The sequence below is a fragment of the Musa acuminata genome, chromosome BXJ3-7 (genome assembly GCF_036884655.1).
Source record: "Musa acuminata AAA Group cultivar baxijiao chromosome BXJ3-7, Cavendish_Baxijiao_AAA, whole genome shotgun sequence".
Taxonomy (NCBI): domain Eukaryota; kingdom Viridiplantae; phylum Streptophyta; class Magnoliopsida; order Zingiberales; family Musaceae; genus Musa; species Musa acuminata.
The window spans coordinates 9,499,662-9,782,221 of NC_088355.1; the positions used below are offsets into that span (position 1 = coordinate 9,499,662).

Here is a 282,560-nt window from a genome sequence, read left to right on the forward strand (position 1 = left end):
GCAGAGAGCAGTAGTTATGAAGGAGATTTGCAGTAATGATAAAGTGCTCAAAATAAACGCAAACCAGAGATTTAGAGTGGTTCGGTCAGTCTTGACCTACTCCACTTTTGGCTTCCTCCACCAACGAGGTCACCGACGTCAACTAGAGGCCTTCCTTCAATAGGCGAAGGCCAACTGCCCTTTTACAGTTTCTCTCCTTTTGACAGGCTCAGGAGACAACCTTTACAGACCTTTCTCTCCTCACTTTACAACTCAAAAACTTGAAGAACAGAAGGAGGAGACTTAAAGGCTTTACAACACTTTTGAGCTCTTAGAATCACAGAAAAGATCAAGATTTCGGTGTAGGTCTGTATCTTTTCGGTGCTGAATGGGTGGGGTATTTATAGGCCCCAACCCAGTTCAAATTTGGAGCTCAAAACGATCAAATCCCGGAATTCCGGGATCAGGCGGTTGCACCTCTTGACTGGAGAGGTTGCACCGCCTGGCAGAGCTCGAAGACCGAGCTCAGGCGGTGCCACCTCTCTGTCAGGGAGGTTGCACCGCCCAGTCTTGCTCGAAGACTGAGCTCAGGCGGTGCCACCTCCCGGCTGGGGAGGTTGCGCCGCCCAATCTCGCTGGGAGGCTTAGCCCAGGCGGTGCCACCTCCTGGCCTAGGCGGTTGCACCTCCTGGTGCAATCAGGGTCCGAATGGTTAGCTCCATTCGGCCCAATTTCAGTCTTTCAGGGGCCCAATTGCCCCAAGATTAAGCTAATGGGATCACCTCCCATTTTCCAACTTAATCAACATGCTAAGTACGATTAGATCTAAGACAATTTCTGCAGCTTTGCTTCGGTGCGTCAATCGCTTCTTCCGGCGAGTTTCCAGCGAACTTCCGTCGATCATCCGATGAACCCTCGGTGATGCTCCTGCGGACTTCCGGCAAACTCTTGGACTTTGCGACGATCCACTTGGCAAGTTCCGACGAGCTTCGCTTGGCAAGCTTCTGGACTTCTCGGATCTGTTCTCGCAGAACCTCCGACGACCGTCCGAACTTCCGTCGAACTCTCGAACTTCCAACGTGATCATGAACTTGACTCCGGCGCAACTCCTGCTGCTTGTCTAACTTTCATCGTAGTTAATCCTGCACACTTATCTCAACACATAGATTAGACAACAAATGACAATTGACTTCATCATCAAAATCCGAGATTCAACAATCTCCCCCTTTTTGATGATGACAATCAATTGATAATGGAGTTATCCTTAACTCCCCCTGTCTATATGCCATAGTTGAGATAAGTCAACCTTGAATTCAAGACCTAAGAATTCAAGTGACGTATTGATAAGTTAGATCAGTTAAACTTATCAATACTCCCATCATGATACTCATCATGATGTATCTCTTCAAGGATGATGTCAAGGCTTGACATACATCATCAAGTTTGTATGATTGTGTTTGTAACTATTCATCATGTAGTTTGAACATTATCATATAAAGCTGTGAAGCACTATTACATGATGCACACATTTGAAATATTCTAGCAAGTTTTGCATTTTCTTCACATGATAAGATATCAACTCAAGGCATAATGCAAACTTTAGCACATGTTCATATATCTCTTGGTGATGCAAGGATGGCATAATCATAGCAGTGTGTTTATAGCATCACTCATAGTATTTCTAATCATGGCAGTGTTTATCAATTCATATATCTCCCCCTTTGTCATCAACAAAAAGCATAGTAATTATGATACCAGGAAAATAATAATAGCAAGCTTATAGAGGAATTTTACATAGATTGCTTTAAATACTTCTTCCCCTTTTTGTTATAATCCATTGTCTATGTAAAGATTTTGTAGGATGGAATACATACACATGAATCACTTCATCAAATTTATTTCAGAAACTTATTTTTCATGAAAGTGTACGAGAAAATCTTGTGTATAGCATTCGAATAAATAAGATGCATTCGGACAAGATTTTGTTGCAGATTTTCACATATAATCATGGAAACATGGCAATCAAGTGATTTGATCATTTAATAAAGTCCGAAAAATAATATTAACTAGTTTAAGTATTCGGACACAACAACATTCCTAATTCTCTTCGAATGAAATCAAATTGTTTTTCACTTAGAGGTTTTGTAAAGATATCAGCTAGTTGATGTTTAGTATCAATGAACTCTATGATTATATCATAATTCGCAACATGATCTCGTATAAAGTGATGTCTGATATCAATATGTTTTGTTCTTGAGTGTTGTATAGGATTCTTTGTTAAGCATATTGCACTCGTGTTATCACATTTAATGGGAATATCTTTAAGATTAATTTTGTAATCTTCTAAAGTGTTTTTCATCCATACAACTTGTGCACAGCATGCACTTGCTGCAATATATTCAGCTTCGGTTGTTGATAGAGCAACCGAGCTTTGTTTCTTAGATGACCAGGAAACAAGAGCATGTCCTAAAAATTGACATGTTCCTGATGTGCTTTTTCTATCTAATCTACAACCAGCAAAGTCCGCATCAGCATAAGCAATTAACTCAAGATTCTCTGATTTTGGGTACCATAATCCTAGATTTGTGGTACCATTAAGGTATCTGAGTATTCTTTTAACTGCTTTGAGATGAGATATCTTAGGGTTTGATTGAAATCTAGCACAAAGTCCTACACTGAACATGATGTCTGGTCTTGTTGCAGTGAGGTAAAGTAAACTTCCTATCATACCCCTATAAGTTTTTTGATCAAAGCTTTCTCCACTTTCATCAATTTCTAATTTAGTGGAGGTGCTCATAGGAGTGTTAATGGCTTTTGAGTTCTCCATATTAAACTTCTTGAGTAGATTCATGGCATATTTAGTTTGACTAATAAAGATGCCATTGCTTAGTTGTTTGATTTGTAAACCTAAGAAGAATGTTAACTCTCCCATTAAACTCATTTCGAATTCAAGACTCATAGTTTTAGCAAAAGATTCACAGAGAGATTCATTCGTAGAACCAAAGATAATATCATCAACATAAATTTGAACAATGAGAAAATTATTTTCAAAATTCTTGATGAATAATGTAGTATCAACCTTGCCTTTTATGAAATTATTTTCAATGAGAAAAGAACTAAGTCTCTCATACCAAGCCCTTGGAGCTTGTTTTAAACCATAGAGAGCTTTAGTTAATCTAAACACATGATTAGGGAGACTATTATTTTCAAATCCAGGAGGTTGTTCAACATAGACTTCTTCGGAAATAAAGCCATTTAGAAAAGCACTTTTAACATCCATTTGAAATAACTTAAAATTATTACAACTAGCGTAGGCAAGGAGCATCCTTATGGCTTCCAATCGAGCCACAGGTGCGAAGGTTTCTTCGTAATCGATACATTCTTCTTGGTTGAAACCTTTGGCCACTAATCTAGCCTTGTTTCTAACCACGATACCATTTTCATCTTGCTTGTTTCTAAAGACCCATTTAGTACCAATAACTAAATGGTCATTTGGCCTAGGAACAAGCATCCACACCTCATTTCTCTCAAATTGATTCAATTCATCTTGCATTGCGATAATCCATGAATCATCTTTTATGGCTTCGTCAACGCATTTGGGTTCAATTTGGGAGAGAAAGGCGGCGCTTGCACAAAAAGTTTTAAGAGAAGATCGTGTTTGAACCCCCTTTGACGTGTCTCCTAAGATTAGCTCCTTAGGATGAGCATCTACATACTTCCAATCCTTGGGTAAGGAAGTGGATGCATCCAAGTTGCTAGTTGGAGACGGGGTTTCGTTTAAATTCAAAGAATCAAAGTTAACATCATCATCAAGATCATTTTTCTTAATTTCGGAAATCTCATTGAAAACAACATGGATGGATTCTTCAATAATTAAAGTTCTTTTATTGAAAATACGAAAAGTTTTAGAAACCGAAGAATAACCAAGAAAGATTCCTTCATCAGATTTAGCATCGAATTTTCCTAAGTTATCCTTTTCATTCAAGATAAAACACTTACACCCAAAGACTTTAAAATATGAGACATTGGGTTTTTTGTTATTCCATAACTCATAAGGAGTTTTGGTGAGTAAGGGTCTTACTAGAACTCTATTCAAAATATAGCATGCAGTGTTTACAGCTTCGGCCCAAAAATATTTGGGTAGGCTATGTTCATTCAACATGGTTCTTGCCATTTCTTGTAGATTTCGATTTTTTCTTTCTACTACCCCATTTTGTTGAGGATTTCTTGGAGTAGAGAAATTATGGTTGTATCCATTGAGTTCACAGAATTCTTGGAAATCATGGTTTTGAAATTCTCCACCATGATCACTTCTAATTGACGAAATCATAGATCCCTTCTCATTTTGAACAAGTTTACAAAACTTGGTAAAATATCTAAAGCATTCATTTTTCTGTTTTAAGAAGTAGGTCCATGTATATCTGCTATAGTCATCAACAATGACAAATGCGTATTTGCTACCTCCTAGACTCGATGTAGAGATTGGTCCGAACAAGTCCATATGGATCAATTGTAAGGGCCTAGAGGTGCTTATTTGATTCTTAGCTTTGAAACTACCCTTAATTTGTTTACCTAATTGGCAAGCATCGCATACATTATCTTTGATGAACTTGATATGAGGAATTCCTCTTACAAGTTCTCTAGATGATACTTGAGTGATTAGTTTCATGCTAGCATGACCTAATCTTCTATGCCATAGCCAAGCATCCTCATTCATAACCGCAAAATATATTTCATCACATAAGTCATTGATGTCAATAGTGTATACGTTATTTTGTTTTAATGCAATCATAGACATATTTTTATGTGGTTTTTCAATGATGCAAGCATTAGATTCAAATTTGACAGTATATCATTTATCACATAATTGACTAATACTCAAGAGGTTATGTTTTAAACCATCAACTAACAGAACATCTTCAATAAAGAGGTTGGATTTGTTACCTATGGTTCCTTTGCCAATGATTTTACCCTTGTTGTTGTCTCCGAAGGTGACATAGCCTTCGTCTATGCTAGTGAGCTTAGAGAATTGAGATGGATCTCCGGTCATATGCCTTGAGCATCCACTATCAAGGTACCATCTCTTGCTCCTAGCTTGCGATGGTTTAGTTTTCTACAAGAAAGGATGATGTTTAGGTACCCATTTGCTTTTGGGTGCCTCACAAATAGATCTACATTTCTTATCATGTTGCATAGAATTTTTCATGGTTCCTTTAGGAACCCAAATCAATTTGTTTGGACTTATTTTCTTGAATGGACAACAATGTGTCTTGTGTCCAATTTTGCAACAAAAGTTGCATTTTGCTTGGTGTTGAACATGTAAGATGGAGCCTTTTATAAAAGTGGTTGGATTTAGGTGAGGACTTCTCACAAATCCAATTCCACTTCTTTTTGGAACGTGACCCTTGTTTGCAAGGATCATGTTCAATGACTTGCTACCAACCTCGAATTTCTTCAAGGTGTCCTTGAGTAGCAGGTTTTCTTTTTGGAGAGTTTCTAGATCATGACATTTTATGCATGGGCTTAAACTATCATGATGTTCAGCATTTAACTTATCGAAATTACAGATAAGACTATCATGCTCCTTTTTTAGCAATTTGTATTTACTATTGATAATCTTACACTCATCAAACAATTCATGGAAAGCATTTAATAATTCATCGAAAGATAAATCTGCATCTATTGAATTTGTTACCTCATCTTCGATGGCCATTAAGGCGTAATGAGCAACTTGCTCGGTGTTGGACTCCTCTTCTTCGGATGCGCTTGAGTCATCCCATGTTGCTTGAAGCGCCTTTTTCTTTGATGTTCTCTTCTTGACTTGGGGACAATCACTCTTGTAGTGTCCCGGCTTTTTGCATTCATAGCAGATTACTTGGTCCTTCTTGGGTTCAAGTTTATTTTTTGCATCATTCTTAAACTTGTTTCTTTTAAAGAACTTTTTAAACTTTCTTGTTAGAAGTGCCAAGTCATCATCACAGTCCCTCATCACTTGAGTTTTCTCTCAAGTGGCATTCAGAAGTTTTGAGTGCCATATCCTTCCTGTTCTTTGGAAGGATGTCTTCTTGCTCTTCATGAGCTTTACAAGTCATTTCGTAGGTCATTAATGACCCGATTAGTTCTTCAAGAGGGAAATTTCGCAGATCTTTTGCCTCTTGAATAGCAGTGACTTTAGGATCCCAACTCTTAGGAAGGGATCTTAGTATCTTGTTAACAAGCTCAAAATCCGAAAAGCTCTTTCCGAGTCCTTTTAGACAGTTGACGACATCCGTGAAACGGGTAAACATGTCGCCAATGGTTTCACTCGGTTTCATCCGAAAAAGTTCGAAAGAATGTAACAGCAAATTGATTTTTGACTCTTTTACTCTACTTGTGCCCTCATGGGTCACTTCGAGTGTGTGCCAAATATCAAATGCAGTTTCACAAGTTGAAACACGGTTAAACTCGTTTTTATCAAGTGCACAAAATAAGGCATTCATAGCCTTTGCATTAAGAGCGAAAGCCTTCTTCTCCAAATCATTCCAATCGATCATTGGAAGAGAAGACTTCGAAAATCCGTTTTCGACAAGATTCCACAGTTCAAAATCCATAGAAATAAGAAAGATCCTCATTCGGGTCTTCCAATAGGTGTAGTCCGTCCCACTGAACATGGGTGGACGCGTAATAGAATGCCCCTCTTGGTTTCCGGCGTATGCCATTTCTCTTTGGGTTTTAATCCGTTAGAGAGTTAACCTTGCTCTGATACCAATTGTTAGGATCGAGAGCACTAAGAGGGGGGGGGGGGGGGGGGGGTGAATTAGTGCAGCGGAAATTTTACAGCAATTAAAACCAAAAGCTGCGTTCGTTCAATAAAAACTATTATGATGCAAAAGCTAATTCTCAGTTTGTATCTAAGTGCAGTTTGCGTCTAAGCGCAGATTGCGTCTAAGCGCAGTTTGCGTCTAAGCGCAGTTTGCGTCTAAACACAGTTTGCGTCTAAGCGCAGATTGCGTCTAAGCGCAGTTTACGTCTAAACGCAGATTTATGTCTAAACGCAGTTTTACGTCTAAACGCAGATTTACGTCTAAACGCAATTTTACGTCTAAACGCTGATTTACGTCTAAACTCAGATTTACGTCTAAACGCAGTTTTACGTCTAAACGCAGATTTACGTCTAAACGTAGTTTTACGTCTAAACGCAGATTTACGTCTAAACTCAGTTTACGTCTAAAACGTCTTTACACAGTTTGAGCAGTTTTACGTCTAAACGTAATTTTACGTCTAGACGCAGTTTTAAAGGGATCTGAACTTTAGAAACTCATAAAAGCGCAGAAGACAGTTTTGTAGAATTAAGGCGTAAACGTAAACTGCGATGTAAATATCGTACGAAAACGCTGGTTTACGTCTGAAAGCAGATTCGGACAGATCAGCACTTAAAAACTTGTTCGTGAAGGCGTAGAAGACAGTTTTGCAGAATTAAAACGTAAACGTAAACTGTAATGTACGAAAACACCGATTTACGTCTGAATGCAGATTCAGAAAGAACAGCACTTAGAATTTGTTCGTAAAAGCGCAGAGAGCAGTAGTTATGAAGGAGATTTGCAGTAATGATAAAGTGCTCAAAATAAACGCAAACCAGAGATTTAGAGTGGTTCGATCAGTCTTGACCTACTCCACTTTTGGCTTCCTCCACCGACGAGGTCACCGACGTCAACTAGAGGCCTTCCTTCAATAGGCGAAGGCCAACTACCCTTTTACAGTTTCTCTCCTTTTGACAGGCTCAGGAGACAACCTTTACAGACCTTTCTCTCCTCACTTTACAACTCAAAAACTTGAAGAACAGAAGGAGGAGACTTAAAGGCTTTACAACACTTTTGAGCTCTTAGAATCACAGAAAAGATCAAGATTTCGGTGTAGGTCTGTATCTTTTCAGTGCTGAATGGGTGGGGTATTTATAGGCCCCAACCTAGTTCAAATTTGGAGCTCAAAACGATCAAATCCCGGAATTCCGGGATCAGGCGGTTGCACCTCTTGACTGGAGAGGTTGCACCGCCTGGCAGAGCTCGAAGACCGAGCTCAGGCGGTGCCACCTCTCTGTCAGGGAGGTTGCACCGCCCAGTCTTGCTCGAAGACTGAGCTCAGGCGGTGCCACCTCCCGGCTGGGGAGGTTGCACCGCCCAGTCTCGTTGGGAGGCTTAGCCCAGGCGGTGCCACCTCCTGGCCTAGGCGGTTGCACCTCCTGGTGCAATCAGGGTCCGAATGGTTAGCTCCATTCGGCCCAATTTCAGTCTTTCAGGGGCCCAATTGCCCCAAGATTAAGCTAATGGGATCACCTCCCATTTTCCAACTTAATCAACATGCTAACTACGATTAGATCTAAGACAATTTCTGCAGCTTTGCTTCGGTGCGTCAATCGCTTCTTCCGGCGAGTTTCCGGCGAACTTCCGTCGATCATCCGATGAACCCTCGGTGATGCTCCTGCGGACTTCCGGCAAACTCCTGGACTTTGCGACGATCCACTTGGCAAGTTCCGACGAGCTTCGCTTGGCAAGCTTATGGACTTCTCGGATCTGTTCTCGCAGAACCTCCGACGACCGTCCGAACTTCCGTCGAACTCTCGAACTTCCAACGTGATCATGAACTTGACTCCGGCGCAACTCCTGCTGCTTGTCTAACTTTCATCGTAGTTAATCCTGCACACTTATCTTAACACATAGATTAGACAACAAATGACAATTGACTTCATCATCAAAATCCGATATTCAACAAATTTCAGTTGGAGTGAGTGATTTTTTTTGTAATATAATATATGACTATTATATTCAAGATTGTATTTAGATATTCAAAATAATTATGTGCTTCCTCTAATATTAAGTATAATCATGTAATACTAATCTCAAGCAACATGGAGTAACAATTAATGAGTCAAATCTTATGAATCAATTTGAGAATCGATCATCATATCATTCACCTAATGTTAAGATATCAATTACATGATGATAATGTGTCAATAATCTGATAAAACTTTTCTAATGTTCAAGGTAGTTTGGGTTTGACAAATATATTAAGAGAATTTTAGTCTGAGTGAGTGATATTTTTATAATATAATCTATGATTATTATATTCAAGATTGTATTTAAATGTTCAAAATAATTATGTGCTTCCTCCTCCGATAGTAAGTATAATTATGTAGCACTGATCCCAAATAACATGGAGTAACGATTAATGAGTCGAATCTTATGAATCAATTTGAGAATCGATCATCATATCATTGATCCGATGTTAAGATATCAATCACATGATGACAATGTGTCAATAATACGATAATGAGATATCGATAGTCTTCCATAGTCTTTCAGTATCGTTATATCCATATCACTTATAAAATTTCAAGTGTTAATATGTACCTTCTAAATTATCTAGATTTTAATGTATATTTATTTTAGGCTCATATCCAATTTAACTGGCCTGCGATATAACCTCAGCTAACACGATAAAACAGTCACTCTGCCTTAGAAGTTTAAGATGACGTCCGAATCATTCATCAGTAATAGATAGAATGTGCTCTAAAGTTTGATCTCGGTTCTTGCTATGATCTAAACATCACACAAAAATGAACTCTGTTCTCGCTAAAGATCTAACACAGAGAAGTCCCACTCGAACAAGCTCAAGCCGATACACAGACTGATAGCAACAGGATAACCAGATCTCTGTGTTCGATGATCTCGTTGAATTGCTACAGAAAAAAGGATTTAGTGACCGTGGATGATATCAAAATTGCACACGTACATCTCTCGACCACAACAATTATACATGTTTTAATGTTCAGGTCAATGCCTACTACTAACAAGACCACCATTACAGCCAATTCTTAAGGATCAAGATGCTTGCATTGTCCCCATGCTCCCTACCGAGACAACAACCAATAGGCTCTCGAAGACACACGAGACACGGCGCAGCCTAACAAAGGCCAATAGGTCTTCGAGGGAGGCATCTTTGGTACCTCACTTGTCACTCGATTATCACATACGGACAACTCAGCTCAGCTAATCTTTCAGCGTTTCTGATGAGATCTTGTCGGCCTCTGTGGCCATAAACAAGTGACGTTTAATGGTGGGAGTAGCAGACAAGCTCGATTAGTAGCCACCGGGAGTTGTTTTTGGGATCATAGCTATATAGCTAAGTTAATGCAAATCCGACACTGTAAAGAGACGCATCTGCACAATATTACTCTTCTTCCTTGAAGTCATCGCCTACCATTCGTGCACCTAATCGTCGAGGGTCCGACATGCATTGCCCTGTGGCGATGGCCTGTGACACGCTGTTGCCTCACAGAAGGCTACTCAGCTCCTCGGAACCAACCTCATCTCATCTGCTCAACCATCACAAACAAACAAACGATCTGTGGAGGACAGCAGTGGTAATCGACGATTCAATTGCTTGGGCATCGAGTTTTCCAGTGGGGAAAGAACAGTCCGTGGCCCATTAGCAGATGTTTGCTGTAGCTTAACCAATGTTCGGCGAGAAGCGGCGCCGAGGCTCGTGCCCGCCTCGCAGGCAACAGCTGGCTCGCGCCCGCTGCCTCTTCTTCCAACCCCAACGCGCTCATCGCCCAAGACCAATGCGAGCAACACCAGCCTGTCCTCGCCTTCCAACTCCACTCACGATCCCCACCTATCCCTTTATTTCCCTCCTCCCTTTACACGCCTCGAGAGACGGGACACGCTTTCCCTTCCCTGCCCTTCCCCTCCGCTGGCCTTTAGCTTCCGCGGTTCAATTTCAAACGTTCTGGTGAGGGTATCTCGGGCATTTGCTTATGCTCTGCGTTGCAACGTTACAGCTGGGAACAATGCATCTAGGCCAGCTGTCTCTCAAGAGACTGTTCCCGTGCACACCCCCATCACCACCCTCGTCATTGGTCCCAAGGCATCCGATGTGGGCCCACAGATCTTGTCTCTTACTTCCTGTCGCTTCTCTCTATATAAGCCACCCCTCGCTGCTCTCTCAACTCACACAGTCGCCTCTCTCTCTCCTTCTCAAAGAGGAAAGCAGTGCACCCACTGAAGCTTCTTGACCTTCACCTTCTCCATCGATGGCTGTCGCTACTGCTACTACCGCACTAGTGTTCGCATTACTAGCCTCGGTTGTGTTTCGAGGTTCCTACGGCGGCAGAACTCTCAGTGCGTTGGTGGAGGAACAGCCCCTCGCCATGACCTACCACAAGGGAGCTCTGCTCGCCGGCAACGTCTCCGTCAATCTCATCTTTTATGGCAAGTTCACCGCCTCCCAAAGAGCCATCATTTCCGATTTCGTCACTTCTCTCTCGCCCCTCCCCCACCAGAAGGACTCCCTGGAGCCCTCCGTGGCCACCTGGTGGAAGACCCTCGCCAAATATTATGCTGCGTCGAGGACATCGTTCCCTAAGCTTGGCCTCGGCAAGCAGGTCGTCGACGAGAAGTACTCCCTCGGCAGGTCCCTCCGCGACACCGACCTCGCGAAACTGGCCGCCAGGGGGGCGCCGCGGGACGCCGTGAACGTGGTGCTCACGGCCGAGGACGTTGCTGTGGAGGGATTCTGCATGAGCCGGTGCGGCACCCACGGCGCGTCCCGACGGTCCCGCGCCGGCCGGTTCGCCTACGTCTGGGTGGGCAACTCGGCGACGCAGTGCCCCGGCCAGTGCGCCTGGCCCTTCCACCAGCCGATGTACGGGCCTCAGGCGCCGCCGCTGGTGGCTCCCAACGGAGACGTTGGTGTCGACGGAATGATCATCAACCTGGCAGGGCTGCTGGCCGGCACGGCGACCAACCCGTTCGGCAACGGGTACTTCCAGGGGCCGAAGGAAGCGCCGCTTGAGGCGGCGACGGCGTGCCCGGGGGTCTACGGGAAGGGGGCCTATCCGGGCTACGCGGGGTACCTGCTAGTGGACCCCGTGACGGGGGCCAGCTACAACGCTCACGGGGCACGCGGCAGGAAGTACCTTCTCCCCGCCCTCTTTGACCCGTCCACCTCATCCTGCTCCACCTTGGTGTAGTTGTGGGTGGGCTCGGAGAATGGAACACTAAGTGTTGGTGCTGGAACACTAATCTTGACGCATTCGCCATACAACCACGAGATTATGATGAAGAGAGGAGGACACATAGTCACGTAGCTATGTAGTTTGTAATAATTCTTTCATTTGTTCAATGAAATCTTTAGGTATTTATAATTTTTCAGTGTAAGATGATGATTCATGTCGCATTGACGTTGGAAATTAGACACTCAGACATCAACCATTTAGATCAACTGTTCGACCATTTTACATATCCTCCATCCACAAATAATACATTGTAATAATAGAGGTTGGAAAATTCTAAATGTTGTAAAATCCTTAAACGCTCATAAATAAATTAAATGAGAGGAGGAAGAACGATAGCGAAAAAATATATTTTCCATGATGGCAGGATGCATTGCATTATGCCATATTTATTAAGGGTCAAAACAGGAGTTTTCTACTTTATTAAAGGATTAACTTTTTCAAGTTATAGATAATAAATCTAATGTTAAAGCAACTTAATCACGATTTTGTTGATATTAAATCGAAGATGTTGAAGAAATCTGTGACAAAGACCTTGTCTGTCCAATTGAGTCACCACCCAAAATCCCATATTGGAAGTCCTAAGTAAATAGAACAAGGTATATATATATATATATAATTATAATTACAACAACACAAGTGTTATGTCACAAAACTTCATTCGCGTTATATACATAGATACGTAGTTATTTATGCAGATGGATGTGGTTATCATCGTCCCATAGTTAAACCAGCGTAGAGCAGGTGGACGTTGACGGGTCAAACAGCGCTGGGACCAGAAACTTCCTCCCGTGGACCCCATGGGCGTTGTAACTGGCCCCCGTCGCGGGGTCCATCAGAACGTCCCCAGCGTAGCCCGGATAGGCCCCCTTCGCGTACACGCCGGGGCACGCCGTCGCCGCCTCCAGCGCCGCCTCCCTCGGTCCCTGGAAGAAGCCGTCCCCGAACGGGTTGGTGGCGGCGCCGGCCAGCATGCTCGCCAGGTTGATCACCATGCCGTCGACCCCGACGTCGCCGTTGGGCGCCACCAGCGGTGGCGTCTGCGGCCCGTACAAGGGCTGGTGGAAGGGCCAGGCGCACTGGCCGGGGCACTGCGTCGCCGAGTTGCCCACCCAGATGTAGGCGAACCGGCCGCTGGCCCTGGACCGGGGCGACGCCCCGTGGGAGCCGCACCGGCTCATACAGAACCTCCCAACCGCCACGTCCTCCGCGGTGAGCACCACGTTGATGGCGTCTCGCGGCGCCCCCCTGGCGGCCAGCTTCGCAAGGTCGGAGTCGCGGAGGGACCTGCCGAGGGAGTACGTCTCGTCGAGGACCTGCTTGCCGAGGCGAAGCCTAGGCAACGGCGTCCTCGACGTGGCGTAGTACTTGGCGAGGGTCTTCCACCAGGTGGCCACCGACGGCTCGACGTACTGCTTCCGGCGGGGGAGGGGGGAGAGGGAGGCGACGAAGTCGGAGATGATGGCTCTTTGGTAAGCTGTGAATTTGCCGTAAAAGACGAGGTTAACGGAGACATTGCCAGTGAGTAGAGCACCCTTGTGGTAGGTCATGGCGAGTGGCTGTTCCTCCACCAAGGCACTGAGAGTTCTGCCACCAAAGGAGCGCTGGAACAGAGACGCAGCGAAGAGAAGTGTAAGAAGAACAAAACCATGAGTTCCGAGGGAAGAAGAAGCCATTGCAGCTCTCAGTGTTTACAGAAGAAACCAGAAGAGAAGGAAAGGTGTGAGTGATGGGTATGTACTACGAACCCAATGATGGGGTTCTTATACCAAGTAGGCAGAAGAGTCACGGTTCCTGAATGGTAGCATAAAAAATGAGCAGTTGTGGGAAGGTGACGCGAAGACTGGGAGTCAAGCGTAAAGGAGGCGCAACCAGGGGCTTGACGCGGACCATGCGTCGGGGTTTAGCTGGACTACGTGTGTCATCCATTTTGACGTACATACCACATAAAGTGCGCGCCGAGTGAACTCGCCTTGGAGGGCATTTCCGTCACTCGGCAATTTGGAGAAACGGTGTGCCTCCGGTCCACGAGAAATAGAGAGGAAGAAAGGCGAGCACAAAGCTCGAAGGAGAGAACGAGAGAGTTCGAAACCAAACGAAAGAAGGAAAGGGGGAGAGCAGCACAGAGGCAGGGAGAGCCTTATCTCTTCGTTGCACGGACTGGAATGGTGTGTATCTCCCTTATCTCTTCGTTGCACGGACTGGAATGGTGTGTCCAGTCCCTGTCATGGCGATCTCGTGATGGGAATCTAGTGACAGCTGCACGGCCGCACGTGACACCTGTCGCCAGCTCTTCCCTTCCCCCTCCTCTCGTCCCCCATTACAGAAAACCAAAGAACGAGAGAGAGAGAGAGAGAGAGAGAGAGAGAGAGGTTTCTAAGTGTCGCCTGGGCTCCTCCTAGCAGACAAAAGCAGACATTTGTCGAGTGCTGACCTTTTATTTCTTTGCACGCGTCGCTTCTGGACGACTGCAGCATCTTCTAGGACAGCTGCAACAAGGGATTAAAATGTTACTTAGCTCGGTTGAGTAAAGCTGTCACGTTGAATAATGCATGGGAATATCAATGGCGGGGCAGCGTGTCTAGTGGAGGCTGTAAACATGGTGTATTAACAACGCACAATGTTCTTTAGTGAGGCTACAATTATTGGTGCACATCATACTTAATGGCCATGGCATCAACTAGTGTGGGCTGACAGCTTTCTTATTTAATCCACCCTCTATATATGTAGCTACCCCCTATCTTAGTCCTAGGTACCTATGCCAAGTATGGCCATCTTTATATACTATCATTGCGTGTCATCGTTATCCATTCATCGTCCCCAAGAGAACAAGCATCATGTTGGACCACCGAGCCTTTTGAAGAGAGGATGCTATGGCTTGGTTCATTCATCTATCTCACTCGTACCTGATGGGAACCTTCCGCCATCACATGCAAATCTTAGCCACCCACCATAAATCGGCGGCGCAATCTACGTGACCGGCCTCCCCCTTTCAATTCCCTTTATAAGATTCCTCAGCTTTTAAAAACCTGTTTACTGCTTGCAAGCAGGCTCTGTGGATAGCAACAGGAGAGTTATATGCATGTCTCCCAGGTGTCCCATTCAAAAAATATTGCAGGAAGCTGAGATGAAGCTTCCTTGTGAGCGTGGAGCTGGTCTCTTTAGCCTATATAAATATGGTCCTTCTCTTGTGTCCTCCACTCATCACCAAGAAGTACTCTCATCTTCTTCGGAATGGCTTCTTTCCTAGTCTCTAAAACCACCGTTCTGCTACTGGTTCTGGTGAGCCTGGCACAAGTCAACATGGGCTCGAGAGTACTGTCGAGCTTGGTTGAACAGCCATCGGAACTCCTCACGTACCACAATGGTGCAGTGCTCCAAGGCGACATCGCCATCTCCATCATGTGGTACGGGGCATTCACCCCAACCCAGAAGTCCATCATCTCCGACTTCCTACTCTCCCTCACACCGAGCTCCCAAACTCGACCGCAGCCACTGACTCCTTCCGTCCCACAGTGGTGGGAGACCATCGACAAAGTTTACCTGGCCAAAGCCGGAAAGAAGACGAAGACGACCAACATTGTGTTGGCCGAACAAGTCTCGGACGAGGAGTGCTCCCTCGGGAAGTCCCTCAAGACGTCCCAGATCCCGGAGTTGGCCGCCAGGGCCGGTCCGAAGAAGGGTGGAATCGCGCTCGTGTTCACCGCCCAGGACGTGGCGGTCGAGGGCTTCTGCATGAGCCGCTGCGGCCTGCACGGTTCCGACCGGAACACCGGGTCCGCCTACATCTGGGTGGGCAACTCGGCGGAGCAGTGCCCGGGCCGGTGCGCGTGGCCCTTCCACCAGCCCATGTACGGGCCACAGACGCCGCCGCTGGTGGCGCCCAACGGCGACGTCGGAGTCGACGGCATGGTGATCAACCTGGCGACCCTGGTGGCCGGCACCGTCACCAACCCGTTCGGCGACGGATTCTTTCAGGGGGCGAGGGAGGCGCCACTGGAAGCGGCGACGGCGTGCCCGGGGGTGTACGGGAAGGGAGCCTACCCGGGCTACGCCGGCGACCTGCTCGTGGACGCCACCACCGGGGCCAGCTACAACGCGAACGGCGTCCGCGGGAGAAAGTACCTGGTGCCGGCGCTGTTTGATCCGTCGACGTCCACCTGCTCCACGCTGGTTTAGGAGGCTGATGACTACGTGTACTTAGAATAATGTGATTCTTTGATTCATTTACTGTTCCTACTGCTTTCAGTGGCGCTGTCGTGCCGACCTCTTAAAACTCTCCTTCAATTCCGACACCGCCATTGTTTTCATCTCATGTATGCATGCAGCTGCTTACCGGTCTCCCACACCGCGATGGAACCATATTAACTTAATCTTCATTAATCTTCTATAAGAATAGGAATAATTGTGAACCATAATAGATAATTAAAATCATTGAATTTGGGCAGAATGACATAATTAAAGGCCATGAAAACTTGTATCAGCATGTTATTGGCACAAGTGACATCAAGAACAGCTGTTTAAATAATCAGGATGGAAAGAAGAGTGTTTTCTATTGTTATGCATATTTTTTCAAGAAACATAACAAATGTAGTGCAAGCAAGGCCTGAATGTTATGCTTTATAAGCTAACACAGATAATGGATTAAGACTCAAAAGAATCAGAATATTTTCTTCAGAAAGATTCAGACATCATTTAAAAATATCCTTGCCATGTCATATCTTACCCCATGTCAAGCTAATGTCTTGGCAAATATCACAAGTAGGAAATGATGGAATGCAGAATATCACATAACTTGGGTCATTTTATGTCTGTGCCAAACCTAAGGCTGAATGATACTTTTGTGCCTTGAAACAATCGACGTAATATTTTCACTACATTAATACAAAAAAAGAACACATTGCATTTTTCTTTTGAGTCACTTGTTCAAGCAGGTTTAATTCTGTACAATCTAACTTGGGACGTCCCGCCTCAGAAAAAGAGGATTCACAAATTTCACAACCGTAACATATGCATAATTGCTGATCTCAAGCAAAATGATAACCCTTTAACTTTACGCCTCGGATTTGAACACTGGAATTCGCATAAATGTGATATAGATCAAGATACTTCTGTTGATATTTGACCAAGTATTGGTTCAAATCTTTGCAAGAAATCATTTTTAACTTTTCCAATGTCATGTTAAAAAAAATGTCTACCTGAAGCCTTGACATAAGAAAATCTCAGTGACTGGTACTTAGGCCCTCATTTGTGTGTCCCCAACATGTTTTTCTGATTCCAACTCTAGCTCTTTTGCTTCTTTCCTTTCAGGAACTGAGCTATTAGTTCCAGCTCTATCTTGTTCAAGCACGAAATCTTTCTTGCTATCTAATAATCTCCCGGCCTTCCCAATCGCAAGGATCAACTCAAGCTGCTTTTGTTGTTGTTCCTACATATAAAAGAGCTTAACATGAAAACACGTTGGAGCAAGACCAAAGTTTCTCTTACATTAGATATCCAATCATAAAGAAGTCACCAACTTATCCAGCCAAAAATTTTAGAAATTTGATTTTACATGCAATTATTACAGCACAGGACAAGTTCCCATCTGTTTATCCATTTATTCAGGGCTTACCCAGCTACGCTTTAAAATGAGGATTATCTACCAGGAAGACCCAGTGATCTAGGATTGCGAGAGAAACAGACCTATCAAATGCAAATAGCTTCATGTAAATACGTGAAATAATGTGTATGAGACAATGACCTTGATCCAGTTCTGTTTTTGATGTTCTTAATATGATAAGATGTGACTTGGTCTGTTTTAGATGTCCTTAATGATGTAGGAAATGCAGCAACACAAGGTGAACTCTCTAAAATGAGAAAGAAAAGAAGACTAGAAAACCAAATTTGATGCTGGTCTAATACATGACATTTGGTGTTCATGAATGATGACCATCAAACCTTATGCAAACTATCAGAAGTCAGTCAAACCTATAATTATCCTCGTGCTACATGCTCTCACGAAATTCCTAGACTCATCCAACGCTATATAACTCTTCCCTCCTTCCTAGTGCTCCCATAAGTAGCGAGCCGCTGGTTAGCAGGGACAAATATATTTTTTGTCATACATTGCCATCTAATTCTATTTGGTTTCCTGTATGAATTCCTGAGTTAGCACTAGTCTTGAGCTTTCTATAGCTTGCTCATCCATCAAGATTTGATTTGTTCTTTGAGTACATAACTACCACAGCATCTCATCTTTGTCACAATTATTTCATGTTTTTAACTGTCTATATTTGAAAAATTATGTCTTAGGAGACAATTAGGCTCAGTGCAGCCACCTCAGTGAATTAAATGTTCATGTCACAAAATATTCAAGAACACACATTGGATTCATCCACAGTTTTGAAATAGGATAAATGAAGGTGGTTTTAAGTTTTGACCCTCAAGAAGACCTCTTTCTCCATGCTAGCGACCAGGTACATGAGTTACAATTCATTGTCTACCATCATAGAACCAACTCACACGACCAACATAAGACGTTGCTGTGATTTTATTAGAACAAACACATTTCAGTGAACCTTATCATTGTAGTCTAAAGACAGGAAGCATAAATAGTGTTTTCTCCACTACAATTATAAAATATAAGAACTGCTTTTTAACAACAATTCACCACCTTTACATATAAGCATTGACATCACTTCTCAACTTATTTTCTTTTTTTTTTTCTTTTTCTTTTGATGAACATTATTGAGGCTGATTCACAGACTAAATCATAATAAAAGAGCATACTTCACAAAATTGGCATTGGGATCGACTAGGAATGCTATGATAGAGATTGACAAGATCAGCTGGATCAGATTAAGGGGACTGGGATCGAACAACCAAACAAAACTAGTTGCATACAGAATTACAGGCCAAAAAAGCAACTCATCCTGCAATACTACTTCCAGCATTTACAATTGGACTGCAATTGCATTTGCAGCATAAATTAGATGTGAGTGACTAAACAGCCCCTTCTAGTAAGAGATGCCAGTTTCATCTGAATCCACCAAAATGTTTGAAAAAGATTGTAAGTCACAAAGCAAAATATTTGATACCTTGTGATATGGTCAAATTGAATATCTGGACATACTGAAGACATCTCAAGGAGCAAAAATGGTGATATATTGAAGATATCATAGAAGACCAAAAATGCCAAAAGATGACCGCTAGAAAGCATGCATTTGCAGTTTCACATTATGATATACTTGGATAAGCACAATAGTACCATATTCAGTGCATATATGGCGACATTTGTGAATATCTGCGAATCTTACAAGTCATTGTTATTTCTTTCTTTCTTTTATTCTTCTTTATGATGGAACAAGTTATTACTCTTAATCTATAGCATAAAGTCAAAATGCATTAACTCACATCAAATATAATAACCATGAGACAGCGATGACACTTTTATGTTATATAATTACCAGAAAAAGGCACAATGGTTGGATGTCCTTGTTGGCTACAGGAAAGAGAAATTATGCAAATAGCACAATACCAAAACTGCAAGAAATTTATAATTGGGAGGATTTACCAGATTTTTTAATATTTCGAAAAATGGAAAATTAACAGACATCTGGTTCATACTTCAAAATTTAACAAAAGTTGGCTTATTAAGTAATCAATGTTAAAGTAATGCTCAAGGTCATGAGTGCCATGTAAATGGCTGCTGTAAATCCAACAGAACAAAATACTGGTAAATTATGTCTTGTAAAAAGAAGACTCACCTGCATTGCCAACAAGACTTTCTGAATTTCACCAAGCTCCTTCTCAAGAATATCCTCTTGCATTGCTAGTGCTCGAGTAGCCTCTGAGTTCTTTTGTGCCAAAGCTGCAGTCTGCAGCACACCACTTACACTTCAACACATATATAACAAAATGACAGGATTACTATAGAGAAAACAAGAATATGCTGAACTTCCAATAAATTCGGCTATTAGATGAAAATGATAGCTGATGAACTTATAATTAGAAAACTTTGAAGCTAATGATTTGAGATAATGAAAAATATATAGATGAAGAAAACTTTTAATAACTTAAAAAAGGTTACGATATAGTTTATATAGATTTACTATGATGGGTTTCAGAAAAGAAAAGGCTGTTCAAAAATTATTTTGATCGAAAAAAAATAAAATACTTGATAGAATAGTAGTATTAGGACCTTATAAAATGTAGCTAACGAATATCCTATAACCACAGGGTTACAGTAAGGATCAAATTTAAGTTCTTATATTTTCACATTCATAACAAACAAACTTACTAGTCATGTCTATGCTAGACTTTGTCGTATATATATTGTTTGTCAGTGATAGTCTAGTAGGAATTACTTTTAAACTTGAGTCCTAAAGACAAAATGTTCAAAGCTGAAGGGTTTCGACTAGGGAAGACTAATATCTAAAACATGAGATACTATTTTAGTAATACTAGAAGATTTGAATGTAAAGTTAAGACCGTTGGATAAGAAATTGCTGAGTAAAATTTTTTGGTATCTTAACTCTATTATTCAAGAAAAGAAGAGATTGAACTGAAATCAAGTTGTCTAAAGTAAGAGGGATATCAAGAGTTCTATGCAACTGTATTATGGCTCTTAGTTTGAAAAGAATTCATAAGACAATTTTAATGCCAACTGTCCTTTACGGATTGACATATAAGGCAAATATGAAAAATGTAGAAAAATATACTATAGCTAAGATGAGGATGTTGATATTGGTATTGAGATTAGTAATCAAAGTATATACTAAGAAATATTTTTATTTGTGAACAATTAGAAATACCTCAGCAGAACCTAAAGTAAGATACAGCTAGTCAAAATTGCACGGACATGTTTAAAGAAGACATTTATATGTCATAGTTAGACAAGATAAGCCTATAAGGATTAATTATACAAGGAGAGTTAGAGAGACATCAGAAAATTTTACCAGCAGCAATAAAATATATTTGACTGCTTTTAATTTAACTAGGACATTAGCTCAATGTAAAGATCAACGGTGAAAAAATATCCATAAAAACTGATCCAAATAGTTAGGACATTACAACTTGTTGCTGTTATTGTATGACAAACTAATAATGTCAGGAGTTCAACAAATAAGAAAAAAACTCCGGACTTCAGGAAAAAAAAAAAAAGAAAAGAATACAAGAAAAATGGGAAGTGCAGCTGAAATCCGAAAACGATTATTACCTCAGCAATTGGCTCCTTCAAGGCCTTCCTAGTGACCCTAAACCTAATCCCTAACTTCTCAAGCTGTTTGGACAGCACCCTAATTATTGTGGCTGAGCTCCGTAGCTCCTCCTCCATCTTTTCAATCCTCCTAATCAAATCAGCACCAGTACCGATGTCATTCAACATACAGATCTGCCTCCAACGAATCAAGCTTCCAACTGCCACCGCCCCAACCAATAAGAAGTATTGATAGACAAAGACTTTGTTACTCAGGTATATCTGGAATTGCTTGGATGCACCTGGAAGGACGGAACCTACGAGACATCCGATCGAAAATATAACAGAAGGTGCAATGCAGAGAACTTCAGTAACCAAAAGAATCTGATCCAAGATCAGATGATTCCGAACATCTCTAGACGGACTCCGACTAAAATCTTCACCTGTAAAAGATCAAATCTTTAAGCTTTCTCCGTTTTTATTTTGGGCGGGGAAACAGCTGGGACCAAAAAATTTCTGTAGTACCAGACAAGGACGCCCCAGTTCGCCACGGAGATGCCCCTGCTCCCGCAACAGTTGCCCAGTAGAGTGGCAACGAGTGCCTGGCCAGCAAGAAAGATGTCGGAGAAGTGGGATAAGAAGCGAACTTTACTCGATGGGCAAAATAAACTCGATGGTAACGAAGCACGGGCGATGGGCTTGGACGGCAAGCGGCGGCGGCACCAATCGTCATCACTTGCGGCAGAGATTTCGATCGATTGCGCTGCCTTCAGATTTGGCGAGAGTCCCGAAGGGCAGGCATCGAATCGGAGGAGGCAATGGAAGCTAAGCTAGGGTTTCGGTGAGGATGGGGTGATGGGGAGGAGCAAACCGGGGGTGGAAGCGAAGATAAATCCTCTTCCGTAAGATTCCAACCTGAGTTCTTGAGCGATCTGACGGATGGGGAAATGGACGCAGCCACAGCGTCCGTTCCACGATCCAACAGGTAGGTTGGCTTTAGCTCAAGATTGATCTCAGTGTTTGTTTAATCACCAGTGGATCAAATCATAGAGCAACACATTGTGGACACGAAGCCTGGAAATAACGTCTTCATTGCGCGTTTTGCATCCGACGCTAAATGACTCGTTGACTTGTTTGCTCGATAAGCTTTGTGAGTCGCGTACGGGTTTGGCAGTATAAAAGAAAATAAATCCGAATCCGATTTAGATTCGGATTCAGATACTAATTAGTTAAAGGGCACAATACATAGAGGATTTCATACATCAACCAGCAGTCCAAATATCAGGTTATTTTATAACATAAAAAAATATTATAATATTTCAAAAGCATATTTTGATCTTTCTAATACTTTCTAGTCAATTCACATATTTTTTTGATCTTTTATTATGTCTATTTCTGACGACATGAATTGACCAGAAACCATTAATTGAAGTTATGGAAAGCTAAATCATGATGATTAAACACCAACTGAAAGCAAATTTTGGCAATACCACTTTGAAGCATCTGTCGATCAATGAAAGATTCACTTCACCTCTCTGGCTATTAAAAGAGCATCATCAGAAAAGTGTCAACATTAGAGAAACAACTCAGGTGGCCTCCTTGGAAGTAACTGGAAACAAGGTATTGAAAAACTCAATCCAACAGAGGTAATGAGAAATCTGAGTTCTGTCGAAGTCTCACAAGAAATCTCTCAGCCTATTTCTTGGAAAAAAGGCTAATCCTATGCCAGTATCCTGAATGATTGGAAGAATGAGATTGACCAGCAATGCATACTGAGATTAACACCTTCAAATATGACTCATCACTTCAGTCAGTTAAAGAAATGGCACTCTTGAACCATTTCCCTGACAGAAAACTGAAGAAAACATGAGAAGAGACACAAGCTATTTCAGTCAAGCAACGTGAAAATGCAATACATCTATATCAATCACGTATTGACCCGCAGCTTTGGAGAAAAAGGCAAATAGATGCTTCATGGTGTGTGGTTTGAATAAGCCAGGAGCCATCACCGGGGCAGATGAAGGGAACTCAGCTCACCACTCCTAGTTACTTTCCTTCTGTATGTATTTAGTAAACTGTGTGTGTTTATTTTTAGGCTTATCTTATCCAGGCTGTTCCTCAAGGCAAAAAAGTGAGTTTTTGCTGTTGATCTTGACCTTCTCTGACTCCAAGGAATTGATTGAACCAAGAGGCTAGCTTGCCTCGATTCATCTCTCTCCTATAATTAACTATAGGCACTCAGGACAACCAATCATACTCCTGAACGTGTGACGAGAGATTCACATTAACGATGAGAGCCAGAATATACAGCTATAAGAGACTTATAGTGTTGAGAAATCTACGACGATATCAAGCGAAAGAACATAAAACAAAAATATCAAATTTATCAATATGTGTTCGTCATCGTGCACAGATTGATGCGCAAAACCAATGACACAAAAAATCACGAGTGAGATAGTTGTGTTACCTAGGGAGATCGTATATCCTTAAATTCATGCAGATATGTAGAAGTGGATAAAGGAGGTCAAACGTCATCTCTAGTGATGATCCACACAGCAAGACTATAACAACGCTCCTCAAATCTCCAGGCCTGTTATCTGAGGAGGAGATGAGGAGAAGAGAATAGGAGGTGGCAACTTTGAAGCCCCAGCCTATGGGCCTTTAGTTCCCTCCTATTTATAGAGGCCCCTAGTTAACCCTCATGGATCATATCCTATTGGGTATTGGATCTCCATCCAATTACCCAAGCCTCTTAGATTAGTGGGTCTCTACCCAATAATCTCTTATTAGTTCTTATTGGATCCCATCCATGAGATCCAATAATTCAAGAGCTTATTGGATATCCAATAAGATAAGGGCTCCAACAGATATCCCATATCCGAACCTCTACTCGTCGCAATACCCATCATATGTGCGTGCCCCTCTAGACCCCATATCGAGCTAACCGTGAGTCATATCTGTCAGAACTCTTTTTGGCTCAGTGAATTATTATCTCCATAATAATTCACTCGACTCATCGACTACGGACGTACTGGGTCACTACGTCGCAGTCCTCATATGATACAGGGGAATCCAATCATTTGGACCTATCTATCCTCAGATATCGTGTACCTATAGTCCCTCAACCATCTAATATCCCAAAGACCATATATCGGGCATGGTGTTGTTAGACCTAAACGATTTCTCCTCGAGTCTCGCTCTAATCGAATTCTCCCAGAGAACTATTTCTCTCTCAATCCGAATGACATTGGCCAAGGATTTGTCTAAGCAAGAACACACGAGATATTCATTTCATGATACCGAGAGTGGATGATTTTTATCAACACTCAATAGCTCTCGTAAGATTAACTGTCACTCCCAATTACCGATTGTACTAGATTTGGAACTTTTAAACCTACAAGTCTGGTATCAAAGAGTGGAGTATTCATACAGGACATCCTTGGTGTCTCAAGTCTAAGAACCAAATACACTACTAGAACTATGGAATCATTGTTTGACAATAAGATATCATTAACCATCCAATATTTCATAAACGAATCAATTAGTAAACTAATTCTCCAATAAGTACCTACACTGTATCCTTAATGTCCCCACACAAGCAGCTATGAGATGAGACTAGCTACCTCCATCATATGGACGAGTATACAGCACACCAGTTTATCTGGTTATCTCTGTTAGGATCGAGTCAGCATTAAGAGGAGGAGGGGTTTGGGGGTGGGGGGGTGTGGGTGGGGGTGAATTAGTGCAACGATAATATTACGTTGAGTCGGAAATCTTCGTACGATAAAATCGTTTCGACGATTTTTAACTTGAAAGCGTACGAAAGCGTAATGAATAAATAAGTAAAGCAGTTTGCAATGAAAGAAAGAACTTAAAGTAAATACAAACTGAGTTTTATAGTGGTTCGATCGTCGTGACCTACATCTACTCCCGAATCCTTTTTCGTCGAGGCCACCGACATCTACTAACGATCTTCCGGGTGAAGATCAACTACCCTTTTATACTCTTTCTCTATTTCATGAGTTTAGGAGACAACCCATACAAGCCTCTCTTTCTTAGACCTCACTTCTCCCTTTAGACGAACTTTTAAATACTAGGAAGAAATGATCATAAATCATAAGAGAGTTTTCCAATTTTTCTCAAATATTCTTTCCCCCTTTTTCAACTCAATTTTATGCTCAATTCTTGTTATCCCATGTAAGAATAGTTGGGGTATTTATAGACCCCAATTGACTTTAAAATTATAGCAAAAAAAGGTCTCATCATGGGTTTCCCGGGTCCTAGCGGTACCATCGCTTGTGCTAGGCGGTACTACCGCCTGCAGCATTGACACTGGACGGTACCGTCGCCTAGTCTAGCGATACCACCACTTGACATAGTCTGGAAGACCCTGGAAACCACCACTTGACTGAGTCCATGCGGTACCATCGCCTAAACTGGCGGAACCACCACCCAGATTGGCGGTACCACCGCTTGATACTGGGCAGTACTACCGTCTGACACAGTCTTGGAGACTGTGCCACGGTGATAAAGCCACTAGCGGTGCCACCGCTTGACCCAACTTTTGGGTCACTGAATGAGCCTTTCTCTTGGCCCAAAACAACCTCAATTCGGGCCAAGTTGGCCCCTAATTGAGTTGGCATTGTTTCATCCCAATACCGACTCAATTAGACCTAAACTAACTCGATCTAGACAATTATTACAAAACATTAATCATATGTTATTCGACATGTCATTGATTCATCGACGCTTTGTCTAATTCTTCGGCGCATCGTCCTCTTTTACGACATCTTACCTAATCGACATGTTGATCTCCGTAACTCCGATCTCTTTGAGGCAATATCCGCTCTTCTAGGCCCGATGCTCGAACTCATGGCACGAAGCCTTCTACCGACATATCGACCGATCCTCCGACTCGACGTCTAATCTTCTAACATATTCCACTCCAACACAACATTGATTCTTCTTGCTTTAATTATCTTTCTTAATCGAAGCTAGTCCTGTATCACTCAAAACATAGATTAGATCACAAACACATCAATTGATTTCATCATCAAAATCTAAGATTCAATAATTTCGATGTCCCTCTCGAGTAACCTATGACCAAGATTATTTATGGTATGTGTCGAATCAATCTCATTATCATGGTCTCATCACGATCTGATTCCTATTTTACAAATTCGATTCCTATTGTACAAATTCGGTTTGAATAAGCTAGCAGCCATCATTTATTATTCTTTCACCACTTAAAAAAAAAACAAAAATAGGTATCAGAGTTGCAATATAGTACTAAATTTATTTTTGCATTAGATTCCTTTAGTAGAAAATTACCTATGCTTTAACATATTGGATGACTTCTGGTGTCAAAGTTATCAAAGGTCTCTTGAAGCCTAGATGCGAGGCATGAGGCAGGATGTGTGCCTCATTGGAGGAAGACACCTTTAGAATGACAATACCCAATGGTATGTAATTCATTACAATGTAAATTTCAGCACATTCACTCAAACGAGAGTGCATTTTATTAGTTGCAAATAGCATGAACATGAAGATGAGATTCATATCCATGAAAAGAAAGGTTAGTGCAACAGTTAAATAGCAAAAACAAAACAAGCAGCAATACTACTAATGCAGGATAAGGAACAAAACTACGTATAAATCAGTAATGTTTCTGATAGCAACACTTGGTCTACTTGTAAAGATCAACAATTCAAAGCATGAAACATCTTATAACTAACGTACAATTGTTGTGAACATCTTTCACCACAGACCAGTCTCGATTGACATGCTGGTGTTCAATTTAATGATAGTAGACAATAAAATTTGAGCTGAAAATGTACATAAAGATTCTACGAGTGACCTCAGTGAACATATCAAATCTCTCAGCTTAAACAACAAAAGAATTCTATACTCAATCCCCTGTTCTATCTGCAGGTTGGTCTAAAAGAAAGGAAAAGGATAAAAAATAGAAACTTTTTAAAGGGCATACACAAATAAAAAGAGGGAGAGCCATAACAATTTATCATTATCCAAAATCAGCAATCGTTAATAGACTGATAAAAGAACGAGGAAAAGGGCGTGAGGCTGCATAACCTTTCATGGTGTCCTATAAATCCTGATGCTTCTTGGCCGAAGAGAGCGCCGGCAATCATCTCCAAGAGGCACCGGTGAGACTCCGTCAGCGATTCGGCCCTCGTCGTCTCCATCTCGAGAGCTTTCCTCCCGAAGTAATTAATGCTCGGGGTGTTGCTCATCTCGTCCTCCTCGTGGTGGTGTATCATCCTCTTCTCGTCGGTGGATGACACGGCGGAAGGCGTTGGCGAGGCCCGGACCGAGACGGAGAGGGCCCCCACTCCCTGCGGTCCATCCGGTTAAAGAATGGCCAGGACGCAATCGGAACGGTCGCGCTTACGGTGCTTCTCGACATTGCGGCGGCGAGGGGTGCCGGTCTTGGTTTTTTAATTAGACCGTCCCGGTTTGATTTGTCTGTATTGGACCGGTCCGATTTCAATTGTGTAACAGGTCAACCGCGTCAACGGTGGCTGTCGTCAAGGGACACTACAGGCCGAAGCATGCTTTTCCACTAGTGCTACGACCGCATGCTATGATGACGGTCTTTATTCCACGTTGTTTTCCTTGAGATGGACAAAATCCAAGCTACACTTCATTCTTTAGGATTACCAAGCATTCCATAAATCCCTCGTAACCAATCTGAATCCACACTAAAGGAGAGCCTATGAGGTTGGTCATGGCTCTCTCTCTCTCTCTCTCTATATATATATATATATATATATATATATAATTCTTGCATATATTTTGGTAGCTTTTCGATTTCGTGTTTCATAGTTGTTTTGGTTTCCCTTTTTTTCTGAAAGAAAAGTCTTCCTTTAGGTCAGTGGCCACTAGTGAGCCACAAGATAGGGTTCGTCTTTCTTGTTGGCAGTAGCGATTCTGTTCAATGGCTGCCTGGTATTATTCTTGTTCTGTCCCTTTCTTTACTTTCGTTTTCCGTAATAAGATAGAGAAGCTGTCACTTGTTATGTATGTTTGGAACTGCAGAAAATGTGCTACTACACCATCAGTATGCAGTCAGTCAATCAATATTGGGATGGTTGAATTTTCAACGTTTGCTAAGCATTTTTTCCAAACAACCATACAGTATCCTTGCGAACAATTTGGGACAGCCTAAAGGATACTGATCGTGTACTGCGGGATTGCTTGTTCTCTTCTTCTCTTTCTCTTCTTTATGATTCTTTCGTCTCTTTTAACTGATCTTGATTAATCATCCCATGGCTTCTTAAAAAGATATTCGAAGTGGTTTTTGGTTACTTGTGAGCTATTTTATGATTCTTATCTTTTAAAGCGAGCTGGATCACCAAGAGAGACGATGAGATACTTCATGTTACTGGTTTTATTGGCATCATCAGCAATTCTAGTTGATTGTCTGCATGGTATGCTTGCTGCTAACTTTATTCTCTTCCTTATTTTTCATATATATTATGAAATAACAGTTATTAGTGTGCAAGGATATTCTTTTGGATCAGTGGAGTTATATTGATATCACTGTACTACGACTGTCTTATATCTTTTGGTACTTGATGAAATGAACATGGTGTGTCCTCTGCCTTTCAAAAGCTTAATCCAATAATTTGCCATCATTTGGTTTGATGCAGAAGTGAGCATTGATTGTGGATTTTCTGGTGATTATGTATACTTTGACGACAGGACGCACAAAATCTATGCTCCTGATGCAGAGTACATAGACACTGGTGCAAACCATGAAATTGATGAATCCTACGTCACAGGTCAGCCAGAGCAGGCTCAAAACCTTCGTAGTTTTCCTGATGGTGTTCGTAATTGTTATACCATAAATGACGTGACTCAAGGTGACAAGTACCTCATAAGAGCTTCCTTTCTGTATGGATACTATGATGGTGGTCAACAGATGAGAGGTGGCCGCAGTCTCACATTTGATCTCTATTTTGGTGTTAATTTTTGGCAAACAATGAACATTACTGTTGCATCTCATCTCTACATTTCAGAGATAATAACCTTGGCATCCTCTGATTACTTTTCGATATGTCTGGTAAAAAGTGGTGATGGCATCCCGTTCATATCTGCTCTGGAGTTGAGGCAGCTCAACAGTGAACTTTACAAAGATGTGAATCAATCAGTCTCCTTCCGATTATCGGAAAGGAAGAGCATGGGATTGGATCAAACTATCAGGTAAAAGTTAATTTCTTGTTGTTGTCTACTTGTAACTTCAAACCAGTTGTCACATTCATGCATGAGGAATATCATGGCCTAAGTTGTTGGGAACTTTTCTCAGGTGATCAAGCCATAGGCAGTAATTATCCTGTAATAATTTGTTCATGCCTTTACTAACTATTTTACCTTTGCCATTTCTGTTGGTTTTTAAGGAAGCCTAAGCTCAAATTCAGGCTCGATACTACATACATGCCGTAAATAGATAATTGCTTAAGTCACCACCTCCTTGAGGAATCACACCCAGAACCTCTTCAAGATGAACAGGTAAATTCAACCACTAGACCAAGGCCTGATTGGTTATTAGATTCGACGGTTGATATCTAGCTTATAGTGAACATGTTCAGTTGATGCCAGAAATAGACAAATAATCTGATTGGTTATTGGATTTTAATGTTGTTGTATTCCTTGGTCAACATGTTTAGTTGATTCCAGAGATAGAAGACAAATCTTGAGCATCATTTTAAATTATATCGTGCCTATTCTTGGTTTATATCATATACCATAGATGTCAAGGTGAAGTTATTGAAGAAAGCAGATTAGGTTATTGGGTTATTAGGATCAATTGTGACATCTATTTCTGTCTCGTTTGATGTTGATTCTGTTTTTTAGGAAGATTTTTACTTCCGAAATACACTCTCTTTTACACTTTAAAATAAAAAGTTTAAGATGTACTTCCAAATTTCTCCAACTGTGAAATTGGACTATGATAAAGTCTTGCCACATCTACTGTTTTAGATTATGCTGCAACATTCCTAGAGGAATCATGTCTCTTACATTGCAAACTGGAAAAAAGATTCTTTTTTTTTTAATTCTAAACTCATAAGGGTTTTGAAACATGTTAAGAAACTTATGCTTTTATCACTAAGGATTATGTTCTATTGTTGAAAGATAGATGCATATATGCTTCCTGAAAGTTCTAGAAAACTATCCAAAATAATCTGTGGGTATTTGACTAGTTTATCTTTAAATGTTTGGATAATAGATTTCCAGACGATATCTACGATCGCATTTGGCAGCCAGGGTACACGTCTTGTGTAGCAACATACTACTGTCGTGATGTCAGGCAAAATTCGACTGTGTTAACCACTACTGCCTTGGTTGAGCTTGGTTCTGATGATGCTTATAAGGTGCCGTCGGCAATCATGCAGTCGGCTGCTGTTTCGTCAGATAACAACACTCTGATACTTAGCCTAAGCAATGGAGATGATGTGGTCATGGCTCCCATGTTTTATGTCTACTTGCACTTTGCTGAACTACGAGCTCCCAAAGGCACTGAGAGCAGTATATTTCAATTGAGAGTGCCCGGCAGCCGACCCAGATTGATCAACATCTCCCTAGAATACTTGGTGGCACGCCACATCCAACTCATTTATCAGGCTAACTCAGATCCAAGCACTTTTTATTTGAATCTGACCAGGGTACCAGGCTCCTTACCCCCATTGCTCAATGCCATGGAAGCTTATTACTATGTCAATGTCACAACATTTTCAACTGATCAGGGAGATGGTATGTACACCTCCTAATTTCTTATTTGACATTATAATCTGAATGGACAATACAACTAGCAAAAGACTTGGGGTTAGGATGGTCCAACTTTTCTCAAAATCAGCTGATCTGCTTGATTATGGTCAATTTCTGATATATACCCAATTTTCCAGGGGAATATTGGTTTACAATCACAATTTGGATCTAAATTTTTAATTTTGAACACAATTATACAAACAAAAAGAAATGTGTGCTTGTTGGAAACCTATTTCGTTTATATATAGGCACACTTCTGTATTATAGTGTTACACAGACATTGGCTTTAACGTTTGATACAATATTTTTCTTGTTTAAAGTGACCATGATTAATTTTTCTGAACAACAAAACAATAGTTGATGCTATGATGACGATAAAGAGGTTGTTGTATCACACCGAGTGGCAAGGTGATCCATGCGTTCCTGTGCAATTTGCTTGGAATGAAACCAAATGCTCTTTCCCTATCTCCACACCCCCAAGGGTCACCTCCTTGTAAGTATCTCTTTCACATGGACAATAAAGAACCTAGAAGAGGAATTTAGTCAATGTTCTTTGAGCAACAGGCACTAGTGGTTCACAGAAATTGCTGGCCAAAAATAGTTACACTATCCAATAATTTTGCAGAGACCTTTTTAATCGGGGACTTAAAGGTGATATCCCAGCTGCTATTGGCAACCTATCAGCCATCACATACTTGTAAGTATCGAGAATTATGAAATCAATAGACCTATATATATACCTTTAATTTTCATATTTGTTTGAGCATGCAATCTATATCCATTATGCTTTGACATGAGTGTAATGATGTGATTAACATCATTAAGATTCACATTTGGTGCTATGAATGATGGGATGTTTGTCCCCAGATTCTGTACGAGGGAGGAATTGAAACCATAAAGCAATACTAATTTTCTTTACCTCTATTGGTCTCAGGGACTTTTCAAGCGATATTATTCCCTATTTTCTCACAAATTAAATATTTTTTATACATAAGAATTCTATTTCAGTATTTCTTACACTTTTTTTGTCTCAGGAACTTATCAAGAAATACCTTCACTGGGCCTATTCCACCATTTCTTGCAAATTTGAACTCACTTCAAACTCTGTAGGAGTTTCCACAAATTCAATTGCCTACTGCTTAATTAATGAATCATTTGTTTGATTGATGGTTCTTTTATTGCAGGGATTTATCAGGCAACCAGCTTGATGGTTTGGTGCCAATTGTTTTATGCAACAGACAAGCAAATGGCTCACTCCGGTTGAGGTATCTTTCTCAATTTTCAGTCCATCTTCCAATACCCTAAATCTTTCTCAGTTTATTTATGAAGAAATAATCTAACATTTGATATGTCAGATTGGAGGACAACCCATGTTATTTTCAGGGTATATGTGTTTGTAGCAAGAGAAAGCAAAAGCACCATATTCATGTCCTTGCTATTTCCATTGTTGTAGCAGCAGTCACAGTGATAGTTCTGCTGTCAGTATTCTTCCTTAGAGGAAAAAGAGGAAAAAAGGAACCATGTAAGTATGCTCCTCTTGTGCTGCTAATCCACCAAATTGTCATTATCCTGCTTCCGAACTACAAAAATGCTTTGTTCACTTGCATTTGCAAACAGAGGGTCGATCACCCATCCTCTTTATCTGGTGAAAGATCCTTTTAACGACAATCAACCCATCCCCCTTTGATGTGCCACGGTTAATCCTTCTGAAATTCCTAATCTGCAAACCTCACTTGTGCACCATCTGCCTCTGTAGGAATATTACTTGAGTGTTCGATGATTGAAACCTAGAAAGATTTCTCCGAGGTCGGTGTCATTCATGCACTAGCATATCAGCATAGTGTTTCATTGTATCTTGTAAAATATTGGCAGCAATGGAAGCCTTGTTATGTCTTAAAGCTTTTCTTAGCCTCTTTGCCTGTTTGGACCATTCATCATGATCATGTGTGTTATTCAGCAAAGCGACAACCGAAATGGAGGGACACCATAGGCAGTTCCTTCCACACTGGGAGCCCTCATTTCACATACCAAGATCTGAGGACCATCACCAACAACTTTGAGCGGGTCATTGGCAAAGGAGGCTTTGGGACTGTCTACTATGGTCGTTTGCATGATGGCACAGAGGTTGCGGTGAAGATGCAGAAGCGATTTCTTGCAATCGAGGAAGGGATTTCAGAGGACTTTATGACAGAAGAACTTGGTTCTGATTCCCATGGGATAAAGGAGTTCCAGGTTGAGGTAGGCCATTAACACTATACAGAGACTTAATGAGGATTTTTAACTAGTAAATTATCAATACTGAAAGCAGATCATTAGCAAGTAAATTATCTTTCTGTAACATCAGTATTATTTGTAGGCTCAACTCTTATCGAGGGTGCATCATAGAAACTTGGTGGCTCTGGTTGGTTATTGTAAGGATGGTCATTCCCTCGGACTTGTTTTTGAATATGCAGCTCAAGGAAGTCTCAAAGACCATCTATCAGGTGCTAAAGATCTAAGAACATTTTCTATTCTATTTCTATTAGACTTTGGACTATATCAAATATGCCATTCTTCATAGAGGCTCACCATGCAAGCATTCCTCCTAATAGAGTGTAAATTTTTTAAATCCTGTTTACCATGGAAGCGTTAATTTCTACTGGAGTATTGACTACTAAATTCTATCTCATTTATAAACTTGAAATTTTAAGTGAAATGATACCGATTAATATTTACCATGATATCATAATGTGAGATCCTAAGTTTTGAGTCTCCATTCTGTCTCATTTACTCAAGTTAAGTAGGACTAAATTATTTCATCGGCCCACGCATCAATGGAATACTTGAATATATATATATGTAATATCTCATTAGTCCCACATCGGAAGTGGGCAATGTATATGATTGGTTTATATGAGCCTGATGAGTGTACTACATTAACTCTCGCTTAAGCATTTTGGTTCGTGGTTGAAGGACCAAAATGGAGTTATTGGCCAGTTGACTCATCAGGGTCGTGACAATATATATATATATATATATATATATATATATATATATATGTTTGTATGTGGACTAGTAGACTCCTTGCATCATGAGTTTTACTCTAGTTATAAAACCTTATCTTTATCGAACTCAACCTAACAAAAAGATCCGTAGAACCATTATAAAAGTTTTTGTCTTAGAAAATTTTCGAAACTAACTCTGATTTAGGTATAAAACCACTGTTAAACATTTTGTTTAAGTTTCATGCAATGATTTTTTTAATGAGAAATTAGATATAAAATGTTTAAAATACACTAATGAGGGGACCGTCTTTGATTGGAGAAAACTCTGCATTAGGAAGAAAAAAATTGTTGTAAAGTTCTACCGAACCTTCTTTGCCTGAAATGATACATTAGAGAGAAGAGTGATAGTATCCGAAACAATATATACATAATAGAAAAGTGATGTGTAGTGTTGTACAGAGTTAGTGAAATATTGTATATTTGGACTTCCTTCATGTGTGCTTGAACTTCATAAACTCATCAAGTTTTTTGCATCACTCTTGCAGATAAAAATAATACTGGCAGAGTCTTGAGTTGGAGAGAACGACTTCGTATTGCTGTTGATGCTGCACAAGGTTACACACAAACAACAGCTTAAATTATTTGACGAAGTTCTTAGAATCTAATAAACAATATAATGAGCAGGGTTAGAGTATCTACACAAGGGATGTAAGCCACCAATAATTCATAGAGATGTGAAGACCAGCAACATCCTCTTATCTCACAACTTTGAGGCCAAGATTGCAGATTTTGGACTGTCAAAGGCTTTCTTGACTGATGCTCAAACTCATGTGTCCACCCAAGCTGTCGTCGGAACACCTGGATATGTAGACCCCGAGTACGTATTTTTCTTCATCCCAAAGGCCTAAATCATCCAAAATACTTCCTCCCTAGGCAGCTACGTAACATCTCATTTTCCTTGCAGCTTATGTAGGTTGGGATTAAGGTAGAGTTATATTTTGGTCCCTATTATGTCAGCCACTTAGCGTACAACTTATGCGTGATACATTGCACTCACATTGAGAGGTAGCAAGAAATTGTCAGAAACAAGAGAAAGGTCATGTACCTAAGAAGAGAGAGAGAGAGAGAGAGAGAGAGAGAGAGAGAGAGAGAGTATTAACTAGAAGAAGAAATTTTAGCAGCATAATTTCATCTTGACCAAATTAAGGAGTAGAATTAACTACAATTTATCATGAGGATTTAATTTAATGTACAGCTTCATAATTTTCCTTCTTTAAAACAGGAAGCGAAAAAATTTAATAAGAGATAGACATACTGCAATTCCCAAGACATACCAAATTATGACATTTTCTGATATATCTACAACTGAAAATTATTATATGATCTCATCTAGTAGATTTTCACATCATCTTACTGTTATTTATCTTCAGATATTGTAAACGAGAATTCCATTCTAGAATTCGATACTGGCATATGCATTTTATACTTGATTAGGCTTATGTTCTCATCGACAAGGTGTTCATATCATCTTAGAGCTACACTTATATAAAGATACAGTAAATGCGCATGTCATTTCTAAGATGAGAATATGTTGGACTTGAAAACTAAATCATTCATTTTCTGATATATATCTATCTGCAATTGATAAGACCTATGATCTCATTCAGGAGGTGCTCACATCATCTTGGAGCAATAGTAAAGATGTTATAAATGAGCATGTCATTACATGATGTAAATTGCACTAAGATTAGGAACTATATATGTGACCGATGAGGGTTGCGATGTCATCCAGGAAATGCTCAAATAATTTTATAGAAATACGTATTACAGATGTTGTAAATAAGCATGGCATACTAGGATGAAAACTATGCTGGAATTGACAACTAACACATGGATGTTCTGCTATATGTCTGCAATTGATAAGTCTTGTGATCACATCTAGAAGGTGCTTAAATTGCTTGAGAGTCATACATCTCTAAAGAGATTGAAAATAAGCATGCATTATGTAGCAATCAGAAACTAATACATTACTCCACTCAGCTATCACAGCACATATCGGCTAACAGAAAAAAGCGATGTGTATAGCTTTGGGATTGTTCTTCTAGAGTTAGTCACAGGTCTCCCGGCTGTGCTAAAGTTTCTGGAAACCGGTCACATTATTCAGTGGGTTCGTCAAGGCCTTGCTCAAGGGACCGTAGCTGATGTTGTTGATCCAAGACTACAACAACAACAACAATGTGACATGTACTCTGTCAGAAGGGTCGTTGATTTAGCACTTCATTGCACTGCTCTAAACAGCAATGAGAGGCCTACCATGACTGAAGTGGTGATGCAATTGAAAGAGAGTCTGCAACTAGAAATTGTTAGTGAAAGCAGCACAAGGCCGTATGGTGGAGACGTCGATGTTAATCAAAGTGGCACAACTGCAACAACCAGCATCAACTTAACTGAGTTGAGTGACCCCAGCGCAAGATAGTAAGCATCACTTCTCTGCACACCATGGCTTCTTAAAGTTCCTTTGGCTTTTTTCTTTTCCTCTGTCTCTCTCTCTCTCTCTCTCTCTCTCTCTCTCTCTATTGTGTCTAGATTAATCTTCTGAAAATGAAAATATTGTAATTATGACAACACTGATATCCAATGAATGCCTAGGAAATACCATATCAAGTGTAATTATTAGATATCTTTGTTTGTTGCTTGTTTAGTTGTTTTAGTGAGTTCCTATCCTGTGCAAAAGTTCATTGTATTGTGGTTCATGATGCAATTTTTGGTTGATTGACTTACGATGGATGAGGATGGATCAATGGGTCATTCTAATAAGTTCCATGATGTCCTTTTTTTTGGTTTTTGGTGGATGGGAACGAGCCAGTGACTCTCATCCATCTACGAGTATTGAAGAAATGCAAATGTGATTAAAGAAGATAGACTTAAGTCGAGTGGGTGAAACATTGTTCGTATGGGTCGGTAGGACTTTGGAAATCTGATTGGTATCAAGTAACCTCACTAGTGCTTAGCATTGTCTATGCCTGGAGCCATTGGTTTAAATAATTTTTCTACCATGTTAGAGTGGAAGGAAGCAAAAAGAATCTTATATTTTATTATATTATATGATGTGTATATCAAATCAGTTTCATAAATTGAAGGATAAGGGATATCAAAATTTTCTTGTATGATAGAAATAAGGGAAAAATATGATTTTTTTTTAATGATGTCATGACTATATCAGAAAATATAAGATCCCTTTTACATAATTTTATGAATCCTCACCTCACTTCTAAAACTTTCCAATCCTTCTATAGTCAAAAAGAAGATTATAATCTTCTGAACAAGTATTAATTATAATTAGCTTGCCCTACTACTAGTGCCTCTTGAAAAAGTAGAACAATTTCAAGAAATCCTGTTACTCTTAATATGTTAAGTGAAATTAATTTTTGGACTCATGAATGCTATGCTTGCAGGTGTTGAGAAGGTACAAACTCTGCCGTATGGAATAGTGCTTGGTAGGACATATATACTATGATTGGTTCATATTTATGTACGGGCAGATGCCACCTGCACTCCAATTGTGCAGCTACCATGTGCTGCCCATTTCCCACCGAGCATGCTCTCTCTGAACAGTCACATTTCTAATGATTTGGGTAGTCGCATCACGAGAACGATGTCAGGGTTTTTCTCTGTTTTTATGCCAAAAGAAACCAAAAGAGAGAGAGAGAGAGAGAGAGAGAGAGAGAGAATTCACATTCTATCATGCGAACTTCGTGCATTTTAAGTGTTTGCCTTTTTGTTCATCGCCGACATGCTTTTCGCTTTCCATCGATTGTTGGAGATATTGGAACTAATTGGCCAATATGCTTTTGTTTGTGTGCCTCTCAAATATATTATATATTCCAATATGAGACATATTTGTGTAATAATAGTATAATAATCATTAGGATGTCTCTGGAGAAATTATAATTTACATCCGAGTCTCCTTATTAAATATTACTTGCATTGTGATTCGTGCGTCGGATCCCATCGTTCATCAACATCGGGCCCCATCACTACCATCACGACACCACCTGTTTCACGATGGAAACGTGGCCTAACTAGACGCCAAGATGGAAGGCCCCGCTGTCTACCACGACGGTGTTCGGTCAATCCGCACGTGGACTGCGCGTGTCCTCACCTACCGTAACTTCGCGAGGTCGGATCTGTTGGTTTACCTTCTACGAACCGACCTGTTCGCGACTTGCATACGGTGCGTCATGATACGAACTCGTGGGGCCCCTCGCACCATTTCGAAGTGGCCTTTCATGAATCGAGTGCGTACATTAATGCTGTGTAAAACGTTAGGTTTCTTTTTTATTTATTTATTCATTTTGGTGGGCGAGGGTTAGGTTGCCGAGAACGGGGTAAATTTGTCATATCAAGTTGAACGCAACGCTTTTCTCACTCGCTGCTCCGCTACCCAAATATAATATCTGCCCACGAAGCCGCGGGTCACGTGGGACCCAATTGTGTTTCCAATCATAAAGTAGGTGTGAAAGATCGTCTCGCAAACAAAACTGTCAATTAAACAGCAACGTTTTTCGTACCCCTAATAATGTTTTAATTTGAGCTACCCTTATGGTTGTTGGAGCATAAGAGTGGGGCCCCTATGCTACCTCTCAGTGCCTATGGGTTTCGCGGAAGGTAGGTAGAAAAATATTTATGTCTGCTTTTCTTTTTTAATTAAATAATAATAATTTCCGATGTGTTCTACCGCAATGCCCCTTCTGCATCTCATCTACCCCCTTACACCAACCCCGCACCTTGTGCGCTATAAATGAAACCCTCACCGTTCTCCTCTCTTCCTAGGAAGAGTTTCTCTCGCTTAGAGCTCTTCTCTTTGAAACCCCTTTAGGCATACTGTTCCCAGAAGGGACAGAGAAGAGTTCCAGAGATGGCCCTCGCCAGCGGCTCTTCCCTCCTCCCCCGCCATCATCCGCTCCCGTGTTCGTCCTCGGCCGGCGGCCAGGCTTACCTCCCATCCCTTGTTCGCGCCGGCCAGAGAAGGGCCCCTTCCCGCCCCATTTCCGCCGTCCACGCTGCGGAACCCGCCAAGAACCCGGTCAAGACCAAGGAACCGGCGCCGGTGACGGAGACGAAGCCGGGGAAATGGTCGGTGGACAGTTGGAAGGCCAAGAAGGCTATCCAACTGCCGGAGTATCCCGACAAGGCTGAGCTGGAGTCGGTTCTGCGAACGATCGAGAACTTCCCGCCGATCGTGTTCGCCGGAGAGGCCCGCCACCTGGAGGAGCGCCTCGCCGACGCTGCCCTCGGCAAGGCGTTCCTCCTCCAGGGGGGCGATTGCGCCGAGAGCTTCAAGGAGTTCAATGCCAACAACATCCGGGACACCTTCCGGATCCTCCTCCAGATGGGCGCCGTCCTCATGTTCGGTGGTCAGTTGCCTGTCGTCAAGGTACCGTTGATCGAAAAAAAAAAAAACCATGGGATCTAGATCGCTTGCGATCTCGCCAGATCTGGAGTCTGGATTGGTGATCTTAATTTGGAGTTTTGTTTTGATTGGTTTCTATAGGTGGGGAGAATGGCGGGACAATTCGCGAAGCCGAGGTCGGAGCCGTTCGAGGAGAAGGACGGGGTGAAGCTGCCCAGCTACAGAGGGGACAACATCAACGGCGACGCGTTCAACGAGAAGTCGAGGGTTCCCGACCCGCAGAGAATGATCCGGGCATACTGCCAGGCGGCGGCGACGCTCAATCTGCTCCGGGCGTTCGCCACCGGTGGCTACGCCGCCATGCAGCGCGTCACACAGTGGAACCTCGATTTCACTGAGCACAGCGAACAGGGAGACAGGTAGGCGAATATCAAACCCCTGCCGCCGTTACATCATTCTGTTGAAAAGATTCAATTTTTCAATGATGTATGATCATCTTTTTTCCCGAACAATTGCATCTTTCAGTTTATATCTGCTTTTTTCCTTGTCTCGTAGTTCTAATCTTTTTAAAGGATCAAAATTACCTAAACTTTTTTTAATTTGAACTTTTGGCAAATTGTAACAAAAGAACTCAGGATTTTTTTTGTCTATCATACAAAATTTCTTTTCATTTCTTCCACAAAAAATTGAATGACGAGACTGTCTATATGTAACTATTAATTTTTGCTATGTTTTTCTTTGTTATAAAGCATGATCTATTAATCATTTTAATGTAGCCTTGTACTTCCTGTTTCCCTAGTATACCTTGCAGATCTTTTTGGAAATTCTACAAAAGAGTTTCTCATGTCAAATTGTTCGACCGACATGGATTTACGAATGCCCTCATCTTTCTTTGTCAATCCTTATAACGACTTTTGGAAGAAGTTATTGGATCAGTCTACTGATTGGCCTATTATATAGCTTACACCGGCTCTGCTTGCTCTGAGCCTCACTATGTCGTCTGATTGGAGCTGATGTTGCCATGTTGTTCGTTGTTGTGCCACTAACAGGTATCAGGAGCTGGCTCACCGGGTGGATGAGGCCCTTGGGTTCATGGCTGCAGCTGGGCTCACTATGGACCATCCTATCATGACAACCACTGAGTTTTGGACCTCCCATGAGTGCCTGCTTCTCCCCTATGAGCAGTCCCTCACCCGTGAGGACTCCACCTCTGGTCTCTACTATGACTGCTCTGCTCACTTCCTCTGGGTCGGTGAGCGTACACGCCAACTCGATGGTGCCCATGTCGAGTTTCTCCGTGGCATTGCCAACCCTCTTGGGATCAAGGTAGGAACAATAATCATTATAGATGGGGAATTCATACTCTCTGCTATCTAACAGATGAATGATAACCGGACATAACATTCATATGTTATAAAGATAAATTCCATGATCTTGTGTGGTAACTTGGATGTTATGTTGCCAACAAAGTACACAAAAATTTTCTGATAATGCTAAAAAATTAAAAGGCGAGGATAATGAGAACATTTGTTGTTAGAACATTTGTTTTCGTTTCACTTGTGAATCATCAAGACTTTAATTCTTTTGTGAGATCTTTTCACCTTTCATATTTTCTAGGTTATGCAACATGCAGGATTTCTTTTACAGATTTAACTCAATGATCAATTGTTTAATTGTTGTAGGTAAGTGACAAGATGGACCCTAAGGAGCTTGTGAAGCTGGTTGAGATCTTGAACCCTCAGAACAAGCCGGGGAGGATCACTGTGATAGCAAGGATGGGGGCAGATAAAATGAGAGTGAAACTCCCTCATCTGATTCGGGCGGTCCGGGGGGCTGGACAGATTGTAACCTGGGTCAGTGACCCCATGCACGGGAACACCATCAAGGCCCCTTGTGGTCTCAAGACTCGACCTTTCGATTCAATTCTGGTATATTCACATGATCTACTTCTATGCCTTTTCCACTTATGATGCCAATTTCTTAACTAAGAATGTTCCTATGGTCCATTGACTACACATAAACATCGTATGAACCAAAATCTTTCAAGACAGATTGAATATAATAGATGAAAATCAGTAGTTTTACCATGTCCATCATCCCATATGTCCACCACTGTGAATCATGCTAGGAATCAGTTGACCAGATGGCATATAGCTTGTCGAGGGCTAACAAACGGTCATCAAATGCATTTGTTTGTTGTCTAAAATTAATTATTCTTTTTTAGCTTAGGAAACTGTTCTGTTTTTATAGGGTTTGATGAACAGGTTATATATGTGGTTGGATCGTGGCAAGGCAATAATTGGTGACTATCATTTCATGTTTTGTGTTGGATATTGATTGATTTGGTTATATGTGTGGCCGTGTTGATTGGTGAACCAACTTACTTAATATAAAAATGTCTAGTCTGGTCCACAAGTCATAATTTATTGTGATGTATACAGTGAGAGTCTGATATTATTTTCAACGGCTAGCTGCTATTTGTATGTATCAATATAATATAGCTTATAACTGTATGTATCAACAGCTAGCCACTAATTATGGTGACTATTGTTTCATGTTTTGTGTTGGATATTGATTGATTTGGCTATATTTGTGGCCGTATTGGTTGGCGAACCAACTTAATTAATATAAAAATGTCTAGTCCGGTCCACAAGTCATAATTTATTGTGATGTCTACAGTGAGAGTCTGATATTATTTTCAACAGCTTGCCACTATTTGTATGTATCAATATATAATAGCTTATAACTGCATTCTTTTAGATACTAATTGCTTCCAATAGCATTAACTGAAGTTTTACCCATTTATCAGGCTGAGGTTCGGGCATTCTTTGATGTCCATGAGCAAGAAGGAAGCCACCCTGGAGGTGTGCACCTGGAGATGACCGGGCAGAACGTGACTGAATGCATTGGTGGATCACGGAATGTCACCTTCGACGACTTGTCTTCGCGCTACCACACTCATTGTGACCCTAGGCTGAATGCCTCTCAGTCTCTTGAACTTGCCTTCATCATCGCTGAGCGACTAAGAAAGAGAAGGATTGCGTCAAGGCCCCTTAACCAGGTCAGCTCCTTGCCCTCCCTGGGTCTTTGAAGAAGAGTAGCGTGTACAAAAATGTCAAGAGGTCTAGCAATCCTTCTTTTGCCTGGATGTGTTGCTCTGGGTGGATGGATATGAGCTTCTAAATTATGTTATCTGGTGCTTTTTCTTTCTAATAATGGTGGAACTTATGTACCCCTAAGATAATTGTTTGTTTTTGGCGTGAGAGTTTAAGAATAAAATGCAAAGTTCTTTTTTGGCATTCGGAATGGAGATGGATAGTCGAGAGTATCGAGTGGTGGAAGAAAGTCCTCAATTCTGTTCTTACTAGTCATGCAAATATCACATGTGACATCGTTGGGAAATTATCCTGCATCCATCATCTTTTGGTTGATAGATGTTTTCTGCATCGTTCGTGAACCTAAAGTTAACAATCTTTTATGAGGATGGAACATAGTTTAGCATCAAAACAGGCTCTGATTACATGATCATCAAAACCCTGTTTAGGATCATCTTATTGGTGTTCAAGAACCATATAAAATCCATGATAACACTAAGGTAAAACTAAGAAACACTTATCTTCTGGTAGATTACAGAGGTGGCACAAGGCGCAGATAATTAATTAGGTTGGGTAAACAACGTTTAGCATCATTGATTCGGGCTTGGCTGCTCCATGATTGGAGTGCTTGAACCTTCACAAGCTCAGCTTCACCATGGGCTTAATGCTAAGCCCAAGAACAATAGTAAGATCACGAGATCAACCCATTATCAAATCCGAGCTCTCGGATAATGATTTCGTACTTTGAATCATACCTCCTCATCAAGATCAAAATGTTGAAGTTGATAATAATATACTCATCAGATCCTTAAACATCTACGATAATAATATTCTCATCAGATCTTTAAACATCTGCATCTTTCAAACATAACACATAAAACTCCCATGCGAGTGGTAGCATAAAAACCTTGTAATAAAAAAAATGTTAGTTGAAAGTAGAGGACTTGGAGACAAAGATCGAAAAGTTCAAAATGTAAAGGAATCAGACAAAGATCTCTCTATCGAAGAAGTCAAACTTAAGAATATGTTCTTGCGAGAGATCAACAGTAGGGACTTGGAGAAACGTTATGAGGAATGATCCTTTGCACGCAGAAGTGGAGACAAGAGTGCTTAGAAATGAGTTTGAGTTAGCCACGGAAGCATAAGAGAATAGCAAGATAACCATAGATGATTTAGCATTTGCCATCGAAGAACTGAGGGCGGAAACCAATGAGGTTAATGAAAGACTCACAGAAACCCAATATGAGCTTAAAAAAACAAAAACATAAGCTGAAAGCTTGAAGTCTTTATTAAAGATCAAGAGGAAAAGTTTCAAGCTGTAATACCCTACTAATTTAAGTTAGCCATGAAAGCAGAAGATAAGAGCAAGATCGTCATAGATGGTTTAGCATTTGCCCTCAAAAAACTGAGGGCGGAAACCAACCAGGTTAATGGAAGACTCACAATAACTCATTGGAAGCTTAAAAAAAGAAGCAGAAGTTGATAGCTTAAAGTCTTTACTAAAGATCACAGACGAAAATTTTCAAGCTGTAACACCCTACGCTTAGTTGAAGTTAGCCATTAAAGTAAAAGAGAAGAGCAAGATAGCCATGGATGATTTAACATTTGCCCTCAAAAAATTAAGAGCAGAAACCAACCAGCTTAATAGAGGACTCACGGCAACCCAATCTGAGCTTAGGAAAAAAAAGAGCAGAAGCTGAAAGCTTGAAGTCTTTATTAAAGATCACAGAGGAAATGTTTCAAGTTGTAACAACCTACTTCTAGTTTAAGTTAGCCATGGAAGCAGAAGAGAAGAGCAAGATAGCCATGGATGGTTTAGCATTTGCCCTCAAAGAACTGAAAGCAAAAACCAACCAGATTAATAGAAGACTCACTGAAACCCAATCTGAGCGTAAAAACACAAGAGTAGAAGCTGGAAGTTTAAAGTCTAATAAAATCATAGAGAAAAAGTTTCAAGATGTAAAGCCCTTTTCCTAGTTTCACATATATCCTATATGTTTGACTAAAATAGAATATCATCTTTCAGTTTAATTACTACTATTAATATGTAAAATATGTAATAGAGTTTTTTCTACCTAATAATTTTAACACTTATACAAAATTATAACATCAAATCTAAAAGAAAAACAAACACATGTAACATGTCTAAAATTTATATATATAAAAATACTTGTAAGTCATCATTTATATCTATGTTAGCATAGGCTCGTACTTGCTCACTTCTCTGCCCAATCACTTTGGGTAGAGTATTAGTATTCTTACATATAAAATAAGATTTATAATGAATAATCATTTAAAAAATATAAGTCTCTATAGATTTATTTAAGTGAGTATATATGATGTCATGTATATAATATTTTAAAATTATATATATATGATATTTAATGATAAATGTTTCATCTTATAATTTTTTAACAAATATATGTAGTGCCCGAATCTTATGCACATTGAATTATAACTAGCATACCAATATAAATAAAAATAATCTATATATGTTACCTTCACTTATTTATATGATTTATAATATTTATGCTTTATAAATATGATAAATAATATGTTCATATTTTTAGCTTTTAAAGTTAAAATACTTGTTTTTTAAAGTATATTATTCATAATATTCTATGGAATGTTGTTGAGTATGCATGTGTATCATTATCTACTTTAAGCATATTTTGTAGCAAAAAGGTATAGTCCTTCGACACAACAAGCTAAAGTGTGTTAACAGACTTGAATATAAGATGTAATTAAAAGATTAGTGTTATTGGTTACTGGTTATGGACCCTTATTTGAATTGATTGAAGTTTGAGATTGAACTAGGGAAGAGAAAAAAATTTCAAGTTAACGAAAGGTAATCATATTTCGGAATAAATTATGTGCACTAGAGAAACCTATCATGAAACAAAATATTTTAATAGAGGCATAATCATATTTATATTCCATGTACCCTAGAACAATCAAGATGTTTCGGATATGAAAGAGCACTATTGACTAAGAACGAAGAGAGATGTCATCCAATTTATTGAAAAGTATCGCACGTATCAATAAATCAAAATAAAATATCAGAGGTCACCAGATACCTTAAATTCATTATAAATACCCCAATGAAAATGGGAAGAAACCAGTTTTAATTTTGTCATAGGTTTGCCTAAGACTAGGGAGGGACATGATGAAATTTGAGTCATTGTAGATAGATTAATTAAGACAGCTCGTTTCTTGCTAATTCATGCTAACTATTCTTATCATATGGAGATTCCATATTCACATAAGTCTTCATAAGAAACTAAAGATAAAGATACCTTTTAACATTATTTTTCATCCTTAAACAAATGATTAATAAAAAAAATTATTTAGATATTAGAAAATATGCTAAGAGCTTATGTTATGGAATTTAAGATATTATAGAGCAAATATTTATCTTTAATAGTGTTTGTCTATAATAACAATTACCAAGTAACCATTATGATAGCACCATTTAAAATACTACACAATAGAAAGTGCATATCACTTATTCATTGGGATGAGATGAGTGAAAAAAATATTTGGAGCTAGATTTAATGAGAAAAACATCACAAGTAATAAAAAAAATTCACCAAAGGATGAAGGCAACACAAAACAAGCAAAAATATTATATTGATAATAGGATATTTTAAAGATAAATGTGATATAGTATTCTTAAAGGTGGCATCAATGAAAGAAATTATAAAATTTAGAAAGAAAGACAAGTTAAGTCCTCGATATATAGAACCATATGAAATTATTGATAAGGTTGATGATGTGATATATAAACTAGTCTTATCTCCTACATTAGCAAGAGTGCATAATGTATTCTATGTATAAATATTGAGAAAATATATATTAGTTCCTTCTCATATCCTAAATGAACAACTAATAGGATTGGATGAAAATTTTGATATATGAGGAATAGACTATACAAATTCTTGATATAAAAGAGAAAGAACTTCGTAATAAGAAGACCAATTTAGTTAAAGTGCTACGGAAGAATCACATAACGGAGGAAGCAAGTTAAAAAAGAGAATGAGAGAAATATTCGGAGCTATTCAAGTAAGAAATTTTAAGGACAAATTTTTTATTATGAGAGAAGGATTGTAATGCCCAAGTTTCATACACATTGAATTACAATTCGTATATCAATATAAACAAAAATAATATGTATATACCCTCGTTTAGTTATATGATTTATGATGTTTATACTTCATAAATATGATAAATGATACATTCATATTTTTAGCTTTTAAAGTTAAAGAATATACTTTTCAAAATATATTATTTATAATTATCTACGAAATATTAGTCGAGCATACATAAGTATCATTGTATACTTTATGTATATTTTACAATAAAAATGTATGGTTCTTCGATGCAATAAGCTGAAGTATATTAGCGAACTTGAATATAAAGTTAAGATATGATCATATATATATATATATATATATATATATATATATATATATATATATATATATATATATATATATATATATATATATATATATATATATATATATATTAGTGACTACATTTGAATTTTAATCGATTAAGTAAATCTCAAGGCTTGAATGAGTTTAACCATGATTAAGATATAAAAGTTTAAGTTTTAAACATTATGTATATAGAGGATTAGGCATGGATGGAGTAATAAAAAATTAAATAAAAATATAAATTATAGAGGAGTGTCATACTAAAGATGTTGAGATACATAACTGAGATTAAATGATAAGTTTAGACAAAAATATCATTTTTGTCCAACCAAATTAGACTCAATTGAAGTTGCTATAATCTTATAATTATATTATTAAAAAAAGTATAAAATAAAGTCTAATGGTATTGAACCATAGACCTAATGGTAACCTCTTAAACACATCTCCCTTATCTTCACTTTGTCTTTTTATCAATCTAATAACCCATGACCTTTTCTCTTTTTTTTCAACCATTGTCTTAGCTTTTCTCGTGAAAGTTAAGAAACTCTAAGTATAAGGAAGGTTGAGGTAAGAAAAACTTAATTATTCTCTTACTAGACCTATGATTTTGATTTTATAAATTATATACTAATATTTTTAGCTACTTTTGGGTAATCTAGACTTCAAATTAATATTTAATTTTTGGATATGTTTTATATGAATTCTAATGGTTCTAAAACCTTTGGTATGACTTTAATCTGAGATCGATTTGTAAAATTATGAGTATCTTAATTTGAGGTAATTAAAGTCTTATTTTTTTAGAAAGAGTCCTATTCGGCCCTCTTAGATATATGATTAGGCTTTATCCTTTTAATATATTTTAAAATATTTCATTAAAGATATGTGAGATTTGGAATTGAATTAATATAACCTACTAAGATATGAGATTTATAAATTTAAATTATCCTAACATAGTTTCAACAAAACATAATATATGTGGATAGTTGAATTTGAAGGATAATTTAGTCTCCAAATAATTCTATTTTAAGCTAAAAATTAGGAGGTAGTTAGTTTTTATGTGTCTTATAGTTTTTTTATTAAATTTCATGATAATTAAAAATCATTTAATTATATAAAATAATGAAGTAAATTTCTTCGTAAAGTTATACGATAGTTTGAACAATACTAACTAGTTTATTTGATTATATAAAGAATTATTGATAAATAGTCCATGGAATTTAAATAAATTTTTTATGTTGATTATAATATATTTTATTAGGGATTTTATCAAAAAAATAAATAAATTATTATAAATCAATAATTCAAGATGTAGGATTCTTAATTAAGGCATCTCATATCCCTATACTCCTAATTTGATAGGTATACCACTCCATAACATACTCGGTCATTAAAGAATATGATTTTTTACCAACATCTTTATTTTTGAGTTAAATAAGATAAATATAGGTTTAATTCATTGTAAAATAATGATCATATAAATTATCATATTCATAATGTATTTTCAAGAGTATGTTTTAAATGATATGATTGTCATAAACTAGGCATGAGCTAAATATGAATGTACATATTTTGTAAGCATAAAAATATATAAATTATGATAAAAAATATTATATATATATATATATATATTATAAGCATAAAAATATATAAATTATAATAAAATATATTATATGCATGCATACACTGTGGGAGTAAATGAATATATTACAATGTGTAATGCATGTGTTGTGACGTACGGTATGGAAGCACATATATATATTATGAATTACGGTGTGAGAATATACGTATATATTATAACATATAGCATGAGACTGTACGTATATATTATGATGATGTGTAATATGGGAATGCACGTTATGATATGGGGTATAGAAGTTTATAAATTTGTTATATTTCCTATATATACATATAAGCATTTTGAATTATTTTGATATAGAATTTTATTTTTTTTCTTTTGCATATACTATGGTATAGGGTTATGCTTACTAGAAAAGTAATAGGATGAGGTGTTTATCATTAAAAGTCTTATGTCAATGATTTTAAAATAAACCTAAATAAAATTATAAAGGCTTATACTTACCGAATGATTACTTGTCATAGGCCCTATTTTATAGGTAAAAATATTAGTACCCCACCTAAGTGATTGGGTCGGGAAGTAAACATATGCGAGCTTATGCTATTGCAGATATGAACGATAACCTATGGGCCTTTATCTATGTATAACTGTTGAATATATTATGTAAGTATTTTTCTTTTTGGTTAGCGGTTATAATCATGTACATATATCAAAATCATTGTATACAAGAGCACAATAAATTGATAAAATTTTATGTCAAAATAGCTCAAAATGCTTATATGCATATGTAAAAATTATAGCACATTTATGGATTTCTACATCACATATAATAAAATATATGTGCATTCTCATCTTGGATGTCATCATTATACATGTACTTTCACATGGTACATCATAGCATATATTCATGTACTCTCATACTGCATGCTATAGAAAATATATACACTTCACATCTCACGTCATAATATAGGTATGTATATAATATATTTTTTTATCATAATTTATATATTTTTATGTTTATGTAATATATACATTAACATTGAGCTTATGCTTAGCTCATAACAATCATACCATTCAAAATATGCTTTTCAAAATATATTATAAATATGATAATTTATATGACTATTATTTTTTAGTGAATTAAACTTATACATATCCAATTTAACTTAAAAATGAATATACTAATAAAAGATCATATTTCTAATGATCGAGTGTGTTAAGGAGTGATAAACCAATCAAATTGGGAGTATAACATCATGATATGCTTTAATTTAGAACCCTACCTTTTGAATTGCTAATTTATAATAATTCATATAAATAATTTATAAAAAATTAATGAAATCTCTTATAAAACAGACTATATTCAACCTAAAAATTCATATAAATTTTACTATCAATTTTTTTAATAATTTACTTTATAATCAAATATACTAGTTAGTATCAATTAAACCATAATATAATTCAATGTAATAATTTTTTTTCACTATTCTCGCTAACCAAATGATCTCGAATCATTATGAAATTTTATAAAGAAAAATAGGAGACATATAAAACTAAATGCACACTAAATTTTAATTTAAAATAAAATCATTTTGAGGCTAAACTATAATCCCAAATTAACTATCAACACCTATTCTATTATACTAAAACTAGGTTAAGCCTATTTGAACTTATAAACCTCATATCTTGATGCATAATAACTTAAGTCTAAGTTTTATATAATTAAAAGGAAACCTTTTAAAACATATCAAAAGAACATAAGCTAATTTATATTCTTAAGAGAGTCAATTTAGTTTTAATAAAACTATTTCTTAGAAAATAAGAGATTGAGATACTCATAATTATATGTACCAATCTCAAATTAAAGTCATACCAAAAGTTTTAGAATCACAAGAGATTCATATAAAAAAAATTAAAAAAAATTAAAGATTAATTTGAAGTTTAAGTTACTTAAGAGTAACTGAAAACATTAGTCTATAATCTATAAAACTAAAATCCTAGATAAAGCAAGGAAAAAATTTAGTTTTTCTTACCTTAATTTTCCTTACAACTAAGATCCTTAGCCTTGAACGAAGAAAGGGTTGAGATATGAGAGAAAAAAAGATAAAAATTAAGGAATTTGTTTACTCATAAAAAAGATAAGGTTAAAGTAAATAAGAGCTGATTTTGGTGAGTTTCTCAAGAGGTAGCTAAAAGGTAGGTTTAATCCCATTCGATCTCCTCTCAAGTTTTTCTTTTTCTTTCTTAACATAATTCTATTGTTATAATAACCCAATTTGAATCAAATTTGGCTTGATAAGAATGATATGTTTTAATAAATATTTTTAGTATAATACTCTTATTTAATTTTTTATTATTTTATCCATACTTGAGTAATTTATTATCCTCCATATATATGATGTTCAAAATTATATGATGTTTAAAATTTAAATTTTTTTATTTTTAATCATGGTAAACCTCATTTAAGCATTGTATGTTGATTACCATAACCTTATACTCGGATTCACTAGAATACTTAAAACTTTTTACACCAAAGAATCGTATTTCTTTACTGTAAAATATGTCTAAAGTAGAAATTAATGTTTACATATGTTCAACCAATATTTGGTACAATAAATATTATTTTTGAAATCATATATATTAATCTTAAAAGTTGAAAACTTGTGATTCCATGAGACTCAGACACTACATAACCAACATCAAAAGAATTTGAAGTATGGAGTTTCAGCTCTAGGAATCTGTTTCTGGATGGAATGAGAAAGAGAACCGCTTCGTGGATACTATTAACATACCTGAAGAGGAGATTACCAATACAAAAACAAAGAACGATAAGTTGTTGGAATCACAAAGAGCAGCCACGGAAGAGAATGCTAAGGGACATGCTAAAACAAGCCGTGAATGAAGCAAGCATTGTCAAAGAAAAAGAATCCTATAGATTGCCAGGAAAGAGACCGCTCAGCTAAAGGATCTGTTATCTGATACGGAAAATTACTTGCAGAGATTAAAGCAAGACCATGAAGGCCTCAAAGTCAGTGAAGCTGCGGCCACTGGCAGTGCGAGGGTGTTGAAGAGATTTCTTGCCGCAGCATCAACACTGGACTCGAGCAAAGTTGCGAATGAATCGATCTCAGATAGTATTGTCAGTGAAGCCGGTAAAGTGGTAACAAAGTTTTCTTTGGAACGTTGGAGTGCGCGAAGGCATTCAATAGGAGAACCAGGAAAGTTAAAGGGAGAGGGTCATCGCATATCTGCATCGCTTAGTAACATGTCTGAGATAAGGGCTGCTTCCTCCATCGTTGCAGGCGATGAGGAGACATTTAAATTCTGATGGTTCTGATCACATAGATGCAGCTTGTTTAGGTGACTTTGAACCTGATCACATAGATGCTGTGAAAAGAAGAAGCAAAAGAGAATTATTCGGAGATTTGGAGATATGCTGAGAGGAAAAAGCTTTCACAAGCAGAATTCATCATCTGCAGGTCTCCAATAATGTAAACTTATTATGTCCTTGTGGCATTGTCCCATAAAAGAAACAACAGCTCTGCCAGTACTCATGCTTAAGAAACTTACGTTTGTAATTGATACATCGAGCAGCAGAAATGAGCAGTTCTACAGTCGATGTGCAGCCCAAAACTATCTTCACCAAATTTTGATGCAGTTAGTGACACGGTTTAGAACAATTCACAACTATAGTTATTTGCATGATATGAGAGGAGATCCATACCAGTTCTTGGGATAAGTGGCAATCCGAAAGAACAAGTTCAAAGAGCAAATTGATTTCGACAACAAATACCACAGTATCAGCCATTCAAGAACAATTGTCGAAGCATGTTCAGATCATTATATTAGGTGATCACAAATGAATCACTTTAGAAGATGAAAAATCAACTCTTCATGGATCACTAGTTATACAATACAAAGAACCCTCGACCGTATGCAATGTTATAAGACAATAACAAGTGTGATGTTACACTGCCAAGAAGCTGACACATGCCAAACTATCTTACAACCTCTCTAAAGGTATCTAAAATGACCTGCAGCCTCATACATTTCCAGAAATTTTCTGGTTGATCCACTCAAATATGTAGTCCACATAGGAGTTTGTGATCCCGCGTATCAACACAAAATAATCAACAAATGGTTGGGTGCTGTCTACTATGGTTTTATCTACAGAAAATTATACATTATTCTTCTAGTTATCTGCTCAGGAGAGAATCCCTGATGGAATCTCGAAATTGGAAAAGGTTCGAGACACCTAATCTTTCTGCGAGGTGATGGATATAGATCTGTGTTACAGCAGACTCTGGAGAGAGGGACTCAGGAAGGTTAGGAAGGCATTCAGGTAGATGGCCAGCACTGTCCCCAGAAGAACAAAAGAGAGAAATCACAGCTCGGCAGAATATAAACCTGATCAGAAAATGAAAAGAGACCAAGATAAAATCTCCGCTAATAATCAATAGCAATACAAAAAATTATAATAAATATCACTATTTCTATGCACAATAGCAATAGTATTCTATAATTTTCTAAATTTTCTAAATTTTATGATGCAATTTTCTAAATATCACAAGCCAGGATCATTACAATTTTCTAAATTTTATGATGCAAGTGATCAACCGTGATATGGCTGAATCCTCACAAATTGTACTCTGTGCCATGCAACTACCAATCCCCTCCAGTTGTGCATGTTTCAAACTTTAAAGCCATTGGTCAAATGACAAAAAGAAGGTTGTCTTCTACAACTTTAGTGCTCCATATATTAAACGACCATATGAACAAAAGTATAGACAGAAGTTCTGCAACATACCCATCAAGAAAAATCATGCAGCAGCAAATTGATGACAGTAATATCTGATAGCGTTATGTTATCTAATAATGTTATGTCATTGTTAATTATAATTTCATGTCCTATCTTTCTTCGTTGCCATCACAGCTCAGGAGTAGCTGGTTAACAATTTAACAAGAAGGAAGATTACATTATATCACATATAACTCCACTATACCAGACGTTTAAGTTTTACTCAAGTTAACAAGTTTAACAGCCCCACTAAATCAGAAAGACACATTTTGCTACCTCAATTATTGTTTTCTTTGGTGGCAAAAGATTGTTAATTATTCAAATGTTGCTAGTAAGAGGTTCTTTATATCATGTTCAATGAAAAAGCTGTTAAAAATTTGACAAAAATATATTAAAAACAATTACCTTAGAATCAGTCGTCGTAGAAATGGATCACTTAAGACTTGAGCCCAAACCTGATCAAGAGAATAAGATGTACAGAGTGCAACTTCCCATTCAGCTAAAGCAGAAGAAAGCAGGCTCTCAGCATTGCTGTATGCATCCTGAAAATACATATAAAGACATTAGACAAGCTTCAAATGATGTACATCAAAAAGTGTCAAGGCAACTTACGTCTTCCACATCAGAAGAAAGGCCTACTAACTGGTAAAAGGCCTGTAATGGGGCAGTTAGGAAATAAGTAAACTGGCTTCCACTAGATGTCAGACCAGTATCAGATACTGATAACAGTTTCTCATGTGAAAGAAGCAATGCAGATGTTTCTCCTCTTTCTGCACCATGTATAGTCTACAAATTTGATAACAAGCATAAACAAGAGATGAGCCAGGAATAACATGAATGAATGATGACCTACTAAATAATATATTCTTTACCAAATTAGTAGGACTAGGCTTGTGTCTAAAAAGATGATTGACCCTATACACGAGACTCCCGCTAATGCAGGATTTTGAAATGGTCAATGTACATAGCCCTAAACTTGTAAGCAAGGATGCTGTTTTCGTGAATTGAACCTTGATACCCAGAAATCTGGATATTATGGCATTAAGGTTTGCTCTCACTTAAATTCTAAGGAATCACAAAGTAAAACAAAAAATCTTATTTCTGCTTGTGTTCATTATGATGCATTAATGATTAGAAAGTCCAGAACAAGTTATAACAAACCTGCCTTGAATGCTTGGCTATTTTCGCTGTCAATAATAAGGAAAAGTGGTTTTCTTGTAAATGGAACCAAATCTTCAGGATAGAGGTTTGAACCTGATATTAGAAAACACAGTTAAAAGCATACCCCGACACAAGAAAGAGGAACTTCTAATGCAAAGTTCCAATAATAGTGACTAAAATTTAATCTGATGTACAACAGAAAACACCTCCAGTTCCTTGAGAACCTAGGCATACATAACTCCTTAAATTTGTATTTGAATTTAGTGTATCATCAGCGGCAGGTTGAGACAGTGAGCTGTCCTTTTTCCGAGAAGCATGATTTGCTTTTGAGGAATTTGACGACTTTCCATGAAAATCATTTTGAGAAGCAACACTACAGTCTGTCTTTCCTGCATATATTTCACTTGAGATAAGATGGAATGGTCTAAGCACATGACATATAGTTAATATAATACCAGCAGCACAAAGGAGACCTGAAGCTGATATATAGACTAGCAAAATGCTGTCTGAAGACAATTCTTCACATATTGTAGCAGTTACCTGCAAATAAATCATATAAGCCACCAAAAAATTGGTCAGAATATGGAAGTACAGCATGATGTACACATATACCTAGCAGATACACACCAAGGATGTTATTAACTTATTGTATTTTAAAACTCAACAAATTAGCGAGCTGACGATAACAGTCAGACTACTAATTTAACCCCCTCCATTCTTCTCCCTGTCTTCATATAGAATATCCATCCATGCATATAAATCATATTTGTGTTCTGATTTAATTGACACTCTAGTTGTTCAACTATTGTAAGACGTACAAGGATAATTGGCTTTCTTTAGAGAATTTAACTGGAAAGGTTCCTGTATCACTCATTGGGTACTAGAGGTACCAGTCCTTTGCAATTGTAAATGCACACAAAGTTTTAATAGAATGGTTGCACATGCAACAATATAAAATAGTTACTGATCTTTCCTAAATATCCTGCAAACAGAGCACCAGATCCAGACCTTAGTTTTAGAAATGAACTACATTGTTATTATTGAGTTCTAATCAGTATGCAAGATCCAGCAATGCTTTTTAGCTCTGGTTTCAGATCCACTAGTGATAGATTGTGTAGCAATCCCATTCATTGGCTTCTTTGAAGGTCTAGATTCAATCCAATATTATTGTAACATGAATACCCATAAAATGAAACACCAAGCAATCTGAAGCGATTGTTTTAGGTCATACAAACAGTAATAACCAGAGATGATGACATTAGCAATAGCCTTAACCTGAAAATAGAACAACTGACTTCCCGAAGCAATTGTTCTGATACAAAAATGAATGCATTAAAGATGGAATGGAAATAACAATTCAAACTGGTAGCACCCTTAATACTCACCGCAAGCAAATGTGAGACGGAAGGGTGATAAATAACTGCTTTCCGTGGGTTTGGAGGCAAATCTGGATCCATCAGATCAGCAGCAAGATTTATATCAATCAATCCAGATGTTCCACTCTGATCGCTAAAAGCACCATTTTCACACGATTCTTTTTTAGGAAGTTGATAGGAGGATCCACTGGGTTCCCATTCCAAACATTGTAGCATTCTGAAAGTGTCCAGAGTAAGTTCTGCAAGCTTAATCTGAAAGCATGGACAAGGAATTTTACACTTTGTAAGTATCAATGCTCTATAATTAGATCCAAAAATAGTTTGCACTTTCCTCTAATGTAAGATGTAAATATCTAATGATCCAAGTAGGTAAGTTATTGACGAGCGAACACTTGTTCACTCTGCTGAATCATAAACACCAACAAACCTCATTTCGGCAATAGCTTGTCAGCAAAGCATCTTGCAGTCTCAACACTCTATTTGCATGAAATCTTGCAATATGCGGCACGGAAGATGGATGGGCATCAAACATGACATTGTACCTCAAAGGCCTGGAAATTTTTGAAGATGCATCAGCTTTCAGAAACCTGGATATTTCTTGTGCCACTTGCTTCCATTCTTTAAAGTTTGTCGCCTGGGAAGTAAAAAGGATATGAGAAAAACACATAAAAGGAAAGTGAATTATATCACTTAATAAACAAAAAGAATGACTCAAATCTCATTGATATAGCTAATATTATGTATATAGCTTAAATATTCAACAGAAGGTACATTTTTGGTACATAAAAAAGTTTAAAATATTATAAATGCATAAATGACATATGTACAATTTCTCTTATTAAATAAACTTCAAAGAAAATAAAGCTGTCAAAAAATCTACCATTTGGAAGAAAGAGAACTTTAAAGGAGTTTGGCACCAGGAACATGTAACTTCTTTAAGAAAATGAGTTTGTCAAATTCATTGGCATCAAGTTTGTCGCCAGACCATTTCTCTAGCATGTAAAGCTTAAGCATGCACTGTAAGAATCATGGATGATTTATGCATAAACATTCAGCCGAGTCGACAACCAAATGGCCATGTGCTCGTCAGGTTGACCTATATCAAGGCTTTTGGTTTCAAATTTCAGAACAGAGAGGTAATGAAGGGAATAGAATACTAGGCTGGAACTATTTCTCCCTGCCTCGAAATATGACGAACCACCTGACGAGAACGAAGATGCTTCAAGAATTAATTGAAAAATGCATGAAAAAGAACTTTTCCATCTCGAAAACAAAATCAAACACTATTTGGAAAAGCACCACGAAGAGGCAATTATCAGAGAGAGAGGAGACAGAGGCAACGAATTATGAGCTGATGTCTTGGATTAAATGAAAAATTCAGCGTAAGTAATTGGCTGTTTCTCTAGAAACAGTAAAGACTGTCTAAATGCTAAACCTTTTATTACTGGTCTATCAGAAAAAGGAAAAGAAGGTTTTTGTATATCTATAAACAACAAAATTGGAAGCAAAATTCAAAAGAGATACTATATAGAAAACAGAAGGAACATCACAAGAACCAATCTTTTAAATACCGGGAAGGCGGCCTTTGACTCCTCCACCAGAGCCCTAAACCGGTCGGCGAGCTGCCTGACCTCATCAGTCCGATTCAACAGCAACGCCACGATAAGGAACCGCACGTAGAACCTCAGCTCCTTGTACCTTAGCTTGAGATCGGGCGCCGAAGCCGCCCTCGCCGCCTCGAAGTACCCTCTGCTCACGATCGCCTCGTAGAAGACGTAGGCCTCTAGGAGGAAGCGGACCTCGCTGGTCCACTGATACTGGCCGTAGTAGAGCTGCCCAATCCGGGAGGCGATGTCGCCGATCTCCCATCGACGGAGGCCACCGGCGAGCAACTCGCGACGGCGCTGCTGCTGGAACTGCCAGAGTCGGGTATAGGCCTTGAAGGCCTTGCGGCAGTGAAGGACGTGTAGGGGCCCGCGGGCCCAGGGAGGCAGGTCGCGGACGCGGGCGAACTTCCGGTCCGCGGCATGCACCAGCGACCGGAACTGGGCGAGGTCATCCGAGGCCACGGCGCCTCTGTCGTCCTCCTCAGCCATGGCGGTGGCTCGGGCGCGGCGAAGCAACAGTAGTAGAAGGAGAAGAAGGCCTTCTCGTGCAGTCTTTTTTAGAGGCGTTATAAAAGAGAGGTGTCATAAAAAGACGGGAGATGACGGAAAAGAAATCCGGTTACGGTGCCCCGCGGTTCACTTCAAGGAAGGATGAATACTTACTTTCATGTGGAACCTTGCTCTTGGGGACCACTGCTTCCACCACTTGCTTTTAGAGTAGCATTGCTTTCGTAAGCCTCTTTATTTTGTGTTCGTTGAATAGAGTTGCGAGTCTTCCGCTGAACCCCCAAAAATATTTCTCACCTGTTTATCTCGCCAGTCTCTTCTACCAACTTCGTTGGAGGGTGGATAAACCGTGGGACCCTTCCAATTCCGAAGCCGGTACCCACGTGGGTGCGAAGAGATTGGTGGGAAAAGTAATGTTCTTTATTCAATCGGAAGCTTTGCGTGCTTCCTTTACTTTAATGGTGGATTAGAGTACCTACTCCTCAGAAAGAGCAACTTCGTGTTAATATTTTAATGGATGCTTGCATCCAAGTAATGGATCCCAAAACTATTCCAAAATTGAAATCATAGGATTCAGCTCATGGAATATGTGATAATTACCATGCAAATGCAATCATTAGAGTTCCGCTCTTGATTAAGTGCATAATATTGTAACCTACTTTTAATGTTATTGAGGGGGAAATCATTTATGAATCGATATATTAATAAACAAAAATATAAAAGCATATACTTTGAAGATTCGATTAGAGCATACAATGTTATAAATCGATGACGTAAATTCTGATTAATGTCACAATTCGCGTTGATGATTGCCCGAGAAAATGTCACATCATCATTTATTATGATGAAGAGATTTATATAATCCACCTCATATAACTGAGACTTCAATCGGACGAATGACACAAACAATTGTAACGAAGTTTACAATGGATTTGTCTGTTGACCTATAAACAATGATGGAAAAAAAAATTCAAATCAAAAGTTTTTATCTTTCCTCTTCCAATTTTAGTATGGTCAAGAAAACAGTATATTTAAATATTTAAAATGAGGGATTCTATAAATTAGAAAGGATTTTTTTTTTTTTTTTTGAGAAATCGTCTAACATAAAATATTTAAAATATTGCTGATATTTTCTTTAGGTTAAGAAAAAAACAAAGAGTAGGTGGAGAATGGCGATGGGTTGTAAGGTGGCAAGGCACGTGGGCGGTGGGATGAAGCGCTTGCAGAGTTGATGACACCTCCGTTGGAGTCTGTGATGATTTGGATTCTCCCTTGTCTTTATTTTATCTATTATTTTATTTTATTTGGTTTTTCCTTTGACTTTGGTCGCTGTCTCATGCCTCCTCTCTTTTTGTTCCCCCCGTGGGGCCCGAGGAGTTCATGTGAGACATCAGCCTCGGCGGGTGCGAAACACCCGTACACCTTTCCACGTGGTCTTGCCGTGCTTAGTTTCTTCTGATGTCGCCGAGAGAGCCACGTAGCGTGGGGCAGGGAGAGACGTGGCCGCGCAGTTATCGGGTCGAGATCTGTCGGGACCCGTAACCGAGTCCGATGGCGCAACGTAGGACGCAATAATTGACATGTCATCCGTAACTACCACACACCATGTACCAAATACATTAGATCTGTGTGCCACATTTTCCAATAGTGCGTTAAAATCGGGACACACAGCAGAGATCACGTCCATTTAACCGTTCCTATCAACCATGCACTTGTCTCAATTTGGTCCATCTGTCTCATCAATGTGGATGTCAATCTCAAAGCAACGCCCCATCCTTATGAATCGTCGACGGAACCTTTTCCAGATCAAGCGTCTCAAGCAACCACCCGAACTTTGATATGAATCATCAATAAATCGGTGGTTGGAGAGTATCTGTTATATCTCGTTGGGTCAACGTCGACATCAAGGTCAATGTCGATGGACTCGTGTCGTTGACCACAACGCCCAACTACTCTCAACTTATTTCCTTCATGCTTCCGACACGGACCAAAGTAGGTCTTCTTGCTTAGTCAAGAAACGCTGTTATAAGTCAATCTCACATCACAAACCTTACGATGATTCAGCATGATCATTTTGCCCGGTCCAAAAGCAAAAGCCACGTTGGCACGAGCTTGACTCGTGCCCCTCAATGTCACCGGTCAAAGTAGCTGCCGAAGGTCAACAGACACGGGGCAAATATTCAAACCGTAGGTCAGCTGACGTCAGGATGGATATGTATTCCCAGGAAGTCAACTCGAATGTTAAAGTTTTTTAATGTAGATATACTTACTTTAACATTCATCCAAATACTCACATCGATCACTTATAACCTTGATTAATATGAGCTAATTTGAATTGTTTTAAAAAATATAGAATAATATATTGACATTATAATAAAATTCGAAGGATATAAATATTAATCATAATGTTTTCAGAGGGGTATACGTGTGTTTGTGTGAATTAATCCCTCAAAACAAAATAGATAAAGTGATGGAGGGTCTGCCATATGATGAGGATCCGACGGCAGTGATGAAGGGAATAGAACACCTGACAGCTTTCACACCTGCCCCTTGTTCTTCGGTTGACTTGGCATTTCTGCTACGTGGCCGACGACGACGACGACGACGACGACGAAGACAGCCAAACACCATACGCCAAAAGCCACGCCTTCGTCGCATCCGTCCAACATCTTCTCGGGTGGCTTCTTAAGTGGTTCCAGCGGACCAACACAAACGCGATCATCACGGAGTCTCTCTCCAGGCTTGATCATGATCGAGTGGGTGTGTGATTGCTGTGCTTCTTACAGCCCAGAATGACGCGACGCCATGGTTTGGCTTGGAAAAAGGATTGGTGGGTCAGTGGAGTTAGTGGAAGGCACTGGGGTAGGAGAAGGTCTCTCCCACAAACGAAGCCAAAAGCAGACATGGCCAACCTAAAGGAGATGGGGGAGATGGTGGCACTTTGAGACCTTCATGTCTCTTTAACCTTTTTGCAGGTCAAAGAGAAGTGATGAAAGATGTTACAGCAGTTCAACCATTCATACTATATTATCATTTATTTTTTCTCCTCTCCACCTGAATTCAATGAAAAGAAGGAACTTTCGTGGGTTCATAACTTCAATGATACTCAAGGGGACACAGAGATGTCAACGACGATGTCAGTGGTGTTGTGGTGGCCACGACGATGGTGGTGGCAACCAACAAGGTGTATGAGTGTGATGGAGAGTAACGATTGCTTCTTCATGTCATCTTTTCTTTCTTCCCTCCTTTGTCTCGGTAATTTTATAATCATATCCTGTTCTTGTGCTCGTTGGTCCCTCTTCTCGATCGACGGTCATTATACCACCTGTTTTTCGCATGCGAGGCTTATCGCTGCTGCTGCTTAAGTTCACGATTGGCGTGACAACCTAATTCCCGGCACCATCTCTCTCTTCATTAATTCTCATCTCCAGTAATCGTGAGGTCACTCTCCCTCACCTTGTTATTGTTGGGTAGAAGAGCCCAGGTGAAGACTTAGCCCAATGCATTGCCTCTTATAATCTATCTAACTCTGTTCGATCATCGCATTCAGGATAAAGAATTACGGAATTAAGACAGTAAACATCATGATGTGAGCAAACATCACCCATACTAACATCGATCTGTCACGTGATTGTCAATTGAATCTCAAAATGATAAATAAAGCCATTTTAATTCTTCTATTATTTGTTTGATTTTTTTCTTCCTCCGTCTGGATCAACAATATCCTTAATCGGACTCTTTTTTATCGAAATAAAGAGAAAGATTCCCAAATGAAAGAAATTTGGGAATCGTTTGAGCTTGGACAAATTGGATCGTTTGAGCAAAAGAAATTAAAAAGAGGAGAGAGAAGGTGAGGAAAATAGATTGAGCGGGCAGTGGCGTGCGGCGGCGTGAAGAGAAAAGAGGAGAGAGAAATAGAGAGAGAAAGTAAGGTTTTTGAGTTTTTTGTTTGACGATCGGTGGACAAACGTTGTCAGTTTTGATCCAAATTTTATGTAGAGAATTCTTGTAGCAAACTCTACGATCTTAATGGTGTTGATCTACAGTTTACCCTCTCTAAGGTACTTTCCTGCGATATTTATTTTGTGAGATTTATAATTCTTTTTGAAGATCCATCCTATATGATGATATGCTAGAGCCCATATATATATGTTCTTGATGTTATTCTGATCCTCTAGCTATTCTAGAGAAGACCTACTGTAAACATGTTATCATTATTATTGATAGTGGAAGTTTGAGGTGAACTACGGTCCCGTGATTTTTTCCACGTTGGGTTTTTCACATTAAAAGATTTGGTCTCACTATGTGATTGATTATTTACTCTATTGTTTATGTTGTGCTGGTTGATATTTATATTTGGATATTAAGTTGGTATTTTGATGAGGAACCCATTGTGATACACAAAGAGGGAAAAGAATATTCTGCTTTAACAGGTTTTTTCCCAACAAGTGGTATCAGAGCAACAGGTTGTTTGGTACTAGTTTTTCTTGTGTGATTGAAATGGAACAATCATACGTATGATTAAATTGAACTCATCAAATTATTCCACTTGGAGGCATCTGATGGAAGATTTACTATATTGCAAAGATTTGTATAAGCCTATCAAGGTTAAAGATAAACCTTCTACTATGGATGATGAAGAATGAGAAGTTCAACATAGAAAAGCCATTGCCTATATTAGAAGATGGATGGACATAAACTTGCATGAGCATATTTCCGATGAAACCAAAGCTGATGTTGTTTGGCAAAGGTTAGAAAACCTCTTTGCGAAAAAGACAGTGGGAAATAGAATTTCTCTCCTTAGAAGGCTTGTAAATTTGAAGTATAAAGATGGTGGAAACATTGTTGAGCACATAAGCCTATTTCAGAGTCTTGCAAACAAGTTGATTGCTATGAAAATGAATATAGATGATGAGATGCAGGGATTATTACTTCTCAGCTTTTTACCAGAAAGTTAGAAAATGTATGTGGTAACTATTTGCAACTCCACGCCAGATGGAACTCTAACTATTGATATGGTTAAAGACAGTTTACTAAATGAAGATGCCAAAAGGAAATAACAGGGTGAATCTTCTTCTGGTGCATTTATTATTGAAAAATAAGAAAGACGTGGAAGAAGTCATAGCAGAAATCTATGTGGTTATAGAGGAAGATCCAAGTCTAGAAGAGATATCAAATGTTTTCACTGTAACAGGCCAGGTCACATGAAGAAAGAGTGTAGGTTTTGGAAGCGAGAACAGAATGAAATGAAGAAAAATGGGAAAGAGACCAATACAGTTGCTGCTGAAGGTAATATCACTATTGTTTGTGATGAAGGTAATATCACTACTGGGTAATTGACTCTGGTGCTTCATTTCATGTTACTTCTCATGGTGATTTCTTTAGATCTTACACTGTTGGTGATTTTGGTAATGTTAGAATGAGAAACAGTGGTACATCTAAGATTGTGGGTATTGGAGATATTTGATTGGAGATCAGTATTGGGAGCAAATTGATACTCAAAGATGTAAGGCATGTTCCAGATATTCATTTTAACTTGATATCTACAAGCAGACTTGATGATGAGGGCTTTGTACATTATTTTGGTGAAAGTAAATGGAAACTCACTAAAGGTTTGTAGCAAAAGGAAAGAAGATTAACTCTTTTTATGTCATGGAAGCTAAGCTACATAAAGGAGAGATTAATGCAATTTGAAAAAGTGAAAGTATAGATCTTTGGCATAAGAGGCTTGGACATATCAACGAGAAGGGACTTCAAACTCTTGCTAGAAAGCAGTTCTTACCAGAGTTGCAATGTACATCTCTTAAATCTTGTGATCATTGCTTAGCTGGAAAAACACATAGAGTTGTATTTCAGACATATCCATCATCTAGAAGATCAGATGTTATTGATTTAGTTCAATACTGATATTTGTATTATGCAAACTAGAACTCTTGGAGGTGCTCTTTATTTTGTTACTTTTATTGATAACCATTCTAGAAAAGTGTGAGCTTTTGCTTTGAAATCTAAAGACCAGGTACTTGATGTTTTCAAGGAGTTTCATGTCAGTGTTGAAAGAGAAACTGGTAGAAAACTAAAGTGTATTCGATCAGATAATAGTGGGAGTACAGAGGTCCTTTTGAGAATTATTGCAGGTTCCATGGTATCAGGCTTGAGAAAACAGTTCCTAAAACTTCTCAACAAAACGGTGTGGCAGAAAGGATGAACAGAACCATTGAAGAAAGGATTATGTGTATGCTTTCTCACGACAAGTAACCGAAGTCATTTTGGGGGAGACTATGAGAACTACAGTTGATCTGATAAATCTTTCTCCATCAGTTCCTCTGAGAGATGATGTTTCAGAGAGAGTATGGAGAGGAAAAGATATATCTTATAATCACTTAAGAGTCTTTGGGTGTAAAGCATTTGTTCATATTCCCAAAGATGAGAGGTCCAAGCTTGATAGTAAAGCAAAAGTATGTATCTTCTTGGGATATGGTCATGAAGAGTTTAGGTACAGATTATGGGATCCGGTAAATAAGAAGATTATTAGAAGCAGAGATATTATGTTTCTTGAGGACCAATTGTTTGATGATGATGATAATATTGAGAACCCAGAAACCTCTATTTATATTCCTTGGAGTTTGGGTCCAGTTCCTTCACCTATAGTTCATGATTATCATGGGGAAGATAAACAAGAAGATTGTGGAGAGAATACTAGTGATGATACACCTACAGTTGATTATGCTGAACCAACTGAACAGGCACCTCCACCACCAGTTGAGATTTCATTGAGAAGATCCACTAGAGAGCGACAACCCTCTACCAGATATCCTCCACATGAGTATGTTATGCTTACTGATGGGGGAGAGCCAGAAACTTACCAAGAAGCTATTCTACATGAGAATAAGAATGAGTGGGTTAAAGCTATGTAAGAAGAGATGAGATCCCCGCTTGAGAACCACACCTATGACTTGGTAAAATTGCATAAAGAGAAGAAAGCTCTCAAGAATACGTGGGTTTATAAATTGAAGACTGAAAATAATAGCTCACAACAGATATACAAGGCACGACTAGTTGTGAAAGGATTCAGTTAGAAGAAAGGTATTGACTTTGAAGAAATATTTTCTCCGGTTGTAAAAATGTCATCTATCCGAGTTGTTCTTGGTTTGGCTGCCCGTTTGAATTTAGAAGTTGAGCAACTTGATGTAAAAACAGCATTTCTTCATGGTGACTTAGAAGAAAAAATTACTGAAGCGTGCAAGGAAGCTTTATGAATGAAAAAGTTTCTATAGGAATCAGGCTTGAAACAGGAAGGATATATTGTTTACTGTGACAATCAGAGCGTCATTCACCTATCCAAGAATTCAACATACCATTCTAGATCCAAGCATATTGATGTGAGATATCACTGGATTTGTGATGTGCTTCAGATGAAAGAATTGCAATTGGAAAAAGTACATACCAATGATAATGGTTTAGATATGTTGACAAAGTCTTTGCCTAAGGAGAAGCTTGAAGCATGTAGGCGAAGAGCGAGCTTCGTACAGCCCATCATATGAACTGGAGGGGGAGAATTGTTGGGTCCAGTCCATATGTGGGCTTGGACAAATTGGGCCGTTTGAGCCCAAATGAAAGAAATTAAAAAGAGGAGAGAGAAGGTGAGGAAAATAGATCAGTGAACGCGCAGTGAACGTGTGCGGCAGCGTGCAGCGTGCGGCGACAGAGAAGAGGAGAAAGAAATAAAGAGAAAGTAAGGTTTCTGAGTTTTCTGTTTGACGATCGGTGGCCAAACGTTATCAGTTTTGGCCCAAATTTTATGTGAAGAATCCTTGCAGCAAACTCTACAATCCTAATGGTGTTGATCTGCAGTTTACCCTCTCTAAGGTACTTTCCTACGATATCCACTTTGTGAGACCTAGAATTCTTTTTTGAGGAGATACATCCTATATGATGATATGCTAGAGCCAAGATCTATGTTCTTGATATTATTCTAATCCTCTAGTTATTCTAGAGAAGACTTACTGTAAACCTGTTATCATTATTATTGATAGTGGAAGTTTGAGGTGGACTACGGTCCCGTGTTTTTTCCCACATTGGGTTTTCCACGTTAAAAGATTTGGTCTTACTGTGTGATTGATTATTTGCTCTATTGTTTATGCTGTGCTGGTTGATATTTATATTTGGATATCAAGTTGATATTTTGATACGTAAAAAGAGAAAAGAATATTCGGTTTTAACATATTTTTTTCAACACGCAAGTCTGGGTCTTTGTTCCTCTAAAGCAAGCTGTAGTTGTTTTATATATAATAAATTTCAAACTCTCTACATTCACAGCTTCTTCTGATAACAAATTTGAATGGTTAGACCCCATTTCACCATTGCAATCTCATGATTACCAGTGCAGTTTTTGACCTGACTCCCTGCAGCAAGCAAATTGCAATTATGAACACTATAGCAATCCAATTTGAAAATCTTTAGCAGACCCATCAAGTTTCTCATTTTATATAAGATGAATAATGGACACACTTCACACCACCTGTTTCATGACTTGCATCATTTCATTGATTATTTATAGGAAAACATTAGAAAAGAATTGTTAGCACTAAATTCTAAAGTATTTTTGGAACACTTCACTGTTGATTTACAAAAACCTGGCGCAAGTTCAGCTCCTTGAGATTAATAGAGTAGATTCTTCATAGTTTGCTTGCTACTTCATGGTCAGATGATGTTTTTTCTACAGAATTAAGTTCAGAAAGTTTTTGGTTTGGTAAATTCGTGGAGAAGGTGCATGTCTAATCACATCCATAGATCTTGTCTGTCTTAACGATCTAAGGGGATTGAAATCAGGTCAATTGTTGTTTGATTAAGATGAATGATTGACTCTGCTGGGACCCTGTCGGGGACTCCATTTTGACAAGAACGGGAAGCTCCTCATAGCTAATTGGGAATCAGTATCATGTTTCGGCTGCAGGGAGTATCCATTTCTCCTGTCATTATGTGTTTGTACCTTTTCTAAAGCAATTAGAAGACGAATTTGAAAGCTTTGAGGTACACTGGAATGATGCCAAAAGCCATGCATTATTACATAAGCTGCAATCTACATGCTCAATCTTGCTCTTGGATGCAATAGGCAAAACCACAGTGCGTTCCCTGAGACACCATGATTTCATCAAAGCAAGCAAGCAGGCAAGCACAAGAAGAAGCAGAAGAAGGCAACAGAGACGTGGCCTGGGGAGGGAGGCGCTTGGCGGAGACGAGGAGCTGTGCTACGTACGATGGCTCTCCTGTCCCATCCTCGCCGTGCGTGTCCCGTTGCTTTCCGCCAGCTTTCCCCCGCTTGTTAATATGCCAAGGGGATCCCACCCTGCTTTGTTCTCTCCCCTTGGTACGACGGGTGACGGTCTCGTGTCCATCGGCGATGTTTGGAGTCGGACAAGGTAAGCGGCGAAAGCCAACGACGCGTCCTTTGTGAGAGGAGGGCCCGGCCATGACCTGAGACAGTCCACCTACCGCGGACCAGAAAGCTCTTCTCTCTCATAAGAGCTGCTCGTAGGGGCGTCGGTGAGCCCGGCCGTCGTTGTCGTTGCTCTCTTGGCGTTGGTTGCGTGGCGCAAGACTAATAGATTGTAGCATATCGGGGTGGGGTGTTGGTGGTTCTCTTGCCACGAAAGCCATCGCTTTCTCTCTCCCTATTCTCGCTGCCTGTTGCTGACTTTTCTTTTCTCTTAAAGGATCATGTTTCCATGGCACAGAACTTACTGAGGAATTATTGCAGGGCGGGTTTCAATCAAGTTGGATTTGCATAAATCTTACGATTCTACAAAGATGTTGGTTCACTAGTAGAACTTCTGTTTGTGTCAAGTCCAGTGTTCCCAATATCTATGAATGGTGGACTTGTGGGGTTGGTTCTTTTAGCTAGAAGAGGAGATTTGAGACAAGGGATCCTTCTCTCTGTATCGTGCATCAGAAGACGGGTTGAATTGACAGCTGAAAGGAATCTTGATTTCAGCCGAAAAAGCAATCAGTGAGTAGTATTTAATATCTGCCAAACAAGTGGGATACAACTGCAGTTACCAAGGAAGGATCTGTGGCTTTTTTACATCAAATAAGAATCTGATTGGTGCAATGGGTCCATAAGAGTGTCAGTAGAAACAAACATTACTTTGGATCATGAGATTACCAAAGTAAAATCATCAAAATTGGATCTTTAATGAGCCTTACTGTCACCCAGGACCTCGAAGATCAAGAGAAAAGCTCCTAAATTAGTGTGGTCCGAGTACTGTACACCAAAGCAATGTCTTGTTCTATGGCTGGCCACTCGAAATTGACTTCTGACACAGGACAAATTTTGAGAAATACAAATGTTTTGTCACCGAAAAGTAAGACACGATTCTAAACTTACTTGCATTCTGATGTTAAGTATGTGAAAACATACGGAAGAAGTTGGGAGATTTGAAACGAGGGTTGTTGTGTTTGGCATGGAGAGCAGGAGATACCTTGGGGGTTGTGAGTATGCATGTTATGTTCGATGCTATAAATAAATCTCACCTACAGAGAGGAGTTACAGAATTTTCACAAACAAGTTGTACATCTGAAGCTTTGTTTTGTCAGGCCAAGTTTTCTTGGAAGACTGACCCTCAGAAGAGGGAGCTGCTTGAAGCATGAAATCCTCCTGTTAATTTTGTTCCTTAAGAACATGTGTTTGATTGTTTTTGAGCTGTAGATGGATGAAGTGACTTGTTTTGAGCCTGATATGTAAGCATTTTCTATGCAGTTCATGTACACACCAATTCAATTTGCAGCCCATGAGGATTTTCTCTTAGCATTGTATATTTTAGAAATCATTAAAGTATCTTTTTGTGGATTTTGTAATGGATACTCAGTGAGAGACCAAAGTAAATAAACTCATTTAGTTGCATAAATAAATGAGACTGTCTATAGTATTTATCATACTGATCCAAGATGATTTAATCATGTAGCCCAAAGTAAAATGTGACATCTAACATATTCTTCACGTAGTAGCAAATATGTCAATAGATTAACTCACAGATGGCTAAATTTCGATTAGAAAGTAAAAAGATTGCTCGCTTAATTTTTATTCAGATAGAAATAGATCAAACTCTTCTCTTCTTTTGGGTTCTAACAGTCGCCTCCCTCTCTCTTTCTTCGGTAGAACATTAGGAAACCTGCATACATGTTCTATATACAAACATTTTTCCATTAAACTCCCACCATTTCAATCTTATTATCATCCCCGTCCACCGTCGTCGCCACCTCAGGTCCAGTAGTACCAATTGGGGAATGGAGTTTGGTCGTAAGAGAAGAAGCTACTACTGCATGGCTCGTCCCCGCCAAGAAGCTCTTCCGTCTTCATGACATGGTTCTGATGATTAAGTCCTCCAACTGTTTTCATCGTCCTCGAGTCCAGGTTCAGCAGAGGTGGCGGAGAATCCGGGAAGGACGAGGAGCTTCCATGTCCGATGCCTGCAGCTGGCAGGATGTTGGAGACCGACGCCGACGACGACCGCCCTCGGGGGCTGTCCTGGTCGTTCAGCAGGACGGCGCTCGAGTCGCTGTCCGAAGACCCGTCCTTGGCCAGCGGCTCCTCCGGGGCCGCGGCCTTTTCCTCGGCCTTGGAGGTCATCGCTTCCTCCTTGTCGGAAGCGGTCAACTTGGTCTTCAGCTCCTTGATCTGCGCCACCATCAACATCATCAGAGAATTCAACCGATCGTTAGTTTGCCTGTAAGTGCTTAAAGATCCTTTGATCGGCCAGCTCACCTCTGCAATCAAGGACTCGTTGTCACGGCGGAGGGCGTCGTAGTCGAGGCGGAGCGCGTCGTAGCTGGCCTTGAGGGCGGCGTAGTCGTGCTCCAGCTGCTTGGTTTTCCACCGGGCGCGGCGGTTCTGGAACCAGACGGCGACCTGCCGGGGCTGGAGCACGAGCTCCTGCGCCAGCCTCACCTTCCGCTCCGGCTCCAATTTGTTGTCCACCTCAAAGTTCTTCTCCAGCGCTCTCACCTGCTCGACGCTCAGCCGGCGCTTCTTTGCCCCCCGCGCCCCGCCGTTGCACATCTCCTCCTGCTCCACGCCGTCGTCGTCCTCCAGCCCGTCCATGAACGACTGGAACATGCCCCGCTCTTCTCCTAGATCAATTCCACATCAGAAACAAGAAAACCAAGATGAACTTACATCTACAAGCAAGCACGCTTCCAGGTCCCACAACAAAGAATTGCGATCAGAAGAAACATGTCAAGTACCAGCGGGCATCGACGGATGATCCGAGTAACCGAGCGACCTCTTCATACTCGCTCACCGGTTGACGGTTCACAAGAAATTCTAGTCCTCAAGAAGCAAACACAATCACTTCACACTATTCACCTTGCGTTTGCGTTCTAAGGGAAGCGGAGAGGTAAGATTACACACAGCAGCAGCGGTGGGAGCAGCCGTGTGAAGAACCGACAAAGAGCAGAGGAGGGGGAGGAGGGTCTCTTCCATATCCCCTCTTCTTTCTCCTTCTGGCCCATCTCCTCTCCTTCAGAGCCCATCAGTGGAGATGCATCTCCCTGAGGTCCGAACTAATGGAAGTTGTCATAGATCAACCGGAGAGGAAGGAGTGGCAGGGAAGAGAGAGAGGAGATGAAGTTGACAGGGATAGCTGAGGAAGGTGGCAGAACAGAAAGCAATAGATTCCCTGCCACCATAAATAGAAGAGTAGCAACCTGGGGGGGTCTGACGGATGACTTGCGCTAGAGCTGAAAACAAAAATGAAATGAGCCGCGAAACGAAACGAGGCTCAAATGCATATTCCCTTTCTTTTTCTCTCCCCCCATCTCTTGCCTGCTGCTGCATCCAAGAAACCATGGCATGGGTCAGCTAGCTTTTTCGCTTGACCTGCTTGTCATGAAAAGCCTCTACTGTTAATCTTCGCAAAATGGTACTCTTTATGATCTTAAAACGTCATTTCCTCACGAACTTGCTGTGAATGATAATGGCATTCCAAGTCTCTTGCGTTTCTTCTTTGGGTGTGTCGATGAAGGCTTAAAGCTAGCAACTGCGGTAATCCCCTCATCACCGTCGTCGAAGCAGCAGCACGCGCAGAGCACCTCGCATTGAATTCGGTCTTTACGCCACTGGGTCCCGCCCCTCACCTAACGTGGGCCATCGAGGTGGATTCGTGCCTCTTCCTGATTGGGAAACACGCCTATCATCACCCATGCCGGCTCTTATCTTCTTCGCTCGGCCCCCATGCCGTGCACAGAGATAAGGAGGCCGGGCGAGGTGCATGCATGGCTACCTCCAAAGACTCCAACTCAATCATTGTCCATCGACTTATTGTACCGTCCAGCGGTGCAGAGGCTCCCAAGTCCTCACGGAGGTGAAATGGGAATGCATGCATGTGAATGTAATGTTGCATTAGAACTGAGAGACATGCAAACATCGAAGGTTTTTGAGTGTCATGGAGCAGACAAATGGTAATGGCCACATTGGCCCTATCTTTTGTTGGCCACTGATGTGGTGACACTTCCTTTCTGATCCTATCCGCCTGCGATGACTTTGGATCTTCAAAAGGAGAAAGTGAAAACGAAAGGAATAAAACTGTCTAAGCTTTTACTCCTTTCTCCTTTCACAAAAGATGAGTCAAAACACACAAGTAGAATACATGTTTCGGTCAGCAATAAATATTCACCAAAACAGAGGCCAGCATAGTCATCATCTGCGAGCAAATTGAGTTCCACATATTTCCTAGCATTAATAGTTTACTGTCCACTTTCTTCGTAAGAATGTGCCGTCTAATAAGTCAATAACATATGATGAGTTGTCGACATTGTCAATTATACATTGCTGAGAACTATATGAGCTATGAGTTAAAGAAACACTTGTAACACTACGAAGGTTGTCTATTTTGAGAACCGTAAGATTTCCTCTACTCAAATTAGAATAATCAAGCTGACTTAGAAATGTAGCCAATTCATTAATTCCCATGAAGATTCGGATGCCGTCAGCGTATCGAAGAAGAAGAAGAAGAAGAAGAAGCAGTCAGCAGTTTTGGATGGACGGTGGAAATTGTGATTAATTAAGAAAATTGTTTTATTATTTATTTATAATGTTAATATTCTGAAGGATAACGACATTGTGATGTCAAATTTGTTATCGATACTAATGTGAGGAAACAGAAAGAAAGATTATTTCTAGTGACATATTATTGATCTAATATCAAATCAAATAGAAAAAAAATCAAGATAGAAGTAAAAAAATATATATATTAAACTTAAAAAAAAATACTTACATGATCTTGAATTATTTTTTTGACTTAAACTGAATACTTAGACTTAGATGGATTGTATATGTCATCAATTTATAGATATAGAATAATAATTTAAATCAAGAGACTCTTATCTCTAAAATTGTATCTAATCAACAGCCACCCATGGCTGATGAGGTAGATTCATCTGGTCGGAGACAAGCCAATCATGTAGAGATGGCCAAGTTCTTCAAATGTAGTTTGTAGAACGCTATAATACGCCAAAGTTCATCATTTTATTGCCCCACCAGCTTTATCTATACTTCTTTTTCATAGCCCTACAAACTCTATCTATAGTTCGGTTTTCCGGACGGACATAAGTATCTCTAACTAGCGACCATCATCGAAGATAAAAATTTAAAACTTTCAAAAGATGATATTTTTAATCTTAATATTCCATTACTCTATACTCTTAGAGATAAGTCCCTATTTACTATGAAGATCTTTAAACAATTATTTTGAAAAATATTTGATAAAAATATATATGATATTATCTTTACTCTTGATCTCCATAATATATATGATAAATATATATATTTGATAAAAAGATAATATTTTTAATCTTTACTCATGATCTCCATAATCTCAATGACTCCTTGAAACACTTATTTTGGATAAGATGATGTTTAATTTCAATATGCTTAATTATTACATGACAAATTAGATTTGTGACCAATGTTAAGACACTTTGATTATCATATTATAAAATAATTAATTTGTAAATTTTATAATAAATATCATTGATCAAATGTATTAATCATATAAGCAGTAAGTGAGAAAATCTTATAATTTACTTTGGTTGTAAAAAAAAGGATCTCATGATGTTTTTTATTACATCATGAGATATACATAATATCATATAAAAACATATAGTTAAAATTGGATCCACAATTATTTAAATCACCTCCCACATCTTGATAAAATTCAAGATGTACATGTGATTTTCTTGGGGATTACATAAAATGACATATAAGACTAATTGACAATGTAATATTTGATCATATAATTACTAAGTAGATAAAATTCAAGATGTACATGTGATTGGCATCAAGTGGAGTCGAAACTTTTTTACTTTTGTTGATTTCAAACATTTCAATCATTTTTTTTACATAACTTGTTTGAGAGATAAATATATATTTTTTTTATTCAAGACCAAGAAAAATATTAAGTTCCTCCAAGACTTTCATAAGATGTTCATATCATCTATATATAGAAAAACGATAATTTGTATGCTTGTTTACATTTTAATAAACAAGTTAGAATTTGAATAATAAAAAAATATTAGCATTGATTAATTTTTCCATACCAGCTTTGAGAGCTTGTTTTAACCCATGGAAAATCTTTTTAGCTTATAAATATAATTTAGTTTGAAAATAGAATTGTACCCAAGTGGTTATTTCACATAAATATTCTTATTAATTTCACCATATAAGTTAGTTTTCTTCACATTAAGTTATCAAAGCTTCTATTTAAGATTAGCTACTAAAATAATCAACATCGTAGCAGATGTCACCTTGGTCATAGGATTAAAGGTTTTCTCAAAATCTTCTTCATAGTTTTTAGAAAACCCCTTGCAACAAGTAACTTATGTTTCATCTTATTGACATATTTGCAAGTAATTAGGTTTACATTTGTAGGCTTTGACACAAGATCTCAAATTTTATTTTTATGAAAAGCTTTTATTTCTTCATTCATGGCATTCTCTCAATCCTTAACACCTTTGTCTTTAAGAAAGTAGGTTTAAGATTATCAATTTGTTCAGAAAAGAAATAGCAATACATGCTTACATTGTCTTCATCTCTATAACGCATTGGTTTGAGAATTGTTTTTTCTTATTTTCTCAATGTTGAAAAATTTTTTTATGAAGATTATTATTTGATAAAAAAATAATAGAAGTAGATACATATGAGAAAGAAGATGAGCTAAAATTCATAAAAGCACCGGATAACAAAAGAAGCTCAACCATAGTTTTGATCATATATTACTTTTACTGTTATGATTGATATTTTTCAAAACAAAATTACTTACAAAAGATAATAAAAAAAACTTTATCAAGCACAACATCTCAAGTTACCACATACCTATATGTTTGTGTTGTGGATCCATATTTTTTAGCATTTTTTTCTTTTCATTGTAGCCAATAAAAATATATTTCTTAACTTAACATCCTTCTCTTTATATCTAAGAAAGAGAACTAAATACTCTAAAATATTTAATATTTAGTTTTTTTAATCAAAATATGTTCATATAGAGACTACAGATTGATTGGATTAAAAGAAGTTTGATTAATAATATAAATTACACATATCATATCTTGATAAATTCTTTACATAAAACCAATATTTATAAGTCTTCACGAGATATCAAAACTTTTATTTTCTCATATCATTTTGTTATGGTATATTTGTCTTTATGAGTTTCATTTTGATGTCATGCTCCTCGCAAAAGGAAAAGTACATATTAGAAGTGAACTTCCTACCATTATCAATGTGTAATTTTTTAATTTTTTTTTTAAGAACACTTTCAACTGTTAACCGGAACCTTTGAAGTTTTAAAAAAACTTTTGATTTTTAATTTATAAAGTAGACCCAAGTAAATCTTGTAAATCATCAATAAAGAGATATATATATAACAAGAACAATAAGATAGAGTTTGAGCATAGCCCATTAGAGCATGATGAATAAGCTATGAGAAAAACTTACACCTTGAAAGTGATATGTTAAAAGATTGTTTATATGCTTTGCTATATTGATAACCTTCACAACCTTTATTACTACCAAAAGTTAGTAAGATTGAAAAGTCTATTAATTAGACTTTTTCATATTATGATCTTTAATTTAAAAAAAAATTATAGGATCAAATCTACTAGATTGATGTATAATCATTTATACTCATCCTATCAATATAAGGGTTAGATGCTAATTATATATATAAATCTTTAACAATTTTACTAGTATATACTATATCTGTATTTAATTCTTTAATATTGTAAAGAAACTTAACCTCGTTAGGATTAAAAAGAACATAATCTCTAGCATTAACTATAAAGATTTTTCTTCATATTTAGAATATAATATACACTCTTCAATGTAATAGGATTATTATTTTTAATATTATGATGATGTCTTTCTTCTCCACTTGGTGAATAGTGTGTATTAGTAGCATGATAATTATATTATTATCTTCATATTATCAAAAATTGATAAATTTGATATCATCACTAATGAGATGATGATAACATCCTGAATCAACTAACTTATCATGCTTAAAATTGATAGATGTCATAGCCTTGGTAGTTTTAGTTTTAAAATATTTATCCCAATTTTTATATGTAACATTGGAATAATCTTTTTTATTTATAATATTTTCTTCTTTGATCTTAATATGATAATTTTTCTTGATGTGACCTAACTTGTCACGTCTATAACCTTTAATTTTTCTTTCGATTTATATCATTGTTCGAAGAAGACTCTAGCTTGCTGTTAATATATTTATTTTTTATTATATTTATTATTATATTTTTTATTTATAAAAAGGTTATCTCCATCTCTCATTTGAAACAAAAACTCCCTTGATGATCTAAGCATCTCTGAGAAGCAAAAAAATATTTCAACTTTATTAAGGGTGGTTATTGAACTCATCCTTGAATAATTGTAAGATATTTTTTTGAAGACTATGAATAATATAATATTTCATTAAGTATATCTAGATTTAAGAATGATATATCTAAATATAAATTTTTAATATTAAAAAATAACTAAAATTTTGATAGATCACCTTAGACTAAAAAATAACTAAATAATATAAATTTTTAATATTAAAAAATAACTAAAAAAATCAAACTGAACTATATTCTTTTTATTGATCAAGGCATCAAGAATGATTCAAATCTCTAAGCCTGATTTGCAACCAGTGTTTAAAGAGATTATGAGAAATATATCTCTTTAATATAAATTCAGTTTTTGTATTTAATATCCTCTATTTCTTTATGATGTCTCTATCTATAGCATCTATTGTATTGTCATCAACTACATCACATATATCTTCCCCTATGAGATAAGACTTTAAATAAGTCTTTCAAATATTGAAGTTAGACTTATTAAAAAGTTTCAGTACCAAATTTACCAACTCAACTATTGTAATCTCCAATAGAACAAGATTATCTTTCTTATTAAAGTGATCTTGAAATACAGATTATCACTTGTGTAATTTTGATATCAGAGAAAGATCACATGTAAATACAATCCTTTCTCAAATTATAATAACAAGGTATTACCATATGAAACTAAATAAGAAAGGAAGAAACTAAAACAAAAGTAAAAAAAAATTAGTTTAAACTTCTAAAAAAAATGTTGTTGAACTACTATTTCACTTTGAGCCTTATAGTCTAAACACTTAGATTTAGATAAATTTATAAATATAGATATCATTAGGTGTAGAATAATAATTTAAACTAAAAGGTCTTTATCTTTAGAATTTTATCTTATTTATTTATTTAACAAAATAAAAAAAAATAAAAATTTAAATCTTTCAAAAAATAATACTTTAATATTTTTAAATATTAATAGCTAATTCCACGTTTAAGAAGTTATGTCTTCAAATTAAGAAAAAAAAAGACATGGATTGATCCATGCACATTTAATTAACATAAGAAACCTGCCCTGGTCACATCTAGAGAAGGATCAAGTAGATCAAATCTTTATGTTTCCTTACCTTAGTGATGTTTAATTAGGAACATTAATAATTAATGACAAGCACAGCTATCAGATCAGAACCATTGCAGCCATTTCAGAAGCTTGCTTCAACCCTCAGTACAAGTTCTAATTAAATGCTCATGTCTTCTCTTTTTTTCCAAGCCAAAGAAGTTTATCATAGCATGTGACTGAGATTTCCCGTGTCTCTTTCTGCAAATATTGTGTTGAAGAGAGTTGAATCACTAGAGCAAGCTTTCCTACATGTTCTATCTCATACTTATTTCACATGTTGTACTTCAGAAGAAGTAGAAGTGAGAGGAATTGGATGACAGGATCATCTTGTGAAGTGTCTGTATCAAGGGTGACCACTAAAATATTCATGTTGACTTCCAAGATCAGATAGGTGGAGTCTAATTAAAGGCCACACTATGCATGAGTCATTGTGCTCAGTTTCCAGCATATAATATCATACGATGTTATATTATAATTCATGCATAGCATGCGCTTCATTTAATTATATAGTTATACCACTTATTTAAATATTTTATGGTGGTCATCAAAACCCAAGAACTGCAACCACAGGTGCAGCATCTCAAGGTGTTTGCATCTGTGCCTCGACACTCGCATGCATCTCCATGATCTACTTCCAGTGGAGCAGACTCTGTCTCATACGGGGTACCTATTCTTCTAAAGCTTTCCATTGGCCAAGTGAGACGTGATTAGAATCTACTAGTTGATCCCCGACCCACCCACAGTGTTTGTCCCTCAAAATGTTCTTTCTCTACAGCATCTCTAAATCTGTTCATCACTGCTGCTACCATACAGCAGTTCCTATATTGTAGCAGACCCACACCAGTTCACAATTTCCCCATGCCCTTAAAGTGAATTCATCAACACCAGATAATTTACCTATTATCTTGATAAATCTGAATCATCGTTCCAAAATATTGAAGTTTGCATCATTGTCGATGATGATAGATCCATTATAATCCTGTAAACAAACTTGATTGACCTCACACGTCTGATCTAGAACTAAATCTCGAGTGTCACAAGGCTAACCACATGACTGAGTTCATGAAGATGAAGAGTGTTGCATAAGCACTTGTAGTCATGACAAAGGATCATCGATTGTTCTCTTGGTAGCTTTAAACTTAAATCTTATATGCTCAGTTCTTAGTATAATAGTATAAAACACTTGATGTTTATTTCCATTACTGAAGCTTGACATTGAACACGACAAAATTCTCATCGATCAATGATCATTATGGAAGTTCATCTAAATACTACCGTGAATTCATTCATCGATTCAGGAGATCCTACAACTAATCTAAAAGAAATGTGTTCATGAAAGAGAAGAATCGAGAGGAAAGTAATGCACACTCATTTCATGTCCATACGTTTCCTAGGTGGGCAACCAACGGGACCAAAGCTCACATGTACCGGTCACCCACAAGCGATCATTCACAGTCGAGCTTTGGAGCCACGTACAAAAGCTTTCTCCCAAGGTCCAAAGCCATGGCTCTTTTCTGCTCACCTATTGATGGACCCCATGGGACCACCCTACCTAGCTAGTGGACTCCTGCACAATAGGAAGAGCCAGGCAAAGTAGAACGGAGAGGAAAGAAAGGAAAGGTGGGGATGTCAAATGGTGTTCCGAGTAATAGACTGGAAGATAAAAAAAGATATTACTTTCTTATCTCTCTTGAACCGGAAGAAAAGTTCCATCTAGCTATGTCTTCTTACACGCACAATTTCCTTGGAAAAGATATTACTTTCCTCGAACTATAAGGTTCTTCTGTAGCCTAGAAACTTTTGGCACTTAAGAACACAGTCCACACCAATTTTTCATGACACACAAAAACTTCTTGCAGTAAGAACTCCACTTTCTTCATTATTACTTTGATTTTCTTCATTAATTTGCAGCAGACAATTCACTGCACAGTGCATGAGAGAGTGTACAGAGACATGCTAGGCAGGAATATAAAGTAAAATAAGCATCAGGAGTCAAAAACAGAAAAGAAAAAGACCAAGTTAAAATCGACAACATTGTGCATGCAGTGTGACCAACCAAGTGTGGTTGGACCAATATTTTCCCATATGCTATCTCAAAATCACCAACTAGGGAAGACCATGTGACTCATTATCACCATGGCAATAACCAAATTAAGGGTCATTAGCATTCATTCTTGTCAAAGACATGATGAATAAGAGAGTTGTATGAATATAATATTGTTGTTTTCGTCAGGATCTGACCAGATTCAGGAACACTATGGTGTGGGCAGATTGTTCACCAGCCACTGCAATCTGCACTCATAACTAAGCTTTATTTTTTTATTCTTTTATTTTAATTGCCCACAGAAGATTTCTATCTTTTGGTTATGTTTTTTATGAATTCAAAAAATAAAAAAAAATATTTCTATGAATTCATTCTATCATTATTAGCAGATATTCTGGTAGTAGAAGACTTCTAGAATGCATTTCTGACTTAAAAATAAATTTTTTTTTGCCTTTCTCATATGTAATTTATAATTATTTTTTACATATTCTTTATGGCTTGACAGTTATTATTATTATTATTTTGAAAACTTAATTATTTATTTAAGAAATAAAAAAACCTATCGCGTGGAAATTGGAACCTTTTATTTTAGTGCAGATCATGATCCGGCGATAACTGCAAAAGATCATGATCCGAATCACACTGTGGTGGATTGCTACCGCATCGGACATATCATATACGTTGCCGCAATATGGGTCTTATGGGTCGGGCCCACCATCAGATAAGGTGACCCTCACAAACGTGGTCGAACTCACCGTGTTGTTAAGCCAGGAAAGGTTCGCGGGGCCCACTGATGCAACCTCTATGAGCTGTGATAGGTAATAATATATTAGGTAGAGGGAACGCGTGGGCCGTATGGACGGACTATATATATAGGTTATGAACTCTTGCCATTTTCGAACCCCGTGAAAGTTGCCGCCCTCTCTTACGAGCCGTGGGTTCTCGATCGCCACCGCCTCGCCGCCGGTTCTGCGATTGAGCCAGAGAGGCGAGGTGTACTTGGTAGGGATTCTTGTGATTGATGTATTTGGAAGCGTCCAAGATGGTTAGGTCTTTGATTTTTGGCGGTTTTGGTTCTGAGGTTTGATGGATGTTTGAAAGATATTGAACGGATTGTGGAGCTGAACGTTTAGATTTGGTTTTGCAGGAGGAGGAACGGGACAAACGCTTTAGGGAGCCGCTGGTCAAACGAGGTGACGCTCGGGAATGGCTTCTGTCGCTTCTTCTTCTTCTTCTTTCCTTGTCTTCTTTCGTCCACGGTAAGATCTGCTCCCGTCTCTCTCCGTCTCCCTCTCACATTTTCTCTTTTTTATGTTTATTATTGCATTTAATTCCAGAATCTTGTGAATTAGCAAGAAATCCCATGTTAATATCCTTTTTTGAACTTGTGGAGGGTTGTGTATGAAATTTGGTGACTATATTTAGTTATGCGTAATGATTTCTGTATTTTTGTGACCTATTAGAAGCTTAATTTATTATGTCATCCAAGATATTCTTGCATTGTGAAGTTTTAAGGCGTACATCTTGCATTGTTGAGGCCAATTTCCGTTGATACAAACAAACAGCGGAACAAGCATGAGAAAATGGCAAAAATAAGGTAGCTTGTAGCTTGTAGCATATACAGTCAAGTGCCAAATCAGTTAAGCCCATTGGTACCGGAAAACAAAGGGTCATTTGAATTCTTATCTTGTTATTCTTTTCTTTTTTTAAATGCATGCATGGACTCAAAACTTTTTTGATAGAACTCATGAAGCAAAACTGTGAGAAATTGTCCCCAGTGGTTCGCTGATTCATTATTTTCTTGTCCTCACCATAAACAGGGTGCATTGTATTTCAAGAGGATCCAGCTCTTTCAAAGAGTTTAGAGGGTTTTACTATAGTGAATTTGCAGTAAATCAAAGGACTTCAAATGGTTTCAGGAAAGCTGCATGCTTTGCTTTAAATGCAGCTGTACAAAGATCTAGTGAGGGCAACATGCTGCCAGGACAAAGTACCATTATTGAACAGGGTTGTTTAACTGTTAATGCCATGCTTCGAGGAGATGCAGTTGCCCATGGAACAATTGCTTCCGATATGACTCCAGCTGTTGATGAATTTTCAATTGGAAATGGTGAACTTGATTTAGATTGTCCTACTGAAGGGTTCTCCCCTATTTCAGAGGCCATCGAGGACATCCGTCAAGGCAAGGTTTGTCTTTATGATCATATTGTTGATCAAATATATTGTTTTCTTTCAATTTGGCTCCAGCTATTTGTTCTCCTTATGATTTATGGCTTATGTTTGTTTCTTTTTGCAGTTTGTGATTGTTGTCGATGATGAAAGCAGAGAAAATGAAGGAGATCTTATAATGGCTGCACCTTTGGTAACACCAGAGGCCATGGCTTTTATAGTCAAGCATGGGACTGGAATTGTATGTGTGAGCATGAAAACAGAAGACCTTGAGAGATTAGAGCTTCCTCTTATGGTTTCAAATAAAGAAAATGAGGAGAAGTTGTGCACTGCATTCACTGTCTCTGTGGTATGTTATTTTTTTCATTTGATGGTTGATGGTGCTTTTCATTAATAAGGATGAAATGCAGGTACTCATAGAAACTAATTATTCACTTAAGCCTGCTACAGTGACATCCTTTTGGATAATCATTACCTTCAATGTTAGTATCCTTTTAGAACTGATGACAGGAATGATTATAGACTGCCTCTGACTTTTATATTCAATTTAAGGAGTCAGATCTTCCTCTCCTTTTACATCTTGGGAAACACATTTCATGGCTTTTGAAGTTTCAACTATTCTATTATCTCTCTCTTTTAACTCTCTGGTTGCATAATCAATGCATCTGTCTAGTTGTCTTCTAGTTTTATTTAATGATTCCGAGGTGTATTTTTCTACTCTGTCAAGCAATTGGTTGTACGATCTCCATTAACTTGGGTTGTGTAGGTAAAAGTGTCTGATTTAAGTTTCTTAATCTGGGGTTGTTGAGTAGGTTATATTCACCTTTAAAGATGCTAATGCCTGCAGACAACTACTTGTGATTTACTTATAATAATTGATTCTTGAGTTATAAGTTCCAATTATTCATTATCATGCTTCGGTTTGTTACAATTTTACATTCTGGTGGAACTTGTTATTTTTAGGATGCTAAAGAAGGTACAACCACTGGTGTCTCTGCTAGAGATAGGGCAAAGACGGTTAAGATGCTTGCATCAGCTGATTCAAATCCTGAAGACTTTAATCGTCCTGGCCATATTTTTCCATTGAAATACAGGGAGGGTGGTGTCCTAAGAAGAGCTGGGCATACAGAAGCATCAGTTGATCTGGCTATGCTGGCTGAGTTACCCCCTGTTGGAGTTCTGTGTGAGATCGTTGATGAAGATGGTTCCATGGCTCGGTTACCAAAGCTACATGAATTTGCAAAGAAAGAGAATTTAAAGATAATCTCAATTGCAGATTTGATTAGGTACGCTATCTTTTTGTCACTTGCAAGATGTCATCATTATCACCATTGGCGTTGAACTTTGCTGGAACATAGCAATAATAAAGATTAATGCATTGCATCTTAGGTCCATGTTGGTAATGAACAGACACCGTGCAGGCAAAATGTTACTGATCCATGCTGCCTATTATGAGCTATCATGGCCTAACGTGCATGGAAGCAAACCCTGGTTACCAAAGTAGTTGTCCATTGAGCAGCATAAACATGTATGATCTTTACATGTCTCTAGCTGATGTTTTCTTTAATCTAAAATTTCAAAGTATTTTTAGTTAGGAATACTTTCCATAAGAAGTATCAGAAAACAGCTTTGAGCATTTATTGGAAATTCTTCTGTTAAATAATATCTCTAGCATCAGCTGTTTTTTTTAATTGCATATTAATGGATTATATTGAAGACTAAAATGCTTCTTGCCCTGTCTTGCTGTTTATTCACTAAATAATATATATTCTGCCGTTCCATCTTAGTAAATGCTAGGTCATTTGCTGAGTAAACAGCTGCTTTTGATGTGTGTCATGTTCTAGTGCTGTTTGGAATGACACACATCAATGGAGTTGTGAGGCTGGGATCTCGGGTAGAAACAACTGATATTTTAGCAGGTAAATTAATGCCTCATATAGCAAAGGAATCGTCGTATGCTCCAGAGGATAGATTATTACGAGCCATACTTGGAATTCAGGTATCCACTGTAAAAGAAACTTATCTAAAAGTATCTATAGGTAGAAGAGGTTGCCTTAATGTTGGAGGTGAAATGGATTAACATTAGAAGTTGGAATCTCATTCTTGATTACTCAAGAATGATCATAACTCCTACAGATATATTTCATTTGATGTTGGAACCCTCCATCTTTATAACTGAAAAATATTGTATACTTTAGTCAATAAAACTCTTTTTTGACTTATACCGAGTGGAGTATTAGGAACAATAATTGGACATACGTTGTCATGCTGGATTCATATTAACTGTTGATGATCTATGTGCCATGAATGTAGGTGCTTCAACACCCCTTTTTCAGTTTGTCATCTTTTTTTTCTTTTAATTAAAACCTGTGATAAATTTTAGTGTTCTGACCATATGGGATAATATGACAGATATAGGAGGAAAAGAGACAAGTTGGTCGAACGTGCTTCTGTTGCACGTTTACCCTTGAAGTGGGGCTCTGTTCAGGCCTATTGCTATCGATCTCTGCTTGATGGAATGGAGCATATTGCTATGGTGAAAGTAAGCATCCTTAATAATATAATCTTAGCACCAGTTATATTTGTTCTTATTGCTGCTTTGTGGAACATCAGAATGGAATACATTCGGAGCTGAACCTTTAAGTCCAAATAACACTGAACTGTCATCCTCTTATCATTATAGTGCTCATGTTTAGCTGCTTGTGCAAACTTACTAATATTTCCTATATTAATTGACATGTAAGCACTAGATTTTCAATTTAAACAGGGAGATATTGGAGATGGCCAAGATATCCTTGTAAGGGTGCATTCTGAGTGTCTTACTGGTGACATATTTGGATCAGCTAGATGTGACTGTGGCAATCAGCTTGAACTGGCCATGGCAATGATTGAAAAAGCTGGCAGAGGTGTGCTGGTATACCTTCGTGGGCATGAAGGAAGGGGCATTGGCCTTGGTCACAAGCTTCGTGCATACAACTTGCAGGATGATGGGCGTGACACTGTGGAAGCCAATGAGGAGTTACATTTGCCTGTAGATTCACGGGAATATGGCATTGGTGCACTGGTAAGACAGAAAATAGGCTAAGCTTTTTTATCGTGAAAACGTAGTAGTTTCATATTATGCCCTCTAGATTACTAAGTTACCACACAAGGACTTGTTCCACACTTTTGAAATTTATTCGACCTCTTGATTGTTATAGTTTCATATCTCTATGCCGAGAAATTTCACTATCTCATCAGTATTTTTAATTTATAAATTTGAAATTGAATTTTTATGTTCAATGAAAAAAGCTTTCATTTTTTTCACTTTGCCACATATATGGTGGTGCTAATCAGCATGGAGGAGTTCTACTGATTTGCATGGGCAATGTGCCAGCCAGCACATCTCCGTTGGATGCTCTCATACCATAATAGTGCTGTATCTGTCTCGTCACAGCATGGCCGGCATGAGGATTCCTTGCATTTATATTTTCTTACACTAAAAAAGATGTGTCTTTGTTGCTTGAATTTATGAGTCCCTTTGAACTTTTAGTGTCAACTATGTCTTTTGCCTTTTTTTTTTTTTCTTTTCTGAAGTATTGCATGCACCTGATTTGCTTACTAATATCCAGTGCCCTCCGGCATTCCTTATCTTTTACCTATACAATGATGTCAGTTTTAGCTGTATGACTAAAACCTAATGTTTTGTGTTAATTCTTTCTAGTTGTTCTGTAAATCTCTATAGCAGTTTTGTGGTAGAAACATATACATTTGAAATGGATGTTTCCCTGAGACCTGATTATGTTGACGACGATCTATTGTCGAGCTCTCACATTGATTTCCATGCGGACTTACTATCTATTGATCTCTTGTTCTATGGCTTTCGACTAGTGCTTTCCAAAAATTCATTCCTTTCTACAGATATTACGAGACCTAGGTGTTCGAACAATGATACTGATGACAAACAATCCTGCCAAGTATGGTGGGCTCAGTGGCTATGGATTCAGCATCTCTGGGAGGGTTCCCTTGCTAACTCCAATTACTAAAGAGAACAAAAGATATTTGGAGACCAAAAGAGAGAAGATGGGGCACATATATGGATATGAATTCAATGGTCAGCTCAGTAATTTCGTCGAAAGTAAACGAACAAACGAGATTGATATAACATAGCGTTTTGTGTTCCTTATTATTTTTTGCCATATTATGTTTAGCAATATGTTAGAGCATTTTGTCATTGATTGTTATTCATAACATATTGTTTTCCGGTATTAGTATGCTACGGATTCATCGTTTGGGATGTAATCATCCTTTGTAAAACATTTTTGGTGTACCAAGTATCATAATATCTCATATGATAGCTCGAATCATGTATATGCCCTTGCAAAATGTAATCATCCTTTGTAGAACATTTTTGGTATACCAAGTATCGTAATATCATATGGGTTCTTACACGAAGACTTTTGGTTGCGACGGATTGTCTAATCAATCAGTATTGTCTTATTTTGTAAATATAAATTAGTCCTTGTCAAAGCTAGCAATTGGTCTACGAGTGCGTAAAAATGTAGTTTTTAATGATTGAGAGGTGTGCATATATGACATTTGTATTATTACTACGATAAAGTATGTCTTGTGACATTTGCAACGGTGCAACAGAAATTTCTCCCTTGGATTATCTATCTTTGCTGCTCTAAAAGAATTTATGTTCTTAGAGAAAGAAGCATGGTGAAGGTAATTTTAACTAACTGGTAAGGTTCTCTCTTTATCAATATGCAAAATACTGAAATCAAATATCACCTTCTCTTGGATCCAAAAGAAACACAAACTCAGAATCTGGGAACCAACAAAACCATAGATTAATTTCTCAAAGGTGTTACAATATAAAGTTGATTTTGACTTAGCAACGATGCCAAGCGTTGGGCTATCGATGGCCCCTGGAACAATATGCACACAACTTCCTGGTTGTGCTTTTGTTTTCCTACTCGAGCAGCATACTTATACAAAACTGATGCTGCAGCCTAAAGAATCTTGGTGTGAGAGAAATAATGGAGATTAATGAATGTCTAATCTGTGTAAGAAACTAATCTCATCAGTCGGGCCTTGTATTATACTTTTGGCTAATCATGTCATGAAGTTATGGGAGCACAGCAGGTAGAGATGTCAACACCTGCAACCTCCATTGCATTGCATACCCACTCTGGGACATTACCTTTCGGAAACTGTAAAAAACAAAAAAAGAAGCAAGTTAGTGCCAAACCGCCTAAAGCAAGATCGTAGATATTACGCATGATTCATAATTTTTTTGTCATTGCCTTTTGATTGAGTGAAGTTTAATGAGGAATTTAAACACCACAAGACAAGGAAAAAAAGAGGGTTGATGGAGTATGTTTCATAGTGGAAGTAGGAAAAAGAACAGACCTGTGCATGTAAAAAACCTCGTACAAACCTGAAGAAGCGAGTATAAAAAAAAAGACAATTAAATTACAATGCTGTTTTATGTAAATATATATGACACTCCATTGGGAAAAAGAATTACAACATACTCTGGAAAATGGCCCTCCACTAATGATGTGTGAAGATCCTTACTAAGCTGCAGGAGGAGCATATTACCAGATATTAGTTGCAGGAAACTGATGTCAAAGAAGTACATGCACATAAACATTGTAATCTTGTCACATGCAATGATATATTTATATATGATCAGAAACATATCTCAGCTTCGAGACAAGCAGTGTCTTTACCCTCATCATATATGACAAATTATGATAGGACACTAGCTGGGAGCCCATTGCATCTTTTGTGACAAGACAATGTAAGTAAGCTCGTGTATAATTTCTACAGACCTGCAAAGAACAGTAACTGGTCAATTCCACCGTGTAATAGTTTTTGACATTATTCATCAAGGAAGGTCAGATGGAGCCTTACCATGCATGTACATGTTGAATCAATAGGTCGTTCATCGTTGGCCATGGCTTGGTTTTTCAACCTCAAGACCCCCTACATAAGGAAGAAACAAAAGCACAATCAGCTCCTTCATAAGACAAAAGTAAAAGATGATGGAATATTGCAATTTGCAAAATATCACACTGAGATACATAAAAAATAATTGCCAAAGTGATCTAGATGAACATGCTCCTGGTTAAAGATTTTTTGACAACATGGTAACTGGATCATCTGACCAGAGCTAATCCATATATTTTGGCTTCTGAGATGGCAAGGAAACACAAAACTACATTGACAGTGGCAGAAAAGTATTATCGCAACAATTACAAATGGAACACACAATGAGCTTGGACTAAAGGATAGCTTCATTTGACTAGATGCCACAGCTCATCCACATACCTTTCCAATTCAGTTGATCAATGTACAATACATCACACTATAGTGTGTATTTATTTACCCATCCTACCCTCTAAATAAGAAAAGGCAGCACATTTTCAGGATGCTCCTGCCAATGTGGAAATTTAGAGAAGGCCAATGCAAGAAACGTTGTCACTACAAACAGAGATTGATTTCATGAGCAGAATCCTGGTCACCGAAGTTACAAAGCAACCTTTCCATTGTTGTTTCATTCAGATTCATGTGGTAGAATATATGACTTAAACAAATGAATATGGCAAATGGAGAACAACAGACAAAAAATCAGTACCCTGAACAAAGTGAGCAATGCCCGATGTCTTGAATGTAATTTCCTAATTCCTATATGTTTGGTCCTTTCTAAGGAAATCAATTTCGCCTAGACCAGTCCATACCGATGGGTGTCTACTGGTCCATGCATGAACTAGTATGCAGACCGTCCTATTTCGGACGTTCCGGTCTAGTTTTTGTTTAAGCATTGTTTTCTTTTCTTTTAAATGACCCCTCGCCTGATGCTCTAGGGTTCGTGGCTCCTCACGAGCATCTTCTCTCTATTGCCCGCGTGCTAGCTGCCTGCACATCCGGCAGTTGCCGCATCCACCTTGTTTCCGATACAACTCCTCTCCTCTTCTTTCTCTTCCTTCATCCTACCCCCAGTAGACTGAAACCATGGTATGTTCTGGCATATCATAGGTCGATACACTGAAATGGACCAGACTCATACCGGACCGGCCATGGAACAGCTCTGATTCGGTAACTAAAATTGAAAACCTTGTGCCCAGCTTCTACTCTATTTATCTGATCTTTGAATCTTAAAGCAATTTTAGAACATAATATTAAAAAAATTCTAGTGTATGAGATTTTTGGCATGCTTGTGAGATAATAACCAATATTTACATGAATTGTAAAAAAAATTTAGCAGGCTAACCTCAGGAACAAGAGCTGTGCCAAAACGAGCAGTTCGTGTAGGATAAACACAGTCATACATGTCTGCACCTAAAGCACTGCAAACTACAATATCAAGTGGATAGCCAACACCCTGTGAATTATTTTCATGCCGAGGAGTAAAATATATAAGCATACAGATCTTAACTAATCGAAATGCATACAGACACATATCAAACATATGCAAATACAAAAAAAAAATACAGATCTTAATATATTTGAGCCTGCAAAGGTACTCTTATCAAGTATGTAGAAAGAGATGTCCATACACGTAATCTATGTTTCATGTGTATGTGGGGGGATGGATCCAACTTAGATCATCAAATACGAGATCCAATAAATGGACATCTAAATTGGTGATTAACTGTACAAATTGAGCACGCAGAGGTATTCTTATCAAGTATGGAGAAAGAGATGTCCATACACGTAATCTATGTTTCATGTGTGTGGGGGGGGATGGATCCAACTTAGATCATCAAATATGAGATCCAATAAATGGGCATCTAAATTGGTGATTAACTGTACAAATTGATCTATATCCTCCAAAATTCCAGATTTCACCAACTGAAAACACCTTAGGCATCAAGTCACTGAAAAAAGTGTGGTGCTTCAAACTAATTATTTAAATATATGACAAAATACCCGGAGTGCTGATCATGATATAAGCATCTTAATCTTCAACATGTTTGGTATCATTATATAGCCTTCAAATTTATGATGATTTGGTGACTATAAAAGGAGCTTCCAGAACTTGCCAGTCTTGTTCGCTCTAGAAGCTAAAGATCACTCGAAACAGTTCATCTCAACAATCTATATTTCAGTTTCATTGAACCTTGTGTTTAAGAATTCATCCACGAATCCACATATGCACAAAGCTGATCTTTATTGAAAGTGAGAAAATTTGATTTAAAAGCTATACCATCACATATCGGGGTTTATCTTCTGGTAATGCAGCAGTGCACTGTGCAACAACACGCCAAAAAGAATCTTTATCTTCACCGCCTGCAAGACCACCAATAGCATAGCTGTCACAGTAGGAAGCAAGATCAGCTGTTTGTTGTCAAATGGCTAATCTTCTACATATAGAAAAATAGGTTGTTGTATGATAAATAGAAGAATGAACCAATTCCAAGCCAGATATGTACGACAAAAGGCCCAGGTATCCAACACCAAAATCTTTACTTACATGGGATTGTTGTATTTTCTGAGACTGAACTTGGACATGCTTGGGTTTGTTTCTAGAAACTCAGAAAAACCTAAGTTTGAAAAACACAACCAGACTAAAACTCTTGACAAGTTCAAGTGTCAGGTCATATACCTAAAAGTCTAAAACTACCCCATTACACTATCCTTTCCCCTTTCATTACAATATTATTTCTTTCTTAGGAAACTTTGTCACACTGCACCTCTCACTCTCGAAAAGCTTGTTCTCTCCTCTCTGGCAAGCTTTGCAACAAAATTTGTGCTTCAACCAAACTACAAACAGATTTGAGAGCTAAACCGTGTCTCTTTCTAGTGAGTTCTATGGATTGACAATTATGATAAATTGGTCATACTGGGCAATAGGCAATATCTATGATAGCACAACCTAACTATGGCACAGACCACATGTATTGATGCTATAGCATTCAAGAACCATAAAGTTTTCTTGCATGACACAAGTAAAATATTCAAATTGATTCAGTGGTTTAAAGTTAGTTTTAAGGCTTCTTGAAAGATATGTTATAAACCAAGGTTTATTATATATTGGCTAAATTGCTAAAGGTTTACCAAGTTAAATATTTGCTAAATCCAAAGGTTAGCTAAACCAAAATTTTAAATGCCAATTGCACTGATTTGTACCTGTGAGGTACTGATCAGTCCAGTTAAGTACCAGTTTCAAAATTTATAGCTTGATACCAGTACACATACTGCCCATTTATAATTTTTTATTATTTGATCCTGGATGGTATGGGTCAGTGTATTGCCTGTCATACTGATCCAACAAGTCATGGAATTTGGTATCAGACCAGTACTAAACCTTGGGCTGAGCTCTCTATGTTAGTAGCTAGCATTAAAATGTTAAATTGTGATTAGGTTGGGAAATCTAGGGGCGAGATGTAAATTTTAATAAAGCAAGATACAAACTGAAATACCACAAAAAAAAGTGTTTGAAGTGAGAATTCCTCTTAAGTGAATGATTGCCTCAATTGAGACCCACATAAATTTAAGACTACACATTGAGAAGAATCCAAGGAGATGATCTGAAGATGGAGCATTCTAAGAATTTCAACTTCTCCAAATTTTCACAATGATTCAGAAACTTTCAATTAAAGAGTGAACAAGTATAGTAAATTAGTTATAAAGCAAAAAAATAGTCAAGTCATAACAACTTAAGAAGCAAGGCATGGAAAAAAAATGAACTCTGTTGTTTCAAACTTTCAGAACTATGGTATATGTAAAGAGTTTCAAATTTCCACATCTCTAGCTAACAAGACTGTCCTGATTCAAATTAGTGAAACACAACAATTCATGTTGCAGCTATTTGGGGTTATCTTAAGTTAATTTAAAGATTAAACACAGTAATAACAATCAGCAACAACTTAACATGGATGATGTTCAGCCTACCCTGGTAAATTGCGATCCACCAAACCTCTGACACATATATCTCTGGAAATACAAGCTTATTAGTATTGATTTAACTCTACAAGATACAAAAAGGACATACATTAAATTTGGTTGCATGCCATCTTTCAAATGCACCATACAGCTCACCTCAGAACTGGATCTAATCCTCCTTGAACAATTCCAAATAAGTTCTGTGCATCAGGTCTCTTATGAGCTGTTGTTAAATGTACCCAGCATATCACAGTAAAAAAATAACAAATTTACTATTAAAAAAAGAATTATCACAAAAACTTGTGTTATGCTTTTAACCAAAAATAAGTTTACTTGGTCCAAATGCAAGAATACATTAATACGTATAGCAAAATATACATGAGAAATACATACGAGATCATCAATTTGTGTAACTTATTTATGATATACTGAGATCAACAATATGTATGATCATTGAAATCAAAGTCTCCTGCTCTTCACTATTTTGTTTAATAAAAAGACAAGCTTTGTGTCCCAGTCAAAGAATAAACACGAGGAATTCAGGAGAACCAGTACAGCAACCAAAGAATTAGTATCTTCAACAGATAATATTGCAAGTCAGCTACGAGTATATACAATGTGATGATAGTTACACAAATCCTATGATTTGCTGAATGTAGTACGACCATTGTCCAACCAAAGATACTATTTGATTGGGAAGTACCAACTGACCTATGATCGAATCAATGGTGTGCTCTAGTGAAAAAAGAAATGTTATAATGAAATTAATGATTACAAAATAATACAAAAGCATTATTTTGTTGCAGTGACTTCACATAATCTGTTTCATGCATGATAGTTTTATATTTCAAAAAAGCAACATTTTGTTTGCATATTAAAAGTGTTGTGAACAAAAATTTGTCGATAATAGATGGCTAAATTCTTCTACAAGTTATGAATAATGCAGTTTCTCCAACTTCTTTAAGCCTATATTTGGTACTTCAAAAAAAGTTCAACAAGTAATGCGAAAGCAAATTTTTCTTGGTGCAGTGACTTCACATACTGTCTTTTGCATAACAGTGTAACATAAACTGTTTAAAAAGTTTATTGTTTCTAAAACAACTTGATATGTCTTGTTTGAGTGCTAAAAGTGTGAAAGATTGACAATAATATATGATATGTATTGGTCCGAGCATGCACCAAGATATGAAATGGGCTGGTTTTATCTGTTCTTTCTTTAATGGGTTTCTTATTCCTTTGAAGGCCCTGATGCCTTTAGGGCTTGTGTTTTGCAAGCCATCTCCCTCTCCATGTCACGCTCTCCTCATCATCTGCCGCCACCCATCCACCCGCCTCTTCTCTAATAGTACTTCTCCTCCTCGTTTCTCCCTTCCTTCTTCCTTCTCCTTTCTTCTTCCCTTTTCCTTCCCACCCTCCCAAGTCAAACAGTATTGTGGTACATGCCAGGATTCCATGTGTTGCAATGCCAGCATGGACCGTACCGACACTGGTGCAGTCAATGACCAGTATGAGTCCAGTACCCAAGATTGCATTCAATGGTTTTAGATGTTTATAATAAAGCAGAGATCTAAAGCTAGAACATTTCAACAATACGAGCAAGTAAATTGCTTGCTCACTCTTCTCCTATAGTTTATTCTTTTTCTTTCCTTTTGTGAAAGTATGTTGAATTTTACCTTTAAACATCATACAAATTCTAGTACATACCTTGCACTAGTGATGTTCTGAACAGGGTTTATTCAATAATTGTTGTGCAATTAATCTCACTAAAATGTTCATTAAAAACAACTATACTGACTCCTGCATGTTTGCAATAAATGGAAATAGGCTTTTAAATGAAAAATGGATGGGAATTGCATGTTTGCTTATACCCTCATTCTTTTTAGCTAAAGATTTCTGCATTTATGCTAACTTATCATGTTGATGTGATTTATGATCTTATGCTAACTTATACCCTCATTCTTTCAATAAATCCCTTCAAATAAATTACAATTTATGATCTTACTGCCTCTTATTACACTTGCTGTGGATGTAATCAAGTTTTTTTATCTTTTGTTATTATATCACAATCATATAGACCAACTTCGTTTGACCATTAGCTGTCACCTTTCATGTGTTATATGAACAAAATCAAAGCAATTAATACATCAATTTTTGTATGTTAGGTTTCTGTTATTATTTAACAATAACAAATGTTTGTGAAGCTATCAAGCATGTACTATATCCTTACTGCAAAGCACTTTACTAATATTGAACTATATTATTTTCTATCTTTTTACTTTCAATTTAATTTTCTGTTACCTTTCATGTAATATAGACCTAATCAAGTGTATATTTACAAATTATACCAAGCTTATGTAATTAGCAACAAATTTACACATAATTTTGCATAAACATAGTGATAGTACATGCCAATCTTGATGTTCTCCATTCTTTCTGTGTTTGTTACCTATGATTTTGCAAGGGCTAGGTGTTAGTTAATACTTCTGTTAAATACCACTACATATTAGTTCAATACATTACAAACGGCGAACATTGCTTTGATCTGTCCCATCAAACATAATAACATATTCAAAAAATAAATCATCTTGTAAGTTGAGCATACCAGCTATACATCTATCTATCCAACGAAGGGTACGGTACATAGCTTCTTCAATGCGCGGACCAGTAATGGTTGTCTTCACAACATCATCTAGTGCCATGATAATATCAGCTCCAATCTTATTCTGCAATTTTTTTTGCATAGTATAGATATATAGTCATATACACATATAAAGAAGTCATTAAATTAATAGGGTAGAAAGAATTAAGTATTCATGGACATGAACAAGCAAAGGTTATGAAGGGAACAATAACTGATTAATCACTCTTGCATTTTGTAAGATTGCCAAAGAGTTGAACGACCATTATTGGCAACCTTACATGCCGAGCAGCAACACTTGGTAATGATAACAGTAACCCTAACAATTTGTTGTTTAGTTACACATTCTCTCAAAAGAAACCTGTGAAACACCACCACCATCTCAAAAGAAACAAAGTATGGACACAAAATATATATCTATCATCCTTTGCTAGACTCAAAACCTGCTTGCATCATAAAATCCAAATGAACCAACCCTTCAAACCAAGAAAAAGGAACAAAAATTCAAGGAAAACTATAACCTAAAACTCAGAACTTGATCCAAGGTTGGGTTAACTATAAAATGTGCACAAATTGCTGGAATATTTGTTTACCACTCCAGCCCAACAATCCCAAAGTGACACCCATAAATGCCACCCAGTTGCTGAATTAAGTTATCAATCAAATGGAATTAATTAAATAAAACTTGGGTTACAAGTTACAACATTTATACTCTATCAAAAGGACAGTAGGGGGTATTCAATTTGTATAAGATCATTGATAAGCCTGTCAGTGCAAACAATCAAATAAGAAAAAATGGAATATAAATATTAAAAGTGATGCCACTTGTAGGACTAAAGCACAAAAAAAAAGTTTAGCTACTTGCAAAGGTTTACCTACTTGTATTTGTATCGACTCTTCAGGTGTTAGAAGCATAGGCTTTCCATCAACAGGAGACTGACATAGAGAAGCAATGGAAAACCATGTGATTTCAAAGAGAAATATAAAGCAGTTGAAAAAAAAAGATAAAAAAATAACTATGTTCATATTTATAACAATGATTATATATTTACTAAAGCCCATCTGGTACAGGAATTTGAAATTATGAGATTTCTGTAAAAGTTCCAAGTAGGAGTTTTTTCAAGTTACAATCAAGGATTAAATTGTGTTCAATAGTGGAATTCTAAGCATGCATAGGCACCTTTAGGATTAAAATCCTGAGACTAAGAGGGTGAAATATTGAGTTTTTGGCTCAAATCAAATCCCCACACCAGACAGTTTCAGAATTCAAATTGATTTGAGGGTAAGATATTCTGGCGATGGAACTTCTTAGGCAGGAGTTAGAGGTGTTCAGCTAAAAATTCTATAAAACCCTCACACCAACGGAGTTTCAGAATTCAAATCGATTTGAGGGTAAAATATTCTGAGGATGGAACTTCTTAGGCAGGAGTTAGAGGTGTTTGGCTAGAAACCTAGGGATTATAGGAAATACCTATGAGATAAACATACAAAACGGGCCCATATGTCTAAAAACTGTAGAAACAGAGCAACAAAAGAAGCCTGTCCAACTCTTTAATAAAGATTTGAGTGCACAATCAGTACCACTGCATCACTTTTTTATGCATTTTTCATAATAACTTACAATTTTTATATGCTTAATAATTACAATTTCTGTGATGCATTAATCATTACAATATTCTTATGCTGGAACAGTAATCGCTATCTGGATAAACATTGCATCACAAGAATCAATAATATGATTATTAAATGAATTTCAATTCTTACCTGAAATGTCACACCCTGCTCAGTAATGTCAGCCAAATGCAACAAGGAAACCTGCAAAAGCAATACAAGTAATTTGGTCAAATTTCAAATCTAAAAAATAATTAGCAATCAAGACCATGTTATCTTGTAAAACTAAAACCAAACTGCTTTCTATCACAAAGATATTTATCTAATAAGCACTAATCAAGTCAGAGTAAATTCTTCAATACAATATAATACCAATTCTACTGGAGAAAAATATACAATAATAGACAAGTATACACGATGATGAATCGAGCCAAAGACATGACATGTTGTGGCACATGCTTAATACAGAGAGATAAACTGGATATAGAACAACTTTCAATAACCCTTCTGTTTAAATTAGGATTAGCCTAATTGTTGTCTAAAGAAAAAAGACTCAACCTTCATTAGTCACCATATTGAGCACTGTATCAATCAAGACTTCTATTAAGTTCTTGAATACTAAGGTACACAACTAAAGAGGCCACAGGTTATCAATTAAATTTAATCCATAAGATAAAAGTATCCTAAGCTTCCTATCCATGGTCCATTGGGTCATGTGACACTTGCACAGGCACATGCAAATGCTATGTTAAACTACCAGACATTAATCCAGCAGGTGTCAGATTGGACAGACAAACATGTTAGGGATATATGCATAGAACACGTTATGTAAGGATACTCGGCACTAAGCCCAGTTTTGAATTGAACCAAGACATAATTCCCAGTTTGATCCTGATCAGACTGGTAAATTCCAATTGGCTTGGCCCAGTCAGACTGCTTTTTAATCATTGACTGCAACTTCAATATCTAGTAGATAGACAACTTTAACCAAAAGTTTGATCTTTTTGTTTATATAGCAACTAAAGTGACTCAGTGTTAGGAACTACAAATCTCTTTAAGATAACAGATCAACCCTTTAGATTCGTTCTTTTGCTACTGAAATATCAGTGCTTATATACATAATGGTGGCCATCATTTACTATTATATTTATCAGCTTCTCAAAATTTACAATGGAGAAATTCAATTGAATTTCAAGAAACCACATTCTAGAAAATATGCTATATTCTTGATTAATCAAGTGAAAAAGAAAAGGATTTTATAAGGAACAAAAAGTCTTCAAAATAACTCACAAGAAGATGCAACAAAAAAGGCATCTAATAGTGGAATTCAATGTACTTCTGCTGGTTCATCAGCACTAACTAACCAGTCTTATTAAAAGTTAAGTACTTTAGTCTCTTTACAAAAACTCACAAAAAAGAATTGGTTTTATTTAGCAAAAATTAACTATATTTAGGTTGTTCAGTAGTCATAATACAAAACAAAATTTTGGAAGAGGATATCCTCCAATAATAGTAGTATAGAGGATGCTAGTCATAGGTGCCGTGCAAGTCAATCACGTGAGTGATGGCACGTGTGACATGGTACACATTCTTTTTGTTTATTATATTATTTAGCATTTTATCACTCTATATTACTTGTTGCATATATATATATATATATATATATATATAGTATGATGTCCATAGATCTGTGCGATGAGAATCGGATTATAATAAGACGATGACAATGAGACCGATTCACCTTTAAACACAGACCCTAAATAATCCTGATCATAAGTTACTCGAGAGGGGCACCGAGATAACCAGATAGACTGGTATGTTGTATACCCGTCCATATGATGAAGGCAGTTGGTCTCATAGCTGCTCGTGTGGGGACACTAGGGCTATAGTGCAGGTGTTCATTGGAGAATGAGTTCACTGATTGATCCGCTCATGGAATGTTGGATGGTTAATGATACCTCATTGTTAGACAGTGATTTTGTTGTCCCAGTGGTGTACCTGGTCCTTAGACTTGAGACACCAAGGATGTCCTGTATGGGTACTCTACTCTTTGATATCGGATTTATAGGTTTGGAAGTTTCAGATCTAGCACGACCGATCATCGGGAGTGACAATCAACCTTACGAGGGCTATTGAGTATCGATAGAGAATCATCCGCTCTTGGTGTCATGAGAGAAACATCTCATGTGTTCTTGCTCAGACAAATCCCTGGCCATGGTCATTCGGATTGAGAGAGAAAGAGTTCTCCGAAAGAATCCGATTAGAACGAGACTCGAATAGAAACTGTATGAGACTGATAGCACCATACCCGGTATACGGTCTCTGGGATATTATATGGATTAGGGACTATAGGTACACGGTAACTGAGGACAAACAGACCTAAAGGATTGGATTCCCCTGTATCGTCTGAAGGCTGCAGCGTAGTGGCCTAATACGTCCGCAGTCGATGAGTCGAGTGAATTATTATGAAGATAATAATTCACTGAGTCAGAAGAAGTTCTGACAAGTATGACTCACGGCCAGCTCGATATTGGGCCTAGAGGGTCACACACATATGGTAGGCATTGCGACGAGTAGAGATATGAGATATCCGCCGAAGCCCCTATCTTATTAGATATCCAATAAGCCCATGAATTATTGGATCCTATGGATGAGATCCAATAAAAACAAATGAAAGATTATTAAATAGAGATCCACTAATCTAAGAGGCTTTGGTAGTTGGATGAAGATCCAATACCCAATAAGGTAGGATCCACTATGGTTAAGTAGACATTATACCTATATAAATAGAAGGGAACCAAAGACCCATAGGCTAGAGGCTTCTTGGTTGTCACCTCCTATTCTCCTCTCTCCTTCTCCTCCTCAGATAGTAGATATGAAGATTTAGGCAACGATTAGAGGAAAGTCGTTGCGGCTCTGCTGTGTGGATCACCGCTAGAGAGAATGACGCTTGACCTCCTTCATCTTCTTCTACAGATATATAGGGATTCAGGGATATACGATCGCCCTAGGTAAAACACATCTATCTCATACGTAGATTTAAGTTTCGTGGGTTTTTACGCATCAATCTTCGCATAACGATGAACACCTTTTTGAAAAATTTATGTTTTTCCGTTGCGCATGTGATATCACCCCTAGATTTTCCTACAAAACATATAAATATAACATTATGCAAAAAACATAAATAAATGAAATAAAAAGTGATGCAATAACTGATCCAGAGAACCAAATAGGGCATTTTAATATGTGAATATTGTTCCAGGAGATTGACAACCATTTGAAAACCACCCGAGTCAGTAAGAAGTGCTCTTTTCCAGTTCATGAATTTGTGAAGACCGCCCAAGTCATCGATCAACTCAGCACCAGGACGAAGAGCAAGGTGATAGGTATTTCCAAGTATGATTTGGCAGCCAATTTCCTCCAGTTGGTTATTAGTCAAACCCTTTATTGTACCTGCCAAACAAACAATAAAAGAGTTAGATGTATGATAGGAATCACAAAGAATTGCACATACCACACCATCATAACAGTGGCATGAGGCTCAATCTAATGATGCACCCTATGCAGTGCTCAGGGCTTGTCATAAAGTCAACATACACCCAATGGAATACAATTTCAGGTCATTAACAAGACACCACCCTGTGATATTATACTACAGTAGGAATGCTGACTGTTATGCTTTACTAGCACAAGATCAAGCCACATTAATTTTAAGTGAATAAACTTGCAGAGTTAAGAGTCAATTTTATTTTAAAAAGCTATTTGGGTATCAAGCGTGATATATTTTTGCATTCATCGCATATTTAAGTCATAAATTTAAAACAATCTGTGTGACTTTTCTTAAATTCAGTCAACCATGATATACGAGACAGCCATACTACATGAATTGACATAAGTGTATATAATTTATAGTTTTATACATTGTCATTCTTAAGTATATACATAAATGATAATTACCCCATCCTTTTCCTAAAAGAAAAAAGAGTAAATCATGCATTAAATATTTTTTCATTTGAACTGTCTGACAGAATGTGTGACTACATTCTTATCTGTTAACTTGTATTTTTTTCTAGTATTTTCTGTTAAAGAGTAGCTGGAGGTTTCCACATTTCTAGGAAAGTTAAAGGATTCTACAACTGTGGAGTGGTTGCAAAATTCCTCATTATTAGGAGTGTTCCTAAGGTAAGAATAAAATGAGACAGAAACTTGTCCATCACCAGAAATATGCAGCAAGGTTCCATATGATAACTTCATTCACTCCATTACCACACCAGCTTATGGAGCATGCACCCCAATAAACAGAATCTATTACAAATTTAGCAGAAATAAGATATCACAATGCAGTTGCATAAAAAGCACATAAAAGAGTATATGTCATTACAAGAACACTGTCATAAAATAAAAAAAATCATAACTGAACCTGGATGGTATTTCTTCATAATGTCATTACAACTTAAACAATTTGTACAATAAAACACTCTAAAGTAGAAAAAAAAAGTGAGCTACTTCATATAGAGCTGGAAAATGAGTATATGTTTAGAGCATCTACCATAAATTACAAATAGTGTTGCCGAAAAAGGATTTCCAATTTAAAATACAATGTCACAGAATTGTGAAAATCATACCTTGAGTTCCAACAGGCATAAAAAGTGGTGTTTGACAAATAAAGTGAGGGAGTGTTAATCGTGCTGCACGAGCTCGGTTAAATTTTCCTAGCACCTGGAAATATAGAAGATTTGGTGAAGGAAAGATACAGATAGCGAGGCAAAACTTGTAGGCAGCCCTAAACTCATTCACTAAAAAACAATAGGAAGGTGATAGAAGAGAATGTGTAATAAGTGCTTTGAAGAAGTCTGTGTTGATACTATTTATCTAGCGATGGTTGGTTAAACCAAGTTCTATCAACTTCAAACTTTTCCTGTCCACAAATAGTTATAAACATAACTTATTCCTAGTAAAATGTCACTAAGAAGAAAAAAACATTCCAGCACATAATTAATGTGGATTTATCCTGTTAAACCTACTACCACCAAGACGACAGTTAGAACTTCACCTGTCAGCTATAAAGACCACCAAAGGGTTGCAGAAATGAAAGAAAAGGATGCCTGTAGTTCAGTTTTGTTTAAATTTGGCTTAGTGCTACTCTTAACAATTGCTCATCAGCCCTAGTTAATCTACTCCTGACCCATAATCGATTGGTTAAATGGTCAACAAACAACCCAAAAAAGTCAGATCTGGTTCTATTCAACCTATTATTCTCAGATGAAAGGACAACATAACCTGACCTATTCCTTCCCTAGTTTAGGGTCACCTAGAACTACCTTTTAATCAATGAGTTAACTATTGCACAACTAAAAATTTTAGAATTTGAGTTTCACATTTGACCTTGAGGCCATCCCAATTAACAAGGCAGTTAGGTATGTGGATAAGCCAATAGCAAAGTTTTGTGAAAAATTAATTTAAAATTAGTTCTAAAGTTAACAAAATTGTAAAAAAAAATTATACTAAAATTTTTTAAAAATCCCTAATATTTTAAATTTTAGTTTCTAGGTTCTAAATATTTGTTTAGAATTATCTTTTACCAAAACGACATCAAATTTAAAAAAAAACTATTTTAAATTTTAAGAATATATGAAAATTTCCTTTATTTTAATAAAAAATTTAGTTGATTTTATCTCACTGATTTATAAAAAAATTCAGTTAATTTTAAGAATATATAAAAAATTTGGTTGATTTTATCTCACTGATTTAATTCAAATTATATGATAGGTCCTAATGTTATCACCCTTGGTTGATTTTGATCCTGTTCCAATTTTACAAACAAGTTAATTTTAAAGTCTACTATGTTTACCAAGGAATAATAAAAAAAATTATTATTAAGCATTAGATTTGACATAACATTATTTCCATGATGGATTAGTGTTTAACAAACCTGTTTAAGCACTTATAAGCATATTATGACACATAAAACTTTATATCCTTTCCAATAACTAACATAAAATTATAGTTCTCTGTTCCTTTTTCAGGACTATCGGCATCTGCTACATTTTATGGTGCTTCACAACATAGTTTCCCTGGTGGAAAAGCCGACCAATACCTACTCTTGTATAATATATATTTTTATTTTCATCAAACGTTTTTTTTAGTTTCAATCGTTTACAGGGACTCAGTCCTACAATATAGGGTCTGCATCAATTCACATATTTCTTATCGTTAACCTAAGAAGGGTCCTTTCAGAAGAAGAAAATGTATTTATTTAAGAACTTTGCTGCTCCTGGGGATTTTTTGCTACACCTATGGACAATGGAGCAGCAGAAGTTGATCACGTTTAGTTCAGCATTCAAGGATCTTCATCAATAAAAGAATAAAATATGTAAATAACAAGTATTTATAACCTATAATCATCAATAAGATTATTAAGAGGAGATTCGAACTCGCTCAATAAATTCATCTAGACCAATAGAGTAATATTACGCCCCAGTCACTTATCCATGTTAAAAAGAGGATAGCGGTAGAAGACCATAATGGAACAAAATGTAACACCGAAATCGACCCATTACCTCAAATTTAAGCGCCATCTTCAAGAAAATACACACAAATGGCTTCACTCTGCAAGCAGAAACCCACGTAGTTAGTTGTAAAGATGCATCCAGCGGAGAAGCTTGTAGTTTCGTATAAAACAAAACACAAACGGAAAATCGCATAAAGATATCTCTGCGCGTGTCCATGGAGAGGGACAAGAAAATAATACAAATAACCCCAACAACCCATAGTCAAAACAGAAGCAAATGAAACATGATATTAACATCATGAACGCCACAACAGTGACCAAAAAAGGCAAGAAACCTGAAGTCAAAAAGAAAAGAAGCATCTTTGCAACATTTTCTTGAAATTCTATCGAGGTGCCAAGCATCTGATGCAAGTTGAAGAGAGGATGGATGGAGAAGGGATCCAAACCTAGCGTGAAATCACAGCCCTTAATGTCGAAGAGGAAGTAGGAAGCGGGGACGCCCTGAACAACTCCCACTCTCTCGCTCTCCCCTTTCGCGGTGGGGCTTCGAAAGCTCTCGCGGCGGCTAAAGCCGAGGATGAACGATGGCGTTCGAGGTCGAGACAACGGCTCCATTATGTTTAGCGCGAGGAGGATGGACTGATCTTGGCCGTTCCAAGGGTACTCCCACTGACACCCTTGGTTTTGAGATGAACGGTTCTGATTGTTTAAACCGAAGACTCGTGGTGGGTCCCACCAAGTGGTGCCGACAGTCGTCGACCAATGGGTTCGCGATGCATTGTTCATGCGTTTGCTTGGATTATCTTTGGTGAAAGGGTTTATATATCTATTTTTGTAAGGTTTGAAAATAGTATATTTGTCCGTATAATTCTTATTAAAGAATGTACATCAATCTTTCAGATACACCCTTCCTTTTAATATTCATCCAAAGCTTTCATTATTAGTTAAGAAAAAATATTCTGAACATAAAATCTAAAAAAGATTTTTTTAATTGTTTATCATCATATCTGGCCTGTAAAGGGTATTAATGTCGCTTGAACAATCAAATGACAATCAACTCAGTATAAGGAAAAAAAACAAAGCAGCAAGATGCATTGCAAAGAGAGTATATGTGAACATAAAGACTTGCATCTAACAACGACGACAACCGAGCAATCATTTACCAACATATGCTATGTGATAATCCCTGCTGCAAAGGGCAAAAAAGAGTAGGGAGGATAGAAATTTTATGAGGTTGTAATTGTTTTCATGACTTCTGAACTCCGTCAAGATGACCCTGACCATGGTTCTTTTCAATATCTCGAGAAATATGATTTTTCATGGTGCAATAGATTCCTTTTGCTGTTCATTCTATGAGCCTCTTGTTTCCTTCAATATAGTTCATGGCTAGAAAGGGGAGCTATATCCACTCTTTTTTCTGCAAAGACACAAATACAATGTGTAAATGAATATATACAGATCTAACAAATTTCGTAATGATGAGCATAGGGCAAGAAAATTGTTGTAATCCATGAGCAACGTTGATTTTAGACCTTAAAGAGAAGGCAGCTAATTTTGGAGAAGTTTCATGAATTAGGCCAAAGCTGCTACTGAAAATTCTAAGCAGAAAAGACAGTAAATTCCTTAAGAACCATGAACAAGAACTCCAAATATGACATACGCTATTAATAGCAAAAACAGAAAGAACCAGATGAATGTTAAAAGAATGTCAATGATTAAGCAGTCACATGATTTCAAATCATTCTTTACAGAAAATAAGATAGAATCAAAGGCTCCTGAGACATGGTAACCTGGCTGATGAATGAAGTATGCCAATCTATGTACCTATGAAGCTGTCGGATGAAGGTACTGAAATGATAAAACATGGAATAAGATCCTAACACAGCCTTTAACCTATAATTTCTAGTCATCCTAACATTTTACTGAATTAGATCAGCCAGTAGGTGCAGTTTGGGGGAAATTCCATTGTGCTTTGTTAGCTATGAGGGAAACTGAGACATGATAGGCAAGCAAAGTCAAATGGTGACACTCGTTATTTGCTCCATATTTTCATGGTGATCCAAAACATATTCTTATTAGCATTGAAGTATTGTTTCAACAAACAAAATAACAAATTATGACAAAAGCTCCACTAAGTTGTTAGATCACCACAGACAGGGAACAAAATCCTGTTAATGCTGGATATGTTAATTGTTAATTCAATGCTATGTCAATCAAAAGCATCTGCAGTGTCCTCAATGAGGAAATGATTTGTCTAGTTGTGGTTCCAATGTTAAACAAGGGATTTCAAATCACAGCAGTGAAGTGTTTGTGCTGTCTTATGATAAAAAATATATATAGTGGACAAAACAGCTACTTACAACACACAAGCAATCATGAAGATGTTGCTGATGATATGGATCAAACAGTCATATGATTCTTTCAAGCAGGTTAGATCTTTCTTTACCTAAGTTCAAACAGACCTTCTAGTTTTACTTTCCAATAACTTGCAGTATTAAATTGTCATATAGAGCCACTTTAGCTAAACAAAATAACCAAAATAAACATTATATTGCAATTCACTCGTGCTTTATGAACCAGATGACATTAAATAATTTAAGATAACATGATAAAACTTAATTTGTAGGAACCTGCTATCTACATTGGTTGCTTTCTATAAAGAAATAAATGATGCACTTGCTTTTCCTTGCAAAAGATTCAGGAGTTTTTTTTTTGTTGAAATTAATGAAGAGAGAAATTTTCTACCTGAGAGTGAGAGCAAAATTTATGTAGCATTTTGAAATGGATTTGTTTCTTGATGTGATACTGAAAAATAGGATCATGGAAACTAACAGAAGTGGAGATTATACATCAGAGAAGGGAAACAAAGGTGGTTTTTGCATGAGGCACTCACAGAAGCATACTAAAGCTAGCTGGACAGGATGCAGCTTTCCAGTAACAACTCTAAACTTGGTGGTGGTGGTCATTGTAGATAATAGGCTGATCTCTGAACTATCTGCATAGCATTCATGTTGATTCGATGGTAATGCAAGGAATATGTGCAATCTTATGCCAATCCTCGCCTGTCTCTCTCTGACAACGGCCCTCTAACTGGGAACATCCCCTGATTTTGAGATTCTGCAACGGCAGGTACTGAATCCACTCTGGCAAAGCAGTCAAACTATGGCTTGCCTCTATTTCCAGATGGCAGAGGGAGGTGAAGAGAGAAGGAGGCTGCTGATCCCTTCCTTCACCAAGAGATTTCAAGTTACTGTTATTTATCAGTTTAAGTGATTGAAAAGATGGGATGTGATGCTGCATCAAACTCTCTGGCATACAAGTCAGTCCATCACAACTCCCAATTCTTAACAGCTCTAGAACAGTAAGGTTTTGCAGTCCATCAAATGCAGATGGCGATGCTACGTAACCACCAAAGTCCAATGACCGTAGCTTGGACAATCCCTGTAGGCTCCTCGCTGATAATAGATTCTCGCAATCCTCAATAACTAATGACTCAACCGAAGGTGGAAAGCATGGTTCTACTTCCAACTTTGGGCAGCCCCTTGCAGTCAACATTTTAAGACAAGGAAATAGCATCCTCGCATCAGTTGTTTCATTTGTTGGACTTGTAGACCATTTCTCCATATCTGGCATATCAGATATCTCAAGTTGAACTAAGGAGGGGAATGTGCCGCCATTTCCGTACAACTCAATGCCAATTCTCTTCACACCAGTAAGCTTAATCAAGCTTAGTTCCTTAAGAGATGGCAATAATCCAAGTGGTGGAAGGCATTCACATTTTTCAAAATCTTCCAACTTGATTTTCACCAGATAAGGAAAAAAGGAGGACGATGGTTCTGTGTGATTCGTCAACCAACCTGGGAACCTGATTCCTGGAAAAGTTTTCATAGTCAACACTCTTAGATTAGAACAAGGTTTAAGTTTCTCAAGTACATCATCTGCCGATAAGGATGGCGCTCTCCCATTAAATTTTACCATCCAACTCAACTTCAAAGATTGCAAGCTCGTCTTTGTGAATAAGTTTGCTTTCAGAGCTTCCATTGGATCATTCACATTATTGAGATTCTTGATCTTGAGCCGGCCTCTTATCAAGTTTAGTTGGTCAAGCTCATTGATCCTACGCCCATCCTCCATGCCAACAATGAACATTGGCAGAGTTTGCAGGTTGCTCAATTGTCCCATACCAAGCGGCATGTGAATCAAGCTGCTGCATCCTGAGATGTCAAGATGTCGGAGGTTAATCATGTGCCTCATGCTTGCAGGAAGCTTCTGAAGATGGTAGCAATCTTGCAGGTTCAATGTCTGCAAGTTGTAAAGCCTAACAATGTGGTTAGGTAATATTTTAATTCTGGTACTTGACAGGTCAAGGTACCTCAGATGTTTTAATTTGCTTATTCTACCAGGCCATACTTGAATTTTACTCCCACCAAGACCTAGTGCCCGTAGATTAGGTTGAGTTGATATCATATATGAGACAAAGTCCATACAGTTCTTATCATCTACATAAGCAAACCACTGTTTTCTTAATAATATGAATGATCTTAATTTTTTCATTTGATATGTAAGCTCAGAAGCCATTGGTAGCTTCTTCCGATAATCATAGACTAACAATGAGTAGTGACTACTGTTGGGGACAATACTTTTCTTACCCACTTCAATGACTGAAGACTCAACTTTTGTAACACTACACGCAAGATCATGCACTAAATCATGCATCTTACACTTAACTATGGTGTCGTACTCATCCTTCTCTGTCACCTCAAAAAGGGATCTCCAAACCAAATCATTGAAGTATTGGTTACCGACTGCTTCAGCAAGCATCGAACAATCATTTTTTTCAATGAATCCTTCAGCATTCCATAATTGAATTAAATTCATTCTCTCAATTTCATAGTCTTTTGGAAATATTGAACAATAAGCGAAGCATGATTTCAAATAAGATGGTAAATGATTGTAACTCAACATTAGAGCAGGTAATACTCCATTTTCATCTTCGGGCAATCTCCACAATTCACTTTCACTGATAGCTAACCACTGGTCGACTTCCTTTTTCTTGCTTCCCATCAGACTTCCAATAGTCTTTGCTGCTAGAGGCAATCCCCCACACTTTTCAACGATCTGCTTTCCTATTTCCACAAATCTAGGTTTCTCTTCTTCCCTAACCAACCTAAATGCCCTCTGCTCGAACAAAAGCCAGCAATGTTCAAAAGATAACATTGGCATTTTGTGCAGCGTGACTGTCCCCATGATTCTGGCAACTGTTTCACTTCGTGTTGTGGTAATTATTTTGCTTCCTTGCTTACCACATCTAAGCAAAACCTTCAGATCTTCCCAAATCATTTCGTTCTCATTCCACACATCATCTAGCACAAGTAAGTACCTCTTCCAACTCAGTAATGCTTGAAGTTGAAGCTTTAAGGCTTGCAAATCACTGTAATTTCTTGGAGATCTGACAATAGACCTTATAATTTCAATGATACTAAAATTTTCAGATACATAAACCCAAAATCTACCATCAAATTGTGAAATTACCCTCTCATCATTGTACACTAACTGCGCAAGCGTCGTCTTTCCAATTCCCCCCAGTCCGACTATGGGAAGAATCGATAAGTCCTTCTCATTGTCGACTTCAAGCAGAAAGTTTATTACCTTCTCTTTATCATTGTCTCTTCCGTATACCTCAGATTCGACAACAGCAGAACAAGTTTCCCTTTCATTAGCCCCGTGAGACACAGATCCCTCGTTCAAGTTGAATCTATTCCTCTCATCTGCGATTTCATCCAACCTCGCCCTTGTATCCTTTATCCTGTGAACCATCTTGTGTCGAAGCAGCATCGGATTTTTAGAAGAAAGGAAATCGCGTACCGTTCGACAGATGCGACTCCGGTCTTGCGCCCTTCGCCGGAGCGCTTCGGTCAGCAGGTCGTCCACCACATCATCGGCATCGAGGGCGGCGTCCTTGAGCTTGGTCAACCAGCCTCGCAAGGCTTTGTTGGTGATGGGTTGCTGCTCGGCGTCGTCGAGCACGTTCAGGATCGTCTCCAGCACGCTCTGCAGCCTCCTCGCGTCGGCCTGGACGCTTCTGCACAGCCCCCATTCCTCGAAGAGCTCAGCGCCCAGCTTGTTAACCACTACGCCGATGAATGGAGAGGCGACGAGCGAGGCCACTGCGATCCCGGCTACCATCGTCGAACAAAGACTGGGAGGACACCGCAAAGCTCAAAGCTAAAACCTTGTTGTCTCCTGAGGCTACCGGACGCAAATAAATGTTCGACCAAATGACGGTGGAGACTTTTGGCTTGGACTTTAAGCTACGACGTCACCAAGAGGAGATGCAAGTAGGGTAATTTATGACAAGGAAGCAAGAGACTGACCGAGTCAACCCGAACGCCAAACCACTCCGTCCTTTTCTTTTCTTTCTGTATAAGGTAATTTTTTTACATCTTTCATAACAAATGACAAATATATAACATAGAAAAGGCACATTCTTTAAAAAAAAATCTTAAACTTTCTTCTTCTTTTTTTATAGGGTACCCCTTGAATTACTATTTTGTAATCTTCTTTTTATTATTTATTTTTTTTAATATTTTTAAATTATATATTTGTAAATGAACTTAAATAACCTCTTTTCATTTTTTTTTTTTTCCTCTGAGCGCAACGTTGATAAGGAGCACGTGGAGGAGTGTTAGCGTCGACGATGAGCGCAACATCGATAGGGAGCATAAGGTTATGGAGAAAAGAAAAAGATAAAAACGATAATATTATGGTTATAAATAGTAAAAAATTATTATTTTTATAAAAAAATTATCAATAATATGAGAGTTATCAATAATAGAAAGGGACTCTAAATAATAAGCTTTTTTTTTGTCTAATATAGCATTCCGTATTTTTTAAAAAATAATATTACTCCTGACCTTTCTCTCGTTACCCTACCACCTGTCACCTCTATCCTTACTACCACACGACTGTCCTCATTTGCCTTTACCCTCGTGTGGTGCTCCCTTGTTTGCCCTCGCTATGATAGCCCCTACAATAATGACCTCCACAATGACATTCCTTCCCCAACTTTCTTTAATAGAAGCACAAAAGTTATCATAATAGGACGAAGGGAGGGAGGTCCCTGTTACGCTATGAAATCCATGGGCATCCACTGTACGATATATGTGATAACCTTGCTACTCCCTCATTTTCCCTAATCCTATTGCATAATCTTCAATTATCGACGACAACATTTATGACCTCGATGGTACTATTGTGTAATTTTATAAGAAATAAAAGTATCATTGTGAATGAGAGTCGAATGACGACAAAAGTGCCTAGGCATCGTGGTAGAGCGGAGATGACAAGGCCTCGCAATAGCTCGTCACAATGGGGTGGAAGTCAAGGGTAATTTCATCTTTTGAAAAATAAAAATATTTTGTGAAAATAAATCTAAAAGAGAGTACTCTATATGAAAAAAGTAAAATTTTAGAGTTTTCATTTTTAGGAATTTGCTTGCATAGAAAACATATTCTATTGTATTCTTAACTATACGTATTTAAATTTGCATTTATATTCATTCTCTCAATCAATTTTATACACCACCAGTCAATATATTTTAGACTAATTCAACTCATCTTCAGCTTAATTCAGCCTGGCTATATCAGGGTTGGAAAAATCCCAAACCATTGGTGAATCATATGGCACAGGTGCAGCATACGCGATCTGGCATTTGGCTGGGGGAATTCTTCCATATTATTATTAGAATTGATGCAAAATTCCTGCCACAGACTTGAGAAAAATAGATAGCTTATTTATCAGCATGAGGAGTTTGTGAACAGAAACTTAATATTATGTACAGAAAGCATAGGAACTATGATGATTGCACAAAGGAGTACTTCTGAACATTCAATGTTCATGAAGATTTTACAAACAGATAGCTCTTCATGTGGCTTTTGGTTGATCCACACCTGAATTGGTCGGGGTCTCCTGTTCTTGGATTTCTTTCTCTATCTCTTCTCCTTTCTCGATGATGGGCTCAACCATTGTGTCCACCTCTTCCTTTACATGATCAACCTGCTTTGGCCAGGGAAATAGAAGGCATAAATGCCATCAGCATCATTCATCAAAACATTAAGAACTCCTCTTTTAACTCTGTAGTCTATGTAAAATATGATATACCATCTTCCTGAGTGATAGAAAACCGAAACCCATATGATTGAAGTCAATGGTAAAGAACATGATCATGCAGATCTACAACTTAGCATAAATCTTCAACATTATCCTGTTACTATTTTCTCTCACATTCATATTGTCAACTAAAATACATAGCAGTGACCTCATTAAATCTGAACAGATACAAACAAACAAGAGTGATGTTCATTTGGGAAAGAATGAATTATGATCGCATAGTACCTTATGAATGAAGGCTTCAGCTTCTTCTGCAGCCTTCTCAACTTCTTCACAGATCTGTTCGACCTGCACGGCCTTGTCCTTGAGACGTCCACCGTCAGGGAGTTCATCGGCAACATCGGAAGCTATCTTCTCCGTCACCTCAGCGATCTTCTCCGCAGCTTCTGCAGCACTCTCAGCAGCCTTCTCTACGGCATCTAGAACACAGAATCCCTAATCTCCGAATTAACGATGCTAGTACAAACAGTGAAGGAAGGAAACATGGCTAAGATGTACTCTTATGAATCTAACTACTTGGATTCATTGTATGGTTTGAGCACCTTCTCTCCTTAAAATTCTCCTGTACAGGGGCACAGCAATGCCTACAACTGAGCCCAACACCCATCTAGTCCTTTAAGAATAATCACAAGAACCTCATGAGATTGTTGCAAACAAGGGAGTGCAAGTCGAAACTTGTCGCTTACCACGCTGAGATGCTGGTTAAAGGAGTTCGAGAATCAGATGATCCAGCGACATCGACATCAGTGTTCGTGCCTCTACGTTAATCATATTGCAACCATAAATATCGACTGAAAGAAGAATAGAAGAAGAAAACACAAAAGATGCCAAGTAGTTTCTACGGAACATCGTCTGATATACTTAGTTTCCACTTCAATCCATTCTTCGGTTTCGGTGCTGGAAGTCTGCATTGCTGGTTTCTCTATGAACTGATCAAGATCAGTGGGAGGTTTTGGATCATGGGGCTTTGTAGGTTAAGCCTTGTTGTTTGCTCCTCCTCTCGGATTGACCTCATCGAATGAGCCTTCGATCAATCAACATAGACAAGTTTTCGAGTCTGTAGGGCCCATATCTGTCGGTGAGGTTACTTTTGGGTTCCGGCACTCGAGTACGTGTGACATTTCTTATCGGGACACGCATGAGGTCAAGTGACTTATTGTCCATAGCGTAGGACGAGAAAATGGCTCAGCTGTTTCCTTCTGACAAGAGATCACTTGTACTCGAACATCATTGGATCAAAACATGGGACCCATAGAGGTGCTTTTGATTTGAACCAATGGACCGTCGTGTTCGATGTACAACTTGTCCATACAGATACAGCGTACTGGAAACACACCCAGCCACTCTAAACGTGCGTTGCGTGAGCAAACCAGCTACCCAGTGATGAAGCTGTACACACTCGGACGGGATACAGGTCAAATGACACAACTAGCTCGTCGAAACAGTGGGTCCCGAAATCAGATCGTGCACTTAGAAGTGATGACAGTGGTGGGAGTAGTATTGTGTCTTTGGATCAACGCACGAACTACGTCCAGTGTGAACGCTAGACAACATCGTCAAACACCCAATAATGCAAGAATAATGAAGATTGATGGGGATCACCAAACATCAAATAGGCTTGCTTTCCAGTGACCCACCAACACGTGGACGCTTATTTTCTCTCTTTCTTTTGATTTCTTAGATTTGATCACGATATTAGTAATTTAACTACATCAATTAATACCAAATACATAATTTTAGGCTATTAAGCGTCGTGATACATCCTACTTTAATAATATATTTTTCCACATAGATTTACTTACTGAAACAGCATATACTTTTTTTGTGCGTAGATATTCTAATATGTACACATTTGTTTTAAAGGGTGACGGATCAACATCCTCAAATCCTATGTTTTCTTTTATTTTCTCGAGCATGCAATATGGTACAGATAAAAATGAATCAATGAACGCCATGAAGGATGACACCTCGTAGGACAGAAGAAGTGGGAATAAGCAGTCGCACAACTCTAAGAGCCCCCTATCGATCTGCATTCCTCCTTTTAGGTTCCTTTTTTGGGCTCACAGGAACCCAACACTGTCCTCTGCCATCAACACGCCATGATAGCTTCCAATAAAATACAACTAGTTTCTTACAAGGTGACGTAAATTTCGTCCTCCTTGGGTGTGCACTCTTACCTTGAAGAAAGCTCTTAGAACAGGTACAGGAGCATTTTATCAATAGGAGTCTTCTTCTTGGATTTAGCTCATAGAAAGCTCACTGCTTACAAGCCTTATAATGGTCCTCACCAAGTTTTTGATGAAACAAAGCTGGGTTTTGGACTAAGGGCATTTCAGCAACCAGAAAACAGGATATTAGACGAGATTATGAGAGGCCATCATCACACAGTACAATCAAAGGCAGCATCCTGCTGAATCTTCGCAACCATTTGGTGGACTGCTGTTGCAATCTCATCCGCCGATGTCAATAGGCATTCATCTTCTACCTATACCAATCAACAACAAAAATAGCACAGAGTTCATCATCAGCTGGCAACTCATGATTCCGAAGGAAATAGCAGGGAGTGAAAGGGACCTAGGCCTCGCTGTACCTTGAGGCTGAAAGAGTAGAGGACCATGTCAGCAATGGTGGTGACGTTGAGGTGGAGAGTTGTCAGGTGGAGGCTTTGCAACCCCACCACCATGTTCTGTAGCTGCTTGGGCCGCCGCGTCGAGAGGACCTTGAGGTTGGCATGGGTCTCCACCATGGTCACCTCTACCTCTGCTACTACAGGCGAGTGGTTCTCCACTGCAGGTTCACCGGCGCTGTCATCGGCGGCAGACTTTGCGCAACAAGGGGAGTTCGATGAGTATTGTGGGAAGGAGAAGAAATCAGCAAAGGGGGAGGAACTGGATCGCTGCTTGACCCTCTTGTGAGCTTCGAGAGAGTGGACGAACTTCTCGAGTTGCTTGACGAAATCTATCGCGCCTCCAACTATTGACGCTTGATCACCCTGTTCGTGTCGAAATCAACATGATTTCAGAGTTGATGAGCGTAGTTCTAAAAAATAATCATCAGAAATGGAATTGGCATTGAATCTGAAAGCATGTGGAACGAGACTGCTCGTCTTTTTGTTCAATGTTGCAAGACAGATTCTTTGCCATCAGACAAACCACAAAGAACACAATTTACCACCGGTTGTCCTTGCCATAAGAACTATTGGATCGAACTGAAAACTAGCAGCAGAGGATTAAGTGCAACCTACGATGGAAGTAGTTCGTGATGCTTTAAGGTACAGAAGCCAGAAGAAGTAGAAGGGTTAAGGGAAACGGACCCTCTGAACATAAGAAGCTGGCATGAGTGACCGCAGCACAGCAAGGTACTCGTTTATCTGCTTCCTCCGGTTGCGCTCGACGGCGATGTGGGCCATCCTCTGATTCTCCACCTCCTCCTGGTTCTTGAAGCTCTTCAACCGCCGCTTCTTTCTCCGGCGTGCTGCCAATCCTGGGCTAACGTTGAAGGCGTCTTCGGTGCCCGTCTCCGGTGATGAGGAATTCACATGGCCATCAGCAGAAGCTTGCACGATGGAGGAGCTCGAGGTGTCCCACGGCCCACGCGTTACATCCTCCACCTTCCTTTCTTGCTTCAGTCCCCTCCCACCTTGATCGCCAGCACTACCACATACCTTCCCGGCCTCTGCTACACCACCAAAGTCATAGCGCCAAACCTCCCCTCCCTTCTTGTGCAACTCCCTCACGTCGCAACCAAAGAGGTCTTGCGGGAACACCACGGCTTCTAGTGCCATCTTTCTGCTGCCACGGCACTATCTATTGGTACAGAATTGAACGAAACCTTAGACAGAAGCACGGCGAGGCCAAACTAAGGACGGGGGAGGGGCGCTTTAAAGGCCTCGGTGGAAACAAGAACACAGCCCAAGGTTGCCAGTTGAGGTCAAGAAAGGAATGCACAGCATCGAGTAACGAGGACACCGTCGTTAGCTGGGTTTAGCTAAAATTAAAATTCAAAAAGCTGCAACTCCAAAAGTGGATGAGATCAGTCGCTTCTATTTTAATTTGGGAAGAAATAATAGTTTGGTTCGTAGTGAGGGAAGAAGAGAGGACAACAGGCTTCAGAGGCTCTTTCGGGCAGTGAGGCCAGTCCAGGCTGCATCTGTTGGTGCGGAGTGGGATCAGGAGAAGAGTCATGTGGCCACCGTCTCAACTTGGAGATGACAGCGCAGGAGCCCCTTCTCTCAAATTCTTATGCAAGGTCCTTTTCCCCTGGACGATTCCTTCCTTTCTCGGGTCATAGATATCTGCAAAGCTGCATGACATGACCCGTTGGTCTTTCTTCCATGCTCAATCAGTCAGACTACTGCATCTTTGAAAAGGAACCACAACACGAAGGTAAGGTCTCGAAGGAACAATAAAATATGAAAGTTTCCTCTGTATGTATTTTAACATCATAAAGTTACTGATTCCAGCTTTTTGGTGTCAGCTTGTTGTTTTCAGCAACGTAGATAAAATCTAAGCTTATCGAGCCTGTTCTTGGTTACTCTGAGCTTTCAGTTCTCAGAATGAGTAGCTGCAATTTGCATATTTGTTTAGCTTTCATATTTCGTTTCTTTTGTTTCCAGCGTATATCATCTTCTATGGAGCGGCCTCTAAACTTGAGTTGCCAGTGACAGGAACAAACCAGCAGCTTGCCTTAGAGGGAGTATACCTGTTCAGAGTTGCAAGTTGGAGTTGATGGCCTGTATCGATCCTCGTTTGTATGTTTATAGCGATAACTTTCTTTCTTTAAGCGATATGCAAATGGGAGGGCTCGCAAGCGGGCTGCCTCCTCTGTCCTCACCTCTCTCTCCTGCAAAGAATTCACCATGGCGGAGAAGTGCAACATAGATGCTTATTCTGATCACAACCTTTACGCCAATCACGAGTGCGATCATTTCTTTAAGCAATTCCTTCCGACAAGATTCCCGTCACGCAGCTGCACCAGATGGCGTATTACGTGGGCTTTTCTTGGGTGAAGCCGGCAATCATTCAAAGTTCGGTCGTTCAGCTCCACTGCTTGCATTAACAATGGCAGAAAGTTCAAGATCTTGGCTGTGACAGCAATTAACTATATACAAGGACATAATGTATACGACAATGAGGCTTAGTTATGTGGGTAGATCCTTGTATTCATGGCAGCAGGTTCAGTGGCTACACTGTGATCTCAATCTTCTACCTTCCTCTCCGCTTTGCTTCTTCTCGTGCTCAAAATTTTGGTTCCCACTCTCTCCGTTCCAAGTGTCGATCTAAACTACGCGAAATTATGCGGAGAGAAATCACACGTTTCCAGCATCTATGTTATGAGATAGCTAGCTCGTCAATTTAGATTTAGGTTCGAGCAAAGATGTGTCTGGTCAGCTGCCTTCTCATTTTCCCATCTCACGCCCAAACGTCTGATCTAATGGGGTCTTATCGATCATAATGTTCCACCAACCTCGATCGATCATGTCACCTCACGACATGAAGAGGTGGGACAGCAACCCAACAACTTTTAGATTGCTTGCGCTGCCGCCTCCACTTGCCCAGCCTTCAGCTCTTACTGCTTTGATCGACTTGCCCGATCCCAAACACGCATAGATACTATATTCTATTATTTAAATAATTAATTTAAAAATAAGACTTAAATTTACAAATATAGCCAATATAAAAATGACAGGAGATCGACTTTTCTTTTTGAATTTTCGTATTTGTCGTCCAACCAAGTTAAACTGATACATCCATCTTATCGGATTCGTATCCGTTGGTCCCGTCGATGGCGGCTCGTTTCGGAACCGCCCATCTTCGCCGTCGTTCCTCGTCGTATCAATGAGATACGCCAACCAAATTCATCACCCGGAGCTTCTCTCGCTGATCAACCATGCGCACGATTTTTAAATCTCGACTCCCCCTCATCACATCCGTCCATGCCCAAACCACCAACGGGTTCCTGTGGAAGGTTTAGGCCGGAGAATCTAATTCCACTAAATTCAAACATGTTGTCGCACGTGGGTCTTCTCCGATGCGCAGAGGTGCTGAGCCCCACATCAGGATCAAATGATCACGCGAGTAAGTGTGGCGTTCGATATCAGTGGGAGAGTGTCGCTGGACACAACTGAAACCCGAGGAGTCGTAGCGGAGAGGAAGTCTACACTGACCGCTGAGGCTTCCTTCCTCCTTCCCTCCCGCCTCGCCTTCATCGTCTCCTTATAATCGCCTCCTGCTTCACCGACACAACCGTATCTCGCTCCTCGTACTGCGTCCTCGATGGCCGCGAATCGTTGTCGCCGTCCGATCGACGGGCCGTCCATCGCGGTCGTCCTTTCCGTGCTCCCGCTGCTCCTCGCACCCTCGTGCGTCCACGCCCAGCCGTCGCCGCCCTCCGGCGGCGGAAACAACAGCAGCAACAGCTTCTACAATTATGACGCCAAGTTTAACCCCGTGATGTCCATCGTTATCATCGGCATGATCAGTGTTTTCCTCTGCCTTGGGTTCTTGGCCATTTACATCCGATCCTGCACCGGCGACGGAGGGGACCTCGGCGTGTCCTCCCCCCGTTGGGCAGGCGGCGGCTTGGCTCGGTCTCGCCGGCAGCAGGGGCTGAAACCCGAGGTGCTGCAGACGTTCCCCACGCTTATCTACGCGGAGGTGAAGGGGCTGAAGGCAGGGAAGGGCGCGCTGGAGTGTGCGGTATGCCTCAGCGAGTTCGAGGACGACGAGGAGCTCCGCCTCCTCCCCCGCTGCAGCCACGTCTTCCATACGGACTGCATCGACGCCTGGCTCGCTTCCCACGTCACCTGCCCGGTCTGTCGCGCCAACCTCGCCGAGCAAACCACCGACGGCGGTCTCGACCCGCCGTTTGTTGCCGTCCCAACGGCGGGCATTCATCCCGAGTCCGCTGCCCTGCCACAGAATCATGTTGCAATCCCCGTGGACCCTGCAGCGGCGGAGGAGGAGGAGCGGGAGGCGGCCAAGGAACTAGCGCGAATTGGAAGCCGGAAGCGGGAGGCTCGGTCGCGATCCGGGCGTCGGTCGCCGAAGTTCCCACGATCTCATTCGACCGGGCATTCCGTGGTCCGGTCGGTGGAGGACGTGGACCGGTACACCCTCCGGTTGCCGGAGCACATAAGGAAGGAGATATTCGCCGCCCGGAAGCTCCACCGTTCAGCAAGCTGCGTCGCGTCCCCAATCGCGGGGGAGGGAAGCTCAAGGAGCGGGCACGGTGGCGGCGGCGGCGGGGAGGGAAGTAGCCGCGGATGGTGGAGCTTCCGCCCTCGGAAGTCGGACCGGTGGCCACCGTTCTTCTTACGGACGCTGTCGGTGAAGGTCCCGGCGTGGGTGACGGGGACGAAAGGGGAGGGCGAGTGCTCAGTGCAGAGGGGGGAAGCGGAGGGCTCAGTCAAGAGAAGGGTCGCGGCCGTGAGGACGTCCTTGGAATGCCTCGGAGGCGGAGGCGGCGGAGGACGAGACGATGACGAATCCCCGACCAGCTCCCTGACTCGGCAAGTTTGACCGTGTCGAGCTCTGCAAATTCTTGCTTGTTGACTTGGTTCCAGTTTTCACTTTATATAAATACATAAAATTGCATACATGAGATTAGCGTGGTTTACCAAGAGAAATTGTACATATATCCTATCTTATTCTTATGCAGGTAACATACTATTGCGCAGGTTTGGACCTCCTTGTGTTCTACGAATGCACTATTAAAACTCATCTCTCAGAAATGTCAGCTATCTTAAACAAGTAGAGAAACATTGTATGACATCTTTCCGATTTATCAATATCGTAGCAACATACTTTGTTTCCTCACGGTGAATGAAACGGCGTTGACTTTCGCAAAGCATAAACCGGAGCGTGGTCAACGCGTTGAAATCTTAGTGCTTCTAAGTTAAACCAGCGACGTATATATGCTGAGTAATCCTACGTGTGATCTTACCTGCAGCACAAAGTCGATGAATGCTTTCGTCACAAACCCTATAATATAAATAAATAAATAAATAAATAATTTGAACCATTAAAATAAAATAAAAAATAATGAACATACATGAATAAGTCAAAAGTTTGAACTCTTATCGGATTAAGAGTGTAGTCTTATATCATACAGAATTAAAAAAAGGGGATCAGAATTGATCCAAATTCTAAAGTCAACCTCTCCAATCTAATATTGCCCTACAGACAAGTGGGTTTAAATGGATAATATAATAAAATCCTAAGGCGTATTACTTGCTCGATAAATAAATAGCAATTTCGTGCACTGTGCGTTCTTGTTGATGCGTAGAAGCAACGTTAAATGGCCCTTTTGTTTACCCTGTCAACGTTTATTAACTATAAGAATAACATGAAAGAGGAAGTAATGATGGGGACGAAGATCATGATAACCATCATCCTTTTAAGGGAAAAAAAAGATGCTATATGGAAATAAATAAAAATAGGATGCTAACTGAGAATTTGTAAACAATAAAGAGCTTATTATTATTATATTTTTTGGGAATTTACCCTTTTTTACTATTAATACTAACTAATTATATCAACTCTTCTAATTAAACTTTGTCATCTCAACTGCAAAATTATATCAACTCGATGGTTCAGACCAGATTCGGAATTGGATTTCGCAATCAGGTGCGTGCTTTGCGATTCTTTTCGGTCAAAAGCTCAGATTCATCTTCTATGTCAACATTGTCATCTTCGAGGGCGGGCTACAGCTATCCGTCACCCAGCTTGTCGACGTAATCTGCTATAACAATGCAGCGAAGAATCCCGTAGCATGAAATGCCGGCTTTGCTCGGCATTCTCGTGTCGAACAATGGACTAAAGCACCGTGCAGCTCGTTCTCGTGAAACGGCTGCATTCCGCTGCCACCGTAAGTCTCTTGCCGCTGATCAAATGAACTGTCCTCTTTGTTGCAGATTTAGATTAATGAATGCTGTTTCATAAACGATTCCTAGAGATTGTTATCAAAATCGCATAGCAGATAGGGTTTGACTGCAGTTTATTGGTTTTGCCCTTTCGTAAACTCCGCTACATGCCGTTCTGTTGCCTTTTTGTTTTGCGTTAAGTATGTTTGTTATTATGCCTCTATAAGCATATAGCTTCCTTGCTTGTCCCATGCTCTAGAAATCAAAGCTTGCCAAACACAGGTTTGAAAGAGGACAAACCAAATCTTGGACGAGTTACTGGAACAATTTTTGGAACTGGTGAAATTGCTTGAGTGAGTGTAAAATGTTCAAGCCCATCTTAGCGGTTTAATTTCCCCTGGTGTACCCAAATGCAGGCTAGTACGAAAATTCTTGGTATTTGTTTCTTTGCGGCGGCACTCTGCATCCTATAGGATGGCAATTGGATCTTATGGAATTCTTACCCATTACGAGAATAACTAACCAAACAGGCTCGTATGAGTAAGAGTTCCCCAAGTGCCTCCTTGCATTGCTTATCCTATCCTGGGAGTCTCGTTATATCAGTACTTAGGACGGACCCATTGTCCAAATTCATGGGCAACCAAGTTGTCTAAAGTGAAAAAGGTCAATAGAATGCTTAATCCAACCTTGAATCATGGGAAAAAGGAACATTGTCATCATTTAAGAAGCGAGGAAAACTTCTGCATTGAACAGGTTTTACATATGCTCATGCAATTGTTATATAAGTTCTCCAAGTTGGCTGTAATTTAGATGGTATCACCTAACTACGTGACTGTAATCATATGCTGTGTCATCTCTTCGGTCTTCACAAAAGTAGTTCATGGGTTATAGAGGCAGCAGTTAAATGACATCTGCATCTTAGGTCTCTGATCTTGTATATTGCTAGTTAGGTAAACCATGTCTCAATGGTCATAAACAATAAATATGGAGATATGATTTTCTAAGATTAACTTATTCTACATTAGGAAATACTTGTGTAGAAATCATGTATGGAGTTCCTTGAGATCTGACCTAGGTTGTCCATCTGAGGAAGATATTCCCTTTCACGAGATTGGTCATGGTCTCCATTCCTCTGGGGTGCAGTTACATATTTCTGTGCTAGTGATGCAAAAAAAAAGAAAAAAAAGTAAGAATTAAAAAAAAAAGGATAGAGAAGCACTACACAATGTTCATGCTTTACTTTATATTAGTTGTTCTGCTTGACTCTAGCCCAAACTATTACGTGATGCTTTTCTCAAAATTGTATTCCAAAGGACTTTCTGTTAGGTGCTTTGTTCAACCTTAGCCCAAACCACCACATGATGCTATTCTCAAATCTGTATAAAAAAACAGCTCTATTCGACCCTCTGTAGCCCAGACCAACACATGATGCTTTCTCAAGTATGTATAGGAGCACTAGGAGGAGTTGGTATTTGGTATATAGGTTGAAAACTTTTGCACCATCTAAATATATAAGTTATATCAGTTTTTCTCAGAGAGTAATATTTATTCCGCAATGATATACACTCAAATTATTTAAATATACTAGTGCATGCATGTTCATCTGCCAAGGGATGGAAATTAAGATTTTCACTAAAACTGGAGGGTGGAACTTTGCTTCATTTATAAATAATAAAATATGGTTTTGTGCCAATTAGAGTTTTTCATTACAAAATCAAACAGGTGGCTGATTTATCAACATTCAACCCATTATTTTCTTCCATTACTTTCCAAAGTCATTATTTTATCATGGATCTTTGTAAGTACATCGAAAATTTTCTCTTAACAATACTTTTTCAGTGACACCGTGTTGCTTTCTTTTGTCTTTGTAATGACAAGAAGCTAGAAAAATCACATCCTGAGGTTAAATAAATTAAAGTATATGAATGGGAATAGAGAGGGAAGAAATGGCTGATTTTATTTATAGCTCAGATTTAAAAGACAAGATTCCATCTTCTTCCTAGATAACTAGAAAGAAGGATGTCAATCAGATAATTAATCATAAGAAATTTTTCGTAAGAAATATCACCAATTAACAGGGCAGGAGGTCTGCTACAGTTATATAATCGCCAGTACTGTTGATACTATTACATCACATTCTGTTATTAAGAAGGTGAGAGACATCCTATAACAGCAAGTTTTATGTTGTTGGATCCATGTATTAGCGGTCTGACATAATTTCCATGACAGAAGAGTAAAGAAATTGCAATATTCCTTTTTTAGAAGAAGAGGAATTACAATTGAGTAAGAATATATTAGAATGGAGATGTAAAGTTTGATAATTATGGAGCAATACTCAGAAATCAGAATAGTGGATTATTGCCAATAGCTGTCCATTGCAATACTTACAAATCTATGGAGTTTAATATACAAGAATTCATTGGCTAATCATATAATGATCTCCTTATTTCTAGATGCTTCTTTTCTTACCACTTGTTGCATTTTTATAAAGTAAATATAATTTTTTCCAAGGATAACTGGCAATCATAGTTGACTTTAATGTTTGCCTGATCAATTTTGTGCTGTTCAGGAATTTGTACGTATATCGTCGGCTGCAACTGACCATTTCTTTACACGGTCCCTTGCTATCATTGCCTGGAAAATAGATGGTCTACATGAAATGTCTCTGAAACAATAAAGACAACTCAAAATGTATGGCGGACGATTTAGATGGCTGGTCTTACCTCTTTATCCCAGTCACATCGAATGGTCAAAATGGCCAATATCAATGTCTGAATGCATGTTCCACCAATCATTCCAGCCCAAATGCCCTGTTATAAGAAAGTTTAGTTGGATATGACTAAGATAATATAAGGCCACAAGAGAAAATTGTGAGTATTTAACATGATTTCCTAATTTAATAGTTCTCACATTGGATAGGAATTGACTCTCTTTGTGTCAAAATTTTCTTTTGTGTAGTTGTTCCTATGGCATCTTAGTGACATCGATATCCACTATTTGTCAGACATGAAGTCTTTCTTGATTATATTGTCATTTTATCATAGACATCACTGACCATGATTTATGTTTGTTCATGTTAGCCTTCTCAGATTCGCTCAAAAGATTGCCTTAACTGGTCAGTTTGAAAGATTAACTGATCCATACATATAAGAATCCTAAAATAGTATAATAAGAAGACATGCATGAATCATTCAACAAAAGTTCCCATTATTAATCTAACCTAGTATAATATTAACCAAAATCTTTTCATCAGAAAACAAATAACCAACCCAAGCTAAAGGCCCTGAAGAAATTTGGAGCAAGATTTTTCCCTTAGTTCAAACATATAACTGCCATGCTTCTAAAAAAATGTACAGAAATCAATTAAGAACTGAATATTCTGCACTCATTTGTGCTCTGATTTTCTGTTTAAGATGCTTATATAAAGTGAAAAATAACACTTAATGGTGCATGTAATTTTTATTTTTATTTAGTGATTATGATATTTTGTTTTCTCTTGAGAAACATGATTTACTAATCTACTGCATGGAATGGATTATCCACCTATGCAGATCATATTTTACGTCTCGCATTTTTTGAAGGAAATATATGTATGTTACTGATTGTTACTCTCTCTTTGTTGTCCATCATCTTACCCTCATGACAAAGTTAGTTGTGTCTTACATAGCAACCAATAAAAGTAAAGAATAGTGGAACATACCAGAATGCCAAGTTCAAAAATCCACCCTAGAATCAATCCAAAAGGGATGCCAATGAAGTAGTATGTTCCAATATTCACATATGCCACCAATGCTTGCCACCCTGACCCAACAGCAACACCTTAAGAAAGATTCTCTTACAATTAGTAATCCATGAGCACTGCTGGAGGTAATGATTGAGTATTTTATTTACTAATCATGCGTTAAAGGTTCATTATTTTTTAAAAAAATGAGCTCAAAATTGAACCAGATCTCCTTACTTTATTTCTCTTTTTTGTTTTTGTAACTATTATCAAACAGTAAATTAGTATGCTAATTTCATGCCTTTTATTTTTTTCAGGTAATCTTAGATGCAAGAATTACATGGAAGAGGATCTGCTCACCAGAAAGAACTGGTTGGACACTGTTGAGAAGAATGCTGAATGCCAATAGGATACATAGCCTGTTAACAACCACCTGAATGACTTGACTTGTTGAAAAGATAAGAGCAATTTTGTCATGAAAACCGATGATTAGAGACCAGAAGACAAGGCCAACAGCTGTAGATGTTGCCACAGAGACAATGGTAGCAAATCTTGCGCCTTTTCCATTGCCTGCTCCAAGCTCATTAGCAACCCGGACCCTTCGTTCTCACCCAAAAGTAAGCATCAGTGAATTACTTGAAATCAGTTTATATGTACTACTCTTGCTTCAAAATGACCAAATGCTACTTAGCAGTAGGGAGTAAATAAGAGTTCAGATCCAATATAAATTAATGAAGGGACAAAACTGATTCGTTAAAACACCTTGGATGCAACTTTCAAACCTAGAGTTGTCTAGTATGATATTAATGCTTGTAACTAGATATTCGGCACTTAATACTCATGTGTGCTTTCATTTGAACTTATGACTCTCGACATTATACCCTGTAGAATCTGCAACAAGCAAATCTGAAGCATGTGATACCAGGAAAAGATTGTGCAAAAATGTTATTGCTTTATCTAGGTTCTAGCGTATGTTGAGTTGAGGAATCTCATCTATGTTGATAGCAAGCATTTATTTGTAAAGATTGCAACTCTAGTGATCATTGTCAAATACATTTACCTTAGCTGACAAGGCACAGAGGAAGAGAAAATCTGGCATAAGTGAAAAATGAACTATACCACTGCCACATGGCTGGTTAGAATCCATATTTACTTGTTTGACTGAATGTAATCTATCAACATCAGCAACTTTAAGTCCTATAATATAGTCCTTAGCTTCGAGTGGTGGAACTCCCACTATGCGGAATATATGATCCACCTGGAGGGCAACTGAAAGACATGCTCTGTGCTGTAGTGGGGGATGTGATCATGTGAGTACACTTGTCTAAAAGCCTCAAGTCAGCAGGAGATTGTTACTGTCTTGTTGGATAGATTGTTAACCCAAATGCTGTAATTAATCTAGCAGTTCAATGCATATGTGAGAGAAGATGATCCAAAGCACACATGGATTCTGTAAATGAGGTTCATGACTTAGGTGATAGGAGACTATGGATTTAATCCCTTGAAACTTTAGAAGGATGATGACCTAAAGCTGGAGGAGGTAGACTAAGTGATAACAAACAACATACCCTGTGCCAGCAAAGAAGGCCAATGGAATCATCAGCTCCCAGGAGTTTATATTCATGCTGTACAACCAGAAAAAGCTTGTTCAGATATATAGACTCAACTCATCTTGCCACCAGTATAATTATATTCATGTTGCCTCATACTTATATCTGAACCAGAAAACATATTGGTTGAAATCACAACATGGTGAAAAGACTAAAACTGGTTTTCAAAATAATATATATAAATAACCTTTCAGAGTTTGAAAATAACATATTTGTCCTAATAAATTTTGATGTAACACCCTTCTCATATGCCTCTTCCAAATATTATGATCCTTTGCATAAATCCTTCCAATTAAACTTCATAAAAAATTAATCACTGCCAAGTATAACTAGTTTGAACTTAAAAATATATATAAATATGTAAAGTGCTCCTACTGTATCTGTAATCAAACTAAAGAGTATCAATGTCATGTAGAGTTTTAATTAAACTGATAAAGATTAACCACAATAATATGTATACAAGTTTTTATAATTTGTAGGGATGTACATGCTAAAATTATATTTAGTGGGACATATATTATTGTATGTTTGTCCATTTATTGGATGACAGGGCATTTTAATTTATTACTGTGGTGGCATTAAACTCATTTTGTGTGTTTTATATAGTATTCCATTGACCCACTCAAAAGGTGATTGTAATACAGAGTTCATGCTTCTCACCAGACAGAGAGAGCATCCACAGCTATTTCAGCATTCTTTAGATTACCTGCCAGTATAACAAGTATCCTGTAATACCAGTTCTCCAAGCTGCTCAACAAGAAATAACATAAATGTTGAGATAATAGAATATAATAAGGTCATCAAAAGTTAACAATTACTGCAGTAGGCTTAACTTAAACAGTGTCATCTTTCTTCAGCTTGATTTGAAAATATGGCATTTGAAACATGTAGTTTTGGGCATGCTCTAATTAGTGTCAGTCGCATTAATTATTGGATGACTAAGAAATAACATCAATACACAAATGCATAAATGAATGTACTGATGGGTAGAAGGTTCTTCTCGAGAAAAAAAAAAGTGAATATAAAGCTTTTGGAATCAATTTGAGAACAATTAAGAGCAAGTCAATAGTGATAGCAATAATATTATCTTGATGATGCCACTCTTTTCCTCTTCAAACGTTATTAAAAGCTTAAAGCAATGCTTCTCCAAATTTATTTCCTAGCTTGAAACCCATCTCTGTAATACTTCTCTCGTGTGGTACTTTGTTTTTAGTGAAAGTCATTGATTTGTCTTTTATTATTTGAATTTAATTTGTAGAATAAGACTTGTATGGTTTTTTGTTTTGTTTTGTTTTGTTTTAGGGCGTTGTAAATCCGAGCATAGAGGGACCAAAAACAAAGGCTATCAAGGAGAAGTAGATAACACAAGCTGAGAGATTATATGTGTATGTCTCATTGATTCAACTATGATCCTCCAACCTAATGCAAATTCCATATATTTGTTTATGCAAGCAGGCACTGTGCACGGTGAGTTCGAGTCATGAATGGGAAAGGAAGAGAAAGAGCATACAAGAGATGGGTAAACAAAGTGGAAATACCAGAGCATGACACCGGATGAGACCGACAGCTTCAGAAACCCCCACAGCTCGGCGAATGCTTCAAAGGAGAAGCCCTTCCAAGTACGAGGACAACCCCCGCAGACAACGTACCCAAACTGACCCACCACCGCCACCCACCAAGAGAAGTCGAGCGTCAGCGTGGCGACGGTGAGCCCCAGCTTCAGCTTCTCCAGGAGCAACCAGCTGACGAGGACGTGGACAAGGAGGGCGAGGACGGTGAAGGCGGCGTTGATGGAGTTCTTCAGCTGGCACTGGAGGAACCTCTGCAGCGGGAACAGGAAGACGAAGGAGAAATGCATGGGCAGCAGCCACAGCGAGAGGTATCCGGCCTGCTCTGCTATCTCCCGCGGCTGCCCCAGCAACTCCAGCAACGGGGTGGCGTACAAGTACAAGGGGAGGAGGAGGATGTCGCAGACGAAGAGCACGACCCAGGATCGTTGCATGTACACACCCAGCATGTGGTACCGCTTGGCCCCGAAAGCTTGCCCGCACAGCGTCTCCAGGGCACTCGCCATGCCAAGCTGCGCCGGGGGGGGGGGGGAGAGGGAACCAATGTTAAACATCCTTCGATATGAAAGCAAGCATGCAGGTACGTGTCTACGTGTGTAAGTATGCATGTATACCGCGGCACAACTTATCGACGGGTTTGATGTAAAATTGTGGAATAGGTTGTGAAAATGGATGAATTTTATATGATGAATAGGGATTTTTTTTTTAAATCATATACTCAATTTATGCAATGATCAATTATTCAAATCCTAAATTGATTCAATTATTTGAGTCGCGGAGTTGTGGAGTCAACTGGTCGAATAGGCAATAAGCCGCAGGAGAGAATAATGCGCCGAAGAATCGACATACCGGACAACTTGGTTAATTGCTTAGGATTAATTATCTCGATCGAAGTTTTGTTTTACATGTGCAGGATTAACTATGATGGAAGATCAATGTGATGAGGATAGTAATTATGATAAGACTCGGCTGACGTCAGATGACACCTCACGCAACAGCACCTGGTCAATGCAGATCGGAACGCCGACCGAGGCGCATTAACATCCTGCCAAAGCTCAATTCTTCACACCATGCCAACATAAAGTCAGACGCTACCAGCCTGCCCCCTGCAAGCGGGCAGCTCAGGAAGCAGTATGCTTCCCTATAAATACCCTCTCGTTGATTACAAAGAGAGGGGAGACACACAAAAACACTCCTTCATCTGAAACCCCCTCCACATCTACTAACTTGATCGTGGGAGGGGTCGGGTCGAGAGCCTCGGCTCGACCTTTGTGTAGGTGCGAAGCCGAAGGTCCCCTCTGGACGCGTAGGCGAGGAGTTCCTGCCCGTAGGAGACGGCTACACAGCACCCGACCGCCTCAGCGGGCTCGAGGAGCGCCCCAGAGAGATCCTCGTCGTCCGAACCCGAACCGAGCCGCGTCGGCCCCGAGGCCACGGCTCAAAGTTGTTTCCCACAACAGATTGGCGCTAGAAGGAGGGCCCGGAATGTCGGGTGACTGCCCGCCTGCGTTGTGCTCCTCGGCCGCATGTTGCCCGAGACCACACCTGTGCGGCCAGCCCGCCTGCGTCGTGCTCCTCGGCTCCATGCGTCCCGAGACACACCTGCGCGGCCAGCCTGCCTGCGTCGTGCTCCTCGGCTCCATGCGTCCTGAGACACACCTGCGCGGTCAGCCCGCTTGCGTCGTGCTCCTCGGTCCCATGCTTCCCGAGACACACCTGCGCGGCCAGCCCGCCTGCCTCGGCTCCTTGGCTCCTCAGCTCCACGGCTCCTCGACCCCATGCGCGCGGCCAGCCAGCCAGCCTCGGCTCCTCGGCCCCATATGCGCGGCCAGCCCGCCTGCGTCGTGCTCCTCGGCTCCTTGGCCCCATGCACGCGGTCAGCTCGCCTGCGTCGTCCTCCTCGGCTCCATGCTCACCGAGGTCATACCATGCGTCGGCCTGCCCTACTAAGTGTTCTCGTTGGCCGCACGCTACCTGGGTCACCACTGCACATCCGACCCTTCTTAGTTGCTGAACTCCACGATTCCCACACCTCCGGCAAGGCGCCCGGTTGGGACAGTTTCTCAAAGTCGAAGCCATGCCTCGGACCCCCCCTTTTATGGCATGACTTCCTTCGGGGGGGGGGGGGGGTGAATATGATGAGGATAGTAATTATGATAAGACTCAGCTGACGTCAGATGACGCCTCACGCAACAGCACCTGGTCAATGCAGACCGGAACGCCGACCGAGGCGCATTAACATCTTGCCAAAGCTCGATTCTTCACGCTATGCCAACACAAAGTCAGACGCTACCAGCCTGCCCCCTGCAAGCGGGTAGCTCAAGAAGCAGTATGCTTCCCTATAAATACCCTCTCGTTGATTAGAAAGAGAGGGGAGACACACAAAAATACTCCTTCATCTGAAACCCCCTCCACATCTGCTAACTTGATCGTCGGAGGGGTCGGGCCGAGAGCCTCGGCTCGACCTTTGTGCAGGTGCGAAGCCGAAGGTCCTCTCTGGATGCGTAGGCGAGGAGTTCCTGCCCGGAGGAGACGGCTACACCGTCCCGATCAGACACCGCACCCGACCGCCTCAGCGGGCTCGAGGAGCGCCCCAGGGAGATCGTCGTCCTCCGGACCCGAACCGAGCTGCATCGACCCCGAGCTGCATCGACCCCGAGGCCACGGCTCAAAGTTGTTTCCCACAACACAATGTAAGCTTAATCTTGGATCAGTATAATTGAAATATCTTTCGAGTGAAAGACTTTACGAGAGAGTCTACTAATCGATCGATCAGTAGTATGAATATGAGATCGGTCGGTGAAGATCACGTAGCACAAGTGAAAAACAAAAGATAGATGATCGTTGAAGAGAAGGGAACGATCTCACCGGAGTGTTAATCTGATATCATATAAAATTTTGCTCGAGAAGAGAAGATATCATATAAATTTGAGGAATATGTAATGAAAAAAAAGCATAAATTTTATTTATCAAAATACCAGATAGATTTTTTTAATCATGCACTCAAATCATATAATCAGATCAATTATTTAAATACTACATTAATCAGATTGATTGAATATTCCTACGTTGATCTTCTATCATTTGCTCCCATAAATTTTATGGCAATCAAAAGATTATTTTGTGGTTTTCATATGCATCGTTGTCGTCGATGGCCAACTCCGGCGAAACTACTAGTGTTTCTTTCCCTTCTTTTCCGAAGGACGCGAGAGAGATGAGGGTGCATACCATAAAGCCGAACGCAAACGACGCCACCACAGTGGTGGCGATGGAGAAGGACGCCAGCTCGAGATCACCGACGTGCCCTGCGTACGCTTGTGTGATCACGCACATTCCATACAAGGCGAGCCTTCCGATCATCGACGGCCCCACCACCGCCCACAGCTTCTTCGACTCCTCCCACACTCTCCTCGCTAACCCCGTCCCACCATTTGTCAGCAGAGGGACGCTCTCCTCTTGGACCTCCATGTCTCATCTTCCTCCGCTGGTTCCACCGTCCTGTTTATAGACGAGCTTGGAGCCCCTTCAGCGAGAGCTTTGTCTTCTTTCACCCACCCTTGACTATCAAACTTGGTTCTAACCTAACCGGAGGCCATGGTAGGTAACTATCGAGATTAGTACTTGCAGTGGCTTCATGAATATTACCAATCTCGTTGCGTCCCAGAAGATATACTCCGGGGAGAACCCAAATCAACGCCGTTGTCGTCTATCCGTCGGTCGTCTCGGGAGTCTTATCAGTGGCTGTTCACACACATGGTTCCATGTACCTTACCACATGCAAGTCCGCTTCAGACAACTCTTTTTCCACCTACAAAAATATCTGCTTTCTTTTCAGTGATCGAGAGAAAAGGTTAATCTTGGCTTCGTTGTTGCAGAAACAAAGATACGGTGCCATCCAGCTTGCCGTATCTGATAAAACATGATCCAACCACAAGTCAGAGATGGCATTACTCTGAGTTGGTTCAGCTTTCATGATAAAAAGAGAGACTTGTCATATGTACTTGCATTACATCACCAAGGAGACAAAAGATACATATCCTTAACATCTTGATTATATATGCTCCTCTAATTGGACAATGTCAACATTTTCCATATGCCCAAAGCCCTTGTCATTAGGAAGGAACTTTTGGGACGCAACAATACTGTCATCAGCTGTCACTTTCCTGTGAAACATCATCCAAACTGCTCATTGTGATCGACGTTTGACTTGTTGTGGGCGTGAACAACGTGACCTCAGTGAGAACGATAAAATATTACAAGTAAAATAAGCATTTCAAGGAAGCACTAATTGGCATAGTTTTTTAAGTAAAAATTGTAAATATGATATTGAGAGCATCAAATTAATGCTAATTTTGTCTTCTTTCTAAAAAAAAATCATATTTTGTGTTACTCTAATAATGGGGTGGTTAGATGATTCAGCATCATTAATAACAATTTATAGAGATTAGTTATAAATTATCTTATGTAATTGGTTATTTTTAATATTTCGAACCTTATATTTTCAAAAATTATATTAAGATCCCTATACTTACGAAAATAAAATATTTAATTTTATGATATTTTTATCAATAAAATATATAACACGAAAAGAAACCGGATTAAATATTTTATTTTTATAAATATAAAAATTATAATATATATTTTGGATTAGAATGCTAAACATAACTAATAAGATAATATGTAATTTGTCTAGTTTAAACCGCTGAGGCACGGACCGGATGTCGACTGGACCGGACCTCGCAATAAAAACCGGCCCGCGGATCAGCCCGAGTTGGGGCGCCTCTCTCGATCAAGGGGACATGGCCACCGCGTCCCTCTTCGCCGCCCTGCTCCGGCGATGTTGCTCGAGAAACCCTAGCGCTCCCAGCCTCCGGACCTCACCGTTTGCCTTACTCGAAAGCTCTCGGCCCTTCTCCTCGGGCCCTCCGACGAGCGAAGTCTTGGCTGTCGAAGAGGGGACCGCCGCCTCCGAGGACAATCTCCGGAGCCGAATCTTTCGGCTCCGATTGCCTAAGCGGAGCGCGACGGACGCCCTAGACAGATGGTCCGGAGAGGGGCGCACGGTGACGGCGTCGGGGCTCCGCCAGATCACCAAGGACCTCATGAGGTTGCAGCGCTACAAGCACGCCCTCGAGGTAGGATTCTGATCCAACTTTTCGTGTTTATCCAAACCTCGAATTTCTCTGTGGGTTGAATCATGGAGGTGGAAGATAAAAGAAAAGTTGGGATTTTTAGGACCCGAGAAGACGGCATTGCGAGGGATGCTGATGTAGCATCCATCAGTTGATGTAATTTTCTTCTCTACCATCTTTCCTGGACCTATGTTCGGATTTTTTTGTTGCTGAAGCTGACAAAAAGATAAGCCAGTGAGAGTCGATAACTTATGATTTCCTCATCATTTTACATGCCGGTCTGGACAATAAGCAAATGTTAAATCAAATATTGAAATCTATAGGACTGATCTCACAGAAAATGACTAGCAGAAATTATATATGCATAATCGCTTCCTATCTCATGCTTGAATGGTTGAAGGAAGCTGGGGAAGTTATTGATCACTGGAGGCAAGCTACAGCCTAGGAGTTTGACATTCTCTGATCGCAATAGGCTATTTGTGGTATCGAAAAAAGGCTGGATTGGCCAATAAAGCAGATAAGTTCCATGAGCTGATGGTTCACAAGGGTTATGAACTTACAAGTAGCTTTTTGCTAAGTATGTTCAGTAAACTGTAGAGAGTAAGATGGTGCTTGTCAGAAATCCATTTTGTCCAGAAACCTGGAAAAAGGACATACTCAACTTCACATTTCGCTTGTTGTTTTTGTGCCTTAGAGAATTATGATAGGTTAAATATTAAGTATATTAACTTTACGGAATAACCTTATTCAGCTTATGAGTTTTATCTTCCTTTAAAATATCATCTTATATTTTTCAGTGTAATTTTCTTCTCTGCCATCTCTACTGGATTTCTGTTCTAATCTTTATCTTAATAAGATTAAGATGCATTGCTTGTTTGCTTTTTTAGTCTGGAATATGATGATGCCACTTAGTGAATAACTACATTCGCCTGTTTACAATTTCCTGCACTTACACTCAGGTTTTCATTGATATGCATTTTCCCTATCATACTTCTTTGTTGTTTAATGCATGTATTAGAATTATGCACAGTTTTCTCTAGTATTCTGGTTTCAGGCAGATCTTATTTAGTTTACTGTTAAAACTAACAAAGGTTGACATATCTGCCTAAAGGATGTTGTGTCCCCTGAACATGCAGATTATAACATGGATGGATTCAAATGGCCCTTTCCAATTATCGTCCTCAGATCATGCAAGCAGACTTGATTTGATAATTAAAGTCCACACTATAGCTGAAGCTGAAACTTATTTCAAGAAGCTAACTACCAGTGCTTCAAAGAAGGCTGCAGCTTTTCCTCTTCTACATTACTATGTGAAAGCAAGAGACTTGCAGAAAGCTGAGTCCCTAATGTCTATGCTGCAGAATTGTGGGTTGGCCGTGGATGCTCACCCTTTTAATGAGATGATGAAGTTGTACATGGCCACAGATAAGTTCAAATCAGTTACTCATGTAATCCAGTACATGCTACGCTCCAAAATATCTCTTAATGTTCTTTCGTACACCCTTTGGATGAATGCATGTGGTAAGTTGTCTGGTATTGCTTCTGCGGAAATGGTTCTGATGAAAATGATAAATGACAAGAATGTTGAGGTTGGTTGGAGCACATACTCAACTTTGGCCAATATTTACACAAATTCTGGATACATTGACAAAGCATATGATGCACTCAGAGTTGCTGAGGAAAAGCTTTCTGTGACAAAGCGTCTTGCCTATTATTTTATCATGACTAACTATTCTGCTCTGAGTGACAGGGACGGGGTTTTGAGATTGTGGGAGTCCAGTAAAAAGGTACCTGGTAGAATAACTTGTGCAAACTACATGTGTGTGATATTATGTTTGGTGAAAGTTGGTGACATTCGAGAAGCTGAGAGAATCTTTAGGACATGGGAATCAGAATGCAGAAATTATGATGTCAGGGTTTCCAATGTTCTTCTAGGAGCTTATATGAGGAATGGATGGATGCATAAAGCTGAGTCATTGCATCTTCATACTTTGGAGAAAGGTGCCCGCCCAAATTACAAGACATGGGAGATTCTGATGGAGGGATGGGTGAATAACAGGCAGATGGATAGAGCTGTGGAAGCCATGAAGAAAGGTTTCTCTATGTTAAAAGATTGTCAATGGAGGCCTCCAGCTGCAATCTTGATGTCCATTGCAGAGTATTTTGAGGAGCACGGCAGTGTTGATGAGGCAAAAACATTTGTCAAGGTTCTTCGAGGTTTGGGCTTAATGGATTTACCCTTGTACAAGTTGTTTCTCAGAACACACATAAAAGCTGGGCGAGTTGTTCCAAATATTCTTAGGATGATGGGACAAGGTCAAATAGACCTGGATGAGGAAACTCTATCACTTATTCAACGGATGAGCAATGTCAGCAGCACTGTGGATGATGATTTTCTTTGTCAGAATTGACAATTTATTGAAATTAGGCATGCTATAATTTCAAGATGCATCCTAAGAAATAGGATCCTTGTTCGTGATGAAAGCATCATCTACTTTTTTAAGTGAAACAGGAAGTGAAATCTCAAGGTTATTTCTCAGACCAGTTGCAGTTTTGATGCCCTATTCAAAAGCATAGTTCTTTGCAGTGAACTCTAGCAGTTACACTAGAGATTATTGCAGTTTTGATGCACTATTCAAAAGCATAGTTCTTTCCATGTAACCTTCCTAATACTAGAATGCAGCGAATGGGTGACAGATGCTTTTAAGAAGATTGAGCTGATAGCAAAAGGGTTCAGGAAGTCATTGATCCGAACACTGATTCTAAGGCAAGTATTGTTAATTAACTAAATTGTTGTCATATGTGGCAAACAATAGGATCCAGCCGAAGGCAATATCTGCAAGCTAATCATCTTTCATACGAAAATCTCACCAAATTTTTTTTAAGGCCATCATGAAGCTCCTTTATTGCCTTGAATTGTTTCTGCTGTCCGAGAATACATTAACTCTTGCTTGCAAGCATATGGTGGTTGAGGTCCTGATGAAGTACGTAATCATGGAATCTTCTCTTGTGGACGTTTTGCATTGGAAATAGGTGATGCCCTTCTGAGTAAGGATTTCTTGGCAAGTGAAAGTGATTCTCCTAGTTGCCTTGTTGAGATACTACTATATGATACTGAATGTGGATTGTCGCTGCTACCATCTTGTGTATATAGCAGGATATTGCACTTCTGTCAGATTTTAGGAATCAAGAGTGCATTTGTTGCTCGACTCCTCTCATGTATGTTTTGATTCTCTCACTGTTGTTCCAAATTACATAGTGATATATGATGCGTTTGGAAGTCACTTTTGAATCACTTTTGATTCTTTCAATGCACATTTCAAATGTGTTAGTAAGTCCTTTTTGAATCGCATTTGACCTGGATATTACATTGTAAATGTTCAAATACTATGCTATCTCAAAGGTGACATGAACATTTTAACATTTATGGGATGCTAATATAATTTTTCAGATTCTCAAAGTACCATATGATATTATCTAAAATCATAAAATTGTCAATATGAGTTAGTGAGAAATTAACATGACTTATGTCTTCTACAACATATAATTTTATTTATTTTTAAAAATTATTTTATATTTATTTATATGATTATATTATTTATTGATGTCATATAATTTTTTTTATAAGATTACTTACATTTATCTATTATATTTTTAATTAAAAATAAAAATTATTTATTTATTTTTGAATAAATATTTAAAATATTAGAAGGATAAATTTGTTACATAATATTCAATGAAGTTTAGAAATACAATTTTATCAAATACAACTTATCTCAATACATATTTAAGATGTAGTTTTCATTTATTACTTATCAAATACAAAGCATTTTATAATTGTACTTTCTCTTAAGTACTCGTTTGTCTAACTACATTTTTCCTTAATACTCTATAAGGGAGAGCATTCCTTAAGTACTCTACAAGGGAGAGCATAGGATTTAGGATAAGTAATTAGGAGAGCCATTTACATCAAAATCATATCGTAAGAAATTTTATCATAGTTAGATTTTTTTTATTGATCGTTAATCATAATCTAATTATATCTATAATATATTTTACCTAATTAGATAAGATCATATAATTAAATAAAAAAAAACCCCATGTTGTGTTGGTAGTTCAAGTGGTTGAATGTTCTAATGGTTTGTAACAGACCCAATTTCATTCACAACAGGAAAGCCAATGGATTCCATAGTTAAATACAATGTTTTAAATCTCGATTTGATACCGTTTCAGTAATTGGTTGGATTTGATACTATGCTGCTATACTTTTTTAGTATGGTATAGATGGAACCGAGATGTATGGTCTGATACCGATCTTTGGTTCGATTGGTAAATAACTGATCCATACATCCATCAAACTGTGATTACTACAAAACAACAGACAACATTCAGATCCTCAACAGATGCATTCAATTGAGTTGACAGATGGAAAGTTGCTAAAACTGAAGTCCTTCGTGCCATGCTCAAACATTGTAACTCAAACCCAAATGCCAGTGATACTTGGTTTCCATAGAAATGCTTAAAGGATATATTATCCGTGGTAGAATGCTAATATTTCCTGGTATTGCCCCATATAGATTCATTACCGTATAGAGACTTTCAACAAATTCCAAACTCGTGGCAGACACTCCAGGATCAAGTTATCATGAATGTTCGAGCTTAAGATCTCTCTCTTTTGTTAGCTTGTAACCATAGGTGATTTTTTCTGTCACCTATAATAAGAGAGCTTAAATATTTCGGAGCTGCACATGGATACCTGTAACTCAAAACTATAATAGTCATGAGGAAATGGAGCCAAACAGTCATGTATATAGATAGGCCAAAGGGAGATGCTTCCGATTTGCATGATTCTTTAGACCATGAATTTGCAAAAGTAAAAACAAAATTCTTATATCTCAACACACGTCCACAAAATGAAATCTGATAAGTACAAAGTATCAGATTATTGGACTTCAGTATGGTATTATCCTGTTTAAAATAATAACTTTGTCATCAGCTTTCACCATCTTCAGCAATTTGAACTTCAACAATAGTGAATTAACTCAAATGTACTTCCTCATGCTTATCATTACATGGTGCATCGCGGGGCAGATCATTTTCAATCTTCTGCAGAAAATCACGCATTGTCTCCAGACTTTTATCATCTGCAAAACCAAAAGCCAGACTTTTCAAGTTTAAAAGAAACTTTTTGTCTCTGATGGAAAGCTCAGAAAATCTGGATTAGAATTGATAAGCTCTTTGTGAAACGCATCAACGATGTAAGTTACAATTCAACTAAATCACAGATTCAGTTTCCCATTATTCACCGGATGAGGCTATATTAGTGGAGGACAGATAAAATTGTTCCCTGGATGAGGCTATGTTAGTCAGGTGTCTCCCATCCAGAAGAACAGGTCAGGATCCGAGAGACATGCCCAACCAATAGGATAATGCAACATTAGACTATGCTATTCTCAAGTTTGATATTGTTGCATTTAAGTTATGTCAATTGAGTCACAGACTAAATCTGTGAAAAACTAATATAGAAGGCTGTAAATATATACCCCTTTGATGGAGCAAGAAATCAGAACGATCAAGGTGATCCATTAAAAAGTCAACTAAAACAGTAAAATGTGGGCAGTGAAAGCAGAAATGAACATGAATAAACTCACCAAGCCTAGGGACAGTGTGGCCCTTGGGATGCCGGATGACGTATGGATTTATAAAGGACTCTAATAGTGCTTCACCATGCTTTTTTAAGAAGTCCATGTCACCTGCCAACAAAAAGGAAAAAAAGTTCCAGGTCAGCGTTCTCTACACATCTCTGCCTTTCAAGTTCATTTCTGAAGGACATAGTAACTGAGATTCATTCCAATGTACATGAAATACATGCCATTGCTCTCATAAAAAGAAACATGTTTCATAATGCTACTATAATTATATATTTTTTAAGTTTATTCTTAGATAACAGACACAAAAAACAAGTTGTTTCTCATATATGGGACTAGAAAGAACAAGTTATCCATTCACATGATCCTAGGTTTTTGTTAGATGATCAAATGCAAAAAAGAATAACTTGTGTAATGAGTAGAGACTAGCTAACTGGAGCTGAACCTTTATATCTACTTAAATAAGTTATATGATTAATTGCAAATTAAAGTATATATATCTGGTAATAAATATCGCTTAGAAAAGTTAATCAAAGTCCTTTGTGCAGTTTCTCATCCTTTCATGTCCTTCCTCCATTCTGGTTTTATGCTAATGCGTTGTCTGATCAAATGACAACAAGAAAACTTAACATAAACTAAGCCAAGATACTGTTCTGAACATAGCACATGTGCATTATCTACCAATTCCACAAATGAATTAAAACCTGACGAGACAGTTACACATCATTTGCCATTGAATTTTGCTTATGAATAACAAACATAAAATTTTTTGTGCTTGAGCTACCAATAAGATCAATCACATAAAGCCATGTGAACAAAAAAAAAAAATCTTATGCATTAGTCTATTTTTTTCTCTGTCCTAAAGTAAGAAAATGTACTATGGTAATATCAAGAAGATCCAGTGGTTATTTAATCATCAGCCTGCAAATAGCATGTCAATCATCCGCATAATAGATTTCAATATAATAGGAGTTAATGCCACCAGCCAGACATGAAAGAGAAGGTAAGAAACCTTACAATGGTAAGGCAATATAGGCATACAAGGATAAAGCTAATTGCCTCCAGATTCGGCATTCATACTGTGCCTAAAACTACCTTTCTTATTACAACATCATATCATATCATATCATAAGGTGACAATATTAAAGAGAACATTCACTCTATCATAAATAGAAGAATCGAACTAAATTGTCTCTACTCAATTTCCTTCTATTGGGTGTGAGCTCAATAGCTAAGTGGATTAAGCAAAAGAAAGAAGAGCATCTTTCACCAGCAAAATTTGTTCACATCTGAGCTAGTTAAATACATATATTAAGCTCATCAATTAAAGTGAGACTTCAAAATATTATTTTTTAAAAAATTTAAAAATGATTTCTCTTTTCTTACTCGTTGACCTCTATGATAAATCAGAATTTGGGCCGGGGGTTTACCACGGATGTGAACAATTGACCTACAATGTCACACTGCGTGCATCACCCATGGTCGTACCCCTTTGGACCCGTATGGAGTCAATGACAGCCGAAACAAGTATCCTTTTTCCTACGGTCAACGACTTACCCACTTGCCGACCACCGGCTCGTTGTAGACAAACACGGAAACCACGTGGGACACACACGTGGGTCCATTGCTGCTCACACAACTAATGCAGCTAGTTCACACGGGGAAGCTGCAAATACCCCGGATAGTGTTGTTGAGGCCAGAGTTGTACCTAAAAAGTGGAGCGACGTGCAATCGACAGCAGACGCATACGCCTTCTCGGCCACCGCCGGCGATTGGAACTTCGCCCCTCCAATTATAATCAGATGCTTCACCTTCGGTACCCTCGTCAAGGCCGACCCCTATCGGTTAATCATTAAAATTCAATACATTAATTACAAGAGCCTGAGATTATATATATTGCTCCTAACAATTTTTCTTGGTAATTTAATCGACACAATTTGTATAACATTTTCATTAAGCAATCGACGAATAGGAAAAGCATTTCTCATATTGAAAACGTACCCTCGCTTGAAGACCCACGAGTGCCGCCGAGAGAATCGCACCCTAATCGTCACAAATCCACTATTCGATTAAAATATGTCCAATCCAACTCTCATTCTTTCTCTATATATACGTGTATATACTCTAAGAATAAAGGATCGAATTGAATTAGGAGATTTTACTTGAGAGAAGCCCATGAGGCCATCGAACGGTCCGTGCTCGATCATGAGGTCTTCGATGTAGGCGAAGCATTTATCCAAGTTCCTGTACTCCAAAAAATCCTATTTTTTGTGCACAACGAATTTAAATAAATCAAAGACATTAATTAGGCGAAAGTTAAGGGAATGAAATTGAGAATTGGGGAAGGGGGAATGGAGTAGTACTTTATCGAATTGGAACCACTCGTAATAGGGAGGAGGGAATATGCCTTCGACGTCCGACTTGCCCTCGGCGGGAAAGGGCGCGTCGGGGAAGACGAGGTCCAATCGACCGATTACCTCCTCCGGCCACTTCCCCACCACCTGCGACCGCATGATCGCGCCGCTGGTGCGGAAGCCATGGAGGCACAGGAACTTCGGCCTCCGATGGTTGGAGTCGATCGCGGCCCCGAGGCTCCCCATCGCTGACTCTCTCTCGCTCGCTCCTTCGCCCGTCGCTTGCTTGCACCGTTAAAACAGGAGGCGCGCACAAGAAGGCCTTGTGATGCTCCGGTTGGACCGAGGAAGGGGTGTTTAACGATGCGCTCCAGTTGTGATGCGCCGCGGAGTATTTATCATGTGCTAGTAGTCTAAAGAGCATCCGAAGTCTCGCCGGGCAAGGCGATGGTTACAGCTTAAGTTCTGGTAGTTCCGCGGGATACCGCTAAAATCACGCACGAGGACGATGGGCCGGCGAAAGCGGGTAAGAGGCGCGTCGTGACGTCACGGAATCTGTAGACTGGTCTAAGTGATATACTCTTATTCTTCTACCTGTCAATGGTTCACCCGCTCGACCACCTTCATAGGGACTGGTTGAACGCTCGGGCAGATGTGGGACCCACAATTAGGCAGTCAAATACGCCGGTCGGCGGGTGCGAGGAGCGAAGTGCAATTTGTTGTCCGAGAATGCTTCATCTCACGACTTACATGACGAGCAGACGATGTGGCCAAAGAACGAAGCAACCACCGACCACCCCAAGCAAAGTCGGGAAGGGATTCGTCCGTTGACCGTTTGCCGACTTAATCGCCTTATTGTTCGTCTGATTTGATTAAATTATAATTATAATTTTATTTTTTTAATCAATCGAGTAGACGGCTTATTTGCAGGATTTATATGTTTAGGATAATTTACTTGCGACTTCTTTAGTTTCTCAATACAGAGTGTTTCTAATTTTATTTGTTATTGTAGAGTAATCATTTTTTTAGTCCAATCTTGTTCCTATAAAGTGAATGGTTCATTTTTGCCACCTTCTCAATTCAGTTCAATTCATTCTATTTTCTTCTCATAAATGGATCGATAATTTTTTGTAAGGACCAATTTAGTTTTTGAAGATTAAAATAAAGATTTCTGAAGAAGGCTAACGGTGGTAAAAGACGAAAAAAAGAAGAAATTTTCTAGGTAAATCGTCATTTTTCTTATTTCATTTCTTGTTTTATATTATTACTCCTTTTGCTCCAAAATTATCAAGAAAAAGATGCTGAATTTTTTCCCTCTCCTTATAAAGTTGATTCCAACGTAAAAATTCAAATATTTTTATTCACGGATATATATCATTCTACAATAACTATTGTTACTTGGAACCTACCACATACTATGTTGTATTAGATGAAACAATCTCATAATATTTTCAATTTGTTCTAAAAAACACTACCACATTGTATTAGATGAGACAATCTCATAATATCTTCAATTTGTTTTAAAAAACTCCATGCGACATGTTTCAAGATGAGAAGCACGATCACCTCTAAGTTAAAGGAGGAAAGACCTTCCTCAAAGAGTAGTAAGTGGGGTTTATGTAATAATAAGTAATCTTAGGGTTTGACTAGTATTTTTATTATTTTAAATAATAAAAGAATTTAATTAATAATGTAAGGATAATATTGAAAAAAAAGGGGTTAGGGTTTTAGCCCATCTCTATTTTTCTTCTTTCATGTTAGATATGTAGAGCCGTCATCGTACCAACAATGACTCACCCTAGCCGAGATAAAGAATTCTATATTTAAAGATGAAGTGGGCAACCAACGATGTGTCATAGACTTAGCTGGTTTTGCCTAAGTCGTGTGGCATCCTTGTGTGTCCGTCTGTAAATGTCAGCCTCCCCGAAACCTCTCATGGTTCTTTAGAACCTATAAAAGAGAAAATATGATAGAGAAAGCGCCTCACTCGGATCCACAAGCAAACATTTCAGGAAACACTTTATAAACAATGCAAATTATACACAGACTTTACAAGCTCTGAACGGTTGCATAACAAATGGTCAAAATGATCCACTACAAACCGAGTATCTCTTCCAAGTGTCCACATGACATAATCTTTATTTAACGACCACCAAACCCAACTAAAATGAGGTTGTTAAGCCTTCGATCATCCCTCTATATGTTGTACAAAGCATGAAGAAACCAAAAGACAAGAACATATATAAGCAATACATCAAACATCATGTTTAGAAGTTTATCCGTGACAGAGAGGTATGATAGGATTCATCATTTTTCTCATATTTAGATTTTATTATTGATATTATCAAAATATAGATTTGACATCTATAGTATTAACTGATAGCAGATAAGATTTTTTCAATTGCATAAAGAAATTTAGTTGCTTTGTTGAGAGAAAGCATCTCTCCTATATAAATAACGAGAACATATCAATAAACTTTAAGTAAAAAATATATCTTCTATAATGATATCAGAACAGGATACGGAGGATATACCAAAGAGTTACCTATAACTTTTGTTGTTAAGGCACTCATCGTTATAAAATTACTTGATTTAAAAATAAAAAAAAATAAAAAAGTAAATTCTATTAAATAAGCAATGAAGGATGATCAAATCAACGATATCATGTATCAATTGGAGCTGCAATTGAAAAGTGAATAATGGGCTAGATTATTTGCGGAGTTAATGATCATTCATAAATATTGCGGAGTTAATGATCATTCATAAATATTGCGGAGTTAATGATCATTCATAAATATTGTCCGTGATCAAATTCTTGACAAGAAAATAATAAAAAAAAATTAATTGAAGTAGAAATTCATAATCCATCTTAGAAAAGAAAATTTTGGAGTCGCCAGCATCTTATTTTTTATAGAGGATTTTACACATAATCAAAGATCGCAGTAGCATTTGTGAAAAACCTCAAGATAATTGAGACGTTTCTACAAGCCAACAAGAAGATGCATGGACACGTACACCATCGTTAGCGGTGAAAATTCTGTCGCTTGCTCTACCTAAGTATCTTGCAGGAGAGACGGATTGGCAGCGATGCCACAAACTCCCTTTCCCTTCCCCTCCCCTCCGGTAAACGGTAGATATTTCTGCATCAGTTTGCCGCTGCCTTCGAGGGATGCTTGTGTAGTTGCTTCCCCTTTGACTTGCATGTGATGTAAAAGAACTTGCTTCCCCTTTGACTTGAGTTCTCGGTAGTAAATATTGACAGATTTTTACTAGTCTTTCGAATGCTTTGAGGACTCTAAACTGCTTTGACTTGTCCAATTCTATTAAATAAACAGATTCTTTTATGTAATATAGTTTAGAACAACCTGTGAGTTGCTTCCTTGATGCATGATCTTGAAGTTAATGCAGGTGGTCTGCAATACCACGCACAACAGCCGAACAAGATTCTTTCTTTTCCGCAAGCGAGCATGGTTCTCCAATAGTTCAGTTTAGGGAACTCTCGTTCTGTCTGTATTCAACAAGAATATTGCTTTTCACCGCTGTCTAATCTCTCTCTTCATCTTTTTCCCACATTATTTCTCTGGTTTATGTTTTATTAGCTGTAACATATGCTTAATTTTCACAGCCCGTAGCATAACAACAATCTCCTCATGCATCCAATTATTCTAGCTTGGAATTCCTTATACTGTGCGACCTTATCTTAATTAGTAATTAAGCAAACGATGATGTATATATATATAATTAATTAATTAATTAATTAATTGGTTAGTTAAAGATCTAAGGGTGGTAAACCTTCAAATCAACGAAGGGATGATGTTTAAGTCCACTCAGACGGAGACAATGAGGTAGTATGAACAATATTCGTCAATAGCCTTATAGGGGGAATTATAGAGAAAAATTTTATTAGATGATTTTCTAGGATAATGTGGTCTCATCATATGATAGATTAATATTAGATAGTAAACCTGTGACGTGACATGTGAGATGGTATTTAAGTCAAGCAAAGATATTGTCTACAGTGAGGTTTAATCTCCTTGGATTTAGTATGTATTTATTCTATCTTAAAAAAGTATGTGACATATGATATATCTATAAAAATAATAATAATATGTGAATATGAGGACATAATGTATATGATAAGTTAGAGTTTTTCTTTGTTCTTACAATTATTGATTTGATTGCATGAAATGCATATGCATTTTTTTTATCCTTTTCACACATGTTATTATTATTATTATTATTATTATTATTATATTTATGGTATGAACAGTTATAATGAGTTTAAATCCTTGTTTATCCAGGGAGGCTTGTTTATTTACTGTATATTTTATTTAAATACTCACCTCACTCTCTCATTTCCATCAGTAATTCATTAGAAGATATATGATTGATCTAATAGGATAGGATATACATCTAGCACTTGATGTGTCAAGAATGATTATATGATAAAGTTCTATTGAAATTAATTATTTTTAAATAAAAATTATGACTTTGGATATATGAAATAGTTAGGTGATACTAATGTAATGTAATAAGCATTTATCTTTTTATTAAGTTAATCTTTTAAATACAAAGTTTGTTGTTTTATGCATAGATATAGTGCTTATTAGTTTTCACTTGCTTGCCACTGAATTAGATTAATTATAAATAAATAAATCATAGTCAAACTTAACTAATCTAGCTTGTCACCATCCGATGGATTATCACATCTCGGATTTCGAGACGTGACAGTTTGTGTGACCTCAGATTAAGCAAGGTTTAATCAATGGCATTTCTTTCGTGATTGACTCCAGAATTGACTTTTGGCAGTATCCTTCTGTACACTTTCTTGTATGCCTTCATCTACCTTCAACCATAAGAAAGCATGAACCGCTTCTGCTTACATGAAGTACACATGCACATCACGTAATGATTTGCCGTATTTTGCTCTGTCTACGTTAACACCTCTTCCAAAAGCTTAAACTTCCTAGCCCTGCATCTAAAGGTTTGCTTTTGTTTCCTCGAGCTCGGTAAGGGCAAGTCCAATCTCGATGTCTTAGTTAAAGCCGGCAGCAGCAACCTCTCGTGCGCTTGCGTTTGCTGTTTCTTCACAGGCTTGTTGAGTACCTTCTTGAGGTGCTGTGAAGTTGCACCGCCATGCAGCTTTACTGTCAGACCTCGCCCGGTGCTATTAGTGGAGAAAGAGAGAGACCGGTCTTGATCCATGGTGGACTCTCGCGCAGAAGACTTGACTCCATCGTCACTCAAGCACCAGTTGCATGTGCTGTATCTCTCGAACTTTGGGTAGACACTGCTGCAGTATCTGAAAGGAAAAAGGATCAAGAAAACATCAAGCTTCTCTGTCGTCATGGGGAGACCAAACTATCAGATGAATCCGCATTTCGTATGTCTGGGTGCTTGTAGTGCATGATACTGAAATGAGCTATATCGATAATCAAAACACGACACTCTTCTTACCTGTGTTGAAGCCTAAAATTGCAGACTTTGCACCGAAAAAGCTCTTCGGAGATCCCGACATCACCACACATGCAGCACGCAAGTGACGCAGGCGGTGAAGAAGAAGCAGGACTTCCGTTCCTTCCCATTCTACCTTTCTGTGTTTTCTTCTCTTCTTACTGCTCGGAATTAGAAGGCAAACACTAGAAGGATGATGACAACAGTGTGTGGAAGAAACTCCGACAACTTTGGATGGAAGTTGGGGAAGATGACAGTCTTTATAGTGTGCACAGGCTTCCGTGTGGAAAGGAATGAGAGAAGAGGGCGACATGAGAACGAAGACAAGGAATGTGGACTCGTTGAAGGAATGTGGTTGGAACTTTCTCTATTCCTTTAACGTGCAAGTCACTACAATGGATTGAACGCAAGACCGGGAGAAAGAAGTCGGTGTTCCGAGGAAGGAAACCAGGAAAGACCGCGTATGCCACGTCGGTTGTAGTATCGGTCAACGAAGATACGCTTCGAAGTCAGTATCCTATCCCCGTGGGGTCTACTTAAGAGCGGAGTAGGACACACGGCGAATTAGGGGGATTGGCCTGTGACTCCGATGCTACAGCGAAGCATCAATCGAGACAGTCCACGCATCTCAAAGCGTGCACGTGGAGGCACGTCGCAATTTGAGATCCGTGCTTGGAGTAGCGCACGGCCGGATTTCCATTTTGCTCCATAAATATATTGACCATGTCTAATTCTAACAAACGTATTGTGTTTCTTCGCGAGTAAAATGTTTATATTAATACATAAAATATTGTTATTTTCTGTTGGGATCGGTTTGAATCAATCATAGTCATCATATCGAAATCTTAACAGTGCCTCTGTTCGATTTTTTGGGGGGCAGTTCTCATCGGTCAGTGGTCACAATAACTCGACGTGGTCGACGTGGCTGACCTGCAAACATTAACTATGGCATCATCGCCTTCATGATAAAATCTGGACCGGTTGGAGCTGCACATTTATTCCGAATGCAATCACTGAGTGTTCATCGTAAATGCTGGGGCTTCATGGCCGAGGCATCCTACACTGCTCTGGTCCCTGCACCAGATCATAGATACTTGGGCGGCATCAACTGTTTGTCTTATTTCGACATGGGGGAGATGGCCTGATGGGTGGTCATCGAGATCGATATTGTTTACAGCTATCTTCTTGTTATTGATGTCAAAGAAAACAGGCATTCAGAGAAAGGAGCTGCTCTTGTCCTTGCAGACTGGTCCTATAGGCTTGTGGTCTTCTTAATCCAGCTCAAGCTGTTTTGAGATGATGTCTGTCCATGGAAGGTCTTCTAGCACTTGAGATATGCACTAGATCAGTAGATTACTTAGTTTTAGAACAGAATGAGTATCCAGCATTTATGTATCAGTTTCCAGTAGCTTGCTGCACTGATAACACTTCAGAACAAGACAATGTTCTTCCAACAAAGAACATATAGGAAAGAAAAAAGAGAAAGAAGGATAGATTGGAAGTGTTTAGTTCCTTCCCAGTTCGCACCATCATCATCTTGGTTAATTAGTGACAGTAAAAAGCTAGTTTTCTCAACTACATTCAGCACTCTTCTTGTGAATGTCATACACCAACTGGTTAACCAGAGTTTTGTTGTTCATGGCCCTGGCTATTTTCTAGGGATAACCTGCAGAACTTGTGTCCACAAGCAAGTCCTTCAATGGAGCTGCCATTGAGATGTCAGATTAAATCTACCTAGTGAGTTTCCCATAGCTGGATTCGCCTCTGAGGTTCCTCAGAGAAATTAGTCTGTAGGATTCTTAACATATTATTTGCTTCCACTTTCCCTACTTCAGTAGTGCTCATGAAACTTATACTCAGCTAATTTACCTCTGGAGCATGAAAAGTTGCCAATGGTAAAGATCAATCATAGCATATGAAAGAGACTGGTAATCACTTCCTGATGGTACAGTACATCAGAAAAGCCACCCTCTCAAAAAATAAGCCATACAATCTCTGCAGCTCTCACCAAAGGCTGAAACATAAATGAGAGTGGTGGCAGACCAGTCTACTTGATTTCTGTGAAATCATTGTCGAAGAGGACACCTAAATCATAACAGTGTCACAAGAGAATAGTGGCTCGAGATTTTAAGCTCGTCCATCTACTGTAGAGCATCATAATGCATTCAACAAGATGTGGCTTGTGTTGAAGATAAGTACACGATGAACATAGTGCTCCTACATACCTACGTAAATATGTGCACAGATGATCTCAGTACAAAGTCCATGTCATTCATCCTTTCCGATAAATATATATTTTTGCACTAGAAATGGAAATGTACACGAGTTTAACTTGCAACACTCTCAGTAGATCTGAGTCTGCACTAATAGGAGCTGATTACAAATGACAGAGATGCTTTGACAGAGTGAGGCCCAAAGAAAACAGACCAGCAGGGAATAATTCTGTCATCCTTTGGAATTGTCCCAAGATCTTAAACAAGAAACTGAAACTTCCAAGATGCTTCCTCCACAACTATGTATTAAATATTAGATTCTCTTCTGATTGAAAGCTTTCTATGTTGTCTCCATAAGGCTCTTTTCCAGCACTGGGAAGCAACTTCCAGAGTCCAATTTGACAAATAGTCAAACAAAGAAGATGGCAGACACAAGAAATGCAATATAACATTCATCAGTTCAATGTCAGTGATCATAAACCTGTTCTTTAGGAAACCACTTCTCTCCTCAATTATTGGGTGGTCAGTTTGATCACAAAGACAACCATTTTCATAATGTTTCCCATGAAAGAAAATTGACAAATACCTTAAGGTAGGTAGCTGGATCATAGTCTCCTCTGAGTTCATATTGACATCTGAAGTCTGATGATTGGCATAAATAACTGGTAGCACTACCTTTCCTCTTATTTGTTTTTCTGGTGAGTCATGCATGGCATCTTTTTCCTTTTCAAGGTCATGACTATCTTAAAACTCCCACTTAAGATGCCAGATTGTTAGTGTGATGGTAGCAGAACCTGACAAGCAGATAAGGAGTGGACACCAAGCTTCCTTCATTGCCTGCTCGGTTTCCTCCTCTTAGTAGCTGAAGAATTATGATGACTTGTTGCATGTGACTCGACAGTCAAATCATCATCCTTACAGCTCAAGCATACAGCACTTGACACACCAATTGAGCTTGGTGGCACAGAGGAAAATGATATGTTATCATTTCTTAGTGGTCTGGATCTCATCAATTCCATGTCCTTGATCACTTCACAGCATCTCAAGACTTTCTCCTGCAAGCCACAGTTCACCAAATTAAAAGCTCCCGTACATGAAAGCAGATTCTCAGATGAAAGATACAAGAAAGTAATACTGGAAGCATGTAAACCTTGGCTACTCGGAGGCAACAAGACACCGCCTTCTCAACATCCACGGGTTGTCTCTCTCCTGAAACCAACAGCGTAATGGCTGCGGCAATTTCTGATGGTCTGAATGCTAAGAAATCAGCCCCTGCATCCCAAAAGCCTCAGCTTCAGCCATACAAATACCTTCTTTGGTAACAGATGCATCGATCAGGAATTGTACCTCTAACTGTGCTCAAAATGAGTTCCATCGATCGAGAGACCACCGTTTTAGTTGGCGCATTGCCACCGCTAAATTTATGGAGGAAGAAATCGATGAAAGAGAAAGGAGTCAGAGCTTGCATCCTCCATTTAAGGGTGCTCAGAACCAGGAGCTCCATTCTCTGGATAGTCTTGGCCTCAAACACATAGTTTGCCTCACCTACCTGTGGAAGAAAATACAGAGAAGTTCATAAAAGATTCAAAGAAATATGTTGAAGAACTCTTCTACTTTTTAAGTCTTATCTACCTGAAAATCCAAGGACAAAGGGACTTCGGTTTCCTCCATTTTAGCAGCCAATGATAAGCAGGCCACAGATAGTAACTGTGTCATCCAATCCTTGCCTTTCTATAATTAAAGCCAGAACAAGCGGAAGCAGATTCATTAGATGGCATCAAATGGCCTCACAATAAAAGCAGTCTGTACAATGCGTGCAGTCTTATCTAACCAAGGAAGATTAGATTGTTCTTACGGGTAGCTCATAGTTGGAGAGGAACCGATCCAAGTAATTTACAGCTAAATAGGCACTCAGTGGTCCAAAATTGTAGTGCGCATGAACCTGTTCGATGCATCGCAAATGCCATTAACCAGAATGGAGAGCACACAATTCAGATGGAAGAACAGGAACACAGAGCACAAGAAAGATCAACATCACCATCACTAGAAAAAAAGGTCATGCAGAACCAAAAGAAAATCTATCACAGGACCAAACTATTGAAGTCATGCGCATAACCAAAATCGAAGGCAGACGAGGGAAAATGGAGATAACGAGCCAAAAGATCGCATTAGATATCAGAGCAAAAATAAAACATGAAAGATCTAAACACAATGCAAATCCAAAGGCCACTTGAATAATCATGGACCGACAGAAAAATGCACAGAACGTTATCATGGCATCGATGCAACAAAGCAAAACGAGTCCACAGCCAACAAAAAGCAAAAAAAGCAAATATTATGTTGATGTGAAACATCAAAAGGCAGCAGCATTTGGTTATACCATCTAAGGAGGTTATGATTCTGAAAAGAAGGAAACTTGAGACCACAGAAACAAGAAGCCACCTTCAAAATCCGATCAATGGTATCTGTCCTTATGGACGAGTCCAATGCCCCAGACCGCAACCTCTCAGCGTAGTCCTCCCTCGGCATATGCTCGGATTCCCTCTCGACCAAAGAGGCCAAGCACTCATCGGATTGCGGTGGTATATCCGTGAGGGGATCCCCATAAAAATTGCGTCTTTTATGTTCGGAAAGCAAACTAATCCTGCGCTCCTCTTCACAGTCACCATCATCTTCATCATCAAAGCCTAGGACGCAACTGTTGTCCTCAGCGCAGAGGAGGGCAGAGGAGGCATGGTCACAGCTTGGAACCATTGAGATATCAAAAGCGAAAGACAAAGGCAGCGGTAAAGATCGAAGCTTTCCTATAGAGAGAAGGTCCTTGAACTCCCTCCTCCCTCCTCATTCAAATGTGGCTCCTTTTCACCGAGAAAACGAGTTCAAATTTAGTAACAGTATCGGGAGAAGAAGTGGAGGAGGCGAGGTGGGAGAATGTAGGCACTTCTGCATAGAGACGAGGCAAGGTTAAAGCTTTATAAGCCAGTGGGTGAGGAGAGAGAAATGTCATAAAAACAATAGATAGATAAGGTGGATCATGGAGGGAGATAGTGAAAATAAAATTGGTGTTTGGCTATAGGTGCTCTTTTTGGTTGTAGGCTTTTGGGTTCTGTGAGATATCTAACGTTTTAGGGAGAAGAATGATGTTGATTATTAGTGTATTACAGTGATGTAATAATATATTGAAGGGAGAATTTGGTTGTGCACGATATGTTTGGATACAATCCATCAGGTTACAGAACAAAAGCGGTCACAAACATCTGTTCCGAAATGAATTCCCAACAAAGCGAGAACAGTTCTGACTTCTAAGGTGCAGAACGATCAGATTACCTCAAAATACAATACATCCCCATGCTTGAAGACAGAGAGATAAAGCACTTGATAATGTTTCTGAAGTATATATACGTCTCTCTCATGAATACTAAAGTGAATATAGAGGTAGGTCGGTGGTAAATCTACCGGAATCTGGAAATGTTAGATTTGGCAGAACAGCTCTATCTACATGTCTTTAGATGTGCGCATTTTTAGCACATGAGCAAGGCAAGAAGGCGGTCAAGATGCTTGCTTAGATGGATAAGAGTGAAAGGGACGTTCCCTTTTGTTTGGGGTCTTTCAAGGTGAGTTGAAGGGGTGTTCATGGAGAGAGACGTGGAGGGAATCGATCACTGATGGGAGCTGGGATCTGGTCTCTCTGTTCACTGGTCTTCCTCCCTTCCCTGGGAGTCGCGCCGCCTCCTCGCTTTGGCAGATGACCAGCTTCTACTGCCGTTTTACTCGGCGAGAACAAGTCTTGCTCAAGGTTGGGCTTTTCCCGTTCTCAATGCCGTTCCGGATGCGTAACCCTCGGCCTTTTACTTGGACAAATCTGTAAGCAACACATGGTTCTTGGGTTGACCATGTTCTTCTCCTTGGAGGAGGACCACACTCTTTGACGTCGTAATGCAAGCTCCCGTCGCAAGGATTAGATCAGAATAGCTTTGTTGTCTTTAAGCAACACTAAACCCATGCGTAACAGCGAGAGACCGAATGCTGTGGTACCACTGCCACCATTTGTGTGCCGTGGTTGAAGGTTGCTTCCCCTTTCGAGTTCGCTGTCCAAGGTGGAAGTACTCCAGATGAGGAGAGATCAAGCTGGCACTGCCATAAGTGTTCATGTTTCCTCTCTTTGGCACTATGTTCTTGTAGCTGAGATGCCATTACTTCAACAGAAGCCGAGGCATTGTGCAGTTCATGTGCCGTCGTTCAAATCATTGCCTTCATTCTTCTCTGGGAATTGAGACTTCATTCTTCTGCAAAAATCAAGGCATTGGTTGTACAATCCATATCGAGTTGTTCAAACCTTGTATTGGCATTCTAAAATAGCTTGTACTGTTCTGTTATTTATGTCCAAGGAAAGCTTAAATGACTTGTGGAGATTGCATGTTTCAGCTACATGATTCATGGGAGTAAGCTTGTGTTTGATATTTGATATTATGTACATATATATGATATGATGCACAATGCCCAACTCTGGATTTGTTTTCTGGATTTGTTTCCTGACACCAAAAACACTGCTGCTCCAGTAGTTTATGCATTTATCATCTAAGCATCAATGACATATTATGTGCTTAGAATGAAACAGATCATGCATTCTCAATGACACTAGATTGGTCATGATTATTCCCTTTGGTCTGACTGGGGACACACTGATGAGAAGCACTTTGCTCAAATGAAGAGAATCCTTGGAGATCATTTTTGTTTTTCCAATATATTCATTTTTTGATGTGCACAAACTATCAGATGAAATGGACACTACAATGCCAGGGGGAAAACAAATAGCCACAGGGATGTGTCTACATTTTTTATGTGTCTTCTTCCAAAGAGACATGTGGTCCATCGAACATGATGGTGAAGATCAACCGAGGATTTGCTAGATCATCAGCAATTCCAAGAGCCAAAAGCCAATATTAACATGAACCGATCTTTGATTCGTGGTCCATCTCTCTATATCAACCTTTAGCTTGTGGTCCATCTCTTTGCGCTGCGCCTCCCAGCTCTCATCACTCTCCATGTCAGTGCTCCCATCGAACAGGCTTCATCTGTAAGTTCCAGGAGGGGTGAGACTATTAATTAGGGTCGTTCGTGAAACCATATGTGAATCGCTGTCGTGGAACTCCGGCCAATCTTCTGCTGCTTTTTACCTTGTTTGACTCTGGAGAATCTGACATCACCATGTATTTATGTATGTAAACAGGTATTAAGCTTTGTTTCTTGTGATGTGCATAACATGCATCTATGAGCTTCCGACTCGTTGGAAATCAGGTCACAGTGCAATGCATCCAGTCTCAGGTAATCTTCTGATCGGAAAAAGGAAGTAATGATCAAAATGAAGATGAAACGGTGTAATCTGAAAGAAGTGATCTGATGAGCAATGATCAAAACGAAGAGATGAGATGATCCGATGGAGCTCGGTAGCTGACCTCTCATTATCCTTTTCTCCTTATTGCAATATCTGTATGTTTTCTCCTTCAGAGCACCAAACCAAACTGCACCCACCGAGTAAGTCATTTTCAGCATCAGCTTTATATACTGGATGTTGATGCCACCGAGATGGGTGACTCCTCAAGAACACCAGCATCAACAGTTTTGTTCTTTTGTATCCATCTCGTTTCTTGGGGAAAGCAAAAGACAGTTTCCTACTGGAGTTCGAACAACGAGCTCTCATGCATGGCCCAAATTGAATCATGGGTCATTTTCTGTACCTCCTTTGTTTGATCTGGATCTGATCTCAATAATTTTTCACGAGCCAGATAGGTTCAAAACCGAGCTCAGTCCTGTTCCATTACATGACATGGTATCAATCAGTGGCCGCACACAGAGCAATCCAAAAAGGAGGTAAAAATGAGGCACACACATTTCTTTTCTTCTTCTTCTTCTTCTTCTTCTTCTTCTTCTTCTTTTTCCTTTTGATCCGAGTTCATGTAGGTGACTTCTGCGCAGTGCGACGTTTGATGAGCTAAAGGTCCCCAAATCTTCTGAGCTTTGATTCAGCTCACAGGAGATACTCCGAAATTATTATTTTCGGTCCCCTCTTCCATTATTATTCAGCCAAACACTTTCAGTTTGTCACAATTTCTTGAGAATGGACCACTTATTGGTATATCTTATACCTTCTCTAAATCATGCCATTTCACTTTGGACTGCAAGAACTAATCACCCACCAATTACCTCAGGTGTTCTCTTTATTAAATAGCTGGATTTAGGTGTTTCAGCTGGGATCAATGAGAAAGAAATGTGCTAACTACATCAAATAACATGATTGTTTCTTCAGGTGTCCTTTCGCAAACATAATACAACTTATTTGAAGAATCAACAAGTAAGCAGCAAATTTCAAAGTTATGGCCCTGAAATCATCAGAACTGATGCTGCCAATCTGTGACTCCTCACAAGTATGATGGAGGAGATAAACTATCACATGTACGAGATCTTTGACCTGCAAGTTTGCCACATCTCCCCCTCTCATAGATTATTGTATTTATATCATCATGTTGATGTCTTGCTTATTTAAGTTCAACAGGGAGACTGTGTCAAGTAAAAACTTGCTCATTATAGAGATGAACAAACAAGCAATCAATTCATACAAGTTCTAAGGCTTTTTAATGCACCAAAGGGTCCCCTTTTTTCAACTAGCAGTGAGTTGGGTCTCACTGGTATCATCCGTGAGAAAATTCATGTGAAAGATTCTTACAATTACAGCTAGGAGGCTTGCAGGCTTTCTTGATGGAGATGTGCCCCTCTATTTCCTGTAGAATCCATCTTTTTCTTCCTTGGCATTCTTTTTGGAGTCTCTTTTAATGACCCAAATTCCAATTTGGTCAGAGGCGGGGAAGGCTTTAACCATGCCTGTAGCATATGGCCAGACTTCCATAAGCACTCTCCTCTCTCTCTCTCTCTCTCTCTCTGCTGTCTTCTGACCTTTGGTCCTGATTGCTGGTGGGCAGGAGTTACTCAATTTGCCCCCCTTCTTAAGGACTTTCTTTGGTCGGTCCAAGAACTGTGCTTTGTCCCATGCTAAGACTGCTTTAATCTGTGTGTGTGTGTGTGCAGTTAATGGAACATAGCTGCATTCTTTTCAGTATCAGTAAGGGTAGAAGACAACCATTGTATTGGCTGGACATCTCTCTCTACCCCATATCCAACTTGTCTACAGATTACTTCAACCAAGACATGAAGACGAGGTCAACATAACAATACAGCGTCGGTTGCTGTCCTCCTTCCCCTTGCTAGATTCTCTATCTTTGTTCTCTTATCCTCTTGCATGATCAACCATGTCCTGGCATGTTTCCTTTTATCATTTTGCTGTCTCCTTTTTCATTCTACTACTCATCGATCAAAGGAATCCAAGTGCATCAATTTTAATGATTCGATCAAATTAAACTACAAAACCTGTGCAACTCTTCGGGACCAACATGCGCATGAACAGGAGGAATCATTCAATCCAATCCAAGCAGCAGGATGGCTTGTCTGTATTCTCTTGGAACATCCACACACATGCAAGCTATACGTAGATATCATCCGAGTTCCAAGGTCAACCGCGTCATATGGATACTTGATAGATCTCCATGTCCAGTCCAGGATTTGACATCGTACTTGTGTCATGAGCATCCGTGGCCGATTCATATCCACACTGTTGAAGAGTCAACGAGTTCATCGATTAGCCTCGTCGCTGGAGACTTTCTTCTGGTTCGTCCAAGGCGAACTGTTTCTTTGTTTCAGTACAATATTGATTTGATTTGATCCCTCCCTCGGTGTTGCTGCTGCTGAAGCGCAGCTGTGGCTTTCTTTTCTCCATCGCTAGACATAAAAGACACCATTTTATTGGTTTCACCTCCTTCCTTTCTTATTTTTCTGCATGCAATTTTGCCGTAGCAATAGAAAGAAACCCCAAACTGCGCCATTCCGTGGGCTAATGTTAACCCAAGATTCGAAGTTGTGCGGCCTAATCCAAATAGAAACTGGGCTTCGACCGGCACTACATTATCGTGCCATGTCGCGCCGACCCCCACGTATAATGCAATCCTCCATACATAGGAAATATTAATATTAAGCAATTAACTTAGAATTGGTTCCTCAAAACAAATATGGAATCCAGAGTTTTTATTTTTAAATAAATATTATAAATCAAAATTTTATTTTTATGATACTTTAATAATTATATTATTTTTTAAGAATAAAGTAAAGAGCTTTTGTTTACAGATTTGAGATTTTTTTTTCGACGAAAACTCAAATATGGAATTCTATGATAAATTTTTAAGATCTTTACTAGTTAAATTAGCTGATACCTTCATATTTAAAAATATTGATCGTTCATATATATTTTTATTTTTCTTTATATATTTTTATCCTTTTTAACCATAATTTAGGTTTAATACCATGATACTATTTGACCACATGTCTTTTAGTATTATTGATTGAATATATAACGATCGAAATATTTTTTTATCTTTTTTTTGTTTTTGAGTTATTTTTTTAAATATATCATGTTACACTTTATATTTTTGCCATAAATTATAAGGTGAGTTGCCATTAAATTTTCACCTTTTTCATATTTATAATAATTTCAATATAAGATAAATAAAAATAAATTCTCATATATATCTTAAATTTGTTGAATGACTTACAAAATAAAACCCAGTATACTAATACATATTTCTTTGTACTGAGGGTATCCATATTTTTATTTTGTTCTTTATTGGAAAGATGTTTAAATCATTATTAAGGTTTGCACTATTTATCACAATTAACAATAACTTATTTACGATATTCTAATGGTATTTTTATAAATAATTAAATATATTATTTATTTTTTACTTATATATGTATTTATGTATGTATGTATGTATGTACACACACAAAGCAGGCAGTAACTATTAGTAGACCAAATAAGAATACACATCCCACATTAAATGGCAACGTTTTCGTCATGCTGTTGTACGCCGCCCTTTTTGCCCTCAGATAACTGAACTGCAGCAAACTCGCCGCTCGCAGCGCCGCCCAAACACACGCCTCTCTGCGAAATGGAGCTCTCCGCGCCTCCCCGCAGCCTCCCTTCCCTCCTCCGCCGCCCCTTCGTCCCCACCATCTCCCCTCTCCTTCTCGTTTCGTCTCGCCGGCTCCCCAACAAGTCTCTCCTCGCCTCCCGCTCCCCCAAATCGGTTCCTGGTACTTTGCACAGCTTTTGCTGCTTTTTGACTTGTTTTCCCACTTCTTTAGGGGTCATTTTCTTATCCGGTGATGATTTGATCTATTTGACGACGAGTTGAAACCCCAGGGACTCGTTTTTCTGGTTCTTGATGCAGGGTTGAATCGCTCCATTGGTCGCCCGCTGCGGGCCACAGCCTCGGGCGAGGAGGCCTCCACGACCGTCGTAGCCGATTATGACACACCGAAGCGGGTCGTAGGACCTTCCGTTTTGGTGAATTCGTCTTCTGCTGAGGAAGACGTCCCCGATGAAGGTGGCGAACAAATTTCTGAGGCTTCGGATGATCTGTTACCTAAGCTCAATCTCAAGGTGCTATCTTCGCCGTCAGCCTCCGACGAGGAGACCTCCACGACCGTCGTCGCCGGTGATGACACACCGAAGCCGGTCGTAGGACCTTCCTTTTTAATGAATTCGTCTTCTGCTGAGGAAGACGTCCCCGATGAAGGTGGCGAACAAATTTCTGAGGTTGCGGATGATCTGTTATCCAAGCTCAATCTCAAGGTGCTATCTTCACCGTCAGCCTCGGACGAGGAGACCTCCACGACCGTCGTAGCCGATGATGACACACCGAAGCCGGTCATAGGACCTTCCTTTTCAATGAATTCGTCTTCTGCTGAGGAAGACGTCCCCGATGAAGGTGGCGAACAAATTTCTGAGGTTGCGGATGATCTGTTATCTAAGCTCAATCTCAAGGTGCTATCTTCACCCTCAGGTTCATGTGTACTTTAACTGTGTCACGATGTTTGATTGTGTATTAAGGAGTACTGCCTAGGCTACGTCAGTTTTGGGCGTATAATCTAGTATTTGAAATTAGTCTTATGTTATTGATTTTAGCTTGAATCTGATAACAATAAGGATTGCAAGATGTTTCTGAAGCATGATGAATTCCCATTTATCTGTTGTCGAGTTGTGGTAGAATAGCCATACTCTAAATCCTCTAGTCTTATATCAAGGTTGCAGCCCTGGTTGTGAAGAAGCTAAAATTTGCCCATTTGTCGGAATTTTCATGTCAGTAGAATCCTCAGGTCCACGTCACTAGTTTGCCTCCTCACCAAAATGTAGATCAGGGTTGTAGCCCCATTCTTTTACTAAATTTGTATGTTTTGTTTCCAGTCCAGCAATGTGCGCCTTTCTGAACATGTTTTTTTTTCTTTTCATGTATGTATATGTGTGTGTGCGCACGTGAGCGCATATGTGCGTATGTACATACAACAAACCACTTTTGTTCTTAAGTTGAATTGGCATTGTGCATTACATGATATGGAATCTTGATAGCTTTAAATTGTTTATAGCAATGAATGAGAATTTGATTTAGGCATTTATCTGTTGCTTAAGAATCTGGAAAACATCTGAAGTACTCAGTGAAAGTGCCATTTCATCTTGTTACACTTGTAGGAAATTTTAGGCAACATAGTATCGTACTCCAACTAATGGGTGGTTTTATGCCAATCCTGTCATTCTAGCATGATCTACAACCAAAAAACTTTTATTACGTGTACATTTGTATTATTGTAAAACCTCAATTTCATAAAGGGATATTTAAATTATGTACCATGGGGTGTATTAACCAAGTATTCGTTTTATTTTGCACGATTATTTAGGCAATGAAAGAAGGTTTTGCATGCTGTAGATATATTTCTTAGCTGTGCTGCAGTGGATTTAATATTATGACTTTTCAAAGTTTCTTTTCTTGTGTCAGAAGTGAAGTATCTTTGTAGTGTATACAATATGTTTTATTTTCATTCTCACTAAATTATCTTCTCTGTCTATGGCAAACAAGTTTGGTTTATGCTTGTGTTTTGGTGGTTAATTTAATGAATAGCGATTAGGTACACGATCGGTAGGACTAAAGAGCACTTTGAAGTCAAATTGCAGAGAAATGCCTATGAACTATTTGAATAAGAATGTCTACTTTACAATCATGTGAATGAAAGCAAGAAATACTTGGAATTTCTTCTCCTTTGTTATATTAATTTTAAATATCAGAAAAAGAGAATAATTAAGTGACTGAATTCACAACATCAATCTAATCTTGGATCTCAAATTCTCTTGCAAGATAATTTTTTTTAGTTTGGTCACCCTGGTGAAATATTTCTCAACATTGTGTCATTAATCCTCGACTGTCTCGGACTGTTTGTCGCTCACCACTTATCAGTCAGAGTATTGCTTATGATGTGCAGATGGACCTCGAAGACACTTATACGATCCTATTTTATGGAGCTGGTACTCTTGTCACATTGTTGATTCTATCAGCTATTATTTCCTCCATTGATTCCGTCCCTTTGGTATGCTTTCCTACCTGAATCGCTGAAACATGGTTTACGTAGTCTTAGTCATCATTTATATTTATCCGCACCATTTCATGGAACAGTTTTCCAAAGCGATGGAAGTTTTTGGCCTTGGGTTCACAGTCTGGTTCAGCTTTCGGTATCTGATCTATAAGGTGATTTAGTTCCTTTTACCAAAGAGCTTTTCCGCAAGACTTGTGCTTTGTGTTATAAGCATCGTTTTTATGATCGATTTGCAGGAAAATAGGGATGAGTTAGTCTCAAAACTTGATGATCTCAAGCAGAAGATAGTAGGGCCGAGTGATAACTGAGTACTTGGGGTAGTCGACGCCGAATGCAAGATCAGCATAGTGTGGAGTCAGGTATACCTAAATAGTTTAGTGACATGTTTTGCAGTGGTTTAGCGAAGTGGATATATCCATATTTCTCTCTCTTCGTGATGAGCCTTTTAAACTCTGAATGTGGCAATGGTGGCGTGAATCAGACGGTCTGTAATATCTAATTTGGAGATGTTTGACCGGAAACTATTTGGCAACCACTTGACTAGAATTTGTTATTATGATATCTCATGCTGTGATTAATTTGTTTGTTCTCCCTATGTATTGAAGATCGAGCAGCCTGTGTTTAATTTCTTAGGATGCACATGAATCACGGTTTTTCTTGTTTTTTGACAGTGAAAGAGAATTTGTGGCTTGTGGTCAGCAGCCGTGCCGTGTTCATCGATGTTCCACTAAAATTAGATCGCAGAAGTTGGCATCTTATTCGACTCCTCCTACATAATCCATCACGAGATGTATATGTTTATGCCCCCTTTCTTATGCACCTTTTAAGCAAAGCATCGAATATGATTCGGACGTAGGAAGGGCAGCGGCTTGCGAGCACAGAGCTTTGTTGGTCGAATGCTTGGTTTCTTGATTGGTCCCAACCTGCCCAAACAATCAAGTCTGCATGCCAAGGACACAAAAGTCTGTTTGTCATCAGCCTTCAGCAACAACTGAGACGACATTGAAAATTTTACATGCATCTTATCGTATGCTTGCCGTTTTATATGATCCACTTGAGAAATGTACCGCACTTGGTCGAGAAATCACATGATAAGTCTCTATCTTCTCCAGTATTGTTCCACCGCTTGCAGTTGATTCACCATATTGGATATCTAATGCCAAGGCCATTGCATGTTAATATCAGGCCCTTGTATCGGTTCAGGTATTCCTGAAATTTTACAACATATATTGTGATGCCGGAAATGAAGAGAACCAAAACATTGAAATTTGAGACTACACACAAGCATATAAAAATTACACACGACCGGAACGATGTGTTTCATGGAGATTTGACAATTATAGACTTGACCAAAACATGATTTTAACCTCTCACAAGGAATTAGCAAAGCCAATTTCCATCCTTCTCTATGATAGTTCTGAGTTCTTTATGAAAAAGTTTTAGGACGCCCTCTCCCACTTTTTATTTATTTATTTATTGTTGGATTAGACTACTTGGAACATTTGGAGAGGAACTGGGAATTGAAATCAACATACCAAAAACTTACAGCAGTATGGTGAGATCAGGCTAACAATCTGCCAATATAAGTTTAAGACACTAGAGTTCTATCCAACTACAAGTTTAGCTGCAAAAGATTTATATTTATAGGCCTCCAAAATGGAAGACCAGATTAAATGGAGACAATATATTGAAAATGGAGACATGCTCTAACTAGCTAAAAGCTATATGCTCAGTTTTGTCCTGTAATCTTTTGGGTCACTTCCAACTAATTTGCTAGCAAATGAGGTCAAGCCAGAAAAGTCAGCTTGAATTTAACGTATGTTGCAAAGGCAAGAAGCGACCCATTACACTATTTTAACTTGAAGTTCTTATCTATCTAATTGGGAAAAATTTTGGTGTAACCAAAAATGCCATGGAATATGCATCATCAACATCTAAAACAGGCAAACAAAAGGTGGGCAGATATGCTTACAATAGCATTATAGTCTTCGACTACACAGACTCCCTTCTCATCATACTCTCGCCTTTTGACAGGATCACTTAAAACTGTTAAAATAATGCATTTTGTTCAGAAACAGTGATCAGGTGTAATAATGATAAAAATAGTAATGAAGAGTGAGATCAATGCTTAGCAGGACGCATTCTGTCCTCAGAATTTTAAACGGGCCAGATAATTAGATAGCATCTCTTTGCTAGTTGATCATTCATCAACCTATACTCGATTATTAGCAATTAGTGCAAACAAGATGATTCTTGAGATAAATAACTCCAGTACAAAGAATCGATCTCATGCATGATAGGGAAATTGTGAAAATCATTCAACATGACAAACTGATTGACGAGGCACAATATGTGCGGAGTGTCTATAAGTTAATGCATACTTCATTACTGCCAACAAAGAGAATTTTTTGCATACTTCATGAGAGTCAACGAAGAGAATTTATTGACTACTTCATCACAGTCAACAAAAAGAAGCAATAGTTACTTATTATATAAAAAAGTAAGTTGATAGCTAAGATTAATTGCGAAACTTAGCTAATAAAATTACAACTACTTATTGCAAATAAATCTGAAAGATGCACAAGAGATGAAGGATGCCATCATTGAACCACAGAAACATTTATTTCCAGATTGAGAATGAATTAGCATTATTTAAATATGATAATAGATATCATTACTCGAAGGTGTTAGCTAGTTTGGCTGGTAAAGACTTCGACAATTTATTGCAATGTCCTAGATTTATATCCCACCTTTGCCACTTATCCTTTGCCAAAAAAGAAAAAAAAAATCATTATTTAAAAGATCTTTAAGATAATACATCAAGAAGAAGTATGTGCTTATAATCTTAGAAAAGTTTCTATTGGTCAGCCCTTACGTCACTAGATCGGGGCACATTTATCATGTTTATGAATTTTTATAATTTTTTAATCAACGAAGAGGACAAGCTGTGCATCTAACAAACAGGAAGTGTGAAAGAAAGCGAAACTTTTTAGAGTATTCTGATGGAAAATACTGCAAGAATTCATGGATGTTGCAGAAAAGTGCATCAAAATTAGGTACAGAATTTTGCAACATGCTATCAGCATCAAAGTAATTGAGGTCAACAAAAATCATCGTTAATCAATCATAACCTTCCTGGTTGACTCACATGGTGTTGAACTATAAAGGCTAGTCCACTTACAGGAAGATCTAAGTTATTGGTTACAGATTTAAGCTCCAGCAACCAGGAAATGACCTTCAAATTTTCCTAGACCAGAAAAGATGTACTTTCATTGATGGTTGAACACATACCTTTGTATGCCTCGTTAATTTCTTGAAATCTTGAAGTAGCACTTTCCTCCTTTTTCTTATCAGGATGCCATTTCTAGCAAAGAAAAAAAAGTAAGAAACTTTCTGCTGTAATTAGACAATTCATATATGAATTCACTATTCTCCATGACATCTAAAACGTGTTTCCACAGTAAAAAATAGAGATGCACCAAATAAGCTCTATGACATTGCTACCAAATAAGCTTCATAAAAGAATGCAAAGAAAAAAGATTGTTACTCAAAAGGTTTTACAATCTAGTTCTTTTTTCTTTTTACTTTTAACCAAGGCCAAGAAATGGAATTGTTGACCACTGGGTCTTTATCTAACACAAGGTCATGCTTAAATAACAGAATGCTAAATTTACATGCTCAACGTCTATAGGAAGTTAAAAGATCTATTAGATATTACAAACCAATGCCAGACGAATATAGTTGGAACGGATTATTTCTTCAGTAGCATCATAATCAACTTCCAGTATCTTGTAGTAATCCTAGATATGAAGAAACAACATCAATGTTAGTACAAGAAATTAATAATGGGCATACTTATGTCAATTTATTGAAGACAAAAACAAGTCTTGACAAATAATAGTAATAATACTAAAAGAAACAAAATAAATAAAATAAACATTCGAGAACTTCTTAGCATATAAGACATCCTACAGTAGATACTCCTATTCAAGAATATCACAAATCACAAAAGATTATGATTCACAAGGAACAATGACACAGATAACAAAGTGAAATCAAATTAGAGAAAAATCTTATGGTGCATAAATAAAAATAAACATTTGAGAACTTCTTCGTATATAAGATGTCCTATGGTTGATACACCTATTCTGGCACATCACTAGTCACTTAAAAGATTATAATTGTTTTCTGTACCAAACAAAAAGGTCATAATACTATGGTCTTGCATAGATTCTGATGTGCTGAGCAATAAACAATTAAAAATGCTTGACGAGCAACATGTACAGATATATACATATATTTAACAATTATGGACATTTCGCCCATGAAATTTACATAATTTATCAAAAATCAAAGATTTCGCCATAAGGGATGGGAACATTTGTACTTGGCTCGTCAGACCAATCCACTCTGACCTCAAAAAGGGGAGCAGGCATAAAAGATTTGTTCGAACTCCAGTCCTGAAAAACTCTTTTGTTTGGTTAAATAGCCAGCATAATTTACATATTGAAATTGGATGTACAAGGTCTAAGTATTACAAGTTTTGAAGTGTTTTTAAAGTTTCATTTCAGTCGACTGGCGAAGTATTGCTCCATATCCTGAAGGGGACATTCTTAAGTGTATGCATTTAACAACCTCTCTATTTTCTTTTTCTTCTTCAATCTACCAGGTTACGCTTTCCCCTCTATCTGTTCAGAAAATTTCCCATGATTCAGCATCAAACCAGATACCACATCCATTAGTTGAAAAACCAAGAATTTTCTGGTAAAGACCTACAGAAAGTGAAAGCATTCCATGAAAGACTGAAAAAGGGGTACTAGATGTGTCAAAGAAAGATAGATATACTATAGCAGCTTCAGGAAACATCACAGGCTACCTGCGCTAAGGTATCAGTCATGCCAAACAGAATAGGAATTGTGGCCAAAAGTTTAGGGAAAAGAAAAAGGAAATGAAGAAAGAAATCCTCATGAACGATAACTAAAACAGTCACTGGGCATTTTGCGATTCTGAGCATGACCAGAACCTGTTGCAACTTCTCAACTTGAGATACGGGTGAGTATTAAATAAAGTTGGGCATATCTTTATCTAAAAAAGGAGTTCAAACAGAACATTGATGAGTAAATATTGGCATAATTTACATTCTACAGCATCAAACAACAAAAATAATAGTAATATAAACACATTTTGCACTGCCACTGCAGCCTAAACTTGCTAGATTCAAAAGCTACACTTCAATAAGAGCTACCATTCACAGCAGTATATTTCAGATTTGGGGCAAACTACAACAATGGTAATAGAAACACATTTTTTTCCACCAATTTCATGTATTAAACAATCGCTGAATAAGCTACATTTTTTTCATGTATTAAACACATTCAAAAGCTACACTTCAATAAGCCTAAACCGCAATCGATTTCATGTATTAGCACGACTATTCAATAAGAGCTATCATTCACCTGCAGTATATTTCAGATTTGGGGCAAACTAAAATAATGGTAATAGAAACACTTTTTTTTTCCTCCAATTTCATGTATTAAACAATCGCCTAATAAGCTACATTTTTTTCATGCATTAAACACATTCAAAAGCTACACTTCATTAAGCCTAAACCGCAATCGATTTCATGTATTAGGACGACTGTTCAATAAGAGCTACCATTCACCGGCAGTATATTTCAGATTTGGGGCGAACTAAAATAATGGTAATAGAAACACATTTTTTTCCTCCAATTTCACATCATAAACAATCGCTGAAGCAAATACTTACTACTTTTATGGAAAAAAATATATATATCTTTCCCCCAGTGAAGTAGGCAAATGAACCATTTACCTCTAAACAAAACCCTAGAAGATCCCAAATCTCCCAGAAAGTAGCCTAGAACAAACAATATACCAAAAAAAGGGTCCCAAATGTCTATCAACCAAAGAATCGAGCGCGAGTTAACACGATGGCTTGATTTCTAACCAACAAATCCCATAAATGACAACGGAGGAGGAGGTGGATTTAGGGTCACCTTTGGCTTGGACAGGAGGGAGAAGAAATCGAAATCGACCGGAGATTCTCGCTGCTCCTCTTCCTCCGCTTCTTCTTCTTCTTCTTCTCGGAATTCTTCGTCCCACCACATTCTCTATGGTGGCGTGGCGGTTTCGGATTCCAGGAGGCGGAAGGCGAGGAACACGGCCGCGTCGGAGAGGGGAAATTTGGTGACTGCGTGAGCCCAGAGTTAGCCACGCACACCAACAACGGCTGCGTCGAGCTTGCCTGTCATGGCCGAGGCAGGGAACGCGCTTCCCTCTCACCAAACAAGGGGCCTACACACCACTTAGTTTGCATGTCTTAGTCAAACCACCAAACACAGACTGGTCTTCTGCGATTGCAAACTCGTGCTGCATTATTAATGAACAAAAGAGGTTCTTTTTATAAGGGACATTCCTTACGTTAAAAAACAAAGCTTATTTCTGTGGTTTATCGGCATAAATTATTGAGACGTAAGTAACATTTTTAATGCATTCACTGCTTTTAATGCCACATTTGGATCCCAACGACGGTCCCACCACCACTTGCTGTTTAACCAATCGCTCCAGTCCACGAATGCTACGTCCACTACGAGTTTGGCTTTGCTACCTCCACGAAACCATCGGATATAGACACACCGCGTGCAGTCGCACCAGTTCAAATGCGGCGCGACCAAAGTGTTGGGCTTCCGTTGGAAGCATCTCTTCCATGTACGTCACTTCTTTTCTTGTTTAACCATTTCTTTATGGGAACATCCTACGGATATTAAGGAACACACACAATTTTGTAGTATTCGTATGGAGCTGTAAATAAGACTTGGAATAATCTGTCTAATTGTCGTCGTCATCATCAGAGCCGTTCATGGAAGTAATTGTGGCGTATCGGTCGGGCGTTTGAGACCAGCGAGTGGCGGTCAGACGTCCTTGAGCAGCTTGCGCACCTGCTCGAGCGTGACGAAGAGGACGACGGTGAAGGGGCCCTGACGGGACACGGTGGGCACGAAACCCTTGTACAGCGCCATTGGTCCCTCCGCCCGCACCGTCTTGAGGGCGCAGTCCACCGCCCCGGCGTAGGGCGCCGCCGCCCCTTTATCCACCTTCATGTTCATCACCCGTGTCTTCACGACGTCCACAGGGTTCGACGCCGCCGACGCCACCAGCCCCGCCGCGAAGCTTGCCGCCACGTGCGTCCCCAGCCCGTCGGCCCCTGACCCGCGCCGCCGAAGGATCGCTTCCTTAGCCTGGTCGTACGTCGCCAGCTGCGACGCTGTCACGATCATCGCCCGGTTCACCGTCAGCGACGACCCCCGCCACAGGCTCCCCACTCCTTCCTGCCGGACCATCCGCCCGATGGCGTCGAGCACGCTCCGGTAGTTCCGGCGCTCCGCTGGTGGGAGCCGCCCATCGGCCTGCATCCGGACCATGGCCACGTCGGCGGGGTTGCCGACCGCGGCGCCGATGCCCCCGGCGATGAGGCCAGCGGCAACCTTGCGGTGGAGCGGGATGGACCCGCCGTCACCGGGCGCGGACCAGCGCTTCTTCAGCATGTCGTAGAGGCCCATGCGCGTGGTGGAGTAGAGGGTCTGTCGGAGGAGGGTGGCCGAGACCCCGGAGAAGAGCCCCGCGGGACCCTCAGCACGGAGGATCTGCGCGCCCACCGCGATCGGGCCGGGGCGCCGTGGCGGGGTCAGGGCAGGATGATGGTGGCGGAGGGTGGTCATGCCGGTGGCCCCGTGAAGAGCGGCAGCGGGACGAAGGGCGGAGACCGAAGGGCTGATGGCCTCGCCTTGGAGCTGCATGCGGACCTTGATGAGGTCGAGAGGATGGGTGGAGCATCCGGCGACGATCGAGGCGATGCCTCCTTCAAGGAATCCTTTGAGGCCCATCTCTTGTTATGTGGGAAAAAATTACACCAACCAAAGAATAATTCTCAAGGTGGCTCCTTTACGCGAAAAGGGTCGACAAAATCCCAACTTTAGGCAGAATCGAAGGGAAAGCAAGCTCCTTCCGCTCGAAATGGCAGGGAAAGGGAATTCTACGACTACAACAACAACTATTACCAGTTGGAGTTGGGGTTCATCTCACTGGAGACAAGGAGATGGGAGTGGAGGGCGAAAGCTACGGAAGAGGAGTGCGGGACGCTGGGCCGCTGACATATGCTGCGGTCAAGTGCGAGTTGGAGGCGAGGCGGTGGGAGGGTTATTTATAGCATTGGCAGAGCTCCCAATACCACACGAGAATAGGAGAGGACGCCGAAGGAAACAACGGTGGGGAAACGACCGGTGACCGAGAGTGGGAAGGGTTCTTCTTAATTAAATTTGCTTTTGTGGCGAATTTTACTTTTGTTTCTAGAGAAGCCCGGCCTACGATTTTGGAATATTTGTACCTGTTGGCATTCATGGAGGTCCGATCAAGGCCGTGTAGCGACGATCGAACGGTCGTTCATGCGACTCCGTGGCCCTCCACCCACCATAGGTGGTGGCGCGACGGGTTCGTCGCCGCCCCCATCCACACGTATTTTCCATGGCGTAATTTGCTGATCCTTTCCGACAACGTCGGGGATGCCGCTTTCGCAATGACCGTCCGCCCTCCACGCGAACGGCCGTTGCTTCGGCTATTTGGTGGGGCCCGGAAGTCCGATCGTCACCACCTCCGATGGCGGGCGGAACTTTTCTTTTAGCACAAGGCGTATGTCGACCATCTCACCTACGCGATTTTTCATTGGAAATTCCCGTGGGCTCCACGAAAAGAGCATCATTACATCCGACAAGAATGCTTCTGAGTCTTCAGTACGTGGTTTATCCGTCTAGTACGAGGAACTAGTAATAGTGGTGCTACTTGGAGATACGAGCGAGACTGCTTCCGAGTCTTCAGTACGTGGTTTACGTGTGAGGAACGGATTAGGAGGCATGTCAGTGACGGCGCGACCGTAGGAACACGGTAAGGCCGGGGAGCTCTCGGAGCACCGGAAGAGGTGGGAAGCCCGTATGGACTTCGAAACGTGGAACTCGGCTGGTTGACTTTGACCGTGGTAAACGATGTGATACATGATTATTTAACCATTTAATCTTTATGTATTTATTATTATTGAACAGCCAAAATCTGCTGCTGGTAATATATTAATGGATGTCTCAATAACACTGACAAACCGTAAGCTAATATAGGTCACTTGCAGCGTGTTTAGTTCTATATAAAATAATATTGTTAATTTAATTATTTTTTAAAAATATTAATAATTTTATAAGAGAGTTATACTTAATTTTTTTTATGAATTAAATTTTTTATTATATATTTTTCTAATAACTATACACATGAACTTTTTTTTATCATAATTATTATGATCGAGTCGACACTAAAAGGGTGTGAATTAGTACGTACGTAAAAATTATATCGAATCGAAAATTTTCTTACGATAAAATTATATCAAGAAATGTTTAACTTTGAAAACATTCGTAAGAATATACAGCTAAAGTAACGAGGAAGTTAAGTAGTTTATAATAAAGATAAATAATAAATAGAAATATAAATCGATTTATAATTATTATTATCAGTCTTCCTTCAATGGACGAAGACCAATTATCCTCTTACAATACTTTCTCCTTTTCACAGGTTTATGAGATGACATTTACATGTCACTCTTTTATGATTAATCTCTCACACACCTCTCTTGTAACTAACTCTTAGCACATAAAGGAAAGAACTCAAAGTTTTAAAAGAATTTACTTAATTCTTTCCTTATATATATATATATATATATATATATATATATATATATATATATATATATATATATATATATATATATATATATATATGTTCTTGTGAACCTAAGCATTATAAACTCAAAAATCTTCTTATTTCATTATATTTTTGCATATTCTAAAATTATAAAAAAATTATCCATTATTTTTTGATCATATATATATTCTCATTATCATAAAAACTCTTATAGAAAAAGAATACAATTATATATCGATAATTAAAGTTTTGGTAATTATGCATTTTTGAAAATAGTGTAAATATTTAAATCTTGAGTATTTTTTGCCCCAAATACAAATACACCCAAAGAACCTTCTTATTACAAATTACAAATGTTCACCTTGCAGAAGATGGCCAAATTTATATATTATTTGTTGATTTTTTGTCAATTATAGTTTTTTAACAGGATAATTGCTCCAATCTTGATTATTTTTTCAATCAAAACATGCCTAAAGAATCTCATATGTCAAAAGATCTTCCCTGCAAAAATACACAAAATTAGATAATATTTAGTAAAGTCTGATCAGTTAATTACAATATTTTTAAAAAAGTTAGTGTAACTATTCATTCTTAATTTTTTTCGCAAAATATATCCAAAGAACCTTATCACATATCCCCAAATTATCAGGTTCAGATATCTTTTAATAGATTTGGGTTAAATATAAGATTTCAAGAAATATGTTTCGACATATGGTTAATTTACCTTTTTATTTTAATATTTAAAAAAGTATATTATTCCTAGCAACCACCCCTTAGATTTTAATGTCAACAAGTATATTATTCCTAATGAGGCCCGCACGTAGTTATGGTCACGAGTGATGGGTGGCTTGTGTTGGCACACATGCTTTTGCACTTCCATTCATGTAACCTCGCAAGTAGCCGCGTCAACTCGCGGGTGATTCTTTGGTCGATGGACCATAAGGTTCATTTTTGTGCAGTGTTTGTTATTAATGTCGCGATCTGTACCGTAGGATCGTAGGGACAAGCGATTCTACGGTCCAAATCAAAGCTACGAGGCGACCCCATTGTGGAGTCGATGCATACCGAGGCACGAGTCGAGATCGAGTTTCCCGAGTCGACTCGAGTTTACTAGCTATAAATTACAGAGTCGTCGAAAACGATGATTTCCCGAAAGTCCGACCCGAACGGCGTGCCCTAGCGAAGCAAGCCAAGCCCCCCGCCGCCGACGAGATCCGTCAATCCGGTCATTGCCCACCGCCTTCCGGTGCTCTTGACTGGCCTTTAACGTCCAACGGCCTCCCTTGGTTATTCTTAAGTCTCTGCTGTCGTCTCTGCCTCCTTTGCCGTTGCCCCCGTCGAGATCCGGCCGTTGAAGCCCAGCCGCCTCCCTCTGGTACGATCTTCTCATTGCTTCTCCCCTTCGACCACGACTCTCTCCTTTTTCTGGGATGGCCTCCCTCCGCCATCTAACTGCAGACTCCTTTCTCATCCTCACTTACCGCCCCTTCGTTTGAGGGGCGATGGTCGCTGTGAGCAATTGACCATCTGTCGCGTTAAATTGGAATTTATATTACGTTGATCATTCTTTTTCTGTATATTTGATGTTGTATGTGTTCAATTTTTGTGAATATTAAGGTTTGCCCTTTTGTTCAATTGTTCTGTGGAACGAGGGTCAAGACCCTGCTTTTGCGTTAGTTTATAGGCTTTGAGAGGGTATCATGATTATAGTTAGTGAAATAACCCCAAGAAACTGCCAAACAGCCTTCAAGAGACATTTCTTGAATGATGTTATTGGTAATGGAGTATAAGCAAATTCTTTTGGGGTGGCTTCTTATAAATGTTGGTGAGTTAAGTTGTTTCTGTCGTCTGTCTATCGTAGGGATTATATTTGATAAAGGCACGAGAGGACGGAGATTGGTAGTGCCCGACAATGAGTATGCTCGCACAAAGTTTTATGTATCAATTAATATACGTGTTTTAACGTGAAGATATTTAGTGGGTGATGAAGCACATCGTTAGGCAACCAGTGGGCCTTGTTTTATCCTTTGGGGGTAACCCTAAAAGATTCTTTGAGGAGAGGAGGTTTGGGGACTTTTATTAGCTTTCCAACTCTTTAACTAATGTGGCCTCATCAATCCCCCCAGTTGAGAGACAAGGGTTTACCGGCCCTACACTTGGCTACATCTAATGTAGCACATCATTAGGATATGATGAGCCCTTGAGGTGTTGCCCATACACAAGGTGAAATTCAAAAGGCACCTCGAAGACAAGAAACTTAGAGGCTCCTGTAAGGCCTTGTCTCTTTAGCTCTCTAGATGTGGAACTTATATGACCTCCTCAGCAGATATATTGGAGTTAAATATGAATTATTATAAATTTCTGCTCAGGTATTTCAGAATGAATGTGACAAACAGTAACCTCTAGAAAAGAGTGTGGTGCTACTTAGTGGAAACAGCAAATTAGAGGACTTAGATGGACTTGATGACCTTTGGATGATACAGATAAAGCAAAATGCTTAATTATCCTCTTTCCTCTAGGATCAGTAGTTTCATGATGTTTTTGACCTTGTCGAAATCTTTGAGAATATTGACAGGTAAGTCACATGAGAACACTCCTTTTAGTGCAATTTAAGATCACCAAGTCATTGTTTCCTTCAATGTATGGCAATTACTAGACCTAACGTCTCAAACGGAGAACAAGTTGTGTCAGGTCATAGACCAATCCACTCAAAACCATTTATCCATGGCAAAGAATGCTTTGCCACCTTAAATACATGACTTGTCATGGCCTTCTTTTTATGTGTGGTTCTCCTCTTGTTCTACATGTGTTCTCATTAGCGGATTAAACCATGCAGAGAAATGCAATTTATTTGTTTTACCACATCTCCGGTGATTAGCAAACTTGATTATGGTTCATTTTTGTGAACTGTGGTTAAAAGAGAGGGATTTTCTAAGTCTAGAAATACATTATTTTAGTTGCTTTCCATATGCATATATATAAGCAACAAAATTGAGACATGGATAATGCTATTGAACAACACCATCAATGCATTTTCCTTGCACCTTAGTCTTGTAAGAAGAACCTTTTTTTTAAATCAATAATTTACCTCATGTTCTTGTAGTTGACTAAAGTTTTATAGTCTGTTTGATTTTAACGAGGCTTTGATGGTTTTTTTCCCCTTCTGTGACTACTTTTTTTAGTGCACAAGTATGGTTTTTTTCCCCTTCTGTGGACTTGTCTTAAAATACGAAGATACCATGATGCTTTGCCATTCCTATGCATATGCTTCTATTATCTTCTTTACTGATTCTTAAAATTGTTTCTTGTGTAAGGTTTTATCAGAGATTTAGGAATCATCAATGCAATTTTTTTCTCTCAAAAAATTGGTGGTTCATGTCAGCACCTTATTCTGTATATATCTAACATCTCTGTGCTAGAGTATAGGGTGGCCCTCCTTAAAAGCTGATGTTAGCAAAAGGAAGAAAGGTTGCTGGGAGAGGTGAACCGATGGCTGCTCATTATGCTTTCAATCCACATGAAGATGATGTCATAATTAAACATAGGCTTCTTACTCGCACTACAACCACCAGAGGCGAACCACCACTAAAGAAGCTGCAGAAGAAGTTCATGTCCTTTGCACATGAAATAGAGAAGGACACAGATAATCTTAATGAGTGCGAGAGACTGTACAAAGCATTCTTACAAGAAATATCTACTTTTGAGTTACCACTTCTGAAAAGCAAAGCAGTTGTCGATGCTAATCTCCGAGAGAAGGAGGGTTTCAATGAGCTGCAATTAGAAATCCAGCGGCAAATAATTCAGGCCCAAGTCGATATAGAGGATCTAAAGAAACAGCTTGAGCAGAGCAAGATCGAGAGACAACACAAGGAGGAGTGTGAGGCAATTAGAAAGTTAATTGCTTCACAGCCTCCAAGATCAGAAACACAGAAAACTATATCGGATCTTGAGAAAGAGATTGCTGCTTTGGAGGCAGAAAATGCTTCCTGTGTGAGGACACTGGATCTTCGGAAGAAACAGTTCTCTCTTCTGCTGCATGTGGTGAGTGTTTGTTCCATTTTTTCCTTATTAAGTGCTGAGTTGGTTGAATCTAGTAGATGCTACAATGTCTGCTTGCTGATGGTATGTATTGTTGAGTTTACTATAAAAGAGAAGTTAATAGTCCATAGCAACATCATGCTTGAAATTATTAATATCATCTTTAAAAAAATTCATACAGATGCTGCAAAATGACAATTAATTTTTTGAACTATTTGAAGTAATTGCATTTTTTTATGTTTGCAAAGCCAGACATCTTTAAGATCTACCTGTTCATAATATAACCTTTAGAGTTTTTGATTGTATAATCTTTGGATTGTTCTGGTGCTAATTGCCTTCATAAAAAAGTGACATAGTGTATGAAACTTTCATCAATCTTGGATTTGGGGAGGAGAGTCAAGGTATGCAGTCCTACAAATGGAAAGACTCTTTTCATGATCTTAATCCTGATCATCCAAATCGCAAAGGAGCAGCATTACTGTTGTTTTTTTTAAAATCATGAATCAATTTTTAAAAAAAATTGAACTCTGAATATTTGAAAATTAGATTGTTTGGTGCTACTGAACTATGAAGCTCATCTTCTGAACAATGCTACTGTGCAGGTTGACGAATTGCAGAACACAATTGAGGATGAACAGAAGAACTCAGTAGAGGAACTGCGGGCCGTCGTAGAAGAGCAGAAGACTAGCATGGAGGATGGCAGTGGCATGGGTTCAGAAGCTATGGCCATTGACTAATTAGTGAGATGCTGAATTCTTCTGTTGGTGGTCCGGTATGTATTGAGACGCTGAGTTCACAACTAATGGTAGTGTGATGCTGAGTTCTACCTTTGGACTTGTGAAACTAAACTGCAATCTGAGAAAAGAGCTAAATGGATCAGGATGTATTCAAAACATAAGTTGAATTATCTTTTCCGAGAAGATACCAGTGAGCAATGTCAAGTATAATGTGTCACATGGAGCTCTTCAACAAAATGTGCCTTCATGAAGGCTTTGATCCCAACGGGTCTAGACTTGTTTGCACATATGTCATCGGAGAAGCATTCAGGATTTTGAAAGAGTCCGGAAGAAAATGTCAAATTTACTAAATACTAATCTTTAGTTCATCTTAGACATTAATTTTTTTCCTTTAGTACAGTGTATAATTAATGAAATGTATTACCAAAACGTAGACACTTTTAGAATCAATCTTAGAGGTTAACTATTTTCTAGGACTAACTCGAGATCCAACGCAGATGGAAGCATGCGCCGCGAGCGAGCGCATGCGCGCTTCTGCCTCTGTGGTGCCGGCTCAACAATAGAAGCATCATGATGGGATCATATGATCGTGCTGGACACTGCTGTGTAATCCCTGAAAACATCATGATGGAATGTGATAATTATGCTTGCCGACAAGATGAAGTCTCTTATCCAAATCCACACCGATCGGTGTAGAAGAAGAAGAAGAAGAGGCTGACGCCGGTATTTTCATGAACTGACGGGACCTGCTGCTTAATATCTGAAAGCGCCAACGCCTGGGGAAGCACTTGGGCACGGTGGGTCACATCCACCGAGGAAGCAACGCACCACTATGTGAGTTGGGTCAATCATGCCTCTGCTAGTGGGCGATGGCGAGTATGAAGGCATCTATCTATGCACATCTGCACAAACTCGAATGCCAATTATGTCGCTCTATAGTGGTGATTCTTCATACGAATTAGAGAATGACAAGTGAGAAGGGTCCCCAGGAAGAATTTTAATGCGTTTCAGCTTGATGTTGTTGAGGGGTGGGAGAGTCGAAAGATGCATTTTTTTTGCCTAGTCGTCACTTTGTTGGTGGGTTTCTTGCCACCAGTGGCACTGTAGCTGTGCAAAGGAGCGTGATTCCTGTTGCTACATATTATGCTGTTTATAGAAGAAATGAGAAGGTCATCCAAGCTTTTCATTCCCAATCTCAAATGGAAGTTTAACTGCGATCATAACACAATATTATTTCTCTATTTGAACACCAACATAGATAGCCTGATCAACCTGTAAGTAAATCTATTCTCCTGTCGCATCCCGGATTGGCTTCTTGCTACTCCTTTCCAATTTGGATTTCCTCTCTCTTTAAATATGGAAGAGATCGATCGTACCTGTTTCTGTTCCTCACACATTTGCAGCTATTTAAATGAGAGACGAAGAGTACAATGGAAGAGCAAAGAGTCTGGTCATGTCGGAACAGATTGCACCACAGTCCGTGATGGAGAATGGAAACCAAGTTGATTTCTACATGATACTAGTAGATCGATCTATCTACACAACATGACACGAAGCAGAGAGTTGTTGATTGGAATTCACTTCATCCTCACAAGGAAGATGCTCAACTCCGGGACGCCGGTGCCATCGGGGTTGATCATATACAACGCCTCGGAGTCCTTGGATCCCACCACCCTCTCGAACCGCGCTCTCATGTACGTCAACTCCCCGTCGGCTACGTCCTTCTCCGAGGCATAAGGCAAGACGCCGGCGCCCATGGAGACCCCCCTTAGCAGCTGCATGACGTGCCGCTCCTCGTCGGAGGCCTGCTTCTTCTTCATCGAGTAGCCCGACTTCCGCCCGTTGCAGTACACCGCCCACATGCACTCCTCGACCAGCCTCTTCTTGTGCGTCTTCGTCTCGCTCTCGAGCGCGATCTTGACGAGCCCGGAGGCCATCTCCTTGTGGAGATAGCTGGTGAGCATGGGCAGCTCGAGAAGGAAGATGGGAGCAGACGTGGGGTTTTCCTGAATGGCCAAGCTCACCCTCCCTCTCCGGTACCCGAACAGCGTGATGGTGGCCGAATTGCCGGAGAGCAATGATTTGTTAGGCCGGCCTGCGAGCGCCGCCATCTTGCAACCGGAGGTGAACGCTGTTCTCAACTTGAACATCCGAAAGAACCCCCCGCCGGCCATCTTGGCTCTGCGTTCTGTGGAGCGCCGGAGCAGTGACACAAGCCCTGGTGTCTCCAGCAATGATTGCATTTTTGCTTCAAGAAGAGGTGGTTGTAACGGAGGAAGGAAGGGATGTTGTTGTTTTCCTATAGGAAGGTGGAGACCTCAGTTAGAAGTTATATAGGGTAGAAAGAGAGAGAGGTTTGAGTGTCTTTTGGAATCCTTTTGCTTTGATCAAAGTGAGGAAGAGGCACTTCCCAAGTAAGAGATGGTGGAAGGGACAAGGTGGAGGAGGTAGGTCCGGTAGGGGTTTGTGGGAAGGAAAAGGGAAGAGAAAGAGTGATGGATGGTTGGGCATGAGCATCGTTCGATCATTATTACATGAGGTTTCCATCATGAGTAACTTGCTTTTCCTTCTATCTACATCCCAAAATAATTACTGAGGTAGTGCCTTTTTGTCTCAGCTCATGAGTCTCGAGAAAAGAACATCATGTTCTTCAAGTCTGCTCACAAGTATGGTGTGTGCAAGTTCAATGGCATTCAGTGGAAGGAAGAGGAGATCCATGTGGAGGTTTCTCCATCAAGTTTGTGGTGGTGCTCACATGAAGTTTTTGGAGCACTCTCTTTTCCATTTGCTAATGAATCAATGGCATAAAAATCCTGCATGCTATCATTAAAATGTTTTAGTGGACAGCAGCAACATGCAGGAACTGACCAATGGCCCTAAGAATTGGGAGACAAACAATCTCAAAAGTCACTTACTTCTCTAGTGCTTCAAATTGATGACCATATTAATCAGGAACAAAGACATGAGCCACAAGTGGGTGTCCCCCCAACTCGATGTCTCAGATCACTTCATCCCAGAGAAGTATTGCAGTCCCATCGGTGGGCAACTTTTCAGGACAAATGGAGGTGAAATGAACCAAATATAGTAAAGAGAACAAGGTAAGTCAGTGAGCAGAAACATTTGAAGATGCAGATCAACAATAGATTTAAGAGCTTCAGCAGACATGATTCCACCTTTAATGATTCCTTCGTCCTTTCCGTTCCTTGAACTCTGAACATGTTGCAGACAGTATCATCCGATTGATGTTTCTATAGACTGGAAAATGGTGATACTGCAGATTGTGTCGCAGCACTTGTGGCGGTCGATGTTAAGACTGCGATACTTAATCGGCCTGCCTAGAAAGCGGACATAAAATGTATTCTCAACCGTATACCCTTCAAGAATCATGTGTGTAGCCTCCTTAGATTGATCAGCCATGGCAGGGCTTTTATCTTTAAAGACACTTAAAGCTTCCAGATTTCTGATGTGATCTGACACAAGGATTCATAGCTGTGTATTCCATCAGCAGTGCATCTCCACTGAATCATGTCTTCTTCCACATTTAGATGCATTGAGTTGTTGAACAACCTGTAGCTCCAGATGATATCCGAAAGTGAAGGATGAACACATACTATCCTCATGGTTAACAAAGACCCGCAAGATAGATTCATACGGGCGAAGGAATAGATCAAACAGATGCAGAAATGTAGATGCTAGTTTTCTGTATTGTTGACCGGATATTTAAGTACAGAAAGTATCCCTGACATTAGCAATGCCTTTCCAAAGGCTAATCCAAGTGATTGACCTAACATCCAAGCATCGCAACCCGAGGTGTTTGCATAATCTTTTGGGAACTGACAAAAAGAATCAAATTCTTTTAGAATATAATCGAAGCAATGAACCTTCAAAGAGAGCATCTAAATGACTCTTGCAGCACTGAGCTACAGGAATATCAACTCAATTCTATCTTTGCTTTATCACCTTGTGCAATGAGGTTGATGTTGGGAAGAGTATGAGTTTATTTCAAGGTGCGAATTGATGATACATGGATGAGAAGATACTATAGTTAACAAAATAAAAACAGAGAATTAATGAGCATTCTCATCTATGACCATAATGGTCTCAAAAAGATGGACAGGTTGTAAGAGTAGTAAAGTGAAGAGACAACAGCACAGTGTGTTTATGCAAACAAGAACTTGCACCATACCACATGAGTTAGGTTTCTCACCACAATGACTGCTCATCTAAAAGACATCTAAAGTCAACCTTTCTACAAGGAATGGCTTAATTCATGATCTGTAACAATTTATTCAAAATGTAATTTTTTTAAAAAAATTTCAGAGAAAGATGTCATCCAGAAGTTCTATCACCTCCAAATGCATTGTTGAGCACCCCGATTTCATGAAGATGGCTTATGTCACCCCATGTTTTGATGGTCCAATTGCCACTCTCAGAAATCAGGAACACATTGACGGAGGTATTATGTATCCTCCCATCTGACGACCGTCCAGAAACTGCATGTTTGTGAAGTTCTCTCAAAACTCCACCATGGGTCAGTACAATCACTCTTTCTCCTGAGACGTCATTAACAGCGATAAGCAACTTTCCCAAAATCAAATAATCTCTAGAAAAGAAAATATTGTGGAATATTTATCGTGATTTTAATATTTGAATTAAAACAATGGCCCCAACATCTGTTAGATGGTGCAACATGGTTATGCAAAAGCTGTTCTATTTGAACACATTCTGTGGAAGCAAGTTTTTCCCGCTTCCACTGAATGTGCAAATTACTCATGCATCTCCCAAGGAACATGAGGCTACAGAAACCATACATGGAAGCATGAAAGATACACGTGACATGATGGTCGAAGTAAATAATATGTGATTGATGGTTTTTTCAGAATCTTCCAAACACAATGATGAAAATGATTTCTCAACAGCAGGTTGCTAGGCAGTCCAAAGAAATGGACCAAAAGTTACATATTTTAACATTGAAATGGCAGTTACAGATTTTAACAATGAAATGGGTTGGACTATGATCGTAAAATAGCATGTTGAAAATATTATAAATATATGCAAATTATTGTCTCTAATAAGGCATGCATTCAGACATTAAAAGGTATAGCTTTCATGTTAAAGAAACTATACCTTGGTGCTTACTAGCTATTTTCTCCAAGCAAGAAACACATCGTTCATTAAGTTGATCAAGACTTTCTCCACCACCCTGAATATAACAAAATAACAGTAAAGAATGAGAAAATGAAAGTCATTTGTGATTTATAATAAAATAAAGAACTGAAAAGCCAAATATAATCATCAAAATCTCATTCCCAGTATCATACTTCATTTTATTGATATATTATATCACTGTGATCAGTATTGCCAGACCAATTAATCAAATCTAATCTAATCCCAAACTTTTCAAATGGCCAATCTTAATTTCTATCTCAAGTTAAAACTTAAGATGATGGCATCACTTCCAACTTTTTTTCGAATTCTATATAATGACTAATAAACAAGCAAGAACATGGCATGAAACCCTAGTAATCGAACAAGATGTAGATGACAATTATTTTAGAATGGGAGAATAATGCTTTTAGTGGCTGATGGAACCATACTGGAATTTCTCCATCTCTTTTGCCTGATAAGAAAATCTTGTAAGCTTCAGGCTTTAGCTTTGCAGCATCACGTAATGTTAAACCCTGAATGTCCCCCAGATGCCTTTCTCTCATTCCTGGATCCAGTATTACCTAAAGTACACAAGAAATCAATTGTTAAAAATAAGAATACTAAAATAATAAAGCCAAATATTGTGGTAATGATAAAAATGTTGCAGACAATCAGTAGATCAAAGTCCTCTGACCATATATAGGTTAAGAAATTTCATGCCATGTTCTACTAGTATCTATTCAACTATAATCATAAAGCCCAGCCAAGGTTCCCATGATATATTATATAATTTCCCGATAATGCATGCATTGTCAGTCCACTTATTTGGTTCAATAAGCTTAAACTGTAAGATTCTTGCCGAGTTCTAAATCTTCATAGTAGGTAGCATACTGGTTAAACTTGATACTGGCTGAAATTTGACATCATATTAACATGAGTTTGTGACAAGCCAAGAAGAGCCAACTGTCTTCAAATTTTGAGGGGTAATATATACGTTAACAGAGACAGCAGTCTTTTTCCATACACATCCCCTAGAGGAGGTATGAAAAAACTTTAGCAAGCCTATCAAAGGATAATCTACTATAAGATTTAGAAGATTAACTTTTTTGGAGAAAAATCTAACATATGATTGCAAATGTAGCTAAAACCAGCTACAACTCTTTCCCTCAAAAAACACCAGCTAGGAAGTTACTAAAGATTTTTCTAAACTTGGAATAATCTAACATGAAGATATCTGAAGCTCTTATGTTCACCTCTCAGGTAGAAACGAAAAACCAGAGCCAGTAATACTTGTTCTGTTTTTTTTTGTCTGAAAGGTTCCAAAAAAAATTCAATTAAATTTTTAATGCATTTATGTGCGAAGTATATCACAATACTCATTTGATAACAAGTCCAACTAGGTACAGTTGCAAGTTCAGTGTGAGACATACCTCTGGTAAGTTACAAACTTTTGCTATAATGTTTGCAGTTTCAGCAGCTCGCTTCAAGTCGGACGAGTAGATAGCTTGAAATTTAGGCTCTTTGGATAGCCGACCAGCCACCTTGCAGTAATGGATAGAGCATCCCAAAATCAAAAGCACAGGAAAAGAAATCTTCCAGTGAGAGTGTAGCTTACCACAACTGCCTGTTGTCTTCCAATTTCATTTAGTTCTGAGTCCAAATGCCCCTAATAGAAGAATTAATATCACATTTTTAGTAATCTCAATAAATTTTTCATAGGTACCACGAATTATCGGAAGGAATTTATTAAACGAAGATAAGTCAAGGCAATGCATTAAATTGAACATGTACAGCCATCTTGTATTACTACAATGCTAGTGTGCCACAGCAAACAATCATTGATGTAAACACCATCACACGTTCCTAATGGATAACGAAAACATTGCCTTAACATTGTCCATTTTCCCTTTCTTTTCAAGTTCCACCAGGCTATTCAGGAATAATTTTTCACCCTAAATCAAAAGTAAGCTAGGGAGTATATAAAGTTGGAGGAAGAATTCTCAAGTATGAGTGGAAATAAATTCAGCTTTATGAACCAAAGCAAAGGAAATTACTTCCACATCCCTTTCAGAAGTCTTCCCTCAGTTTTCATAAATAAGGCCTACACATTTGAGTAATCAACTAAAAATTTACAATCCAGTATAATAACTAAACCCTCTTTCCCTCGATTATCTAAAATTGACAAGAGACTAAAGGATCTATTACCGAAAGATTACAAACAGAGATATTCATATGGACCGAGCATCAAACACATGTCGATCGACGAGTTCCCGAAAGAGTGAGAGAGGATACCTGGACGATTCTGGAGGCATTCCAGCACGTCTCACCGTGGCGAATCACGACGATCTCTGCGAAGCGACCGCGGTCGGCGGTGGAGGCCATGATCGTGGAAGGACGAGAAGGGCAAGTGAATTTGCACCTCGAGATGGTGGTGCCTCCGGAGTCGTCCACGACGCGGTGCGTCCACTCGACGCCAAACGCAACTACAATTCCTCGTTCGCCTGTGATTTGGGGGAGACTCGAGTCGACCGATCTCCGAGAAACGGGGGCGGAGGGCCGGATGGACGGCTAGAGATGGTTTCGATCACAAATCTGGAAGCAAAGCTTTTGGCGGATGCCAATTACCCCGTGGCGGACTTGACGAGAAGGTCAGGCTTAGCCACTTGCTTCCGACAACCAAGTCTTAATGAGCTCATCGATATTTGATGTCAAGTTGACAAGTTAATTCCTACCAATATAACCAGACCAATTTATGCAGGAAAATTAATGGTAAAAGTAATATTAATGATAAAAAATAATAAAGGATAAGTGATAAAAGATAAAATTCAAGCTTAGAACCTTATAATAAACTATTAACTCAAATTATATTATGGTAGATTTTTATCTAAAACTGTTCATCTTAATTCATAATAATCTTAATAATGCAATTCATATTATTTTAGATTTGGAGGTATGTGTTTGATGTCTATTTTGGACATCATTGATTTATTCTCTAATCAGGTCCGATTCAAACTATATTATTGTGTCATCCCAATTTTAGACTCCGAACCGAATTCTATTTTTCTATTTTATTTTTGGCAATGCATAGTTGTTTCTTCCCGTTGTCGCAGAAATGTAATGTTCCTTCCGTAAGAATGGCATGAGCTAACATGCTCACACTTTGGCTTTCTTCCACTGTTTCACCTGAATAGGGTTGTAAACTCATTCGATTGATCTGAATCTGATTTCACAATGTGACAAACAGGCTACAAAATGAACATAGAAGCATGGACAAAATGGTGATGATCCTCTTTCTCAAGCCATTCCTTTTCTTCCAAACTGAAGGACAGTAATGATTCAGATCTTCTGTTTAAACCATTTTATAAAAGAAAGCAGGAAAGTGACAGAAAACTACAACTGAGCAAAGACAAACACATAAGAGCCTTCAAGCTGGGTGCTATTGCAGAACACACAAAAGCTTACAGTACTGGTCCATCCTGTTCATATAAATCCACACACACTTAACAAGCATGCAATTTCTGCCAACAACAACACAGCACAGCCATACACTTGATGTTTGCTTGGAATGTGGCTCAGTTGCATGTTTTGATCAGTGAAGTTTGGTGATCAAAGGTTCAGAACCCCATACAAGGCTTACCCAGCCTAATTTTTGAGATGCATAAGAAGATGGCTTGGTCCATTGTACTGCCCACAAGTAGCTAGAAATTGAAGCATTGTTTCAAGGCCATCTGATTTGAGGTCAAGGGAAGAGTTGTATATGCAATGTAAAACTAATCTCTTCCCCACTGGATTGTCCTATCTAACCAGGCTGTACTATTGCCATGCTCATTACACCCTGTCTCACACCTCATAAATTCTTGAATCAGCTCAAAGTGGCACACTCGAGAACCCCACACTTGATTGCTCCACAATAAGGCCATAGAGATAGAAACAATAAGTCCAAATACCAATGTTTCCCAGTTATACTCAATAAGTCAATTGATGCCTTTCTAACTGATAAAGACCTTGTATGATCTCTCAAGTGATAATGAAGTAGCAATCATACCAGTTTGATTTTGCCAAGAGGTGAGAGAGGGAGGAGGCAAATCATGCCAGTTTTGTGTAAACTGATCACTTACCTATAATAATCAAGGCAGCTATAATTGGAAGGACCACATCTAAATAACTACATGATAGATGTTTGCATTCACCAACCTAGTACTCATAACACTTTCCTCATCATCTGGTATTTAAGATGAAAAAGGAGAGCTGTTCTAACCGTTTTTGTGTTTCTAGTTTCAAATACAGGTAAGACCAGTACATGCCAATTGGTATTTCCAGATCCAGCCAAGCACATATGTTCTTCATTGTTATTTTTTTCTTAATTTATGTAATAATACCTGATCAGCACACCGGTGCCAGGTCCGATTGGCTATCATAACTAATATCAAACATGTACTAAAGGTCTTGCTTTTATTAGTTTCTCAAGCTGCATGTCTAATCACCACCACAAGATTTAAATTGATTATAATGTTTTAAAAAAATGATTAATTACTAAATAACATAAAGCATTAATGTTTTTCCAAAAATGTCTTTCATCACTTAAAGGTTAAATATGCCATCAAAACTTGAGTGTCATAAAATGCAATTTTAAGTACACGTTTTATGAATAAATTTGCATTATCTTAACATTTCATCTATAACTGAAATCAATGGAACATATTAGGAATGTGAACATCTTGTTAGTCGAAAGATAATTGATCTGAAACATTTCTGCCAACAAAAACTGAGCACACACATCTCAGTGTTATACTCTTTATGAGACAAATAAAGAAGCACAAATAGATTAAAGCCAGTAGAAGATCAGAAAAACAACTGGTTATTTTAAAACTTTCTCTTTTATTTTTTCTTTTAAAGATGTGTACATACAATCAGACTTCAAAATTTCATGGACCACCATGTGCTATGAGGTAGGAGAGAGAGTCGTGTGCGGTGCCAAAAGGTACCTGAATTTGAATTCATATGTCAGAAATTGTATTGTCTGTGGAATGACACTTCTTCTGCCCAACTCAAGGCATTTAACTGCTTCGGTCCTCAATTCACTTGGTAGTTGTAGGCAGACCCAGGTCATTAGTGACTCCACATCCTTCGCAAAATCAAGTAGGTACCAATCGAGTAGCTTAGGAATTACCAACTTATTTGGTTTCAATATACCAATTGTCGCTTGCAAATAGTCCCTTTTGGCTGTTTCCAGTTCCTCCTCAACTTGTGCTGCTGTATATACTCTCACCTTAAGAAAGACAATCAAAAGTGTCAGTAACATTATGGCAGCAATAGGAGGGAAATAAGTTGTTTCAGTACTAGTATAGACCTAAGGGTAAGACGGTTCTGTATCGAGGGATTTCAGTATTATTGATCTAGTGTAGATACTAGATATCTCCTCAAGGTTTTACCCTCTTTAATGTCTTTTATGATCTTAGATTAAACATGTTATGAGAAATTGTCCATATTCAGCATTGAATTACAAGTACATGGGGCCACAGAGGCCATCAAAGACAATATATACCATACAAAACTAACTAGAGTCCCTTGAGCTGTTATGCTTGTGCGAATATTGCATGGGAGATTTGACAACCACTTACCCATATTGTGAGTACGATGTTGATCTGATTTTGACTATGCTTTTGTTCATATAACACAGGTAAACATGTAAACCATACAACAACCAAGCATGAATAAGCAAACCTACAGCTGGGGAGGACCAACTTCCACATGAGAGAGCAAATGTGACAAGAGGTTCAGGCCACTCCATTCCAAAGATGCCTCGTATTATCATGGTATCGCTTTTTAGTCCTTTCGGGGAGAGCTTTATGTAAATGAAAAGGTCATTTCCTCAATTGAGTGAAAATCAAGTTTCCAAAACTTCAAAATGAGAAAGACTTACATTTTTCATGTGACAAGGCAATCTCAATATAAAATGTTCTATTGTCATAGCACTAAGTAAATGGCCACCCACATTTATAACTGCCTGAAATGAAAAGGTGAAATTTGTAGAGTTATTCACTGTGTGTAGGTAATCTACATTTTAGTTTCTTGCACATGTACTCCATCTCTAAATTTCAGAAGTAAAAGATGAAAAGGCAGTGAAGATCATACATACTTTTGGCATCATCGCAGCAATCATCTCAGGATTTTTAGGTATTCCTTGCTCCAGATATGCCTAGGATTGAATAATATTAAAAGAAAATTACAAACGAGATCTAAGTTGCAAAATTGTTGCTTGATTCAAAAATGTGTATTGGACTAAAAATATTTCCTTCAGAAGCCCAAAAGGGCATTTTCTTTTGAAGGACGAACATAACAAGGAAGAAACTCTAACAAGAGAGAAAATTAATCATATTACTTGATTATGGAAAAACGTAACTCAAGCAATTTAGTGTAGTTTCAAACTATATATAGTTTGATTTGCAATTATCAGAAGCAACATTTACTGGCCTATAGTTCGATAACTTAAATATCAGAAACAGTAGATGCCCATTGGTAGACTAAAGGATTTCGGTTAGCAACTTACATTCATCATGCATGAATTATAGATGTTGATCCAGAAAGCAAGCTTCTGCTGATGTGTAAGCTCTGATATATCAACCGATTCAAGCTTTCTGAGTAAAACCCTGAAGTTCAGCAGAAAGAAATAGTAAGTACCGTAGGCAACATAAAGATCATAAACCAAAGTAAAATTATAAAGCTTACTTTAGCCTGCACTTTAGAGATGATGAAGCCATAAGAAAATTTTGACTCTTTGAGATCACTTCTACTGATCGAAAATGTTTATATGGGCCAATGTCCCTCTTGCCAAACTCAGCACAGATACCATAAGGATCTTGGGAGTCTCTCTCTCCAGAACTCTCACAAGAATCTGAACTCGAAGGAGATGTCTCCATGTCATTTTCTGTGTTCTTTGGGGAACTTATTCGTAAAAAAATGTTCATCAGGCACTTCAAGATATCCTCAGATAATTTGTTTGGAACAGTAGACTTGTCTAGCGAGGCTTCATCTGAAGCATCCCACAAGATCATTTCATCTGTATTTCTATCCTTCACCACACATTCTGCCTGGATAAATGACGATATTATGATTAACATGTACATGAGACTAACGAAATACTTTTGAAATACCTTAGTGCATGAAACTTAGAAATGGACAAAGCCATTTACCTCTGCATCAGCACGTTGGTCCTCCGATACAGTCACTTGTGTTTTCAAGACTTTCTTTACTGGAGATTGCTTTTGGTTCCTACTAAAGTTAGTGATCCATTGATTCTCTTTCCCTCGCCGATCTTCAGAAGAGTTCAAAGAAGCACTCTGCTTGTTAAGTCTCCTTTTGCCATTAGCAGACTGATTAGAGGAAGGCCCAGATAGTTCTGCATCCAAGGAGTATCTCACCGAGACTAAAGGTTTCATGGAGACTAAAGATTGACAAGTCGGCAAATCAGCAGGAAGCTTCAGTTGTTCAATAGTTTTGGAACTTTGAGAACAGCGTCCATCCGAGTCTGTATCGGGCACAATTTCCTTGGTTTTCTTTGAGGATGAGATGAGTACAGCTTCCTGGTAAAGGCCTTGCCGAAAATTCACCAACTGTTCTTCGAGCCGAACCACCTCTTCTTCCAGCACAGCTACTTCAGCCAGAAGCTCTACCGTCTTAAGAGAAGTGAAAGAACAAAAAATAGTACTATTATTATTATTATTTGAAAAGAGGAAGCAGTAGCTCATAGGTTTAGAAATAATATCAATTATAAATGAAATTCTTTTTGAAGGATACAAATTCGACTTCTATAGAAGTTTAATAGACTGATTGGGCGTATGAAAACAAAACAGAAAGAAGAAAAAGAAGGAAAGAATAAATTACATGTGAAGGGAGATATGGAGGCAGCCGAGGAAGAGAACCCAAGGGTCTGGTGAAAGCCCTCTCCAAAGCTCTGTGGACATTCTCTTCGTGTCTAAGCTTCTTCCTTAGCTTATCAACCTTGGAATGAGATTGGAACAGAAGATTCAGCACAAAGGAGAGATCAAAAGTATTCGAATCAGATTACAGGTGTGAAAATAAGATTCGGTACATCATGTTGTAAAGCTATCTTCTTTTCTCTTCTAGACTGGCGTTTGTTGGATCCTTCCTTCGCACCACTAGATTTATTCCCCTGCATCTCGGCGGTCTCCTCAGTTTTCGTTTCCTTGACAAACAAAAGGTTTATAAGAAGAAGAGACAAAACCGGATTAAAGAAGAAAATGCCACTTTTTCGGATAGATTCTGCCGACTTGGATTCAAACGATATAAGAAAACAACCAGAAGAAATTGAAAGATACCCATCTCGAATCCATGTCCGAGACGATTGCATCCCATAAAGGAGTGGAATTCGCAGAGGAAAACGAAGAGCCCATTTCGAACTTGGATCTAAACCACCATTTTTGTTCCAAAAGAATCCAAAGTACAGTGGGTTTCCAAATAAAATTCTCGACAAAAACCAATCTTTTACAGAAATCTCAAAACCCCGCCTCGGAAACGCAATCAGGGACGCATCCGTAATGAATCAAACGCTTAAAAAAGACCCCATGATGGATTCAGAAAGAGCAACGAGGAACGCGGACGTCTGTCGATTCAAGCAAAGGAGCCAACAAACAAACGGCACGGGGAACCGAAAGAAAACGGAGACCCGTCTCGAAGTCAATCAAAGGAGCCTACTTTATTGTGCTTCCCGGGGGCTTTCATGGCCTGCAACGCAGTCCGGACTCTGGTATTAGTCATCGCCTCCTCAACTACCGTTCTCTTCTCCACCGCTTATATCAACCGAAACCCACCAAAGCACCCTGAATCAGAGACGCACCAGTAGAAAAGGCTGCAAACCGTAACGAGCCGACGCCACTCCCCAGAAGCAACAGAAGTATAAAAACAAACAGCCATGGCAGGGATCAGAGAGGAAGAGCGAGAAAGCATACGGCATTAAAGAATGATTCAAACCTTGAGACGCGATCTTATTCCACAATGAGGGCGGGAAAATCAAGCGCTAGCAGGAAGAAGACAGGGCCAAAGGAGCCACCTTTGGACGCCACCATTAAATCAGAAAGAAGAAGAAGAAGAAGAAGAGCAGCTTCTTCTCTCGTCAAACACTTGTACTGCCAATAACCTATGCGACGTTGAGCTGTAAACAACTGTGGAGGACGGAGAGGAGGATCGCGACACACACACTGTTGCTCTCCGGTTTCTTTAATCCAGTTCTGACGTCTTAGGCTCACGGAGATGCACCGGACCGCAAGGATCGTGCATTACAAGTGGCGGTGGAGGCGCACGGTAGCGTACCGGGGCGCGGCTAAAGCGTGGGGCCGCGCAAGTTAGGGTGGGCTTTGCCCACGCGGTCATCATTAGCTAACGTGCGGTCCCCGCAAGCTTTATTTTTTCTGTCCGTCACCAATCGAAAACGATCTTAATTTTTGCTAATCCAATTATACCTCAATTTCGTCACTAATTAACCTCCATGAATTTTAATACGTTTCCTACTACGCTTATGTTTCCTCCACAGAAAACTATTTTGCATCTTTGTTATGTTTGCGAACTTATTTTCCATTCAAAAAGGAATAATTACTAATGTGACTTAATGGAGAGAGGCAGAAAGAAGAACATACATCACCACTTAATACATAGAAAACATAGTACACAAGAAAAGGTGCTAAAGCTACATCTTTGCCATCAAAAGGCGAACCATAAATATGCTCCAGCACAAATAAATGTTTTCTATACATGTCAATTTTGCATGAAAGATTAGCTTTTGGCAACCTTCTAAAGTAGTGAATCTCGTTGTGGCCACATTTATTGCAAGGCCTAAAAGCTTGAACTCGTTATATCCTATATTTATTGCATGCCTTGCCTTACAACATTACAGTTATGCTTTTGGAGTGATATCATGTTTGTCTCTTCCAATATTCATATTACATTTTGTGTAAAACTAATCGAGAGCAATTTCTCTTAATGGAGCAGAAACAGAGAGGGGAATGCCTAGGCATTTGATAGATGCTCTGTTTATGGAATTACAAGCTCTTAAACTGCTTGTTGTGATGATGAGGTGAGAGCATTGAGTGTTACATTGACAAATAGATTGGGATATGAACAAAGGAGACAAGCACATTAACTCTGCCTCGGTGGTAGAACTATATGTGGATGATGGACAAGAACAGTAGGCCCTGCATGGAGTTCTATTGATGGGAGGGCACGTGAAGAAGAGTTGCCTTTTGCCTGTAACCCCTGTTTCTTTGGAAAGAAGCAGAGCTGTTCTGGTCCTCGGAATGACAGGGAACGACGCATGCAACAAGAGATCTTTGCCAGGCTCAAAGTCATGAAGAGCCAAGCCATTGGAAAGGCATAAAAGAGGAAGGGAGAGAATACATAAAAGAGAGAAAGATGTCTGACAGGGCCACATTCCATGATATTTATGTAACTTGTGGGCATCCACACCCTAGCATTTTAATTGCATGATTTGAAGTGACTTCTTTTAAGATAAACTATAATGAACGAGAGATTATTTTTAAGGTCATCATCGCATTAGTCTAGTTTTGACTTATGACATGGCTATTCAAAATAATGGAGGTTTAGGGAGTATCTCTGTTGTTAATATAGAATCAAACTGTAAGATACTAATCTGAATATTTTAATTTTTTTTATTATTCATGTATATAGAGAAAAGAATAAGATCGCTAATAATTAGTCAATTATATTAGGTTAAATAGAAATATTTTTTTTTTAGAAATGAGAGTGATCTTCTTAATTGATTATCTTTTTTTCCATCGAGATATCAATATCATTTACAAAATTAATATATTTTAAGGATTTAGAACACAATTAGATATTCCTCGCATCTTGTCGTTCCACATAATTTATTTGTGTATTAGATATGTCCTTTATTAATTTATCAAATCAATTGAGGTATGGTTTCCTGCCATTTAAGGCCAATCATACATAATTGACTGTAACAATGACACATAAGGATGCCTGCCAAAGAAACAAAACATGATCGATTGATTGTTCTCATGACTGTGATATATTGTTTGTGACCTAACATAGCAATTGATTCATTGACCATCTATTTATCACAAACTAATAAAAGAATATATGTAATTGATCATCTTGATGTGTCAAGCCTTGGAGTAATGGACTATGCTGCAATAGTTTGGAATCTAATCTTATTTCATATCCAAAGTAACTCAACTATGGAAATTTAAGATATTTGCAATGAATTGGGTGATATTATCATGTTGTTACTGTGTTTTAGAAACCTTGGCTGATCCAAATATAGGAGAAAGCATAGTCTTACTTGAGCCAGAACTGAGCATTTGCTTGGACCAGTGATGCAGTGCATTCTACAGACATGAAGCTTAGAGCACTTCCCCTGCAGGCTGATGATGAGAGAGTTTGCACCAATCATTTGGTGTCAGCATGCAAAATGGGTGATGCATTTAATTAGGTCAACAGTCATGGAACTTGTTCAAGCATCCTCCTCATTTCCTCCCACGATTTGACTTGGATTTGTGTCGATGCAGGTGTCTTGTCCTTGTCAAATTAAATGCAAGATATATTTCTAATGAATCCTTATGAAGGATTAAATGGATGTCTTATATGAAATCTATAGGCTCGTGGGCCTCATGTATCATTATAAATATGAATTATAGGAATATATAATCGTTCTGAGCCATCATTATCTATATCATTCATTATTAGTAGGAGTGAGGCATACATAAAATGATAGCTGTCTCTCAAATATTCTAAGTAGTCTTATCCTATTAATTAGAGGAAATCAGATCAACAACAGTTCTCACAGCATAGCATTCATTACAATTCACAAATATAAGTAAAGATGATAAATGCTTTTAAGGAATCGAAAATATATTTCTAAAACTAAAGATGATAAATGCTTCTTTGGCCCTCAAAAGGATAGTGACCAAATAATTCACCTTAAATATATTGATCCAAAGTGTATTATCCTACCCCTTGCAGGCATCCTGTGTGTTCGACAGAAAACTAATCCTTTGTGTCTTTATTCATTCCCCTTGCAGGTTACGTGCAGCCACTGCTCCCTCTTCAACGAAGCAAGCTCCGAAAGGGATCAGGGATGCAGATAGAGAGGAGATGACCAAATAATTATTGGCCCAATTCCGACACCCTGGCCGAATACCATGACTAAGAACTGAAAAAGATTGGCTGGCAGGTACTTGTCCTGCAAGTGTTGTGACATGCCTTATCAAGACAGGAATAGTAATTTAACTGGCAAAAGCATAAGGAGAGTTTAATACTAACTTGCTCAAGCTTTTTAGCTATAATTATAGCTTAATGTATGGACTTTGAACTGGTGAGTGGTTGAAAATGCCAAGGAGTAGTATGTGAAAATGATTCTATTGTTTTGGCATCCTCTAGTTTCAGAAAGAAAGTGCCAAGGAGAAGATAATGACGCTAGCAAGTCGATCAGGACAGGTTTAGTTTACCATCAATGACTAAGTCATTTAATGGTTTTAACTGAGCTCATTCATTCACGAGGGAGATTTCAGATTTGTCCATGAAGAAGAAAGGAAACCAAAAGAAATGCTATTGATAAAAAGATAACACAGAGACGCTCTCTTAATGATGATAACTGAGGGCATATCTTGGAGGGGGGGCCGAGCTGCTATTGCTTAATATGTTACCTTATCTAGAAATAGTCCTTCAAGAACAAACGGACCATCCCACACCAGCTAATGGATGTCGACTGGTCGAGGTTCTCCCAGAAATATGATGCGAAGTTTTGTTCATCTTTATCTGCAAGCCATTTTCTCTGCTCTTGTCGAATGATGTGGCCACAGTAGTCTGGTTTGATTCGAATCTCCGGTGCAGGCCAACAGTGGTGTTGGAATAATGACGAAGACGATCGAGAATTGAGCTGCATTTTTCATCGACGATGGACGACGTGAGGGCGTGCAATGATGTCTCGGAATGGATAGAATTGTTTGCCTGCGGAGAAGCATGCGGCCATGAGTACGACCCTTACGGTAGGGCGGTGATATCATAGATGTGTCGTCAAGCGGACGACACACCGTCCCACGCTCTCGGCCTTTTAACCCTTCACATTCTTATTCTCCCTGCGTGACAGAACTCGACCCTCGATAGGTATGATGATGATACATGGATCAGTCACCAGTGCCGCACTCCCCACGCATGGCGTTGCAGCTTGCGTCGCCGTTCCTCCTCTGTAAATTCTGAGCAAGCAAATGAAATGGCTTCAGGGCAAAGCAAGCAACAGCCATGCATGCGTAGAAAAAGGACTCTTCATCGACGGTATCGAGTTCAGCTACAACGACAAGTCATCTCCTGCCATGAATGGCTGGGAGAGGACTCTTTTTCGCGAACCTAATTAATCCATGCCGTGTTCATCTGTGAGCTCCATGGACTGGCTTTGTGATAAAAGGCAACTTAGGGAGAGAAAAGAGACACATTGGAAGCAATCATCCGATAGGAGAAGACCAACTTAGTTTTGTTGTGTACTTTCTCCTAGAATTTCATCGAGTTGAGTACCATGTTTTCGTTCTTGGATGATTTTTCTAGAAAATATTTAGATTTTAATTTATTTATTTTTCAAATAATATTTTTGTTATTTATTTTTATATATGATTAGTGATGATGATGCATTTTGATTCTTGAATTTGCTATCAAACAATCAGAGTGGGTTTGACACACGATTTAACACACAATATTTCAAATATATTTATTGGATGAGATATTGAACGTTTGGTTGCTTCTCTTTAGTTTCATTATTCTTACACCAATCGATTTATTTTCTATTTGCTGATCCTCGTGCATCTCTCGGTTCCATTTATAATTTGTTCAATCATGTTAATGTGAATAAGATTAATAGTATTGTTTTAACAAGTATTTTCAGCATTTCGAATATTAAAAAATTATTTATATTTACTATTTATATAGAAGGCTCTAGTAGTACGTTGGTGTTAGATCATCGACTAGTAAGTCGAAAGTACAGGTCGCTTCCGATGACTCCTCTGGTAAGTTAGTTCGATTGGTTAACTATCGAAAGTGTGAAACTATTCTGATGACTCAACCTAGTTGACGTGAAGAGTAAGCATTGAAGGGAGAATGAAGAAATCTATGGGGAGAAACAATTCGCTTGGAGCAACTTAGTCTTCGAGTGATGAGTCTTGATTCGGAAATTGAGCGGTTCCTTCTAGGTAGCCTCCTAGTCGTGTCTATGAGGTATACCGACAACCCTGCTGTTGGTGTAAACAACCTGGAGCCGTGGCCTCGGGGCCGACGTGGCTCGGTTCGAGTCCGGACGACGGGGATCTCTCCGGGGCGTTCCTCGGGCCCGCAGGGTCGGTCTGGTACGATGGTCCGATTGGGACGGGGTCACAGTTTCCTCCAGGCAGGAACTCCTTGTCCGCGCGTCCGGCGGGGACCCTCGGCTTCGCACCTGCACAAAGGTCGAGTCGGGGTGCTCGGCCCGACCCCTCCGACGATCAAGTTAGCGGATGTGGAGGGGGTTTTAGGAGAAGAAGTGTTTTTAGTGTGTCTGTCCCCCCTCTCTTTGATGAACGAGAGGGTATTTATAGGGAAGTTTACTGTTGTTCGATGTGCCTGCCTGCAGTAGGTAGGCTGATAGCGTCTGACATGGGCGTTGGCATGCCATGAAGAACGGAGCTTGAGTAGGCATTAATGCGCCTCGGCCGGTGTTTTGGTTCGGTTGACCGAGTGCAATCGCGTCGATCGAGACATGAGGCGTCGGTTGACGTCAGCCGAGTCTTATCATAATTACTATCATCATCATATTCCCCTCGGAAAGAAGCTATGTGTCGATCGTTGTAACGGGAGTCTGAGGCATGGCTTTAGCTTTCAGACGGGTTGGCCGCGCAGGCGCGGTCTCGGGGAGCATGGAACCGAGGAGCACAACGCAGGCGGGCAGGCCGTGCAGGTGTGTCTCAGGGAGCATGAAGCCGAGGAGCACGGCGCAGGCGGGCTGCAGGCGTGTCTCGAGTCAAGGGGTCGAGGAGCACGACACAGGCAGGCTGACCGCGCATGTGTGTCCCAGGGAGCATGGAGCCGAGGAGCACGACGTAGGCGGGCTGTCCGCGCAGGTGTGTCTTGGGGAAAATGGAACTGAGGAGCACGACGCAAGCGGGCTGATCGCGCAGGTTTGTCTCGGGGAGCATGGAGCCGAGGAGCATGACGCAGGCGGGCAAGCCGCGCAGGTGTGTCTCGGGGAAAATGGAGCCGAGGAGCACGACTCAGGTGGGCTAGCCGCGCAGGTGTGATCTCGGGAAGCATGGAGCCGAGGAGCACGACGCAAGCGGGCAGGCCGCGCAGGTGTGTCTCGGGGAGCATGGGGCCGAGGAGCACGACGCAGGCTGGCAGGCCGCGCAGGTGTGGTCTCGGGAAGCATGGAGCCGAGGAGCACGATGCAGGCGGGCTGGCCGCGCAGGTGTGGTCTCAGGCATCATGCGGCCGAGAAGCACGACGCAGGCGGGCAGACCGCGTAGGCGTGGTCTCGAGCGTCATGCGACCGAGTAGCACGATGTAGGCGGGCATACCGCGCAGGCGTGGTCTCGGGCGTCATGCGACCGAGTAGCACGACGCAGGCAGGCAGACCGCGTAGGCGTGGTCTCGGGTAGCAGGCCACCCTAAGGGGGGCTCGGTAGTCTACGGTCGAGGGATGTGGTTCAGACGGGAAGGCCGCCTTGAGGGGAGCTCGCTAGTCTACGACCGAGAGATATGGCAAAGGCCGAGGGACTCGACTCAAGCGGGCAGGCCGCGCTGAGGTGGACTCAAGCAATCTGAGCCGTTCGGGTGATCACCCGACATTCCGGGCCCTTCCTCTAGCGCCAAAATGTTGGTGTAAACAACCTGGAGTTGTGGCCTCGGGGCTGACGCGGCTCGGTTCGGGTCCGGACGATGGGGATCTCTCCGGGGCGTTCCTCGGGCCTGCGGGGTCGGTCTGGTGCGATGGTCCGATCGGGACGGGGTAGCTGTTTCCTCCGGGCAGGAACTCCTCGTCCGCACATCCGACGGGGACCCTCGGCTTCGCACTTGCACAAAGGTCGAGTCAGGGTGCTCGGCCCAACCTCTCCGACGATCAAGTTAGTAGATGTGGAGGGGGTTTCAGGAGAAAAAGTGTTTTTAGTGTGTTTGTCCCCCCTTTCTCTGATGACCGAGAGGGTATTTATAGGGAAGCTTACTATTGTTCGATGTGCCCGCCTGCAGGAGGCAGGCTGATAGTGTCTGACATGGGCGTTGGCGTGGCGTGAAGAACCGAGCCTGAGTAGGCGTTGATGTGCCTCGACCGATGTTCCGGTTCGGTTGACCGAGTGCAGTCACACCGATCGAAGCATGAGGCGTCGGCTAACGTCAGCCGAGTCTTATCATAATTAGTATCCTCGTCACCAGCATAACAAATAGGTAATAAGAATAAAATTTATCGTAGATATACATGTGTAAAAAATAAAAGTGGGTTTGATCGCTTTGGGTGCTTAAACAATTAGTGGATTTATAATATTATTCGTTAAAAGTTTCCTGTTCACTTTTCGAGTAGCACATGAAGTTTGTTCTTGGCTACTTTTCCAGTGGTACATGAAGACAATAGCTAACTGGATTCTTGTTCACATGAAGTTTGTTCTTGTTCACGTTTCCACTAGCACATGAAGACCCAACTTATATGACTTCTAAATATTATTGCATCGGATTTTTCGAATAATTAGCTGTATCTTATTTCGATTTCTACATGGCACGTGAATACCTTACTGCACCTTCAAGTGGGAATTGAGATCCTTAGTCTAAACATGGATGGCTTCGATGCCCTTTGTGTAGAGACTGGCTTCGCCTGCGTCTTTGAATTGCGGTCTGATCATCGACATTTCGGGTGCAATTACAGCCAAGTGAGGAAACTATTGCATTCCACCATAGGACAGAATCTAGCCATGGTCGGCTTGAAACTACAATGGGGTGGCCCCGAGTAGAGCTCAGAAAGAAAGAATTACTGTTGGATTCCGGCGAACTCTGTGAGCTCCTCATGATAGGGAAAGTTCTTTCATTGTTCAAAGCTAATTGGAAGGCTGAGCACCATTCTTTGCTCTTCACTTTGCTAGCCTGTGCGGCACAGATCATCTTTCATTATGTTTGACCATGCATCAAATCTTATAAAGAATGGCTACACTAGATGAGGAATCGTGGGAGAGATTCTTCTATCTTCTAAAAGAGTTCTATGCCATGGGACAGAGGAAGAATGGTGGTTGTCTGAACAATTATGAACTACTGCACACATTAGAAGCTATAGCTTACTTGATTGATGGCCTATGGCATCGTAATTTTTCAGGACTTGAAATAGATTATGTTACCTTTAGAAAGCATAAGCTCACTATATCATATACAAATTTGCTTCTCACTTCATTGACCGGAGGACTGCAGTATTGGAATTTTGTTGGTATTCTGTGGCACAAAAAACTCTGTTCATCAGAGAAGTAACTGAAGTAACATTGCCCATATTCCAGTTTGATGATTTGGCTTATGAAGGTTAATGCAATAACATTTTGATGCCTACTTTTGCTTCTCGATCTTAAAGATGAATACAATGCCAACAAAATAGAAAAGAAGGAACAGCATAGAACTTGCAATAAAAGTTTCCTAATCTTTTTTCTTACATACATACAACCATGGATGATACTTCACCTCTCTTACTTCTCTCTCTTCTTATTCTATTTTTTTGCCACAAGAATGAATGGAGAGAAGCCAAGATCAAACTATGGAACATATCTGAAGCGAGACACTCTTATGTGCATGTAGCAGATGCCACCGGTGAACTCCTTACGGGTTTCTCTGCTGCGCTTCCGAGTCCACTCCGTTGAGCCTGTGGCCTACACCTGGGCTGTGACCAGGCGTCGAAGGTCGAACATTTTCGGTGGTGGCCACGAGTTCACGGACCGCGATTTCGATGGAGACTGCGCTCCTGACGTCGTCGCCGACTCGACGTGCGCATCGCTTACATCCCCTGAGCTTGTACTTCTTTGCCATCGGATGCGCTTCCGCAGATAAGACCGCTCCGCTGATGGTTTCCGTGCTATCACCTACACCCTGAGGTGCACAGTGCTTGCATCCTTTGGACTCGTGCTTCTTTGCCGTCGGATGCCTTCCCTCGGACAAGAGTGCTCCACCTGTGGAGATGAGTGCAATGAGAAGAACACAAATGCACAACAGCGGCTTCATCTTGGCGATTTCAGGATGCCTTTTCTCCGATAGACGCGAGGATGGTTTGGGGAGGACGTGACGAGTGTATGCTGGATATACATGCATATATATATATATATATATATATATTGAAGTGTTTCTTTGTGCATTTCCACCACCGTAAAACTCCATAACCTTCTGGTATTGCATGTTTGAGACCAAGAATAATGGCTTAAAGTGATTGATCAAAGATTAAATTACTAAATGTTCAGTCAAATAATACATATATAACTTTATATATATATATATATATATATATATATATATATATATATATATATATATATATATATATATATATATATATATATATATCATCAAGCATGATTTCTTTGCTTCACTGCCGTTCTTGTTGCTATGGTATCCCCCACATATAGGGCTTTAGAATTCCTACTAATTGGATGGTTGTCATGAGCAGAATCTAAGTGGAAGCTTTCTCTATTTGCGATGATTAGCAGCCAAAGCGAAAATGCAGAGTTACCGTTCATGATACATATAGTTGCCGTCATTATTCTATTCTAACGTAGGAACTTAGGTATCATAATAAAAATTGAGCCATGATATAAATCTAATGAGTCTTATGCTACAGATTAGAGTAGTCAGCGAGTGCAGATGATGATCTTGTTCCATTGCTTTGTTTGCTGCTTGCTTAATCAACCAAAAGAAGGTATAAAATAGCATCCTGTTTTCTTAATCAACCAGACATAATGTCTCTGTTTCTCAGGCTTGGGCTCAGAATAATTTTAGGATCAGTTCCATTTCATTCGAGCAGTTCTAAAAAGAAAAGAAGGAACAGAAAATGAAACCAGACCGCCATGTCTGGCGACCATTTGCACTAAGCAAAGGAAGAAGAACAGCATCGATTCTTTGAATGTCCACCCTCCGTTAATATCGGTTTGGATTCATGGAAGCTTCTTCCCGATCAACAACTGTACTCCTTGCCGATTACTGCTAGGTTGACTGAATGAGACCGTCAAAAGCAGAGTGGATGTATCATCTAAACTGGGAATCGGCGTACAGAAAGCCATCTATAATGCACGAGAAGAAAGAACGGTAGCAAATGAGCCATGTTCAATGGGTGTTTCCTGAGGTGGTCTGCGTGGCGATTCCACCGGTGTGTGTGAGGGTCTCCCTTTCTATTTCTCTAGCAGAAACATAAGAAGAAGATGCTCATTAGCTTCTGTTCCTAACATTAGCAATTGACCTTTCAATTCTTGGATTATTATCGATTACTTCGCTGTGACCATGAACACACATTCTAAAAGCTATTTGTTCGTTCAATCTACGAACGAATATAAATATATAAGCAGATTCTGGTAGAGCATCAGATTTACCAATGGGTAATTTTGGCAACTCAACAAAGACAATAAAGTGAAAAAATAAAAATGATAAGAAAATCAGATTTATGTGGTTCGGTCAATTAGCATTGACCTACATCCACGGATGAAAGAGGAACAAATCACTACCATAAAATGAGACTAATTACAAATGCCTTAGGAAGATGTTAATAGGCTATAAAACACCCGAAAATACTAAACAAGAAAAAACTCAAACTATAAGCCCAAACTATTTAACTGAGTGTGGACTTAAACCCAAAGCAAACACTTAGGTTTTTCTTGTGGTGCATCTGACTTCAAAGTTCAGGCCCTTATTTATAGTTCCAATAGGAGATAACAAGTCTGATTTTCCCGATGTGGGACTATGTGACTTGTCAAACTAACAAATCTCCACCTTGGCATGTCCCAACAAAATTTACTCCACCTTCTTCATAAAAGCCCCAATGGGCAATCACCAACAATAAACGCCAACCAAGTCCAAGCACTACTTGAACTTGTAAACTGGAAGAGGCTTCGTAAGCATATCAGTTAGATTGTCCTTCGTATGAATTTTCTGAACAATTACCTTTCCCTCAGCAATGATATCCCAAATAAAATGAAACTTTACATCAATGTGTTTCGTCCTCTCATGATTCATATGGTCTTTAGTCAAATGAATAGCACTTTGACAATCACAGTAAATTGTAGTAACACCTTGATGCAGACATAATTCGCTGAACAAACCTCTTAACCATAAAACTTCTTTAATCGCCTCTATCATTGTCATATATTCTGTCTCTATGGTAGATAAAGCTACGACAAGTTGTAAGGAAGATTTCCAACTAACTGCACAACCGCCAATGCAAAAAACATAACCTGTCAAAGATCTTCGTTTATCAAGATCCGCAGTATAATTAGAGTCAACGAAACCAACCAAAGTGTCACGATTTTTTCCAAACTCCCAACAAGCATCTGAAGTCCCTTGCAAGTATTTGAGAATCCACTTCACAGCCTGCCAATGTATTTTACTCGGGCGAGACATATATCTACTAACCACACTAACTGCTTGTGAAATATCTGGACGAGTACAAACCATTGCATACATAATACTGCCGATGGCACTAGAATATGGAACTTTCACCATATATTCTTCCTCTTCAACTGACTGTGGTGAATGAGCAGCAGATAGCCGAAAATGGCTAGCAAGAGGAGTACTAACTGGCTTTAGCATTTTTCATGTCAAACCTCTCCAAGACTTTCTTGAGGTAATTTTTCTGAGTCAGAAATAATTTTCCAACTCCTCGATCTCTTTTGATCTCCATGCCAAGAATTTTCTTAGTTGCTCCCAAATCTTTCATTTCAAATTCACTACTCAGTTGCATTTTCAAAGTGTGAATTTCTGATAAATTCTTAGCTGCAATAAGCATATCATCAACATAAAGCAACAAATACACAAAAGAGCCATCAGTTAACTTCCGAAAGTAGACACAACTATCATACATGCTCCTCATGTAAACATGACCTAACATAAAAGAATCAAACCTCTTATACCACTATCTTGGAGACTACTTCAATCCATACAAGGATTTCTTAATAAGCAAACATGGTCTTCCTTACCATCAACTACAAATCCATGAGGTTGCTCCATATAAATTTGTTCTTCAAGTTCACCATGTAAGAAAGCTGTCTTAACAACAAGTTGCTCCAATTCCAAATCATACATGGCAACTGAAGCAAGCAAAATACGAATAGAGCTATGTTTAACAACAGGTGAAAATACGTCATTAAAATCAACACCATGTACCTGACTATAGCCCTTTGCAACCAATCGTGCTTTGTACCTTGCATCTTCAACCCCTGGGATACCTTCCTTCCTTTTGAAAACCCATTTGCATCCAACAATTTTCTTACCCGAAGGTGGCTTCACAAGATCCCAAATTCTATTCCGATTGAGAGATTCAATTTCTTCATTCATCGCGATCAGCCACTTAGCGGAATTATCACAAGAAACTGCATCTGAGTAGGAAGTAGGCTCACCAACTTCACTTGTTTCTTTTGCAATAGACAAAGCATATGCAACCAAATTTGCATATCTTTGTGGTGGTCGAATATCTCTCCATGGTCTTGTTGGGAAATCATGGGGGCGACATCACATGCGCAGCGGAAGAACAAGAAAACAAAATCCCCGATTCCCAAAAAGATATTCGTCGTCGTGCAAAGATTGGTGCGCAAAAATCCGTGAAACATGAAACTGCGTATAGAGTAGATTGTGTTACCTAGGGAGATCGTATATCCCTATTTCCTTGCAGATACTTAGGAGAGGGTAAAGGAGGTCAAACGTCCTCCTCTCTAGCGGTGATCCACACAGCAGGGTTGCGACGACGCTCCTCAAAACTCCAGGCCTGATCTGAGGTGGAGAGGAAGAGGAGAATAGGAAAGGCAAGTAAAGGCTCTAGCCTATGAGGCTCTGAATCCCTCCTATTTATAGAGGTCCCCTGTCAAACCCTAATGGGTCCTCCCCTAGTGGGTATTGGATCTGCATCCAATAAGACAAGGGCTCCGTCGGATATCTCATATCCGAACCTCTACTCATCGCAATGCCTACCATATGTGTGTGACCCTCTAGGTCCAATATCGAGCTGACCATGAGTCATACCTGTCAGAACTCCTTCTAACTCATTGAATTATTATCTTTGTAATAATTCACTTGACTCATCGACTACGGAAGTACTAAGCCACTACGCCGTAGTCCCCAGACGATACAGAGGAATCCAATCCATTGGACTTGTCTGTCCTCAGTTACCATGTACCTATAATCCCTCATCCATCTAATATCCTAGAGACCGTATATCGAGCATGGTGCTGTCAGACCCATACGGTTTCTACTCGAGTCTCGCTCTAATCGGATTCTCCCGGAGAACTCTTTCTCTCTCAACCCGAATGACCCTGGCCAGGGATTTGTCTGAGCAAGAACACATGGGATATTACTCTCATGACGCCGAGAGTGGATGATCCTCTATCGACACTCAATAGCCCTCGTAAGGTTGACTACCACTCCCAATGACCAGCTGTACTAGATCTGGGACAGCCAAACCTATAAGTCTGGTATCAAAGAGTGGAGTACTCATACAGGACATCCTTGGTGTCTCAAGTCTAAGGACCAGATACACCACTAGGACTACGGAATCGCTGTCTGACAATAAGGCATCATCAACCATCCAGCATTCCGTAAGCGGATCAATCAGTGAACTCATTCTCCAATGAGCACCTGTACTGTATCCCTAGTGTCCCTACACGAGCAGCTATGAGACCAGCTGCATCCATCATATGGACGGGTATAAAGCACACCAGTCTATCCGGTTATCACGATGTCCCTCTCGAGTAACCTATGACCGGGATTATTTAGGATATGTGTTTAAAGGTGAATCGATCTCATTATCGTGATCTCATCACGATCCGATTCCCATTGCATAAATCCAAGGACATCACAATATATGTATGCATTTATGCAATAGTTATAAAGTGATATACGCCAAAATATAATAAGCAAAAAGATTATGTATCAAGTCACACGTGCCATCACTCACGTGATTGGCTTGCTGGGCACCTATGACTAGCAATCTCCCACTTGACCTAAAGTCAATCACCTATGTGTCTGATCCCCATCAGACCCCTGTGACGCTCAAAGACAAAATGAGATAATGGCTTTGTCAGTGGATCTGCAATGTTATCTTCGGATGGAACTCTTTCCACTGCTACATCTCCTCGGGTTACAATTTCTCTGATAAGCTGGAACCTCCTCAGAACACTTCTGATGAGACCCGGGTTCCCTTATTTGAGTAATCGCCCCGTTGTTGTCGCAATATAAGGAGATCGGCTCCTCGCTACCCGGCAGGACTCCCAAATCTGTGATGAACTTCTTCACCCAGACTCCCTCCTTTGCTACATCTAATGCAGCAATGTACTCCGCCTCTGTGATCGAGTCAGCAGTAGTATCTTGCTTGGAACTCTTCCAGCACACTGCTCCTCCATTCAAGGTGTACATATACCCTGAATTCGACTTGCTATCATCGACATCAGACTGAAAACTTGAGTCTGTGTAGCCTTCAACCTTAAGGCTATTACCTCCATAGTAAAAGATCCTTAGTCCTTTTTAAGTACTTAAGGATACACTTTACTGCTTTCCAGTGCTCCAAGCCTGGATCCGCCTGATACCTGCTCGTGACACTCAGAGCATACGCTATATCAGGCCTAGTACATAGCATGGTGATAAGACCCTAAAGTCTTATCGTAGGCTCTGATACCAAATGATAAGACCCTAAAGTCTTATCGTAGACTCTGATACCAAATGATACCACCCTAAAGTCTTATCGTGGAAGAAAAGGGAGAAATGGGGATGATAATGATCGCTTCGAGGGGAAAGTCTTATCGTGGAAGAAAAGGGAGAAATGGGGATGATAATGATCGCTTCGAGGGGATCGGCCTCCTTGATGAGGGGATCGACCCTCCTTGATAGCTTCGAGGGGATCGGCCCTCCTTGATCTCTTCGAGGGGATCGGTCCTCCTTGATCACTTCGAGGGGATTGGCCTCCTAGGGTTTGTCGAAAGACAGAATAGTATTTTTCATAGATTACTGAAAAGAAGAAGTTACATCCCTATTTATAGAGTTCCACCCAGAGTCCATCAGGACTTGAACTCTAATAATAAATAAATATTAAATAAACCTCTACTTGATTCTAACTGAACCAAATCGACTCAATAAACAACTGGACTAAACAGACTCAATAAACATTATTCAAAAGCTCAAAAAAAGGGTCCTAACACATGGCATACATGATAGACCATATTGCTGAGGCATAAGGTATCATATTCATGTTTGCCCTTTCTTCTGGAGTCTTTGGGGACATACTCGTAGAAAGCGATATCCCATGTCTCATCGGTATGAGACCTCTCTTGGAATTTTCCATGCCAAACCTTTTGACAATGGTTTCTATGTACCTGGACTGGGACAAGCCAAGCATCCTTTTGGATCTATCTCTATAGATTTTAATCCCCAAGATATAGGATGCTTCCCCTAAGTCCTTCATGGAGAAGTGTCTAGATAACCAAGTCTTTACTGTGGATTGCATTCCTACGTCATTCCCAATGATGAGGATGTCATCCACATATAACACCAAAAAGGTGATAGCGCTCCCACTTACCTTCCTGTACACACAAGGCTCATCTTCTTTCTTAACGAAGTTATAAGATCTGATTGCCTCATCAAATCTTATGTTCCAACTTCGGAAAGCTTGCTTTAGTCCATAAATGGATCTAAGCAACCTACACACATTATCTGGGCAGTTCTTCGACACGAATCCCTCAGGTTGCATCATATACACCTCCTCCTTGAGGTTCCCATTGAGGAATGCAGTTTTCACATCAATCTGCCAGATCTCATAATCATAGTGTTGGGAAATCTTGGGGGCGACATCACATGCGCAGCGGAAAAACAAGAAAACAAAATCCCCGATTCCCAAAAAGATGTTCGTCGTCGTGCGAAGATTGGTGCGAAAAATCCGCGAAACATAAAACTACATATATAGTAGATTGTGTTACCTAGGGAGATCGTATATCCCAGTTTCCTTGCAGATCCTTAGGAGAGGGTGAAGGAGGTCAAGCGTCCTCCTCTTTAGCGGTGATCCACACAGCAGGGTTGCGACGACGCTTCTTAAGACTCCAGGCCTGCTCTGAGGTGGAGAGGAAGAGGAGAATAGGAAAGGCAGGCAAAGGCTCTAGCCTATGAGGCTCTGAATCCCTCCTATTTATAGAGGTCCCTTGTCAAACCCTAATGGGTCCTCCCCTAGTGGGTATTGGATCTGCATCCAATAAGACAAGGGCTCCGTCGGATATCTCATATCCGAACCTTTACTCGTCGCAATGCCTACCATATGTGTGTGACCCTCTAGGCCCAATATCGAGCTGGCCATGAGTCATACCTATCAGAACTCCTTCTAACTCAGTGAATTATTATCTCTGTAATAATTCACTTGACTCGTCGACTACGGAAGTACTAGGCCACTACGCCGTAGTCCCCAGATGATACAGAGGAATCCAATCCATTGGACCTGTCTGTTCTCAGTTACCGTGTACCTATAATCCCTCATCCATCTAAAATCCCAGAGACCGTATATCGAGCATGGTGTTGTCAGACCCATACGGTTTCTACTCGAGTCTCGCTCTAATCGGATTCTCCCGGAGAACTCTTTATCTCTCAACCCGGATGACCCTGGCCAGGGATTTATCTGAGCAAGAACACATGGGATATTCCTCTCATGATGCCGAGAGTGGATGATCCTCTATCGACACTCAATAGCCCTCGTAAGGTCGACTACCACACCCAATGACCAGCTGTACTACATCTGGGACAGCCAAACCTATAAGTCTGGTATCAAAGAGTGGAGCACTCATACAGGACATCTTTGGTGTCTCAAGTCTAAGGACCAGATACACCACTAGGACTACGGAATCGCTGTCTGACAATAAGGCATCATCAACCATCCAGCATTCCGTAAGCGGATCAATCAGTGAACTCATTCTCCAATGAGCACCTATACTGTATCCCTAGTGTCCCTACATGAGCAGCTATGAGACCGGCTGCATCCATCATATGGACGGGTATAAAGCACACCAGTCTATCCGGTTATCACGATGTCCCTCTCGAGTAACCTATGACCGGGATTATTTAGAATATGTGTTTAAAGGTGAATCGATCTCATTATCGTGATCTCATCACGATCCGATTCTCATTGCACAAATCCAAGGACATCACAATATATGTATGCATTTATGCAATAGTTATAAAGTGATATACGCCAAAATATAATAAGCAAAAAGATTCTGTATCAAGTCACACGTGCCATCACTCACGTGATTGGCTTGCTGGGCACCTATGACTAGCAATCTCCCACTTGACCTAAAGCCAATCACCTATGTGTCTGATCCCCATCAGACCCCTGTGACGCTCAAAGACAATCTGAGACAACGACTTTGTCAGTGGATCTACAATGTTATCTTCGGATGGAACTCTTTCCACTGCTACATCTCCTCGGGCTACGATCTCTCTGATAAGGTGGAACCTCCTCAGAACATGCTTAGATTTCTGATGAGACAGGTTCCTTTATTTGAGTAATCGCCCCGTTGTTTTCGCAATATAAGGAGATCGGCTCCTCACTACTCGGCACGACTCCCAAATCTGTGATGAACTTCTTCACCCAGACTCCCTCCTTTGCTACATCTAATGCAGCAATGTACTCCGCCTCTGTGATCGAGTCAGCAGTAGTATCTTGCTTGGAACTCTTCCAGCACACTGCTCCTCCATTCAAGGTGTACACATACCTTGAATTTGACTTGTTATCATCGACATCAGACTGAAAACTTGAGTCTGTGTAGCCTCAAGTTTAGGATATGTGTTTAAAGGTGAATCGATCTCATTATCGTGATCTCATCACGATCCGATTCCCATTGCACAAATCCAAGGACATCACAATATATGTATGCATTTATGCAATAGTTATAAAGTGATATACGCCAAAATATAATAAGCAAAAAGATTCTGTATCAAGTCACACGTGCCATCACTCACGTGATTGGCTTGCTGGGCACCTATGACTAGCAATCTCCCACTTGACCTAAAGTCAATCACCTATGTGTCTGATCCCCATCAGACCCCTGTGACGCTCAAAGACAAAATGAGATAATGGCTTTGTCAGTGGATCTGCAATGTTATCTTCGGATGGAACTCTTTCCACTGCTACATCTCCTCGGGTTACAATTTCTCTGATAAGCTGGAACCTCCTCAGAACACTTCTAATGAGACCCGGGTTCCCTTATTTGAGTAATCGCCCCGTTGTTGTCGCAATATAAGGAGATCGGCTCCTCGCTACCCGGCAGGACTCCCAAATCTGTGATGAACTTCTTCACCCAGACTCCCTCCTTTGCTACATCTAATGCAGCAATGTACTCCGCCTCTGTGATCGAGTCAGCAGTAGTATCTTGCTTGGAACTCTTCCAGCACACTGCTCCTCCATTCAAGGTGTACACATACCCTGAATTTGACTTGTTATCATCGACATCAGACTGAAAACTTGAGTCTGTGTAGCCTTCAATCTTAAGGCTATTACCTTCATATACTAGTAAAAGATCCTTAGTCCTTCTCAAGTACTTAAGGATACACTTTACTGCTTTCCAGTGCTCCAAGCCTGGATCCGCCTGATACCTGCTCGTGACACTCAGAGCATGCGCTATATCAGGCCTAGTACATAGAATGACATACATGATAGACTCTATTGCTGAGGCATAAGGTATCATATTCATGTTTGCCCTTTCTTCTGAAGTCTTTGGGGACATACTCGTAGAAAGCGATATCCCATGTCTCATCGGTATGAGACCTCTCTTGGAATTTTCCATGCCAAACCTTTTGACAATGGTTTCTATGTACCTGGAGTGGGACAAGCCAAGCATCCTTTTGGATCTATCTCTATAGATTCTAATCCCTAAGATATGGGAAGCTTCCCCTAAGTCCTTCATGGAGAAGTGTCAAGATAACAAAGCCTTTACTATGGATAGCATTCCTACCTCATTCCCAATGATCAGGATGTCATCCACATATAACACCAAAAAGGTGATAGCGCTCCCACTTATCTTTCTGTTCACACAAGGCTCATCTTCGTTCTTAACGAAGTCATAAGATTTGATTACCTCATCAAATCTTATGTTCCAACTTCGGGAAGCTTGCTTTAGTCCATAAATGGATCTAAGCAACCTACACACCTTATCTGGGCAGTTCTTGGACACGAATCCCTCAAGTTGCATCATATACACCTCCTCCTCGAGGTTCCCATTGAGGAATGCGGTTTTCACATCCATCTGCCAGATCTCATAATCATAGTGTGCTGCAATAGCCAATAGAATTCTGATGGATTTTAGCATTGCTACGGGTGAGAAGGTTTCGTCGTAATCAACACCTTGCCTTTGACGATACCCCTTAGCCACTAGCCTTGCTTTATAAGTCTCTACCTTTCCATCTACTCCGATCTTTTTCTTAAAGATCCACTTACAACCGATGGGTACAATACCTTCGGGCGCATCAACTAGGTTTCAAACCTTGTTGGAGTACATAGAATCCATTTCAGAATTCATGGCTTCTTGCCACTTCCCGGAGTCTATACTCATAATAGCCTCCTCATAGGTCTGAGGATCAATATCCTCTACATCCTCTCCTCTAATATGTCCCACATATCTATCAGGAGGATGGGATACTCTATCAGACCTGCGTAAAGTTGATACTTGTGTATTAGGTACCTGAACAGACTCGGGTTGTAGAGTGGTGCTTGAGCTTGGTTCTCCAACCTCACTCAACTCTATCATTCTCCCATTGTCTCCGCCAAGAATGTGTTCCTTCTCAAGGAACACTACTCTCTTAGCTACAAAGACCTTTTGGTCCTCGAGATGATAGAAATAATACCCACAAGTTTCCTTTGGGTGTCCCACAAATTTTGCATCGCTCTGTCTTTGATTCTAACTTATCGGGGTTGTGTCTTTTAATGTGGGCAGGGCAGCCCCAAATCTTAACAACCTTAAGATCAAGCTTCTTCCCTTTCCATATCTCATATGGTGTAGACACTACCGACTTAGTTGGAACTCTGTTCAGAAGGTAAGCTGCGGTTTCTAGGGCATATCCCCAGAATGAGATGGGTAGGTCAGCGAAACTCATCATGGACTGTACCATATCTAATAGCGTACGATTCCTCCTTCCAAAGACACCATTGAGCTGAGGTGTATAAGGAGGTGTCCATTGGGATAATATCCCATGGTCCTTGAGGAACTGAGTAAACTTTGTACTTAAGTACTCACCTCCTCGATCTGATCGAAGAGTTTTGATACTCTTTCCAGTCTGGTTCTCCACCTCATTCTTATACTCTCTGAATTTCTCAAAGACCTCGGACTTGTACTTCATTAAGTACACATATCCATACCTTGAGAAATCATCAGTAAATGTAATAAAGTAGGAGTAACCTCCAATGGCATGAGTTGATATGGGTCCACATACATCACTATGTATGAGTTCCAACAACTCAGTGGCTCTCTCTCCAGTTCCACTAAATGGAGAGTTGGTCAATTTTCCACGAATGCAAGGTTCACAAGTTGCATATGACACGTAGTCGAATGGATCTAGATATCCATCATTTAATAACTTTTGAATCCTTCTTTCATGGATGTGACCTAGCCTACAATGCCACAGGTATGCATTGTTTACCTCATCTCGTTTCTTCTTAGACACATTTACATTCATGATATGTGGAGTAGTGTCTAACATAAATAAACCATTATGCAATGTTCCTTTCGTGACGATCTTATCATCTAATAATATCGAACAACCATTGTTCTCAAAAACAAATTTATATCCACTAACTGTTAAACATGAAATGGAGATAATGTTTTTGATAATAGAAGGAACAAAATAACATGCATCTAATGCAATAAAAGCTCCACTAGGCAAATGTAGGGCGACCTCGCCAACAGCTACTCCAACAACTTTTGCTCCATTACCCATTTTGAGGTCTATCTCGCCTCTCTCTAGTCTTCTAGGCCTTGCCAGAACCTGCAACGAATTGCATATATGATAAATAATACCGGTATCCAATACCCATGTGTTATCATAAGAGTCTGACAAATGGAGACTGATCATGAATGTACCTGAAGCTTCATCAAGCTTTTGTTTCGCCCTTTCTGCAAGGTACTCTTTGTAGTTCTTCTTCCAGTGCCCATCTTTACCACAGTGGAAGCATTGGCCTTTGTCCTTTACTGGGTCTTTCTTAGCAACCTTTACATTACCTGGTCTGCCCTTGCCCTTTCCCTTCTTAAGGGACCTTTCTGCTTTCCTTTTCTTTCTGGTCTCACCAGTGTAGAGAACTGGCTTCTTTTTCTTAATAGTACTCTCTGCCTCCCTCAACATATTGAGGAGCTCTGGGAGAGTCACCTCAAGCTTATTTATATTAAAATTTATTATGAACTGTGAAAAGGAATCTGGTAGGGACTGAAGCACAATGTCCACACACAAGTTATCCTCTAGGACCATTCCTGAACCTATGAGTTTCTCTATCCACTCAATCATCTTTAGGACATGGTTCTGAACCGGTGTCCCCTTAGTCATCCTGGTGCGGAAGACGCTCTTAGATATCTCATATCGCTAAGTCCTTCCCTATTCCTCAAACAATTTACGGACAAGTAGGAGAATGGATCTGGCATCCATCTTTTTATGTTGTCTCTGTAACTCAGGAGTCATAAAGCCCAACATATAGCACTGAGCAAGAGTGGAGTCATCAATGTGCTTTACGTAGCGAGCGATCTCATCCTCGTTTGCCCATTCTTCGGGCGTAGGCATCATTGTATCAAGGACGTACACGATTTTCTCCGCTGTGAGAACAATTCTCAAGTTACGGAGTCAATCCGTATAATTTGGACCAGTGAGGCGGTTGACATCAAGTATGTCACGTAAGGGATTTGAAAACGACATTTTCTGAAAATAAAAATGCAGCAGAAATGAATAACATGCAGATTTTGCAAGAAATAAACTATCAAGATATCGACTTTTATCTTAATATGCTCCCACTATTTTACTAACGAGTCACGCGACACCCTCATCACATGAAACGGAAGTCTCCGGCAGACTTCTAGTGGGGATCAGGATCCAATCAGCGTCTTAGTGTAACCTCGAGGGACTCGACCAATCACACTAAGCCTAAAAGGTAGGCAACTCTTGCCGATCACAACTCCTTGTGATTCCCGTCCTGTTCGGCCTCCGAATCACCATGGCATCGAGGGACTCGACCAACCATGATGTTCGGTTAAGTTAACACCTTCGTTACAAGATGAGTCTGATTTGATAATATACCATCGAGGGACTCGACCAAGCATACCATGCCCTCAGGTCACCGGTGACATCTCTATGTCGTAAGCAAGATAGCGAATCGCGATATAGGTGAGTCTCGAGGGACTCGACCAACTCAACCTACACCGGGAATCGGTTCCTACTTATAACGATGGAAGGCCACGTGGGTCAATCTAATTGCCTCATGTTTACCGACTTAATATTATCGATAGATGTTTCTATGATTTGGTCTCCAAATATGGTATGTCACACATATATATATCTACATCGCATGCAAATATATATACTTATCTAGTATGTGTATAATCAATTACACCATATGATCATGGACCACAACCTAATGTGATTAGGCCCGAGCCAGTAGGCCTAATCACTCACATCAAGATCTATGTGTGCAACGGTGCATCTTCATGCCCTGTGATCGTTCATCTCGTCCTCGTCGGTTCCGTCGACATCTTGATGCATCTTTATTCATCACGATCGTCCGTCTCGTGGGTCCCGCTATCGCATCTACGCTCCCGCTACGCCTCCTCATGTGATTATAACTTAATCATAGGCACGTAGGCCCGACAATAAATGAGAAATATAATGGAGGCTCGCAGAACTCAATAATAATAATCACAAGTAAACACATCACACGGTCCATGATCATCCTTCCACACATCATACATCACATGTATAAATAATCATCATCAGGTAGGACTACTAAATAATAATAAAAATAATAATCAACTAAACCTTTTAATTAATTAATATTTTCTGAAATCAGGGACATGTAGGGAATTTCTGAATTTATAGGGGGTATTTTCGTAATTTGGAAAAAGACAAACTAGAATTTCTCAAATTCTGAGGGGCAAAACTGTCTTTTGCCCAGAAAAACCTAATGCCCTTCTCCCCTACGCTGCTGCCGCCGCCGCCACCCTGCCGGCGGCGGCCAGTGCGGTGGGGCGAGGGCGCTGCCCTCGCATGCAAGCGCACGGCCGCTGGCGGCGACGCCACTGCGGGTGGGCGCCCCCTTCGAGCGTCGTTGCCTCCGCAGGCGGTGCTGTCCCGCCGGGCGGCAGCCCCTGTGGGGGGGGGGGGTTTCGCCCGCGGGAGCAGCGGCGGCAGGCGCCGCTGTCCTACGACGCCTCTGCCCGTGGGCTGCCAGCCCCGCCGGCAGTAAGCCTGCAGCAAGCAAGCCGCCGGCCGGCTGCTGCAGACGCAGCCCCTGTGCTGCCCGCCTTCGGCTGCGCTTCACGCACGCAGATCGAGGGCAGCAACTGCTGCTGCCCTTTCTCGCTTTTGCGTCAACGATTTTGACTTCAATATTCTTCCTAAACACAACACACGCAGTTCAAAATCAATCATTCGCACGAACAACCTGGCTCTGATACCACTGTTGGGAAATCTTGGGGGCGACATCACATGCGCAGCGGAAGAACAAGAAAACAAAATCCCAGATTCTCAAAAAGATGTTCGTCGTCGTGCGAAGATTGGTGCGAAAAATCCGCGAAACATAAAACTGCGTATAGAGTAGATTGTGTTACCTAGGAAGATCGTATATCCCTGTTTCCTTGCAGATCCTTAGGAGAGGGTGAAGGAGGTCAAGCGTCCTCCTATCTAGCGGTGATCCACATAGCAGGGTTACGACGACGCTCCTCAAGACTCCAGGCCTGGTCTAAGGTGGAGAGGAAGAGGAGAATAGGAAAGGTAGGCAAAGGCTCTAGCCTATGAGGCTCTGAATCCCTCCTATTTATAGAGGTCCCCTGTCAAACCCTAATGGGTCCTCCCCTAGTGGGTATTGGATCTGCATCCAATAAGACAAGGGCTCTGTCGGATATCTCATATCCGAACCTCTACTCATCGCAATGCATACCATATGTGTGTGACCCTCTAGGCCCAATATCGAGCTGGCCGTGAGTCATACCTGTCAGAACTCCTTCTAACTCAGTGAATTATTATCTCTGTAATAATTCACTTGACTCATCGACTACGGAAGTACTAGGCCACTACGTCGTAGTCCCCAGACGATACAAGGGAATCTAATCCATTGGACCTGTCTGTCCTCAGTTACCGTGTACCTATAATCCCTCATCCATCTAATATCGCAGAGACCGTATATCGAGCATGGTGTTGTTAGACCCATACGGTTTCTACTCGAGTCTCGCTCTAATCGGATTCTCCCGGAGAACTCTTTCTCTCTCAACCCAAATGACCCTGGCCAGGGATTTATCTGAGCAAGAACACATGAGATATTCCTCTCATGACGCCGAGAGTAGATGATCCTCTATCGACACTCAATAGCCCTCGTAAGGTCGACTACCACTCATAATGACCAGCTGTACTAGATCTGGGACAGCCAAACCTATAAGTCTAGTATCAAAGAGTGAAGCACTCATACAGGACATCCTTGGTGTCTCAAGTCTAAGGACCAGATACACCACTAGGACTACGGAATCGCTGTCTGACAATAAGGCATCATCAACCATCCAGCATTCCGTAAGTGGATCAATCAGTGAACTCATTCTCCAATGAGCACCTGTACTGTATCCCTAGTGTCCCTACACGAGCAGCTATGAGACCAGCTGCATCCATCATATGGACGGGTATACAGCACACCAGTCTATCCGGTTATCACGATGTCCCTCTCGAGTAACCTATGACCGGGATTATTTAGGATATGTGTTTAAAGGTGAATCGATCTCATTATCGTGATCTCATCACGATCCGATTCCCATTGCACAAATCCAAGGACATCACAATATATGTATGCATTTATGCAATAGTTATAAAGTGATATACACCAAAATATAATAAGCAAAAAGATTCTGTATCAAGTCACACGTGCCATCACACACGTGATTGGCTTGCTGGGCACCTATGACTAGCACATAGTGTGCTGCAATAGCCAATAGAATTCTGATGGATTTTAGCATTGCTACGGGTGAGAAGGTTTCGTCGTAGTCAACACCTTGCCTTTGACGATACCCCTTAGCCACTTGCCTTGCTTTATAGGTCTCTACCTTTCCATATACTCCGATCTTTTTCTTAAAGATCCACTTGCAACCGATGGGTACAATACATTCGGGCGCATCAACTAGGTTCCAAACCTTATTAGAGTACATAGAATCAATCTCAGAATTCATGGCTTCTTGCCACTTCCCAGAGTCTATACTCATAATAGCCTCCTCGTAGGTCTGAGGATCAATATACTCTACATCCTCTCCTCTAATATGTCTCACATATCTCTCAGGAGGATGGGATAATCTATCAGACCTGCGTAAAGTTGAAACTTGTGTATTAGGTACCTGAACAGACTCGGGCTGTAGAGTGGTGCTTGAGCTTGGTTCTCCAACCTCGCTCAATTCTATCATTCTCCCACTATCTCCGCCAAGAATGTGTTCATTCTCAAGGAACACTGCTCTCTTAGCTACAATGACCTTTTGGTCCTCGAGATGATAAAAATAATACCCACAAGTTTCCTTGGGGTATCCCACAAATTTGCATCGCTCTGTCCTTGATTGTAACTTATCGGGGTTGTGTCTTTTAACGTGGGTAGGGTAGCCCCAAATCTTAACAACCTTAAGATCAGGCTTCTTCCCTTTCCATATCTCATATGGTATAGACACTACCGACTTAGTTGGAACTCTGTTCAGAAGGTAAGCTGCGGTTTCTAGGGCATATCCCCAGAATTAGATGGGTAGGTCAGCGAAACTCATCATGGATCGTACCATATCTAATAACGTACAATTTCTCCTTTCAAATACACCATTGAGCTAAGGTGTATAAGGAGGTGTCCATTGGGATAATATCCTATGGTCCTTGAGGAACTGAGTAAACTTTGTACTTAAGTACTCACCTCCTCGATCTGATCGAAGAGTTTTGATACTCTTTGCAGTTTGGTTCTCCACCTCATTCCTATACTCTCTGAATTTCTCAAAAGCCTCGGACTTGTACTTCATTTGTTGAATCTCGGATTTTGATGATGAAGTCAATTGTCATTTGTTGTCTAATCTATGTGTTGAGATAAGTGTGCAGGATTAACTACGATGAAAGAAAGACAAGCAGCAGGAGTTGCGCCGGAGTCAAGTTCATGATCACGTTGGGAGTTCGAGAGTTCGACGGAAGTTCGGACGGTCGTCGGAGGTTCTGCGAGAACAGATCCGAGAAGTCCAGAAGCTTGCCAAGCGAAGCTCGTCGGAACTTGCCAAGTGGATCTTCGCAAAGTCCAGGAGTTTGCCGGAAGTCCGCAGGAGCATCACCGAGGGTTCATCGGATGATCAACGGAAGTTCGCCGGAAACTTGCCGGAAGGAGCGATTGACGCACCGAAGCAATGCTGCAGAAGTTGTCTTAGATTTAATCGTAGTTAGCACGTCGATTAAGTTGGAAAATGGGAAGCGATCCCATTGGCTTAATCTTGGGGCAATTGGGCCCCTGAAAGACTGAAATTGGGCCGAATGGAATGAAACATTCGGACCCTGATTGCACCAGGAGGTGCAACCGCCCAGGCCAAGAGGTGGCACCGCCTGGGCTAGGCTGTCCAGCGAGACTGGGCGGTGCAACCTCCCCAGCCGGGAGGTGGCACCGCCTGAGCTCAGTCTTCGAGCTAGACTGGACGGTGCAACCTCCCTGACAGAGAGGTGGCACCGCCTGAGCTCAGTCTTCGAGCAAGACTGGGCGGTACAACCTCTCTGGCAGAGAGGTGCAACCGCCTGAGCTCGGTCTTCGAGCTCTGCCAGGCGGTGCAACCTCTCCAGTCAAGAGGTGCAACCGCCTGATCCCGGAATTCCGGGATTTGATCGTTTTGAGCTCGAAATTTGAATTGGGTTGAGGCCTATAAATACCCCACCCATTCAGCACTGAAAAGATACAGACCTACACCGAAATCTTGATCTTTTCTGTGATTCTAAGAGCTCAAAATTGTTGTAAAGCCTTTGAGTCTCCTCCTTCTGTTCTTCAAGTTTTCAGTTGTAAAGAGAGGAGAGAAAGGTCTGTAAAGGTTGTCTCCTAAGCCTGTCAAAAGGAGAGAAACTGTAAAAGGGCAGATTGGCCTTCGCCTATTGAAGGAAGGCTCCTAGTTGACGTCGGCAACCTCGTCGGTGGAGGAAGCCAAAAGTGGAGTAGGTCAAGACTGACCGAACCACTCTAAATCTCTGGTTTGCATTTATTTTTTAGCACATTATCATTACTGCAAACCTCCTTCACTTCCACTGCTCTCTGCGCTTTCACAAACAAGTTCTAAGTGCTGTTCTTCCGAATCTGCTTTCAGACGTAAACTCGAGTTTTTCGTACTTTACAGTTCACGTTTACGTTTGATTCTGCAGAACTGTCTTCTGTGCTTTTACGAACAAGTTTCCTTGCAGTTTACACTTACACTTTGATTCTATTGAAAACTGCAAACTGTCCTCTACAATTTTACGAACGATTTTCAACTGCATACTGCCTTCTGCGAGTATACAAACGAGTTTCAAAGTTTTCTGCGTAAATCTGCGTTTTGACGTAAAACTGTGTTTAGACGTAAATCTGCGTTTAGACGTAAAACTGCGTTTAGACGTAAATCTGAGTTTAGACGTAAATCTGCGTTTAGACGTAAATCTGCGTTTAGACGTAAATCTGCGTTTAGACGTAAAACTGCGTTTAGACGTAAATCTACGTTTAGACGTAAAACTGCGTTTAGACGTAAATCTGAGTTTAGACATAAATCTGCTTTTAGACGCAAATTGTGTTTAGACGCAAACTGTGTTTAGACACAATCTACACTTAGATACAAACAGAGTATTATCCTTTGCATCATATTAGTTTTTGAACGAACACAGCCTTTGGTTTTTAATCGCTGTAAGATTTCCGCTGCACTAATTCACCCCCCCCCCCCTCTTAGTGCTCTCGATCCTAACAATTGGTATCAGAGCCCGGTTAACTCTCAAAAGGATTAAAACCCAAGAGTGATGGCTTATACCGGAAACCAAGAGGGCCATTCTATTACACGTCCACCCATGTTTAATGGGACGGACTACACCTACTGGAAGACCCGAATGAGGATCTTCCTTATTTCTATGGATTTTGAATTATGGAATCTTGTCGAGAATGGTTTTTCAAAGTCATCTCTTCCAATGATCGATTGGAATGATTTGGAGAAGAAGGCTTTCGCTCTAAATGCAAAGGCTATGAATGCCTTATTTTGTGCACTCGATAAAAATGAGTTTAACCGTGTTTCAACTTGTGAAACTGCTTTTGATATTTGGCATACACTCGAAGTGACCCATGAGGGCACAAGTAGAGTAAAAGAGTCAAAAATCAATTTGCTGTTACACTCTTTCGAACTTTTTCGGATGAAACCGAGTGAGACCATTGGCGATATGTTTACCCGTTTCACGGATGTCGTCAACGGTCTAAAAGGACTCGGAAAGAGCTTTTCGGATTTTGAGCTTGTTAATAAGATACTAAGATCCCTTCCTAAGAGTTGGGATCCTAAAGTCACCGCTATTCAAGAGGCAAAAGATCTGCGAAATTTCCCTCTTGAAGAACTAATCGGGTCATTAATGACCTACGAAATGACTTGTAAAGCTCATGAAGAGCAAGAAGACATCCTTCCAAAGAACAGGAAGGATATGGCACTCAAAACTTCAGAATGCCACTTGAAAGAAAACTCAAGTGATGAGGAATGTGATGATGACTTGGCACTTCTAACAAGAAAGTTTAAAAAGTTCTTTAAAAGAAACAAGTTTAAAAATGATGCAAAGAACAAACTTGAACCCAAAAAGGACCAAGTAATCTGCTATGAATGCAAAAAGCCGGGACACTACAAGAGTGATTGTCCCCAAGTCAAGAAAAGAACAACAAAGAAGAAGGCGCTCCAAGCAACATGGGATGATTCGAGCGCATCTGAGGAAGAGGAGTCCAACACCGAGCAAGTTGCTCATTACGCCTTAATGGCCATCGAAGATGAGGTAACAAATTCAATAGATGCTGATTTATCTTTCGATGAATTATTAAATGCTTTCAATGACTTATTTGACGAATGCAAGAGTATAAGTAGAAAATATAAATTGCTGAAAAAGATGCATGATAGTCTTACTTGTGAGTTTGATAAGTTAAAAGTTGAACATCATGATAGTTTAAACTCATGTATCAAATGTCATGATTTAGAAACTTTGCAAAAAGAAAACCTGCTACTCAAGGATACCTTGAAGAAATTCGAGGTTGGTAGCAAGTCATTAAACATGATCCTTGCAAACAAGGGTCACATTCCAAAAGGGAGCGGAATTGGATTTGTAAGAAGTCCTCACCAAAATCCAACTACCTTCTTAAAAGGCTCCATTCTACATGTTCAACACCAAACCAAGTGCAACTTTTGTTGCAAATCTGGACACAAGACACATTGTTGTCCATTTAAGAAAATACGTCCAAACAAACTAATTTGGGTTCCTAAAGGAACCATGATAAACTCTATGCAACATGATAGAAAATATAGATCTGCTTATGAGCAACCCAAAAGCAAATGGGTTTCTAAAAATCATCCCTTCCTATAAAAAAAAAAAAAAAAAAAAAAAACGTTAAAGCCGGAGCAGAAATAATGTTCTGCTCCTTAACTCTCGATGGTCATGAACCAAGAATCAAATAGGAACTCTCAACACTTAAGTAATAAGTGGAAGTTATGAAATCACGAATACAATTTGAATACAACCTTATTAGAAACATATGATATCCAAATTCACATACTCCCTTCAAAACCCGTTAACACTATCATCTACGAATTAATTCTTGTATCATGAAACTAAATATGTCATGATCTCAAAAGGGATACCAAACAAAGTATCAACATACTTGTGCATGTTAAAAAAATTCTATCTTGATCGTACAAGAGCTTCTTCCTTAAATAAAAACTCATACGAAATCATGTAACAAACTTTAATTGCTCTGAAACTCTCCACAAGGCAAAGGCACCCTGATCAAATTAGGTGCTCACCGGCTGCAGGCGGTGGCACCTCTCCAGCTGGCGGTGGAACCTCTAGCTATCACGGGTTGCCAGAGGTTGCACCGCTCCAGCCAGAGGTGCAACCGCCCGCACCTCTGCCCTTTTAAACCCACACTAGGGCCGGCGGTGAAACCGACCCCAACTCACTCCCATTCCCTCCTCTACTCCTCCAAGTCTCCTCCATCCTCATTTCACTCCTCTAAGCTTCCCAAATACCTCCCATTTCGGAGCAAAACATCAAGAATCCTTCCTTCTCTTGAAGATTTCACAAAGGTACTCTCTAAGAAGCTCTTAAATTCTGTTTTGTTCTTCATTTAGTTTAGCTCATCATCATGCCTCTAAACAGCAGTAGAAATGGGATCTAGAAGATCCTCAAGGGACAAGGGAAAGAGGAGATTAGTAGAAGAGTTTGATTTCACTCTTTTCGACTCAAAATATCATGCTGAAAAATTTCCCTCTTTCGAACTTAGATGTATCAATAAGGGAAAATACGTAGATCTAAATGAACTAAGAGACTTAGAGACCATTCAATGGTTTGCGAACCTAGGTTTACTTCCAATCTTGCAGATTGACGAACCCATCTATCCTAGGCTTGTTAGACTATTTTACAATAACATACAAATAGATGATGAAGGAAGAATGTCCACCTATCTTTTAGGACAACACATCTCAATCACTGATAAATTCATTTGTGATATGATAGGCATTCCCATAAAGAGCATAGGACTCTACTTTAGAGGATCATGGGATGATGAAAGTATTGGAACATCCTATGTTGAAGCCTTAGGAACTATCTTTGACAATCCTAACATAGCATTGGTTCCTAAAAGTTGTGAACATCTATTGCCTTTGAACACTAAGATACTTCACTATATCATGACTAGTATAATTCTTCCTAAACAATACCATCATGATGAAATAAGTCAACTAGAATTAGGAACTATGTACTCTATCTTGAAGGGACATGACATCTGTCTTGGCTATCTTATTCAACAAAATATGTTAGAATTATCTAAGAAAGATATGATGCTCCCATATGGTGGTATAATCACTAGAATAATAAAAGCTTACGACATTCTAATATCACCAGAAGAAGAAGTAATGAAAATAGATCGATACAGCTTAATAAACAAGAATCTACTTCACCGACTAAGATGTTACTATAGAAACGGTAACTGGGTTAGACTTCCTAGGAGGACAGATCACCCTCAATCTGAACCAGAACCGGAAACACCAGTATTTAGGGGTACTCAATCTCCTCCGATCCTTCCCCTTGAGGAAACACATCCAGCTGAGCAAACTCATACATCCATTGAAGAAATTGGGATTCGTATGGATCGATTCGAACTGAGACAAGAACGGATTGAACAAAGACAAGATCAAATCCTATCTGAGCTGCAGCAAATTCACAGTCAATTTGACTCCTTGTTTAGGCACTTTAATTTTCCACCACATCAATGAACTTATTGAACACCTGTTGTTGTTGTAAACTTCTTATTTCTGATGTACTGACTGTAAACATCTATTGTGGTAAAAGTTATCTCAGACTTTTTATGGTATCATTACTGCTTGGTATGTGATGTTATGCTAAAAGTTCTGAAAATCTTGTGTTTTGATTTCATTAGAAGAGAATTAGGAATGTTGATGTGTCCAAACAGATAAATTTGTTAAAAAATTTTCTTTCGGACTATATCGTATGATCAAATCACTTGATTTCTATGATTATATGTGAAAATCTGCAACAAAATCTTGTCCGAATGCATCTTATTTATGAAACAGATTTTCTCGTGCACCTTCATGAATATTGAGTTTCTGAAATAGATTTGATGAAGTGATTCATGTGTATGCAATTCCATCTTGCAAAATCTTTACAATGGATTATAACACAAAAGGGAAGAAGTATTTAAAGCAATTCCACTATAAACTTGCTATTTTCTGGTATCATAGTTACAATGCTTTTTGTTGATGACAAAGGGGGAGATATATATGAATTGATAAAACACTGCCATGATTACTATGAATGATGCTATAAACACTGCTATGATTATGCCATCCTTGCATCACCAAGAGATAGATGAACATGTGCTAAAGTTTGCATTATGCCCTGAGTTGATATTTTATCATGTGAAGAAAATGCAAAACTTGCTAGAATGTGTGAATCATGTAATAAGTTTCACAGCTCAATATGAAAATGTTCACACTACATTCATACAAACTTATTGATGTATGTCAGACCCTGACTTCATTATTGAGGAGATACATCATGATAAGTATCATGATGGAAGTATTGATAAGTTTAACTGATCTAACTTATCAATACGTCACTTGAATTCTTAGGTCTTGAATTCAAGGTTGATTTATCTCAACTATGGCATATAGACAGGGGGAGTTAAAGATAACTCCATTATCAATTGATTGTCATCATCAAAAAGGGGGAGATTGTTGAATCTCGGATTTTGATGATGAAGTCAATTGTCATTTGTTGTCTAATCTATGTGTTGAGATAAGTGTGCAGGATTAACTACGATGAAAGAAAGACAAGCAGCAGGAGTTGCGCCGGAGTCAAGTTCATGATCACGTTGGGAGTTCGAGAGTTCGACGGAAGTTCGGACGGTCGTCGGAGGTTCTGCGAGAACAGATCCGAGAAGTCCAGAAGCTTGCCAAGCGAAGCTCGTCGGAACTTGCCAAGTGGATCTTCGCAAAGTCCAGGAGTTTGCCGGAAGTCCGCAGGAGCATCACCGAGGGTTCATCGGATGATCAACGGAAGTTCGCCGGAAACTCGCCGGAAGGAGCGATTGACGCACCGAAGCAATGCTGCAGAAGTTGTCTTAGATTTAATCGTAGTTAGCACGTCGATTAAGTTGGAAAATGGGAAGCGATCCCATTGGCTTAATCTTGGGGCAATTGGGCCCCTGAAAGACTGAAATTGGGCCGAATGGAATGAAACATTCGGACCCTGATTGCACCAGGAGGTGCAACCGCCCAGGCCAAGAGGTGGCACCGCCTGGGCTAGGCTGTCCAGCGAGACTGGGCGGTGCAACCTCCCCAGCCGGGAGGTGGCACCGCCTGAGCTCAGTCTTCGAGCTAGACTGGGCGGTGCAACCTCCCTGACAGAGAGGTGGCACTGCCTGAGCTTAGTCTTCGAGCAAGACTGGGCGGTACAACCTCTCTGGCAGAGAGGTGCAACCGCCTGAGCTCGGTCTTCGAGCTCTGCCAGGCGGTGCAACCTCTCCAGTCAAGAGGTGCAACCGCCTGAGCTCGGTCTTCGAGCTCTGCCAGGCGGTGCAACCTCTCCAGTCAAGAGGTGCAACCGCCTGATCCCGGAATTCCGGGATTTGATCGTTTTGAGCTAGAAATTTGAATTGGGTTGAGGCCTATAAATACCCCACCCATTCAGCACTGAAAAGATACAGACCTACACCGAAATCTTGATCTTTTCTGTGATTCTAAGAGCTCAAAATTGTTGTAAAGCCTTTGAGTCTCCTCCTTCTGTTCTTCAAGTTTTCAGTTGTAAAGAGAGGAGAGAAAGGTCTGTAAAGGTTGTCTCCTAAGCCTGTCAAAAGGAGAGAAACTGTAAAAGGGCAGATTGGCCTTCACCTATTGAAGGAAGGCTCCTAGTTGACGTCGGCAACCTCATCGGTGGAGGAAGCCAAAAGTGGAGTAGGTCAAGACTGACCGAACCACTCTAAATCTCTGGTTTGCATTTATTTTTGAGCACATTATCATTACTGCAAACCTCCTTCACTTCCACTGCTCTCTGCGCTTTCACAAACAAGTTCTAAGTGCTGTTCTTCCGAATCTGCTTTCAGACGTAAACTCGAGTTTTTCGTACTTTACAGTTCACGTTTACGTTTGATTCTGCAGAACTGTCTTCTGTGCTTTTACGAACAAGTTTCCTTGCAGTTTACACTTACACTTTGATTCTATTGAAAACTGCAAACTGTCCTCTACAATTTTACGAACGATTTTCAACTGCATACTGCCTTCTGCGAGTATACAAACGAGTTTCAAAGTTTTCTGCGTAAATCTGCGTTTTGACGTAAAACTGTGTTTAGACGTAAATCTGCGTTTAGACGTAAAACTGCGTTTAGACGTAAATCTGAGTTTAGACGTAAATCTGCGTTTAGACGTAAATCTGCGTTTAGACGTAAATCTGCGTTTAGACGTAAAACTGCGTTTAGACGTAAATCTGCGTTTAGACGTAAAACTACGTTTAGACGTAAATCTGAGTTTAGACATAAATCTGCTTTTAGACGCAAATTGTGTTTAGACGCAAACTGTGTTTAGACACAATCTACACTTAGATACAAACAGAGTATTATCCTTTGCATCATATTAGTTTTTGAACGAACACAGCCTTTGGTTTTTAATCGCTGTAAGATTTCCGCTGCACTAATTCACCCCCCCCCCTCTTAGTGCTCTCGATCCTAACATCATTAAGTACACATATCCATACCTTAAGAAATCATCAGTAAATGTAATAAAGTAGGAGTAACCTCCAATGGCATGAGTTGACATGGGTCCACATACATCACTATGTATGAGTTCCAACAACTCAGTGGCTCTCTCTCCAGTTCCACTAAATGGAGAGTTGGTCAATTTTCCACGAATGCAAGGTTCACAAGTTGCATATGACGCGTAGTCGAATGGATCTAGATATCCATCATTTAGTAACTTTTGAATCCTTCTTTCATGGATGTGACCTAGCCTACAATGCCACAGGTATGCACTGTTTACCTCATCTCGTTTCCTTTTAGACACATTTACATTCATGATATATGGAGTAGTGTCTTGCATAAACAAACCTTTATGCAATATTCCTCTCGTCAATCTCCCTTTGGCTTTGCTAGAATTTACAATAAATTTTAGATGTGATAAGCAATACTGGTATCCAATACCAATGCACTATCACAAAAATCTAACAATTGGAGATTGATCATGAATGTACCTGAAGCTTCTCCAAGCTTCTATTTCGCCCTTTCTGCAAGGTACTCTTTGTAGTTCCTCTTCCAGTGCCCATCTTTACCATAGTGGAAGCATTGGCCTTTGTCCTTTACTGGGTCTTTCTTAGCAACCTTTGCTTTACCTGGTCTGCCCTTGCCCTTTCCCTTCTTAAGGGACCTTTCTGCTTTCCTTTTCTTTCTGGTCTCACTAGTGTAGAGAACTGGCTTCTCTTTCTTAATAGTACTCTCTGCCTCCCTCAACATATTGAGGAGCTCTGGGAGAGTCACCTCAAGCTTGTTCATATTAAAATTCATTATGAACTGTGAAAAGGAATCCGGTAGGGACAGAAGCACAATATCCACACACAAGTTATCCTCTAGGATCATTCCTAGACCTGTGAGTTTCTCTATCCACTCAATCATCTTTAAGACATGGTTCTGAACCGGTGTCCCCTCAGTCATCCTAGCGCGGAAGAGGCTCTTAGATATCTCATATCGCTGAGTCCTTCCCTGTTTCTCAAACAATTTGCGTACATGTAGGAGAATGGATCTAGCATCCATCTTTTCATGTTGTCTCTGTAACTCAGGAGTCATAGAGCCCAACATATAGCACTGAGTAAGAGTGAAGTCATCAATGTACTTCACATAGCGAGCGACCTCATCCTCGTTTGCCCCTTCTTCGGGCGTAGGCATCACTGTATCAAGTTATGGAGCTAATCCATATAATTTGGATCAGTGAGGCGGTTGACATCAAGTATGCCACGTAAGGGATTTGAAAACGACATTTTCTGAAAATAAAGATGCAGCAGAAATGAATAACATGCAGATTTTGCAAAAATAAACTATCAAGATATGAACTTCTATCTTAATATGCTCCCACTATTTTACTAACGAGTCACGCGACACCCTCAGCACGTGAAACGGAAGTCTCCGGTAGACTTCTAGTGGGGATCAGGATCCAATCAATGTCTTAGTGTAACCTCGAGGGACTCGACCAATCACACTAAGCCTAAAAGGTAGGCAACTCTTACCAATCACAACTCCTTGTGATTTATGTCATGTTCGGCCTCCGAATCACCATGGCCTCGAGGGACTCGACCAACCATGATGCTCGGTTAAGTCAACACCTTCGTTACAAGATGAGTCTGATTTGATGATATACCCTCGAGGGACTCGACCAAGTATACCATGCCCTCAAGTCACCGGTGACATCTCTATGTCGTAAGCAAGATAGCGAATAGCGATATAGGTGAGTCTCGAGGGACTCGACCAACTCAACCTACGCCGGGAATCGGTTCCTACTCATAACGATGGAAGGCCACGTGGGTCAATCTAATTGCCTCACGTTTACCGACTTAATATTATCGATAGATGTTTCTAAGATTTGGTCTCCTAATATGACATGTCACACATATACATATTTAATATATATCTACATCGCATGCAAATATATATACTTATCTAGTATGTGTATAAGCAATCACACCAGATGATCATGGACCACAACCTAATATGATTAGGCCCAAGCTAGTAGGCCTAATCACTCACATCAAGATCTATGTGTGCAACGGTGCATCTCCATGCCCTGTGATCGTCCATATCGTCCTCGTCGGTTCCGTCGACATTTTGATGCATCTTCATGCATCGCGATCGTCTTTCTCGTGGGTCCCGCTATCGCATCCATTCTCCCGCTGCGCCTCCTCATGTGATTACAACTTAATCATAGGCACGCAGGCCCGACAATAAACGAGAGATATAATGGAGGCTCGCAGACTTCAATAATAATAATCACAAGTACACACATCACACGGTCCATGATCATCCGTCCACACATCATACATCACATGTATAAATAATCATCATCATGTAGGACTACTAGATAATAATAAAAATAATAATCAACTAAACTTTTTAATTAATTAATATTTTTTTGAAATCAAGGACATGTAGGGAATTTCTTAATTTATAGGGGTATTTTCATAATTTGGACAAAAGACAGAAATTGGAATTTCTCAAATTCCGAGGGGCAAAACTGTCTTTTGCCCAGAAAACCCTAATGCCCTTTCCCCCTTTTGCTGCTGCCGTCGCCGCCACCCTACCGGCAGCGGCCTGTGCGGCGGGGCGAGGGCACTGCCCTCGCCTGCAAGCGGCACGCCCGCTGGCGGCGCTGCCGCTGCGGGTGGGCGCCCCCTTCGGGCATCGCTGCCTCCGCAGGCGGTGCTGTCCCGCCGGGTGGCCGCCCCTGTGGGGGGGGTTTCGCCCGCGGGAGCAGCGACGACAGGCGTCGCTGCCCTGCGGCGCCTTTGCCCGTGGGCTGCCAGCCCCGCCGGTAGCAAGCTTGCTGCAAGCAGGCCGCCGGCCTGCTGCTGCAGACGCAGCCCCTTGTGCTGCCCGCCTTCGGTTGCGCTTCACGCACGCAGATCGAGGGCAGCAACTATTGCTGCCCTTTCTCGCTATTGCGTCAACGATTTTGACGTCAATATTCTTCCTAAACACAACACACGCAGTTCAAAACCAATCATTCGCACGAACAACCTGGCTCTGATACCACTGTTGGGTTATGGTGGGGGCGACATCACATGTGTAGCAGAAGAACAAGAAAACAAAATCCCCGATTCCCAAAAAGATGTTCGTCGTCGTGCGAAGATTGGTGCGAAAAAATCCGCGAAACATGAAACTGCGTATAGAGTAGATTATGTTACCTAGGGAGATTGTATATCCCTATTTCCTTGCAGATCCTTAGGAGAGGGTAAAGGAGGTCAAACGTCCTCCTCTCTAGCGGTGATCCACACAACAGGGTTGCGACGACACTCCTCAAAACTCCAGGCCTGATCTGAGGTGGAGAGGAAGAGGAGAATAGGAAAGGCAAGCAAAGGCTCTAGCCTATTAGGCTCTGAATCCCTCCTATTTATAGAGGTCCCCTGTCAAACCCTAATGGGTCCTCTCCTAGTGGGTATTGGATCTACATCCAATAAGACAAGGGCTCCGTCGGATATCTCATATCTGAACCTCTACTCATCGTAATGCCTACCATATGTGTGTGACCCTCTAGGCCCAATATCGAGCTGGCCGTGAGTCATACCCGTCAGAACTCCTTCTAACTCAGTGAATTATTATCTCTGTAATAATTCACTTGACTCATCGACTACGGACGTACTAGGCCACTACGCCGTAGTCCCCAGACGATACAGGGGAATCCAATCCATTGGACCTGTCTGTCCTCAGTTACCGTGTACCTATAGTCCCTCATCCATCTAATATCCCAGAGACCGTATTATCGAGAATGGTGCTGTCAGACCCATACGGTTTCTACTCGAGTCTCGCTCTAATCGGATTCTCCCGGAGAACTCTTTCTCTCTCAACCCAAATGACCCTAGCTAGGGATTTGTCTGAGCAAGAACACATGGGATATTCCTCTCATGACGCCGAGAGTGGATGATCCTCTATCGACACTCAATAGCCCTCGTAAGGTCGACTACCACTCCCAATGACCAGTTGTACTAGATCTGGGACAGCCAAACCTATAAGTCTGGTATCAAAGAGTGGAGCACTCATACAGGACATCCTTGGTGTCTCAAGTCTAAGGACCAGATACACCACTAAGACTACGGAATCGCTGTCTGACAATAAGGCATCATCAACCATCCAGCATTCCGTAAGCGGATCAATCAGTGAACTCATTCTCCAATGAGCACCTGTACTGTATCCCTAGTGTCCCTACACGAGCAGCTATGAGACCAGCTGCATCCATCATATGGACGGGTATACAACACACCAGTCTATCCGGTTATCACGATGTCCCTCTCGAGTAACCTATGACCGGGATTATTTAGGATATGTGTTTAAAGGTGAATCGATCTCATTATCGTGATCTCATCACGATCCGATTCCCATTGCACAAATCCAAGGACATCACAATATATGTATGCATTTATGCAATAGTTATAAAGTGATATACACTAAAATATAATAAGCAAAAAGATTCTGTATCAAGTCACACGTGCCATCACTCACGTGATTGGCTTGCTGGACACCTATAACTAGCAGGTCTATCCTTGGCTATGGAATATTGCTCTTTCTTTGGATCATCTGCGTTAGTAGACTCGAGATCATCTACTGGCATTTTTTGAGTAGAAGAGTTCGACTGAAAAGAATCAGACCTACCAATCTCAAGCTCCACCTACTTCTGTGCACTATCATTTGTACAACTAGTAGATTCCTCTTTAGAATATAACATAGATAATTCATCAAAAGTAACATCTCTACTGATTATAAATTTTGGGGACTTGGGATCAGAACATCATAATCTGTATCCTTTCACCCTAGAAGCATACCTAAGGAAAATATATTTTTTAGCTCGAGGCTCTAATTTTCCTTCATTTACATGCATGTATGCTGGACACCCAAAAATTTTTAAATCAGAGTAATCAGCAGGAGTACCTGACCAAACTTCCTCCGGAGTTTTAAAGTTAAGTGCTGTAGAAGGTGCGCGGTTGACAACGTAACAAGCCATATTAATCGCCTCTACCCAAAATTCCTTTGTCAACCCTGCATTTGAGATCATACATCTTGCTCTCTCCAAGAGTGTTATGTTCATACGTTCGGCCACACCATTTTGCTGAAGCGTCATCCTAACAGTGCGATGCCGAACGATTCCTTTATTTTTGTAAAATTCATTAAAGTCATATTCACAAAATTCCATGCAATTATATATTCGAAGCCGCTTAATATGTTTACCTGTTTGTTTCTCAATCAAAGCCTTCCATTGTTTAAAGGTTAGAAAAATATCATTTTTATGCTTCAAAAAGTAAACCCAAACTTTCCTAGAATAATCGTCAATGAAAGTCAACATATACCTGGCACCACCCTTAGACTGAACATGAGCTGGACCCCAAAGGTCTGAATGCATATAATCAAGAGTACCTTTCATTTTGTGAACTGTTGGAGAATTAAAGATGACTCTTTTCTGCTTTCCAAAAATACAGTGTTCACAAAAATCCAGTGGCCCAGTACTCTATCCGCAAAGTAGACCCCTTTTGCTCAATATACTTAAACCTTTTTCACTCATATGACCCAAACGCATATGTCATAATTTGGTGATGTCAAAATCAGACAATGATGATGACGAGACTGCAACTGAGCCTGTGATAGTAGTTCCCTGCAAAATATACAAGCTACCAGACCTATAAGCTTCCATAACAACAAGAGCACTTTTAGAAACTTTTATAACTCCACATTCAGCTGTGTATTTACACCCAAGAGCCTCCAGAATGCCTAAAGAGATGAGATTCTTTTTTAAATCAGGAACATATCTAACATTAGTGAGCGTTCTCACAATACAATCATGCATTTTAATTCGGATTGTTCCTCTACCAACAACATCACATGCTGCATTATTGCCCATCAAAACAATTCCATCATTACAAGATTCATATGTAGAAAACAAATCTCTATTAGGACAGATGTGATAAGAACAACCTGAATCTAAAATTCATTCATTTTTAGACCTTGTCCTGTCATCAGTAGTAGAGAAAATATTTCCAACATTATCATTAGTTGCTACACTAGCTTTAGCGGATTCAGTAGTTTTCTCAACAATTTTTTCCTTTTGCTTTAATTTATTTTTCAATTTAAAGCAATTGGCCTTAATGTGCCCCATTTTATGACAATATCTGCACTCCAAATTTCTATGTCTGGATTTAGATCTATATTTAGATCTATTACTGTCAAATTCTCTTTTATCTATTCTCTCCCTAACAACCAGACTTTCAGCTTAATTCTCTCTACTTTCCCTAGTGATATCCCTGTCTATCTGCTCTTTAGATTTTAGTGCAGATTTAATTTCCTGATATGAAATTATTTCTTTTCCATAAATCATAATATCACGAAAATACTTAAAAGATTGGGGAAGAGAACACAAAAGTAATAGGGTCTTATCCTCATCATCAATTTTTACATCTATATTCTTCAAATCCATAACCAATGAATCAAATTTATCAAGATGTGAGAGTATAGATGTACCTTCAGTCATTCGAAGCATATACAAACTCTACTTTAAGTAGAGACGATTCTCTACTATCCTCTTCATATATAAGACTTTAAGCTTGTCCCACATTCTCTTAGTCGTAGCCTCCGCAGCTACCTCCCGTAAAACCTCGTCAGAGAGATTTAGAATAATGTTGGATCGGGCCTTCTTATCCATACCTGCAAGATCTTCCTTTGACGTACCATCTGGAATGTTCTCAGCTCCCTATAGTGCCAAATCAACTCCGTCTTGAACCAGAATGACCTCCATCTTGAGTTGCCACATATCGAAGTTGACATTTCTATCGAATTTCTCGACAACGATCTTTGTTATTGTCATTGTTGCCAAAAGATCCCGAAACCAGGCTTGATACCAATTTGTTAGAGCTAGTCCCAAGAAATTTACCAAAGGGTAATTTTGGCAACCCAACAAAGACAATAAAGCGAAAAGATAAAAGCGATAAAAACACCAGATTTACGTGGTTCGGTCAATTAGCCTATTACAAATGCCTTAGAAAGATATTCCTAGGCTATAAAACACCCAAAAATACTAAACAAGAAAAAACCCAAACTATAAGCCCAAACTATTTAACTGAGTGTGGACTTAAACCCAAAGCAAACACTTAGGTTTTTCTTGTGGTGCATCTGACTTCAAAACTCGAGCCCTTATTTATAGTTCCAATATGACCTTATTTATAGTTCCAATAGAAGATAACAAGTCTGATTTTTCCGATATGGGACTATGGGACTTGCCAAACTTTTGCTTACAAAAGGGGGAAAACAAAATGAGGTAATCATTCTACAAATTTATTCCGGATGTATTTCCAAATTTAATTGCTAATCTATGATTCATCATGATTTCAATTATCACGATGCTAAATGTGCAGTTCTTCTACCAAAGCAATTAGGAAGAAGTTGGAATAGCTCGTGTAGTTTTTATGGCACGTATCCGATCCTTTGGGGTTACGTATTCTTGAATTCGATGGTGATTTCCACCACTGGCTGGAGATCGAAGTTTACGGAGTCGTCTCTCATCCGACAGAAGTCTCGCAAACCTACAAAGAGTTCGAGAATGCACCGATCAAATTCCATAGATTGCGTAGTATGGCTTACCAACAAAATCTGTAGAAATTTTCTGATGACTTCCCCACCTTCTGAGCGCGTCTTCGTTTGTTCCTTCTCCATTTCCCACCGGTTCGAAAACGCCCGTCTCCAAATTGACCCTTGAAACTGGCTTCTTCAGTAGCCGCTCACCTACACTCACAAGATCGTCAAGGTTCTCCTTTGTAGAGATGTCAGCAGATGAGACTGCCCCAGTTAAGGTGTCATCCTACACTTTGCATCAAAGACGAACATGATCATCAGTAGAGCTACATCTGTAAGCCAAGTCAGGGAATGAAGAGCTGTTGCTGGTACCTCGATGCGAAGATAATTGGACTCTGATCGAAGAGCTTTAAACACCACCGAGAGATGAATGTCAACGATGTCAGCACATGACTGCATCAACACATCGACTAAAGGAGTCGATCCACCACCAAGCAGCCAGCCGAAAACTCCCCACCGGCTTGCGCTCTTCGCACGATACTTCCCTTCGACCTTAGCTGAGCCTGTGCCTAGTGATATCAGTAGAAACTTACGGTAGTCCATGGCCTCGCGAGGGAAGTGATCTGGGTTCTTCTTGTGCACCTCCTTCGTCACCTCTCCCACAGCAACCAACGCCTGGAAGTCGAGCTTAGAGAGATCAGAACAACTAGCGTTTACAGCGTCGAAGAGCGTCAATTGAACTGACAGGAGAATTACCGGGTTGTTGGCGGCTATTCCACCATCAATGAGGTGAAACTCCCGACTACTGCTCCCTTCGGAATCCTTTGTTTCGAAGTAATGGGCTGGGAAGTACGTCGGAGCTGCGGTCGTGCCGATACAGATGTCGGAGAGGCAGGCATCCAAACTGCTCTTACGCTTCACCTGCAACAGCTTCGGACAATATTAGATCCGTGTATTGCGTTTCTCGAAAGTGCCAATTCTGCACCATCTTCTTTCCCCCATTATCAGAGAATTTGCAGATGAAGCGGATGCCATGCACATTCGAGATGTTAAGATTTGGACTGGTAGGTAAGATTGTGGATACTACATCTCTTGGGGCCATATTAAGTAAAACATCAGAGTAATTTATGTTCTTGGGCCCCAGAAAGTTTAGTTTAACTTGGCACAAGTTACCCATGGGATTTTGGAATGTAAGTGTCTCAGTTAGTCGCCTTTTTGGCTATCAACAGTGGATTCTATACGTAAGGCTTATAGCTGCAATGCTGTCTTATATACTATGATCATAGTTAAACTATCGAGTAGAAAAATATGATGCAGGTGAGTACGAGAGTCGATACCTCATAGCTGGAGAAGATGGTTGGGTGGAGCTGCTTAATATCGAAAGTAGGGATTATCACGTTCGTTAAGGTTTCATGCAAACGCACACCTCGTAGCTTTTCCCTGATAAGAGAGTGCAAATATGTGCCGCTGTACTTGGGTCCCCATAGAGATCGGAACATCGTTCTAACTGGAGCCAGAAATCCTCTAAACACAAGAAAATTAAGTTGGTGATCAGATATATTACCGTGATCATAAAAAATTATTGTTTAAGATGCTTCCGAGTACCCAATTTGCGGGAAGATTTTTGGGCTGTGTTCGAGGTAAAAAGACTTTATGTCTTTGGCTGCAAAGAGCGGGCGATTGTTCTCGTCAGGTGCTGCTAACATCGCTGTGACGAGACCACCGGTGCTTGTTCCAGCGATCACGTCGAAATAATCTGCAATCCTTACGTCGTCACCGTCGAGTTTCTGCACCGGATAGAGTGCAAGTTTTCAGTGATCCGTGATGATAGATTAATCGTTTCTGCAGCTTGTCAACTCGCCCTCGATGCATCTCGTACCTGAAGCTCCGACTCCAAGAAGCTGAGGATGGTGGCAGGGATAACTCCTCTTATTCCGCCTCCATCTATGCTCAGAATGGTGATCAACTTCCCACACGTAGAGGCCTGCTTGACGATCGATTTTGATCTCTCCATGAAGACGTACAACGTGATGAATGAAACAGGATCGAGACGAATCAGTGATCTTTCAGGTCGATGGTTGGCTCTTTTGCATCCGGGAAGCTGACGACGAGCATTTATATAGGAGACAAAGGGAATCGATTGAGCAGTCTTCTTTTTGGAGTGCCGATCGATCTAAACTATGAGCCAATACGAATTGACTTTTCGAGCGTTTGACATGCTCTTCGATAGCCGTGTGGACGTCGACACCAATTCATCGTTCTAACATACCATATCCATATCCAGAATGAATTAGTTGACTTCCAAAGGTAATGAACTATAACAATGGTATGACTTTTCGGTGGAAGCAATTACCGGATGATAGCTGGTATGGTTGACCTTAAATCGAGTCTTCAAACGTTAAAACGATCGAGCTTCTTGACCTAGGAAGATTAGTTCGTCCTCGACACCGACATGTTTGGACGAAGGTTGTTCCAATCACAGTCATCCGACTCTCGTGGCAATGCCTTGGTATTGTTATTTCAATTAAACAACATAAATTTCATCAAAGAGATGCAGAAACTCGATAGATACATTCACGTTAGACATGTGCTGAATCCGAAAAATGATAATGTCTTGGTTTATGACAAGTACATGATGGAGATGATGATGTCATGCAATCTGTACACAACTGCTGCTTAATGTTGACAATCCATTAGAATATATTTGATGTCGATGAGTGCATTTTCCTATTGTAAGTTTGAATCTCTCCTGTAATTTCAGATTAGAATAAGAGTCTCGACATTGATTGAATCAAGAAACAAAAAGAATTTTAGAACGCAGCAAAGATGAGAATATTATCTGCACTGGCAGTAAACAAACTGTACATAGGAGAATTCGGAATTACAGGTGCTTTGACTGTTAGCTATGACTTGGCTCATCTGCAACACTGTATCTTTTTTATTCCTCGAAACATCCTCCTACGAATTGGCTTTTTGCGATCTCAACTTGCTTTTGCAGAGCCGTGTGGTCATCATCGCAAGTTCATCATTCTAATGTACCATATTGACGCCAGGAGTGCTTCTAATGACTTCAATGGGTGTCAAACCCATGCTGAGACTTGCAGGTGGAGGGTAATCCTGATTTGAGTTTCCTGAACAGGGGAAGATTAATTTCTGTCACTGATACAGTTGCAATCACAGTGTATCTAAATCCTAGTTGGGTTGACGCGACTCGTCAAATACCTCGATCTCTTTGCTGTCGTTCGCCAGCTAAGATTATTCAAATCAAACAACATAGATTTCATCAAAGCAACGGAAGTCAAATCCATTGAAATGTAAGATTTTTGACACGCAGAAGCTTCTGCTGTAGCTATTTTGCAAGAGCAGTCTATGAATCAATTTATCGCATGGAGAAAAGAGGATCTGAAAAGGATACCGCCATGCTTGACTGAGAAGAACACACGTTGAGAAGTAGATGATGGAGCCGATGAACTCAGAACAAAGCAATCCATACAAAGCCACTTTCCGGTTGATAAAAGTAAGACAAAGTCTTGATTCAGATAATGATGTCAAGGAGTAGATTATACGTTGGGATCTCTTTTAGCACAAATCTGCATCACAATTAAAACTCCTGACGTTGCATCAAGAAGCTAAAAATGGATTCTGTATCACTGCAAAGAGAAGAAAGCAACTGCTGTGTTCTGATATCTTATACCGGACTGTATATAGGAGAACTCGAGTGAGCTTCTTTGACTGGTAGCTCTGAATTTTGTTGCTTGTGTTATTGTTTTTGGGGTCATTCTACTGTGTTGTTCGACCCCTCAGACAGCAGGGCATCACATATGTGCTCTGAATTTATGGCTAGTCCGAAGGAAATGGATTGATGAATAGAAACAGTTGATAGATAATTTTCCTGGTTATATATCCTGATATCTTATGGGTTACATTGTTAGGATTATAGCTAACAAAATTGAAGGTGCAGTAAGGATTTTGCATTTGTGCTAGGGATATTCAAATCAAACCTAAAAACTCAACCAGTCCAAAATTATTTCGGTCTAAATCGGTTCATCAATAATTTGATTTTAAAAACTATAAACAATTTTGATTCGAATATATATTTCTTAAATTCCGTGAACATGTTTAAACTAAACTGAACTGATTTTACAAATTTCCTTTGGGTATTTGGGTTCCATGATCATATTATTTATACAATTGCGATGTTAGTCCAATTTCAATATTACATGAGTCCAACTTCAAAAGTTTTGTCATGTTGATCCAACTAGACCAAGATTCAATTCGATTCAATCGGTTCATTTGAATATATATATATATATATATATATATATATATATATATATATATATATATATATATATATATATATATATATATATATATATATATATATATATATATATATATATATATATATATATATATATATATATATATATATATATATATATATAATTAATTGACAAACCAATTAGTATGATTAACCGATTCGATTAAGTAGATCGGAATTGATTCCGGACCTATCTTACTTTTAAAATTGAACCAAACATCAATTCACATTCTTAATAAATTCTTCAGTAGGCTTTGTTTATGCTCCTATTTTAATAATGATCAACACGTGAGGTTATTAAAAAGATGATGATGGCAAATCAATGATTAGAGCATGAATCAAGAAGCATCTTTCGAGGTTTAATAAGACGACAAAGTTGAAGGTGGCCCACCAATTACAAATGTTTCGCTATCATCTCAATTCATTGTAATTATTTAGATCGATGGAATTATTTGAAAATGGATGATGCCACAGCCAATACAAGAAAAAAGTGCCTTGCGATTGATACAATACGAGGCTCAAACCATATGCCTCCGCCGATATGGTTGTCCAATGAATGCATATCGACTTCTCAATCAAGTCGATGAACTTACACAACAATACATACAACATGAAGTATATATTATTCATGTGCTCTATGCATGCTATCTTCTACGGTTAAGCATTTGGGCATATGTATAAAAAAATACTAAATCAGTTAAATCTAGCAAATTGTTCTATATTCAAAATGCTTTCTGCTATGCAAATGTAACACACAAGCCAAACTGCAGTGGGAGAAATATAAGACAGTAATGAAGATAAAAGATGCCATCAAACTTAAAGACCTTACTTCGCACTGCGTTTACTAAAACTCCAATTTTTGTTCCGTGGATATCTCCTCAACATCGAATTTGTTCCCACGAGAGCAGAGTAATTATATGAACTTAGTCACGGGTTAAGAAGCTTCCCAGACGGTCCAACTCCACCGCAGCCTTGTCGCAGTCGGGCTTACTGAGGAAATACACATGCTCCTCGTCCTCCGTCTCCAGCAGCTCCGCCTCCCCTTCCCACCCGCTCTCCTGCAGTTTCTCGTAGTAGGCTTTGCCTCTATCTCTGAACCAGTCCTTCTCGGTGACGCTCACCAGCACCCGTCGGCATGGCAACGTCTTCAGGATCGCCGGATCTCCGAAAGGATCCACCCGCGGATCGTCGATTCCGAAACTCCATCCGCACACGAATCCCCATGTGGTCTCCAGCCACTGCCTGAACATGGGATCCGTCGGCTCCGATCCCACCGGCTCTTTTCCCCAGAAGTACGCGTGTATCAGCGCCAGCCCTGTGATCGGGACCGCGTTGGGCAAGGCGTCCGTCCGCGTGCGCATCAACACGTTGTGGGCGATGTTGGCCCCCGCGCTGTCCCCGGCCAGGAAGACCCGCCCGAAGTCCCCGCGCTCGGCCAGCCACGCCTCCGGGCCCCCGCTGCCCCCCGCGTGGGACGCCACCCAGTTCAAGGCCGCGTAGGAGTCGTCGTACGCCGCGGGGATCGGGTGCTCCGGGGCGCGCCGGTACTCCACCGACACAACGACGAAGTCGACGCGGGCGACGAGGTTGTTGAGGAAGCCGTCGTAGGTGGGGGAGAAGGCGGACTCGATGACGAAGGCGCCGCCATGGTAGTACACGAGGACAGGCAGCTTGCGCTTACCGGATTCGTCGGAGGAGCAGCGGATGTAGAGACGAGCAGAAAGACCGGTCTGCGGGTCGATGACCACGTCCTTGGAGGCGACGCCGGTGGCGGTATCGACTCCGGCAGGGACGACGTCGGTGCCGATGAGGCGCTCCACGTGACCGCTCTTGTACAGGCGGAGGAAAGGTGGGAAGTCGAATACGAGCTCGGATTCGGGATCCATGAGGCAGTGAAGAGTGGGAGACGAAGAGCTCAATGGGACAGGAAAGGGGCAAGAGAGAGGGAAAGAGAGGGCCGATTGCTTGAGCGGTCGGTAAAAGGTCCTAACAAATCCATACCGTAGACGAACATGTGGGATGAGGAAGTCGTAACCACATGGCACCTACCCATACATCATATCGATCTGCTGAGCCAATTCTGTTTTGGGAGGACGTGCATTAATCAACATCTCAAAGGTCCTTCCTCACCCGATTAGAATGCGACACATTCTAATCGAGAGGTGGGTAAAAGATGGTATGTTTGAGCGTACCTTGGAAGGCAAGCCATAGGATACGTGACGTGGGACGCAGGGAACCATGTGTTCCGGCCTGAGGGAAGAAAGGTGTGGAGTAATGACAAGTTGTTGGTCCCTTGTCGGGACTCGTGACACGGGAAATGATTTGCTGGGACGTGGCATCCAAAGTCTTTCATTCACCCTCCCACCTCGTGCAGTAGGTGGCCTTCTCCACCGACAGTCACCAGCTCGCCGATGGCAGCAGGTGGGCTTCTTATTATAAATATTATTTTTTGGTTCAATGAAATCCGATAGTATTAATTATTTCCATTTCTTGTAAGATTACGGTCCCCTTCGACTGTGCTGCTGCATTCGGTCCGGCCCAACAGGTTGGAACCGAAACCAGTTTGACTGGGTTCGACTGGATCAGATTCGATGCATGCGGTCGGGAGGAAACCGGGTCGGACCGTTTAGAGCCGGCTAGGCCGGTCAATCCTGGACTATCGATATTGGGCCTCAGACCAATCGCATTATCTGGGCTCGACCAGTCTAGTAAATTAAAATTTCATCTGGTAATCAAAGGAGATATGTATGACATATCTTCAAATCCCTTGCTTGTGTGTATATATATTAACTTCGATGGATCCGGCGGGGAGGCGGCCGTCTCGACGGTGAAGCTGCCGCCGTGGAAGTAGACGACGACGGGGAGCCTCTTGTCCGGGGTGCATCCCGCGAGGTCCGGTAGGTAGAGGCGAACCCAGAGGCCGGCGTCGGGGTCGAACAGGACGTCCTTGGAGGCGACGCCTGTGGCGGATTCCGTCCCAGCGGGGAGCACTTCGGTGCCGAGGAGGCGCTCAACGCGGCCGCTCTTGTAGATGCGAAGGAAGGGGGAGAGGTCGCGCTCGACTTCGGCATCGGGATCCATTGCCTGTTGGAGCTTGAAGTCAACAATCTCGACCTTAATATCCATGCGAAGCGAGTGGTGGGATTTAGTTCCGTAAGCATTCATTTCAATGCGAGTGGAATAAGAAGAAAAAATAAAAAAAGTCACTATAATACATTATTTCTTTTAGCAATACTAAAAAAATATTATGACATAATATAAAAATACTATAACATGGTATTTTTGTATTATGTTATAATATTTTTTTAGCCTTGTTAAAAATACTGTAATTGAAATGATTTATCCTATAAATCGATTAGGAGAGAAAAGAATAGGCGGCTTATGGTATTTGATTCAGTTTGAAAATCTCATGAAAAGTATTTCTCAAGAAACATAAAAAAAAAATTAGAACAAGTTATCTATATATTTTTTTCTTAAATTATACTTTGATATAAAAAAAAAATAAAAATAATCTATTTTTTCCTTAATTTTGTTAGTTTGATCGATTAGATATAATTACTTCCCCTACCCATTTGGGAAAGAGATGTAGCCGCAATAGAAGGAAAGGCTAGTATCGATTACCTCTCTTGGGACATGAAATTAATGGTTACCTACTTGATTAGCAAGTAAACCTTTAAATACCTTTTAATTCATTCATTTGTCCCCACCGCCAACCTTCAATCTCCCACATTTTCCATGACCCATTCATTCCCGTTCCTCTTTTACATCGCGTTGGAGGTCATGGAAAGTGCAGCACTCGATCTTTCTTCCCAAAAGACAGGTCCCACAAACTCATCCTCGTGCCGAAAGACGATGAGCAGTACCACTTCGTCACCACCACCACCACTATCAGTACACATCTCTCAATTGATTATACATCATCATACTACAGCTCGTACATAATATTATCATCAAGTACTCACGTTTCATGATTTACCACAAGTGATGAGAAGCAGGGTATGCCGTACCGAACTGTACCGCCCGATATGAGTGGTACGTACCGATCCAATATGTTATCGGTATACGGACCATCTGTTATCGGCTCGAGTGCACTGTAGCAGTGTTACAGTACTCGACACACCTGAGTGTACCGCTCGGTATACCGTACCGTACCATACCGAGCCTAGGTCGAAATATCGGTACGGTACAGTATTACGAACCTTGATGAGAAGTTGCAAATTGATTCGATGAATCATTATACATGCCAAACTTACCAACAAATAAAAATAATAATTATCTTTATTCTAATTCATGATCACTATTACTGATCATTAATCTAAAAATATAACTAAAGAGATAGATGGACAATCAATAATTTTCTATTAGCTTGGTGTTCATGAAAGAAATATAAGAGGTTCCGTGAAGGAAGAATAAAATATTAGGCGATTGTCCAAAAAGATATCTTATTTTTATATTTTTCCTGCATGGTATCATTTTTAAAAATTCTCAAATCATCATCCACTGTTTCAAAAAGTTTAAAAATATCCTCCAAAAATTATTCACAGCATTTTTTTTGTTGTCAACTATTTACAGTATTCTGTGTATTAATTTTTATCCACAAAATACTATATAATATTTCAAAAACATTATATAGTTTTTTCGTTTCAAAAGACTATGATATCAAAAATATTATACAGTCTTTTTAAAACAAAAAAAAAATATAATATTTATAAAAAAATACTATATAGTGTTTTATGGGTAAAAATCAATTCATAAAACACTGTAAATAGATTTGGGCAAAAGAAAACTTTTTGAAGGAGTATTTTTGAAACTTTTAAAATAAGAGAGGATGGTTTTGACAATTTTTTTAAAATAATACTATCTAAAAAAATAAAAAGTATATATATATATATATATATATATATATATATATTTCCGAACAGGCGTCCTTATTCCTGCACATCACTGTTATCCCTGTCCGATGTGCTGCTCCATGGGGCGGAGTAGGGACGAACACGGTGGGAAAGTAACTTCTTTTACTTGGGATAAGCCTACGAGTCACTTTTTGTCAGCCTACACCAATGCAGCTAATACATGCTCTATACCCCCACAGTGTCCTATTTCTGAACATAGGCTTTTCCTGCCTGTCCCCATGTGCTACCTCCCTCGTCTCTCTCTCTCTCACCAACCCGACGCTATTCCCCCTCTTCTCTATTCAAGAAGTCCAGCAGGCGTGTCCAATCTCCTCCCCCATCTCACTCCACAGCCATAAATCATTGGAGCCGACTCTTTGGATTCCGCGCTGCTGTCCTTTCATTAATGGCCGAGTTGTTGACGCCGGAGAAAAGATAGCCATTCGAAGAGAGATTTTGCGCCTCTCGGATGAGGGATTCCTTGGCTTGTTCCTCGTGGCATCGAGTGCGTCTCCTTGATTTGAGTTGGTCCATGACAAAACGCATTATGTGGAATTCACATATAAAGCCATTGTCCTCTGATGATTTAACGGACGCATGTTGATCCCCATGCTGTAGCTTGTGACTCTATTACATGCTGTACAATTTAGATTAGCAACCTTTGTCTCTCTCTCTCTCGTACTTGACACGCTACAAGACAAGAGCGCTCTCGTTAACCTCACTTCTACCGTGGTTAAGACGCCGACACCTTAAATGCACTCTACCATGGGAACTATTCTCTTCCTGACTAACACAGGTAGCTTTGCCCCCTTTCCGCCGTACTCTCTCCACTGTGTCAGCGCCACTACGATGACAAAAGGAAGATGAACGGAAAAAAGGCGCAGCGTTTTCCCTTCGTTAGCCCAGCCCTGCTTGGAATCTTCCACGCTCACTCTCTTCTTGGCTGTTTACCCAAATCATCCAACGCCGCTGCTCTCCCAATCGTACGGTCCGAGACGATCCCAACCTCGAGCCGGCACACCTCCAGTCACTCATCCCCTTCCCTGAACGCGCACAGATAGCCGCCCTATTCCGTACCTTCACAGCAGCAATGCTTTTGCTACCCACTTACATCTTATCCTCCGCGCCTACCTCCCCTGGCGTTGGAACCCATCTATGGCCCCACGCTGTCTCCGATTCGGCATCAGCTTACCCTCGGGCGGCGACTGTGGGTGAACGCATAGCCACCACGAGTCCCATTGGGACCTTGGATTCCTTTTGATCAGTACGCATTAATCTAAAAGAAAGAGTTTCCACGTGGGCCGTACGATGATCTGGATGGACGACGACGATGGTAATAAGCTTAAGCAGAGTTCACGGTGACAATATAACGGACGTCGAACGACCAGTGAGTCATAAATATTTATCCTTAATTATAAGCTGTTATTTCCGGCTGAAATTTAAATAAACCCAAATAATAGCCAAGAAAAAGTAAGTATTAGATATCTATATTTGTTAATCTTTTAAAAATTCAAACTGATTTTTAAAAATCTCATCATCTTCTTCTGACCATTTGATGTGAATCAGACGGACGAACTTGCGATAATCCGCATCAACGGTTCACCGGACGTAAAGGAGAATCTGGGGCGGTGAGTGGCATCACTGTGATTCAATAACGAGGATAGGAGATTTATGGTAATTGAAGCCTGACCACAGTTATTGCCAAAGCAGTTTGTCGCCAAACAAGGGTTCCGGACATAACGAACCCCTCGCACGACCGGCAGCATCCCGTTTCTCTCCCCGATCCATGTGATTTCACCGGAATCTAGATTCCGCCACCGGTTCTGCGGGTGGACCAAAGCGGGAGTCTGGTCCGACGGCACGTCGCCTTCGGCTTGTGTCGAAATCGTGTAAACGGGATAAACGCAAAAGTAACTGCGACGCTGAGGCCGTTAGCTTGGATCAGATCCACAGTTTTTTCTCCGGTTTTAGCCTGCGCTTCTCGGTGAGAAAGGATAAAGAGGGCGAGGCATGGGGAAGTACACGAGGAAGTGCAGCAGAGGGGTCGAGAAACTCTCGGTGATGGAGGTGACCCAGGTGGTGGGGGTGAGGAGGAGGGCAAGGGTCCCCGCCGTGGCCGTCGCCGCTGACGCGGCCTCCGCCAGAAGTTCGAAGCGGAGGAAGACGGCGCCGCAGCGGACGACGGAGGTTGTGCAGACGTCGTCCTACCTCCAGCTTCGGAGCCGCCGCCTCTTCATGACATTCCGGAGACCAAGGCTGCTGGCAGCGAATTCGGCTGCCTACAGCACCGGCCCTGCTGTGGAGGGTGTCTCCCGGTGCTCGAGCAACGTTTCCGGCGACGTGGTGGTGGATGAGCAGGTGAGTCGTCGGAATCCGAAATCCCTGTTGAGATTCGAACTCGTTCGCCTCGAATTCACGTCAGTTCTTGCTTCTTCTTCCTTCCTTCGGTTCAGGAGGGCGAGGGTCTAGAGCGCTTGACGTGCAATTTTGGATCCAGAAGAGCGAGGTTTGTGCGCTTACAATTATCAAACTTCCCGCCTTTTCTTCTTCCAATGTTCTTTAGTTTAGGATTCCCTGCTTTCTCTTCGGTAGAGAGACGACCCCCTCGAGAGATCCACGACGCGAAGCGAGCGATCGGAAATCAACCACAGCAACATCGACTTCAAGAACGAAGACAGAGGTGGAGATCGAGGAGTTCTTCGCGGCGGCGGAGAGGGAGCAGGCGCAGCGCTTCGCCGTCGAGTATGCTCGTATTTCCTCTCTCTCTCTCTGTTCGTTTTCTTGAAGCTGAAACCTTCACTTTTTTGGGTTCCGCTTCGCCGCAGGTACAACTACGACGTCATCGGCGACGTTCCGTTGGACGGCCGCTTCGAGTGGGTTCGAATCCTCCGATGAAGCGAAATGGCCAAAAACCGAGAAGAAAATGACTTTTTCTTCAATTCTCTATTTGATCTGGTTTTCCTTTAGGGAGTTTGTGGTTTCTTCTAGAAGCTATGTACAAAATTGTACGTTAAACAACCGCCATTTCGTCTCTGTTCGCTGGCCACTTCTCCACCTCCTGTCCGAGTCACAGACAGAAGAGGAGGAAGGAGAATAGTCTGTTTGGTCACCCGTGTTGTACTCCTAATAAATGCTCATCTGCTCTCCCCTCTCCTTTTCCGTCATTTGATCTCGTGCGCACGGCCAGCCTTGGTTGGCGGACGAACCGAGCCAGAAAAAGGCTTGGCGGAGGAGACAATACTGGCAGTCTATCGCTTGGGTAGCAGGGTGCTGCGTTACGTGTACAGAGTCTCCTTCCTTCCCTCGGTCTAGACAGCAGTTGCGTTTTACTGTCTGCTTTAATCTCCATCATCTATCGCACCTGAAGGAGACTTCAACTCAGATGATTTGCTGGCTACTATTGGGGCGGCATCGGATCCCGTGACGGGTCATCATGAAATGAAATGAGATGAGATGGAAGAACACTACTACACAGGGCGGGGAGAGAAAGAGGGGATGGAATGTTACCAACTTCGGAAGTCGTGTGAGAAATCAGAGATTGTAATTTGAGATGCGTGATTTGTGTTACATGTGATTCGGGAGGTTGGACTTCTGGGGCTGTGTAGACTTCAGGTGGTGGGGTCCCTACAGGGGTAACATTTCGCGTGGAGTACCATAGAAAGTAGAGCCTACTTCCATGTGATAACTGAGAGACTTCATTAGGATGCTGTTTAAGGCCTTGTCGAAGTCATCTTTCTTGTCGTGGTAGTACAAGAGACTATGTTTACTTACGACAAGAGAATTTTATTCTCCAAACACTCTAAAAGATTTTCCTAAAAATCCTGTTTAAAAAATATGATTAGAATTATCTAAACGTAGCTCTCAATGTCTTAAAAGAATCTCTTAACCCTATCAGAACTAAAAAGACTCGAGATCACATTACAACTAAAAATACATGACCATTGATTTGATCTAAAAAGCAACTAAATACTATGGACAAAATATTATTAAAAATAATAAAAAGTGAAATTCAATTGCAAAGACCTTCACCACTTTGTAATAAATCCGAGCAAAATTTTACATGACAAATGATGACGTCTTTCATTAGCTAACTATCAAAATTTAATCGTCTTATAAACAATTATAGTTTATATGGATAAACAATTAGGCATTGAATGTCTCATACTCTCTCCTTCAGTTTTATGTTGATACTTGAAGTTTGTTTTTGTATGCTCTACTTCCTTGGCTCGTTTTATGACTAAGTGTTCTTCCTCTATGAGAGCAAATGATCGATGATTTCACGAAAGTCTACCTTTGTAGTACTATGACGCTGTCATGTCCATGACCTTACTATTCGTCGCCTCATATCTATATCCCTTTCTTCATAATCGGTAGATATATCTATGTGACACTCTTCCGATTCCACCTTCATTTTAACCGATGCTTTGTTTTGGATAGTTAAGTCCCTTTGAACTCGTTGTCTCTTCCTCGCCCCTTTCGACCCCATACTTCAACATCTCTGTGTTCTCCCAACAGTTCCCCTTGGTCGATGAAAAGATTGATTGCAACTCCTATGCATGACCTTTGCCATCATGTTGTAGGGTTCTCATCAATTATGTTCTCCTTAGCTTCCTTGGTAGCAATGTTCGTTTATTCAGTCTTATCCTCTAACTTGTCGGGTTCTCTTAAGTGAATATAGGCTCTAGAGCAGTCCAACTCTCCAACCGCATTGATCATATGTCTGTATGATCAAGTCCCTCGATAAGACTCATTGGTATTTGTATTTAAACTTTTTTCTGGGTGGTATATAACCCGATGACCAAGGCTTTCATCCGATACAAAAATCATAAGAGATACAACCATATTATCCTAACTCCTCCCATATATATTAACTCTCTCGTATATACTAACTCTTTATAACCCACTCTCTATATAAATCATAGCCTATCCCTCTCACTAATTCTTGGGAGTAGAGATTTTTAATTTATATTATGTTTTTACTAAATTACATTAGTTTGATCTATAAAAAATATCAATGATATAACTTGGAAATCGACCCTTGGTCCATGGTCAATGATTTAATAGTTTCTCGAAGCTTGAATCCTTATCCATGTTTGCATTCCGCCCGAATCCGATATGTAGGATTCGGATGGTGTGTGATCAAAGTGGTCAACTCAACCAAATCTCTCCCCTTTAAATAATGGTGAAGAGATTTCTTGTTTTGTTTATGTTTCTAGAATGATAGAATGACGGATCTATGCCAGTATATTTTATTCCCAAAATCTCAAGATAATATTGCATCACGTGTTTCAAGCAAGGTAGTCAACGATTGATTATGTTTACACATCATTCCATTGATAGAGGGAAAAATAAATGCTCTAATGGATAAATCAAGCAATGAAAGGATAAACACACAAACTCTGACCTTCTTCTTCTTCTTCTAATTATAACGCTACTGTTTCCCTCTGCCATTTCAAAGACACGTTTTCACCCTTTTTAAGTTTACCCCGCTGCCGTACTTGCCTTTTGATTGGACAAAGTTGTCAGGTGGGCTGGTTTAAAGATAAGGGCCCCACAGTAGGCTGCCAGTCACATAAATAGTAGGTAGATAGACAGCTTTACCTTTTCAACCAACTGTTTAATGAATCATGAGTTATTTTCAGCCAATCTGCCTGCTTTGTGATTCGGGAGGAGTCCATGGAGCAACGTGGGGCCCATCGAGGGGTCAGGATCTTCTCCCATGAAAGGTGAAGCGAATGTTCGGGTACCGAGAAAAAGTATGATTTGTAATGGTTCTTTATCCTACGCCACCGCGAAATATGGTGTCGATGCTATCCAAATCATAAGGGAAAGCTTCCATGGCATGAACGGAAGCGAAACGAAGCGCTCATAAGGGAAAGCTTCCATGCTGTCCCTTCTGTTGTCCTCGGTTCGAGTCCTTGCGCGAAGAAATTGGGGTTCTTCTTCTCGCTCGACGGGGTTGGATAGATTAGGGATTTTTGAGAGGGTTGGACCGCGGACGTTGCGGTGATGTGGGGCGAAGGAGGGCGATTCTACTGGGGGAGGACGGAGGGAGAAGAGCAGAGGGAAGTGAAGGGCATCGTGGTGCTGTTCGCGTGGATATCCAGCCAGGAGAGCCATCTGAAGCCTTTCATCGATCTCTACTGGTCTCTCGGGTGGAGTCCCCTCGTCTGCCATGTCGACTTTCTCACGCTGTAATCGCTGACGTCTCTGGTTATTTCTTTCTTTCTAGCAAAAATTATGCACGGCATCGACTTACGTCATTTGTCTTCGATGGCTCGGTTGTTCCAGTGCCTTTGATCTTCTACAAATTCAATTTTTTTTTTATACTGAATACTTAAGGCCTATGTGCAATTGGGGTTCTAAAGTCGCGAACTATAGCATGATCATGCCGAATTCTGAATATATAGTATTCCTGCGAGCAATTCTTGAGTCGAGCATAAACGTGTTTGCTTTAATTAGGGTATATTGTATGTTTTTAAGGAGATTGATATTTTTTTGTGTGTGTATTTATCTACAGCAGAACGTATGTTGGTAGACATAGCCCAAGCTTCCTTCAAAACTTTCAATAAAGAAAATTGCCCGAGTCTTGAGTTGATTGAATTTGTTGAAAAAGAACTCTAGATATTACTGAGACAGTCTTGTGAATTATAAATACGATATTGTGACAAAGGAAACTTATTGGCTTTCAGGACTATTTTCTAGTTTGTGATAGTTATCTGCTACAGCATGTATCTGTGATTGGATATGCAATTTTAGGATCTGTTTCTTTTCCTAATTCGTGACCATCTTTTCCAATATTGCTTGTTTTCCAATGACATGTATGAATGGAAATCTTATGTAAGGATGGTTTCTTATAAATAAATAAATGATCAATATATTTTGATCTATGGATTGTAATTTTCTTTATTTTGTTTTTTTTTCTTATTTTACTTCTTGTACCTAGGGGTTATAATCCAGAAAGATTAGAGACTGACGTAGTGAATGAATATTATTTCTATGATTATGTGCAAGTGGGTGAACTTATAGTTTTCTTTTTAATGATGCTACTCTGTTAAGACGTGCAGAAACATGAGCTTTAATTTTCTAAGTGTCAATCCTTAAGTCAGAGTTAGTCTAATTGTTCTCTTTTTTTCCCTTTATCTCACTTAATTCATCTTTTTTTTATTCCGCAAAAAAAAAAACTAAATTCTTGAAAAAAATGCTTGCAAGTACATGTATGTCTTCATCCTACATCTTAGGTATCGAAGTATCTATTCCTACATCACATTTGGTATTAGAATTCTTGTTTTATATGATACTCGTATCAGGTTACTTATCCCACATCATGCTAGTCATAAAGTTTCAACTATTTAGGGTTATTAGAGAGGGGCCTACCACTAAACATACAGTGTCATAGTAAATTGTTTTCCTCTGCATTGATGATCTTATAATTATTGAATGTCCCTTATTATGTTTTGGATCACAGCTGCCTTTTGGCAGTTTGTTTGTGTTAGTCCCATGCCTTTTCTTCTTCCAGGGTTTTTTTTGTCTGGATGGTAATTGTCTCTAAACCTTGTCAAAATGATGTTAGTGTCCAAAGAATCACCGGTCCAGAAGTTAAAGAACAATAACTACTCAAGTGACAAGGCTGATCTCCAAATATCATGCGTGCCATTTTTACTTAAGCTAATATTAGAGTCTAGTAGTCTTGACCATACTCTTAGACCATGCACGTCCCTGTCCATCTCTTGCTGGTTTTTGTTCTGATATTTAACAATATTTTCTTACTGAAATGATAAATCTTCTGGAGTTTTCAGGTTTATAATTTGAAATTCTTTGCAGATTTTTCACTGACAAGGCCACTTCACTAGCTCATGGTATACTTGATGAGCTCTTGAAGGTTAGTAGTTGACTATAATGAGTTCCCAAGGGCAAGCATCCAATTATTTACTATTAGACTGTTGATTTTCCATACTTGGAGGATTAGTTGTAACCACATTTACTCAGATAAAAAGCAGGTCCATATTTTGCACCATCAGGCTGCATCCTTGAACCTGCCTTTTGCATCATATTATCTAATAATTATTTTCGTAATAAAGTGGTCTAATTTTGTCTGTACTTTCTGTCTTGTTGGAGTAACAGGTTATAAAGATCAGGCAGTTACCAATTGTGCTCATGAGCTTCTCTTTGGGATCAAAAGGTTGCCTCTATAAGGTTCTTCAGGTGTGTGCAGTTGTGCTGGATGTCCAACAAAATGACATCTTTGATTTATACTTCTTTGGTACACTTTTCTAATTAATGTCTGAGCTCATTAAGAATGTTCTCTTATATAAAATTGGATATATAATATATGTTTCTTCATGCTGAGACTATGGTTTATGCTCCCTTTCACCAGATTCTTGATGGAAAGTGGCAAAAAGGACTCAAACTGGTATGCTTGTGTTCTTTTAGTAAAATTTTCATTACTTGTAATGACTTCTCATAGCAAATTTCTGCATCCTTTTTTGTGATGTTCAAGCTTATAACCGTTTTCTGGTTTATGTGTTTCACACTAGTTCATGATAGGCCTTAGTACTAATGATGAAAACTTTTGTGATGTCTAAGTCAAAGACTAGTTGATGTAGGGCATATGCATAGGGGAAAATAAATTTTTTCTAGGATATAAAACGTGGTAGAGAGAAAAGATGGATAGGATAGTACTCAAATTCACTTCAGTTCCTAGTCATCACTTGTAGGGTCCTGGCCTCACTTCAGATGCACCTCACACATGGATGCTGGTGTCACACTATTGGGCATAAATGCTAGAATCTCATGGCTCTACGAGGCACTTCTAGGGATAATGATCTCTGTAACTTGGGAAAAAATTCAATCATTTATGTTTAAGATTATAAACTTTTCCTTTTTAATAGACCCCAAGTACAAGAAGACAAAGAAATACAAATATCTCATAGACCAATCCTGTGGAATCTTCACTTCTATTTCTGCTTCAAAGAGATGGATTTTCTATTAGCAATATTTTTGATTGAGGTTATTTTTAGTTCATTCCGAACTTCTTTAGTTGATAATATTTCAAGAAATAAAATTACTACAAACATAAAACAGAACTAATTGCTCCAGCATCACTAATCACCTGATACCTGTTGAATTCTTATTGGCTGATAAAATTTTATGTTAGTATGTCAGTCTCTTTAGATGCTTTTTATGTGAATTCGAAGTTCCCTTGATATCTAGGTCATGTTTACTTTTCTTTCCCAAATACCAGGAGCTGTTAATACACATTGCAGAATAAGAAACCAATACATTCTGTTAATTCTGCTTGTACTCTGTCAAGTTTGTTCTTTCTCATTTTTTGAAATTTATATTTCTATTTTTAGTTTTTTATTAAAAAAAACTTGTTTGAAGACAATTTTTAATAAATCTTGTTTTCTTCACTTAAGGATGAATATCAGCTCATAAGAGAGTGTATCTGTGGACAAATTTATGATTCTAGTCCTGTGGACTTCACTGCTGAATTGGCTACTCGATTTCTCCATCACACTTCTCAGAGATTGTTTAGCCCAACAAGAATAACGTCATGGATGACAAAAGTCCTGACATCTAGTCTGGATGCTGTTTTTCTAAGTAGATTTGAAGCACAGCGTGCTGAATATTGGCAGAGTTTGTACTCATCAGTTGTAATGATCTATTTCTTTATGTTCAAGTCTTTTTTACTACATCCAACTAAATTTGTTGATTTTATGTGGCATTTCCATTCACATCTTTTTGGTTTTGATATGCCTGCAGAGTATGGGCCCTTTTCTTATATTTTGTTCGGAGGATGATGACCTTGCCTCTTACCAAATAATCTTCAATTTTTCCCAACATCTGAACGAGCTTGGTGGTGATGTTAGACTTGTAAAATGGAGCAATTCCCCACATGTAGGTTAGTCCTTACCTGATTTTCTGCTTTTAATACAACATGAAGATATTCGATGGGAAAATGGTTAAAGGGTCTTTTAGCTAACAAAATATCATTATTTTGCATACCTGATTTTCTGCTTTTAATACAACATGAAGATACTTGATGGGAAATGGTTAAAGGGTCTTATAGCCCACAAAATATCATTAAAGGGTCTTTTAGTCCTTTGCTTTTAATACAACATTAAGATATTCGATGGGAAATAGTTAAAGGGTCTTTTAGCTAACAATATATCATTATTTTGCATCATTGTTAGCATTTGATACCTCTGATGATAACTAGGCCCGAATCATGTGAAACAAATTATATAGTGACTAGCTGTATCAGTAAATCTGGCTTTCTATGTACTGTCACTTTCGAGGAGTGACATGGCTGCAGTCATAAATAGACTTTGATGGTGAATTCAATTAAAGGTTCTAAAATGTCATGTTCATTTGTGAAGATGAAATTCCAAACTGAAACTTACTTGTCGTATGATATGTACTTAAAAATCTTTACAGGTTTTGAATCTTTCTTTTGAGTCCACCTTGGTGTTGCATATGCATTAGGTTTTAGAGGTTTTATACATGTAAAAAATATAGTTTTCCTTAAGGTAGTTCTAAAACCTTTTAGTTATTGCTTTTGCTGGGATGCTGGTTTTGATTTTAATAATATTGTTTCCGCTAATAGGAAAATTGATCTCTAATCTAGTGCTTGTCCTTTGATGAGGATTGAAGAAGTATTTGTTCCGTAAACATGTCTGTCGCAGAAACAAAGAAAGTTTGTGGAAACATATATTGGACTTGAAATTTCTGTTTGTGAACTCACTATTAGGAAACTACCATCATATGAATTCTTGAGCAGTTTTTAGTTGTGTCAAGCACAATTTTAAGCTTGTGATAGATCTGGTCCTATGTGTATTTTTTTGTGGTGCTCTTGAAGGGTGTGTCAGAGCCATAGATAATAGCAGCATTTGTCAATCAAGTGCCAACACATTGCAGTTCCTGAATCATACAAGGGAAAAAATAAATGCTGGAAGCCACATGAGAAGGTTGTCCTACCAACTGTCATAAAAGATCATCCCACTTGTACGTCTTCAGACCTTTCCCACTAGCAACTGAAAATACCATATTGAAAGATGGGGTATGCCAAATTATAAGCATATCGTGGCACCAACCTTAGTGTTTGGACTCAATCCGAGCAGTACAGTGTGGCTAATGACTGCTCAAGATTGCCTTCGCAATAAATGCTACTATAGACTCATATTTAGGTCTTTCTTGGATTGTGCCTACTTGGAACATTTTTTTTATTGCTTCTTTGCAGAAGAAACCAGTTTTGCTATCTACAGCAGTATAACTAACATTCAAAACCTTGACTCTTTTGATATATTTGTGTTCTTTCTTTCTCTGCTGTCAAGATATTTGGATTTCTTTGTAATCTTAAGTTGTTTATCTGTAGGGCATTATAGTCATCACCAAACTGACTACCACTCTAATCTCGTTGAGTTTCTTGGGAAGGCAGCTACTGTTTTTTCTCAGAGAAGAGTATTTAATGGAGGAACAGAAAACCTCAGAAGTTCCTGTGACAGTATGTTAGAGTCCTCCTGCAGCCTTCACGACGCACTAAGCTCAAGCGAGAGCTTAAGAAGGGTGGCCATTGGACCCAATGATCATTTCTTCTCACCCAGTTCAAGCGGCAAACTTGAAGTAAAAGATGGAAGCTCTTTGCATGATGAGCAGAAGCCTAATTTGTTTACTTCACCCAGCATCAATCCCCATGGATATCTAAGCCAGGTCCTATTTGATGTGTGTGTTCCCAAGAACGTCGAGGGCTGGGACATAAAGCCAATTACCTCAAATGGGAAGCAGTCCTCCGTGTCTGCCCGCCGTGGCGGTCCTTTAAATCCTATAAGATGCATCAGACGCTCAAGATTGTAGACCGTTACACGCGAACTGTAAATATAATTTGATGGAGCTGAATACAACTATCAGCTTGGCAGAGTCTTTGGCAGAGAATCCGGAATCTGATCAGGCTGCTGGTATATTGTGTCTTGCTAATCCCATTCTCCTGTTCTTTCTTTCTTGTTTTTGCCCCGTCTTTGGAGAGTGTATGTAAAAGAAACATTCTTATGTAGGTGATCGTGTAAAGGTTCCTTTAATAGTAGTCACATAGATAAAGCAATATAGCTTGGCCAAATAGAACTGTGATGTAAATGAAAGGTCAGATTTTGTTCTCAAACATGAGAGCACTAAAGAAACCGAAGCCGATGGAAACAATAGGAAAGGAAGAAAGAACGGAAGCCTGGCTGTGCTTGCCGGCTTCACCTGCGAGTAGCCTGAGACCACGGAAAGGCACGTAGCTGGGTCCCCCGTGCCTGCGTTTTATGGCCGTCGATGCGTGGCTGAGCGTAACGTGCGGCGTAACTTGTGCTTTCTTTTTCCTTCTTTGCCCGCTTTGGTGGGGGAGGGGGAGGCGGCGGCGGGAGAGAGTCTTGGTCAGACGAAGGTGACGTGTCACGCGCTTACTTCCACCGGCGGAGATAATCCACGCCGCCCGGTGCGGGTTGCATTTGCCAGCCACAACTGAACTGGCGAACGCATCATCGACTCTCCCTCGTGCTTTTACTTTTGGATGATTAGATCCAGACGAGACACATGAAGCAAGAAAGTGAGCGTAATCCAGCGCATTTCGGTAGGCATCCTTAAATTGGAGGAGAACACCAAGTGTGCTCCCTTAAGCCAATCTGGACTCGGGTAAATCACTCAAAAACGTCTATCCCAAACTCAAACAGGTAAGTCCGATCAATAATGCTCTTTGCTTTTTTGGTTGCCATTGTGGTGGATGCAAGCACAAGTTACCAATTGGATGTCGTCTGCCATCTTATCCATTCAGTCATCCTCATCGTTTTTGCTTTATTCATTTTTGTTCCCTTTCTTTCTGTCTTCCATCGCTCTTCGTTCGGTGGTTGCAGCTGTCGACAGCTGACGGCCGTATTGTCGATGATGCGTACACCGTACACTAAAACCATGTGCTTCTATGAGTAGCTAATGATGGGTTTAGGATAACGATGGATGCATCGATGCTTGATAAATCTTTTTAGATCCTATCTAGTCAAATAATGATGGATCCATTTGAATTATGTATTGATGATTGAGCATCGAGTCCAATGTCGTGAAAGAAGTTTCATGGACATAATAGCAGGAATAAACAACGATTATTCAAACTAAAATATAGGAGTCAAAGAAGCAAGCAATTCAATCTATAAACAGCGTATAGACATTTGAATTGAAGATTTTCTATACTATACGTAGTGACTTGATAATATATATACATACATATATATATATATAATAATAATAATATATCATAAACTTGGAAGGATTAATAATGGTGACGTGGCAAGTAAACGTTGGTGATCTGTTTCGACCTCTGTCTATTCCACTGTGGTTTGCAATCCAAAAGAGAAAGAACATCACTTTGAGTATCCCCAAGCGTGTACCTAAGCCAGCGTGGCATGTGGATCTGAGATCAACGGCTTGGATCTTCTGACTGTGTCTCCTCCGCGTCTTCCGTGTATTCAAACAGCGTTTCATGAAAACCCAGGGAAAGACGCCATCACATCACGCCAGTTCCAAAGGCCGACCACCTCTTCCGGCCCACTTTCCCTCTTCCCTCCATCATTCTTTCTCTTTCTCCCTCTCTGGAAGGAAGGCGAGGCGAGAGAAGGTAAAGTTTTCGAACGAGGATTCCCCAAATTAATCTATTCTCAGCATTTGGTTTATTCCTCGGTTTCTATTTCTTTTTGTCTCCGATTATTCGCCGCCTCTTTGTCGTAACGATCCGGATACACCGTTGTGATATCTTCTTGCAGTTTCGCTTTTAAGTTTGGTTTCCTCTTGATTGAATCGAGCACTGGAAAGGAGAACGTGAATTGTGCCTCTAGAGAGATTGGAGGAGGATGGAGGAACTCTAGCCGGCGGTGGTGTTGGTCGTTGTGGTTCTTCGAGGATGGCGGCGAAGGCGGGGAGGTCGGTGCCGCTGGGGGTGCTTTTGATGAAGGAGCAAACGAGCGAGAAGATCGAGGATCCGGACATTCTGTATGGGCAAGCCAATCAGAGCAAGAAGGGGGAGGATTTCACACTTCTTAAGGCCGAGTGCCAGCGGGTGCCCGGGGACGGCGTCACCACTTTCTCCGTCTTCGCCGTAATCTTCTTCGCCTCTTCTTGTTTTTGGTCTCTTCCTGAATTCTTGTGCTATTTATGTAATGCGGCTTGCGGTTTTGGTTTTCTAGGGTTCAACGATATAAAAAATTGGGTCTGGCGTCTTGTTTGGTTGTTGTCCTTTGGATGATCGCGATTTGCTAGGGGAATTGCGTTTGATAAATTAGGTGAATACAAATCGACTGTGCTGATGCATACAAATCGAATTTTTGAGAGGATAAAGATCACCATTTCATTTCTTTGTCTTGTTCGGAGTGCCTTTTACCTCTTATAAATTTTGTATTTGCAGTCATCTCATTATGCTCCTTTTTTGATGATTTGAAGGCCATTTACGTTGGAATTTTATGAACTATTAGATCTTTGGATGTTATTCTTTTTCCTCCTGCATCAAGATTTTGCTCATAATTTGGTTTCAAAATAAAAGAAAAAAGAAATGAAATGAGAAAAAATGATTTTGTTGTGCATTTTTGCCATCTGTTAATTTCCTTTTTATATAAACGCAACAAAAGAACAACACAGTGAACGATGTGGACCGCTTCACTTGAAGAAAAATTCTAGAACAAGCTATAACTGAACTTTTTTGCAGCTGTGCCATTGTTTTCGTGTTCGTATTGGAGTATGTGTTTTCTATAAATTAATATATTACTTTTGATGGTTAATTTTTCAAAATTCTGAAAGGTTGTATATACTATCTGCTTTACATTCTGACTGAGATTTATGTCTTTGAGATTGATGAACCTTAATAAGCTAGAAAAAAACAGTAAAGACATAAAAAAAAAGAAGATGGAATACCTAACCTACTCAAACACTCACTTTTGACAAAATTTATGTTAAGTTCATTGCCCGGAACTAGTTGATTAATACTGGATTTCTGTTCAGGATGTGTAAAATAACATTTGATTTTCCATGATGACAAATAATATCAACATGCCAATTTCACATATTCTCATAATTCCTGACTTCTGGCTGGCCTTCTGTTTCCTTTTGCATTTAGGCCTCCTTCTCACTTGCATGATCGTGATGGTCACTATCTAGCTATGTTTTAGCTTCAATAAACAGAAATTATTGTGTGCAATGGCGACCCCTTCATAAACTGGCTTGTGCTTTATGCTGTATTGCCCTTCCAGAATACCATATAATTCATTAGGAAGGGCACAATAAGCAGCAAACTACAAGTATTGAAATTAAAGATCATATGATAATATGTTATTTCTCTATTTTTTATAAGCAACACCAAGAGGAACTTATCGTCACGGAAAAAAATAACGATTTTACTTAAGATGCTTGAAGAAACAAGAAATGACAAAACAATGTCACAATAAAAAAATTGAAAGAGATGTCACAGTTTAAAAAGGGGATTCAGCAAAATTGAACTGCAACAAAATATTATGTGCTTTAAGCTGTAGCACTGCTAGACCAGTTCACACATATAACTTAAGCAATATTTGCAACTTTGTCACTTGCCCTTTCTGAGTCTACAAGTTGAATTCTCCGTGAACCATCGAAAATGCATGCTTTTCTGTCAAATCTCATCATATTCACTAGATTAGATGTGTCCAGAATCAAATGGCTCTGCTAGCTTAAACACAAAAATGCATGATTTTCTGTCAAGTCTCATCATATCCACTAGATTAGATGATGTCCATAAACAAATGGCTCTGCTAGCTTAAACTCAAACAGCACGGAACACTCGCTAAATTGTGAATATTGAATATTGGAAGAAAGTAATGATGTTACCATATTGCATCACACCTTGCACCATGAATAAGCATCCCAATCCGTGTTGATGTTTGCTTTTTGGGCATTTTGGGAGTTGATTGGAAGGGGCTACAGAAATGTGTTCTTTGAGGGGGGCAACAAACTGTCAGTAATGCTGTGGATGTTCCTCTTAAGATGGTTATATTTTATACATTATTAAGAGATGTATGCTAGAAATGTAAAATTGGAAGGTGAACCAGGAAGCTGACTCCCTAGCATAATAGGCTAAGATGCTGTAAGATTCTATTATTATTTTTTATTTTTAGGGCACTATTCCCAATGAGATCAGGTTGTTCTGCTTGCTGATTTCATCGGGCCTCCTACAGATAATGTATTTTATGAATGAAGTTGTAATGTTATGGTACTATAATGGCTTCTTTCAACAAAGGATCTGGAATTTAAGAATGTTAATGACCACCTATTATGTTATTTTCTCTAATTTGTGGTGTATTTCTACTTGTTTTTGCAGTTATTTGATGGACATAATGGTTCTGCTGCTGCCATATACTCCAAAGAGAATCTCTTGAACAATATCTTAAATGCCATTCCTTCAAATCTGAATCGAGATGAGTGGCTAGCAGCATTACCAAGAGCTTTGGTTGCAGGATTCATAAAAACAGATAAAGACTTTCAAACTAAAGGTATGGTTGTAATATCATGTTGCATCTTCTATCTCCCAATTTTTTGCAAGATCAGAATTACAAATGACTCTTATTTAAACATTTACAGTGTGTATATATTTGTGTATATATATGTATATAATGTTGAGTTCTGGATTATATTTTTATAGACTGGTATATAAATATATAATATGACCATTGTACTTATTGGGCATGTTATGTTACAGTCATTTGCATCGTGTGTTGGTATCACAAAAGAATACTGTTTTGCTGTCATGGTTAAATTTCATTATCTAAAGTAAGCTGTTACTTGGAGGATAACATATTTAAGAGTTCATGTAAGCAAACGCCTAATAACCTTTGCACAAGGACTTGGCTAAGGGATAAGCCTTAGGATGCATAGGTTATGCTTGTATTGAATTCCATATATGCACATATATGATTGTGTACTAACATATCAATATGAATATTTGTTTATGAACGTATCAATCATGCCTACACGTCCAACAAAACATCTATGTTGTATATTAGCGCTTGGGTTGAGAACAATGCTAGTTTTCATAGTTTCTTCGTTCCCTATAGCTGTCAAACCAACAGAATTGATACATTTTCCCCACGGAACAAGTCATGGATGTGTGGCGGAACAAATCAATTATTTGTTGGATGGAGTTTTGAACCCCTCAACCTCTGGTAACTTGGTCTGGTATACTACCACTAGATGAATGTTATAGTTGTAAAAGTAAGGAACTTCCTATCAACGGTCAAGGCCTTTACCAATGAAGTTAACTGCTCTTGTATATACTAACTGCTGGTTTTACATCTTGATGCAGATATGACAATTAGATGGATTGCTTTATTGTTTATTTTATTAGGATCTCCTAATTATTAGAATGGGAGAAAAGAACAAGCCCTTTCTGTTCCACCTCTGTTTGTGAGAAGGGAAGAAATGAATAAGATCTTTTTTTCATAAGTATTTTGATTTATATCGTAAAGGAATATCCTCATTCTTGTTCTCTTCTTTGATCCTTTGATAACTTTGGGTACAATGACAAGCAGAAATCCTAATTCACTGTAGAGGTTTCCCATGTGACTTTAATTAGTAGTATATTTTCCAACTGGATAGTTCTTTCATGGTAGCACTGTATTAAATAGTATCTGTTGTAGTATGTGGCGCAGGAATTGTCTCTCTCATTTATGTGAATTTCTGCAAATTTTTGTCTATTTAATCTTATAACTTAGATGAATATTGATTGTGTACTCTCTTTTCAGCTCGTTCTTCAGGAACTACTGTCACATTTGTCATAATAGACGGGTGGGTAGTAACTGTAGCATCAGTTGGTGATTCACGATGCATACTTGAATCTGCTGAAGGTTCTATATATTGTTTGTCAGCAGATCATCGGCTGGATGTTAATGAAGAAGAGTAAGTGGATTTTGTATAATAAATTAATTGCCAAGTACTTTGGTTTCGTCTATTGTTTATACTTCACTATTCCTCAGGGTTGAGCGTATAACGGCAAGTGGAGGTGAGGTTGGGAGATTAAATGTTGTTGGAGGTGTCGAGGTTTTCTTCTGAACATGTTCAAACTTATGAAATAGTCATAGCTATTAAAACCTCATTTTTGTTGATCTGTAATTTTTGATTAAAATTTAACATCATTATGTTATTTCTCTAGTTGTCATTTTTAACTTCCAACGTTCACCATTAAATTTTCTATTCTTTGAACATAAAGAAGCTGGTTGTGTAAGAGTTCATATAATTTATATTGCTTAGTGGAAGCTTCTTCTGTGAAATGGCAAATTATTAGTATTTACATTATTCCCTGTACATGTAAGTCATGGTTTAAGGTCTCAGTTTTTTTATGGTAGTTAGAGAAAAAATTTGCAAAATAAAATAGTGATTATGGTGGTAGTTAAGTTTCAGGATTTTTGTTTCTGAGAAGTTAATAATTTGAAAAATATAACTTCAGAAGAAATGATGTCTACGTTATCGCAAAGGAATCAGGAATGATGTCTACCTTCTGTATGATTGATGAGTTTAGAAAAGTAAAAGTGAGAAATCAAGGCATGTAAGCTGACAAATGTAAACATTTTATTAAATACTGAAAAATAAACAAAATTGTCTTTTCTCTGTGTAAGCATTTTAATAAATACTGTGCCCAATCCATTTAAAATTTTCTGTGTTAAGTTTAATTAATGAAATGTTCTATATGATCATACATTATGATATCTTTATCTTCTAATTCTGGCTTGCTCATAATTCTATTGAAGATCCACTTCTGTGCTAGTATTCCATCTTCCTATCTGCTACCTTATGCTCCTAATGCAGAGAACACTTGCTTTTTCAGATAGGCCCTCTTAGAGTCTGGCCAGGTGGCTTATGCTTATCAAGGTCAATTGGGGATATGGATGTTGGTGAATTTATTGTTCCAGTTCCTTATGTCAAGCAAATAAAGGTATGAGAGCAAACTTGCTTATCTGCCGGTATGTAATATTTTCTGATTTGTAGAAGTTTTTCCCACGTTTTGTGTGCTAGTAATATTGGATGTCAAATCAGATGTTTGTTTAAGGTCACATGGTTAGTACATACCATGTGCTGAAGCATACTTTTCTTGACCGAGTGAATTTTCTTGACCAAGTGCCACTCCTTATCATCCATGAAAATATTGGTTTATGTGATAAAATTCTCTTTCTAAAACTCATATTTAATGGGTTTTCCTTAATGTATAACTATCACTTTGGTATTTGAAATTAGTTGTATACCTTTTCTTATACCAATGTCTCTCAAGAAAAATAAAATAAAATAATGACTTGCAAATTGAAGTTCGTGTTATAGTTTAACAGCTTCAGCCAATTTTCCTGGTTTCTTCTATATTAATCTGTGTTGTTCATTTATCTAAACCAGATTATTCTATAAATAACTGAAAAAAGTCATAATTGATAAATTAAAAAAAAATTCTTGCTAAATTTTAATTTTCAAGAAATAATTGGGTTTTATAGTAAATGATTGTGGCATCAAGGCTTACCATGTGGTACAGTACAAACAGAATTTATTGATTTAATATCTTATCTGTATGTGGATCATGTAAACCAAGCAGTATGCTTGGTACAAGACCTGTACCACCCGATAGAACAGGATCTGTATCACCTACATCAGGCCCTTCATTGGAAATTTTTTTTTGCTTTTTAGGCTTTTTTCAAAACTCAGTACAGACACTCATTATGCCAATATGGAGTGGTATGGTACTGGTCTGAACCTTCACCGGTATAATACCATTCACGAAATTGCCACCATGATTTTGTCATAGTATTATGCAGGATAAAAATGAGCTCTGCAAAATTATTGTCAACTTTTATTGTTAACCCTTACAAATGCATGCATTGCATTTGTAAGTCCTAGAATTTAGCAATAGAATTCTACCTTTTCCAATGTTAAATACAAGGAACAAAATTGAAAAACAAACAGCTCTAGGTACTTAATAATGTGGCATACAGCATCCTCACTTAGTACATGGTTTCTTGAAAGAACTATTGTCATGAAGGCATAACTTAATCATCATGGTGGCAGAAGATCCAAACAGCAAATTTGCTCTTTATTCATGGGCAATGAATGCTTAATCTATCTCAACTTTAAAATTTGAGATCAATAATAGAGGAATGATATAAATATAAAACAAGTTAAGAGTTTTAAGCTTTAGAAATTTTTGATTAAAATACAGTTGTAGTGTTTAACAATCATGCTTTTGCTACATTCAATACGATTTGGTGTATAAGACATTGAATACTGATTTTGATCTTGCAATCAGCTGATTGACTGAAGTCAATCCTTTGGCACAAATTAAAGAAGTATTCTAGTATTAATTGTTTCTTAGTCAAGATAAAGAAACTCATGTACTACAATTATGGAAGTCTACAAAGATTATGCCGACTTGACTTAAACATTAATTTTTCATTGGCCTAGATACTTTATGATGTAATAGGCCTATCTGCCAGTCATGTTCTTATGTAAATGCACTTGTCAAAAATGAAAAATTATTGGGATCATCTATCTTTTAATATACAATAATATCTGTTGTATTAAATATATTATCTTTTTTCTGGATGACACAAAATCTAAACTTCATTATGTTGTCCCAACATATTTGATTCTTGTATTTCACAATTTTGGCCCCACTCTTTGTCCTGGAAAGTAACCTTTGATAGTCTATTTTGTTAGAGTACTCTGTTGTTGTTAGGCAATATCATAAATTTAAAAGTTCAAAATCTTATTAATAATTCACTTACCATTTTATATAATGTTGTTTTCATCAATGTTACCATTTAGGGCAAACTAATTATATGGACATATTTTGGGTCCGAAACTTCCTGGAAGTGTTTGCTCTTAAAATTTTCTGTGGTTAATAAGCTGATTGGTGTTTTGGCATCATTTGGTATCATGTATTAGCAATTTGAATGAAGCCAAATGGACTTAGACTTTCTGTTGTCCTGGCTTCTTAAATTATTTTTACTAAGGTTTTGGCATAAAGCCATAGAGTATTTTGATGGACTTAATTTAGTTGCAACAGGTAGAGTAATCTAGCCTCAAAAGGACAATCTGCATGATTTGCAGATTCTATTCTATTTGTGTTGCAATCTCAAAAGAGGAGATGACATTTCACATAAAATTTATATGAAGATGCATGCCTTGATTTTTTACTATCTTGGTAAATCTCAAAATTTCAAAGGAGTTTGGCATAAATATAATAGAAAAATTGAAAACTTTCATTCATCAATTTTCCAACTGAAGTATTGCCATTAAAGCCATATTTGCTGCAATTAAATGACTACAGTTAACTTACCCATTAAAATTAGCACCATTTTCCCAAATCAAGAGTGATAGGACTAGTATGACTTGACTCCTAGTCTGATAAAAGTTGTCACACATGCTTTACACTGAGTGCATTTTGGTTTACTTGCAGACCATATTTGTGTTATCTGCATGTCTTTATGCACTGTGTCACCTTAGAGTCTGTTGCAGAATATTCAACTTATCTGTGTTACTAAGATGGGTTCATGAATGAAGTCTACTAGTGGCATTAAATTCTACTGAGATCATTGTTGCTTTTCATTTGCTTAATGATTAAAGATTCACATGTTTTTTCCCATGGTTGTATCATTGCTATCTATTTAGTTTTTTTCTTTTGGGAAAAAAAAGGTGTTGTGGTATACTGATCACATTGTACTAGTGTGATTACTTCATATTACATTATGTAACATGCAATAATAAGTATACCAACACTATTCCACAAAAGATACCATATGAAATCCATAAGTATTCATTATGTAAATGAGATTTAATTCCTTGTTTTTGCTAATTTTTATTACTGAAATATTTGTAAAATTTTTGAGAAAATATTATTAAAATATATTTTCACAATTATTGCAGGTATCGAGTACTGGAGGTCGGCTTATCATCTCAAGTGATGGTGTCTGGGATGCTTTGACTTTTGAAATGGTTTGCAATGGCTGTCGTGGCCTATCAGCAGATGCTGCTGCAAGCCAAATTGTTAAGGTATTACATCCTATTGGGTTCCTATGTCTAAATTGAGATCCATATTTTTCCTCATGTTTTATTTCTACATTTCCAGGATGCTGTGCACGGCAAAGGACTACGAGATGATACTACCTGCATTGTTGTCGATATGTTACCACCTGAAAAGTTAACCCCTACTGTACCACCACCAAAGAAGCAAGGAATGGGGGTGTTCAAAAATATGTTCCGTAGAAAGTCTTCTGAGTCATCTTTGCATTCAGATAGGGACTGCTTACCAGAGTCAGATCTAGTGGAAGAAATCTTTGAGGAAGGATCTGCATCACTGGCGCAAAGGTCAGAATCTTATTTGAGCTATTTTTGAAGATTTACTTCTTTTGATATGTGTTGGTGACAATTGATGCTTGAATCTTTTTTTGTCTATGGCAGTTGTGATTGTCAATATAATATGATATTATACAAACACAATCCACAATGAAGACATGAGAGAGAGAGAGAGAGAGAGTTTAACTAAAAAGTTTCGCCTCCAGTTCAGTGCAATACATGTGACCTTGACGCCACAAACTGGAAAGACAAACAGAAAATGTCTAATATTGGTTAAAACAACTTGTTGGATTGGTTTAATACTTGTATATTATATGCTATTACCATGTACCATCCAGTATCACTGATAAAAAAATATATAAAAAAAGTATACGACCAATGTTGAACTATATATGATATTTAAAACATCTATTTTCTCTATTCATCTCTCCATCTTTTTCTCTCTCTTTCTATTTCACTTCGTCCTCCCTGGTGTCCCTGATGTCTCCTCTTCCCTGTTGCATCACTGTCATGCACCTCACTATCAGTATGTGTCATCACCACCTTTACTCCTCTTCCACCTTCTATTCTTACTTCCTACATCCTCTCCTCCACCTCTTCTTACTCTTGCCTGGAAACAAAGGGAGAATTAAAAAGCAAGTCATGCATTGTGAGTGGTATCTGCATATGAAACAGCGCATTCAGATTTTTGCATTTTCATTAGTATGAGCAAGCATTCAGACTTTGCAATACACCTGTGGAAGAACAACTACAAGATATGTTTGATGCTCTGTCATTAGTTATCCATTTCTTTGGACACGGTGGTAAAATTCTTGTTTTGTGAATTGCAGGCTAGAGGCTGACTATCCCATCCGCAACATGTTCAAACTTTTTGTCTGTGCAGTTTGCCAAGTGGAGATGAAACCTGGTGAAGGAATTTCTGTCCATGCTGATGATTCATCAGAACCTGGTAAGTTGCGACCATGGGATGGTCCTTTCCTTTGCCAGAGTTGCCAAGAAAAAAAGGAAGCAATGGAAGGGAAAAAAACTTCAACAGGTAATACCTATTGATGATAATTTCCAGCTCTTTTTAGGTTTGCACTAGATTGACTCTTTTAACCCTCTATTTTAATATGTCCAGATTCCATATCCAGAAAGAGCTCCGGAAGTGAGTAGTCATTGTCCTTGTTAGTGTTAATATGTAACATAGCTCAAGCTTTTGTGCATGTTCTGGCAATGGGAAGATGCTGGGATGCCTGTCTTTGGGAAAAGGTTTAATGTGAAAGGATCACAGCACCTTCGTGAGGGATTTCATATGAATGGATGTTCACATTCTCTCCCAAGGAGGTTGAAACTGGGCTTTAAATTGTAGAGCTGCCTGTCTTCCAGTGAGCACTGTATTGATGGCCATTTGAAGATCATGGGAAGCAATACCGGGTTCATCATTGCTGTTACTCTGGTCATAGATGTTCTGATTGAATTCAATTATTTTCCTACCATGTATTTGAGTCATCATAAGAAGGTAAGAGTACCGTATATAGCATCCGATATGTCATCATAGTGCCTTGGGGAATTTTTTTCGAATTTCCAACCATACACTAGGCAAGGGTCAAAGCCTCTTTGCCAATTAGTTCATCTGATATATGGATTTCTTGATTTTTCCCATCATTAGAAGTTTAGGATTTTGTGGAAGCTGGCTATGAAGTCCCTGAATTTGGCTAAATTCATTCAATTCATGATCTTTGGAATTCTCTTTTTGGGTGTCTATTGTAAATTCATAACTCTACGTGCTATATACATATTGTGGTCAGAGGCTGCCATTTTTGTTGGCTAGTGTAAAACCGAGGTTTATTTGTATGTATGCTTGCATCTAGTGATCTACCTGAAATGAATCGAACATCTGCAAGTAAACTTTTTTTGCTAGAGATGAACATGCAGGTCGCCCCACCTTATGCAAACCAAACATTTCCTACAATTTATTTTTCTTATGAACACAATTTACTCCCTTTTGTACCCAGAAAATTCGGAGACTAGTAAGATGTTATGATAGAGATAAATATGTTTTCATTAGTGGTGCCACATATTATTAATAGAGAAAATGATGATTAGAAACAGCAGGAAAGTAACTCGATTACTTTTAATGATATGGGAAGAATGATCACTTAGAAATTGTAATGGAGAGCCAACTATGGGTTTTCTTTCTTGAAATATATGTGAATATCTGATGAATAATCATCAGTATATAAGTAACCCTTATAATGTTCAAAATCATCAATAGAGGATACTAACCATCATCATTGAGTCTATTTCAGTATGGAATACATCACAGGATATTAATCATCATCAGAGTCTATTTCAATACGAACACATCAGAGATCCTTCTTTAAAGCAAGACAGACCCTCTAGAATCACTTACCTCTCACAATAATAAGTGTCATCTTGCTCGTTAAAATATTTGCAACCAAGAAAAATAATGCTCATCATTACATCTATCATAATCATGATTCCATGATCATCAAAATTTAGTTTGATCCATATAAGGATTGGTCTTTTTCATTTAAAATGGTAAAGGGAAAGCCTAACATTTTTTTTTTAATTCTATCGATTTCATCATTGAATGCAAGTAATAGATAATTTAACTTTTGAAACTCTAATTAATATTAATATCCTTTATCGACCTCTTATAATAATTAAATTATTACGAGTATCTAAGGTTATATTAAATGTTAAAGGGTAAATTTACTATATCAAAACTTTGCAAAGATAAATATGTAAATTCATCGTAAACTAGTATAGAAGATCGATGCATAAACTGTCCTATAATGGACAATACAGATATATGACTCCATATCAGATATATGACTCCACATCGGAGTGAAACAATATTTGTCCTAATCAATAATGATAGGATTTCAATTGTTACCCGTTGAGGGATGAGATTATCCTATTTCAAATGATTAATTCGATTTTCTAAACTATAAAAAAAGATTTTTAAATTCTTTCCTCCTCTTTTTTCCAACTCATTTCAATTTCTCAATCTCTTCAACTCTCTCAAATTTTTTTTTTTTACTCACATCTCTCTCTTATTCTTACATTTTTACTTTTTGTACCGTCAACAAAGCTATGATTTATGATTTGAATCAAATTTGAAAGGTTAATTTGGAAAGAGTAAAAAGAAAAATATTCTAATCAAGAGGTATATATTTTTGGTCAGAATGTGATGGAAGGAGTCGGATAACATTGAGTCAGACTGCTTTGAGAACTAGAGATACCCAACCATCACAATTGTTTGCTCAGCGTGCAAAGGTAAAGACAAGGGGGAGAGCAGTAGCATTAATCATATCATTGAAAAAAAATCAAGTCTAGTGATGAGATACCTCACTCGGTCTAGAGACATAACAAAAACATGGATAGTAGTGTCTCGATCAATAATGGTGATGATGCAAGGAAGTCAATGGTCTAATATACATAATTCAAAGGTATATATATCTTCAAACAATATTTTGTATATATCACTTAAGATTTAGATCATAAAGTTCGACGAAATACTAGTCAAATTTATGTATAGAATGAGAAGAAAACAGTAGTGGATCGTTTTGAGTATTTGTGATAGAGCGATTTAGATGATCTTTTTCAAGTAGTAGTATGATGATTGATCTTATGGTGTATAATAATATATCAGTAGTGAAAGTAGAAAATTTGATATTTTTTATGCTTTGCACTAATACATATTACAATCGTCCTTACTTTAGAAGCCACCACAAACACATGTGGTTCATAACAATCAAATTATGATCATTATTATATTGATGCTCCAATGATATATGATGTATTAGTATATTATGTTATGAGATCAATTTTAAAATTAGGTTCGATAAATATATCAAATTGATATACATATATATAAGATCGAGCACCTCGATCCATTAGCCGTGGAGTCACATTATTCTTTTTGGTGCTAAAATCAAGTATATACATCAGTTAATTATTTATCATTTGAATCTTAAAATTTAAATTATTAAAAAAATAATCTAATAATTTAAATTATTTTATAGATAATTTAATATTAATAGAAGGATGATCCATGATGTACTACAAAGCTACTCCTCAAGGCTAAAAAAAGATGTGTTACTATTCTTTCTTAACTTAGATGATTTTTACTAAATTATACTAAACTTATATTTGTTTCTAATTTAAAAAATAATGTATTTTTATTTTATTTTTTTTTTTAAAAAATATAATTATTTTTAATAATTTTATCATATCATCATCGTATTGATATATGATAAATCAATTTGCCTCGATATATGCTATACCAACGATCGATCGGTACAGATGAATAAGATAACCTCGTATAAAACTCTATTATTTTATCATAAAAGATGGGCTCCTTGGCGTTTGACTGTGTGCTCCAGCCTCCATGATTAGCAGAAAAAAATAAGAGCCCGCGATAAGCTTTTCTCGAGAAATAATATTATTATTCCTTTCTAAGTCGGGATGTGCAAAATAACTTTATATCAAAGCGATATGATCCCTTTTAAGCTTACATAGTGTTCACTAATTATAAACATACATGCACGATATACATTCATAAGTCAACAATGCAAGCTTACCACTCAAATAAATCATCATGTTATGTAATTCTTCAATTCCATATCTCTTTAACCCCACTCAAGCGAGTACAATGATCGATTCTCCTTACATTGCCCAAATCACCATGGCTACACAAATAATCCCTACATAGTGTCCTGCAGATATCGATGTACAAAGGCTGCCGCCATGATCTGTGTTACAATGCTGCCTGCTCCGATGAGATCCAACAACTACTACTTCACCTTTTCAGCATTTGATCGAGTGCTGCGACGGAAACAGTCTGTGGCAGATTTTGTAGTGGGGAATATATGAAGTAGCTGACCATTTTGATTCATCTCCAATTGCTGACACCAATCCCAATCTGTCTCGTTTACTCCAATGTGTTATATAATGCGACTTGGCCAATTGCCAACCTTATTCAACAACGAAAGACCAGTGATGTGATGGTTTTTGCTCTTGTGCTACTAATCATCGCTGCATTGGCGAAGGCCCACCGCACCATGCGACGTTGGTTTGAGATCTGTTCTTTCCTTTCCTCTAACCTTATAGTATTTGAGTCTTACCGTTGACTATAGGACCAGCTCTCGATATCAGGTTGATTGGAGAGCATTGACTCACTGCTGTATAGCTTCTGCTGTGCTTAGCAGAGAAGAAGCTGTACCTATAGCAGCTGTTCTACCTGTGTGTGAGGGGGAAACGACGACAACAGATACTCTCCAGCTTCCCTCGGAGCAGATTTGGCTCATGGCGACGCAGAAGCTTCAGGACAAGGAACTGAAAGAAGGCAACGACATTGGAGCTCCTCCACCTCCATCCTCGGAGACTTCTCCTGCTCATGAGTTCTCCTTCTCGAGCTCCCTCCAACCTTCTTTTACTTCCATACCAAATCATAACACCCTCATATACAACAAGAACACAGCAACAATACTCAACTTGCCCTCCGCCGGCGACATATTCTCCCACGGACACCAACTTCACCTCCACCCACCGTCACAACCGTCCGTTGCAGCTCCCCGCTCCCGTAACGTCTTCGCCGGAAGCTTCAGCCGTCCTCTGGAGCATACCAGAAGTGGTCTAAGCCTCAATCGTCATCTCATCGATCATCGTGATAGTGCCCGTGAGAACGAAGAGAGTATCAAAAACAAGACCTTCTCCTTCTTTTTCGGACACAGGAAGGGGCGGAAGGAGGGCGACAGCGGAGACAAGGAAGAGGTTAAGAAGAAGAAAAAGAAAGGGTTCGACATGAGCTGCTGGATAGCAAAGAAGTACGCAAGCACGATGGAGATCTTCTTCGGGGAGAAGCACGAGCTCCTTCGGAGGCCATACCGCAAAAAAAGGGATGGATGGTGGAAGAAGAAGGGACAGCTATCGGCGCCGACCTCCATGAGGACATCTCCCTCCAACAGCGGCCACCTCTCGGCGACGACATTGACGTTCGCTTCCTCGGCTGACAGTGCAGTGGAAGAACTCCACAGTGGGATTCAGGCTGCTATTGCTCACTGTAAGAGTTCTAACACCAACAAAGATGAGAAATGTAAATGCTGTCATGTGAAATGAACCGTACGGCGTACCGAAGGAATCGCATAAGTCTGCATTAAGTTCTCTTTGAGTTCCTTCTTTTCGTTTCCTTTTGGTTTTTTGGGGGTGGGAAGGGAAGGGAAGGGAAGGGTTGTGGGTGTTGCAGAATTGTATATAAGCCATTTGTAATGAAAAACCTTCTTTGATCTATAAATCTATTCCCATCCATTAGTATCAAATTTCTATTTTCAGCGTTCTATTGGAGGAGGTTATCAGCGAGAACCTTAAGAGCGTTGACTATGACGATTTGACTAGTAGTGTAATCTCGTGTGCGTGTGTCAGAAATTTTGTAATGATTATTCTGAAATTGAAATTCAATTTAAAATTTCAACTGTTATGAGTTAAACTCAATACACATAATTTAATTATGAGACTGCTTTCTCTTCATCTTGCATGCATCAATATTTTTAATATTTTCTTTTATTCATGTATAGGCATAGGATCTTTCTCTTATGTTTTTTATATTACAAGACGGTTCACTCATCCGCATCTATCCATAGAAGTATGACTCGTCTTCACTCAATCAAATCATAATCTCGCTGACTAACTCTTTTTTTTTTATTTTAATCTTTTTTAAAAAAATTCAACTTATTGTTATTAATTTTTTTTTATCTATTTGGCTCTAATACTAAGTTAAACATCTTATAATGACTAGTCAGAGTCATTCTGATTGAATACCAATTTAAGTAAACACTTAAGTTTCTAGATTATAGCTTAGATCTAAAATATATAAAGAGTTTAATATCAAGTCAAACTATAAAAAAATATAAAATAAATAAATATCTAATATCACCTTAGAATCTACACTCAACATATCTCTTTGTTTTACAAGTATAACATCATATTACATTCAGATGAGAGTTGATTAAGATTAAAATTAATTTATAAAGATATAATGGATATACTACTAACAACTTCAGTTTAAAATTTTTAACTCAGTAGTTCAAGCACAATAAAATTAAAAGATAATCCAGTATATCAAGGCATGATGAGAGGCTTAAGTAAAAAATATTATCTATAAATGAAGTTAGATGACTCACATAGAATTACTATTAAGCAATATCTCATATGCATTATGATAAAATTTGATTTGAATGATAATGTTAGACCCTTAAGTGAAAAAACTTTTAAATTCAAGTTTAACAAAGTTAACAAACTAGTTATGTAAAATTTTATATCAATGCAACTTAGAAATTTAAATCTATATGCCAAATATCTCTTATTCTACTAAATATTTTATATTTCTTGAATACTTCGATCTACCTGGTAAGCTTTATTTGATTTAGTGGAATGATATATATATATAGTGACTAAACAGTTGGTCAGATTTGGATTTGACTTCAAGTCCAGCCAAATGGGTTGGTGTCTTAGCAAAGTTGTCGGATCCATCTCGAATCCCATTTCAGATTTCCTGAACCCAATGTAAACCATAAAACTGGGCCACTTTCGGAGCATCATGCAATCACATGGCATAAAGCATATAGTCAATCAAAGCATGCCATCTCCAGATGTTCTCGATTTGGAGTAGTCTTCCCCAATATTTTATGTCAGTCGTTGACAATTGGAAAATGGAGGAAGATAAGATCAAGCTGAATGACCAACGGTTTTTATCTTGTACGATTAATCATCACCTGTTTACATCGAGCTTGGTTTGGTTGCTCCTCCAAAAAACAACATAAAGAATGCATGGCCGAAGGGTAATAGAAATTATTGTATCGAAGGTACCAAAGAAGGAAAAAGAAAAGGTAAGAGTTAATTCATCATCTATTCAACATGAGATTAAAATCGAATAGGTATTCTGCAAATCGTGATTGTACATGAGATTTCATTTTATTATGAAAATGATAACATGATACTTCTTGGAGAGAACCTATATGCATATAATAAACCTAGAATTATACACACAAATACATTATGCTATCTATGCAGAAAAATCACGTCATTTGACAAATAATAACGCTGTTAATATAGTTCTCCTTATTTGGCAAAAAGAAAAAAAAAACAGCTTGCAGAACAGGCGATCACTTTCCATGAATGTGTTCACTAAAAGTAAGGTTTAACTTAAGTTTTCTTTTGTTTCTTACTAAATATAAGAATTATTAGATTATCTAATCGTATGTAATTATGTAAGATATATCATAAATATTATTAGATATCGATTATGATTATCGATCAATAGAAAATATGTATAATTATGATAGAATTTCTTAGAAAATGATCTTGATAGAATTTTTTTTTTAATTACTTATTATAGATCATTTTCTCTCACCTATAAAAGGATATAGTCTCTTGAGAACTCAACACATAACATATCATAGATTAGTATTGCTATTGCTTTCGGATTCTATGATGCTCTATAAATCAAATAAAAACTTTCTGAATGATATCGAAAGGTATACATCGTAAAATAAATTTATTATTATTTGATTTTAGATTTCGATATTAAAATTTTTTATATAATAATAATATATAATATTTATAATTAAACATTATTTTTATCATTGTCATCGGTAACTATAATCATACAATAGAAGATGTCATATAGAAGGAAATGCATAGAAGATATCATCCAATAGATAGAAGGAAATGCATAGAGAGCTCTCGAAGTCATTCGAAGCTTCGTGGCTTGGGCATAGACACTGACGCCTAGATTATTACACTGCCACGAAGTCATTCGAGTACACCCAGTCGTGAGCAATGATTACATATCCAATGTAAACACTATGGGGTGCGGCAATCGTACGGTGGCTGTGCAACACCGCTATGTGTAGCGACTATGATGGTTGTATAGTGACACTCTCTATGGTGGTTGTGGCAGTTGTGTAGTACTACTACGTGTGGCGACAACAGCAGCACCACTACGATAGTACTTGTTTGCCATAGTTGGCATTGAAGGCCATGGTTCTTAGTAGTTGCACAGTAGGACGTGCTACACAATCGAGCGTTGTAACGATCGTGGGTTCGTAGATCGACATGTGTGCACAACTGCATGGTGGCTCTTGATCAACGTCACACCTATCGTCGCTGAGGTGTTCTACCCATGTGCATGGTGACAATAGTTGTGCGGTGGCTGGCATTAGGGTTTTCTTATTAAAATTATAGTTTTACCCTTGTAAATTCATTTAATTCTATTTTATATCCTTTTAACAATTCTACTATTCATAAATTAAATATCTCCATTATAATCTCATAGAAGTGTTAGGATCAAGAGTCGGCACTAAGAGGGGGGGGGGGGTGAATTAGTGCGGTAGTAAAATCACCTCTTCAAATGCTTCGTTTCGATAAAACCGTTTTTCGACATAAAATCGTTTCGTAAATATCTTAACTTGAAACACGTTTGTAAATGAATTGAAGGCAATAAGCACTTAAAGAGGTTTGCAGTAAGGTAATAGCAAGAATAAAATGCAAACCAGAGAACACGGCAGTTTTAGAGTGGTTCGGTCAACATGACCTACATCCACTTTCGGTTTCCTCCTCTAACAAGGTCACTAGCGTCCACTAGAGGCCTTCCTTCAATAGGCGAAGGCCAATCACCTTTCACACTCTTCTTACAGAATCTAAGTATAAGCTAGAGGAGGGAATTCACTTATGATCATAACTGGGTTTTCTCACTTTTAATCTCTTTGTGCTTATGTGTTTTAACTAGGGATGAGAGGGGTATTTATAGGCTTCAAGTTGATTCAAACTTGGAGCATAAAACTTTCCCATCCCGGGTTCCCCGGGCACAAGCGGTACCACCGCCTGCGTTGGGCGATACCACTGCCCAGAGTCAGTCTGGCACTGACACTGCCCTGGGCGGTACTACTATCCAGTCTGACGGTACCACTACCTGGGAGGTAGTGCTGGGCGGTGGTACCGCCCAAACTGGCGGTACCAATGCTTGACATAGTCTCGAAGATTGTGCCACGATGGTGAGACTTATTGGGGCATTGTTTGGGCCTCTTATTGGGCCCAACATAGTTTTTACATGGGCCTAGCTGGTCCCTAATTGGGTTGGCCCAAATCCAAGCCCAATTACGTGCTAACTACGAAATCCTAAGACATTTGCTAAGTTAAACAAGTCCCCATGTCTATTCTTCCGATGAGCTTCCGACGAACTTCCGGCAAACTTCCGACCATCTCTCAGCAATATTCCAACGGACTCCCAGTAAGCTCCTGGACTTCACGACGATCTTCTTGGCGAGTTCCAACGAGCTTCTTTGGCAAGCTCTAAGACTTCTCGGCTAGTTCCTCCAAAACTTCCGGACTTCCGACGAACTCTCGAACTCCCAACGTGATCTCGATCTTGACTCTGGGACTTCATTTTGCTTCATGCCTTGCTATCGTAGTTAATCCTGCACATATAAAAACATACTTCGATCTAGACAATTAATACTAAGCATTAATTAAGTTGTTCGGTATGTCATTGGTCCCTCGACGCTTCATCCGATTCTTCGGCGCATCGTCCTCTCTTGCGGCCTATTGCCCAATCGGCCAGTTGACTCCGCAACTCCAATATCCTTAGTGGAATATATGCTCTTCTTGGCCCGATACCCGAATCCATGGCCCGAAGCCTTCTGTCGATACGTCGACCGTTCCTCTAGCCCGACGTCCAATCTTCTGACATGTTTTCCTCCGACACAACATGATTTTTTCTACTTTAATTATCTCATCCTAATTGAAGCATCCTGCGTCACTCAAAACATAGATTAAAACATAAACACATATCGATTGGTTTTATCATCAAAATCTAAGATTTAACAATCTCCTCCTTTTTGATGATGACAACCAATCGATGACGGAGTTAACCAAACTCCCCCTATCAATATGCCATATTGATGGAAACTCTTGGATTTAAAAATCCAAGCAAACATATCATGATAATATCATGCATGATATAAACATACTTCTCCACCTTTGTCATCAACAAAAAGGAGAAGATCCAACTATCATGTGTTTGGAATACAAGTTCAATTCATTGCATGAAAAACATAATATCAAGTTTTATCATCATGCAATTTGAAAGCTAGTAAATTTAAGGATGTGCAACTTGGCATATTTGCTTTTCTTTGCGATGTGCAAGATAGCATTTCTTTATAATGTTTAAGATAGCACGTTCTACATCATGCTAGCTAGCAAATTAGAGATGTTCAAGAAAGTAACTCTTGCTTCTTGAAATATGCAAGTTGCAAGCTAGCAAATTTTTACTTCTTTTGTAATGTTTGAGCTAGTAATTTTGCCTCCATTGCAAAGTGTAAGCTAGCATGTTTTGCATCTTAAAATAGGCAAGATTGCACTTTTGGTATACAAATTTATAGTTTGTAAGCTATCAACTTTTACACATAAAAAAGTTAGTAAAATTTTATATCTTTTGAGACGTGCAAGATGGACTATTTTGCCTCTTTTTGAAATGTGTAACTTGGCAAACATTGCTTCTCTTGAGATTTGCAAGATAGCACTTCTTGCTTCCTTTTTTAGATTAGCAAGCTAGCAAGTTTACCTCTTTTCGTCATGTGCATGCTAGCAAATTTGCTTTCTAGCAAGTTTTACTCCCCCTTTGTCATTGTCAAAAAGAAGAGAAGACCCTTTACGTCAATTTCTAAATCATGACAAAGGTAAATAGTATAGATGAAAATTCAAATCATGAATGTTAAAATAATTATTTCATTATAAATATTTCATTATTGTATGCATCATTATCATAAGTTAAAGTATTGCATGCATAATGCCAAATCATCATGTATATAAAATATAACATCATCATTACATGCATGATTCCAAATCATCATTCTATCATAAAATGATAATTATTGATTTTTACATTATTTCAAAAAATCATAGTGTTGCATGCATTTTTATCTAAGGGAAAAATTATAGTGTTGCATGCATCATTCCAAAACATTTCAAGCCATACAAGCCATAAATATAAAGAAATCATGTCATGAAGGATAAAATTGTTGAATCTCATATTTTGATGATGAAATCACTTGATATGTGTTTATGTTTTAGTCTGCGTTTTGAATGACGCAGGATGCTTCGATCAGGATGAGACAATTAAAGTAGGAAAATCATGTTGTGCTGGAGGAACATGTCAGAAGATTGGACGTCGGGCCGGTGGATCGGTCGACATATCGACAGAAGGCTTCGGGCCGTGGACTCGGGCATCGGGCCAAGAAGAGCGGGTATTGTGCCAAGGATATCGGAGTTGCAGAGTCAACTGGCCAATTGGGCAATAGGCTGCAGGAGAGGACGATGCGTCGAAGAATCGGACGAAGTGTCGAGGGACCAATGACATGCCGAACAACTTGGTTAATTGCTTAGGATTAATTGTCTCGATCGAAGTTTTGTTTTACATGTGCAGGGTTAACTACGATGGAAGAAAGATATGCAACAGGAGTTGCGCCGAAGTCGAGACTATGATCACGTTGGGAGTTTAAGAGTTCGACAGAAGTCCGGACGGTCGTCGGAGGTTCTGCGGGAACAAATCCGAGAAGTCTAGGAGTTTGCTAAAGAAGCTCGTCGAAACTCGCCAAGTGGATTGTCGCAAGTCCAGGAGTTTGTCGGAGCATCGCCGATGGTTCATCAGATGTTCATCGGAAGTTCGCCGGAAGCTCGTCGAAAGAAGCGATTGACGCACTGGAGCAAGTTACAGTAAATGTCTTAAGAAATATCGTAGTTAGCATGTAGATTAAGTTAGGAATGGGAGGTGATCCCATTAACTTAATCTGGGGGTAATTGGGCCCTTGACAGATCCAAATTGGGCCGAGTAGATCAACCCATTTGGACCCTAATTTCTACCAGGCGGTGGCACCGCTAGGGTCGGTGGTGGCACCACTAGGGTCGGCGGTGGCACTGCCCAAGAGATGGTCTCCAAGCGAGACTGGGCGATGCAACCGCCCCAGTCAAGCGGTGGGGTGCGCTTGGGCTCAGTCTCCGAGCGAGACTAGGCGGTGCAACCGCCTGAGCTTGGTCTCCGAGCTCTATCAGGTGGTGGCACTGCCCAAAGGCTTAGTTTCCGAGCTCTGCCAAGCGGTGCAACCACCCCTGATAGGAGGTGGCACCGCCCAGAGGCTCAGTCTCTGAGCTCTGCCAGGCGGTGCAACCGCCAGACCCCAAAATTCCGGGAGATGACAGTTTTGAAATCAAAATTCAAACTGTGTTGAGACCTATAAATACCCCACCCTTTCAGCAATGAAAGGGCAACCCAAAAGCACCGAAAGCTTGATCTTACTCTGTGATTTTAGAGCTCAAAAGTGTTATAAAGTCTAGAAGTTCTCCTCCCTCTTTTCTTCCAAGTTTTGATCTTTCAAGAGAGGAGAGAAAAGTTTGTAAGGGTTGTCTCCTAAGCCCGTCAAAAAGAGTGAAACTGTAAAAGGGTGGTTGACCTTCGCCTATTGAAGGAAGGCCTCTAGTGGACGTCGGTGACCTCGTTGGTGGAGGAAGCCAAAAGTAGATGTAGGTCAAGATTGACCGAACCACTCTAAATCTCGGTTTGCATTTACTTTGAGCATCTTATCTTTACTGCAAACCTCCTCAGTAACTTACTGCCTTCTGCTCATTTACGAATGTGTTTCATAGTTAAGTATTTTCCGAATCGGCGTTAAGACGGAAATCGATTTTATCGTACGAACATCATATTTCAGTTTGCCCTTACATTCTGATTTCTATCTTAACTGCAAACTGCCTTCCTTACTTTACTTCAAATACGTTTCCGTAAGCTTTCAAAGTTATTATCTGCATGAAACGACTTTTACGTCGGAATCGGATTTCAACGTACGAACGTAGTTTTAATCGTCGAAAGTTTTCCATTGCACTAATTCACCCCCCCCCCCTCTCTTAGTGCTCTTGATCCTAACAAAAATCACTTGAATAATAAAAGACATGATTCATATAGTAAATATCTTCTTTAAATAAAATATCAAGAAAAATAATAGGAGTACAAAGAAGAGATCTTGTTTTAAAAGAAAATCAAGTAATAAATCCAAGAATTTATAAGGAAAAATCATGATTCATTTAGAAAATCTCCTCTTAAGAAAATATCAACTAGAATCGTAGGAGAATGATTAATGAAAAATCTTGATTCATAATAAATCTTAATTTATAAGTATCAAGGAATCAAGATCATGATTTGGATAAAAATTTATTCAATTTTAAATCATCAAATCAAAATCATTTTCAAGAGATTCAATACAAATAGATTTATTAATCTCCCTTTTGAAAATTTGATAAAATAGAAAAAAATTTCAAGGAGAAAGGTTTTCTCTTTTTAGTTTGTTTCATACAAGCATGACTTTATCTTTTTTATGCCAAATCAAAATATATATATCATCGTTTAAAATGAAAGTGCAAGATTTATCATCATAAAAATCATCAAGATCAATAAGGCATAAATCACTCAAAAATCATCATGTATAACTTTAAACTTTCATGCATAAAGTCGTCAATCATGATATCAAAACATTTAATATTTTTATCATTATGCATTACTTCAAATCAAACATGATTTCATCAAAATCGAAAAATAATATGAAAATCAACATGATACATATTATTACTTCTTAACCACATATTGCATGATTTCATAAAGTATTTTTAATCAAAATAATTTTTTTTATTAAACATGTAGTTTTTTATTATCATTTTCGAAATTACTAGCATGATCATAATTTTTGAATTTTTATTACATTATGTAATTTTAAAAATAATATTTCTAAACTAAATAAAAAAATACATCATGGAAAGCATCATGTAATTTTGAAATAAACTAAAGATATTTTGATTATCTCAATGTCGAAAACCGTTAAGGCGTAGTTTGCCACCTCGCCTTTCTTGAGTTTCTCCTCGCCTTCGGAGGAGCTCGATTCATCCCAATTTTTGTTCTTGTTCTTGCGTTCAAAGCAAGTAATTGCGTTCTTTTTGTTCTTAAATTTTTGTTTCATTAACTTTTTAAATTTTTTAGTGAGTTCAAGTTTACCATCACTTAAGCTTATGCTCGAGTGGTCTTCAATTGTTCTATGTCCCAAATCCTTCATATTCTTTGGAAGGTAGTTTTCAAGTTCTTCACATGTATTGCACGTTAATTCATAGGTCATCAAAGACCCTATTAGTTCTTCGAGAGGGAAACAGTTTAAGTTTTTTTTATTCTTGAATAGCGGTTACTTTTGAATCTCATGTTTTAGAAAGTGAGCGCAAAACTTTATTCACAAGTTCAAAATTCAAAAAAGTTTTACCAAGAGCTTTTAAACTATTGACGACATCCGTAAAACGGGTGTACATATCAATAATGGTTTCGCTTGGCTTCATTTGAAAAAGCTCGAAATCATGCATTAAAAAATTAATTTTTGAATATTTAATTTTGCTAGTTCCTTCATGTGTGATTTCAAGAGTGCTCCAAATATCGAAAGTCATTTCACACAAAGAAACTCGATTAAACTCGTTTTTGTCTAAGGTGCAAAATAAGGCATTCATAGCCTTTGAATTTAGAGAAAACGTGTTCTTCTCCAAATCATTCCAATCTTTCATTGGAAGAGAAGATATTTTAAAACCGGATTCGACAATGTGCCATAAATTCAAATCCAAAGAAAGCAATAAAACTCTCATTCGAGTTTTCAGTCTATCCCATTGAAAAAGGGAGGACGAATGAGAGAGTGACCCTCTTGAAGGTCGAAAAGAGTCATTTCTATTTGGGTGTTAAACCAAATTAGAAAACCATAGCTTTGATACCAATTATTAGGATCAAGAGTCGGCACTAAGAGGGGAGGGTGAATTAGTACAATGGTAAAATCACGTCTTCAAATGCTTCGTTTTGATAAAACCGATTTTTGACGTAAAACCATTTCGTAAATATCTTAACTTGAAACACGTTCGTAAATGAATTGAAGACAGTAAGCACTTAAAGAGGTTTGGAATAAGGTAATAGCAAGAATATAATGCAAACCAGAGAACATAGCAGTTTTAGAGTGGTTCGGTCAACATGACCTACATCCACTTTCGGTTTCCTCCTCCGATAAGGTCACTAGTGTCCATTAGAGGCCTTCCTTCAATAGACGAAGGTCAATCACCTTTTACACCCCTTTTCTCCTTTTATCGGATTTAGGAGATATCCCTTACAAGCACTCACACTCCTCTTACAGAAATCTAAGTATAAGCTAGAGGAGGGAATTCACTTATGATCGCAACAGCGTTTCTTATTTTTAATCTCTCTGTGCTTGTGTGTTTTAACTAGGGATGAGATGGGTATTTATAGGCTTCAAGTTGATTCAAATTTGGAGCCTAAAACTTTCCCATCTCGAGTTCCCCGGGCACAGTCGGTGCCACCGCTTGGGGGGCAGTGCTGGGCGGTACTACCACCCAGACTGGTGGTATCACCGCCTGGCACCCTGCCAGGGGTGGTACAACCACCCAGACTGACGATACCACTGCTTGACACAGTCTCGAAGACTGTGCCACGACGGTGAGACTTCTTAGGGCATTGTTTGGGCCTCTTATTGGGCCCAACACAATTCTTACATGGGCCTAGATGACCCCTAATTAGGTTGGCCCAAATTCAAGCCCAATTACGTGCTAACTACAAAATCCTAAGACATTTACTAAGCTAAACAAGTTCCTATGTCTATTCTTCAGATGAGCTTCCGACGAATTTTCAATGATCTCTCGGCAATGTTCCGGCAGACTCCCGACAAGCTCTTGGACTTCACGACGATCTTCTTGGTGAGTTCCGACGAGCTTCTCTGGCAAGCTCCGAGACTACTTGGCTGGTTTCTCCAGAACTTCCGACGAACGTCCAGAACTTCCGACGAACTCTCAAACTCCCAACGTGATCTCGATCTTGACTCTGGGATTTCATTTTGCTTCATGCCTTGCTATCATAGTTAATCCTGCACTTATAAAAATATACTTCGATCTAGACAATTAATATTAAGCATTAATCAAGTTGTCCGGCATGTCATTGGTCTCTCGATGCTTCGTCCGATTCTTTGGCGTATCGTCCTCTCTTGCGGCCTATTGCCTAATCGACCAGTTGACTTCACAACTCCGATATCCTTGGTGCAATATCCCTTCTTCTTGGCCCAATGCCTGAATCCACGGCCCAAAGCCTTCTGTCGATACGTCGACCGTTCCTCCGGGCCGACGTCCAATCTTCTGACATATTTTCCTCTGGCACAACATGATTTATCCTGTTTTAATTGTCTCATCTTGATCAAAGCATCATGCGTCATTCAAAACACAGATTAAAATATAAACACATATCGATTGGTTTCATCATCAAAATCCAAGATTCAACAAGAAGAACTATAGTTTTACCTTTTAAAAATTAATTTTTTTTAATTATCTTTAATTATAAAATTGATTATATTTAGTTTATTTTAATTAATATTTTTGATCGGATTTAATCATGATTGTATTTTGATTGCTTGACTGAATTTAAATTCGATCAATCTAAGTTTTGATCGAATTTGAGAAAAGTCAATTTTTGATCAATTTTTGTTTTTAATCATCTTTTATTTTGATGGGCCTAATTAGGCAATGGTTAGTCTAAATCTATGTGCCTAATTTGAATAGCCCCAATTCAAGGTATGCCCAATTAAATAGGGTTGATAATGTGAGGGTTCTATATAAAATTTAAAAAATACTATAAATAAGAATTTTCTTTAATAGTTTTCTCATATGATATATTGACAAAATTTTGCTTGTGATAAATAAAAATATAATTATTTTTCTTAGATATTTATTCGGTTATTCATATATATATATATTTAAATTTATGAAATAATATTTATTTTTTACCTAAAGGCATAATTTATGTTTTATCATGATTATAGTTATCATATGAGTTTTTCTTTATGATGATTAATGTTCTATAATAATAATAATAATAATAATTATTCAATTATTTTGGTATAAATTAGAATAAAATAATTTGATGAATATTATTTAGAACTCGTATCCCGATGTTTTATATGATTGATAGCTTTCAAAGTGGCTAGGGATTATAGGCTTATGGGATAAAAATTATAATAAATATTTATCATTTGTAAGATATTTAAAATTATATTTTATATTATTGTATGGGTTTTGAAGTCACCAAAGTAGTTTGGACCAATAAATTATAAAATTATATTTAAAAATTAATCTTAAATTATATTAAAAAATAAGATTCATATTGGCACACAAAACTAGGAGATTTAGATAATCTAAAAAAATCTACTTTGAATAATTATGTGATGGAGTAAAATGATACTATTTTGGATATTCTTATAGTTTCGAGTTATATATCCAAATTTAATAATACTATTCCACAAGAATGTTATACGTCCTCTATAAATAATTTTATGTGAACACTAGATATATTAAGATTTCATCCAATTGTGAAATAGAGATAATATCAAATAGTTCAACATTTACTAAAAAACTCAAAGCATTAATATTATAATATTTTATTATAGTGTCCTTATATGTTTTGGATTAAATTATTATAAATAAATTAAGCATACATAATTTACATTAGGTATGTTAGACCTTGATCCAACTAGTTAAAAGAATCATAAACTTAACTATTGAAAATTTGATAGAATAAATAATTAAGATAAATAATCAAAAAATTTAAAAGACTTAATTTTATGATAATTATTAATAATATTTAGACTTTATTATAAATTATAATTAGCGTATTGAAATATTTAAAAATTAATTTAAATCTACTAATAAGTCATTAGTTGATATATTAATGAAATAACTGATTGAAATTTAGTATGAAAGTATTTGAGAAATTCAAGATTATATCCTCGATATGATTCACAAAGTTGTGGGCTTAAGAATATTAAGCATTAATATAGTTAAGTTATTTCTCGCATAATTTTTTTTTAATTATGTTTCTTCTTAATTTGGCTCATTAAGATTTACTATAATAAAATTAAAAATAAGTAAAACTTAAATGAGCTGACTTGTATATGTATTTAGAAAGAATTAAGATTAAAGTAGGAAAGACTCATAATATTTTGAATACTACTCAACGAGTGGGTAACAATAAAAAAAAGTTGAAGCATAAATTGTTGAATCTCGGATTTTGATGATAAAATCAATTGATGGGTTAATTGATCTAATCCATATTATTGAGTTAAGTGTGCAGGATTAACTATGATAACCAGAAAACATAAAGCAAGAATACCGGAGTCAAGTTCGATGGACGTTTAAGAGTCTGAAGAATCGTCGGAAATGCTGTCGGAACCAACCGAGAAGAAATCGGGAACCTGTCGGAATTTTCGGAAGTTCGCCGAAGAGATCGTCGGAGGTTCACGGAGATCACCGAGAAGGCTCGGCTACTCGTTAAAGTCATCACAAGATCGGGAGCTTGCTGAGAGTTCGTCGGAAAAAGTTCGTCGGAAAGCTCGCCGGAATAAGACTCGACGTTCGCGGTTGAAAACTTGCTTAGGATGTGTTTTGTTATGTAGTTCATTTGTAATTAGGATTAGGATTAAGAGATAATCCTATATCCTGGTTAAGGGCCAATTGGGCCCAAAATTAGACTTGGTTTGGGCTAAATTTGAAGCCCAACCAGTGAACCGAAGGGTCTGGCGGTGGCACCGCCAGACTGGGCAGTTGCACCGCCCAGCACCCGAGAGCCAGGCGGTGGCACCGCCCAGCACCCGAGAGCTGGACGGTGGCACCGCTTGGCTGGGCGGTGGCACCGCCAGTCCACTGTCAGTGTCTGACACTGACAGGCGGTGGCACCGCCACTGAAAGGCGGTGGCACCACCAGCATCGGGAACCCAAAGAGAATTCAAATTTTGGAGCCCAAATTTAAATCCTCTTGAGGCCTATAAATACCCCTCAAATCTCAGCTGAGATTACAACTTTTTGAGAGGCAATTGATTGAGAGAAAGGTCTTAGAAAAGTCATAGCTAGTCTTGTTTTCAATTTGCTAGTGTTCACCTCCTTCTTTCTTGCTAAAAATCTGTAAGAGAGTGAATCGCTTGTAAAAAGTTGTAAGAGGGGTATTTACCCTTCCCCTTCAAGAGATTTACTAGTGGAAGGTGGGAGCCTCATTGAAGAGGGGCCTCGTAAGTGGATGTAGGTCATTTGACCGAACCACTTTAAAATCGGCGTGATCTCTGGTTTGCATCTACTTATTGTCATTTATATTACTGCAAACAATTTACACTTTAATGCTCTACTTCTTTGTCTCCTTCTTACGTATCCCTTCAAGTTAAAACGCAATCGAAAAGGTTTCAAATGAAACATTGCTTTTATCGTACGAAGTTTTTGAAAGTGTTTAAATCGTCAAAAGTTTATCGTACTTTACCGCTACACTAATTCACCCCCCCCTCTTAGTGCCGCTCCGATCCTAACAATTGGTATCAGAGCTAGGCTCACTCTCATATTTGGTTTGATACCCAAGAGAGATGGCTTACTCCGGCATACATGAGGGTCATTCTATCATACGTCCACCCTTGTTTAATGGGTCGGATTATACTTATTGGAAGACTCGTATGAGGATCTTCCTCATTTCTATGGATTTCGAGCTTTGGACTATTATTGAAAACGGATTTCAAAAATCTTTTCTTCCGATGAGCGAATGGAATGAATCGGAGAAGAAGGTTTTTGCTTTAAACGCAAAGGCTATGAATGCCTTGTTTTGTGCACTAGACAAAAATGAATTTACTCGTGTTTCAATTTGTGATTCGGCTTTTGATATTTGGAGAACTCTTGAGGTCACTCATGAAGGCACTAGCCGAGTGAAAGAGTCCAAAATCAACATCCTTGTGCACTCTTACGAACTTTTCCGAATGAAACCAAGTGAGTCCATCGGAGACATGTACACCCGGTTCACGGATGTCATCAATGGACTCAAAGCTCTTAGTAAAGATTTTACTAACTTTGAACTAGTAACTAAAATCTTAAGATCCCTCCTTAAAAGTTGGGATCCAAAAGTTACAGCAATTCAAGAGGCTAAAGACCTTAAAACATTCCCTCTTGAAGAACTTATTGGGTCTCTAATGACCTACGAAATGACATGTCAAGCTCATGACGAGCTCGAGAACCCCCTTCCAAAGAACAGGAAGGATATGGCACTCACATCACAAGAAGACCACTTGAAAGGAACATCAAGTGATGAGGACGGTGACAATGACATTGCACTTTTGACTCAAAAATTTAAAAAATATTTAAGAAAGAACAAATTTAAAAATAATATAAAAAATAAATTCGAACACAAGAAGGACCAAGTGATTTGCTATGAGTGCAAAAAACCGGGACACTACAAGAACGATTGTCCTCAAGCCAAAAAGAGAACATCAAAGAAGAAGGCGCTCAAGGCAACGTGGGATAATTCAAGCGCGTCCGAAGAAGAGGAGTCCAACACCGAGCAAGTTGCTCGTTACGCCCTAATGGCCATCGGAGAAGACGTAACGGATTTAATTAATGTAGATTTACCTTATCATGAATTATTAAATGCTTTCCATGAGTTATTTGATGAATGTAAGACAATTAGTAGAAAATACAAATTGCTAAAAAAGGAGCATGATAGTCTCACTTGTGATATCGATAAATTAAAAACTGAATATCATGATAGTTTAGCTCCATGTATAAAATGCCATGATCTAGAATCTCTCCAAAAGGAGAACTTGC

At 39.4% G+C, this 282,560-nt stretch overlaps 31 protein-coding genes and 1 long non-coding RNA gene across 46 annotated transcripts; 14 read left to right on the plus strand and 18 right to left on the minus strand.

Moving 5' to 3' along the window:
* Positions 1-10,951: 10,951 nt before the first annotated feature.
* Positions 10,952-12,163, plus strand: LOC103991514 (protein PHOSPHATE-INDUCED 1 homolog). Its single transcript, XM_009411001.3, has one exon. It carries the CDS (start codon positions 11,051-11,053, stop codon positions 11,987-11,989), a length of 939 nt encoding a protein of 312 aa, XP_009409276.2. The 5' UTR covers positions 10,952-11,050; the 3' UTR covers positions 11,990-12,163.
* A 454-nt stretch (positions 12,164-12,617) lies between these two features.
* LOC135643498 (protein PHOSPHATE-INDUCED 1 homolog) lies at positions 12,618-14,066 on the minus strand. Its single transcript, XM_065160529.1, has one exon. It carries the CDS (start codon positions 13,705-13,707, stop codon positions 12,757-12,759), a length of 951 nt encoding a protein of 316 aa, XP_065016601.1. The 5' UTR covers positions 13,708-14,066; the 3' UTR covers positions 12,618-12,756.
* Positions 14,067-15,219: 1,153 nt separating this feature from the next.
* On the plus strand, positions 15,220-16,341 carry LOC135643499 (protein PHOSPHATE-INDUCED 1-like). The gene has a single exon (XM_065160530.1). It carries the CDS (start codon positions 15,266-15,268, stop codon positions 16,208-16,210), a length of 945 nt encoding a protein of 314 aa, XP_065016602.1. The 5' UTR covers positions 15,220-15,265; the 3' UTR covers positions 16,211-16,341.
* Positions 16,342-16,910: 569 nt separating this feature from the next.
* LOC135643501 (uncharacterized) lies at positions 16,911-22,341 on the minus strand. The gene is made up of 4 exons (XM_065160531.1): positions 21,735-22,341; positions 21,231-21,652; positions 19,780-19,890; positions 16,911-17,459 (listed from the first exon to the last, which is right to left on the minus strand). The coding sequence occupies exons 1-4, from the start codon at positions 21,940-21,942 to the stop codon at positions 17,268-17,270; spliced, it is 933 nt and encodes a 310-aa protein (XP_065016603.1). The 5' UTR covers positions 21,943-22,341; the 3' UTR covers positions 16,911-17,267.
* Positions 22,342-28,140: 5,799 nt separating this feature from the next.
* On the plus strand, positions 28,141-36,657 carry LOC135585863 (LRR receptor-like serine/threonine-protein kinase IOS1). Of its 5 annotated transcripts, XM_065160524.1 has the most exons (14): positions 28,145-28,657; positions 28,880-29,158; positions 29,249-29,432; positions 30,457-30,980; positions 31,353-31,488; positions 31,621-31,692; positions 32,030-32,101; positions 32,180-32,260; positions 32,351-32,517; positions 32,953-33,233; positions 33,352-33,478; positions 34,525-34,593; positions 34,664-34,856; positions 36,020-36,657. In XM_065160524.1, exons 1-14 carry the CDS (start codon positions 28,594-28,596, stop codon positions 36,453-36,455), a joined length of 2,685 nt encoding a protein of 894 aa, XP_065016596.1. In that variant the 5' UTR covers positions 28,145-28,593; the 3' UTR covers positions 36,456-36,657. The 5 variants fall into 5 exon arrangements, with proteins under 5 accessions (XP_065016595.1, XP_065016596.1, XP_065016597.1 ...); XM_065160523.1 differs by having other exon boundaries at positions 28,141-28,657; positions 28,880-29,432; XM_065160525.1 differs by lacking the exon at positions 28,145-28,657 and adding an exon at positions 28,732-28,818 and having other exon boundaries at positions 28,932-29,432.
* A 2,139-nt stretch (positions 36,658-38,796) lies between these two features.
* LOC135643465 (phospho-2-dehydro-3-deoxyheptonate aldolase 2, chloroplastic-like) lies at positions 38,797-42,691 on the plus strand. The gene is made up of 5 exons (XM_065160460.1): positions 38,797-39,416; positions 39,534-39,811; positions 40,442-40,718; positions 41,075-41,320; positions 42,202-42,691. Exons 1-5 carry the CDS (start codon positions 38,898-38,900, stop codon positions 42,481-42,483), a joined length of 1,602 nt encoding a protein of 533 aa, XP_065016532.1. The 5' UTR covers positions 38,797-38,897; the 3' UTR covers positions 42,484-42,691.
* A 9,629-nt stretch (positions 42,692-52,320) lies between these two features.
* LOC135642326 (uncharacterized) lies at positions 52,321-58,007 on the minus strand. The gene is made up of 9 exons (XM_065158379.1): positions 57,409-58,007; positions 56,265-56,471; positions 55,847-56,089; positions 54,935-55,001; positions 54,668-54,850; positions 54,466-54,554; positions 53,913-54,086; positions 53,706-53,842; positions 52,321-52,909 (listed from the first exon to the last, which is right to left on the minus strand). The coding sequence occupies exons 1-9, from the start codon at positions 57,931-57,933 to the stop codon at positions 52,699-52,701; spliced, it is 1,836 nt and encodes a 611-aa protein (XP_065014451.1). The 5' UTR covers positions 57,934-58,007; the 3' UTR covers positions 52,321-52,698.
* Positions 58,008-68,997: 10,990 nt separating this feature from the next.
* On the minus strand, positions 68,998-70,766 carry LOC135643553 (homeobox-leucine zipper protein HOX4-like). Of its 2 annotated transcripts, none has more exons than XM_065160643.1 (3): positions 70,192-70,766; positions 69,713-70,071; positions 68,998-69,625 (listed from the first exon to the last, which is right to left on the minus strand). In XM_065160643.1, the coding sequence occupies exons 1-3, from the start codon at positions 70,235-70,237 to the stop codon at positions 69,209-69,211; spliced, it is 822 nt and encodes a 273-aa protein (XP_065016715.1). In that variant the 5' UTR covers positions 70,238-70,766; the 3' UTR covers positions 68,998-69,208. The 2 variants fall into 2 exon arrangements, with proteins under 2 accessions (XP_065016715.1, XP_065016714.1); XM_065160642.1 differs by having other exon boundaries at positions 69,713-70,077; positions 70,192-70,760.
* Positions 70,767-79,871: 9,105 nt separating this feature from the next.
* LOC135583421 (probable bifunctional riboflavin biosynthesis protein RIBA 1, chloroplastic) lies at positions 79,872-85,566 on the plus strand. Of its 2 annotated transcripts, none has more exons than XM_065159653.1 (8): positions 79,872-79,988; positions 80,134-80,245; positions 80,807-81,173; positions 81,283-81,504; positions 82,119-82,441; positions 83,568-83,697; positions 83,923-84,219; positions 85,056-85,566. In XM_065159653.1, exons 2-8 carry the CDS (start codon positions 80,193-80,195, stop codon positions 85,302-85,304), a joined length of 1,641 nt encoding a protein of 546 aa, XP_065015725.1. In that variant the 5' UTR covers positions 79,872-79,988; positions 80,134-80,192; the 3' UTR covers positions 85,305-85,566. The 2 variants fall into 2 exon arrangements, with proteins under 2 accessions (XP_065015725.1, XP_065015726.1); XM_065159654.1 differs by having other exon boundaries at positions 79,898-80,031.
* Positions 85,567-85,965: 399 nt separating this feature from the next.
* Positions 85,966-102,379, minus strand: LOC135642724 (uncharacterized). Of its 2 annotated transcripts, XM_065159109.1 has the most exons (16): positions 102,238-102,379; positions 101,841-101,889; positions 99,906-99,999; positions 98,555-98,733; positions 95,434-95,484; positions 94,549-94,605; positions 93,634-93,754; positions 91,188-91,254; positions 91,041-91,082; positions 89,353-89,458; positions 88,417-88,527; positions 87,057-87,128; positions 86,873-86,974; positions 86,675-86,721; positions 86,550-86,577; positions 85,966-86,350 (listed from the first exon to the last, which is right to left on the minus strand). In XM_065159109.1, the coding sequence occupies exons 2-16, from the start codon at positions 101,856-101,858 to the stop codon at positions 86,258-86,260; spliced, it is 1,188 nt and encodes a 395-aa protein (XP_065015181.1). In that variant the 5' UTR covers positions 101,859-101,889; positions 102,238-102,379; the 3' UTR covers positions 85,966-86,257. The 2 variants fall into 2 exon arrangements, with proteins under 2 accessions (XP_065015181.1, XP_065015182.1); XM_065159110.1 differs by lacking the exon at positions 91,041-91,082 and having other exon boundaries at positions 91,141-91,231.
* Positions 102,380-104,684: 2,305 nt separating this feature from the next.
* On the minus strand, positions 104,685-108,090 carry LOC135642303 (disease resistance protein RGA2-like). The gene has a single exon (XM_065158323.1). It carries the CDS (start codon positions 107,975-107,977, stop codon positions 104,798-104,800), a length of 3,180 nt encoding a protein of 1,059 aa, XP_065014395.1. The 5' UTR covers positions 107,978-108,090; the 3' UTR covers positions 104,685-104,797.
* Positions 108,091-109,562: 1,472 nt separating this feature from the next.
* LOC135583425 (uncharacterized) lies at positions 109,563-110,989 on the minus strand. 2 transcript variants are annotated; one of them, XM_065157791.1, is made up of 5 exons: positions 110,822-110,989; positions 110,647-110,718; positions 110,503-110,573; positions 110,186-110,379; positions 109,563-109,849 (listed from the first exon to the last, which is right to left on the minus strand). In XM_065157791.1, the coding sequence occupies exons 1-5, from the start codon at positions 110,869-110,871 to the stop codon at positions 109,715-109,717; spliced, it is 522 nt and encodes a 173-aa protein (XP_065013863.1). In that variant the 5' UTR covers positions 110,872-110,989; the 3' UTR covers positions 109,563-109,714. The 2 variants fall into 2 exon arrangements, with proteins under 2 accessions (XP_065013863.1, XP_009409288.2); XM_009411013.3 differs by having other exon boundaries at positions 109,563-109,846; positions 110,822-110,985.
* Positions 110,990-112,171: 1,182 nt separating this feature from the next.
* LOC135642021 (transcription factor bHLH94-like) lies at positions 112,172-114,183 on the minus strand. The gene is made up of 3 exons (XM_065157790.1): positions 113,274-114,183; positions 112,551-112,952; positions 112,172-112,445 (listed from the first exon to the last, which is right to left on the minus strand). The coding sequence occupies exons 1-3, from the start codon at positions 113,742-113,744 to the stop codon at positions 112,341-112,343; spliced, it is 978 nt and encodes a 325-aa protein (XP_065013862.1). The 5' UTR covers positions 113,745-114,183; the 3' UTR covers positions 112,172-112,340.
* A 1,925-nt stretch (positions 114,184-116,108) lies between these two features.
* LOC135643838 (E3 ubiquitin-protein ligase ATL6-like) lies at positions 116,109-117,559 on the plus strand. The gene has a single exon (XM_065161204.1). The coding sequence runs from the start codon at positions 116,236-116,238 to the stop codon at positions 117,478-117,480; it is 1,245 nt and encodes a 414-aa protein (XP_065017276.1). The 5' UTR covers positions 116,109-116,235; the 3' UTR covers positions 117,481-117,559.
* Positions 117,560-118,552: 993 nt separating this feature from the next.
* LOC135643054 (uncharacterized) lies at positions 118,553-125,763 on the plus strand. Its single transcript, XR_010498137.1, has 3 exons — positions 118,553-118,828; positions 122,862-123,161; positions 125,610-125,763. It is a non-coding gene; the product is annotated as an uncharacterized LOC135643054 (long non-coding RNA).
* LOC135643053 (protein DETOXIFICATION 27-like) lies at positions 121,156-129,349 on the minus strand. The gene is made up of 8 exons (XM_065159592.1): positions 128,951-129,349; positions 125,693-126,234; positions 124,815-124,901; positions 124,113-124,169; positions 122,905-123,143; positions 122,524-122,642; positions 121,547-121,633; positions 121,156-121,457 (listed from the first exon to the last, which is right to left on the minus strand). The coding sequence occupies exons 1-8, from the start codon at positions 129,188-129,190 to the stop codon at positions 121,389-121,391; spliced, it is 1,440 nt and encodes a 479-aa protein (XP_065015664.1). The 5' UTR covers positions 129,191-129,349; the 3' UTR covers positions 121,156-121,388.
* A 1,132-nt stretch (positions 129,350-130,481) lies between these two features.
* Positions 130,482-134,138, plus strand: LOC103991527 (pentatricopeptide repeat-containing protein At5g27460). Its single transcript, XM_009411016.3, has 2 exons — positions 130,482-130,857; positions 131,991-134,138. Exons 1-2 carry the CDS (start codon positions 130,522-130,524, stop codon positions 133,263-133,265), a joined length of 1,611 nt encoding a protein of 536 aa, XP_009409291.2. The 5' UTR covers positions 130,482-130,521; the 3' UTR covers positions 133,266-134,138.
* Positions 134,139-135,643: 1,505 nt separating this feature from the next.
* Positions 135,644-139,201, minus strand: LOC135642234 (uncharacterized). 2 transcript variants are annotated; one of them, XM_065158204.1, is made up of 6 exons: positions 138,866-139,200; positions 138,665-138,763; positions 138,504-138,545; positions 138,211-138,340; positions 136,506-136,607; positions 135,644-135,998 (listed from the first exon to the last, which is right to left on the minus strand). In XM_065158204.1, exons 1-6 carry the CDS (start codon positions 139,100-139,102, stop codon positions 135,892-135,894), a joined length of 717 nt encoding a protein of 238 aa, XP_065014276.1. In that variant the 5' UTR covers positions 139,103-139,200; the 3' UTR covers positions 135,644-135,891. The 2 variants fall into 2 exon arrangements, with proteins under 2 accessions (XP_065014276.1, XP_065014275.1); XM_065158203.1 differs by lacking the exon at positions 135,644-135,998 and having other exon boundaries at positions 136,210-136,607; positions 138,866-139,201.
* Positions 139,202-146,648: 7,447 nt separating this feature from the next.
* On the minus strand, positions 146,649-149,454 carry LOC135642404 (cyclin-D4-1-like). Its single transcript, XM_065158536.1, has 6 exons — positions 148,966-149,454; positions 148,379-148,465; positions 148,156-148,254; positions 147,871-148,072; positions 147,674-147,795; positions 146,649-147,578 (listed from the first exon to the last, which is right to left on the minus strand). Exons 1-6 carry the CDS (start codon positions 149,275-149,277, stop codon positions 147,354-147,356), a joined length of 1,047 nt encoding a protein of 348 aa, XP_065014608.1. The 5' UTR covers positions 149,278-149,454; the 3' UTR covers positions 146,649-147,353.
* Positions 149,455-155,475: 6,021 nt separating this feature from the next.
* On the plus strand, positions 155,476-158,630 carry LOC103991532 (uncharacterized). 2 transcript variants are annotated; one of them, XM_009411022.3, is made up of 5 exons: positions 155,476-155,721; positions 155,859-156,454; positions 157,942-158,046; positions 158,133-158,204; positions 158,289-158,630. In XM_009411022.3, exons 1-5 carry the CDS (start codon positions 155,577-155,579, stop codon positions 158,358-158,360), a joined length of 990 nt encoding a protein of 329 aa, XP_009409297.2. In that variant the 5' UTR covers positions 155,476-155,576; the 3' UTR covers positions 158,361-158,630. The 2 variants fall into 2 exon arrangements, with proteins under 2 accessions (XP_009409297.2, XP_065016650.1); XM_065160578.1 differs by having other exon boundaries at positions 155,859-156,262.
* A 306-nt stretch (positions 158,631-158,936) lies between these two features.
* Positions 158,937-164,284, minus strand: LOC103991533 (uncharacterized). Of its 2 annotated transcripts, XR_010498288.1 has the most exons (6): positions 164,066-164,284; positions 161,775-161,852; positions 161,344-161,416; positions 160,025-160,098; positions 159,090-159,261; positions 158,937-158,993 (listed from the first exon to the last, which is right to left on the minus strand). XR_010498288.1 is itself a non-coding variant. In XM_065160580.1 (5 exons), exons 1-5 carry the CDS (start codon positions 164,174-164,176, stop codon positions 159,190-159,192), a joined length of 408 nt encoding a protein of 135 aa, XP_065016652.1. In that variant the 5' UTR covers positions 164,177-164,284; the 3' UTR covers positions 159,006-159,189. The 2 variants fall into 2 exon arrangements, 1 of the variants encoding a protein (XP_065016652.1); XM_065160580.1 differs by lacking the exon at positions 158,937-158,993 and having other exon boundaries at positions 159,006-159,261.
* A 581-nt stretch (positions 164,285-164,865) lies between these two features.
* LOC135643525 (mitochondrial uncoupling protein 5-like) lies at positions 164,866-166,279 on the minus strand. The gene has a single exon (XM_065160579.1). It carries the CDS (start codon positions 165,950-165,952, stop codon positions 164,981-164,983), a length of 972 nt encoding a protein of 323 aa, XP_065016651.1. The 5' UTR covers positions 165,953-166,279; the 3' UTR covers positions 164,866-164,980.
* A 2,662-nt stretch (positions 166,280-168,941) lies between these two features.
* LOC103991534 (THO complex subunit 7A) lies at positions 168,942-172,764 on the plus strand. 2 transcript variants are annotated; one of them, XM_009411024.3, is made up of 3 exons: positions 168,942-169,179; positions 171,224-171,845; positions 172,445-172,764. In XM_009411024.3, the coding sequence occupies exons 2-3, from the start codon at positions 171,252-171,254 to the stop codon at positions 172,577-172,579; spliced, it is 729 nt and encodes a 242-aa protein (XP_009409299.2). In that variant the 5' UTR covers positions 168,942-169,179; positions 171,224-171,251; the 3' UTR covers positions 172,580-172,764. The 2 variants fall into 2 exon arrangements, with proteins under 2 accessions (XP_009409299.2, XP_009409298.2); XM_009411023.3 differs by having other exon boundaries at positions 171,231-171,845.
* Positions 172,765-174,010: 1,246 nt separating this feature from the next.
* On the minus strand, positions 174,011-175,027 carry LOC135643527 (protein MIZU-KUSSEI 1-like). The gene has a single exon (XM_065160583.1). The coding sequence runs from the start codon at positions 174,820-174,822 to the stop codon at positions 174,157-174,159; it is 666 nt and encodes a 221-aa protein (XP_065016655.1). The 5' UTR covers positions 174,823-175,027; the 3' UTR covers positions 174,011-174,156.
* A 1,648-nt stretch (positions 175,028-176,675) lies between these two features.
* Positions 176,676-180,326, minus strand: LOC135643526 (phosphoglycerate mutase-like protein 4). The gene is made up of 6 exons (XM_065160581.1): positions 180,020-180,326; positions 179,343-179,393; positions 179,158-179,268; positions 178,177-178,308; positions 177,707-177,782; positions 176,676-177,132 (listed from the first exon to the last, which is right to left on the minus strand). Exons 1-6 carry the CDS (start codon positions 180,107-180,109, stop codon positions 176,909-176,911), a joined length of 684 nt encoding a protein of 227 aa, XP_065016653.1. The 5' UTR covers positions 180,110-180,326; the 3' UTR covers positions 176,676-176,908.
* Positions 180,327-182,585: 2,259 nt separating this feature from the next.
* Positions 182,586-186,930, minus strand: LOC135643528 (uncharacterized). Of its 2 annotated transcripts, XM_065160584.1 has the most exons (11): positions 186,719-186,928; positions 186,443-186,567; positions 185,820-185,933; positions 185,612-185,728; positions 184,921-185,403; positions 184,457-184,818; positions 184,278-184,377; positions 183,867-183,926; positions 183,651-183,734; positions 183,456-183,572; positions 182,586-182,996 (listed from the first exon to the last, which is right to left on the minus strand). In XM_065160584.1, the coding sequence occupies exons 2-11, from the start codon at positions 186,503-186,505 to the stop codon at positions 182,670-182,672; spliced, it is 1,827 nt and encodes a 608-aa protein (XP_065016656.1). In that variant the 5' UTR covers positions 186,506-186,567; positions 186,719-186,928; the 3' UTR covers positions 182,586-182,669. The 2 variants fall into 2 exon arrangements, with proteins under 2 accessions (XP_065016656.1, XP_065016657.1); XM_065160585.1 differs by lacking the exons at positions 183,456-183,572; positions 183,651-183,734 and having other exon boundaries at positions 186,443-186,930.
* Positions 186,931-229,065: 42,135 nt separating this feature from the next.
* On the minus strand, positions 229,066-231,231 carry LOC103991854 (patatin-like protein 2). The gene is made up of 7 exons (XM_009411394.3): positions 231,097-231,231; positions 230,823-231,004; positions 230,555-230,741; positions 229,974-230,138; positions 229,590-229,892; positions 229,325-229,503; positions 229,066-229,228 (listed from the first exon to the last, which is right to left on the minus strand). Exons 1-7 carry the CDS (start codon positions 231,229-231,231, stop codon positions 229,078-229,080), a joined length of 1,302 nt encoding a protein of 433 aa, XP_009409669.2. The 3' UTR covers positions 229,066-229,077.
* A 3,007-nt stretch (positions 231,232-234,238) lies between these two features.
* LOC135643783 (probable carboxylesterase 13) lies at positions 234,239-236,682 on the minus strand. Its single transcript, XM_065161137.1, has 2 exons — positions 236,269-236,682; positions 234,239-235,586 (listed from the first exon to the last, which is right to left on the minus strand). The coding sequence occupies exons 1-2, from the start codon at positions 236,665-236,667 to the stop codon at positions 234,465-234,467; spliced, it is 1,521 nt and encodes a 506-aa protein (XP_065017209.1). The 5' UTR covers positions 236,668-236,682; the 3' UTR covers positions 234,239-234,464.
* Positions 236,683-240,314: 3,632 nt separating this feature from the next.
* Positions 240,315-241,597, plus strand: LOC135643084 (cyclin-dependent kinase inhibitor 1-like). The gene is made up of 4 exons (XM_065159641.1): positions 240,315-240,791; positions 240,887-240,939; positions 241,026-241,175; positions 241,259-241,597. The coding sequence occupies exons 1-4, from the start codon at positions 240,444-240,446 to the stop codon at positions 241,326-241,328; spliced, it is 621 nt and encodes a 206-aa protein (XP_065015713.1). The 5' UTR covers positions 240,315-240,443; the 3' UTR covers positions 241,329-241,597.
* Positions 241,598-244,300: 2,703 nt separating this feature from the next.
* LOC135643274 (uncharacterized) lies at positions 244,301-250,515 on the plus strand. 2 transcript variants are annotated; one of them, XM_065160034.1, is made up of 7 exons: positions 244,301-244,627; positions 246,258-246,315; positions 246,558-246,638; positions 246,811-246,846; positions 247,853-248,089; positions 248,199-248,337; positions 249,811-250,515. In XM_065160034.1, exons 1-7 carry the CDS (start codon positions 244,443-244,445, stop codon positions 250,287-250,289), a joined length of 1,215 nt encoding a protein of 404 aa, XP_065016106.1. In that variant the 5' UTR covers positions 244,301-244,442; the 3' UTR covers positions 250,290-250,515. The 2 variants fall into 2 exon arrangements, with proteins under 2 accessions (XP_065016106.1, XP_065016107.1); XM_065160035.1 differs by lacking the exon at positions 247,853-248,089.
* Positions 250,516-251,942: 1,427 nt separating this feature from the next.
* Positions 251,943-262,616, plus strand: LOC135643273 (probable protein phosphatase 2C 12). The gene is made up of 10 exons (XM_065160033.1): positions 251,943-252,078; positions 252,224-252,555; positions 254,800-254,971; positions 256,220-256,373; positions 256,451-256,514; positions 257,299-257,406; positions 260,376-260,501; positions 260,578-260,816; positions 261,635-261,840; positions 261,925-262,616. Exons 2-10 carry the CDS (start codon positions 252,361-252,363, stop codon positions 261,957-261,959), a joined length of 1,299 nt encoding a protein of 432 aa, XP_065016105.1. The 5' UTR covers positions 251,943-252,078; positions 252,224-252,360; the 3' UTR covers positions 261,960-262,616.
* A 3,504-nt stretch (positions 262,617-266,120) lies between these two features.
* LOC135643784 (BRI1 kinase inhibitor 1-like) lies at positions 266,121-266,933 on the plus strand. Its single transcript, XM_065161138.1, has one exon. It carries the CDS (start codon positions 266,121-266,123, stop codon positions 266,931-266,933), a length of 813 nt encoding a protein of 270 aa, XP_065017210.1.
* Positions 266,934-282,560: the final 15,627 nt, after the last annotated feature.

Coding starts and splice junctions, on each gene's coding strand:
- LOC103991514 (XM_009411001.3), top strand. CDS start 11,051: ATGGCTGTCGCTACTGCTACTACCGCACTAGTGTTCGCATTACTAGCC.
- LOC135643498 (XM_065160529.1), bottom strand. CDS start 13,707: ATGGCTTCTTCTTCCCTCGGAACTCATGGTTTTGTTCTTCTTACACTT.
- LOC135643499 (XM_065160530.1), top strand. CDS start 15,266: ATGGCTTCTTTCCTAGTCTCTAAAACCACCGTTCTGCTACTGGTTCTG.
- LOC135643501 (XM_065160531.1), bottom strand. CDS start 21,942: ATGACGATTGGTGCCGCCGCCGCTTGCCGTCCAAGCCCATCGCCCGTG. Junction 19,891..21,230: donor TGAAGGAGCCAATTGCTGAG/GTAATAATCGTT, acceptor GGTGTGCTGCAG/ACTGCAGCTTTGGCACAAAA. Junction 17,460..19,779: donor AAGTCTTGTTGGCAATGCAG/GTGAGTCTTCTT, acceptor TTTTATATGTAG/GAACAACAACAAAAGCAGCT.
- LOC135585863 (XM_065160523.1), top strand. CDS start 28,594: ATGAGATACTTCATGTTACTGGTTTTATTGGCATCATCAGCAATTCTA. Junction 31,693..32,029: donor CTATCAGCCATCACATACTT/GTAAGTATCGAG, acceptor TTTTTGTCTCAG/GAACTTATCAAGAAATACCT. Junction 32,518..32,952: donor AAGAGGAAAAAAGGAACCAT/GTAAGTATGCTC, acceptor TGTGTTATTCAG/CAAAGCGACAACCGAAATGG.
- LOC135643465 (XM_065160460.1), top strand. CDS start 38,898: ATGGCCCTCGCCAGCGGCTCTTCCCTCCTCCCCCGCCATCATCCGCTC. Junction 39,417..39,533: donor GTCAGTTGCCTGTCGTCAAG/GTACCGTTGATC, acceptor TGGTTTCTATAG/GTGGGGAGAATGGCGGGACA. Junction 39,812..40,441: donor CACAGCGAACAGGGAGACAG/GTAGGCGAATAT, acceptor TGCCACTAACAG/GTATCAGGAGCTGGCTCACC.
- LOC135642326 (XM_065158379.1), bottom strand. CDS start 57,933: ATGGCTGAGGAGGACGACAGAGGCGCCGTGGCCTCGGATGACCTCGCC. Junction 56,090..56,264: donor CAAGCTATTGCCGAAATGAG/GTTTGTTGGTGT, acceptor CCATGCTTTCAG/ATTAAGCTTGCAGAACTTAC. Junction 52,910..53,705: donor CTACGACGACTGATTCTAAG/GTAATTGTTTTT, acceptor TTTTCTGATCAG/GTTTATATTCTGCCGAGCTG.
- LOC135643553 (XM_065160642.1), bottom strand. CDS start 70,237: ATGAAGAGGTCGCTCGGTTACTCGGATCATCCGTCGATGCCCGCTG. Junction 70,078..70,191: donor TCATCCGTCGATGCCCGCTG/GTACTTGACATG, acceptor GAATTGATCTAG/GAGAAGAGCGGGGCATGTTC. Junction 69,626..69,712: donor ACGAGTCCTTGATTGCAGAG/GTGAGCTGGCCG, acceptor ATGGTGGCGCAG/ATCAAGGAGCTGAAGACCAA.
- LOC135583421 (XM_065159653.1), top strand. CDS start 80,193: ATGGCTTCTGTCGCTTCTTCTTCTTCTTCTTTCCTTGTCTTCTTTCGT. Junction 80,246..80,806: donor CTTGTCTTCTTTCGTCCACG/GTAAGATCTGCT, acceptor CACCATAAACAG/GGTGCATTGTATTTCAAGAG. Junction 82,442..83,567: donor TCAATTGCAGATTTGATTAG/GTACGCTATCTT, acceptor ATAATATGACAG/ATATAGGAGGAAAAGAGACA.
- LOC135642724 (XM_065159109.1), bottom strand. Junction 94,606..95,433: donor AGCAGGGTGTGACATTTCAG/GTAAGAATTGAA, acceptor TCTCTATGTCAG/TCTCCTGTTGATGGAAAGCC. Junction 91,255..93,633: donor GATAGATAGATGTATAGCTG/GTATGCTCAACT, acceptor ATTTAACAACAG/CTCATAAGAGACCTGATGCA.
- LOC135642303 (XM_065158323.1), bottom strand. CDS start 107,977: ATGGTAGCCGGGATCGCAGTGGCCTCGCTCGTCGCCTCTCCATTCATC.
- LOC135583425 (XM_065157791.1), bottom strand. CDS start 110,871: ATGCAGACTTCCAGCACCGAAACCGAAGAATGGATTGAAGTGGAAACT. Junction 110,719..110,821: donor TGGATTGAAGTGGAAACTAA/GTATATCAGACG, acceptor TGATTAACGTAG/AGGCACGAACACTGATGTCG. Junction 110,380..110,502: donor GAGAATTTTAAGGAGAGAAG/GTGCTCAAACCA, acceptor TCTGTGTTCTAG/ATGCCGTAGAGAAGGCTGCT.
- LOC135642021 (XM_065157790.1), bottom strand. CDS start 113,744: ATGGCACTAGAAGCCGTGGTGTTCCCGCAAGACCTCTTTGGTTGCGAC. Junction 112,953..113,273: donor CAGCTTCTTATGTTCAGAGG/GTCCGTTTCCCT, acceptor CGACACGAACAG/GGTGATCAAGCGTCAATAGT. Junction 112,446..112,550: donor TCTACTCTTTCAGCCTCAAG/GTACAGCGAGGC, acceptor TGATTGGTATAG/GTAGAAGATGAATGCCTATT.
- LOC135643838 (XM_065161204.1), top strand. CDS start 116,236: ATGGCCGCGAATCGTTGTCGCCGTCCGATCGACGGGCCGTCCATCGCG.
- LOC135643053 (XM_065159592.1), bottom strand. CDS start 129,190: ATGGAGGTCCAAGAGGAGAGCGTCCCTCTGCTGACAAATGGTGGGACG. Junction 124,170..124,814: donor GTGGATGCTCTCTCTGTCTG/GTGAGAAGCATG, acceptor CTGGTTGTACAG/CATGAATATAAACTCCTGGG. Junction 123,144..124,112: donor GCCTTCTTTGCTGGCACAGG/GTATGTTGTTTG, acceptor GTGAGAACGAAG/GGTCCGGGTTGCTAATGAGC.
- LOC103991527 (XM_009411016.3), top strand. CDS start 130,522: ATGGCCACCGCGTCCCTCTTCGCCGCCCTGCTCCGGCGATGTTGCTCG. Junction 130,858..131,990: donor GCTACAAGCACGCCCTCGAG/GTAGGATTCTGA, acceptor CTGAACATGCAG/ATTATAACATGGATGGATTC.
- LOC135642234 (XM_065158203.1), bottom strand. CDS start 139,102: ATGGGGAGCCTCGGGGCCGCGATCGACTCCAACCATCGGAGGCCGAAG. Junction 138,764..138,865: donor AGTGGTTCCAATTCGATAAA/GTACTACTCCAT, acceptor CACAAAAAATAG/GATTTTTTGGAGTACAGGAA. Junction 138,341..138,503: donor TCGTGGGTCTTCAAGCGAGG/GTACGTTTTCAA, acceptor ATTAACCGATAG/GGGTCGGCCTTGACGAGGGT.
- LOC135642404 (XM_065158536.1), bottom strand. CDS start 149,277: ATGGTTCCAAGCTGTGACCATGCCTCCTCTGCCCTCCTCTGCGCTGAG. Junction 148,466..148,965: donor CCATTGATCGGATTTTGAAG/GTGGCTTCTTGT, acceptor TGCATCGAACAG/GTTCATGCGCACTACAATTT. Junction 148,073..148,155: donor CTTTGTCCTTGGATTTTCAG/GTAGATAAGACT, acceptor TTTCTTCCACAG/GTAGGTGAGGCAAACTATGT.
- LOC103991532 (XM_009411022.3), top strand. CDS start 155,577: ATGGAGCTCTCCGCGCCTCCCCGCAGCCTCCCTTCCCTCCTCCGCCGC. Junction 155,722..155,858: donor CTCCCCCAAATCGGTTCCTG/GTACTTTGCACA, acceptor TTCTTGATGCAG/GGTTGAATCGCTCCATTGGT. Junction 158,047..158,132: donor CCATTGATTCCGTCCCTTTG/GTATGCTTTCCT, acceptor TTCATGGAACAG/TTTTCCAAAGCGATGGAAGT.
- LOC103991533 (XM_065160580.1), bottom strand. CDS start 164,176: ATGTGGTGGGACGAAGAATTCCGAGAAGAAGAAGAAGAAGAAGCGGAG. Junction 161,853..164,065: donor CCCTCCTGTCCAAGCCAAAG/GTGACCCTAAAT, acceptor CTTCATATCTAG/GATTACTACAAGATACTGGA. Junction 161,417..161,774: donor ACTATATTCGTCTGGCATTG/GTTTGTAATATC, acceptor TTTCTTTGCTAG/AAATGGCATCCTGATAAGAA.
- LOC135643525 (XM_065160579.1), bottom strand. CDS start 165,952: ATGGGCCTCAAAGGATTCCTTGAAGGAGGCATCGCCTCGATCGTCGCC.
- LOC103991534 (XM_009411024.3), top strand. CDS start 171,252: ATGTTAGCAAAAGGAAGAAAGGTTGCTGGGAGAGGTGAACCGATGGCT. Junction 171,846..172,444: donor TCTCTCTTCTGCTGCATGTG/GTGAGTGTTTGT, acceptor GCTACTGTGCAG/GTTGACGAATTGCAGAACAC.
- LOC135643527 (XM_065160583.1), bottom strand. CDS start 174,822: ATGCAATCATTGCTGGAGACACCAGGGCTTGTGTCACTGCTCCGGCGC.
- LOC135643526 (XM_065160581.1), bottom strand. CDS start 180,109: ATGGCCTCCACCGCCGACCGCGGTCGCTTCGCAGAGATCGTCGTGATT. Junction 179,269..179,342: donor GAAGACAACAGGCAGTTGTG/GTAAGCTACACT, acceptor CATTACTGCAAG/GTGGCTGGTCGGCTATCCAA. Junction 178,309..179,157: donor AAGTTTGTAACTTACCAGAG/GTATGTCTCACA, acceptor TGTGTACTTTAG/GTAATACTGGATCCAGGAAT.
- LOC135643528 (XM_065160584.1), bottom strand. CDS start 186,505: ATGACTAATACCAGAGTCCGGACTGCGTTGCAGGCCATGAAAGCCCCC. Junction 184,819..184,920: donor ACCAACGTGCTGATGCAGAG/GTAAATGGCTTT, acceptor TCATTTATCCAG/GCAGAATGTGTGGTGAAGGA. Junction 182,997..183,455: donor GAAGTTGGTCCTCCCCAGCT/GTAGGTTTGCTT, acceptor GTCTTTCTTAAG/GTGAGAGTATATACAGCAGC.
- LOC103991854 (XM_009411394.3), bottom strand. CDS start 231,231: ATGGAGAGATCAAAATCGATCGTCAAGCAGGCCTCTACGTGTGGGAAG. Junction 229,893..229,973: donor GAATAGCCGCCAACAACCCG/GTAATTCTCCTG, acceptor CTCGACTTCCAG/GCGTTGGTTGCTGTGGGAGA. Junction 229,504..229,589: donor CCAATTATCTTCGCATCGAG/GTACCAGCAACA, acceptor TGCAAAGTGTAG/GATGACACCTTAACTGGGGC.
- LOC135643783 (XM_065161137.1), bottom strand. CDS start 236,667: ATGGATATTAAGGTCGAGATTGTTGACTTCAAGCTCCAACAGGCAATG. Junction 235,587..236,268: donor ACATATCTCCTTTGATTACC/AGATGAAATTTT, acceptor ATGTATGGGTAG/GTGCCATGTGGTTACGACTT.
- LOC135643084 (XM_065159641.1), top strand. CDS start 240,444: ATGGGGAAGTACACGAGGAAGTGCAGCAGAGGGGTCGAGAAACTCTCG. Junction 240,792..240,886: donor ACGTGGTGGTGGATGAGCAG/GTGAGTCGTCGG, acceptor CCTTCGGTTCAG/GAGGGCGAGGGTCTAGAGCG. Junction 241,176..241,258: donor GCGCAGCGCTTCGCCGTCGA/GTATGCTCGTAT, acceptor GCTTCGCCGCAG/GTACAACTACGACGTCATCG.
- LOC135643274 (XM_065160034.1), top strand. CDS start 244,443: ATGTGGGGCGAAGGAGGGCGATTCTACTGGGGGAGGACGGAGGGAGAA. Junction 246,316..246,557: donor TACTTGATGAGCTCTTGAAG/GTTAGTAGTTGA, acceptor TTGGAGTAACAG/GTTATAAAGATCAGGCAGTT. Junction 246,847..247,852: donor GGCAAAAAGGACTCAAACTG/GTATGCTTGTGT, acceptor TCTTCACTTAAG/GATGAATATCAGCTCATAAG.
- LOC135643273 (XM_065160033.1), top strand. CDS start 252,361: ATGGCGGCGAAGGCGGGGAGGTCGGTGCCGCTGGGGGTGCTTTTGATG. Junction 252,556..254,799: donor CCACTTTCTCCGTCTTCGCC/GTAATCTTCTTC, acceptor TTGTTTTTGCAG/TTATTTGATGGACATAATGG. Junction 260,817..261,634: donor TCTGCATCACTGGCGCAAAG/GTCAGAATCTTA, acceptor TGTGAATTGCAG/GCTAGAGGCTGACTATCCCA.
- LOC135643784 (XM_065161138.1), top strand. CDS start 266,121: ATGGCGACGCAGAAGCTTCAGGACAAGGAACTGAAAGAAGGCAACGAC.